This window comes from Ictidomys tridecemlineatus, chromosome 7, assembly GCF_052094955.1.
Source record: "Ictidomys tridecemlineatus isolate mIctTri1 chromosome 7, mIctTri1.hap1, whole genome shotgun sequence".
NCBI classification, from domain to species: domain Eukaryota; kingdom Metazoa; phylum Chordata; class Mammalia; order Rodentia; family Sciuridae; genus Ictidomys; species Ictidomys tridecemlineatus.
In genome coordinates this window covers 138137882-138426239 of record NC_135483.1, presented here as the reverse complement: position 1 = coordinate 138426239, position 288358 = coordinate 138137882, and the positions used below count along the sequence as shown (strand labels likewise).

The following is a 288358-nucleotide window of genomic DNA, read 5'->3' as shown; positions in this document are numbered from 1 at the left end:
TTGCAGTTATGAACCTAAGATAGGACAAAAGAAGATTCTGAACACAGGTCATTGCTGGCATTAGTGCTTGCTGACTGATGATCCCCCCTGAGCTCTAGCACCAGAATGTGTCTTTTGTATGTTTTTTTTTTTCCTTAAGAAGCCAGTAAGATTCTTCATATGCTGATATTTCTTCTCGATCCTTGGAAGAATATCTAAGTTGTGATAAACAGGCCCCTTTGGTCCTGTTGGGGATCCTTAGCAGCTTCATCCTGATGCCTCTGTTTATGCACAGTCCTCTCTCTGATTGCAAAGACCTTGCCCTCCTATTTCTGCAGATACATCCCTCTCTATCCAAACCCAAGCAGCCCCCAACTCACTGGTTTTAGTGTGTAAGGTTCAGGTTATATACTCATCACTCAATAGTGAAGGGTGTCCTGGTTGACTCAGAGCTGTAGGTTCACAGCAGCAAATGTGATGGAATAAATGGCTATTTCAGACATCTTCTGATAACCAAATTTATTGTCTATACCTCACATGTAAACCTAATGGGGAGATTCCTCTGTGCATTAAAAAAGCACGGAACTTGGGACTCTATCTTTGGAGAGACCAACCTCCAGTGCACAGCCTAGAATTCCCAGTAGTGACCCAGTGGGTGCAGAGGGATTCCTAGTGATGAGGGTTAGGGACCCCTAGGAACCTTGATTGGGGTCTTCACCTCTAGTTCCAGGATTTTTATTATCAGGTCCTTTTAGATGTAACCCTTCCCTTGTGTGCTACCCTTTGCATGGGGGGTTGTTCCAGGCTTAGTCCCCTGCGTAGAACTGCCCAGTGTGGCCTGGAAGATGGTCCCAGCTTCCTGGCTGCCACAGCTCCCACAGGGCGTACTTTCCCTTAGCCCTGGAGTTGGGGATGGAGAGTCCAGGGCCACCCTGAGCTCTGCAGGTGCTGCTGCTAACTGCTTCAGCAAGCTCTGCCCTTCTGCGGGGAGGAACTCTGGCAGGTGTGTGGGCAGTAGAGTGGGAAGGCCTGGGGTGAGGAGTGGGCTGGGTGGGGGAGGGCTGTGGCAGAGGCAGGGCTCTGGGTTGCATTCCTCTAGGAGAACTCTTTCTTGGTTGACTTTCCAGAAAAACAGGGTGACTTCTGAAATCTTAGCTGACACCATTTCTAACCACTGGAGGCAGGAGCGCAGTGAGAAGGCTGGGAATGACTAGTCCTCTCCAGGATTCCCTGACTGGGAACGTTGTCTGCTGGAAGTAGTTAGGGCGTCATTTCTAAGGCACTTTATTTATGCTCCCTCCTGGCCCTTGGGCTCTCCTCAAACTCACAAATTTGCGACAGCCTCCTCTATGGTTCACTTCACACTCATAGGTCTGTGGCCTCACACTAGTTGGTGACTTAGTTACTTCACACTTGTGCATGTGTCTACCCTTGGGGTCTCTTTGTATATGTGTAACTGTGAGGTGGCTTTTAGCAGCCTCAGCTGCCGTCTGCTTGTTTCAGTAGTCTGTGTCTAGTTGTGCAACTGGGAACAAAATTGTGGGAGCACATATATACTGTGATCTCAATTTATCTTTTCTGATTTTTATATTCAATTTTTAAAAATTCTATGATTTGAGCTGAAAAATTGTGAGAATATTCGTGCTTTCATGATTTTCAGAAAAAAAAGTGTATTTTTAAGAAGGCAGATTGTTTTTATCCCTAATTGCTTCAAATGATAATTTTAATAAATTAAAATAAAAAGGACTGAAAATGTAATTCAGTTTTAATAAACCCCTAGGTTCTTCCTTATACCAAACCAAACCAAACCAAACAAAAACAAAGGCAAATAATTTTTATAACTAATGTCAATGTAAGGTTATAAATAATATCAATAGTACAGTTACATAGAAATAACTATTTAAGAAATAACTATGTGGCTATAGAAATAAATTAGAAATATATTAAAACCTATAAATAAAATACTACAGTACTTTAATCAAACACATAAAAAAGTATTCTTATAAAATTAGTGTTGTTATTAAAATATTTCTGACCTTTTAATTTTTGCTTAGAAATTAATCACTTGAAGGGGCTGGGGATGTGGTTCAAGCGGTAGCACGCTCGCCTGGCATGCGTGAGGCCCGGGTTCGATTCTTAGCACCACATACAAAACAAAGATGTTGTTTCCTCGGAAAACTAAAAAGATAAATATTAAAATTCTCTAAATTCTCTCTCTAAAAAAAAAAAATTAATCACTTGAAGTAGAGATAGCTAGAAATGGCAATGGCTTAATTGACGTTTTCTTCCTTGATAGCAAATTCTTATTTTCTTGGTACCAGGGTTGAACCCAGGGGTGTTTAACCACTGAGCCACATCCCCAGCCTTTTCTTTTCTTTTTTTTTTTAAATACTTTTTTAGTTGTCAATGGATTTTGTTTATTTATATGTGGTGCTAAGAATTGAACCTCACAATTCTAGGCATGTGCCTCACACATGCTAGGCAAGCGTTCTACCACTGAGCCATAACCTAGCCTTTTAAAAATATATATTTTATTTAGATACAGGGTCTTGATAAGTTGCTTAGGGCCTCACTTATTGCTGAGGCTGGCGTTGAACTTGTGATCCTCCTGCCTCAGCCTCCCCAGTCACTAGAAATGCACGTGTGAGTCACCATGCTTGGCCCTGTAATTTCACAGGTTTGGGAGCCTGAGGCAAGAGAATTGCAAATTCAAAGGCAGTTTCAGCAACTTACAGAGGCCCTAAGCAATTTAGCAAGACTCTCCCTCAAAATAAAAAAAGTAAAAAGAGTTGGGAACATGGCTCAGTAGTGAAGTGTCCCTGGGTTCAATCCCCAGAACCAGGAAAAAAAGAGGGGGTGGGAGATTGAGAGAGAGAGACACCATATGCTCAGGTATACTTAAAGTTTGAAAACCTCACTCAATTTGACAGGTGTTTTGTTGCATACCTATGATGCTTGGCAGTCTTTTCATTAGGATTCCAGTCATCTGAGATGTTGTCTCTCTACTTTTTTTTGCCTTGTATTCTGATAAAATGATAACAATATCAGCTATGATGGTGCATCAGATAGTAGTTGCAAATGTGTTTTCTGTAAATCTTATTTTTCCAGTAACTGTTAATGATAAAACTCAGTGGAATTTATTTCAGAAAATAGTCACTTGTTATAAACTATGTGGCTGTAGAAATAAATTAAATTTATTATAATTAGTGCATGGATATTGGCTCCCACTCAAAAGAGAAATTTACCTTATATATTAAATCAAGCCATTTTGTAGAACATAGTTCTTTTAGAGCAACTCTTCTTAGCAGGCATGTGTTATATATACATTTCTGTTCAGAAAAAGTTATTAGTTATATTTTAAAACTTAATTTTTTTGTAGTTGTAGGGGGATCGCTTACCTTTATTTTATTTTGTTTTTATGTGGTGCTGAGGATTGAACCCAGTGCCTCACATATGCGAGGCAAGTGCTCTCCACTGTGCCATAGCTCCAGCCCTATTTTAAAACGTTTAAACAGAGAAATATTATAAATAATATTAAGTAAATTATTTCCAAGATAATTTGGACAGAATTCAGTCATCTTACATGTTTGTAATTGCAAATTGATGAAAAGAAAGATCTAAGTGGAAAGTGTATTCATCTGGCCCAGAAAATTGTTTCTTCGAGAACCAGATTTTTAAACAAGTTGTATTTTGTGTATATGTGATCCTGGGGATTGAACCCTGGTCCTTGCACATGCTAGGTAAGTGTTCTCTCACCAGGCTACATCCTCAGACCTTTTTATATTTTATTTTGAAACAGGGTCTCACTAAATTGCTGAAGCTGGCATATAGATTGTCATCCCTTTGTCTCAGTTCCTGAGTTGCTGGGAATATGGGTGCGCCACCACGCCCAGCATTAGTTATTATATTTAAAAATGTATTAATGCATTAATACATTTTTAAATATTAATGGTGCATCAGATAGTGGTTGCAAAGGTGTTTAGAAACTTCTAACAGGACAAAAGGGTAGAGAGTATAAAGAAAGTTCTTTTCTTGTCCCAGATTGAAATTTCCTAGTCTTCCCAACCAGACATGTGATATCTATTTCATATGCTCTTCCTAGGTATATCTGGTATATGTGTATGTAACATTTAAAAACAACTGCACTGGGAACGTAGCTCAGTGCCTCACGTGTGTGAGGTCCTGGATTCAGTCCCCAGCATGGAAACAAACAAACAAACAACAACAAATGGAAATATAATATAAATATTTCTTTGCATTTTATTTTCTTTACTTACACGTCTTGGATATTATTCTTTACTACTACACCTCTCTCTCTCTGTCTCTCTGTCTCTCTGTCTCTCTCTCTCTCTCGTCCCCCCACCCCAACCCATACTGGGAATTGAACCTAGGGGAACTCTATCAATGAGATGCATCCCCAGCCCTTTAATAATTAAAAAAAAAAATATCCAAGACAGGGTCTGCTTAAGTTTTTCAAGTTGGGCTTGAACTTAGGGGTCTTCCTACTTCAGTCTCTCCAATAGCTGGGATTACGGGTATGGGCCACTGTGCCTGGTTAATTCATCATTTTATTGATGTTTAGTATTTTCTTTTATGAGTATACCATTATTTATTTTGATTTTTTCTATTGTATGATTTTAGGACTCTTTTTCTATTCAAGTAGAATCATAAACATCTTTCCACACGTGTCCTTGAATATAAATGAGAGTATAACTGTACAATAGATATGAACTTGTTAGGTTAAGGGCATTTGCATTTAAATTTTCAAATAGTTTGCTAAGCAGCCACAGAAATTTAGTGAGGCCCTAAGCAATTTAGGGAGATCCTGTCTCAAAAAGAGAAAAAAAAATTAATTAAAAAATAAATAAATGAAAAGGGCTGGGGATGTGGCTCAGTGAGTGGTTAAGCATTCCTGGGTTCAATTCCTCTGGGAAACGAGTACTTCAAATTTGCTTTCTAATTGGTGGCACACGCCTGTAATCCCAGCAACTTGGAAGGCAGAAGAAAGAGGATAGGAAGATCACAAATTCATGGCCAGCCTGAGTAATTTAATGAGATCCTCAACAATTTAGCAAGACCCTGCCTCAAAATAAAAAAATATAAAGCCTAGTCAAGTAGCTCAATGATAAAGTGACCCTGAGTTCAATTCTCAGTACTGGGGGAAAAAAAAGAAAAAGATCCAGTTTGATTCCCATTTTGAGTTATGCTGTGTCTAGTACTATCAATATCTAGATGTTTATTTGATTTAGTTCCTTTGTTTTTTGGCAGTGCTAGGGACTGAGCCCAGGGTCTTGCACATAGTAGGCAAGTGTTCTACCACTGAGCCCTATTCCCAGCCCTATGAGTTTCTAACTAGTCTTTAGAGCTTTGAAGCCTAGTTGATTGTTTTTGGGGGGATGATATCAGCAACTATTTTGATAGCCACATAGAGAATTTTTTTTTTTTGAACTGGGGATTGAACTCAGGGGCACTTAACCACTGAGCCACATCCCAAGCCCTTCTTGTTTTCATATTTTGTGACAGGGCCTCGGTAAATTGCTGAGCCTGACTTTGAACTTGTGATCCTACTGCCTCAGCCTCCCTAATCCCTGGGATTACAAGTGTGTGTCATTGCACCTGACTAATATGACTTTGGAAAGTTACTTTTTGTGTTTTTGCTTGCTTGCTCATTTGTTTTTATCTGATTAACCACTCTCATAATTAATAATAATCAAATGATATGATTTTATCCCTCTGCAATTCTTGGTCCTGCTTCCTAGAAGCATTTCCTCTCTACTATTTTAGTTTCTCTGAGTATGTACCTTTATGTTTTTAAATGTAGAATTCATACTGCTTTATCTTGATTTAAGGGTTTAGATCCTATGCTATATATTTCCTGCTATGGTAGATGTGGATATAGCTCTCTTACTACCCAGGTTCACTATCTGGCAAAGGGAAAACAAAAGCAAAAACAAACAATTAGATTGTTAGAATGCTTTCAAGTGAGGATTATTAAAAACTCTGTATTCCTTTAACAAGGAAATTTATCTACATTTAAACAGATCTGGGGTTGGGGATATAGCTCACTAGTAAAGTGCTTGCCTAGCATGTGCAAAGTCCTGGGTTCAATCCCCAGCATGGTGAGGGGGGAAAAAAAAAGATCTAAAAACAGTGGCTCTCAAGGATGGATAATTAAGTAGCAGTAAGACCCAGGTATTTTAATCTTTGCTCTGCTATCTTTGGGATGTTGACTTTGTCTTCGAATCGACTATTCTCCTGAGTACTAGATGGTGGCAGCAAATTTAGTTGTCTTTCTCAAATATGACAGAGGAAGATGAGGAGACTGTCTCTTCCTTGTATTTCTAAGTCTCAACAGAATTGGTCACATGCTTTTTCCTGAACTGATAGTAAAGTAAGTAAAGAAAATGAACTTGTCATGACTAGCACTAATCAGATTTACCCCCTGGGACTGGAACAGTCTCTCCTAAAGTACAATGGCAGGCAAAAATTGGCAGACAGGAATAAAAATCTAGGTGGAGGAGGTGAGGGTGGGTGGAGTGGGTGGGGGAGGAGGCAGGCAGGAATATTCAGAAAGTGAAAGCATTCCATCCTCATAATAAAACAGTATCACAACTTCTGGTTCCATTGATAGTTGTGGATAACATTTTCCTACTGTAAAATGTTCACTCCTGAGCCAAATCATGTATTATGACTTAATTTCCTTGTTTTTACAGGTCTTGTGGATTAATTGGTTGCAACATGTGCTTCACTTGCAAACTTAACAGTACTTATCCTTAGTTTTTTTCTGAGAGATTTGTCAAATTCCTCTCAATAGTTTTCTAGATGTCAAGTATGTCAGGTAGTCTGTTAAGTTCATTCACTTTTCCAGGGAACTTCTTCCTGTAGCCCTCTGGGCTCACTCTGGACTGGTCGCTCTTTAGGTCACCTGTTATCCTATGGCTATTCTTGGACTCATTCTTCAATTACATCATCTGTTTTGGAGGATCAATGATTTCTCTTTTTCTTGATTCACTGGCTTATTTGCTGGACACATATTAGCTTTCTAAGAAAGGAAGTCAATTTGTTTAGCTTTTGTACATCAACAGATGCTTTTAGTCTACTCCAAAGCTTGACATTAGTATAAAATTCTAGGTTGAAGGTCATTCAAAAATTTTAAGACTTTTGATCTTTTGTTTCTTATATATAGTTTTTGTTTTCTTTTGTTGTTGTTGTTTTCAGGACTAGAGATTGAACCCAGTGGCACTTAATCATTAGGCTACATCCCAACCCTTTTTGAGACAGGGTCTGCCTAAAATTGCTGAGGCTGGTATTGAACTTGTGATCCTCCTGCCTCAGCCTCCCAAGTCTCTGGGATTACAGGTGTGTGCCATTGAACCCAGCTCTAGAGTCATTTTTTTGAGAAATTCAAAGTCATTTTGGTTTTTGTTCATTTGTATGTGATCTTTCATTCTCCTTTCTGAAGATTTAAAGGGTTCTTACCTTATCCCCAATGCTGTCCTTGTAACGGGGCCTTTGAAATTAATTGTGCTGAAATCACATAGCCAAATTATGGAACCAACCCAGATGTCCATCAATGAAAGAATGGATTAAGAAAATTATATATATATATATATATATATATATAATAGTTATTTATATGTAATATTTCCTACTAAGCCATAAAGAAGAACAAAATTATTTCATTTGCAGGAAAATGAATGGAACTTGAGAGCATAATGCTACATTAGACGAGTCAAACTCAAAAAGTCAAGGTTCCTATATGTTCTCTCACATGTGTTCTCTCACAGTGGGGAAAAAGTGTAGGGGGCATCTCATAAAAATAGAAGGGAGACCAGTAGAACAGAGGAAGGGGACCAAAGGGAAGGAGGAAAGGAAAGGAGGGTTGAGTACTAGGGAATGAAACTGACCAAATTATACTGTCATATCATATGCATGTACAAATATGTAACAAACAATTCCACTATTACATATGATTATAATGCACCAATTTAAAAAAAGCAAAAAGGAAAAGAATAGTTGTGCTGGTCACTTGGCAAGTCCTTTCAGGCTACAGAGTTGTGTCCTTTGGTTCTACTAAGTTTTTGAATTATTTTACAAAATTATTTTGAATGTTTTTCTTTCATTTAAATCTCATCTTTTCCTGGTAGTCAGTTATTACAAGTTCCATAACCGAATTGATCTTATTTTCTTATTATTTATATTTTTCATCTTCCCTTTTTCTACTTTCTGGGAAGACTTCATTTCCCAAGCTTATTTAATTAAAAAAAAAATATACACACACACACACACACACACACACACACATAGAATTTGTTTTGGTTTTGAGACAGGCCCTTTCTCTGTTGCTCAAGCTGGTTCCCAACTCTAGGGCTCAAGTGATTGTCTTCCCTCAGCCTCCCAAGTAGCTTAAACTATAGGTGTGTACCATCTAATCCTGCTGAATGAATGAATTTTTAATTTCCAAGAGTTCTTTCTTATTCTCAGATTATCTCTTTTACGTAGCAACTGTTCTCTTTTGCTCTAAGATTATTCTTTGATTGTTTTTTTTTTGGGGGAACTGGGGATTTAACCCAGAAGCTTTTTACCACCGAGCTGTATCCATAGTCCTTTCTATTTTTATTTCCAGACAGGCTGTCACTAAATTGCTTAGGGCCTCACATATAATTTGCTGAGGCTGGCCTTGAATTTACTATCCTCCTGCCTCAGCCTCCCAAGTCTCTGGGATTACAGGTGTGCCCCACCTGGCCCAGTTCTAATTCTTGGTAAGTTTTTCTCTTTTCCCCTTAACCTGTTCCGCCTCCCCCTTGCCCTTCTCTGAGTTTTTGAGATTTTTTTCCTTTCTTTCATTCTTTTTTTCATATTATTTGCTTGTTTCTTTTTAATTGATTTTATTTTTAAATATACAACAGCAGAATGCATTACGATTCTTATTACACATATAGAGTGTAATTTTTTTATCTTTGTATATAAAGTATGTTCATGCCAATTCATGTCTTCATACATGTACTTTTTTTGAATTACAATACTTATTACACATATATATCACAGTTTTTCATATCTCTATTTGTATATAAAGTATGTTGACACCCAATTCGTGTCTTCATACATGTACTTTGGGTAATGATATCCATCACATTCCACCATCCTTGCTAATCCTCTACCCCCTCCCTTCCCTATCTAGAATTCATCTATTCCTCCCATGCTCTCCCTCCCTACCCCACTATGAGTCAGCCTCTTTATATCAGAGAAAACATTCCGGCATTTGTTTTTTTTGGGATTGGCTAACTTCACTTAGCATTATCTTCTCCAACGCCATCCATTTACCTGCAAATGCCATGATTTTATTCTCTTTTATTGCTGAGTAAAATTCCATTGTGTATATGGCATATAAATATGGGATGTTCTCCCTTTTCTGATGGTTATAGGCAGAAATACCTGATAAAACTTGAGCATTTGTTTCTATGTCAGGGTGGAACCCTCAGCTGTTGTGTGTAGCTGTTGAGGTCTTTCATCACGTCTTTAACCTCTATACTTCTAGTCTTTTAATTTCCCAAACACTCTGAATCTCTCGTGACATTCATTTTATATCCTAGTTACTTCTGTGCCAGCCTTATAAATGTAAACTCTCCCATGAGATACGGATTCATTCCCTTGGGACAAATCACTTCAAACCAATCTGGAAAACCCTGGAGCATTTCACTTTCAATTCTTGTTAATTAAGAGCATGGCTGAAATTCCTGCACTATTCTTGCATAACCTGGTAATAGCAACCACAGAATAGTTTGTTGACTTACTCCATAAAGACTATAGGCAGTTTATTTTTGCTTTACTCCCATTTGTGGACAGAGTTGTTTCCTCCAGCATGTTTGACTCCTTTTTGTTACAAGAAGGATCCTAACCAGGTGCTGTGATCCACATCTGTAATTGCAGCTACTTAGGAGGCTGAGAGAGGAGTGTTATGAGTTTGAGGCCAGCCTGGGTGGGAAATTAGACCCTGTCTCAAAATAAAATTCAAAAAGGGCCAAGAATGCAGCTCAGAACTCTTGGTAATAATAAAAAAGTTTATATGTTTTATTAATTTTGTGGAGATTGTGGTGTGTGGGGATGTATGTGGATGTGTTTGTGTGAACTTGGTCAAGTGAGGTGATAGAAGGGAGGAAAACAGAGGGTTTATTAAAACAAAAAAATCTTTACCTTTCTTTGAAGAGAACTTAAAACAGGAAAGAGATGAAAAAAGTGGAATTTGCAAATATGCACTTAGAATATTATCCTGTGTGCTTCAGTGATGGGCAAGGACAATATGGTGGTTTTCAATTGGTGACAATTTCTTTCACTGTTTTTCATTAAGAAATGGGATAGGGCTGGGGGTGTGATTCAGTGGTAGAGCATTTGCTTAGAATGTGTGAGGCACTGGGTTTGATTCTTAGCACCACATAAAAATGAATGAATAAAATAAAGGTCCATCAATATGTAAAAAAGATTTAAAAGAAAGAAAGAAAGAAATGGGATCTGTGTCCACTCTCTTTGGATCTCAACCAGCTTGGACTCATTAAGAACCAGTAGGAAGTAGCAGGAGTGATGCTGTTGACTTCTGAGACTAGGTCAAAAAGGTGATGTAGATTTAGCTTTTGGAACCTTGAGGCACCACCATGTAAGTTCCCACACTACCAAGCTGTGAGGCAATCCAACTCACAGGAAGGAGCCATGTACAGGTGCTCAGTTCCAGCTAAGGTCCCAGCTGACATGTGAGGGCAAACGCCTTCAATCTTCCCACTGGAGGTCTTACATATTGTGTGAAGATCAGAGACAGTCTTTTTTGCTGTGGGTGCTGAAGTTCCCAACCCACAAAATCCATGAGTAGAATCCAAAGGCTGTGTTAAGCTGCTAAATCTGGGGGTAATCTGTGAAATGTCAATAGTAATGAAAATATTAGTTATCATGGGAGTATACCAGGTACCCAGGGAAGAAAACGACCTTGGGAGTGTGGTATGTCAAGCAGAAGCAACATTTCTAAATACACATACCAGAAGCAAGCCTCCATGTGACAGTCCTTGATTGTTCTGACAGCAACCATCCTGGGAATTCGCCCTCATGTGTATTACTTAACAGAAAACCAAAAGAATGTAAAAGAATTAAAATACGAATGTTCTCATATTTTGTACAGTCTTTCACGTGTTCCACCAGTTTTCGTGGAACATAGTGTGGTAACATAACTTCCCTGTCCTAACACTCTTGGCAACATCCAAAACAAAGGGTTTGTAAAACTGATGAGAAGTTATGTTGTTGAGAGCCATAGCCGAAGGGGCCCCAGCAAACTTCCAGCTGCCAGCAAACTTTCAGACTGCCAGCTGATGATTGGCGCACAGCGGCCCCAGCAACATCTAGCTGATTGGCTCCTCTGCACTGATGCTCATTGGAGATGCTCATTGAGCTGTTTTCCCGCCCTTTCAGACTGCCAGCTGATGATTGGCTCACAGAGGCCCCAGCAACATGTAGCTGATTGGCTCCTCTGCAGTGATGCTCATTGGGCTGTTTCCCTGCCCTTTCAGACCACGGAGCTGCTCATTGGGGGACTTTTTTGGCTCCGCCCACATGACCCAGCCAATCGGCCTCAAGAGCAGGAGGATTGTGGGAGGTGTGAGAGGCTTGTGGGAAGCTGGTGGTGGCAGTTGGGCTCTGAGGGTTTTTCCTGAGGAGCTGTTTTGTTTGGCGTGTGTGGTTCTAAAAATAAAGTTAGTTTCTTTTGACAAGTGGCTCCTGAATTGTGCCCAGCCAGACTGCGGCATTATGTTAAGAGGATTAAAAAAGGAAACCATATCAAACATTACAAGGATTGGCCTCACACAGAATTGGGTATGACTCTAAGCTGTGCAACCCATTTATCTTATTCAGTAGCAAATAATTCTCCTTACTTGCTCTTGTAGATGGGTATCTAGACTGCTGGGTGCATCAGTCACCCAGCATAGGTCACACAATAGTGTTCAGGCCTCAGCATTTCTTACGATGCTCAGCAAGAAGCTAATATTGTAAGTCGGAACATTCTTTCAAGTGCATTTCAACTTAAGTTCACTGTTGCTTCTGACTCTGCTTTCTTTGTTTTTTGGCTGTAGATAATTTTACCTCTTGATTCCATTGAAGATACAAACCTGGCACTGGCCATCAGCTGACTAAATTATTTTCTATCTGTGCTTCTGGACTGCAGAGCTACAGGTATACAAATTTATCTGACATTCATGGGGAAGAGGAAACCTGAACTTTTCATGGATAGTTGCCAACTTGATTGTCCCTTTGTTCCACTGATTTTCCTCTCTTGGCTGGAGAGTTGTTTCTGTTTCCTTTGGGCTCTTTAAGGCCCTTGTATTTAGACTCTCTCATATTACATACATGTATTGTGTTCAGGGTAAATGCTAATAAAGTTGGGTCAAAATTGAGTCCAAACTCAGATGTTTACATTTAACTTTCTTGGATGTAACTCAGTGGCAGAACATATGGTTGGCATATGCAAGGCCCTGGGTTCAATCCCCAACACCAAAAGAAAAAGAAATAAAAAAAGGAAGAAAGTAAAAAACCAAATTTCTTGTTCATTAGTCTTGTTTCCTCTAATAGTAAGAAATATTGTAAATGAAAGTTTAAGCTGAGATATTAAGAAGACAAATTCTAGATGTCAGAGTGATTGTGAGATTTCAAGGAAGTGTCTAAACCCATCATATCAGGATTCTAAAGCATAGGGTTGGAAATGGGAAGAGAGGATTGGATAAAGGACGACCTTGAAGGGAGCTATGCTGTGAGCTCCCTATATCCTTTCCCTCATATCAAGCTTGGTGAGAAGAGCTCCTCAGGAATTTTGATATATATCTTAGGTAACTGAGGGGATAGAGAGAGTGGGCAGGTGATTTCTGATTGGAAAATGTGAAGGGCAGGAATGTGAACCATCCAGATGACTCAAGGTTGATGTAAAGGATGCATACATGAAAAATTCTTGATAAAATACTGGCAAATTGCATTTAAAAACATAAAGTAGTGCCCCATGATCAAATGAGGTCATCCCAAGGATGCAAGGTTGTTTCAATAGATGGAAATCAATAAACATAATTCATAAATTCATAAACATAATTCATTCAGACTTAAAGACAAGAATCACATGATTATCTCAATAGATGCAGAAAAAGCATTTGACAAAATGTAGCATCTACTCATGTTCAAAACACTAGAAATAATAGGGATAATAGAAACATGCCTCAATATTGGAAAAGCTATATATACTAAACCCAAGGACAATATCATTCTAAATGGAGGAAAATTGAAAGCATTCCCTCTAAAAACTGGAACAATATGTAAAAACGTGGATGTGTAACCGATGTGATTCTGCAATCTGTATACGGGGTAAAAATGGGAGTTCATAACCCACTTGAATCAAGTGTATGAAATATGATATGTCAAGAGCTTTGTAATGTTTTGAACTACCAATAAAAAAATAAAAATAAAAAATAAATAAATAAAAACTGGAACAAGACAGGGATGTCCTCTTTCACCACTTCTATTCAACATAGTCCTGGAAACTTTAGTTACAGCAATTAGAAGAAAGAAATTAAAGAGATACGATGAATAGGAAAAGAAGAACTCAAATAATCCATATTTGCTGATGACATGGTTTATATTTAGAAGACCCAAAAAAACTTCACCAGAAAACTTCTAGAATTCATGAATAAACTCAGCAAAGTATCAGGATATAAAATTGATGCCCATAAATAAACTGCATTCCTATACATCAGTGATGAATCAACTGAGAGAGAAATTAGGATCCCATTCACAATAGCCTCAAAAAAAAAAAAAAACTTGGGAATCAATCAAACAAAAGAGGTGAAAGGCTTCTAAAATGAAAATTACAGAACTTGAAAGAAGGATATTGAAGAAGACCTTAGAAGATGGAAAGATCTCTCATGCTATTCTAGGCAGAATTAGTATTGTCAAAATGGCCATACTACCCAAAGTGTTATATAGATTTAATGCAATTCCTATTAAAATTCCAGTGACATTCTTCATAAAAATAGAAAAATTTTCCAAATGAAATTCATTTGGAAAGATGAGAGGCCCAGATTAACCAAAGCACTCTTCAGCAAGAAAAGTGGAGCAGGAGTCATTACAATACCAGAGCTTAAATTATACTACAGAGTACAGTAACAAAAACAGTGTGGTATTGGCACAAAACAGACATGAAGAACATGTCTATCTAATGGAACAAGATAGAAAGCCTCATAAATACTATGATCTCATACTGGACAAAGGCACCATAAACATACACTGGAGAAAAGATAGCCTCTTCCACAAATGCTGTTGGGAAAACTGGGAATTCATATGTAGCAAAATGAAATTAGAATCCTATGTCTCACCATGCACAAAACTCAACTCAAAGTGGAATGACCTAGGAATTAGACCAGAGACCCTGTGCCTAATAGAAGAAAAAGTAGGCCCAAATCTCTATCATGTCAGCTTAGGAACCAAATTCCTCAATAGGACTCCAAAAGCACAAGAAATAAAATCAAGAAGCAATAAATGGGGTGATATCAAACTAAAAAGCTTCTTCACAGCAAAGGAAACAATCAAGAACATGAATAGAGAGCCTACAAAATGGGACAAAATCTTTGCCATCTGTACCTCAGATACAGTATTAATCTCCAGGATATATAAAACACACACACACAAAAAAAAAAGCCCACAAAAAACCCCAAAACAAAAACAAATACCCCAGTTAATGAGTGGGCAAAGGAATAGAACAGATTCTTCAAGAAGAAATACAATTGGTCACATATGAAAAAATGTTCAATATCTCCAGCAGTTAGAGAAATGCAAGTTTAAAGTTAGTCATAGTGGCACACACCTATAATCCCAGTGGCTTGGGAGGCTGAGGTAGGAGGATAATGGGTTCAAAGCCAGCCTTAGCAACAGTGAGGTGCTAAGCAACTCAGTGAGATCCTGTCCCTAAATAAAATAGAGCTGGGGCAATCCCTGGTACCCACCCTCTAAACAAACAAACAACTCAAAAAACAAAACCCTCTACACTGAAATTTCATCTCACTCTAGTCAGAATGGCAATTATCTAGACTACAAGTAGCAATAAATTTTAGCAAGGATGTGGGGGAAAAGATACACTCATACATTGCTGGTGGGCTGCAAATTGGTGCAACTGCTGTGGAAAGCAGTATGGAAATTCCTCAGAAAACTCCACCATTTGACTCAGTTATCTCATTCCTCAGCACATACCCAAAAGATTTCAAATCAGCATACTACAGTGATGCAGCCAAATCAATGTTTATAGCAGTTCAATTCACAATACCTAAGCTATGGAACCAACCAACAGATGGATAAAGAAAATGTTCTAGGTACACATAATGGAGTATTGCTCAGCCATAAAGAAGAAAGAAATTATGGCATTTGCTGGTAAATGGATGGCACTGGAGACTATTATGCTAAGTGAAATAAGCCCATCCCCCAAAACCAAGGCCAAATATTCTCTCTAATATGCAAATGCTAGCATACAATAAGGGAGAGGGAAGAACAGAAGTTCATTTGGATTAGACAAAGGGAAATGAAGGGAATGGAGGTGGGATGGGAATAGGAAAGGCAGTAGAATGAAATGGACATATATTTTCTATGTTTGTGTACGAATACGCAACCAGTGAAACTCCACATCATGTACAACCAGAAGAATGGGAAGTTACACTTCATGTTTGTGTTATATGTCAAAATACACTGTACTGTCGTATATCTAAAAAATATAATCTCCTTAAAAAAAAAAGATGCATGCATGCTTCCTTGAGCAGATGTGGCCACTTGGGAGAAAGAGCAGGCCTGGGCCTCTTTGAAATCTTGTCCAAGCCTGGACTGAGTGATGGGAACCCGAGAGAAAATCAACAACTCTGGAATACTCAGGGTTGAGCAGCTGGAAACACAATCGAGTATTCCTGGATCTCTGAAAGGACTCTCAGAAAAATTTCAAAGGCAGCTTTAAGCATGTGTGAGACTATCTTATGACATTCCCAACCAAGAAGTAACTTTTTGTCAGGTGCCGTGGTGCACACCAATAATTCCAGTGATTTGGGAGACTGAGGCAGGAGAATCTCCTGGCAGGAGGCCAGCCTGAGAAAATTAGCGAGACTTTGCCTCAAAGCAAACCAAACCAAACCCAAACAAACTAACAAACAAACGCCAAACTTCCCTTCTCTCTTTCCTGGGTCCTTTCCTTCCTTTTTTCCCTCCTGCTTTGACCCTTGAGGAGTCAGAAAATATGGGATGAAAGCAACCAAGCTAGGGGAAGTGGTAGAAACCTAGGGAAGGAAAACTGGACCATGTTCTGTTCTTTGATTATGACCTACAGACTCCAGTTGAAAGAATAGTTTTAGCTGGGCTGGGGTTGTGGGAGAGTGCTTGCCTAGCAATGTGTGAGGGACCAGGTTTGATTCTCAGCACTGCATATAAGTAAAGCAATAAAATAAAATAAAGGTCCATCAACAACTAAATACACACACACATATGTATATATATATATATGCATGTATGCCATTGTATCAAATTCAGTGTTTTGGTAATTACTTAAAATTGCACAATTTCATTTCCCAGTTGAGACTTTGTTTGCAATTTGGTATGACCGTATTTGCTTGTAATTATTTAAAAATGACCAGGAAAGTTTGGAATTGCCTGAATTTCATCCAAGGTGAAAGGAGTAAGGAGGGAAGAAGCAGAACTTTCACTTGCATTGAACATTTCTCCTCCCCCCTCAATTTAAGGAAGGTCTTTTATCCTCCTTATAAGGGGTAACAATCTGCCCTTACTTTATATTGCACCATTGCTATGGCAAGTATAAAAGTATAAAAGTATAAAGACTATGTGCTTAGTCTTTTAGGCCTTAGCTGAGCTTCTAAAGTCAAATCCTATTTCAATTCAAAACAAAACAATCATTGTACTTTCTCAAGCACTTGCAATTCAACCCCTTGGACTTTCAGATTGCATGTCTTCTGTGAGCTCATGAGCAATTCAGATGGCTTCTTTGTTCTAGGCTGGGTAAATAGGTAGCTTCAGGGACTAGGATTTACTAGGAGTAGGGAGACCAAAACTGCATCAATTTAATATTTTAAAAATATTCTCCTCACTCTCGTCATTATCAGGCAGGTCTGTGGTATATATTTCCATTGACCTCAATTGGCTTAGAAGAAAGGAGTGAGGTGCCATTTGTAAGGTTGTCCTGACTGGGCTTTGTTTGTTTATTTGTTTTATAACTTTGTTTTTATTATTTATTTTTATGTGGTGCTGAGGATCAAACCCAGTCTCACATGTTAGGCAAGCACTCTACCACTGAGCTACAGCCCAGCCCCTTTCTTTTCTTTTCTTTTTTTTTTTTTTTTTTTTTGACAATGAATATTTTTTGCCTCTTATTTCCATTGAAGAGACAAACCTAGCAGTAACCACCAACTGACTGAAATATCCTCTATCTTTCTGGACTGCAGATTTCTGAGTTAGGCAAGTAGGTGTAGACATGTTAGTTGACTCCATTTTAGCAACTGGGGTGACTAGAGGAGAATTATCACTTTCTTCATTTAGTAGACTCATGAGATCTCAGTTGGTTGAGCCATATTTAAATAAAAAAAGAAAGAAAGAAAGTAAAAATCAAAGTCAGATGGCCCCTGACAGATGCTAGAGGAGGACTTTCATCATTGATCAGGTGGTAGTTTATATGAGTATATGAATTTGGGGCATTATATTTACAAATTAACATTACGTTAATTATAGTGCCAGGAATGTTCTCTCTCTCTCTCTCTCTCTCTCTCTCTCTCTCTCTCTCTCTCTCTCTCTCTCTCTCTCTCCTCTCTCTCTCTCTCTCCTTCTCTCCAGATTTACAGATCCTAGTCTTGTGGTAAAAAATGAACCATGTTTAGACGCAGAAAGAGCAATATTCCAAATAAATAATTTTGGGTGGTAACTCCTCAGGAAACCTACAATACAATGGTTGAAGCAGCATTCTGAAACCAACTATATGTACTATACTTGTATTTACTACTGTTGTTGAACATGGAGTGATATTTTTATGTATGAGATTGGAAAAGACCTTACTATTGATAAACTAAATTAATATAAAACCATTCTTGTCAGTAGACATGCAGATTATGTCTTGTCTACTACAGTTCTAATTGACTATCCTCTCCCACTGGGGAGGATGCTACTTTTGCCTCTGTTTGAACACTAATTTCAACATTGGAATAACATGAATTCGTGTTTTTTTTTTTACTTATTTTTTAAGCTGGGTGTAACATCTCCCCACCTTTATTGCTGAGTTAGTCTTCTTATATGTTCATTTTTATATCTGTATGAAAGCATGATTTTACCTTTTTTTGAAAAGTATCCTTTAACAGTGTATTGTTAAAATATTCATTCCTAGCAATCCTTGTGTTGTTAACCAATGATATAAAGCTGTGATTACTGTAGAAGAGGTTTGATATGGAGCAATTAATTTTTAATCAAAATTTCTTATACAATCAGGGGATTTTTTATTAAAAAAATTTAATGGATGGTCTTCCCCCAAGCTATTTTTAATTTTCCTTTCTTTCTTCATCCCTCCCTCCCTTCCTTCCTTCCTCTCTCTCTCTCTTTCTTGTGGTACCAGATATTGGACCCAGTGGTGCTCATCCTCCGAGTTACAACCCCAGCCTTTTAAAAAAATATTTTTTTTTCCCCAAATTTTGAGATATGTGTTTGCTAAATTGCCCAGGCTGGGCTTGAACTTGCAAACCTCCTACCTAAGCTTCTTGAGGAGCTGGGACTACAAGTATCTGCTACTGTGCCTAATAAACCATAGTTCTTCAACAACAGCAACAACAACAACAACAACAACAACAACAAGTAAATAATTGCAGCTAATATTTATTGAACAGTTATGTGATGACACCAAATAGGGGCCATCTCCCTTGGAGGCTTAAGAACATATAAAGGCCAGTTTCTGTATTTAACTGAAAGACTTCTGATGTTTCTTGATTGCAAATTAAAAACAATCAGAGTGATTCTTTGGCATGAAAATCTCTAGGCATACATTATTATAGCAGTAAGTCATGAAAAAGGGCCAACACACGGTGACATCCCTGACCCTGTCAACATTGATGGGAACTTATGTGGAAACCAACCATTGTCCTCTTTGAAGTCTGAAGTTTTGAGTGGATTCTGGCTGTTTTGCTAGGGCACTGACGCTAATTAGTTCTGATCTCTACTCTTTAAGATTCTCTTGGTAATTTGCCTGTTACACACAGTTGTCGGGTGCGTGCTACCGTTCCTCATAAGTATATGAAGCTTTGCGGTGTTATTTTCTTTATTGAGGTTTAATTTTTTTGAAAGTGAGGTTCACACTCAGTGTCTTGAGCACATGTGCTCTGCCCAGACCCTAATTTTCTTTCTGCTGGTGCTGGGAATTGAACCCAGGGCTTTGCACATGCTAGGCAAGTGCTCTACCACTGAGCTACACCCCCAGCCATACATGACAAATAAAAATTGTGTATATTTAAGGTCTGTAATGTGACGTTTTGGTACACATACACATTCTGAAAGATTTCTACAAGCCAACTAATTTTTTTCCCAGTTCTAGGGATGGAACCCAGGGCCTAGACCATACTAGGCAAGTGCTTTACCACTGAGCAACACCCCCAGTTCCTTACTCATCTCATAACTGAAAGTTTGTATCCTTTAACTAACATCTTCTCATTTTCCCCATCATAGTTTTGATACAGAAAAGAAATAATAATAATGCCAAGGTGACGCACAGTGCCTTGTTGAAGGATTAACATAGAGCGTGTGTTTTCTCCATCCTTCGCACTTTACAGAATAATGCTGGCTTAAATAAATCCCACTTGTGATATGTGTTCTATCCTTGGACAGGAAGAGAGAGAAGGATGTGTGATCACACCTTAAAAGTCTAATTAGAGCTAATGGGTTATGGGAGTCTGGCATATTTCTCTGGATATTCTTTTAATGATGGAAACAGTTACCCATTCTAAGTTCACTCTTAGGATAGCATAGTGAATTTATGCTTCCTAATTATCTTCTACAAATGCCAGGCAAGCAGGAAGTCAGGGCACACACAGGTAGGAAATGTAAGTGTGAGTAGTTAGTATGTAGGTGTGGTGTAAGTCTAGAAGCAGGATGATAACTGTGGGGGGTTCCTGGCAGGTCCCCACAAGCAAAAATGGAAGCAGGATCCAGAATCCTCAGGTATCCTAGGCAGGAACTAAGTGAAGAGTCAGGATTGGAGGTGTTTAGGAAAGAACAAGTGATTTTGAGCCTCACTGAACTGGTTATTAGGGCATTTCTCTTTCCTAGCTGTGTGGGATTGGGAGGTTTCTAAACTTTTCGGATCTCTCAGTTTCCATAACTGTAAAGCAGAATAATAATCCTACTTCACAGGATGTTGTAAGGAGTGAAAATAATGTATGTAAATACCTTGCACCGTAGTAGGCCTATAATATGGTCTTTATTTTTATCTGAGAAGGCTCAGTGCCAGTAAAGGACCACAGCTCCAAACAGCTAAGTCAAGGCAGATGGTTTCTTAAGGACTAAAACATATAGGTCAGGGACAGGTCATACGGGGAAATATTGTGATAGGAAATACTGTGACCTTGTGATCTGGAATTCCAAGGCTCATCCTGAGCAAACTATCAGCTGGGGCCCTAGGCCAGAAGCCCTGGGGTTGCAGATAAGGAATAGCTCAGGCCAGACCTAAGCCTGGGGCCAGTCCTTCTCTTGGGGTCAGAGAAGACAGAAAATGTAAGTGCTTTTGTTAGTGAGACCACCTGTAGTAGGTGGAATGTAGGTGCTTTCTTCTCTTAAGAAACCAGGCCTTTTGGATGGGGCTGGGAGGATACTGAATTCTCAAATGTGTGTATTGTGTAATTTTGCTCTTGTTGAGGGGGCATTAAAAATAATGATTGTTATTTGTAGACTCCTTTCACCAATATGCATTATTGCATGTAGTTCTTGTAATAAGTGTAAATAATATCACTCCTGCTTAACATGTGAGGAAAATAAGATATAAAGTGATCAAATGACTTGTCCATGTCACAACTGGGACTAGATATAGGTAATATTCCATCTAGACTGGATCTTTCCCCACTGAATACATACATTGCATTTTTGGTACTGATAATAGGACATGTTTTTACTATGTGGGAAGTGTGTGTGTGTGTGTGTTAAAGCTGGTGATTGAACCCATGGCTTCACACATGCTAAGCAAGCGTTCTACTACTGGTTACATCTCCAGCCCTTTTAAATTTAGTTTAATTAAAAAAAAATTTTAAGAAGAAGAAAGTTTATTTTAGGCTCTCAGTTTCAGAGGTTCAGTCCATGGTGGGCCCACTCCATAGTTTTGGGCCCAAGATGATGCAGAACACCATGGCAGAAGATTGGCAGTGAAAGAATTAATTTTATTTTGAAACAAGGTCTCACTAAGTTGCTGAGACTGGCCTTCAATTTGTGATCCTTCTACCTTGGCCTCCTGAGTTGCCGGGATCACAGACGTGTGTGCACCACTGTACCCGGCTCTCTATGTGTGTGTGTTTTTAAAAATTATTTAGTAAGATAAGATATGGGTAACTTCTAGTTGTACTTCCATGTAATTTACACACAGAGCAACCATGTGTGTGGGAAACTTATAGTAGAATTTATATTCTCAGTCCAGGAAAACTTTATCTGACTGCATATTTCTTGAGGCAGTCAACCTCAGTGGAGACCAAAATGATCCTAAATTTGTCATTAGCCAGCCCTGTGGCTTTTGGCAAGTCTCCCAGACTCAAAAGTCCTGAAGTCTACATCTTTCTAGGCACAGAGTCCTAGGTGACCTTTCAAAGCTTCTGTCAGCTCTAAGTAATAATAATACAAGCACTGTGATTATAGACAGTGCCATTTGTAGATATAATCACCTCTTTGACGGAAGAGGATCCTGAGGCTCAACAAGAGTAGGATACTTGTCAGGGCCATACCAGCCATAGATGGAAGAGCAGTTTTCAAATGCAGGATTGGGCTTGTTCCACTGTGCCACAGTGCCAGAGCACTGATCAGTTTGTCTTTCTCTCCTTAATGGTCAAGAGTCAGAGAACTGTTAGGATAACTGCCTTACCAACCTCAGTCATATGCAAAATACTCCACTATCAGGTAGAAGAGAATTGTTTCCATTTTGACTTATGTGATATATATATCTCACACTTTAAAAATCTCTAAAGGTATAGCTCAGTGGTAGGGCCCTTGTCTAGCATGCATGAAACCCTAGGTTAGATCTTCAGCTCCATACAAAAACAAACAAAAACAAAAACAAGCAAAAAAAAAATCAGTTATGGGGCTATATTTTACCATGTACATAATAAGTAGTGTAATTAGGATGGAGGGTATAGTTCAGTGGTAGATCACTTACTTAACATGTGGAAGGTCCTGGGTTCAATCTCCAGTGCTAAAAAAAAAGTGATATAATATGGTTTGTAAATAAACTAATTTAAAACAATCACATATGAAGGTTTGTAAAATATGTACTATGTATTGAAAAGGGAAGAGTTTGGAGACTTCTAGATTCTGATCTAATTTTAATTTTTTGTAAAAACATGATTATGAATGTAAATTGATCATTAAAAATATTATTAATGCAAATTCAGTTGTAAATGACTTTATTGAGATATTTATTTATTTTTCCACAGATTTATCAAGGTAAAATTGAAGTACAATAAAATGCGCATATTTGAAGTATGCAATTTGATCAATTTTGATACGTATGTAACCAATACAATCAATATAAAAAGTATTTCCATTGCTTTTTAAAAATTTTAAATCATGCAGACTGTGTTTCCTGCATGATTTATAAATCAACCACTTTAAGATATATAGAACCCCACCCCAATATGTAAACTATTTCAAAATTAAATGGCACAAGCATGAGAAGATTACCATTAAACAGGGAGGAGAGGTGGGAGGGAAAGGGAGAGAGAAGGGGAATTGCATGGAAATGGAAGGAGACCCTCATTGTTATACAAAATAACATATAAGAGGATGTGAGGGGAAAGAGAAAAAAGAGAGAAGTGAATTACAGTAGATGGAGTAGAGAGAGAAGATGGGAGAGGAGGGGAGGGGAGGGGGGATAGGAAGGGGATAGGAAAGGCGGCAAAATACAACAGACACTAGTATGGCAGTATGTATAAATGTGGATGTGTAACCAATGTGAATCTGCAATCTGTATACGTGGTAAAAATGGGATTTCATAACCCACTTGAATCAAATGTATGAAATATGATACCTCAAGAGCATTGTAATGTTTTGAACAACCAATAAAAAAAGAAAAAAAATTAAATGGCACATTTATTAGAATCTCAGAGGTCAAGGAAGAAAGCGAAAGAAAAGTAGATAAAAAGTGCTTTGAATTAAGTGATAATGAATTCTTAAAACATTGGGATTTCTGTGATGAAACAGTAGTCAAATGAACATTTTTAATTTAAAGTATTTGTATCAGAAAGAAGCTAGAATGATAAATTGTTTTCAAATTATGTAGTAGGAAGGAAAATGCAGAAATATATGAAATACAGAAGAATTTATTCAGATTTTTAAAATTATTATTATTATTATTATTATTATTATTATTATTTTGTTCTGGGGATTGAACCTAGAGACACTTTACCACTGAGATATATTCCCAGTGCTTTTTAATTTTATTTCAAGACAGGGTCTCACAAAGTTGCTGAGGCTGGCCTTTAGACTTGTGATCTTTCTGCCTCAGCCTCCCAAGTTGCTAGGATTACAGACATGTACTACCATGCCTGGTTTATCTGATTATTTTATTGTTTGGATTATTTACACTCAGATTATATGGGACACTGTTCTTCTGCATCAAAGCAGGTACTGTAAAGCTGAGTCAATAAAAGATGTCTGAGCTGACTCAGGAGGCTGAGGACTGAGGTAGAAGCATCTTAAGTTCAAAGCCAGTCTTAGCATTTTAGCAAGACCCTGTATCAAAATAAAAAATAATACAGACTGAGGATGTAGCTCAGTGGTAAAGCACCCCTGGGTTCAATCTCCAGGGCCAAAAAAGGAAGAAGGAGAAGGAGAGGAGGATGAAGGCATCGGTGGAGGTGGTGGTGGAGGAGGAGAAGAGAGGGAGAAAGAAGAAGGAGAAGGAGAAGGAGAAGGAGAAAGAGAAGGAGAAGAAGAAGAAGAAGAAGAAGAAGAAGAAGGAGGAGCAGGAGGAGGAGGAGGAGGAGGAGGAGAAGAAGAAGAAATGGTTGCATGTGCGTTTGACTTTTGTAAACTTTTTTTTCCCCCTGACATTCTTGCAATAATAATATTTAACTGTGTATATTTTATACTTGATCAGTTCAAAAGGCCAGGAAGTATCAGGAACTATGATAAGCATTTTAAATTTATATCTTATTTAATACTTACAATGATAAAGAAATTGAAATTTAATAAAATCTCAAGATTACCCAGCTAGCATTTGGACTTTGATCTAACTCAAATTCATTATGGGTCTCTGAGTATAGTTCAGTGATAGAGTGCTTGCCTAACATGTAGGAGGACTTGGTTTCCATTCCAGTGCCATAAAAAAATAAACCTGATGTGGTAGAGCACACTCTGTAATCCCAGTAGCTCAGTAGGCTGAGGCAGGAGGATCATGAGTTCAAAGTCAGCCTCAGTAATTTAGTGAGCTCCTTAGCGAGACCTCGTCTCAAAAAAAAAAAAAAATAGACTGGGGATGTAGCTCAGTGGTTAAGAGCCCATAGGTTAATACAAAATAAAAGAAATAATACAAAAACACAAAAATAAATAAATAAATAAATAAATGTCACTACTTTTCTGTTTGGTAGTCTGTGTTAAACATGTTAGATGCATTTGATAAAATATTGATATAATATTAATTTCTTCGAAATCTATTTTTCCTTTCTCTTCTTTTGAACCTTTAAAATGTATGCCACATCACACATTTCATCTAAACCTTATCACAAAACTTTCTTTTTCTTTCTTTCTTCCTTTCCTTTCCTATACTGGGGATTTCCAGGAGTGCTTTATCACAGAGCTGCATCCCCAGCCTTTTAAATTTTGAGACAGGATCTCACTAAATTGCTAGGTCCTTGATAAATTGTTATGACTGGCCTGAAACTTGAGGTCCTCCTGCCTCAGCCTCCCCAGTTGCTGAGATTACAGGTATGCATCACCATAGTCAACCTTATCACAAACTCTCAAAGTGTTCATGTAAGAGCTCATTCTACAAAATTATATAGTTATAAATGTTTTGTTCTTTCTCTTTAAAGGAAACTAAAATTCAACCCTAATTAGCATATTTAATGAACAATTGTATCACCCTCCAAGCTTCACCCTCCAAGCTTTAAAATTATTAAAGCATTTAATTGTTATGAGTGGCTGAGTTATCAGAAATAGATAATTTTACTGTTTGATATGGGAAAAGTTGTGGATATAAATTATCTGGTTGTCAAATTAGGTTTGCTACTTAATTCCAGCTCGTCCCATTAGTTCTAGAAATTGAATGTTTTTTTGTCAACCAAAGCCAAATGATTTTTATTTATTTTTTAAAAAATTTTATTTGTTTTAATTAGTTATATATAAAACAGTAGAATGCACTTATATATTTTGACATATCATACATAGATTGGATATAATTTCTCATTTTTCTGATTATACATATTACAGAATCACATTGGTCATACAGTCACATACTTACATAAAGTAACAATGTCTGTTTCATTCTACTATCACCAAATGCTTTTTAATGTTAGGTAAAAAAGTGCAAGTGAATACAAAAATAAGTTGATTAATTATGTGAAACAAGATCCACTAATTTAACATATCTGTCTCTCTGAGATACAGTTCATGCTTAGTCTTCAAGTCATATATTTAAATAATATTTTCCACCTAAAACAGATGATGGAATAATCTGGAAAATGGCTAATTACACAAAAAGGCAATTTCATTGAAAAAGAGGATCAATTTGGCCACTGGGTGTCAATCTTGATCCATATTCACAGGTAGTTAGCGGGGAAAATATCTCATTGCTCTAGCTTTTCTTCATAATATTCTCTCTCTCCAGAGAGTTAGGAGAGTGATTTTATTTAGTACCTAATTGGATGCATTTTCTCTATTAATGTCTTTTGTGAATTCTCTTTCACCACCGTGAAAATTTTAATCTTTAGAAATCAGAGGAGGAAAAAAATGACTGAAAATAGCAGCAAAAGAAGCATGTGTAATAAAAGCAGGCTGACATTTGTACTTGAAAAAATCTTCCTGAGCTGAGCTTGATCGGCTTTGTGAGATATCATCAAGTGACTTTTATTTCTGTGCAGTTTACTGAATATATGAAATCTCCAAGTCCCCATAGGTCAAATATGAGTCTTGAAAGCTTAGCTCTCTCACAGACATGGTATATTTTAGTTTATGATTGCCTTTTCAAACTAGGAAAAAGGTCAATCTACAAAAGGTTATACAGTATAGGAGGACCTCTAGCTTTACAGTCTCCTTATCATCATCTCTTAGTGGAATCTAAGTATACTCTACATGTGCGTCAGCATTTTTGTATATATAACTCTTCTCACTCTCTCTATAAAATATTTATTTTTTTTAGCTGTAGTTGGGCACAATACCTTTATTTTACTTATTTATTTTTAAGTAGTGCTGAGGATTGAACCCAGCGCCTCCCCTGTGCTAAGTGACAGCTCTACCGCTAAGCCACAACCCCAGCCCCTCTTCTCTCTCTTTTTTTTTTTTTTTTTATATTTATTTTTTAGTTCTCGGCGGACACAACATCTTTGTTGGTATGTGGTGCTGAGGATCGAACCCGGGCCGCTCGCATGCCAGGCGAGCACGCTACCGCTTGAGCCACATCCCCAGCCCACCCTCTTCTCTCTCTTTTTGAGACAGGTTATTGTGTTGCCCAGGCTGACCTCAAACTCCTGGGTGGGTACAAGTAATTCTCCTGCTTAAGGTGCTCCTCCTGTTTCAGACTCCCAAGTGGCTGAGACTACAGGCTGTGAGCACACCCAGCTTCCCTCACCTTATTTTATACACAACTAGTAGGGTAAACATGTCATTCTAAAACTTAAAAAAAAAAACATTTAATAATGTTTCTTGAACATTGCTTTGTATAAGTTAATATAGGTATGCCTCATATGGAATTGAGACCATACTTTTACAAGATAATGAATAATGCTCTGATGTTCTCATCCTTTAGGATTTTTAGAAGTGGCAACAAAGTAAGAATTTGGTCAGACATGCCAGTCCAGATTAGAGGAAATGGAACGCAGAGAAGTTGGATATCCTCACCTCTGACAGTTTGCAAGTCTTTGATGCCCCTTCTCCTCCTCCTCCTTCAAAACCCCTCCAATAATCTTGAACATACTTCTGACTTCTGTTTATCTAAAACTTGCTGATAAATCTTCTTAGAAGCTGATGGTCCATGTAAGCCATACTACAGCCATATCATGGCTCCCAGGACACACGGTAGCATTGTAAGGGCCCAGAAGAAAACATTCCATAAAATTACATAAGGCCACATATTTGCAAATCAACTTTTAAAAATTTTTCCTTGGGGCACATGTGAGGCCCTGGGTTCGATCCTCAGCACCACATGTAGATGAATGGGTAAAATAGGGGTATGGTGTCAACTACAACTAAGAAATATTTTTAAAAAAATCTTTCCTTGATGAAAACAATGTAGGCTGAGTTTTTTCATTTCTGAGCTTCTTAATCAAGTTGAACATATTTTCAAATTTAATGGTTTAAGACTTGCATCTCTAATGCCACAAACAGTGATGCCTCTATTAAGTCTCAATGATTATTATGGGTTCCTCTGGCCCCAGATTCACCCTTCCATTATGTTAGAATGACATTGAAACTGTTCTGGACAAAATGCCAGTAATCTTTCTAAAACCAATGTAATCACGATGTGTTGAGATATATCTTCAACAGGTAGGTGGAGTCCTAAGTTCCTGGAGTTGCTGCATTCTACTGCTGGGTTTCAACATACCTTCCCATCCCAAGCACAGTTAGAGGCTATGATTAGGTTTTGAACACTTTCAGAGTATTGCTCCATATCGCTGGAGATTATAAATGATACCTCAGAGATAAGTGCTTGGGTATACCAGTTACCAAGCTGTGTTCTCTTTCTCTGTGCAGTATTTAAAACTCCTGGCCAGTTCATGGCCCTTCAAACACTTCAGAATTTTATAATTCTACAAAAGGGATAAAACAGGCCCTTTAGAGCAACTCTGAAGCACTGCCTTTGAGAGTTAGGAGAAATGGTCTGTGCTTTCATACAGAGGGGAGTGGTGGATACTTGACACCCTGATAGGATGTTTAGAAGCTGCCCTTGATTTACAGTTGAAGTCCTCTTTGGCCTCTGAAGCCTCAGTGACATCTTAGCCAGGCATGACTGCAAGTTGATCTGACAGGTTGCTCTGCAGGGCTTCTAGACAGTCTTTCATTACACCTTCACAGCCTGGCTGCTATTTAACTCAGTCAGGCCTTGAGAACATTAGTGCAGCATCTGAAAGTGTCCGCAACCAGGAGGAGGGGTGGGAATGTCAATGGCGCAAAAAAGAGTAGTTGTGTTATTTTCTTGCCTCTCAGACCTTTGCCACCAATGATCCAGAAGAATGAGTCCTTTCCTGGGGCTTCTCTGGAGAACTTTGGCCTTTGATTTCTACTTTTGTTTTTGTCTGGTAACTGCTGCTACATCCAGGGTCAGGACAGCCCTTCAGAAGACAAAGATGGGATTGCTACCTTTTGTTGTGACCCCTTGGGCTAGATACTAACAGTTTCTTTTCTTTTTTAAAAATTTTTAGTTATAGTTGGACACAATATCTTTATTTACTTTTATATGGTGCTGAGGATTGAACCCAGTGCTTCACATGTGTTAGGTGAGCACTCTACCGCTGAGCCACAATCCCAGCCCCAACTAACAGTTTCTTTATCCTTGAAATAAAAATGGATAAGGACTGTACTGTTACAGAAATAAACGAGAGGATGTTCTTAGAGGGCTTGGCATGGCTTTGGCCACAGAAAGTGCTCAGTAAATGGTCCTAACTACAATTAGGAGAGAAGGTTGTTTTCATGGTTACCTGTATAGGATGAATGCAGTTGTTCCTTTTCTAAAAGGTGACCTGCTTTCCCAACTCTGATATAAAATTCTGTAACTAGAGATTCACTTCTTAAAATTGAAATGTCATGGTCAGTGCAAGCATTCAGGCTTGTCCACCATTTACATGTTAATGAGACTTAAACTAATCTTAATGATGGATTTTGATGGGGAGAGAGAAGGGCACTGAGCACTTTCAGAAGAGAGTGTTCCTACTGAGTAGAGGAAAAAGCAAAGATCATTAAGGCTTGGGATACTAAAGATAAATTCTCTCTACTTTGTAGTTCTTCCTATGATAGACTGGGCTGTGAAGTAAGGTCAGTGAGCCCCTGTTTCCTTGGATCTGTGTACCTTTGGAAAGTAGTGTCTTCTAATGACCAATGTATATTAAGTCCATGGTTCTCTCCTTCTATGTTAGTGTTCATTCATTTCTTTGCTTAAATTAGAACAAGACTGGAAACTGTATGAGGGCAGGAGGCCCGGATATGTTTTTACCATGCCATATTCAGTGCCTTAATAAATATTTGTCTTTGAAGGAAAATAGAGGTACAGTATTATATAAATATAATTGAAAGTGATATATAGTTGAAAGGATATATTTTTTTCTTTTCCTTTTTTTTTTTTTTTTGGTACTGGGATTTGAAGCCAGGGTTGCTTGACTACTGAGCCATATCCCCAGCCCAACCCTTTTTTTTTCTGTTTTATTTTGAAACAGGGTCTTAAACTTACAATCCTCCTGCCTTAGCCTCTCAAGTTGATGGGATTACAGTCATGGTCGCTATTCCTGGTTGAGGCAGGAGGATCACAAGTTCAACTTAGTAAGGTCCTAAGCAACTCAGTGAGATCCTGTTTCCATGTAAAAAATAGGAAGGACTGGGGATGAAGCTCAGTGATACAGGGCCCCTGGTTCAATCCCCACTACCAAAAAAAAAAAAAAAAAAAAAAAAGGTGTTTCCTACAATGGATCCATGTGGTTAAAAGTCAGAATATTGGCTACCGTTGGGGGATCAGAGTAACTAAAAAGGGCATGAGGAAAGTTTTAGGGATGCTGGTGATATTCTTTTTTTTTTTTTAAATTTTCCTTTTTTTTTTTAAGAGAGAGAGAGAGAGAGGAGAGAGAGAGAGAGAGAGAATTTTTTAACATTTATTTTTCAGTTACGGGGGACACAACATCTTTGTTTGTATGTGGTGCTGAGGATCGAACCGGGGCCGCACGCATGCCAGGCGAGCGCGCTACTGCTTGAGCCACATCCCCAGCCCGATATTCTTTCTTTTTCTTTTTTTTTTTTTTTTTGTTTTTTGGTGGTATTGGGGATTGAGCTCAGAATCATTCTACCTTTGAGCTACCTCTTTAGACCATTGTTTTTTAAATAAGTAAATAAATAAAAAACATCTGAGATGCTAAGTTGCCCAGGTGGATATCAAACTTGCAATCTTGCCTCAACCTCCCAAGTATGTGATATTCTGTCTCTTGATATAGTGTTGGATACATGTATTAATTTGTGAAAAATTCTTCTAGCTGTATGCTTTTTATCTTATTTTATTTTATTTTTGTGGTGCTGGGAATTGAACAGATGGGCTCAGATATGCAAGGCAAGCAATCTACCCCTGAGCTACTTCCCTAGCCATTTTAATTTGTGACAAGGTCTTGCTTAGTTGCTCAGGCCGGCTTTGAACTTACCATCCTTCTGTCTCAGCCTCTGGAGTAGCTGGGATCACAAGCATTTATTATCACGCCTGGTTCTAAATGTATACTTAATGATCAGAGTATATGCAATCATGCATATAAACTCACAAGGAAGTTTTAGATCAGCAAAAGGCCACATATATGAGGGTGGTCCCATAAGATTATAATGGAGCTGAAAAATTCCTATGCCCAGTGACATCATAGCCATTATATTAACTCATGTGTTTGTGGTGATGCTGGTATAAACAAAGTTATTATATAAAAATATAAATTTTATGAAAAGTATAGTACATACAATTATGTGTAGTACATGACACTTGGTAATGATAATAAAGGACTATGTTACTGTTTAGGTATTAATTATGCTATATTTTGTATCACTATTTTAGAGTGTATATCTTCTACTTGTAAAAAAAGACTTAATAAAATAGTTTTCTGTGTTATACCAGCAGCAATCTCATACATTTTGAGTTTACTGAGTCTCTTATGCATCACAATCACAAAGGGGTAACAGGTTATCATCTACATACACCTATGGGTGTGTGGTAGGCTGTGTCATCTAGGTTTGTGTAAATACACTCTATGATGTTAGCACAACAACAAAATTGCCTAACTGTGCATCTTTCAGAATGTGTCTCCATTATTAAGTAGCACACCCTGTATCTTTCTTTTTAATTTAAAAAGTGTACTTAAAAGTATATATATGGGAGAGTGGGGGATATAGCTTAGTGGTACAGTGATTACCTTGTACACATGAGGCCCTTGGTTCAATCTTGAGTACTGCAAAAAAAAAAAAGTATGTATAGATTGTAGGTGTTATCTATATGCAAGACTGAGGTACCATGTTTTACCCACTTTAAAGGAAGGATTTAACAAGTAGTGGCAGGACAGAAAATTACATTTCAGAATGGTCATATTTAATCCTGTGCCTCAGTCTTTGCCTTCTTTTCCTTGGAAATTCACGTTCTCCAAAATTAACAAATCTATTTAAGAAATGTAACAGATAAAAATCTACCCCATGGGAGTCTTTTGCTTCAGCTGTATGGAAAAAAAAGAGGGCTTATAGGTTTCTGGTTTTCACCAAGAACCTAGAGTAGATGCTTGTCCTCTGTTTGGTCACTGTATAACCTTTTTATGTGCCCTTATCTGATCTTCTTTCCACCCCAGGCAGTAAAGGGGATGATAAGTCCTCCTCCTGGCTTGAAAGGAGCTCATAGGTGGGTGGAGGAGGGGCAGAGGTGCCAGATGCACAGCCCAGTGGAACAGAGCTATTTCAGATGTTCAGCCTCTTTCCATACTTCCATTCCTCACAGTGGGAAAGGCATGTATGTGCTAAGCAGGTCCAGGCATATTTTTCTTGAAATGAATGTTAGCACAGGAGGGAGTGGGAATTAATGGGTTTTTATCAAGCAATAGGAGGAGGAGGCGGCTGCATGCTATTGATGTAGAACTGACCACTGCCTACCACCTATTTCTCTTTCTTTGATCTTCTGCCATGCTCTCCGCCTTCAAAAGTTTCAATTAAGGCTTTGCCATGGAAAATATGGCATCCTTAGAGGCCACCAGGGTACATGCATCTCTTGCAGTTTAATAGAGTATAAAAAGCTAAATTAATTATAGAAAAATTTGTCTATTTTATATTTAAAATAGCTGTTGCTTTCTACAAACATTTTTATATTTATCTCAGGATTCTGTATTCCCATTAATTCACTACTTTTTAAAAGTCTGGGCACAGTGGCAAACACCTGTAATCCCAGCTCGGGAGGCTGAGGCAGGAGGACCATGAGTTCAAAGTCAGTCTTAGCAATTCAATGAGGCAGGCCCTGAGTAACTTAGTGAGACTCTGTCTCTTAAAAAAAAAAAAAAAAAAGAAAGGCTGGGAATGTGGCTCAATGATTAAGCACCTCTGGGGGGGAGGTGGGGAAGATATGATAAAATACCACATACAACTTTTCTTTTATATATGCATACATATAAATGTAATATTATATATTAATATATATATTTTTGTACCCAGAATTGCTCAAAATTCTTTTGAAGTGTTTTGGAAATTTCTAAAAATTTACTTTCCATTTTTTGGTTAGAATATGAAAAAATTATTATTTTTAATACATAGGTTGATTTTAGAAATAAGTTTTTTCCTTTCATCACTGAAGTGATGAAGTGGCAGGAGCCCTTGTCAACAATTTTTATTTGGCTCATATAATCATTCCCTGCCTTTTGTTCCCTAACGTGTGCCAAAACTCCTAGGTCCCCGCTCTGTGTATCTTAGGGCACACCAAAGACACTTAGGAGTAAGGAAAACCAAATAGACACTCAAAAGACCAAAAACTTGGACTGAATGCTGTTTAAAATTCAGGTTTTTAAAAATCTTTGTCATATAGTTCAGCAGTTCCTACTCATGGAACTGGATGTTACATATCAAGCTCCAACTTAGGCATCATACAGAATAATGGCTCAAATCTGCCTTCGGGTAGAAGGGATGTGATTCTTCCTTAACTTCAGAATAAATCATTGTATCAGACAAAAATGCAAATGGAAATGGGTCTCCAAACCTTTTTGGTTCTTCATTTTCACTCTTCTGATCTTTCAGTGTATATTTTTGAATTCTGTGTCTTTATAAATGCAATGAAGCATACAAAATAATTTAAGGTTCAAAGCTTCAGATATAGCTAGAGGTTTAAAAACTGTATGTAGGGGCTGGAGTTGTGGCCTAGCAGAAGAGTGCTCATCTAGCATGCGTGAGGCACTGGGTTCGATCCTTAGCACCATGTAAAAATAAAATAAAGGTATTGTGTCCACCTACAATTAAAAAATAAATATGAAAAAAAAACTGTATGTAGCTGAGAGGAGAAAACAAAAAGAGATCAAAGAAAATGCCATAGTTACTAACGTGAGTAGCGTGGTGCAAATAAAAATGGAGACAAAAGTATTGGAGACACAAGTATTGGCTCAATATTATTTTGAGGCCAAGAGGTTAAATAACAAATCTTTTTTTTCAATTGAGTGATATTGGGAAACTTCTTTTAAAAATTGTGTGCTTAGCAGCATATCCATCGAATAGATTATGGCACTACTCCCCCCAGTCTGCATCCACATTCCAACCCTATCTCTAGTTCAGAGATCTGAGAGCCAGAGTTAAAGAGAGATTTTAGAAAATAGGAATTTTTCTCTTTTTGCTGTAATTCAACCTGAGGGCTTTTCATTTAAGTTGTCATTCCTGGGGGAAAAACAAAAACCTACCTTCAATCCTGATAATGCTTCCTTGATCAACTGCAGATAAGAGAGATTTGCCTTAAAGGAATGAGTTGATTTTGAGGTAGCTTTAAACTACTGTATCGAATTCATTTGCTAGTCAAAGGAGATATGTGTAAATTTCATATGATATCTATATTTGCAGTAATCAAAGAAAATATGTGTAAATTTTACCTGTTATCTACATTTGTAGGAATGCAGTATTCCCTTGTCATCAAGGCATAAACTCTTATTTAAGATCATGAAAGATAGTATATGTAAAGTGAGACTCTGATTAATTAATGAGCCAACATTGTTTTCTTACTGATGACTTGCGGACATTGCCCTTTCTCTTACTGTGTTGTCTAGAAATTCATTTACTTGTAGCTAAACCAACTGATAATGGATCGGAAACCAAAAGATAAGAATACTGAATTAATCTCCCCCCCCTTTTTTTTTCTTTCAAACTACAGGCCACATCTGTTCCATGTCATGTCTTTTTAAGAAACAAGTACATTTATGGCCAACATTAAAAAATTGGAGTGTTTCTCCCCAAAATTATAGATTTCTGTCTTCTGTTACAAAATTAGGAGAACTGGTATTCCTAGGTCTCACATATCCCAGGACAATTGTGGGATGAAGCCGAGGAATAGCCAAAATGTATAGTGAGCAGTGTAGAATTTCATCCTAAATATGACCTATATTAACTCATTCCTGTTACCAGACTGGCCCCTCTAAGCCTCTGAGTTAGAGATTCCTATTTGAGGCTGGGATTGGGTTGGGCAAGATAAGACCAGACTTAGGGAGCAAAAATGTGTGTTGCTGTTGTCCGAAGGCTAAAATGACCTTAGAGTTTCATGGTCAGGAATCTAGACTTTGGATCAGACAAATCTGGGCTCCAATCCCTGTTCTGCCATTTACTACACCTTGAAACATGGGGAAAATTACGCAAATGTTCTTTAGCTGTTGTCTCTTGTGTAACTGAAGCTAATAACCTCAGAGATTGATGTGGACTATCAGAGTAATTTTTTCAGTATAAAAAATTTGACTCATTAAAAAGACCTCTAGCTACTTTAATATTAATAAATTGTTTAGAGCACACTTACTAAAATTCTGTTGAGTGAGGTCCATTTGCATATTGCATTAGATTCTTTTATTTTTTATTTTTCAGTACTGAGGATGGAACCCAGGGGTTCTCTACCACTGAACTATATCTCTAGGCCTTTTTATTTTTTATTTTAAGATAGAGTCTCACTAAGCTGCTGGCCTCGAACTTGTGATCATCCTGCCTTAGCCTCCCCATTTGCTGGAATTACAGGTGTGTGCTACTGCACTCAGCCATTAACATATTTTAGACATTCATCTAAATGTTATCTCTATGTACCTGATTAGTTATAATCTATTAAGTAACTCAGGATTGTCCTTCTTAATTGTGGAGTCAGAAATTTATTTTATTTTTATTTTTTGAAACTGGGGATTGAACCCAAGATTGCTTTACCACTGAGATATATCCCCAACCCATTTTTATTTGTGACAGGGTCTTCTTGCTAAGTTGCTTAAGGCCTGGGGCTGGTCTTGAAATTGGAATCCTCGTACCTTAGCCTCTCAGGTCTCTGGTATTACAGGCATGTGTCACTGCACCTGGTGGAGTCAGAATTTTAAAGTATTTCCTCTTTAATATCAAGAGAGCCACAGTGGTGAATTTCAGGCTGAATAATGCTTCCTACAGTGTTTGCCTGGATTTTTTCATTCACTAAATCTATGCTTACAAGTCACTGAAGCTTCAGAGGTCATTCCTGGAGTGGATGAGAAATTAAAACACACACACACACACACACACACACACACACACAATACATACCCCACAAAACAAAACCACAGGGAAGGACTAAGAATCTTTTTTGTGTGTGCAAGAATAGGGTTAATTAATTTGCCTGACTGGAAAAAATAGACTCGACCTAAAAAAACATTTATAGGTCCATATTTTACAAGTAACTAATACCAAAGCCAACAGGAATTAACTGCAATTCAAACTGCTTCAAATCCTTCCTTTAATTATTCTGTCTGTACAGGTCCATTAAGTTATTAATATTGTTTAAGCAATAGCACCCCAAGGGTCAGTATTTTCCACCAGTCTGCACATTAGAATCACCTGGAAGAGTTTAAAATTCAGTACTGCCTCGGCCTTATTCCCAGAGATTCTGATTTAACTGGTCTGGATATGGAGCCTGGACATCAATATGAGCTTCTGCCGCACAGCCTCATGTTAGCACTGAGTGCTGGTGTGGGGAGGAGAGGTAATTTCCCAAAGGGCAGATGGTGCAGTGAAATAAGCCTTCAGTTTTGCAGGGTGGGTGGGAAGGAAGAATGTTAAGGCAAGCAATTAGTCAACATTCCAGCAAGGGACAGAAAATCTGCACTAGATTTGTCTAAGGGTATCTATGACAGACAAGGGACATTTGAAGGGCACTTTACCCTTCGCATGGTTTATCATTTACCACACCAATAACTTTTGGTTTGAATATTATTAATATTATTTTTTGGTGCTGGGGATTGAATCTTGAACATGCTAAGCATGTGCTCTACCACTGAGCTACACTCTCAACATACCTTGGATATTATTATTATTATCCTCACTTTATGGGAGAGTAAAAGAATTTATAATGGGCATGGATTTTTCCATAACAGCTTTTCATATTGTTTTGATTTTTTTAAATTTATTTTTTAGGTGTAGATGGACACAGCACAATGCCTTTATTTTTATGTGGTGCTGAGGATTGAACTCGGGTCCCGCCCGTGCTAGGCCAGCGCTCTACTGCTGAGCCACAATCCCAGCCCCTTGTTTTGATTTTTTAAAAATAAAATTGAATCTGTTTCTAAATTCCAATTTTTCAAGGTCACCTACTATTGGCCAGCACAAGAACCTTATGGACATGACAGGGAAGGATGGGTCCTTGATACATGGAGCTACCATTATCAATCCCCTTCTGATACTTGATGCCCTGTAATGCCTTGGTCCTTCACTGTTCAGTTCTAGGTAGACCTGAGGGACGCTTCACCATAGTCATTTCTAATTTCTGCAAGTTTGTCCATGCAAAGCCTCACTGCTATTCCCAATGTGCTGGTCTTCTGTAAGCATCTGTGTGCCCAGCCCCCTTTCCACATCCAGGGTGGTGCAGAGAGACTGGTGTAGGCTTCTCTTCCAATAGAACCTCCTTCCTCTACTCCCTCAGTCTTGTAAGGATCCAATGGTTCTTGAGAATCATGGTGAAACTTCTTTCCTTGGAAGCTTAGAAACCTTAACATCATTTTCTGGCTGTGCTGAGCTTTCCCAAAGAAAGTGTTGGAACCATAAAAAATACAGTTTTTTTCTGGGACCAAGAACCTCAAACTCAGAATACAAAGACCTGACTGTATTTCTTAAAAGGAAAACAGAAACAATATTTTGTTGATATGTCCACACCACACCACCCCCAAAGACACAAATTAATTATTTATAATCCACTCTGATGCATGCTGGAAAGTGTTCAAAGCAAGTGAAACTGCTGAGAGGTTTCTCTTTTCATCAGAATTAATCCATTCACCCATATGGGTCTTTGACATGTCATAAGTTGGAAAAAAAAGATACATTCATTGAAATTAAACACTGCATCAGATTTCTGATAAGTAAGGACAAAACCTCAAACTTCACTTTTTTTTTTTTCAGTGTTGGGGATTGAACCCAGGGCTTTGTGCATGCTAGGCAAGCACTCTACAACTGAGCTCCAGTCCTAAACCTGTCTAATGAAGTTCTTCTGAAACAGTTGACTTTTCATGGATAATTCGACAAACATACCCCTGCCCCCCTTATTACTTTGTTTTTACAAGACTTCTTGAGCATTAACAATTACTGGTCTTTGTCTCTGATTATTATTCTAACAGCCATGTATCTAGTTCTTGAGCCAGAAGCATGTCAGTTTATTGAACAAGGGCTTACAGATCTTTGGGGGATTTCTGAGAGATCTAAGGGCAGCCATGGCTCACTCGCATCTGTGGAGACCTTGGTTGTAAATGATAATGCGATTCAGATGGTGTCTAGCTCAGTTCTCTAGTAGCAGGTAGACACTTCCAATAGAATTCAAGCCTGTTCATCCTTGGAAAGGTACAGATCAGCCTTTCCCTAGGTTGAAATTATTATATTTCACAAAGGATCTTGGAGTGTCTTATGGTAATCAGAACACACTGCACAGAAATGGAAGTTTATACTATATGATGGGAAATTCAGGGTCATTTATAGTGGATCCTGGAGAAGACTGAGAACAGAAAAAGAAAAGTGGGCATCTTGATCTTCCAAAAGACTCATTTTGGCGACATTGATACTAATAAGCTGATGCTGATACTCATCCTTACAAACTCCCTGTTGTAGGTAAGCACTTTTATTAATTCCATTTTATGGCTGAAGATTCTGAATCACAGGGAGGTGACAACTCAAATTTGTTGCCAAGGATACATAAATGGGAGAATAGAGTTGGGGTATGAACTAAGGCAGAGTAGCTTTTAATAGTGATGACTGCCTGTGATAGGCTTATTAACTTTAATACTGGGAGGATCTGGGGACAGTGGTTGAAAATACCACCTCTCTATAAGTCTCCCCACTGAAGTGCTTTCCCGGCCCTGAAGGAGCTGTGCAACCACACTGGTCCATGAAGCCTATGAAGTGTCCATGCACACTTTTAAAAGTGTGTACAGAGGCAACACCAAGAGCTAAACATTGCCTTTTCTAAATTCCTTCACAGTTTATCAAGTAAAACAGTTACCGTAATCATCTCAGGTCCAAGGGTTGCAACTTTGCTTTTTCCTAAGAGATGATTTTCTGGGAAGGTTCTAACTGAGAAAACACCTTGGAAAAGGGGTAAAAAATTGACTACTCAGTGACCATCAAGCTGGGAGGCTCACAACCTTTGGACCACTGACACAGGCCATCTACTTTGGCAGTCATATAGGATTTCTGGGGACCAGCACATTCTTATTAACTGCCTGTTAAGCTACTAGACACAAAGCTATGGGCTTGACATACTAAAATACAATAATAAAATGTAGACTTTTATAGGGGGGGTGAGTGGTATATCTGAAGAATAAAATCATAGATGTTCATAAACATTTTATTCAAATCACCAGTAGTGTGGCTGTTGACTAATTCCATCCAAGCATATTCTATTTCCCAGACTATGCAATTTTTTTTTAAAAAATTTAATCTTAAAAATTTCCCACATTTTTGCTGGTGCACTATAGTTGTACATATTATGGGATTTGTTGTTACGTATTTACACATGCACATAATGCAATAATATAATTTGGCAAATGTCACTCCCCAGCATTTCTTTCCTTTCCCCCACTCCTTGGTCCCTTCCTTCTACTGATCTCCCTTTAATTTTAGGAAATCCACCCCCACCTTAATTTTTCTTTTTCCTCTCTAATTTCCACATACATGAGAAGACATATGATCCTTGACCTCCTGAATTTGACTTATTTTGCTTAAGACAATGCAATTTTCAGTGCACTTTGCTCTAACAGTTCAGAGGATGCACCAAATTCTCAATACTAGTGTTGAGTGAGAATAAAAGTGCTACTATTTTTAAAATCTGGTGTTTGTGGTTATTAATAATTTGTAGCATGTGATAAAGAGGGGACAGCAAGTGGGCTATTCACATTCTTTGCTCCCAATACTTCTGTTTTTTGTTTTTAATTTTTTGGTGCTTAGGATTGAGACCAGGGCCTCACCCATGTTACGCATGTTCTCTACCACTGAGCTACACCATCAACTCCCCAGTAATTCTTTTTTACTGCCAAGTTAGGGTATCTGAGGCCCAAAGTCTCTTCTGGCTTTTACCTTTGCTTCTTTTTCTGTGAAAACTCTCTCTTTTGTTCAGAGCTTCTTTCCTGAACCATCTCTGAATGGAATTTTGCAGTTCTTACAAGACCAGCTTCATGTTGCCATCTTTGATCACCCCATTCTTTGTGGTTCGTGAACTCTCAGAACAGGGTGGGTGTCACTCACATGGTGTTTACCTCATCCTGTCTGAATTTGCTGTTTTTTGCATATATACATATACATTTCATTCCAACTCTTCCTCCTTCTCCTCCTCCTCCTCCTTCTTGTTTTTTTTTTTTTTTTTTTTTTGTGGTACCAGGGATTGAACCCAGGGATGCTTAACCACTGAGCCACATCCCTAGCCCCCCCCTTTTTTTTTCTTTAGAGACAAAGGTCTCACTGAATTGCTGAGGGCCTCCCAAAACTGCTGAGGCTGACTTTGAACTTGTGATCCTCCTGCCTAAACCTCCTGAGCTGCTGGGATGACAGGTATGCTCACCTCATCTTCTTGATTGTAGGTTGGCAAACTTTTTCTGTGAATAGCCTCGCAGTAAATAGTTCTGGCTGTGTGTGCTCTTCGGTCTCTGTTGTATGATTCAACTCTGCTTTTTTAGCATCACAGGCCCAGTTAGTGAATTGATGTAGATGTGCTCTAATAAAATTTTAAGTGAATTGATGTAGATGTGCTCTAATAAAACTTGAATTCCACATACGATTCAGTGGCATTGAGCACATTCACAATGATATGCAATTGTCATCTCAATTCATTCTCCAGAATTTTTCATCATCCCAAAAGGAAACTGTGTGCCCATTAAGCAATAACTTCACATTCCTCCTTCCCCACGCACCCTGGTAACCACCATTCTGTTTTATTTCTATGAATTTGCCCATTCTAAATATCTAAGTTGAATCCTACAATATTGTCCTTTTGTGTCTGGCTTAGTTCACTCAGCACAATGTTTTCAAGGTCCTCTTGTATGCTAGGCAGGTGCTCTACCACTGAGCTATATTCCTAGGCCCACACAGAAGCTTTTTTGATAAATTTTTCGATAAATTCCAATTTATCCATTTTTTTCTTTTATTGCTGTATCTTTGGTGTCATATTTTAGAAACCATTGCCAAATTCAAGTTCATGGAGATTGGCCTGTTTTCTTTTATGGGGATTTAGAAAGATCTTTTAATCCATGTTGAGTTAGCTTTCATATATGATGTGAGGCAGGAATCCAATCTCATTCTTTTCCAAGCTGATATACTATTGTCTAAACACCAATTGTTGAAAAAAAAAACAACAACAATCTGTTCTTTCTCCATTTGAATGGCCATGACTTCCTGTTGAAAACAATTGACCATAGATGTGTAGGTTTATTTTTGGACTTTCAATTCTTTTACATGGATCTGTATGTGTACACTTATACCAGTAACACATTCCTATGATTATTAAAGCTGTGTATTAAGTTTTTCTTTTAAACTAATACTGGGGATTGAACCCAAAGGTACTTTACCATTGAGTTACATCCCTCATCCCTGATCTTTTCTTTTTTGTTTTGGGGCTGTGATCCTCCTACCATAGCCTCCCAAGTTGCTGGGATTGTAGGTAGTAAGTTTTTATATTAGGAAGTGTGAGTTGAGTCCTCCTACTTTATTTTCCAAGATTTTTTGACTATTTGGGGTATACTGCCACATGAGTTTTAGGGTTGGCTTTTCTATATATATCAATGAGATTGTGAGAGGTATTACATGGATTAAATCCTCCAATTTCTGAACACAGAATGTCTCTCAATTTTATTTATGCATTTAATTTCTTCTGTAATATTTTTCAATTCCAGTCTTTTGCCTCCTTGGTTAAATTTATTCGTATGTATTTTATACTTTTTGATGCTGTTGTTAGCTGGAATTTTAAAACAATTTCCTTTCCAGATTGTCCATTGTAGTGTACAGACATATAAGTGATTTTTTTTCATGTTGATTTTGTATTCTGCAACTTTGGGGAACACATTTATTAGCACTGATTAGCACATATATGTGTGTGTGAGCATGCATACATGTATGTATATTTGTATGAGTGTGTACTCTAAAGTTTTCTACATACACAATCATGTCATCTTTGACTATAGAGAGTTTTACTTCTTTACAACTTGACTGCCTCTTTTTTTCTTATCTATTTTTTCTGGATAAATCTTCCAGTACTACACTGAATAGAAATAATGAGAGTCCGCATCTTTGCCTTTTCTTTTTCTCATCATTGTGTATCATATAAACTATGACTTTTTCGTGTATGGATTTATGGTGAAGTTTCTTTCTGTTCCTAATTTGTTGAATGTTTTATCATGAAAGATTAAATTTTGTCAAATGTTTTATCTGCATCAATTGTGATGATCATGTTTCTTTCCCTGTTGTTTTATTAATGTGGTGTGTTAACACTGATTGATTTTTTTGTTTGTTTGGTGATGGGCATTGAACTCAGGGGTATTTTACCTCTGAGCTACATCCCTGGACTTTTTAATTTTTTAAATTTATTTGTCTTGAGACAGGGTTTTGCTGAGTTGCTAAGGCTGGCCTCAAACTTGTGATCCTCCTGCCTCAGCCTTCCAAGTAGCTGGGATTATAGGCACGAGCCATCATTCCTGGCATACAGATGAATTTTTGTATATTACTGCACCCTGGCATTCTGAGAATAAATTCCACTTGGTCATGGCACTTAATAATTTTAAATGGTGCCAAATTTGGTTAACTAGTATTTTGTTGAGGATTATTGCATATATATTTATAAGGGATATTAGCCTAATTTTTTTCTTATAGTTTTTTTTTTCTGGTTTTGCTTTCAGGGAAATGTTAGATTCATAAAATGAATTAGTAAATATTCCCTTTTCAATTTTTTGAAAGAGTTTGAGAATGATTGGTGTTAATTCTTCTTTAACTATTTGATAGAATTCGCAAGGGAAGCCATGCAATCCTGAAATTTTCTTTGTTGGGAGGTTTTTATTACCTGATTCAATGTTCTTTCTTATTATAGGTTTATCTAGATTTTCTGTTTCTTCCTGGGTCAGTTTGGGTCGTCTGTGTGCTTCTAGGAATTTGTCCATTTCATTCATTGCATTGTTTTTGTCAGGCCTAGGAATCCAACCAAATTTAACTACAACCTAAAATGACCCTGATACTATCAAGCACCTTTCTTTTTTTTTTGAGATGGGGTCTCACTCAGGCTGTTTCCCAGACTGGTCTCAAGCTCCTGGGCTCAAGCAATGCTTCTGCCTCAGTCTCCCTAGCAGCTGGGACTGCAGGTGTGTTCTACTGCATTTGTCTTGACCATGATATATAAAAATCTTTTTTTAGGATTCTCCAAGTTTTCCAATAATGTGTAAAAAATACTCCCTATTCTATGGTGACTTTTTTTTTTTTACTAAGAATATATTAAATGTATAAACATTTAGTATAAACTGTAAGCATAAAACTCTTTTTGGGGAAGAAAAAAAAGACTGGAGAAGAAAATTATCTACCAGATATGGTGATTTTTTTTTTACTAAGAATATATTAAATGTATAAACATTTAGTATAAACTGTAAGCATAAAACTCTTTTTGGGGAAGAAAAAAAAGACTGGAGAAGAAAATTATCTACCAGATATGGTGATTTTTTTTTACTAAGAATATATTAAATGTATAAACATTTAAGATGTTTTGAGATTGTCCTTTACACAGCTGCCAATTTGTAATATTTTTATGATCTGTTAAAAATTCAAGTAAATAATTCTATAAAAAATGTTTTTTGAGATAATCCATAATCTTGATCTCTAAAAACATATTCAAGATAAGAACTTGGATAAATGATACATAACAAGAAGATTCTGAGTAGATAAAAATACTTATTAGATAAAGCAGTAGGAACTAATGCACTAAATAATTGACTGTTATTTTTTTCCTCTTTCCCATTGTCATCCATTCAAATGACTCATTTTCCAATGTTCCTCTGGCATATAATTTTCTCCTCTAGTCCTTTTTTTTTTCTCTCCTAAAAGAGTTTTATGCTCACGGTTTATATTCACAATTAATTGGTCGTCTGCTTTGGATAGACATTTTATTCCCACCAGCAATTGCCAAAAATTTATGTAAAATCTAGGGTTCCAGCAGACCCAGGATGACAAGACCCTATGCCTCTGATCACATGGGGAAAAGGACAGACTGCTAGGCTTACACCAACAGGTCCAGTTTGGATTCTAGTTTGATGCATGAGACCTATCAATTAGGTATGGATTATGTATGGACATCAGGGACTTCACAACCTGATCCCCAAGTTTCATTTGATTGTGGATGAGGAGAACCCCACCAAACAAAAGGACAATGATCACTTTCCTCTAAAGATAAGACACACTGAAAGAGGATCCCAAAAGTTTATGCTTTTATGCTTCTTATAATTGGTGCAAATACATTGCTTATAATATGTATCAGGCCATATTGTTTTAATGAACCATAAATTCCTAAAAAACAAAATTGGGGCGGAGGCTGGTAACTTTTTATTAATCTCTCTAACCTTAGTGCCTGACACACAAATATTTTTCAATTTTTTTTATTTGTTCTTTTTAGATATACATGATAGTAGAGTGTATTTTCACATATTATACACACACATGGAGTATATATAACTTCCCATTCTTGTGGTTGTACGTGATGTGGAGTTACACTGGTCATGTATTCATGTATGTGAATATAGGAAAGTTATGTCTGATTCATTCTACTGTCTTTCCTATTACCATCCCACATCCCTTCCCTTCATTCCTCTTTGTCTAATCCAATGAACTTCTATTCTTCCCTCCCCATCCTTTATTGTGTGTTAGTATCTGCACATTAGAGAGAATATTTAGCCTTTATTTTTTGGGGATTGACTTATTTCACTTATATGCTGAGTAATATTGCATTGTGTGTATATACCACATTTTCTTTATCCATTCATCTGTTGTAGGGCATCTAGGTTCCATAGCTTAGCTATTGTGAATTGAGCTGCTAAAAATATTGATTTGGCTGAGTCACTGTACTATGCTGATTTTAAGTCCTTTGGGTATGTGCTGAAGGGTGAGATAACTGGGTCAAATGGTGATTCCATTCCAAGTTTTCTGAGGAACGGAAATACCGCTTTCTAGAGTGGTTGCACCAATTTGCAGCAATGTATGAGTTTATCTTTCTCCGCACATCCTCACCAACATTTATTGCTACTTGTATTCTTGAAAATTGCCATTCTGACTGGAGTGAGGTGAAATCTCAGGGTGGGTTTTTTTTTTGGGGGGGGCATGGTACCAGGGATTGCCTCAGCCCTATTTTATATTTTATTTAGAGACAGGGTCCCACTGAGTTGCTTAGCACCTTGCCATTGCTGGGGCTGGCTTTGAACTCATGATCCTCCCGCCTCAGCCTCCGGAGCCTCTGGGATTACAGGTGTGCTGCATCATGCCTGGCTCTCAGTGTTGTTTTAATTTGCAATTCTCTAATTGATAGAGATGTTGAACATCTTTTCATATATTTGTTGACCAGTTGTATTTCTTCTTCAGTGAAGTGTCTGTTCAGTTCCTTTGCCCACTTATTAATTGGGTTTTTTTTTCCCATTCTGAAGACTCTTTATTCACTTTTTTTTTCTTGTGGTGCTGGGGATTAAACCCATGGCCTTGTGCATGTGAGGCAAGCACTCTACCAGCTGAACTATATCCCCAGCCCTCTATTCATGTTCTTGATTGTTTCCTTTGCTGTGAAGAAGCACTTTAGTTTGAAGGGCACCTAGGTTAGTTCCTTACCTTAGCTATTGCTGTACACAAATATTTAGTAAATATCTTTTTAGGCTAAATTCAGGGCTTGATAACTAACCATCCAAAAAGTCCTTCCTAGCTTACCTTCAGGATTTATTTGTGTGTTCTGTGAAAAATTGTCTTTGTGCTTCATGAAAGTTTAATCAAGATTTTTTTTTTCTTCTGTAAGAAATAAGGTGTTAGGCTGGGGATATGGCTCAAGCGGTAACGCGCTCGCCTGGCATATGTGCGGCCCGGGTTCGATCCTCAGCACCACATACCAACAAAGATGTTGTGTCCGCCGAAAACTAAAAAATAAATATTAAAAAATTATCTCTCTCTCTCTTAAAAAAAAAGAAATAAGGTGTTTCTCAGGAAGAAAATAGAAAATGTTCATATAGGTAGAATGGAAAACAAACACTTAGCAAATGTGTTCAAGAACCTCAGATTTTAAAAATTTATCCTTACATCATGAATGCAAGCAGTCTTTGTTTTTCCTATTGAAAGTATGTTTCCAAAGAGTCATAAGCCAGTCCATGCTGTTGAGGTGACTGCCACTGGTGACTAGCATTTGCTACTGCTATGGATTATGCAGTCAGGACAATCATCAAATAGGTGAAGAAAGGAATAGGATTCCCAGTGCACATCAGTGGAGAATGAAATGGAGCACTCATATTTTTGCTGGTCACATTTTTTTTTTTTTTTTTGCATTCACTCTAACATGACCATTGCTGAAACAAGTGCCAGTCTGTTATCCAGTGAGGAAAAAATTAACACCCTTCTCTCCATTAAGGTGCCCTATTTTTTCAGCCTAAGCTGGATTCAGATGAAGAGTCTTAAGGAGAAAATGTTAATCATATAGATCTTTGAGGAAAAGATCTGTAATTTCGTAAAGGGTCAATCCAAGGTCTTAAAGGGAGGAACTTAACTGCTTCCTTAGGAGTCCTGGGGAAGTCCTTTCTGTAGTTATTTTTGTTGCAGTGTAAAAACCAACCAACCACCAAACACCACCATTAGAAAGCCTAAAACAAACGAGTGCAAATAACCCAGTAGAAACATAGTGAGACCCCCAACTTAGCTGTCAGAAAGTCTGTGACTATGTTACCAGCTTGTTGGTGGCTTTAGGAAATTACCTAAATGTTCTTGAAATATGGAGAGAAAGATAGGTGATCAAATAGACCCTGGGAAATCTGTAATGGACAATATAAATAACTTAATAGTTTTTACCCCTTTCATAAAGATAACAGTGATAGGTAATTTAAGATAATTTAAACAAAAATGTAAAAAAAAAATTAAAAAATGGTCATCCCAAATACCACGATTAATATCGTCTTTAGTGACTTTCTTCAGAGTCAAGCTTGATCTTGGCCTTGATCTCATCCACCTTTCTACACACACAGACACACCCATACACACACACACACAAAAAAAAAAAACTTAACAGAATGGCATGTAATCCATGCTACTTTGCAAACTGATTTCTTAAACATAATGGACAGGAAAACAATGCTACCAGCTGTGATGGCACACACCTGTAATCATGATGACTATGGGGGCTGAGGCAGGAGGATCACCAAGTTTGAGGCAGTTGTCTAATTACTTGTTGAAACAATTATATGAACAAGAAGGAACAGTGGAGAGAAGGTTCCTCTGGCTGGGGAGTGAAGACAGAAACCCAGATGAAAACCAGCCAACTCGGAGGCAGGGGAGGGAAAGGCACTCAAGTAAGGAAAATAACCTTATCTTTATCCACCTACTCAAAGGGGGCTGGAAGAAAAGAATCTGCAGAGCTCTTTTCTAAAACCTGTGTTGTAAAGTGACTCTAATTTTCCAACTTAAGAAATTATAAGGATTTTGACTACAAAGAGTTACATAAAACATTATGTATAATTATAATGCATAATAAAGACTATAAGAGCAGCTGGGGTTGTAGCTCAGTGGTAGAGCACTTGCCTAGCACGTGTGAGGCGTTGGATTTGAGCCTCAGCACCGCATAAAAATAAATAAATAAAATAAAGGTATTGTGTCCACCTATAATTAAAGAATTTAAAAAGAAAGAAAGCAAACTTCCCCCCCCAAAAAAAGAGTTACATCAACAGTAAATCAATTTTATAGAATAATTTTTGAGCCACTTGGTTAAAAAATTTTTCTGTCACTTTACCCACAATTTCCATGGTCAGTGAGGTAAAATGGCAGCAGCTGCTGTGTCCTGTGCTGTCTACCCTGCCACTCACTGTTGATGGCACGTGGTATTTTGTTTTTATTCTAACTTGAAAAAATTTCCTATTTAACCTGATTTGCTTTTCAAGTTGAGGTACTTTTAGGATTAAATAGCTATTACCTTCATGCTGATTATGATGTACAATTTCTGAGGAATATAAGTAAATTTTTATTTAGACCTTTTATTATATGCCATCCAAATTCTTGCATTATATTCAAATAGGGTTTTTTTTTTGTTGTTGTTGTTGTTATACATGTTACTAAAGAGGTTCTTGTGGGAGGTGGGGGTGAGGAGGAAAGATTCCTGTAACAATAAAGTGTACTGTAATCCCTGGGTATAACATATTATGTTTTCAACTGAAAACAGAATTTTGGAAAATTTGTATCTGACACTTAGATCTTGATAGCTATACAATTAAGTTGTTTTGGATGCATTTGGTGGTAATATTTGCAAGAGTGATTTTAAGAATATTCTACAGGGCTGGGGATGTGGCTCAAGCGGTAGCGCGCTCGCCTGGCATGCGTGTGGCCCGGGTTCGACCCTCAGCACCACATACCAACAAAGATGTGTCCGCCAACTAAGAAATAAATATTAAAAAAAAGAATATTCTACAATAAAACATATCAAGTTTTAGAAGAACCAAATAGCAGTGAAGAAATATTTTCCAAGTGACAAATTATAATGGTATAAAACCCACTAACAGTGAAAGGTATACTAGTAGTTTTAATGTAATTGAGGGTGAATAGTTAATTTTGATAATAGTTTCAGATTCCATGTTGCAATTAACCTTTAAGAAACTGAGTTTTGATGGAGTATTAGAGAATACCCATAATTACTCAAAAATATATTTTAAAATTTAAACTACAAAACAACTGTTTTAAAGACACAGGAACAACAAGGTATCCAGCACACGAGAGATAAGGACCCAAGATAGGAAGGAAAAATATTGAGATCAGTTTGATTTTTTTTTTTATTCTTCAAGGAATTTTTAATTTGTCAGAGATGTTATGTGGAGGAATCTAATACAAACTGGAAACTAAGATATTTTAAAAAATCAGAGCTTCTGATAGTCTATCCTGATGCTGGTGAGATACACTTTGAGTTAAGAGTCAAGGAAGAGAAGGCCGGGAAAACCCCCCATTTTGCCACTGAGATGACTAAAGGACTACATCCTGTTAGTAGGGACAAGACCAAAGTCCAGGGCTGAGGTGGAGGGCAGTAGTGAGTGCTTACCTAGCATGCACAAAGCCCTGGATTCAATCTCCACAGCAAGGGGGAAGAGAGGACAGAAATCCAATTGAAAAAACAAAGCAAAACCCTTTTTATTGATGTATAATAATCATGAAGAATAGAGGGTTTCATTGTGGCATATTTGTACATGCACAAAATATAACTTGATCAATTTCATTCCTCAGTACCTCTCCTTGCCCTCACCTCCTCCCTGCGCCCCCAACCCCTTACTCTACATTATTTTGAAATCTACTCTTAAGATCACTCAGATCAAGTCAGGGTTTACTTCTATTTCAGCTTCTTCCTTGAAGGAAAGAAATCCTCCTTGGAGAAAATAACATCATAGCTTGCATAGTTTTTCATATTTGATATAAATTATTTAGTTAAAATTTGCCAGGCAGGGCTGGGGTTGTGGCTCAGTGGTAGAGCACTTGTCTAGCATGTGCCAGGCCCTGAGTTCCATCCTCAGCACCACATAAAAATAAATAAAGTAAAGGTATTGTGTCCAACCAACTACAACTAAAAAATAAATATTAAAAAGAAATTTGCCAGGCATACCCGGAGATGGGATGACATGATTGTAAACAAAGACAAACAACAGAGGCAATGTAAACATTAGAGTTACTGGGCACAGACTTTAATAATCATGCTGGTGGCTGGGGTTGTGGCTCAGTGGTAGAGTGCTTGCCTTGCAATGTGTGGGGCATTGGGTTCAGTCCTCAGTACCACATAAAAATAAATAAATGAAATAAAGGCATTGTGTTCATGCACAACTAAAAACATATTTTTTTTAAAGAGAGAGGTGGCATGAGGAAAAATCCATTAAAAAAAAAATCATGCCAACATGGTGGTGCACTCCAGTAATTCCAGTGACTGTGAAAGCTGAGGCAGGAAGATCTCAAGTTCAAGGTCAGCCTGGGCAAGTTATCGAGACTGTGTCTCAAAATAACATGGACAGGGGATGTAGGTCAGTGGTAAAGTGCCCCAGTTTCTTTTTTTTAAAAAATATTTTGATTTCATTTATTTATTTTTATTATTAGTTGTTCAAAACATTATAAAGCTCTTGACATATAATATTTCGTACATTTGATTCAAGCAGATTATGAACTCCCATTTTTACCCTGTATGCATATTGCAGATTCACATCGGTTACACATCCACTTTTTTACATACTGCCATACTAGTGTCTGTTGTATTCTGCTGCCCTTCCTATCCTCTACTATCCCTCCTCCCTTCCCCTCCCCTCCCCTCCCATCTTCTCTCTCTACCCCATCTACTGTAATTCATTTCTCTCTCTTGTTTTTTTCCTCTTTCCCCTCACTTTCTGTTATATATAATTTTGTATAACAATGAGGGTCTCCTTCCTTTACCATGCAATTTTCCTTCTCTCTCTCTTTCCCTAACCCCTCTCCTCCCTGTTTAATAGTGATCTTCTTCTCATGCTCTTCCTCCCTATTCTGTTCTTAGTTGCTCTCCTTATATCAAAGATGACATTTGGCATTTTTTTTAGGGATTGGCTAGCTTCACTAAGCATAATCTGCTCTAGTGCCATCCATTTCCCTGCAAATTCCATGATTTTGTCATTTTTTAGTGCAGAGTAATACTCCATTGTGTATAAATGCCACATTTTTTTTTTATCCATTCATCTATTGAAGGGCATCTAGGTTGGTTCCACAGTCTAGCTATTGTGAGTTGTGCTGCTATGAACATCGTTGTAGCAGTATCCCTATAGTATGATCTTTTAAGGTCTTTCGGGAATAGTCCAAGAAGGGCAATAGCTGAGTCAAATGGTGGTTCCATTTCCAGCTTTCCAAGGAATCTTCATACTGCTTTCCAAATTGGCTGCACCAATTTGCAGCCCCACCAGCAATGTACAAGTGTACCCTTTTCCCCACATCCTCGCCAGCACTTGTTGTTGTTTGACTTCATAATGGCTGCCAATCTTACTGGAGTGAGATGGTATCTTAGGGTGGTTTTGATTTGCATTTCTCTGACTGCTAGAGATGGTGAGCATTTTTTCATGTACTTGTTGATTGATTGTATGTCCTCCTCTGATAAGTGTCTGTTCAGGTGCTTGGCCCATTTGTTGATTGGGTTATTTGTTATCTTATTGTTTAATTTTTTGAGTTCTTTGTATACTCTGGATATTAGGGCTCTATCTGAAGTGTAAGGAGTAAAAATTTGTTCCCAGGATGTAGGCTCCCTATTTACCTCTATTATTGTTTCTCTTGCTTAGAAAAAATTTTTTAGTTTAAGTAAGTCCCATTTGTTGATTCTTGTTATTAACTCTTGTGCTATGGGTGTCCTATTAAGGAATTTGGAGCCTGACCCCACAATATGTAGATCAGAGCCAACCTTTTCTTCTATCAGACGCAGAGTCTCTAATTTGATATCAAGCTCCTTGATCCATTTTGAGTTAACTTTTGTGCATGGCGAGAGAAGGGGATTGTTTCATTTTGTTACATATGGATTTCCAGTTTTCCCAGAACCATTTGTTGAAGATGCTATCCTTCCTCCATTGCATGCTTTTAGCCCCTTTATCAAATATAAGATAGTTGTAACTTTGTGGATTAGTCTCTGTGTCCTCTATTCTGTACCATTGGTCCACCCGCCTGTTTTGGTACCAGTACCATGCTGTTTTTGTTACTATTGCTCTGTAGTATAGTTTGAAATCTGGTATTGCTATGCCGCCTGATTCACACTTCCTGCTTAGAGTTGCTTTTGCTATTCTGGGTCTTTTATTTTTCCATATGAATTTCATGATTGCTTTATCTATTTATACAAGAAATGCCATTGGGATTTTGATTGGCATTGCATTAAACCTGTAGAGAACTTTTGGTAATATCGCCATTTTGATGATGTTAGTTCTGCCTATCCATGAACAGGGTATATTTTTCCATCTTCTAAGATCTTCTATTTCTCTCTTTAGGGTTCTGTAGTTTTCATTGTATAAATCTTTCACCTCTTTTGTTAGATTGATTCCCAAGTATTTTATTTTTTTTGAAGATATTGTGAATGGGGTGTTTTTCCTCATTTCCATTTCAGAAGTTTTGTCGCTGATATACAGCCTTTGATTTATGCATGTTGATTTTATATCCTAGTGCCCCAGTTTCAATCCCAAGTATCCACCCCCAAATAAAATAAAAAATAAAATAATTATGATTGAGAAGTACAAGAAAATCCATGCCAAAGGAGAGGGGTTTGCAAAGTCTTCTAAAAAAGATTTGGGTAGAAACTTTGAAACTAAAAATATAATGATGGAAATAAAAGTTGAATAGATGGGTCTGATAGTAGAGTATATAACACCCCAAGTAAGTAAGAAGGAGAAAAGAATAAAAGAGAAGATTTTCAGTGATATGTAAAAGAAAAATATGTGTACTAAATTACAATTAGATGTTAAGAAGTTCTGGCGTGCCATTTCAGAATAGGATGACTCTAAATGACAAAATGTACTGTACATTTCAAAAAACTAAAAGAGATGGGTTTGGTGGGCAGGTGGGTCATGGCTGGAGGACGTGGTTCACTGGGGCCATGCCCTGGAAAGGTGCCTCATCCCTGATACCCTTGCCCCACCCTCTTTTTGTCTCTGGCTCTGCCTCTGCCTCTTTGCCGCCCTCAGGTGAATAGCTTTCCTCTGCTGGGCCCCTCCCCCATGATGGGATGCCTCACCTTGGGCCCAGAGTAACTGAGTCCGCCATATGTGTTCTGAGACCTCTGAACCCATGATCCCCAGGTAAACGTTTTCTCCTCTAAGTTGCTCTTGTCAGGGGTCTTGGCCACAGGGATGGAAAAGCTCATTAAAACACTGCCATACAATCATGTGAGGTGGCACGTGCCTGTAATCCCAGCAGCTTGAGAGGCTGAGGCAGGGGAATCACAAGTTCAAAGCCAGCCTCAGCAACTTAGCAAGGCACTTAGCAACTCAGTGAGACCCTGTCTCTAATAAAATATAAAAAAAGGTCTGGGGATGTGGCTCAGTGGTTAAGCACCAGTACCAAAAAAAGAAAAAAAGCTAAAAGAAAGAGTTTTGAAAGTTTTGCCACCAAGAAATGATAAATATTTGAAAAGACAGATATGTTTAACCTGATTTAAACATTATACAATGTATACATGTATCAAAACTTTAAATGGTACCCCATTAATATGTATAATCTAAAAATTTTTTTAGTTGTCAGTAGACCTTTATTTATATGTGGTGCTGAGAATTGAACTCAGTGCCTCACACACTGAGCCTCAGCCCCAGCCCTAATATGTATAATTTTAATGCTTTTTCTTATTTTTTTGGTAGTGGGAATTGAGCCCAGGGCCTTGTGCATGCTAGGCAAGTGTTTTACCATTGAGCTACACTCCCAGCTGTGGAACAATTCAAATGAAAAAATAACTAATTAAAGACAAACAAAATTGGTTCTTTGAAAAGACAAACAAAACTGATGATACTTAGAAAGAAAAAGGAAAAAAGGCAGCAAACAACCAATACAGCAATGAAAAGAGGTGACAGTACCACAAATCATGCTGACTCTAAGATGATAAGAAGACACAATGAATGAATTTATGCTAATGTATTTGAAAGTTTAGGTGAAATGGAAAAATTCCTAGAAATGCATAGTTTTCCAGCACTGACATGAGAAGAAATGGTGGGTGGTATGTTGATCACATCAGACCCTTTCAGCTGCTGTGGTGCCACATCCCTGTAATCCTAAAGACTCGAGATGCTGAGGCAGGATTGCAAGTTTGAGGCCAGCTTCAGAAATTTAGTGAGACTTTGTCTCACAACAAAAACCATAAAGTGTTGGAGATGTAGCTCAGAGGTAAAGTACCTCTGGAGTCAATCCCCAGTACCACACACAAAAAAAAATAAAAACAAAAACTAAAACTAAAACAAAAACTGACCCTTTCCATGTGGAGGGAGAAGTAATACGTCTTTACTAGAATGGACAGATTCTCCAAGTGTGAGAGAAACAACTTGCTCATAGTAAATGAAGAGCAACAATAGCTATGTGACCTTGGAATGCTGGTCCTGTTATATACCTCATAACTAGAAGCAAACACCTGAAGGAACAACCGAATGATAGATTTCTATTAAACCTCCAGCTCAGACTGGGGGTGTAGATCCGTGGTAGAGTGCATACTTAGCATGCAAAGGCTCCAGCTTCAATCCCCAGCACTGTCAAGAAAAAAAAAAAAATCAGCAGTTCAAAGACAAAACTGCTTTTTCAGGACGTGGTCTATGAAAGATATATGATGCTCTATTCCTAAGAAGTAGAAAGATCAGTGTTTTTGACCATCACCTCAAGAATTTGCTTCCCATCTGTCTTCTTTGGCTTTGCTGGATTAGAAATCCTGATTACTACTGGCAGTAAGATGACTGCAGAGCAGTGGGGTAGGACAACTGCCTGGTCACTTAGCTTCTCATATGGATGTCAACTTGCCTTATGCTGGAAGCATTGTTTGGGTCCAGTTGGGCTATACTTTTCCTTTTACCTTCTGCTCTAGAGCTTCTACATTGCTCTAGACACTGGTGGGCTCAGCAAGCACAGCTCTCATTCCAGGTTACAGAGAATTGATGCCCTGAGGATAACCCTTAACCAACAGGGAATGGGAGCTGATGGATAAATACTTCTGGCTGATCCTCTGGAAGGCAATTCTGAGAATTCTCTACCTTCCTTAGAACTAAGTGCCCTTGATAAATCACCCCTATCTAGTCTCTCTCCTTTCCTTATCTCACACAATCTTATCCCTATTGCTCCTTGCAGTAATTTCTCAAATAAATTACATACCCTTAAGTCTTCAGACCATGAATCTGCTTTCAGGGAAAGTACAAGCTTAGGTATTCTGGAGCTGATCAGATTGGGTTCAAATTCCAAGTATGCTACTAACTAACTTTGTAATCTTGGGAAAAATTCCAGGTCTGCTACTAACTAGCTAGGTGATCTTGGGGAAAAATTACTTAAATTCTCTGGGTTCAGTTTCCTTATCTATAAAATGGGAGTAATTATGGCACCTACTTCATAGTATTGATGCAAGGAATAAACGAGGTGGTGTTCATAAAGAACTTTGAACTGTCAACTTCATCGTAGGAATCATATAAATGTTAGTTTTTACCGTGTTTGCAGATCATTTTTTTCTATTGGGGTATTTTAATAGTTTCTAAGAAATTTTTTATAATACTAAATATTTACCTTTATTTTTTATCATGCATGTAAAATACTTTTCTCAGTTTTGTCTTTCAGCATTGTTTATTGTGCTTTTTTACCTTACAAAATTGTTTTGTTTTGTTTATTTGTTTGAGACTTGATCTCTCTTAGTTGCTCAGGTTTGCCTTGAATTTTAAGCTCAAGTTATCCTTAACCTCCTGAGTATCTGGCACTATGTGCATGTGCCACCATACCTGATTTCATTTTTTTTTGATGAATGTTTTTCTTATTTATTTATTTATTTATTTATAGGAGAGAGAGAGAGAGAGAGAGAGAGAGAGAGAGAGAGAGAGAGAGAGAATTTTTTTAATATTTATTTTTTAGTTTTCGGCAGACACAACATCTTTGTTTGTGTGTGGTGTTGAGAATCGAACCCAGGCATCACACATGCCAGGAAAGTGCACTACCACTGAGCCCCAGCTCCAGCCCCTGATTTTTTTTTTTTTAAATAGACAAAATCAGCAATACTTTCCACTCTGGATTGTAGCCTTCATGCCTCACATAGATAGGCTTTCCCACTCTAAGATTATAGAAATAAAATATCTCCCCATGCAATGTGTTATTGCAAGTTTTATCAATTGCATACTAGTTAGCTGGAATGTTGCCTAATGTCAGTAAGTAGGTATACATTGCAATGTATGATTTTTATTAGTTTTCATTTCTGGCACATAGTGAGTCTTCAGCACATAGTGAGTATTCAGTTTTGTAGCATAAAATAAAGAATAAAAAGAAGACCTGAGTGATTCTGTGACGGGGACAGGAAATGTACAAGATGAGCCTGGAACATCTTGTAGTGTTGAAATCTAGGGACGTGCTCAAAACCAAACCAAACCAAACCCAAATAAACAAAATAAAACCAACCCTCACAATGATGGATAAGTCAAAGTGAAAAAGGAGCCAAGCCAAAGAATTCTCAATGGTCAAACCCGGAACAATTTGACCAACAAAAGAATGCACTATTTAATTATAATCCAAACTATAAAATAAATACCCATAATTCTATATTGATATAAATAGATTGGCTAAATAAATAAATAAAGGGGAGTGGACTGACAGTTCTTTCTATCCCTCAAAGAGGTGGAAGAGGTTTTTAAGTGTGGTCTGCTCATAGTGACTTCTTTCTAAAGAGTACAGAAAATAAAGGGGAACAGGAATGTCTGAAAGAAACCTGATCAACAGTACTTTGACCAGGTGATCAAAGTTAACATCAGCTTAGCCTAAGTCATGACTTATCATAAGCCATGCTGATAATATCTACCCTTGAAACAACCTGAGGAGAACAGCATTTTATCTCTGTGTTCTTGCCCCTAAAACCTAAAACCCAACTGAAGAATATTTTATAGTATATCTCAAAACTGTCAAAATCATCAAAAACAAGAAATGTCTTCGAAACTATCTTGCCAAGAGGAAACTAAGGAGGCATGATGATTAATGTAATGTGATATCTTGGATAGGATCTTGGAAAAAAAAGTATTGGGTAAAAACTAAGGAAATCTGAATATGGATAGGATCTTGAAAAAAAAAGTATTGGGTAAAAACTAAGAAAATCTGAATAAAGTATAGACTCTATTTAATAATAGTGTAATGGCTTATTGATGGTGATGAATGAACCATACCAAAGTAAGATGTTAATAAGAGGCTAAACTCATGTGGGATGTATGGAAATCCTCTATACTGTCTTTGCAGTTATTCTGTAAGTCAGTTTTACATTTAAAAATTTTATTTAAAAAAACAAGACCTTGAGGAGTATAAACTTTATTGGGGGAGACAATAAAATATAACCAAATAATTTATACCCATGAGGTGAGAATCCTACTGAAAGTGTTTGGTGGGATAGGATTACAGAAAAAAGAAGAGAGAGGGAGAACTTTTCCCACAAAGGAGGAAACATTGAACTAGGGCTATTTGCAGTTAGTGAACCAAAGAGAAGAGGAGAAAGAAGTATTTTTCGTGTTTAGTTTGTGTTTAAACTGCACTGAAGCATAGGAACAGGTATTTGTCTTTCCCATTTTGAAGTACTTCTTGGTATGTCCCATCTTAACGTCTGTTTCTTTTGACTAGAATTTGATCTACAGAATGATATCCTAAAAGAGGGGGGATGGGAACATAGCATAAATAGTAGGGTGCAGACCTAGCATGTGTGAGGCCCAGATTCCATTCCTGTTATTGTTAAAAAATAAAATAAATAAAGTACAAGAATAGAAAGATACCATTAGCAGAAATGCTTTTTAAATGAATCCTGTGATTTTGTTCTTGACCTCAATGTCTGAATTAAAGATTTGATTATTCTATTTCAGGGTTTCTTGACCTTGCACTGTTCAAATTTGGGGGTAGATAATTCTTTGTTGTGAAGGACTTCCTGTGCATTGTAAAATGTTTAGCAATATCCCTGGCCTCTCCCCTCTAGATGACAGTAGAACCCCCCCAGTTGTGACAATCAGAAAGGTCTCCAAATACTGCCAAATATCCCTTCTGGACATTAGAGAAATACTGCTATATTTCTGCTCACATTGCAAAGTCAGTTGTAGGCCTTAAAGGCAAGTGTGGCTAAGGAGAAATTAAGATTCTGAAATCGCCCGAGGTTGCATCTCCTGGGATCTCAAGATCTCTTCAGCTTAAGTTTATTCTGTAAGTCCACTCCAATGATTAGATCTTGACTTGGGTGAAATACTATGGGCCGAAGGTAGTGTTTCTGCTGTTTTATTTTATTCATTCATTCACCAAACATTTACTGAGGGCCTGCCATGTATCAGGTCCTTTGCTAGGTACTGGGGATTTGGTGATAAACCTGATAGGCCTATTTCCTTTGACAGGGACCTTGGCTGAATTCGATTGCATGTCCCCCAATCTGTGAAAAATGAAGATCATATTTACTTGTAATGATGATCCCTAGTAGTCGTTCTAATTAATTTCTCTCCAGAGATCAGGTACAGGTCTTGATTCATATAGTTCTTTTTTCTTTTTCTTTTTTTTTTTTTTGCGTGTTTCCTACTCCTTATCACAGACTTTTCTATGAACTCCAGCCCTTTCACAATCACTGAGATAAGATAGAAACTGTGGGGATGATAGAATCACATAAGTCTTCTGGCCCTCAAGACTCATTATCTAGCTAGATGTGTTCATTGATCTTTACCTGCAGAAATTGCTCTCGAGAGAGAAGAATTTAAAAGCAGGGTATCTGGCCATTTTGACCCTGCTGCTGGACTGCTAGCCTTTTCACTCTGCACTGTAAAGTCTCATGGCACAGGACCTTGACTCAGATGCTTAGGACACTGGTTAGCTGGAACACTTATGCCTGCCTTAGTCCCAGGTGTCTCCCAGGATTACTTGTGATGGCATCTTTAGATCTTGAGCTTTTGCCAGGAAAGTCTATTTTTATTTAACTTATTTTTAATCAGTAAGACTTGATAGATCTTGCTCTTTCTCTAAACCTTTGCCAAGGCACTTCATGTAACTAACTTTATTCACAAACCAAGAGGATTTTATTGTCATACTATACTTAGGGTCTTCCTTTTTGGTGCAGAAAATATGGCTGCTATGCTGGTTGTCCCTTTTAAGTCTTGCTGAGGTTTTCCTGGCCCTGGCTACTCATCAGGAACATACAGTTAATTTTTGGCCCATGATCTAGTCCTGAGACTGGCAAGTCCAAAATTATTAGTAGGTAAAAAGTCTTCAGGAACAAAAAAGTGTCATGAATTCAGGGGCTTTCTAGTAGGCGAGATACCTTTTGATGTCTTTTTGGCAATTTTTCATTTTCTTTGTGTGCCAGGGATGGAAGCCAGGGCCTCAGGCATACTGGGCATAAGCTCCATCATCCTTGCTTTTAACAGTTTTTGATGGAATCAGTGTGGCTTTGTTTTGCAAGGGTCAGAGATTTTTTTAAGCTCATTCAAGCAAAAGGGGACTTTTGAAAGGATACACTAGGATAAAGTAGACCTGGAGAGCTGCCAGGAGTTTAGGCAACTTCATGAACCTCTGCCTTTCTCTCCTAAACTCTAGGTCTGTTAAGCTTACATGGGAGGCTGGGAAAGCAGATAGTATCTTTGAGGAACCAAATGAAGACTGGTGTGACTTGACTGTCATTTGAGGTTTAAGAGCCAGGCAAGGGCAAGCTCATGCAGAGGATCACAGATTATGCAAAAATTTTGGGAATTTATTATAGAAATACTGGGAAAACATTGAAGACAAGCAATATGGTATGTATAATGATTGCAAGAATATTATAATAATAATTATTGGTGATATTGGGGATTAAACCCAGGGCACATGCTAGGCAAGTACCACCACTGAACTACATCCTTTTAATTTTTGAGACAGGGATCTTACTAAATATGGTATGTATAATGATTGCAAGAATATTATAATAATAATTATTGGTGGTATTGGGGATTGAACCCAGGGCACATGCTAGGCAAGTACCACCACTGAACTACACCTTTTAATTTTTATTTGAGACAAGGGTCTTACTAAATTGCCCAGGCTGGCCTTGGACTTGGCATCCTCCTGCCTCAGCCTCCTGAGTAGCTGGAATTTCAGACATGCATTAGGATACCTAGATACAAGAAGATGATTTTTTTTGACTACAGAGAGAGAAGAGTTTGGGGAAGGCCACAGGAATGCAAGTGTTACATGTGGTTGACTAAAGAAAGTGCTCTGAAGACACCTCTGATATTACTGATAATGTTCATTCGTCCATCCTTCCTTCCTTCCTTTCTTTCCTTATACCGGAGATAGAATCCAGAGGGACTTTACTCCTAATTCACACCCCCAGACCCCATCCCCCAGACTTGAACAAGTGATCCACTTGCCTCAGCCTCCTGACTCACTGGAATCATGAGTGTGTATCATCATTTATATTATGGCCAACAATATTCTTTTTTTAATATTTAATTTTTAGTTGTAGTTGGACACAATACCTTTATTTTAGTTATTTATTTTTACGTGGTGCTGGGGATCGAACCCAGGGCCTCGCATGTGCTAGGCAAATGCTCTATCAACACTCCACAACCCCAGTGTGCCAACAATATTCTTTTTTTAAAAAAAAATATTTTATTTACATTTTAGTTTTCGGCAAACACAACATCTTTGTTTGTATGTGGTGCTGAGGATGGAACCTGGGCCAGGGGAGCGCGCTACTGCTTGAGCCACATCCCCACCCTCCCAACAATATTCTTGAGTTGTTCTTTCTCTCTAGTCCAAGATCCATGTCAGGGTTGGGTATTCCATTTACTTGTTATATCTCTAATTAGTTTCTCTGCCTCTGTCTTTTAAAAAAATGTTTTATTTGTGCATTATAATTATACATTATAGTGTAATTCATTGGGACATATTTGTACATGCATATAACATTAATTGATCAATTCCATTTCCCAATATCTCCCCCTTTCCTTCCCCTTTATTTGTCTTTTATGGCTATGTTACTTTGATGATACAAGTCGTTATTTTATAGAATGTCCTTCAGTTTGGATAGTCTATAAAATGAGAAAATACCAGATTGTCTAATTTTTTTCACAGTCAGGTTTAGTTTATTCACTTTTGTCAGTAATACCATTTTTGTCAGGTGCTGCTGTGTCCTTTGCTGTGTGTCACATGATGTCAGTTTGTCCTGTATTAGTTTTCTTGTGTTATCTTTGATTCCTTGATCAATGTGGTGGTTATTGTGTTTATGTTTCTAGCTCCTGTAAACTTAATGCTTTAACATCTCTCCCACATGCCAGGCATACCTTGTGCTGGACCACCTGATAATGTGCCTGAGTCACCTTGCCTTGACATTCTGCCTCCTGCCTCTTTTTCAAACTCAAATCTGGTCTATCCTAAACCTACTTGCCCATGGAAATCACAGTAAATGTACTTGCCCACAGTTCCTCCTCTTTCTTCTGCCTTCTTGTGTAGTCTCCTATGGCGTGATGCATATTCCAGTCCCAGAGACTTTTTTTGTTTAATTATTTGCAGTCATTGAATTGATCCTGTGGATGTAGTTGGAGATCTAGGGGAAGATGGTAATAATTGCAGCTAACAGCAGACCCGAAGCTGACCCATGCAGACCGTTAGCAGCACAGTAGTTCAGTGGTCTGTCAGAGTCACCTGGTTTTCTGTTAAGCCCTTTTCTTTCTGGATGTTACTTTCTTCCATTCAAAGGGTTATAATGGAAGCAGCCATATTTGTTTATACTGTGTCCTCACTACAAATACCTCTCTCTCTCTCTCTCTTTCCTTTCTTTCTTTCTCTTTTAAAGGAGAGTACTTTTATTGGAGGCTTATGGTTTCAGAAATCTGAGTCCAAAGATGATCAAATCCATAGCTTTGGGCCCAAGGAGAGGTAGCACATCATGGCAGAAGGGCATGGTTGAACAAAGTAACTCAGGACATGACATGGCAACTAGAAAGCATATAGACAAATTATAATATTTTTTTGAATTTTAATATTTATTTTTTAGTTTTCTGCGGACACAACATCTTTGTTTGTATGTGGTGCTGAGGATCGAACCCAGGCCGCACACATGCCAGGCAAGTGCGCTACCGCTTGAGCCACATCCCCAGCCCCTATATTTTCTTTTGGTGCTGGAGATTGAGTCCAGAGGTGCTCTACCACTGAGCTACATCCCTAGCCCTTTTTATTTTATTTTAAAAATTCGAGACAGGATCTTGCTAAGTTGCTGAGTCTAGCCACAAACTAGCTATTCTCCGCCTCAGCCCCCCTGAGTCATTGGGATTATAGTCACGCATCACTTCGCCTGGCTGACAAACTTTATTTTATTTATTTATTTTTTAAAAATATCTTTTTAAGTTATACATGGGCACAATATCTTTATTTTGTTTATTTATTTTTATGTGGTGCTGAGGATCGAACCCAGGGTCTCACATGTTCGAGGCCAGCTCTCTACCACTGAGCCACAACCCCAGTCCCATAAAACTTTATTTTTAATGGTAAGTGTCTCTTGATCTGTTGTCCTTACATACACAAATAATAATAGAACCTATTAAAACACTTTCCAGGTCTTCCTGCTTGAAGTTACTCTTTTCCCTAATTAATAAGTAATTTGTGGGATGATACCTCAAAATTTTTTTGACTGAGAAGCATATGAGAAATATGGCCTACTAAACTGATTTAATCCCTCTCTAATGGGTGAAGACCTCCACTAGAAAACACCAATCTGATGGAAATATCACTTTGAATCATCTGGAAAATAGATGGGAGGAGTAAAACTGATAGCAAAGAGCCTATAATAAATTTTGCCATAATTCAGGTGAGAGAGATTGGTAGCTACTAACAAACAGGTTGAGAAAAGTGGCTATATTTAAAGGAGAAGTGAATAGGTTGAGAAGCTTGAGTTGAAATTCATGATTGATGGCATTTGAGTGTGGAGAAAAGAGGGAGGTATCAAGACTGACACAAATTTCTGGCTCTGCCTTTGGGGTAGAAGGTGGTTGTGGTTCTTCTTATTGAGATGCCTAAGCATTAAGGTTCAGACTCCATGGTGTTGAATTTGAGATCTTAGAATGTTGGATTGGAGCTGTCCATTGGGCAACTGGGTCTGTGTCACTTAGAAAGAAAATCAAGGTTGGATTCTTAGCAAACTGAAGTTGGATTTTACTTACAGAGATTTTACTACCTCATGCCCACTGCAGGAAGCTTGAAGTTAGTTAGGGATAGAAACAAATTTTCTGGAAATATTTCCTGTAATTTGGTATGCTCAAGTGAAAAATATACCAAGGAAGCTAATTAGCATAAATTTGTTAGAAGGAATTTCACTTTTCAGCACTTTTCCCTATGCTTTTTTGGTTATCTGCCCTATACAGTCCTATATGCAGAGAAAGAGAAGTGTGAAAAATAATTTAAACTTGCATTGGTGCTTTACATCACAAGTGAAGTAAGTCTGGGCTTTCTCAGATGCTGTTCCATAGTCTTAATTCTCCAAATCTAGCAACATGCATTCTCAGTAAGGAATAGATACCTGAGATAAACACGTGCATGGTGCAGGCTATTTCCAAGTGCCATGAATTTGGGATTATAAAGATATTCTTTTAAGAATTTATTTTTAAGAAAGTGAGTGAGGATAGACGGATCCTCTTCGGTCTCCTATCCCTACCCTTTTCTGATCCCCTCCTCTCTTCTTTACCCCTTCTGCGTTATTTTGGGATTAGCGGCTGGGTCAGCCCGACATACAAATGCAGCTGGCTCCTACCGTCCGCCTGAGCCCTGCTGTGCAACCACGTCAGGAATTCCAGTAAGTTGGCAACACTGGAGCACAAAGACAACAACAATGAGGAAAACCCTTCAGTGCAGAAAGGAATGTTTGGAGCCCCGACTGCTACATTGAAAGGACACACACACACACACACACACACACACACACACACACACACACACACACACACACACATTCACACTCGCGCCTGCGCACCCACGCGCGCCCCGAGAGGAAGCCCAGCCCCTCCCACACGCGGTACTCCCTCCCATCCGCTCGCTCAGGCGCGCGCGCCTTCCCAACATGCGCGCGCGGCTGCTCTTTGTAACTTGGAGGTGCGGGGACGCTCATTGACTATGCAACACGGCCCTTGCGGGAGTCGCACTGGCCTGACCCCTGCGCGGTCTCGTACCATCGCCCCGGCCGCCCGGAACCGGCATAAATCACCCGCAGAGACTGGAGTGCAACGACGCGCCCCCTGACCGCCTCCCTCCTCCCACCGGGGTCGTCTCTCTCCCTCTCCAGTCCCCCTTCTAGCCCCGCCGGTCCCCAACTGTGCTTCCTCCTAGGCAAGGAACAGCGTGAAGCAAGTAGAATTCCAGTGGCCAGAGCACAGAACTCTGGAATTCCCGGTTAAGAAACTACTCTTCACAACTCTTAAGAGTTGTTTGTCTACACCCATCCTACCCCTGATCTCCAAAGCTGCTCCAACCAGAGTCTACCCAAGCTATATGATCAGGACTGTTGGGGTCAGCTGAGCCCCAGGTGGTCAGTACTCTGGGAAAAAGGGGCTAGCAGGAATTGGCACGTAGTCACCCCTGTGGAGAGGGGAGGCAGCGGGACCTTGTCCAGGGACCACGTGGATATAGAGCTTGTAGCCTGCACGCGTCACAGCTCCCTTGAGGGAGCTGAGGGAAAGGGGTCCTTGGACCAGGATCCTGTACTGGCCGCGCTGCTTCAGGGGTCCGGGCATAAGATTCTGGGAAAACCTGAGTCCGGAACCAACCCCTCTTCATATTGAGCTCTCAGTGTCGGCAATAAGTTGCACCATTTCTCCTTTTCTCTCGGTGCTATGGTGACGCGTACAGGCTGGGGACCCGGCTCTGAGGTCGCGTGTAAGATTCACTCTCAGTGCTCTTGGGAGCCCGGTCCCCGCCTGCCTGTTCAACGTGGCCCCTCAAAAGGGAACCTCGGAGTTTCCTAAACCCCTAGTGCTGCTTCTTCTTAATAACTACGGAGAAGACATTCTTTTCAGTTTGTTTCAAAATGAACAGACTTGTAAAGAAGCGCAACCTGACCGCGACACCTGTAGACGCGGCACTTAAAAGCTAAACGTGCCAATGGTTTCCTCAACAATGATCCAAACACCTCTCGAACTTATAAAAACACGAAGACTCCATTTGGGCAGCCTGAATCCTATCTGGGGAAGTCAGGGACTCCAAGGGAGGCGGGAGAGTTCAGGTCTGGGAATGAAGGTCGCAGATCTTTCCAACTGACTCTTGCCCTTTCCCCCTTCTTGGTGTCCCTTCGCTCTCCTTCTTTTCCCTCCGCGCTTTTTCCCCCCCTTGTCTATCTTTTCGTTTTTCCTTTTCTATCGCTTATTTTTCTTTCTCTTCTCTACTCCTGACCTCCCCCGCCTTCTCTATTCCGTTGCATTGCTCATTTAGTTTCTAAGTTTATGTCCCTGGCCGATTTCCCCGTGGGACGCCTAGCCTGCTTCTGTTCGGAGGCAAATCCTGCAGAGAGGCGAAGGCAGCGCAAACGCTGGCGTATAAGTATGCTTAAGAGTGACCATGTCAGTGTTTTAGTGTGACTGTGAAAAGTGCGCGCTTGCGTGACTGAATCAATTTGTGTGGCAGTGAGCAGTGTGTGTGCCTGAATTAGTCCGTGCATGAGTGTACGCGTGTGTGGAGTGTGCATGTGTGAGCGCGCTTGTGTTCGAGTGCCCACTCCTCCTTGCGCTGCAAAGTGCAGGGGGCGGGCCGGGCGGCAGGGGGCCTGCCCCGCTGGATTCCCGCATGCTAGTTCCGGGGCGGTCGGGTCTAAAGGGCTTTATGCACTGTCTGGAGGGTGGGGTCTGGCGCGGGTAGAAAACGGGATGCCTCAGGCCTCCGGGCAGGCTTTCTGCTGTTAGAGGAGAGCTGAGGTGCGGACCGCAAGGAGCAATCACAAGAGGAGGCGCTGCTGGTGCTGTGAGGGACGCGCGCCCACCTCCCGGGAGGAACGGCGAGGCCGGGGACTTTCGCTAGGATGGAGCGCCCGGCGGCGGTGAGGTGCAAGCTACTGCTGGCTCTCGCCGCTTGCCTGGTGCGGGTCAGTGGTCAAGGTAAGCACCCACTGGCCAGAGCCATGCAGGGGCTATGGACTTCCTTGGGCACGGCGGGGTAGAGTTCAGGGGAGAGGAGCGACCAGGGTAGGGCGGCTGCGCGGCAGCTGCTCTTCTTGGGGGGAACTAAGGTTGCCCTGCGAGCGGACTAGCGCTATTGCCCCAACGCTGGCCCGGGAACTCAGCAGCCGCCAACTTGAGAACGCAGCTCTACCGGTTTTGATGACAGCTCACCCCATAGGGATCCTCGTCTTTCTTCCCACGCGGGTTTGTCTTGACCTTTCTGGAAAACACTTTGGAGTTGGGACCGGGAAAAGAGGTTCTTTTTTGCAGATCTGCAACCTGCACCTACCAAGGATTTCTTTATTGGAGTCTGAGCGTCCTCGCAGCTCTGAGCGCAGTTCTCCACCTGCAGCGCTTGGCTAGGGAGATCGCTTAGCGCGCTCAGGGCCGCAGGCCAGGGTTCCCCCTCCCATCACCGGCGAAACTTGGTCCCGCGGTGACCCCCAAGAGACCGCATCTCATGATACAGATCATTTACGAGCCAAGATAAGACCGGGAGGCGGGATTGGCCGAGAGTGCAGCTGAGATACTGGAGTATTTTCTTGAGGAGTTTTGCTTTCCAACAGGGAGGTGGGGGCTTTTGTGTGCATGAATGGGGCCAGTTTGCGCCGCCAGTTTTGGGGCTCGAATGCAGAAAGTTTCTAGTATGGCTTTAAACTTCTCAAGTTGTTGGAGAGTTGTTTTTACAGAAACAGAGGGAAGGGAGGAGAAGTGGAGGGAATAAAAACAGTAAGAGAAGCTGAGGAGAGAGGGAAAGACAAGCAAGTGAAAGGCATGGAGAGAAGGAGGGGAGAAAGAGCGAGAGAGCATGGGGGTCTTGGGGGTGGGGGCCAGCGCCAGAGAGCGAGCGCCAGCGCCCGAGAGAGAGCGAGCTGGGATGAATGGAAAGGGCCAGGAGGCTACGGGAGAACCCGCGAGCTCTCTCCCTGGCTTTCCGTTGCTAGGTAGCAGCCGCGAGCTGCGTGTGACCGACCACCAGACAGACAGAGCGGACACTGCTGCCACTGCAGGGACTAATCTGTCTGTGGGGATGGGGGAGTCCCCCCTTTCCCCTCCTGCTCCTTCCCGTCGGACATCTTAATTGCCCTACAATAAAAATGAAACCCCTATTGTTGCAGGATTAGCCAAAGCAATAAATTGATTTCCCTGGATCACGTATTGGGGTTGACGGGTGCGTACTGTGGAAGCCCCCATTTATGGAGGAGAGAGGGGAGGGCTTGTGGATGGGCCGTGGCATGTATTCAAATGGTTAATCTGCTTTCTTTCTTCAATTCTTAGCGTAAGCTCCTTAGAGAGAATCAAGTAAGTAATTATACAGCAACTCCTAGCAGCACCCATTTCAGACTTCCTGGGAAGAAGTTTGGAAATGGCAACAAACCCCACTGGTTTTGCAAAAATCTTTTGGAAAGGAAGGGGAGGCAGGGTGAGACCGTTAATAATTCTTTCTTTGGACAGCTTTTTCAGTGTTGGAAACAGAAAGAATTTATTTTTATTATGGGAAGTTTGCACAGTGCAAATATATATGTATATATTATATTTATGTATATCTATATATCTCATGTGCTAAATATAGCAATAGGATTTACTACATGTTTCTGTTCCTGCCTGACAGAAAGAAATCTTGCCCTGATTAATTTACAAAGTCCCTGTACATCTAAAACATATTCTTTTCCCTGGGTGGATGGTTTAGTCTTTAAATAACCAGTTTCTTCTCTTCTTGGTAGTTGACATCCATGTATCTTTATTCTATGATAATATATTGTAACAATATGTATAGTAGTAATAACACAGCACACATTTACATATGTGACAAGTCCTGTTCTGAGTATCTTACAGTTATCTATTCATTTTGCCTTTATAATATCCTTTTAAAGAAAGTAGTGTTATTATCCCTAATTTACAGATGGGAAAATGGAGGCATATAGCAATTAAGAATTGCCCATGGTTCATATTACTAGAAAATGGCAAAGGTATGAGGCAAACCTAGGGAATTCTGACTCCATAGAGTCCATAATTTAACCATTATGGTATGTCTTCTCTGTTTCTCTTTTGTTTTGTGCTAAAAGTGTTGTGGTAAGTTGGGGCTGAGGCTGTGGCTCAGTGGTAGTGCACCTGCCTGGCATGTGTGAGGCGCACTGGATTCAGTTCTCAGCACTGGGTATAAAAAAATAAAATAAAAAGATCTATCAACAGCTAAAAAAAATGTACATGTGTGAGGTTATTAAAGAAGGCCAGAAGCATTTTGCAAGTCCCTACTGGGTAAAATTCACCTGCTGCTTCATAACCATGGATGGTGGAAATTTTTTCAGAAACTTTAGGTTTTTAAGATCTGAACCCAGGTCTCTTCATTCCTAGTCTTCATATCTGATATATTTTTAGATATATGTCCTCTAAATGTCCTGAGCCTGGTTGGTTGAAGAGTCTTCTGTATTCCCCTTGTTTTGCCTTATAGAGTCATATGATATGAAATAAAATATGATGAAATTGTAAATACCTTTAGTTAAGCATTGCATTTTAGGTAGAAAACCAGAACTAACTTTGTGCCACTAGAAACTGGAAGAGCAGAATGTTGAGTGTTGCATGGTTAGCTTTTCTGTTTTAAAAATTCCATGTCTGTAAAAATTATTTGCATTTTCTTCATCTTTTTCATAATGCTTTTCAAGAAAAAAAAAATTAGGAGTGCCTTCAGGAGTTAAGTTCTCTAGGTTGCAGTAGTAGCTTCACTACATTTTAGCTTTGTGACCTTGGAGAAGGCACCTGACTTTGCATGACTCAGGTGTTCAACTGCAAAATTGACATGATAATAAGAACTTATCCCGTGGCATTCTATATGAACACGAAACGCTGAAATTGTAAAGTACTTAGCATGATGTATGGTATATAGATCATGAAAATAAACTAGTAGTGTATGTATATATTATTTGAGGTATTGGGGGATTGAACCCAGGACCTTGCACTTGTTAGGAAAGTACTATTTTTATATTTATCAACACTTAAAGTAATATACTCCTGCTTATTGTTCATATTTTCAATTTTCAACTGCATGTAGAAAAGTCTTCTTTAAGCATTTTCTACTAATAGGTCTTTAAGGAATTCCCAGATTTGAGGATGTACTCTTTATTTTTATAGTATTGACCTTCAAAAAGTTATATCTTTAGTCCAGTAAAATTTGGTGATGTTCTTATGACATTTGCATCTTTGAGTGAAGTTTGTATGTTTCAAAGAATTGTGTTTTTGTCACATCTCACTTATACTTGATTAATGCTTTTATTTCACAGCAATTGGCTTATATTTCTCTACTTGAGATTCCTCTATTCTGTTCTTTATAGGGCTTCTGCCTGAACTCTCTTCAACCATGTGGTGGAAACAAGAATTTTTGCAGTTAAAGGGAGCCTTAGATATCAACTGGTCTGCTTGTATTATTTTACAGATAAACAATTAACCCAGGAGAGGGGAAGGAGGAGGGCTGAAAGGAGTGAAAGGGAAGGGAATTAAGTACCTGGCCTTAGGGTATGAAGACTGCAGTAGATCTAAGATCAGCATTTGAGCATCTCATTCCCAGTCTTTGCACTTGACCATTTTTTCTTGATACACATCATCTGAAAGTCCCCACCCTCTTTAGTCCCGGAGATTTCTAATTCCTTTCAGTTGATCCTCACTTATCAGATGAGTCAGAGTATGACAAGTAGATGACCTTCGTGAATCTTTAAAAAAAACTGGGTAGGTCTCTTGCTCCAGGCCAAAGAGGAATCCTGTGGTGGGTCAGGATGTGCATGTACTTTCAGTATGACCCAGGGCTTCTGCCACATTGGAATGGAGCCCCCAACTCCCAAGGACCAGCCTCCAGATCCATTTTGCAAATCTTTGGACCATCAAAACACATTCTTTGGATTTTCTAGTGCTGACTGGGATAGAACTAGATTTTTAGTCTTGTTCAAGGTACTTTTTAGGTCATGGTTAATCATTTGTCCAGGTGGCACTCTAAGAACACTGACACGTTTTTGAATTAGAATTTTGATTATAATTTAAAATAATGATATTATGAATCTAGATGTATTTCTTGTGTTACTAGAAACATGGTAATAATGACTTTGGTGTGTCTGCTAAGTCCTACCAGCTAGAACAGAGTACATAGAAAGTAGAGGGTGCTGACAAAATATTTTGAATTGAATAATTTCTCGACAATCTTGTTATTATGAAATATGAGGAATTTGAGATTTTGGAATTAGAGGATCTGGGGTTGAATTTTAGCTCTGCTTTTCACTATCTAGGAAATCCAGTACAATGACTCTTAGTGCTCTGGGTCAGTTTTCTTTTTTGTAAAATGGGTTCATATCCACCTCACAGGATGGTTATGCAGATCGAATGAGGCAATGACTGTGAAGACTCATAGATTCCTATCCAACATTATCATCTTCCTCAAGAATTTGATTTTTTATAACTTGGGGGTGGAGTTACTTTATTATTTTATTTTATTTTAAAAAAGAACCAATTTTTATTTTTAAAGAGAGAGTGAGAGAGAAGAGAGAGAGAGAGAGAGAGAGAGAGAATTTGTAATATTTATTTTCTAGTTCTCAGTGGACATATCTTTGTATGTGGTGCTGAGGATCGAACCTGGGCCGCACGCATGTCAGGCAAGCGCGCTACCGCTTGAGCCACATCCCCAGTCCAGTTGGAGTTACTTTAGTATCTAGATATCTTCTTTGCAGTCAGTTCCAAGGACACACGCACACAGATTGATGTGTCCTCTTAGTGACTGTGAAAATTTTACATTTTTCAAGGTATTTGTAAATGATAGAAACCTAGGCTAAACCAACTGAAGCCAAGAAAATTATTGAAATTATTCCAAAAGGTACAGATATTAAGCTGAGCTATCTGAGTTTGCCTTTTTTTTTCCAGGCGGAAATAGTCAGATATTGGCAGTTTCATTTGGTTCAATCAAATACAAAATAGAGGCTTGCCCTATGTCTTGTTTTCTCATCATCTCCTTTTTAAAAATTGTTGACAAAATGGTAAAATATTGTTACCACTATGGTTTAGTGGTCACTAAGATGAAGCCACTCCTAACATGTTCTTTAGTGTAAAATGACTCTCAGTCATCTGCTATCCGATCATCTCCACTGGGAAAAAGCAAGAGTTTGATTGGTTTCAGCAAATGTCTCAGAGGTTCACAGGGACTTTTCAAGGCCTTAGGCTCTTGGGACAAATGACTGCTATATCCAGGGTTATAAAGTGTTCCTATGACTTAGGCATAAGTCATAGGAACACTTGGTCCCTGAGGTCATGGATTAAGTGTGGACCTGAGAGGGGATTTGGGGTAAGGCTACCAGGAGAAGGGCAAACAGATGCTGAGCTGCAAAAATGACCAGTACACCTTAACAGAAAAGGTTGACTGATGTTATTTTTATTTTGTATGTGAAATCAGACTTGAAAAGGCTGACAGTTCTCAGATGACTCAATGAATTGAAGGGAGAAAAATATTTATTAGAAATATTAAAAGACACGGTGCTCTGGGTTCCTAGAATTATGCTGCAACTTTTAAGTTTAGGGAAAGAACAGGAGAAGGAAAGACTTTGAGAAGATTTATTTGGAGCCCCATATTTTCTTATTTGGTGCAGACCTTTATGATGGACAGGGAAATTCTAGAAAATGAGCAGAGAAACAGAATATAGGAACTCTTGAGTCCATTGTAGGCTTCCTTTTTTTTTTTTTCCTTTTTTTTTTCTGTGATCCCCTAACTCCTTCTCTAGCTTATTTCACTCCCTTGTTTGTTCCTTTTCCACATATGGATCTCAGCTATGGGAATGAGATAGATGGAAAGAAGAGAGAAGAGTCTGAAGATAGGTTAAGATGCTTCCATGGAGATAGACTATATCCTGGTGCATGTCTAGGGGTCCCTAACATTTAACCTAGGGACTTCTTTCACAGATGGTAGAACAGATATCTTTTCTACCTTACTGGAGTCATTTTCAAAAGCCAAATATATGTACGCTGGGCGGGTGGCTATTTTGTTGGTGGTTAATTTACATTCTTAATTTGGATAGCTTGTGCTAAGAAAACGAAAACATTATTATTCCTAAACTAGGATGGTTAACTTTCATATTTGGGCACTTCTGATGTAGGACAGCAGTGACACACAATGAAGGAAATGTCTTTCCTAGAAAAATGACATATTAGACAATTTAAAGTTTCATGTTGAAATCTCGATACTTTTTGGTCCTTAGCCCTTGGGTCATGCCTGACCTCAAGGTTGTAGGAAACAGTGAGAAATGAGTGAAAGGAGAGGGTTGCCATTCTGTGCATTGAAAAGTTAAGCCACTGTTATCAAGGGTACAATGACTTGTGTATTGTTTAGATCTTGAGATTCAAGTTTGTAAGCAATACCCAAAGGTCTCTTTTAAATTTATGCACCCCAGCCAATAACACATGAAGATTCCTCATAACTTGGAAAATAAGCCTTAATTCATTTGTCTCTTGATTGACATTAAAGTGTCAACATATCTGCTTTTTGGGCCCAGTGGGTGTTGAGGAAACCTGAAGAAGAGGAAGAGGAAAGTAGCCACAATTTTGTTATGCTACAATTTCTTGGATTCTTATATAAAAATATCCTGTCTTACAATGTCAGGGATTTGTATGTCATTTCAGGCCCAATTCTTTGGTTTTTATCTCATTAACGAGGAGTACTTTTCTGAATAAAGACTCAAAAAATTAAACCATTTGTTTCATAGAATAATCCATAAAGTTAAACTGCAGAATTGACATAGTTTATCTGACATATGTCAATCTCACCCACATTTGAACCTTACTATAAGAGGAAAATGCTATTATTTCCACATGAGCTTAATTTTGGTTTGGGGAAGGGTTTGGAGGACATTTCTTGTTTCAAGAAACCAGAAATAGAAAACCCAACTCAAACTGGCTTAAAGAACAAAGGGTATTTATTGGCTCATGTAGGTGAAAAACCCTGAGACTGAGTGGAGTTCAGGTGAGGTGTAGTCAGGGCTCTGGTTCCCTTCTTTGTGTTTCTTTTTTTGACTCAACTCTCAAAGTTTCAGCTTTGTTTTCAGTCTGGTTTCCCATATGGTTGTAATATTGCTGCCAGGGCAAATGGGGTTGCTTGTTTCCTTGATCACACTGAGAGGAATATTCAGCCTTGAAAAAGGTTTTAGTTATGTTCTTAAAAGCATTATTTCATCAAAGGAACTTAAAATGTTATAATTTCTAAGGACCTTAGATAGATGCCAGTTAGCTTCCCAAAGTTCTCATATCATAAAAATCACCTGTGGAGCTTTATAAACTATATAAATTCTTAGGTCAAAACCCATGCTTACTAAATCAAAGATATGAGAATTTGTTTTGAAGAGTTTCTAGGTTGTTCTGAGGGCCAGACAATTTGGGAACAACTGAGCTAGGTAATACCTCTTATTTTTTTAGTTTTATAAATTGAGACTTAGAGATAGGTGACCAGTCACTGCAGGGTCCTTTGAGTGGCAGGTTAGTGTACTTGGTTAAATCTATTGCTTGCTCTGGAAGGGAGAGTTATAAGAATAACTACTCTTATTGTCTGAGGGTAAGACCATCTCCTTTCCTGGCCAGAATAACAGGTCCTCCATGTTAAATCTCTGCCACTGTTTGTGTCTTAATTGTGTTCTTTGCCCTTTCCCTGGGCACACTTGAAGCTCTTGTTCTCACTACATGATGTAAACAAGTGTGAGTGAGAGGTCTTCTTTTCCTTTCTCACCTAAGGTAGAAATTTATTCAGAGCATCCTTGACCGTGTCCAAGAGCGTCTAGGACAGCCATGGATTCCATGGTTGGAATGGGAATATTGTAAAACCTGATAGTTCATTTTCTTTATTTCATAACCTCGTCTGTGGCCCTCACTGGGACTTCTAGTTTGTTGATCCTACTTTGTCTGCACCGTCCCTCAAATTACTCATTAATTTGCTTCCGTAGCTTATATTTTATGACCCACTAACACCTCCTGTTTCCTTCAGCCTTTGAAACTGTCTGCTCAAATGTTTTTTGTTTTTAGTAAAGTAGAAGCCATCAGGAGCTCGAAACCCTTGACCATCATCTCTTGCTCTTCAGCCTGTTTATTCTGTCTTCCTCCTATTATTCTGGAAGAATAGTCCCTGCTCTTAAGTCTAACTGCTTCATTCATGTTCTGGATCCCATTCTTTCTCATCTCTTAGTGATCGAATCCTTTCTCTTCTACAAAATCCTCTTTGTTCCACATTCCCTTCTAGATACCACTCTCACTTCTCTGTTCTTCTTTACAGCAAACACTGACAGTTTGACGATATCCACTATAATTTCTCTCCATTTTTTCCTCAAATCTCTTCCCTTCAGGTTTTTGCCATCACCCTTGACACATATCTCTTTGTCAAAGTCACTGATGAACTCCATGTTAAATCCACTGATTCATTCTCAGCTCTGGTCTTATTATTCTTTTTGGGGTACTGAGGAACAAGTCCTTGCACATGTTAGGAAAATGCTCTGCCACTGAGTTATAGCCCTGTTCTAGCTCAGATCCTCTTTAACCCATGAGCAGTTCTAGACACAGTGTATCCCCTCTTCTTCAGTGAAACTCTTCCTTTGATTTCCAAAAAATTACACTCCCCTGGTGTTCTTCCTTTTTTTTTCTAGCCGCCCTGTTTCTTTGGCTTCATCCTGTCTCACTTATTTGCTGATATCTTTCACATTTATGTGCTAATCCAGACCACTACCCTAAACTCCAGACCAATATCTCTGTCTGCTCATTTGACTTATCTGTTGGGTTTTCCAATAGCCATCTCAGACTTAATGGATCCCCAAGGAAGCTCCTGATCTCCACTAATCCTCCAAATCTGTTTTCCACCTGGAATTCCTCACCCCAGGAAATGGCTGCTCCATTCTTGTTCAGGCCCCAAAGCTTTCAGATTGTGCATGACTTGCCTCCTACAGGTATTTATTTGCTCATGGATACCTGCTGGGGTGTGGTCTTCTCTGCTCCTTTCTTGCTCAGGCCCCAAAGCTTGGATTCTGTGTTGATTCCTCTTTTTGTTTTTTACCCCTTACCTAATCTTTCAGAAAACCCCATTGTTTTCAACCTATTTGTAGAATCCAGTCACTTTCACCATCTCTGGCTTCATCACTTGGGTCCATGTGACCACCATCTTGCCTGGATTGTGGCAACAGCTTCCTTATGGTCACCTTCTTTCCTCTGTCCCATTCCTCTCTACTGTCTGTAGTAGCTAAAGGAGCCCTTTCCTAAAATCAGTCAGATCATGGCACTTCTCTGTTCAAAAAGCTCTGGTGGTTTCTGACACAAACAGGCTGGTGTGTCTAGAAATAGACACTGAGACAGAGCTTGGAGCACAAGATATTTGCTATGACCAATGCCTGTGAGAGGAAAGAGAAAAAGGATGGGCAGAAGAAGAACTTGAACTGGGACAAGGCCTTGGGCAACACTGCAGAAGTCCTGGAGCAAGAGTTGCCTATTAAAGAGTTCTGTTTCAGGCCCAGGTAATATCCTTGCTCAGCTACTGCATATGGCCTGCCCTGGAAAGACATGACCTTGGGCAGGTGGCCTTCTCCAGCTGAGGCAGATCCCCCAAAAAGCTGATTGCAGGTAGAAAGTCCTTCCCTGCAGCTGGTCCTACCTTGAAGGGGAAACTGAGTTGTGCATCTCCAGGTGTCCTGCCCTGCTGCATCTCATGGAGAGTCTAAGAACTTCCAATGGTCTATAAAATTCCAACCATCTGGCCTCCCTGACCTCGCGTCCTCGTCTCCCCAGCTCAATGCTTCAGGCACAGTGATACATGGCTTTCCCCCAGCACAGTGAGCCCTCTCAGGCCTTTCCATTTGCTTTCTGTCAGATTGTCAGTTTGTGCATGACTTGCCTCCTACAGGTATTTGCTCATGGATACCTGCTGGGGTGTAGTCTTCTCTGATTCTTTCCTGATTTCCTTTCTCCATTACATTTCTCACTATCTGAGAAAGTACGTTAATTAAATTACTTAATTTGTTTATTTGCCAATAAGTCTTTTCTATTCTGCGATGAGATGGATTTTCATCTCTTTTATTCATTACTTTATCTGTAGTGTCCCAAATAGGGCTAAATAAAGTTGAACGGTGGTGCACAGATGCCACCATGGATGTTAAGAACAGGCATCCCCAGCTCATCACCGTGCTCCTGGTCTTACCAGCCCTATATTCCCCCAGGCCTCTGGAGGCCCCATCAAGATCCTGATGGGAAAAAAAAAAAAAAAAAGAAAATTGCTGTCTCTATAAAAGCAAGTGGCTTAGCAACGCTGTTTCTCTTCATTTGACTCCCAGCTTTTGTACACCTCTGTGCCCATGGGCCCCCACCCCCTGGTGACTCCCAGTGCACTTGAGAGTAGCTGATTCTGCATCGGTCTTTGTAACTTCCATCCCAGACTCTTGGTTACCCTGTGAGAATTTCCCAATGCTACAGAATGGGTCATTCTGCTATTTTTACGACAGATTTGATACAGTAGCTTTTACAAAAAGATAAGCCAAAGTTTTTAGACATTATGTTAGTGGACTGTCATTCTGTGTTTAAACAGAACACAAAGGAAAGCTTTCTGAGATCATGGCACAGTGAAAACAGCCTTGGTGAGACAAAAGACCTTCTTTGGAGAGGGGAGGGGCTTCCAAACTCAGGGGGGCCTCTTGGACAGTGGTGGCAAGAACACCACAAGTCCAGTCAGGGCGTTCCTGAGCCTTGTTCTTGATGAATGAAGGAAAAATGGCCCAACCAAACAAGGCCCCAGACTGTTGAAAAAGGCCTGTGGCTGTTTGTCCTTTGGGCACAGACTTTCTCATGTCAGTCCCCATTCTTTTGAGGATTCCATATGTAGCAATTAAGTTAGAGGGGAGTGCTGGGTTACATGCATGTCCGGGTAGAGATGATGGAGGAATGAGCTAAAGTAATACCTACCTTTGTGTGTGTGTATGTGATGCCAGGGATCAAACCCAGGGCCTCGCGAATGGGGGGCAAACACTCTACCAACGAGCTACATCCCCAGCTCTAATAATTACTCAGTTTTTTAAAAATACCTTCTGTGTACCAGGTCCTAGATGTTTTTCAGTTATTAGTCTACTTGCTTCTTTATTAACAGTCCAGATTGTATGTGTAACAGACCAAGGCAAAGACAGGTGGGATAATTTGCCAAAAGCCAGTCAGTTAGGTGGTAGAGCTAAGATTTGAACTCAGAAAACCAATGTTGTCATTGTGGATAAATAAGAGAAAGTGGAAGATGGTTTTTCTGTAAACCTTTACTTAGTGACTCTTACAATGATAAGTCAATGCCATTTCAGAGGCTGGTACCTTCTCATTTCAGTTTCAACTTTTGGGCATTTTCACAATACTTTTGGCAGTTCATTGAGTACGTGTTGATCATGACCTTATCATGTTCCAGGCATAAGGTAATGAGGTACTACAAATTTTAGGGATCACCTCCATATGGGCCCTGTCCAAAATAGCTGTGTGTTGAAAGTGTCCATTTCTATTCCTTCTATACTCATTAGCTTCATTCTGATTCTTGCCTGCTGGGGATCTCCTATACTATCATTTTATTATCTAGGAACATCCTTTTCTCTATAATTACATGTCTTTTCATTCAGAGCACCCTTATCTAACCAAAGTTCTATTCCAAACTTCTCATCAGGGATGGCAGCAATGTATAGATTTGTAAAGGTTTTGTTGCTTCATATTGATGGAAAAATTCCCAAGTCTTCTTAAAGTCCTAATAGAAAGTCTGAACAACCAAAATGAGAGCTAAGTCTCTTTATATCCCAGAGGAGTCTGCTTTGTAGATTTAGAGAAGGCATCTCCTGTGTGCTGGATATGTTTAAAAGTCTCTTGCCCCAAAATACCATTCATTGTTGTCAAAGATGTCTGTTCTGTCATTGCTAGAGCCAGTTATTCAGAGTAAGACAGTGTAGCCCCCTGAGACTCGAGTTACAAAGCAGAAAGGTTTTCTCCTATAGGGAAAAATAGTTGGTTGAGAGAGTAATGCATAGTCAGTGCTTGTCAGAGAAGGGTTCAGGAAGAATGAGATTTGAGTTTAATATGTTTTGATGGGGAATAAAGAAGGTACCTGAAGGTCTGAGGTAGTCTTAAAAGGAATGCACCTGTCCTTTTTGGGGACAAAAGGTAGTGTTCCTTTTCCTTAGAGTGGCTTTAGGGGAAGTTTCTACTATGAATATTAAGTGGGTCTCAAAGAGAAGTTTTTTCCACCTGGTGTGGCTTTCCTTAGCTAACTGGATTGAAATAGAATTGTTAGAAGAAAATTAGAGACCAGCCCTGGAAGCAATAAAGTTGAAGACTCTATTAATAATCCCTTAGGGATCTGTCAGTACCTGTATACAAGTTGGAGAGGAAGATCTTGGATTGGAATGCCAATGGCAGTTTTTATATTTCTAAATCACAATGATTGCTGCTGATAGGAAATTCTGTTTTGCTTTTATGTTAGTGTCTAGTAAAGAATTTACAAATGAATAAAGTCAAATACACACATATCCCAAGTCAGTTACTGAAAGGTTGATTTTTTTTTTTTGACCATATGAGGGATGGAACCAGGGGTGCCAGCCCTTTTAAAATTTTATATCATGCTCAGTTGCACAGGCTGGCCTCAAATTTGTGATCCTCCTGCCCCAGCCTCCTGAGTAGCTGGGATTATAGGGATATGCCACTGTAACTGTCTCTTAAATAGTTAATTTTTATGTACCAAAATTTTTTTCCAGTTTACTTCTGACGTAAAAATTTACTCCTTCCCTAATATTTGGTGCAGTGAGGTGTTGAAAGAATTTGCTAAGTAATCACTAGAGGTTGAGATTCTAGTGAAAAACAAAAATGCATGGCTTAAAAATTGAAGATACTAACTGGAGGACAGTGGAAGGTAGTTGCTTCTCACTGTAAATAATTAAACCCAAGAGTGCAGACAGGAGAGATCTTGGCACCCAGAGAGACTTGACTGAGAAGGATGCATATTTTATCCAACACTTGGACTTCTCTGTGAGGGAAATCAAAGGGTCTTTAATAGTTGTTGCAGATTGTGAATATGTGCACCAAAATCTCACTGTAATCAGATTTATTTTTCAAGCGTTTTGCTGTGATTAAAGGAATGAAAAAGAGAAGGGAGGAGGAATGAACGTTTATTAAAGCCTCAGTACTCTTGCCCTTTAGGAGATCTCAGCGTGCCTTGTCATAGTGACCTGGGAACTTTGGTTCCCTCCAGGGCCTTCCTGTTCCATGGGCATATTAGTAGATCAAAGATAGTAGTAGCTCTGTTTTTCTCGAGAAGCAGTGGATCTACTAATTGAGAACTAGATGAGCAAGAGACACATAGGCCTTTTGTAAGGGGCAGGTGTCTGTAAAAAGGGGAATAAAATTTTACCGTTCCCAGAGAGGCAAGCTTTGAGTATGGGCATTTATTTTATTTTAATATTTTTTAATTTGTTCTAATTAGTTATACCTGACAGCAGAATGCATTTCGATTCATTGGACACAATTGCAGCACAACTTTTCATTTCTCTGGTTGTACAGAGTATTGGCATTTATGAAGTGCTTATTTTATTTTAAAAATTAACATAGGCTAAAATTGATGTGTGTACATTTCTTTTCCTTCCTTTTTCTTTTTGCAGGACTGGGGATGGAACTCAGGGCCTTGTGCATGCTAGCCAAGTGCTCCACCACTGAGCTCCATCCCCAGCCCCTGTTTCTGTAAGTTCTAATACATGTTTGTATCTGTATAATAACCACCACCACCACCACCACAATCAGGATTAGAACAGTTCAGTAACCCCCATTCTCTTGTGCCACTTCTTTGTAGTCACTCTATCTAAACAGTGTTTCTCAAGTTCCTTTTTTGAAAACTCACTTTCCCAGATGAAAGTCTCCATTGCCTTTCATTTGTTCATTTTTATGCAGGAAGTGTGCCTTGCTCATTTTTGAAGTAATTCAAAATGACATGGTTAGTAAGTTTGCAAGACTGCCTGTCCTTTATTATAATGGGAGAAAAAACCCTGGAAAGATGGCAGCTCTTTCAGTATTGCCATATAAAATTTTTTTTCCCCACAACCTTACTTGTTGCTAGATTGGAATCTGCAAAGAAAACACACTCAAGAAATTTCCCTGAAAGAGGAGACAGAGGTTTATTTTTTATTTAACGATTTACCCCTTGACACCTGGGAAATGATTAGTTGATGTTTTCAAAGCAGATTAAGTCAGTGTGGTTAATTAACTGTGGTAATCAGGTGACTTAAATCAATTAACTCCTTGTTAACAATTTCCATCAATTTTGTAAATAAATGACTAAATCAGTAAATTGTACTCTTAAGATGAAAGACTGTTTCCTGATTTATTTTGTTGATGACAAATTAGAGATTTCTCCTCCTCATTCCCTCCCTGCCATCCTTACTCTTAATAATGAGAATCCTTAAGCCAGTTTTAGTTTGAGAGGAACACACCAGAGTAACGCTTAATATATGGTTTTAAGGAAAAGTCAAGTGTAGAGACACCTTTGCTCCTTCATCTCAGCACATTTTGAAAGAATGATTTAGGGAATTGAAACTTAATAAGTAAGCGTGTACTTATTAACATTAAAGGATAATGGGAGTTGAAAGTAATGCTGCAACTCACTCTAGGATAAGCTAATTATTAAATCATTTAATGTTTTCTTTTCCTTTTCCTATATTAAAGCTGATTGAGGGATATAATAAAATGAAACAGATTTTGGGTTTTAGCTAGCAGTAAACTTTAATGAACACTTAGGAACTCTATTTAGAAGGAATTTATCAAAACATTGGGGTATATGTATTTTTACCTTTATTTTTTGGGACTGGGATTGAACTCATAGCTATCTGTCATTACCTATGTAGGTTTGCATTCATCTTTAAATCTTGATTGTTAAGATATCATGCACATATACAACTGAAAAGTTGTTACTTTAAAAAAGATTTATCATTTATAATTCCCTTCCTTGGTTACATGACTTTACTGTGTCCTGGTCTCCAGTGAAATATGGACCAGACTATTATAAACTGTATTTCATAGCTTTGAGTGTGCCTTTGCGTTTTCTGGAAGACACTGAACACTTGGAGGACTTGCATCGAAAGACAGATGACATAGGGTTGTTTAGAACTGTGCCAGCCAGGGAGGAATATTTGAATAGGCTTTGAGGAGTTAGTAAATATTTTCATATTTGCAAAAATTCTATGCTAAAATCTGTCCCATTTTTGTAAAGAAAAATTTCTGTGGTTTCCTCAAAGCTATAGAAGGTGGCCTTCATTTTGGGAATGAACTGAATTCAGGGATGCACATTTCAGTCTCTGGCTGCCAAGTCAAACTGGGCTCTCCCACTATTATAGAAGTTCTGGGTCATGCTCCCAGGGCCCTTTCTCACTTGCCCAGGATCGCCAATCTCAGCAGATTTTTCAGGGACAGAGTTAACCTGTGGCCAAACCCTTTCTGATACTGGGACATGGCCTGAATTAGAGCTTGGAGGTTTTGATCTGCTGCTTTCCAGATGTGTTCCCGATGACCTCTCTGCAGTTCCCTGGTCTGTCCAGTGGATATTAGTCATTTCTACCTCACAGGTTCCTGGGACTATTTAAAGGACATCGTGTGCAAGGTCCTGGCACTTGGTGAGTGTTCAGCAAACATTTGGCCCTATGGGAACCTGGTACTAAATCGTTCATAGTTGACCAGCTCTTGGTTGGGTCAGTGCCTCAGAGCAGCCAGCATGCTGTGGTCTTTTGAAATAAAGAAACCACTTGTCAAATTCTCTATTCATAGGAATTGCTAGGGGAAAACTACAGTTTTTTAAAGGAGATGGAACTATCAGATGAGGCACTCTTAGAAGACAAGACCTTGTAATCTGCCTGTCCACCCCAAGAACATTTGGTCCTTTACCTCCCAGGTCTTGAAGGCACAGACCCTGATGTTCATGTTACTGAGTTCAAACTTCTCAGCAGACTCTGTTTTCTGTGAGTTTCATGTGCTCTGGAATTGTTTCCTGTAAACTTGGCTTTGTTCAGAGTTTACTGGTGATATTTCTGTAACTCTGAGGACAAGAATGATAGAAGCATGGGTCTGAGTAGAAGTCACGGGTGTTCTCTGGCCAAGGTGAAGCATTTCCAGAGGGAAGGTACACTTGAAGATGAACCCTTGACTTTGTGAGAAGATTTAAACAGAACATGTAAGAATCATCGTCTATGCTTTTTTTTTCTTTCTTTTAAGAGCCCCTTATTAATGAAACTTAGAAAGGTCAGTGAGAAATTCTACAGGTAAGAAAGCTATTAAACTAGACTGGGCTAGTAATTTTAACTATAAAAATTATCTCTGCTGTATTTATTGCACAAATATTTACTGAAAGCCTGTTGTGTCAGGAACTTGTGATATATAGATGAAGAGACATGAAAATAAGCATTTGAGGTAAAATAGAGGTTTAGAAACACAGAAGAGGGGATGATGATGGGCAGGAGGCATGAGGGGCCTGAGGGCAAGGATGGTGGTGTAGATTTGCTATAAGAATTGAGTTTCAGCAGCTAGGGGGACTGAGGCAGGAGGATTGCAAGTTCAAAGCCAGCTCCAGCAATTTATCAAGGCCCTAGGCAACTCAGCAAGAGTTGGGGTGGGGATGTGGCTCAGTGGTTAAGCACCCCTGGGTTCAATCCCCAGTACCAAAAGGAAAGATAAAGGAAAAAAAAAAAAAACTGTGTCTTGTAGGAGGGTGTTGCAGGAGATGTTGGGGAGTGCATTGTGGGGGATGTGTGCTTCAGAGCTATGTAAGCTGGCAAGTACTGTCATCAGACTTCCATTTTGCAGCAAGATAATACTTGCTGCAATGAGGAAAAGCAGAGCAATCAGTTAAGTTAGAGGATTACTTACTGGAATTATCTGGGTGACAGATGATGAGGCTGAAACTCCACTTGTGGACCTAGAGGTGACGAGAAGGGGACCGAGTCACCATGGGATGCAGAGAAAGCTTGCATTTGTTTCTGTTTTTGATAATTCCCATTATTTTTATAAGCAAATATGTTTTATTGATAGGAATATTAGCCATGTTATCTCAATGTATGTGCATGTTAATTAACATTCATAAATACTCAGTGGCATAAATTCTTAGTGTTTTGTTGCAGGGCTGGGGGTAGAACTAGCTTTGTGTATGCTAGACATTTGGTCCTTCACCTGAGCCACTGAGCTACATCCCCAGTTCTCCATGGCATTTTAACAAATCTTCCTGTTTGAAAAATTTCTGCATCTTCTTTTTCATTTTTTTGGTACTAGGGATTGAACCCAGGGGCCCTTAACCACTGAGCCACATCCCCACCCCTTTTTATATATTTCTAAAATTTAGAGACGGAGTCTTGCTAAGTTGCTTAGGGCCTCACTAAGCTGCTAAGGCTGCCTTTGAACTTGCCTCAGTCTCCTAAGTTGCTGGGATTACAGGTGTACACCACTGCGCCTGGAAAGTTCTAGCTTCTTGACCACTGTGGTGTAGTGAGTGACATTTTCTCTGGTTTAGTTGATGGATTTTTACTTGGATCAGTTCCCTGAGGGAGCATCTGGAAATGCACTGGGGCATTTTTTAGTTGTCACAATGCCTGAGTATCATTACTAGCATTTAGAGGACAGAAGATGAAGATTGAAACCAGCTTTCATACACAGGACAGTCCTACACTTCAAAGAATTTTCCAGGCACAGAGTCAGGATTGTCCGTCTTGGTAGATAGGGAGTGAAGAGAGACACAGGAGGGTCATATTGGTACTGAGAGCTGTCATTTACTGAAACTTGGTATACAGTCACCATAACTAGAACATTATGGACCTTATGATGGCCTAGGGAGGTAGGTACCAGTAGGTACCATCCCCTTTTTGTTGATGAGCAAGCCGAGGCAGAGTGGGAGAGTTTACTCTGGGTCTTGCATACTTACCACTGGTGCTCTATTATTTCCACAGGCTCTACTGTCTTGATTCCGTAACTTTTAATATCATGTAACTTTTATGTAACATGTACTCGATTTAACAAAATGATTAGTTATAAGAGGAAAAGAACTGCATTTTCTTTAGGCGTTTCTAGTGTATTATATATCAGAATACACCTCTTGGGAACATTTCTGCTGGTTCAGTAGAATGCTGCTGAATTACCACCTCCAAGTGTTTTTTTTTTTTTTTTAAATATAAAAAAATTTTGATAACATTTTTTGAAAAGTATGGTGGCTTTGTGGATTGGGAGAAACTTATTTGAAAAAAACAGTTGGTGCTCCATAAATGCCTAAAAGGAAAGGAATTGTTTCCATGTTGGTACTGAGTAGCTTTAGAGGATATCGTGAATCTTGGAAATATGGTTTTTAAAAAAATTTTAATGTAAAAGAAAATCTGTCTCAAGTACAACCTTTGGACCTTGAAGACAGGTGTCAGTGACATCAGAAGAAGAATGTGGCTCTGTCCTGAACATGTCTTGCACTTTCCTGCCTCTGTGCTCATTCCAGTTCATTTCCTCTGGGAGGAATCCCCTCCCCTCAGACCCACATATTTGTAGTTTAAGTGGTCCTTCCTCTACAGGGCCTTTCTGGATCTCCACTGGATGTTACCTGCATCTCTCTTACAGCACTTATCATCATACCAAGAATTATAATTATTTATGTATATGTAATCTAGGAGCATAGATGCGAGGTGTCATCTGTGCTTCCTCTGGGCTCCTGTGCATGGCACAGTGCCAGCATAAACAAGAACTCAAGACATCTTTGCTTCATGGAAATTTAAAAGACCAACATGAGTTGTAGTGAAGCAAGTTCAAACGCAGGGGAGGACGGCATTCTCTACTCTGGATTCCTGTTGCAAAAGGGATTTTGTTTGGCTTGAGCGAGATAAATAATCATTTTTCTATTACATAAGCAGCAATAGAAGGCTGGTTTGGTACTCCCATGGTATCATCAGGGACGTAGCACCTATTTTCCTGATCACCATCCTCAGTTTGTGGCTTCCTCGTTGTCCAAAATGGCTGCTCTTGCCAATGCCATCCTTTCTCTATACCAGGTAGCGGGAATAGAGGAGGAAAAAGAAGGAAGACTTTCCAGAGGTCCTGCACAACACCAATGCTTGCATTTGATCTCACTGGTTGACACTTAGTCCCAGGACCACACTTAAAATCTGGGAGTGGAGCTTCCTCCTAGCTGAGTGCATTGTTCACCTGAATAATACTGGGGTTCCATTATTAAAAAGGAAGGAGGAAATGAATGTTGTGATATACTAGTACTGGTGCTGGCCACAGATGGTCAGGTGGACACTGGGCATCTTTAATCCAGCTTTTAATACCACATTTTGGGAAAGGCATGGAAAATTTGAAGAGTTTGGAGGAGAGAAACATAAGAGGATGAAGGGAGAATTGGAAACAGTGTTATGGGAGGAATCATGTGAAAACTGGGGACATTTCTTTAGAAGAAGAGAAGAATGAGAACAAGGGCTAGCTCTCTTGATGTATTTGAGGGACTATTATATGGAAGAATGATAAAACTTATTCTGAATGACTCCAAGTCATAGGAAGGAAATTATAGGCATGTAGAATCTATCTACCCACCGAAATGCTGGATTTGACTTTACGATCTTTCTTGACCTTTGACCTTTACAGTACAGATATATATATGTCATACGATTGCATCCCCCGAATCTGTGATTTTGAGGTGAGAAATATTTCTCATTCTCTGTTTTAAATTCATATAAAACTTTGGTTCAATGGTTGGTGTGGTGATAATACTATTAGCAGTCTGAATTTTGAAAAACTCAGTATTTTTCCTTTTGTGAGATGTAAGTTCTATATTTCCTCCATGCTTGATTTTTTAAAAAAAATGTCATCAGGTCAGAGACAATTTCCCTCTGGCTGTCGTGGTACATGTCTGTAATCCCAGTGACTCAGGAAGCTGCAGCAGGAGGATTGAAAGCTTAGGGGGCCAGCCTGGGCAATTTGGCAAGACCCTGTCTTAAAACTAAAAGAAAAGGGCTGGCATATAGCTTAGTGGTAGAGCACTCACCTAGCATGTTGGAGACCCTGGGTTCAATCCTAAACACCACAAAACAAATCACAAGAAAAACAAACAACACCCCCAACCCACACACAAATAACCAACACCAACAAAATTCAGAGCTATTATCAACAATAGAAATAATCTAGCAAAGATTTACTTTATTCCACTGAGTAGATGATATATTTTTGATATATGTAATAGATATGGGCTTGAAAACTTCCCTGGTTTTGTGAATTAAGTTCCATTTTTCTAATTTGGTTTTATTTTGGACACAACTATATTATTTTGTATGAACCTGAGATACAAGAAATATTTAGTTAAGGAGAATACGATTAAAGTAAAAATGATAATTTAGTAATAACTTAATACTCAAATTTCTGTGTTAAATCAGTTTTTATGAGAGAATAAACTATCATAAATAGATTGATTTTAAAAGATTCTCCAACTTTGTTGCAGATTATAGATATGAAAGTGCTATAGTGTATAAGCAAATATATATGAAACTGGAAAAAAAACCCTTATAGAGTCAAAGGGAGACAATATGTAGAGTCTAAAGGATCAGGAAACACTTGCCTAATTAAGATTAGTAAGGAGAGCCAGTATTTGCTGAACACTACTTTAAGCTCCAGGCCATTCTTCTCTCTCTATCCTCCTGTGAATGTTATCTTATTATCACCATTTTCAGATGAGGAAACCGAGGCACCGTCATTGACATGACTTCCAGAGTCCAGAGGTGGGGTTGGGGCTTGAGCCCAGGGTACATGATGACAGGGGCTTGGAGAGTTACTTGGCTTCTGAGTGGTTGTCGCTTTCCCCTTTCCTTGCCCCACTGTAACTTCACAGCACTCTGTCAGTAGTGTGTAGCCATCTAGTAATGTACACTTTGCCTCTTGGCTTTATGTGGATGAGTGGGTGGCTTTTAGATATGCTGGGCAGAGTGGAAGAAGGCAAATATAGACTCCTATACTTGAAGTTATAATGATTCCATATGCAGCAGTAGTTGAACCAATAAGGGGTCCAGTTCATGGAAGCATCTTGACTTAATCCAGCGATGGCAGACAAACTCATGGCTGAGCGATGATGCTCTACAGCACAGCTTTATGAATGTGTATCAAGTCCTTTCCTTGATCTGGTAGACTTCTGGGCACTGTCAGGCTTGAGTGTGTCCACGTGCTGGTGGTACACGTACACGTACATATGTAGTCCATTGGGTGCAACTGGGAATCTTGTTTCTAGTGGAAGGAACTCCTTGAGTTACAAATAGTACAGGAAAGGCTTTCAGTTTACAAAGGAACCCAAACGGTAGTGTTTTAATGCATCATATTCTTTTGTTGGTAGATTCTCTTGAGTTCCTGGGAGTTGTTGGTTTTGCAATATTTTCCTAGGGCCTATTTCTTCAGCCTGGATTAATCTAAAACATATTACACTGATCCAGAAATGTCACCATATTGTCCCAGGAAGCTCTTTGATTTTATTTTAACTGGCCTGTGCTTTTAAAATGGAAAAATGCTGTCTTAATGATGACTAGGTTTCTGTAATCAGCAGAGATGGCCTTGTACACCTACCACAGCCTATATGGTACGATGTTAGGAACCCTGATAAGATACACTGTGCCCCTGAAATCTGCTCAATCAAGCAGAAATGGAAGAAGGAAAATACAGAGAGAAGGCATTTGGGTGTTAGATGCCTAAAGTGCCACAATCACAAAATTCATCCCCTTGAGGGTTTCCTATTTTCTTTAGAAAATGCAAATACCCAGAGAAGGCTTTAAAAATCACTAAGCCTTTCCGTGGATAAGTTCACTTGGGAACAGATTTTTGGGGTCAGGGTGGAGAGCCATGGCAACTCTGGCCACATTAAGGGAGTGAGAAGGAAGGGATTTTTCTAGAGGGGTGGGGGAAATGAAGCTGAGGTGGGATCCTTTGACCAGATAAGGCTCTAATCGCCTCATTCCTGGACTATCAGAAGAGCCTTTTAAGTTTAAGTTGCTTTTCCTCTTTGTAACTTTATCCAGCGCTCTAGGGAAGTGTCACAGTAAAGAGTGAGCATGGCCTTCTGGGTACCTGCTTACCCCAGCTCCTTGGTTCCTAGGGGGAGATGGGCTGGTTGACCTGGCTTGCCAACCTGGGCAGCCAACTGGGCAAGGCAGCCATTTCCTGACCACTGTTCTTCTACCTCCCAAAGAGCCACTAGTTAGTGGTTTACCAGCGCCTCCACATGTTAGCTGTGTCAGGTGGGTTGGAGGCTCACTCTGTGCAGTGAATACTTAGGAGGATGATAAGGGCTCTCTGTTAAGGGGTGGGGTCGGGGTAAAAACATATTTCATTCCTCCTTTGGAGGTGTTGGATGTCTAGGTTCATTTTTGTTTTTATTTAGTTTTTGATACCGGGGATCGAACCCAGGGGCACTTAACCACTGAGCCATTTTTTGTATTTTATTTAGAGACGAGGTTTCCCTGAGTTGTTTAGGGCCTGATTAAATTGCTGAGGATGGCTTTGAACTTATTATCCTCCTGCCTCAGCCTCCTGGGCTGCTGGGATTACAGGTGTGGACCACCATGCCCAGCCTAGGTTTATTCTTATTCAACCACAAATAAGATAATGATTTAGGATGATAAAAATCTTCCTTTGAATGTTTTATAAGGACCTTTATATATATTATTTTAGTTGAAAAATATTTTTCCTAGATAGAGATTAAGATCCTGATTTCTCCCTACCCCTGCTAGGTATGAACTTGAATCCAGGCTATATCCCCAGTCCTTTTTATTTTTTATTTTGAGACAGGGTCTCACTAAGTTGGTGAGGGTGGCCTCAAACTTACAATCCTCCTGCCTCAGCCTCTTGAGCCACTGGGATTACAGGCACGCCACACTGAGCCCTACTTCCTGAATTAATCTTTGTTCTTAATTCTGTGCCTTATGCTGAGGTAAAAACTGAGGTCAACAGAAATCCTTTTATGACTATAGAAAGATAGCCATGTTCAAGTTTAATGTACAGTTTAATTGTTGAAGGTCTATTCTTGGGAAACCTTTATATTTATCAATATTGGGAGTTGTCAAAATTATATACTGACAATATTTCACATAAAACTCCTGAGAATCCCCAGATGTAAAATAGACAAAAATCATAAAAATGTGCATTTTGAGAAAATAGAAAGATATGTAAATAAGAAAATAGGAAATTGGTGATAGGATTGGTTTTGGATTTAGGTAGACATGTATGTCCTGGAAGAAATGATTTTCAATCTTGTACTTGACCCAAGACTGGGCCAATGATTCTTTGTCTATGGGAGCAGGTAAGGCAACCATCAACTTCCTCACTCTTGCCTCTGAGCTTCCTGCCAAGCTAAGTGGCTCAGGTTTTCAAAGTTTTATCTTGATTAGACAACAGGGAAACAACTCTTTGGACTGTTAGAGTTGGATGAGGGATAGGAGAAAGAGCCTGGGAGGGAGGCTGTGCTTAGACATTGTGCTGGTCATTGATGGGAGCTTCTTTAATATTCATTAAAACATGCTTTTCTTTAATACTCATTGTAACAAGCTTTTGCAGGTCAGAAACTTTTGGGGGGTTAGGGGACTGGGGTTTAACACAGAGACACTTGGTGACTGAGCTACATCATCAGTTAGCCCTTTTTATTTTATTATTATTATTATTTTTGAGATAGGGTCTTGCTTAAATTGCGTAGGGCCTCAGTAAGTTACCCAAGGTGACCTTGATCCTCCTTCCTCAGCCTCCTGACTTGTCTGGATTACAGTTGTGGCCCACCATGCTGGGCTGGCAGGTCAGAAAATTTTTAGGTGAGAAAACTGCATATCATTTTAAACCCAAGTTCATCAAGCTACATCATTTAAGCAACAAATATTTATTGAATTGATGGATAAGACAAATAGTTCCTGCCCTCAGGGAACTTATAGTTTGGAATGGTGTGGGAACAGAGTCAGTGCTTTTGAGAGTCAGGATTGAAATTTGTGGGTTTCTAAAAAACCACAGGCCCAATGTTCTCTCTGATAAGTGGATGCTGATCCATAATGGGGGCAGGGCATTGGAAAAATGGAGAAACTGTGATTGGGCAAAGGGGAGGGAGGCGAGGAGAGGGGACATGGGGGTAGGAAAGATGGTGGAAGAGATGAACATCATTAGTCTAGGTACATGTATGACTGTACTTATGGTGCGACACTACAACGTATACAACCAGAGAAATGAAAAGTTGTGTTGCAATTGTGTACAATGAATCGAAATGCATTCTGCTGTCATGTATAACTAATTAGAACAAATAAAAATAAATAAAAAAAAGAGAAATTCATGGGTCTTTGACTCTTAGGCTAGAATTTTTTTTTTTTTTTTTTTTTTGTGATACTAGGAATTGTACCTCACAAGTGCTCTACCACTGTGCTACATCCCCAGATATTTTTATTTTTTATCTTGAGACACAATTTTGCTGAGTTGCTAAGGCTGGCTTCTAACTTGTGATCCTTCTGCCTCAGCCTCTTGAGTTACATGTATGTGCCACCATACCTGGCCTGGCTAATATTTATTTTTTCTCCCATTGCTATCTTTTTATTTTAGTCCTTATTGAAAAAAAAAACTGAAGTTCTTAGACTTTAATTTAAATTTTATTTAATTATTATAATTCTTAAGGCCCCATATTTTGAATATTAGATCATTCACTCATTGATTAATTCAATGCTGCAACTATAGCTATCCAGTATCCAGAATTGAGATGACCATTAAAAATTCTATTTTTGACAATAATATAATAATGTAATACAATAATATAATAATAATATATGGTTAAAAATTTATGAGTGACAATAGATTTGTACTTTCATTACCCAGGATACTTAAAACACAGAATAGGCAAAGTACTAGGAAATGCACTCTATCTTTAAAAATCTTTTTGTCTGTTAGTCATTGCAGACAGACTTGAAATTTTATTTAAGCAACTGGTGATATTGACACATCATGGCTTCACCATATATGGGCAGAAATCTGAACCCCAGTTCATCACACATGGCTATCAGTTGGTGACAATGTAATGTTGTTGATTCTGTGTCAACAAGCCATTGAGCTGTTATGAGTCATCACAATCACATTATAACATAATGCGATGACATTTATAGAGCCTGGAAGTGATTTGGAGACCTATAAATGCTGTTTGAGCCCAGGCAAAACAGTCTACGGCCAACAGACTCCTGGTGCAACAGATAAGCTGCTGCTGAGGCAAGTTCCGAAGTTCTTTTTGCTCTGTTATAATCAACTTAGTAGAGAAGACAAAGGAAGTTTAGTATCATTCTACCACAAGAGTCTTTGCAAATGACATAACTGCTGTTTATGGATTCACAAATTTAAACAATCATCTTTACCTTTGTTTATGAAATTAAAATCATTATTAGGACTGGGGGTGTGCATTAGTGATAGAGCACTTGCATAGCATGTGCAAGGCCCTGGGTTCAATTCCCAGTACCACCAAAAAGAAAGAAAAATTATGATTATGCTTGTTAGAAATTGCTTATAATAAAAATTAAAAATTTTGATTTATGCATGTTATTGTAGCTTTTTAATTTTGGATACAGAATACTCTGTATGCTCCAGAATAGTGTTTTATCATGAGGGTTTTTCTTTTTTGGTACCAGGGATTAAACTCAGGGGCACTCAACTGCTGAGCCACATCCCTAACTCTATTTTGTATTTTATTTAGAGACAAGGTCTCACTGAGTTGCTTAGCACCTCACTTTGGCTGAGGCTGGCTTTGAACTCATGATCTTCCTGCCTCAGCCTCCTGTGCTGCTGGGATTATAGGCATGTGCTACAAAGTGTCAGCTTGATTTCTAAGAGTCTTTCTTTCTGCTCCTGAAGGACAGCTTTGAAGATGGTTGTTGAACAATTGATTAAATGGAAAGAAACAGTAACAGTATGATCCATTATTAAAAATCTACAAATTATCTAGATCTCTTATAGTTTTCTGGAAGTCATTTTGGCTTCACCTATATATTCTATTGCATCAAATAGTCACAATTTACTGAGGGTCAGGTGAATCCTAGGAGTACTGTGCTAGGCACTGGGAATACAGAAACATTAATTTTTGCCTTTAGATTATACTTACCAATAATGCTCTGTTTATGGTAGATTCATAATAAACTCCTGTCACTTGTCAGCCTTTTTTTTGATTACTTAGCCTTTTAAAAAAAACTTTTATTTTATTTGTTCCTTTATTTTTATGTGGTGCTGAGGATCAAACCCAGTGCCTCACATGAGCAAGGCAAGCGCTTTACCACTAAGCTATAACCCCAGCCCCACTTAGTCTTATTGGTTCTTCGTTCTTTATTTTTCATCTGTCAGATCATGGTGGGAGAATTTCGAACATCTGTTTATAAAGTCCTTTCTGAGATGTAACTTTTTTTAGAAAAATTATCACAAAAATACTGTGCAAAATGTCAGCAAAACTAATTTGTTAAGAAAGGAAATAATATAATACATCTTTACGAAAAATGATTAGTTTACAAGATTATTAATTCTGGTACTTATTGACCAAGAAAATACTTATATATTTTTTTATTTTTTGGGGGTACCAAGGATTGAACTCAGGGGCACTCAACCACTGAGCAACATCCCCATCCCTATTTTGTATTTTATTTGCTGAGGCTAGCTTTGAACTCATGAACCTCCTGCCTCAGTCCCCCAAGCTGCTGGATTTACAGGTGTGTGCCACTGTGCCTGGCAAGAAAAGACTTTTTTTTTTTTTTTTAAAAAAAACAACAGTATTTTTATTTTGTTTACTTATTTTTATGTGGTGCTGAAGATTGAACCCAGTGCCTCATATATGTGAAGCAAGCACTCTGCCACTGAGCCATAACCCCAGCCCAAGAAGCATATCTTTTTGGCATTCTTGCTGTGCAATAGTTCTTGGCAATTGAAGAAAGTTCTTATTTTGTTGACATAAGTCATACATGCCCTTAGCTAAATTGTCAAGGTCCAGTCATGCATGTACCTGTACCTCACTATTCACCTAACAAATGAACTATTGGTGAAGTTCAATGTTTGTGTAAATAATAATGCAGTGAGCTCCACCATAATCATCAACATTCCCCGCCCCCTCCCTGCAGTACTGGGATTACAGGGCTATGCCACTGTGCCTGGTTAACATCAACATTCCAAATTAGAATTGCCATCAGAATGGTTGAAGCATTGATTGCATCCAAATAAATTATATATATATATATTTTTTTTCTACTTTCTGAAATATATATATTTAAAATGATCAGGAATTTAGTTCTGAGAATAGAATTTGTGACTTATAAACCCATTTAGTAATTACATACCAGTCTAGTCTGAATTTGGGCCATAGCTAAATAAGGATGAGTTGCCATTGTACCAAACAGAGGTTTAGGGCACATTAAATTTATTGTTTAATTAAATTAAATTTAGTGTTTGCACACTGATTACTAACCTTGACATCTCTCTTCTCCCTCCCACCTTTCTCCTTTTTGTGTGTGTGTGTGTGTGTGTCTTCTCTCTCTTTTCATGTTTTTAGAGCTTGTTGTTGTAACCATTGTGATGGTTAAGAACTAAATAGATGGAGTCAGAGAGAAGGAACATAGCAAGGTGTTTATTTGATCCAGTCAGGAAGATCTGTTCAGTGGTTATAAACAAGATAGCCTGTGACTCTAGAGAATGACATTTCCACCAATTGGCAGTCGGTTTCTTCTCTTACCCCTATTGTCACAACTTGCAGTATCAAACCATTGTTTACTTGATAGTGTGGTGATCTAACCTGATTGTTAAGATGACTGAAATAACTGACGTCTGCACTTACCACATCCATGTCAGGCTCAACACTTGGACCTGAATAAATCAGGAAAGCTCTGGTTTGATGCTGTCCATCCAGCTGTGTTTATCTTAAAACTTTTGAGCAGGGAGGCTCCCTGCCTGGAGATGAGTCATTTATTTCTCATGTACCCATTTTCTTTTTTAGTGTTTGATTCCATTCACTCATTTTCCAATATTAACATTGCTGTAATCAGGAGTATAGGAATCCTTTGTGTGATTGGGATTGAAAAGCAGCTTTTCAATGGGAGCTATCTATCTTTTTTTTTTTTTGGACTGGGAATTGAAATCAGAGATAACTTTACCATTGAGCTGAGACAGGTTCTTTCTAAGTTGCTTAAGGACTCTCTTAAGTTGCTGAGGCTGGTCTCGAACTTGTGATCCACCTGCCTTGGGCTCACTAGTCACTGGGATTACAGGTGTGTACCACCATGCCCTGTGCTATTTATAATTTTTGTGCAGTTGTGTTAAATTATTAAGTGTGGAAGGCATTTTACTTAAGTAGTTTGATTCATTGGATTCTTATTTACCTGTCTGGACAGACTAACTTTTAAGTTTTCTGCTATTTAGATAGTCTTCTTTTCAACATGCTGTAAGTGTAGCTTTTTTTGCCATTAAAGATGTAAATGGCCAGTTAGTTCCTAGAGGGGTCAGTGCTGGGGAGAGGAAGGTCTTGAGTTTAGTTTTCTTCTATGCAAAGGGAAGTCCCTCTAGAGACCATCAGTGATGATAGAGAAAGCCCTACACGAATTATTCAGGGTATATAACAGAACACACAATATAAACACAGATTCAGCTCTTTGGTTGGTACTAACTGGTAGCAAGTTTTCATTGCTGAAAGTTATTGGTAAAATCTTGGAGATTCTTTTGAATGTTTTGGTCATGTAAGTGATTATTCATTATCTTTTTATTTTTATTTTTTTTTTGAGAGTTGTTATGGTTTGGATGTGAGGTGTCCTCCAAAAGCTCATGTGTGGGACAATGCAAGAAAATTCAGAGGAGAAGATTGGGTTACAAGAGCCTTAACCCAATCAGTGAATTTAGAGAATTTTAGATGTTTGGATCATTTTTTTCCCCCCTGATCTGCATCCCCACCCCCCACCCCTTGAACTGGTAAGCCTGTGAACACAGAGTGGATGTTCCAGGGAGAAGCAAGCCTCCCTGGAATTAGATTCTTTATCACACTCCCAGGGGAGTTAATTTCAAGTTGCTGGTACCAGCAGCTGCGGCATGATATTGCCCAATCCCAGGTCCTTTTATTGATGAGTAGGAAGGAGTGGGATTGCTGCTTAAGAAATTTTATTATCTTTAGAAGGGAAGAATTTATTATAGAGGTTTTTTTAGATGATCTCTTTTATGTGGGTTAAGACATTTTGAGCTCTGAATGTCCAAGCTGCTTAGAGGTTCTGAGTTGGTCTCCACTGGCGTGGTACTGCCACCCTGAAGGGGTGTTTAGATGTGAATGAGAGTGTTTTTTGTTGTCACAGTGACTGGGGGTGGGAGGGCACTGCTGGCATTCCACAGGTGGGGGCCAGGAATGCTGTGGATCCTGCCTTGCTCAGGACAGTTCTGCAAGATGAGTTAACTGCCTCATCCCAAATGCCCCCAGCGACCTCTCAAGAACCCCTGAGAAGTGTGGCTTTGTTTATGATGCTCTGTAGTGCTGATGGTCAGCCTGACTGCAAGGGCCAGAGAGGCTTAATGAAAAATAAATGGGATGTGAGAGACAGGGAGGGGAGAACTAGTAGTTAGATGGAAATGGAGAAGAGTAGGCTGGTTATGGCAGGTGGTCACTTCCATTCCTCATCTCAGCATTGAGAGGCTACTTGAATAGCATGTCCCATTATTCTGCTGACTTTTGGTCACCGAAAGGCACTATATTTTAATTAGTCAGCTAAGATAGTAAGTTTTGAGTTGAGCCGACTGTCTTGACAGCTGACCGAATTCTGTGGGCTGGATGCTCAGACACATTCAACTTGGAGAGGACGAAGAGTGAAAGTCACCTGGATATTGGTGGTGATATCCTGTGGAACCTTTGGCAAGATGCAAGATACAAGTGGAGCCGCTTTGGTTTAGGTCCGGGGCAACTGGAAGGGCTACATAGTGAGACCCATCTCTGCCAGCAGCCTCTTGGGGAACTGCCCACCAGCTTGCTCACTAGCCCATGGTGGGTGAAATTCTGGGGAGCAGAGTGGAACTCTAAGCCCTTCTTATGGCCAGAGTCTGCCTGCTAGTTCTGGGTTATGTCCTCAGAGTGACCCAGTTTCTGGCATGAATGATCATCCCATTTGCTGTTGTCATTCTTTAGCTTGACAATCAAGGCACTGTTTTGATCCATCTTTTTATCCTTACTGTCCACACTCCCGGAGATCCTCCCTCTGCTTGAGCATGGAGGCCTGCTCATTACCCTTCACCTGTGCTGGGCTTTCCTTAAGTTGTTTCAACCCCATATAAACTTGGTTCCCATTTTTACCTGCCCAAATGCTGCTTATTCATAAACACTCAGGGTAGTCTGTTCTCAAAGACTTCTCTGATCACTTCCACTTGTGTGTTACCCAGGCTCCCACCAAGGTCAGTTGGTTTTTATTATCTCTGTTGTCCACTGCCTTATAGCATAGCTTTGAGTCAGATTGCCTGGGTGTGAATCCCCACTCCACCACTCACCAGCTGTGAGATTGGTCAAGCCTCAGTATCCTCATCTGTGAAGTGGGGCTACTGATACTCTCTCACAGGGTTGTTCTGAGGATGGGCAGGACAATCTACTTAAAATAAATTGCTGGCAAGTTCTGGGTGAACATAAGATGGCATTTGTTTTGTAGGAAGTGGGATGATGAGAAGCAGCAGCTCCAGAACACACAGTCCTGGGTCTAAATTGGACTTTGACATTTTCACCTTTGTGACCTTGGGGAAGTTGGTTAATGTCACTGAGGCTTAGTTTCCCTTCTATTAAGTAAGAATAAATCTTTTCATACAGTTTTAAGAGGAACCAGTGGGTGTATATAAAGCTTTGTATATTATGGGACACATGGCAGGTGCTCAATAAATACCAGCTATTGTTGTGTGGGTATGGAATTTATAATGTGTATTACTTTTGTCCCCAGTAAACTTGTAAACTCTATGGAGGGTTCTAAAACAATAATTTGGAAAAAAAAAGCAGTTGATCTAACAGTTTATCATCTGAACTAAAGAACTTCAGATCACCTATTTGGTGATCTAATTAGGAAACGAAGGCAGCCAGAATGTACCAAGGAAGACAGTAGGAGGTTGGCTTGCTCCGCATGCTCTTATTTCAGTTCCATTAATTGAATCCTTGACTGGGCAGGGTCTTCCATGTAATTTGTTGTCGTGGTTACAGTGTAAAGTTTTGGAAATTAGCAGGTGACCCTAAATCTTCAAAAGAGGATTGGCCTTATTTATATGAGTAATGTGTGTGGGAATTGTAGGTGTCACCCACCTTGTAAATATCAGAAGTATGTCCAAAGTAAAGAAAATTAAGTACAGAAAAAGTGAAGTGAAAATTATGGGTCAATTAAGAGCTTTTTATTTTTATTTTTAAAATTAAAAAAAAATTAGTGTAGATGGACATAATATTTTTATTTATTTATTTTTATGCGGCGCTGAGGATCGAATCCAGTGCCTCACGCATGCATGAGAGGCATGTGCTCTACCACTGAGCTACAACCCCAGCCCAAGTGCTCTCTTCTTAAATTTGTTTCTTTGAGTTCATTGCAGGTAGGACTATTATGATATGAATAGTTGTCCACGTTTTTAAAAAAGAACTTATGTACCCCTCCAGTGGACCAAGTATTTGGAAGGACTGGTTAAGAGGATCTAGCAGAAAAATAGGATTTGCCATAGAAATTACCCTACTCTGTTAACTCTGGACAATGTTCCATTGACTACCACTTGCTTTTCTCTTTTCAGAAGAGAATTCATGGAAGGGAAAATAAACTGTATAGGAAGGGTAAAAAATGAAACTTACTAATATGATTCAGTGTTTCTTTATTATAAACTTTTTGCATATTCCTTTCATTTCAGATTATTCCAGATTCCATTTTTTTCCCTATGGATTTAAGATCATAAATTCACTTTTAAGTCTCACTGTTTGCTCAGATGGTTTTATATGTCTTTGATGTATAAGTGTCTCAATAGATTGAATTTTACAAAGAGGAATCTTCACTGCTGATGAACACACATTCACAATCCCACGTGTGCCCAGCTCTGGGCCAGACACTGTGGATGATACAAGAAGAGGTCTTCTCGATCCAGGACTGTTCCCTGCCCTTAAAAACAAACAAGTGACTCCTTCCCTCCTCTGGGCACTATCTGTGACTCTAATATCTTATCTTAACACATTCTTAGTCTAACACTTGGACCAGGAAGCTTGGGACATGGCTATTTATAAAGAAAGGATTACTCTTGTTTTTTTTGGGGGGGTATTTTAATATCTTTGGGCTCTATAAGCTTGGGAAACAAATCTGTCCTTATTTCTGATATCAGTTTTCCTGAAGTGACAAAGGTCTTATTTCTCTTTGTTGCTTTTGATTGTTGCAAATTTTCTGAAGCCCAAGGATATTTTAGTGCAATGTTAGCTGCAATTTAGATGACTCTTTCTCCTCCAACCAAAGAATGTAAGCATTGTGAATTCTACATCAGTACAATAAATGAACTCAAAGTTTGGGGAAGGAAAAAAAATTGGATTTTTATGTTTGATTTTGAGTTTAGTTTTTTTTTTTTTTTTTGTGAAAGGGTTAGGGTGTGCATAGGTTCTAGAACCTAGGACTGTCAGGTTCAAATCCTTATTTTGCATGTATTTGCTTTGCAGCTGGGAAAGTTACTGACTGCTCTGTGAAATGTTCATAATAATGGCATCTATCTCAGAGGGCTGTTATAAGCCCCTTGTAGGGCTTGTGAATAAGGGCTACTTATTTAAAACAATATACTAAGGAAATAAAGTATGTGCAAACCCACTGAAACCAGGGTCACTTGAAATTGTTATCAAGTCTAATCCAGGCCTTTTTATTAGCAGTTTATTTTTAAACAACGTATATTCCCTTTATAATAAAATGAATGACAGGCTTCTGACACCAGTGAAACATTTTGGATGGTTGCTGAGAGGCCACCCAGCAGTGATAAAGTATCTGTTTGTTTTTTCTGGAGAGAGATTTTCAAACAATAGTCATTTGGGAGTTCTAACAGGCATGGAAGTTACCATTGAAAAGGTGAATTTGACAAATGAATTATCATGGATCTGTTGATACATTGAGTAAATTGGATGTGATCTATTACTTTAGATAATGGAGTGATTGTGAGCTCAGCTGTGAAAATCACTGCCTATAAAGACTTACCTGATTGCAATATTTCCCATCAGTTTCAATTTTTATATGTATGATTTTAGAAAATTGGCCTTTTAGTGTTCTGAAAAACCAAACCAAACCAAAACAAAAAAACTTTTGGGTCCCTATTTTGTATTCTTCTCATGATGTATTTAACCTGGTATTTGAGCTAAAAACAAGCAACAAAAAAACTTTCCAATTTGACTTGTGATAAAAAGAAATAGTATTAATATGTATTTTCAAAACAGGCAATATATCATTCTGGGAATTTTCTTTTATATACTCAATTTCTGAGATAGTACTTTTCTTTTTCCCACAGCAATATGAAACTCTGTATGTGGACTATCCTTTACAGTTATAATTTTTCAATCAGAACTGATTAGATACTAAGAGAGACAAATGTACTGAACTTACAAATATATTATGTTGGATTACTAACAATAGACCTAATTGGTAAAAGTGACTTAATATATGTTGTGTTAATAGCTAAGCCTCTAAAGCCTCTAATCTCCCATGGAAATATTGCTTTGTAGAACAAAATCCAATGAGAAGTTCTGGGATTCCAGAGTGAATTTGTACATTCCTTAGGGGCATTTTTGCAAGGGAGGTTGTTGTGTTTTAAAGGTAGTTGATAAGAGACCTGCACCACCAACCCCAGACCTGCACCACCAACCACCATCATGCATTAGTCTATAGAAGGTATTTGGGTGTACGTGCTTCTGTACCACTCGGTACCACCATTTAGCCAAGGGAAGTTTCTGACCATTTGCAGCATACATTATAAATCAGGATGTCACTACCAGACAATCAGATTTGAACATTCCATGAACAAAGTAGCCCATATTCCCTAGGAATAGATCACTTAACTATGTTTATGTCCTGTTGTTGATATGCCTGCATTTACCCAAGTCAGGATAACACATTGTTTATTTATTCTGGGAATATGTAATTGATGTGTATATTTACCTAATTTGGGGTTAATTAGCCAAAAATTGAAATGGGTAATTTAGCATGATTGCTTCAGTACAGGGGGAAAATAAAATCATTCTTCCAACTCTGAAAATTACTCCCTATCCCTTGGGTTTGTGAAAGAATAATTTTGAGTCTTCTCCAAGTTGGGCTGGTTGTTGGCTGTTTTCTTTAAAAAAAAATTTGTACTTGGCACATAATGCTTGGGAAGTTCACTGGCCAGATATTTGGGGAAGCTTGGAGGATTTCCAATTGCCAAATTAGTTCCCTGGAGAGACCCAGGGAAATTGCAGGATATATTTGCTGAATGAAATTAATTTGTTTAAGTCATGTTCTCTTTCTAATGTCAGTAGGGGATACTATTGCCACTTGGGGACGAGATAACCTTTGGTGCCAAGCTTGTACACTTATAGTTGGTTGCAGAATTTTTTTTTGCCTTTAAACAAAGTATTCATTTGAAGAAATGAGCTTACAGACTTGACAATTTACAAATTCATTTAAAAAAGCCAGAATATTAATCTGAATTTAAGGATGAAGTGCTGATTTGAAAAATGTAAGGTGAGAGACTCAAAAAAGCACAGTCAAGCAGATCAAAAGTTAAACATGATGTTATCAACCAGAGATAACCACTGGTAACATTTTGATCTTTTTTGACATTTTTCTTTTTTCTGTATGTGACTTTGTTAGAGGTAAAATTTGCATCCTTGTCTTTGTTTACATTACATTGTAAATATTTCTCCAAAAATAATTAGAAATTCTCATAACCATTTTCAAAAATTCATAGTAGGAGGCTTGAAATTTCTTTTATTATAAATAATGTGATAAAAATCTTTATATTTACATAAATATTTGTCTAATTCTCTGGTTAGGTCCTGAGAAAAAAAATACTTAGAAAAAAAATTACTAAGGTAAAAAAGAGAACATTTTTTAAAAACAGGATGCACTTTGTCAAATTGGTCACATCAGGGTACGGTCTAATCAACTATATTATGAAAATGACCTTTCTATAGACCTCCAAGGAAATTTTTTTTATATTATCAGATGGGGTAGAGAGGGAAAATGAGAGGGAAGAGGAGGGGGGATAGTAGGGGATAGGAAAGGTAGCAGAGTACAACAGTCACTAATATGGCGTTATGTAAAAATGTACATGTGTAACCGATGTGATTCTGTAATCTGTATTTGGGGTAAAAATGGGAGTTCATAACCCACTTGAATCAAATGTATGAAAGATGATATGTCATGAGCTTTGTAATGTTTTGAACAACCAATAAAAAAGTGTTTCTAATTAAAAAAAATGTTTTGCATTTCTTTGGTTACTAATTAGTTGAATATTTTTTCATTTTTATCAAAAATTTATATTTCTTTAATAAAATGTCTGAAGCTTTAAATTTTATTTTCAAACTGTTTTTTCTGTTTCTTGGGTATTATAGAATGTGACAGTGGGAATTTTCGCTGTGGAAATGGGCACTGTATCCCTGAAGCCTGGAGGTGTGATGGTACCGGGGACTGTTCGGACGACACAGATGAAGCTGGCTGCCGTAAGTGGGGGAGGACCAGGCTAAGCTCTTTTTGATGCTTTGTGTTGATTTCAGCCTATCAAAGAAAAGAGCTATGCTTAATGATAGATCCAGGGCTGGGCTCAAATCATTTGTAATCTGTATAACTGAAAAAGAGAATCCATGGTATTAATAATAGTTTCACTCCCTTTACGGAAGATGTTCAATTTACATCAGTTTCTATCTTACCCTTGTCCCATGGCCACAACTTTGATGTGGAAATTGATTTTGCCATTAGTTTTTTGAAATCTATAAGTGACTGTTGCTGATCTATTCACTCTGGAAGTTTTTCAAATCAACAAAAATAAAAAAAATATGTTATCTGAAGTACTCTAATTTGTACTTCAATAAGGAGTCTATTCGTATATAAAAGATGTAATGTAGAGCTGGGTGTGGTGGTGCACACCTGTAATCCCAGTGACCTTGGATGCTGAGGCATGAAGATCACAAGTTTGAGGCCAGCCTCAGCAACTTAGTGAAACCCTGTTTCAAATTAATAATAAAAAATAAAAATAAATGTAGTGTAATAAAGAAATAAAATAAAGAATAAAAAAGTGTTTAGTGTGATATTGTTTTTTAAAAATTCTTGTTAAAAATGTGAAAAGTAAATCCTAAATGTAAGTAATTATAAAATAACTTTTACATGTATTCATATAGCTTCCAAAATTATGCTGAGGTGGCTTTTAGATTAGGAAAGTGAGCTCTAAAGAAGTTATTGCTTATTGTAGCCTCACAGTTGGTGAGTGCCTTGCACAAGTCCCTGCCCTTCAGTCCACTGCTCTTTCTTACTTGGCTTAGGTGATCAATCACTTTGCTGTAATAGGTAAGCAGACAAGGGTTATTATCCCATGACCAGGAAAGTAGATGAAAAACCCTTGTTTTGAATTGTCCACATCCTGTGGGCACCCCAGAACTGCCAAACTTGGGTGTTTTGTTTGATGATGACTCATTTGAAAATGTAGGGAAGGGTAAGAAATTGGATCCATCCAGTGCTTCTCAAACTTTCAGGCACAAATGGATCACCTTGGAACTTGTGAAAGTGCATATTTTGACTCCATGTGTATGGGGTGGGACCAGAGATTCTCCATATCTCAAAGTTCCCAGCTGACACTTGATGCTCATACTTGGAATAGGAGAGCAGCTATTTTGTGGAGACATCATCCTGTGCTATCAGTTTGCTTCCTTTGGGCTTACTGAGTTCACTTTTTTTTTTTTTTAAATAATATGAGCAAAAAGCTCAGAGGAAGCAAATTGAGAACAGTGTAATCTAGGATAGAGGAATAAAGGAAAAGTTATACCACCAAGTCTTCTGAGAGTGTTACTACATATCAAGGTCTTATGACAACAATACCAAAGACAAAGATGATAGCAACCAGCATCATATGGCACTTTTGGAGATATTATTTATTTATTTATTTACAATGAACTATGAGATAAGAATAGTCTCCATGGAGCAACATCTCCAGTATTTTTAATTTTTTTTCTTTATTTTGAGGCAGGGTCTGAGTTAACCTGGAGCCCAGTAAATTGCTGAGGCTGGCCTGGAATTTGTGATCCTCTTTTCTCACTTCCTGGGTAGCTGGGATTATAGGAGTGTGCCACTGAGTCTGGCTATTCTCTGTTTTTATAATGCTTGGGTCAACAGTTTGTTTTGATGCCATTGATGAGATTATCTGAAAATGAACTTTAATAAAGTTCAGACTTCAAATATATTGAGCAGGACTTAACGTGTGTGTGTGTGTGTGTGTGTGTGTGTGTGTGTGTGTGTGTGTGAGTGTGTGATACTAGGGATTGAGTTTAGGGTGCTGAACCAATGAATTACATCCCAATCCTTTTTATTTTTTATTTTGAGACAATATCTTGCTGAATTGCTGAGACTGGCCTTGAACCTGTGAGCTTCTTGCTTCAGCCTCCCGAGTAGATATAATTATAGAAGTGTGACACTGCCCCTGGTGACATAGTGTTTTTTTGTTTTTTGTTTTGGTAGTACTGAACATTGAACCCACAGTGCTCTACCACTGAATTATATTCCCAGCCCTTTTTATTTTATTTTTGAGACAGGTCTCACTAAGTTGTCCAGGTTGGCCTTGAACTTCAGATCCTCCTGCCTCAGTCTCCCTAGTAGCTAGGATTATAGGCAGGTGCTGCCATGCTTGGCGACATATGGTCTTTTGCAGTAAGAATGTTTTTCTGGTATAATGGGACAGATGTTTGCCATAGTGAGTTCTTTTTTGGTTGTTTCAGCTCGTCAATCCTGCCAGTCGGGTAATTTCCAGTGTGAGAGTGAAGGAAACTGCATCCCAAATATCTGGGTGTGTGACAATGAGGAGGACTGTTCGGATGGCTCAGATGAACATCAGCATTGCCGTATGTGTTTAGAGAGGCATCTTATTTTGTTTTTTTGGACATTTCAATTCTAATCTGTCACAGATAGGTTACACACAATGTCATGATTCTTTGTACATAAATACTGAGCTAGATATTAAGTGACCAGAGAACCTATGCCAGCAATTCAGAGGGTGAATGACATTGAAAAGGGTGAATGTACTAAAGACTTAGAAATATGTCCCAGCAATTTGAAACTGGGATAGGTTCCCAATCTTTAATTTGGTTTATATTATGTTCAAGTAAGAAAGAAAATATTTGCTCATTCACATGGTTGGCAGTTGGATGAAATCCGTTTGCTCCAGGGGCCCTCTCTGCATTCAGTACTTTCACCTCTGTGGCCCAAGTATTAAACTCTCTTTTTTGGACTACTACAAGCTAGAGGCATTGTTGGTAGTGACTTCAGTGTTACTACATGGTATGAGCTGCCACAAGAAAGAAAATATTAGCAATGAGTGGACCCTGGCAATGGGTGCATCCCTGGATAAGGCCCCACTATAATCTCATCATGCTCATGATTTCAGTGACCTTTTGTGGGCTGATGAGAGCCAAATCCATGCCTATACTTTAGTCTTGTGGATTAAACTACTTTTTGAATATCTCCAAGGTGCATCAAACAAAAGGTGCCTCAACTGAAACCAGTTGTCTTCCCCCACTGAACTGACTTTTCCCACCGTATTTGCTGGTCTATGTGCTTTATCTCTATTAATAGAAATAAAATTTAGCCCACTAGAAGTTACTGGAAGATAATACAAAATCAGAAGTAGCCCAGTTGGGGCTCTTTTACTTGTTAACCTATACTTCATGAAATATATTTCATAATGTAAGTATTTCATTACATAAAAATAATTTGTAAATGACATGAAAGAGGTAATCAATTCACATGGGAAGGTTATTACAACCCCCTTGGCGACCATGCTAGAAACTTGGAAGTTGTTCTTGATTCTTTCCTCTCCTTCACCGACTCCTGCCTAATTTACCTTATAAACATTTCTAAGGTTTCTTTCTTATTTTCCATTATGTGACCACTCACTGTCAGCATCTCTCACCTGGATGGCTGCAACAGCCTCCGGATTGGCTTCTTTGCCTCCAGTCTTGTGCCCCGCTCAGGGTCTCCCCAAAACTGATGAAAAGATCTAACCAAAACCCTTTGCCCACTCTCCATCACCTCTGGTTGTGATTCCTGTCTGGAAATGTCCATATGGGGCACCGTAGTGCTTGCAGTTTCCTGTTCCAGCCTTTTTCCTCCATTCCTCCTGCCTGAAGAATCATTGCTACATAGTCCTTGTTTCCTTTTGGTCTAGATTACTGCTACTTCTCCTTTAAAACCCAGAAGAGGTGTCCCTTCCTCAGGAAACTGTCCCAATCCCATGTTCCTGTCCCAGGGTAAATTTGGGACCCTTCTGTGATGCTTCTATAGTTCCTGTGATGTTTCTATAGTTCCTGTAATTTACTTTCATAATTATTTTCTAATTATTTCTTAAAAGGCTCCCCCAGAAGACTATGAACTCCTTAAAGACAGGGATTGTGCTTAATTCATCTTTAGATTCTCAATGTTGGTGAACTTGGTGGCACCTAGTAGACCCTCAATAGATGTTTGTATAATGAGCAAATAAAGCATTAGATCAGCTCATGAGATTATGTAATTTTTACCTGTCATTTCTCTACATTTAATGAGCTTTTAATTACTCCCTCAAACTTTTTGAAATCTTAAGTCCAAAATATAGAATTATTTGGGCTTGATTTTAAGAAGAAAGCCATGATCATTAACATAATACTGGCACCTGCTTTAGTTTCTTTTCACACTTAAGACCACTCATAACCTACCTTTTCAGGAATTAAATAAATCTCTTTAATTTTATGTGACAATTGAAAATATATATTTAAATACATTATGTGGAAATATAATCTTTTAAACCTTATTCAAGGTAAAATAGTGTTTCTGTCGTGGGTAGAATTTAGACATTGAAGTGCCTTCTAGAAGAGTTTATCTATTCTGAACTTATTAATAAAAGTAAAATTTAGTCTTCAGATACTCAGTGATGGGAGAAAATATGAAATCTGTAAGCATTTCAGAAATAGGCAGACTGCAAAACCTTTTATTTCCTATTCAAGAATTACATGACACATTCACGAGAAAGCAAATTGAAGGAAGTGACAGGAAAGATACAATCAATTAAGCATGGAAAGGGTTTTCAAAAAATATACATGAAATTCTGAATGTTTGAAATTTCAAGTATAAACTCTAAAGCTGTCATTTTTTACTTGTCTCTTAGAAAGGTTTTTCTAACAATTTTGATGGCATATAAATATATATATATAATTATTATTATTTTTTTAAAAACCAAAAACCAAGTTTGGCTAAACCTAAGTATTTTTAACTATATAGAGGTATAGGAAGCTCTGTAAAATTCAGGCGAAAACCTCTTTCTTCCATTAGAGGATTACGTTTTTTTTTTTTAGACGATCATGTTTCTCAAATGCTTCTCTTTTTATGTGGATAAGATCATGTTACCAAGTCTAGGTAGTTCCTGCCTGAGCTACAGAACACCTTTCCCTCATGCTTGCAGGCAATAATCATTCCATTTTATGTTTTGTCCAGAGACTCACTTGATAAACTGCTGATGCCCTGCTTTTACCTGAACTCATCGACATAGGATAAAATCAAACTAAAGATTTTTTGTTCATAAAATTGACACATGGCCAATGTAGACACTTTATAAAACAGAAAACTGTAAAGAAAAAAGCCCATAAAATCACTCATATTCCCACCATTCAGGAATAACCACTGTTAATCCTTTGACATATTTCCTTGTTCAAAAAAGGATTTCAGTGGGGGAGGGGTGCTTACCAATCCTTGCTTAATCCCTATGTCTTATTTCACTCATCATCTTGACCATGTATCTTTCCAGTATATATTGTATTCTCAACACAGGTGGATCATGCAGTTGTCTACACTAGGATGCTGGAGTGTCTTTTTTGTTCTGAGGGCATTTTGACAATATAATATCTTTGCTTTTGCATGGTAAGTTTAGCTTGCTGGTAGCAGGGTACTCTGCCTTGTATCCCTGTGAACTTTTATGCCCAGTATCTGCTCTGCTTTCCAACATCCTCATTCATATTTGGGAACTATCAGCCGGTTAGTTTCTGTCAGACTGTGATGATAAATTAAGTAATGTCTTTCCCCTTCACAGCTGGGAGGACATGCTCAAGCCATCAGTTGACGTGCTCCAATGGTGAGTGTGTTCCAAGGGAATACCTGTGCGACCATGTCAGAGACTGCTCAGATGGAACTGACGAGAGAGACTGCCGTGAGTCTGTTTCAGTCTTTGCACTGTATTTAGTTTCACCCTTGTCCCTTTGGCATTTTAATCAATTTGTTAGATTTGTTGATGGACAGAAATGCCTACAATACTCCTCTTGTTGTTGAAATCTCTTGGCAGATTCTTTTGTGGATTAAGGGTGATGTTCTGATAGGAGTCTATTTTTAACAAGACATTGTAAGTTTGTCCTGCCTTACTTAGCCCATCAAGTTTTTGCATGTTTTGAAGTAGGAAACTTTTAACATAGAATCTAGAAAGATGATTGAAGATGCTGAGTATAAAATAGAGTTTGGTCAATTTTAACTTTTATTACACTGCTATAGAAAATTGGTGGATACAGTTTCTCATTAATTTTTTTCCCGCTTTTGTGGATACCACATTTTCCAGATTATCTTTGGAAAGTATTATATTCTGAAAATGGCTTTCCTGGGCTGGGGTGTAGCTCCCCTCCCCTCCCTGCCTGGAAATGACAGGCAGAAGGAGAGCAAATGGTTTTTCCTATAATGGCAATATATCAGTTTGTAACTGATTGCCATAAACTAAGGCATATAAGTCACAATATTCTGTGTGTAATACATAGATATTACCATAACCAAAGCAAGAAAATACAGACATGTTGCATTATGTACTAACAAGAGTCAACTGCCTCTCTTGAGTTTTATACCAAATTGTTAGAATGAATATAAAAATATAGAAATTAGCTACTGTGTCATTTTTTAAAATTTTTGAATGTAATGCTGGGGATTGAACCCAAGTCATTGTACATGCTAAGCAAATGCTCTGTCTTTGAGCTATATTCTCAGCCGTTTTTTAAGTTTTGAGTTAGAGTCTGGTTAAATTGCCCACGTTGGCCTCAAACTTCCAATCTTCATGTCTCAACCTCCTGAGAGGCTGGGATTACGGTCGTGCACTACAGTACCTGATCTTGTGTCAGGTTTATAGTCAATCTAGTTCTGTCCTTAACCTTAGAAATACCCAGTTTCTCTTAAAAGTCTGCCATTGTGAATTTATCCATAACTTCCTTGAGTTTTTATACGTTTCTTCCTGACATTATTTTTAGCATACTCCTGTGTAAGTTTATCACATGCTTCATGGAGATGCTTCCTTTGTTTTGCTCTTAAATTTATGTTTAAAGCTTCAAGGAAGCTTTTTTGTCACTGTGACCAAAATACCTGACAAAAACAATATTCAGGAGGGAAAGTTTATTTTGGCTCATAGTTTCAGAGGTTCAGTCCATGATATGCTGACTCCATAGCTCTGGGCTATGGTGTGGTGAAGGAAAGCATCTCTGAACATGGCAACCAGGAAGCAGAAGGAGCTCTGCTCACCAGGGACAAAATATAAATCCCAAAAGCATACCCCCTATGATCTACTTCCTCTAGGCATACCCAACCACTCAGTCAATCCATATCAGTGGATGAATCCACTGATTAGGTTACATCTCTCATAATCCAGTCATTTCACTTCTGAAAATTCTTGTATTGTTTCACACATGAGCTATTGGTGGACACCTCAAATCTAAAACACAACATCAAGTATTCCAATAACTGGTGAACAGATTTTATGTATCTTAGAAACTTTGATCAAATGCTTCTCAGTTATTATGTATCCAGTGAATTTAAGTTTTAAGCTTTAGCCTGTTCTCATGGGATACCACCTCTACTGTTTGAAAATTTTGATTTAATTTTAGTTCTCTGGGCTCTCTCTAAGTCCCTTCCTTTGAGCCAAGTGGTATATTTTATGCCTCTTAATGAAAGGTCTATTTTCTATAATTTTTTTAAACTAATCTTTTCAACATGGTGCCATGTATAGGGTGGAAGCTTACATAAATTAACTATGGTAAGCAAGTTGCTTCTGTTAATGGAGGAAATATTTGTACATAGAAATGGAAAGACCTGTGCCTGGGTTCAATCCCTAGAATCATACAAAAAAAAAAAAGAAAGACACAGTAACTAATTCCTATATTTTTATATGTCCAGATTCATATTGAATATGAACCATTCCCACTCTTGTACAATTTTATTTTATTTTGTGTTGCAATACTGGGAATCCATCCCAAGGTCTCACATAGGCTAGGCAAGTGCTCTACCACTGAACTACACCTGAAACCCCATGCTTGGACATTTTAAAAACAATACTTCTCCAGTTTTTCTTCCATTGAATGTTACTTACTTCACTTATTTTTCTTTTTTTGAAAGAAAGGTCTGTGCTATTTATCTATTTTCTAGCAGAATTTCTGGTACATTTATATTCTGGAATAATTTTCATTCTAAATGTTCTCTTTTGAAAGAGATTATGGTACCTCTAATTTGAATTTCCCTTCACTTTGGAAATTATGCAGAGCATTTAGATCTCACACTAGTAGTTTTAGAGATGGTAGTGCACAGCCAGCACACAAGTCAAGGACTCTCACGACTTTGTGAGGCAAACACTAGGTCTTTCACTGAGACAAGTGAAGAAAATATTTTTGATTAATTACGGTGATAAATCATATATTTTTGCAACATTTTGTAAATTTCAGGTCGTTATATAAATTATTATTATTATTAGGTTCCTTAATGAGAACAATAAGGCAGGCAGTTATTTACTCTCTTATGAATAAAGAAATGAAAACTTCAAAGGGTCTAGACTGGCTCATTCAAGATTGTGTGGCAGAGTTGGTGCTTGGCTCATTGTCTGGTTTCACGTCTAGAGATTGCCCCTCATGAAGGACAGAAGAGGAGAGTCCTCCCTTATGCCAGTTTAAAAGAGTACTGGAGGCTTGTGTCACCCGCCAATAGCCTGTATCTTTATCCCTTATTTGCAAGTGGATAAAAATGAGTGCCTTATTGCAAATGCAATGGAAATGCTACTTTGGGGAAAATAAAAGGCAGCTGAAACAGACGGTTTGGACGTTTTCCATGAGCACCCTGCAGCCAAGTCTAAAGTTGCTAGTACAACTGCCTCACAACTTTGCCAATGGACCGTCTGGAAAAGCCTGGCAGGATATGAGCATGCAAGTAGCCCTGATAAAAGGAATGAAGGGAAGAAGCTGAGCTTTATAAAATAACTAAGTAGGAATTTTTAATCAAACATTTTTATTAAAAAATAATTCAGTACAACTAATTGGTGAAATAAGTATTCGTTTAGAAAGACATCAGGATTTATAGCTGGTTCTTTCTGGAATGATGTAAATCATCAACTTTTCAGGACACAACATGACCCTAAACACAAGTTTTTTTTCCTTGTGGTACTGGGAATTGAACCAGGGACACTTACCACTAAGCTATATCCCTGCCCTTTATATTTTTAATTTTGAGACATGTTCTTGCTAAATCGCTGATGCCAGCCTTGAACTTGTGACCCTCCTGCCTCAGCTTCCTTAGGGATAATCCTGGCTGGGATTATAGGCGTGTGCTTCCATGCCTGGCTCATATAAGGGATTTTGTGATGAGATCTTCTTTCCTATTTCCCTCTACCTTATTTTTTTGTTTTTATTTTTTTTATTTGTGGAAGAGTGTTAAAAACCCTCACACTTTGGAGGAAATTAAGAAAAGGATCTTCATACTTACTCATTAGTGCTTTGATCTGTTGATAGCCAGATAGACACAGAAGGAAATGAATGGCCAGGATCAAAGTCCTTAGAAAGTGGCAGTATGGTGGTGGGGCAGGATTGGCTCTGTTTTGTTTTCCCTCTGTTTGAGGCTCTTGTGGAACATGGGAAAGGGGACTGCCATTCACTAAGCACCAGTCACTATCCTGGGCACTTTTCTCATTGGCAGGTGTCATCTCCTGCTTTATGGAGATGATAAAGTTTACCAAGAAGCCAGGGCAGAAGAGTCGTAACATTAACCTACATTTAAACTGTCGGTGCTCCATGCTCTTAGAATACTTTTCTTTAACAAAAAACATTTATAAAATAGTTTTGCCTGAAGATTACTTAGCTATTTAAAAAAAATTATTTCACTGTGGAGGTTTTAACATAGGAAAGCAGAATGAACTGTATAGTGAATCTCTTTCTACTTATCACTCAGTTATAACAACTATCAGTTCATGAATAGTTTCATTTTACCTACATCCATTTATTCTCCTCACACCATATTATGAAGCAATTCTCAGGATCATATAATTTTATCTGTTAATATTTTAGTATTTATCTGTATAATAAACAAAACCACAATATCATTATCATACCTAAAAAGTTAAAACAACTGTTCTTTAAAATAATTAGATATATAGTCAGTTTTTTTAAAAAATTCCCTAAATTGTCTTGCTATTATTTTTACAGTTTGATTACTTAACTTAGAATCCAAATAAAATATTTATGAAGGAGGTAATTGATATATTTCTTAAGAATTTTTATTTGGAGGTTTTTTTTTCCATTTCTGTTCTTTACTCCTTACAATTGGTGAAAACAAAACAAAGCAAAACAGGTTACTTGTCTTGGTGTTTTCCACAATCTGGACTTTGCTTATTTCATCCTCAATGTCCTTTAACATGTTCTTCTCGCCTTTGAATTTCTTGGAAATTGCCTAGATCTGAAATTACCTAGATGTCAACTGTAGCACTAATGACATTTGGGGCCAGATAAATTTTTATTATGCTGGGCTGTCTTGTGCATTATGGAATGTCCAGCAGTATCCCTGGTCTCTGTGTATTTGAGTACCTCCCAGGTGTGACAACTAAAAATGTCCTCAAATTTTGTCAAACATCCTTTGGGACAAAAATCACCTTCGTACTGCTTCAATTAAAATGACTAATCTAGAATATTCTGCTCTAATGCCATCCATTTCCCTGCAAGTTCCATGATTTTGTCATTTTTTAGTGCAGAGTAATACTCCATTGTGTATAAATGCTACATTTTTTAAATCCATTCATCTATTGAAGATTAACATTAAACAGGGACGAGAGGTGGGAGGGAAAGGGAGAGAGAAGGGAAATTGCATGGAAATGGAAGGAGACCCTCATTGTTATACAAAATTACATATAAGAGGAAGTGAGGGGAAAGGGAACAAAAAAACAAGGGGGAGAAATGAACTACAGTAGAGTGGGTAGAGAGAGAAGAGGGGAAGGGAAGGGAGGGGAGGGGGGATACTAGAGGATAGGAAAGGCAGCAGAACACATCAGACACTAGTATGGCAGTATGTAAAACAGTGGATGTGTAACCGATGTGATTCTGCAATCTGTATATGGGTAAAAATGGGAGTTCATAACCCACTTGAATCAAATGTATGAAATATGATATGTCAAGAGCTTTGTAATGTTTTGAACAACCAATAATAAAAATTAAAAAAAAATAAAAATGACTAATCTAGAGTATTGAACCTCTAAATCAGAGGAGGGGTGGAGATGGTTCATCAAGGTGAGACTAATTTGTGTTTAAGGTTGTATGTTTCCATCAGGGGGCACACAATGCCGCCTGCTCTCTTTGAGATGTTAGCGGCCATTGATTATAATTGCTGAGATCCATTTAGTCACAGTGGTGCTTAGATATTTTAAATGAAATTTAAGCTATTAGAGTATTTCCCATGTTATCAAGGATCAAGTGAGATTTGACCAGAAATAATGTTTATTTTATTGTTTCCACAGTCATGAAGCATAGGAACCATTACTTCTCTAGAAATGTCATATCTGCCTATGGATTTGACTTTTTTTCTGTTTCTCAGAAATAAATAAGATTGTCTATCTGGATGAGTCTAAATATATTTGGCACCTAGAAACCACAGGGAGGGATGTTGAAAAAGCTTCAAGGAAGAACTTAATTCCACCCCCCCCCCCCAGCACCTCCCAATATTTGAAAGAATCAAGAAGCCTATCCCTGGGGCTCAGGGCCCTGCCGGTTAGACCAGACCCTGTGTTAGAGAGCCTACGCTTTCAAGCTTCTAAAATCAAGACATTGGGCTCCAAGACAGAGAAACTTGTGTCCATTCCAGGCATTCCTTTCTAGAACAAAGAATAGTGTGTGAGAGTCTTCTCAGGGAGGTAGGGAGAAGGGAGGTAAGAAAATGAATGAGGTGGTGAGAAAGTCGAGGAGGGTATTAGGGTCCCAATAAAAAGATTACCTTGGAAATAAATTTGGTATAGCATGAGAGATTCGTATCTCCGTCTTTTTACCTGCTATATTCTTAAAGGCTTAAGAATATTCTACAGCTTGTGTAATATTTCTGAATATGTTTGTATATATGTATCTATATATGTGTGTGTATCTCTATCTAAGCCTATATTTATATTTGTGAAACAGGTAAAAACTCATATTTCCCCCTAAGTTATTTTATTATTCAGTCTGGTCATCAGGGATCTGATATTCAACAACTTGTCAATTAATTTTTTTTTTCTTTTTTAAGGAACAGATTCAAAACTGCAGTCCATTTTACTTCTAATGGGATTAGCATCAAGGAAAACCCACTCATGCAGAGTGTAAGATAAACATCAGAACAATGCAGCAATTATGGGTCATTCAATTAATATATTGAAGTGACTTTGGGTTGCTCAAAAATACTGCAGTCTTTTTTTTCAGAGAAATAAAAAGATTATTTTGTTTTATTGAGTACCATATTAGAATGATTTTGGTGTGAGTAAAACTATCGCTAATTATCGTGGGTTTGCAGCACTTCTCCTTTGTTCCTTAGGAATGCCAAAGAAAGGGTACAATCCCTGCTACAATGAAGGCTTTCTTGCTGGTAATCAGCAGTGTTTGGTCTGCCTGCAACTGGGGCCGCTTTGTCCCTGAAGTTTTATTCCTATTGACTTTCTGTTCTTTAGGATTTAAACATTTCCCTTTGTATATCTAACTGCTGAAACTCCAACTGGGGGAACAGTTGGAAGGGAGTGATGAAGATGGTAGTCATTCTCTGGACTGTGAGGGCTTCCGAAGGGCACCTTCTTTCAACTCAGTTCCACATGTTAGCCTGCCTGTCAAGCCTTGCTGCAGTGACCCCATCTCACATGCCACAGCACACATGCACCTTTGCAGCATTCTCACAGTCGAGATAGGAGTCAGAGCCTGAGACCTTGAGGAAAGAGGAGAATCTTTTGTATATCTTTTGAATGTTTCCATCATTCAAGTACTTTCTAAATATTTCCTGACTTTAAAAAAGACTCTGAGATCTCTCCCAGCCATTGCCCAATTTCTGTGCTCCTTTTTAAAACAATGTGATGTGGAAATGTCTTTAATGACTGTTTCTATTTACTCTCCTCCTTTTTTTCTTGAGGCTACTGAAAGTGATCCTGCATTTCCACCAATCCTCTGAAAACATTCTTGTTAATGCACCACTGGCTGCCATTTTGCTGAACCTAATGGTTCTTGTTCAAATATCTCCTCCCCAGAGATACTCCCCACTGTCACTGTTTGTTATTTCACTCTGCTTTATTTTTGTAACATTTTTATCCATGCACATTTACTTTAATGTCCAGTGTTCCTTTCCTCCAGAGTATAAGTACCACGAGAGCAGGGATTTTCGTTTTTTTCCTCTCTCTCGTATTTAGTTCTTTTGAATGAATATCTAAGAAAGACTGTGGGAACTTCTAGTTTGCTTTTTAATTTACCTCTGTATTCACAGTATCCAAGAAGTCAGATTTCAATAACCATATCTTCAGTAGGACAGAATTCTAACTAAGGCAGGCAGTGCCCTGAGGAATAACTGGTTCCTGGCCTACTGACATTTCACCCAGATGACTGTCTGAATTATCTTGGTCCAAGTTCCCAGCAGGGGGATAACTACACCATTTCTAGTGACTGGAATGTGGTCTCCCATAATCCTGGGGAGCAGTTAGCTTTCCTATCTCTTTGATTAGTCTTTGCCTGTATATTCTGCCAAAGTCATTGGAAATAGGAAGAGATGGGAAAGACACCAAGGTATTTTGTGGCCCTGAGTGAAAACATGTGGGGCCCATAATTCCTCCTATGTAGAACCAGTGTCTCTGATACAGTGCACATTGTATGTGTTTGCTCATCCGTGACAAGGCCTCTTACTTCTTTGCCCTGTTCTTTGGAGCTTTTGATGTACAATTTTCCATCTTGTGTCTCATTTACTCCAGTATTAGAGCTTGGGTGAGGTTTTTCAAACTTATTTTTAAGCAATTTAGTATTGTATCAGTCTTAATCTGCCCTGCGGATTTTGGTGATAGCTCCATGTATGGGAAGATGGAGGGGCTTCGGATCCAGAGTTCCTCTCAGACACATTTCTAAGATCAGGTCCCAACTGATAGAGACTAGATAGGAATTTGGGGGCTTAAGCCCTGGCTAGTACAAAGGGAGCAGGATAAGGAAACCTTGATAACTTCATGGATCTCCCTTTTTGACTTGGCTTCCTTAAAGTGGCTTAGACTGAACTTGACGTGTGAGTGAAATTCTACTAGTCTTGGGATCACCATATTTTCTTTCTCTTTCCAAGATGTTGAGTTGATTTTCTATTTCCATTTTATAAATCTGATTTTATATATATATAATATATATTTTATATATATATATACATTATATATATTAAATCTGATTATATATATAATATATATATAATATATTATATATATATACACACACACACACACACACATGCACACACATATATGTGTGTGTATTTAGTTGAAAGTAACTTCTAACTATTATTTTTTAGGGGGTACCGGGAATTGAACTCAGGGGCACTCAACCACATTCCCCAGCCTTATTTTGTATTTTATTTAGAGACAGGGTCTCACTGAGTTGCTTAGTGCCTTGCCCCTGCAGAGGCTGGCTTTGAACTTGCCAAACTCCTGTCTCAGCCTCCAGAGCTGCTGGGATTATAGGCGTGAACCACCACGCCCAGCAACTTCTAATTATTTTTAAAGGCTTCTTATGTAGAAAATGGGAGAAATCAAAGTGCATACCTCATGGGGTAGTTCTAAGGATGGAATAAGTTTCATACATATCAAGTACTATAACATGTTTCTGTGACACACTGTTCAGTATATGTTACCAATGACGATGGTGATAATGGTGATGATGGTGTTGCTTATTTAATTTTATGGGTAGTATTCACAATTAAGTCCTGGCAGCCCAACTAGTAAGCTTCTTCTGGCAAATCATTACTTGAACTGAATTAGTCTGTCTTAGAGCCAAAATAAGAAACAAGGTTGACTCTGCAACCTTGAGAAGTCCCAGGTATCTGGGCTGCACTTACATCAATAACTTCTTGTTTTATTTTCAATCTTGGGCTCATTTTTAAATCTACATTTAAGGTGCTGCCTTCCCCTTCCTTCTTTCCTTCTTTCTTCTTTTCTTTTCTTGTGGCACCTGGGATTGGACCCAGGGATGCCCTACTACTGAGCTATATCCCCAATCTCTTTATTTTTGTTTTGAGACAAGGTCTTGCTATATTTCCCAGGCTGGCCTTGAACTTGTGATTCTTCTGTCTCAGTCTCCCAAGAAGCCAACATGCCCAGATGCCTTCTCTTCCATTATAATCAGTTTGCCTTTTTTTTCTATGTTCTTTTTGGCCATTTTGTCAAATTGTGAGAATAGGATAGATTTACATTCTCCCTGACAAGATAATCAAGAATAGCACTTTATATCTTGCTCTGATGTAAATGATTTCCATTGTGGGAGGTTTATAAGGTCCTCAAACTACATTGTCTTCCTTGATTATATAAATAGAACTACAGCATGAAACTTTCTTGCTCCGAATTAAATCATTGACAGAGAAAACACTTAAAATATCCTCAAGCACCAATCTTGTAGGCATATTTTGGGGCATATGTGTGTGTGGACAAACCAGAGCATGTATCATTTGGAACTGGGAGAAGGTGAAAAAGAGAGAAGCAAGGGATGGTGGGAAAAAGGGTATTCCCACGTTTTCGTTTCTGATAAACAGTCTGGACACTGGTTAATAGGTACTTGTCAATCCTTCTATTCAAATAAAGCTCAGAAGGAAGAGTTCCTTTGTGTTCTTGTATGTGTCCTCTCACATTGTACTTTCCCCATACTTGGAATTCTCTAGGACGTTTCAGCCACTTGATGGATTTGCTCCAAGGGAAAAAGATTAGCCTCAGTCTTGCCAAGCATAAAAAAACAAAAATTAAATAAGATTTTAAGATATCTCCCAATGGAAAACTCAAAGGATTGTGCCTTCCTGCTTCCTGGGGTATAGAGAAACTCATTCATGAATGTCTTTAGCAAGAGAAGAAGGATCTGTTCATTTCTTTGCTCAGAGCAAAACTCTGTTCCCTCTTTGTGGGTCTCCAAAGGAGAAAACCATTTGGAAACATATTTCCAAGTATTTTCTATATTTAGTGAGTCAGCATATACCTCAGGTTATCTATGCGTAGCAAAGACCAGAAGGTGTGCAGGGGGTTGAGAGGGTCCTCTGCTGATTGAGAGAGATTCATTATCAGCATGGAAGGAGACAAGAAAGCTGTTTGTCAACTGCTGACCTTTGGCCAACACAATACCCTCCCTGATGACATCAAGCTGGCCCAGTTGTTTAGGGGCATGAGCCATGTCAGTGGGTACTGTTTTTGTTCTACTCCTTTCAGTTTTATGGCAATGACTCTCAAAAAGCAGGACAGAAAAAACAAGAGACCTGCCTAATACATTTCTTCCAGATCCCTCATATCCATAATAATCACCAAAAGTGTGGTACAGTCCCAGTTCAAATAAATTTTCCTCTTGACAGATAGCTTATCTATTGCAAAGAGCTGGGTTTTTAAAGATTTTTTTTTCTCCCTGCTGCTTGCTGCTGCTCTTAAAAGGCTAGATAACACACTGACACCAGGAGCTATCTGGTACATGGCAGGACGGGAATTGCTTGCTGGCCTCACCTGGCCTTTTGCATCTCTTGAAGACAGAATTAGTAAACAGAGTTGTCTGAACCATTTTAAAGGCACTTTTACAAAGCATACCATCTTAATGATGGAAAGACAGCAATAACCTTAAGCACTTGCTCATTTTTGGATGATTAACAAATAAAATGAAGTTCAGAAAAAATTTAGAAATTTAAACAGCTATTTAAAAATGCCTTGCATACCATCCCCACCCCACCCTCTGGGATCCAGCTTATTTATTTGTTACACTTAAAGTTTTATTTGACTGGACTGAGAATCAGATCTCTCAGAAATTTGTTCCTGGCATTTTTCTTTGGCTTCTGTCAGTCTCTTGGCCAAAAGTTCAGCATATTGGCCAAAAGTTCAGCATATTCTGTAGCCTCTTTCTTATCTTTTTAGTATACTGTTTCTTCAGAGCAATATGCTGGCATCTATGTTTCAGGACACATGGAGTAACAAGCTGAATACTTTGTTTCTTGCTTTCTTTGTTTAAGGGCTTTCTGACAATATAGTGATGGACATTTATTTTTATTTTTATTTTTTTGGTATCAGGGATCAAACCCAGGGGGGCTCAACCACTGAACCACATCCCAGCTTTTTTTTAAAAAATGTTTTATTTAGAGATAGGATCTTGCTGAGTTGCTTAGGGCCTTGTTAAGTTGCTGAGACTATTTTTGAACTTGTGATCCTCCTGCCTCAGCCTCTTGAGCCGCTGAGATGTACCCCCTTGCCCAGCCAACATCTTCTTTACAGATTGAAAGGTTTGCAGATTATGCCAGCTTGGGCCCAGGGTGATGAGAGACACTAGTATTAGTCCAGGAATACTCTTCTTTCCCCTTTATTCACCCCAGTAGTCAAGTTGAAAACACTCAGATTGGCATCCCCTAACAGATTTGTACTTTTTTCAGTTCTGGTTTGTGTTGGGAATTTCCTTCTTACTTTGTAGCAGGTGGATGTGGTCATGGGTCAGGACACCTGTTTCATGGGAAAACCTTGTTCTTTGTTCCTACCACTGATTCAGATCACATGATCCTTCTAATCTTCACCCATAGCACAGCAGCAACTTCTGTGGCCATACCCTTCTCATAAAAAGTAGGAAGCTGGTGTTCATTGTTGGCTTCAGTGAGTTTTTGGCAGCCTGTAGCTGGGAAGGAGATACTGAGCTTCATCTTGAAGCTGTTGGAGTGTCATGGAAAAGAGCCTTCTGTTTAATGTGACTGGTTCTGTAACTTTTGCCAGTTAGATACTCAAGAACTCTTGATAGATGAGGTTTGAACTTCTGGAGATGAGAAGATTTAGGTTTATTCCTTTTCTATACACAAAACATGAAAATATAATTTGAGATTTTTTTTAAAAGTGTGAGTTCTTAACAGAGGACAAGTTTAATACAGTTTTAGTACAGAATTTTGTGCACATCTTCTGTTTGAAAAGACTTTGGGATCATCCAAAGAACTGTCTGATGCATCTTTATATGTCTCTAATACATCACATTGGGTTCTTAAATGCAAATTTAGCCTCAATGTGGAACTGTGTAATCTGATCTTTGAAATCTTAACTAAGACATACCTTTTCCTTGGTTAAAAAGAAATCTGAAGACTGCGTGTGAGAATCACTAGGAAACATTTTTAATTAAAAATATAGACCAAGGATGATATCATACATGATGGAAGTATTGTAGTCAAAGACCATAAAAAGCAGATGTTCAGATATTTCAAAAGCTGTTTAAAATGGTCTCCTGTGATAACTCTATAGTAGTACTGAGCATTTCTTGAGCATAGTGAGTAGTGTCTTACTGCTAAGAATTCTAAAATAATAAGGCAGGTTCCTTGTCCTCCAGGGTTTTTATTAAGCTATGGGGAAAACAGATAAGAAACCAACAGAACAAATCCTATAGTTATGAGTCATGAGGGATACATGTTTCAAGTATGAGGAAACAGGAGGGACAGACACTATTTTGTTCTTCAAGGGACATCCTGATTTTCTGCAGGGTTAAACATCTAGTTAATAGCATTGAGATGACCATATATGTATAATATGGCCAAAAGACAGTTATCCCCAGAATCCATTGGTTCCCCATTCCTTGGATTCAACCAACTATGGGTAAAAATATTTGGAAAAAATTGCCTGTACTAACATGTACAGGCTTTCCCCCCTCATTATTCCCTAAAGAATATAGTATGATAAGTACTTACATAGCATTTATATGCTAGGTATTATGTATGAACTAGAGATTATTTAAAGTAAATGAAGGAATAGATGAATTCTACATAGGGACGAGGGGAGGGAGGGAAAGGGAAGAGGCAGAGGATTAGCAAGGATGGTGGAATGTGATGGACATCATTATCCAAAGCACATGTAAGAAGACATGAATTGGGTGTCAATCTTCTTTATATACAAGCAGAGATATGAAAAATTGTGGTATATATGTGTAATAAGAATTGTAATGCGAAAACACACCAAAAGTACATGTATAAAGTCATGAACTGGTGTGAACATATTTTATATAAAAAATATAAAAAATTGTGCTCTATATGAGTAATAAGAATTGTAATGCATTCTGTTGTCATTTAAAAAAATAAAATCAATAAAAAATAAATAAGTAAAGCAAATGAAATGATGTGTGTAATGCAAATACTGCAAATAATGCAAATACTGCACCATTTTACAAAAGGGTATTGGGCATCTTTGGGTTTTGGTATGCATTGGGTGGTCTTGGAACCAATCCACAGTATCCCCTGTGGATACTGAGGGATGGCTGTAATTTGTGCTTATGGAACAATTATGCTTTTCAGTTCCCAGGTGTTGTCTTTTTAGGTCCCTCTACAGGCTGCAGTAGATTATCTAGACAGGGGGAAGAAGAAGTAGTGACAGAGAGAGGGTAAACAGTTGAATAAGAGCAAATAGCTGCTGAGTGAGATCCCTGGGCTCAGACCTATTTTCTCTTTCTGTCATTTCAATGAAAAAAATGATCCTTTATTTCCCAGATCATGTGTGGGGGTACACGAGTTTCCTGGGATGTCATTTGTATCATGTAAAAAAAGGTTCCATTTTGAACTGTTAAATTCTTTGCAATTCTTCAGTTCTTCACTCAAAAGCCACTTACTTCTTTAAGGGAGAGATCCCTGGGTTTCCAAATCCCCCTACTGTTCAGCTCATAGCTTTCTGTAGTCTCTGCATTGGTATGTAACCTAGTTTGTCATCTGCTATTTGTGTCATTATTTGATTATGGTCCCTCTCTCTTATCTAATAGGAGGCCAGGGATCATATCTCTTTGTATACCAATATATGTTCACCATTTAGTGCCTAGCATATAGCTGTCACTCAAGAAATGTTTGCTGAAGAAATGTCTTAACTTAAGGTTCACTTGCTGTTTCTGTTCTTTTTAAAAATAGAATATCCAGTATGTGAGCAGCTTACTTGTGCTAATGGAGCCTGCTATAACACGAGTCAGAAGTGTGATTCGAAAGTTGATTGCAGGGACTCTTCTGATGAAGCCAACTGCAGTAAGTATGTGTGTAAGAGGTGCTGTGGTGTGTTGCAGCTTGAGAGAGCCAATTATCTGCACATCTTTCCAAGCCCACATTCAGCAAATTCATTTTAGTGGTCTGTAGTCAGCCTCTGGTGGGAGTATTTACACCATGATAATCGGTAAACATCACAAAGCTGGAGAAGGGGTTGTTAAACGTTTACCAGCACACTGCTGACAATAAGAGTCTTTTTTTAAACTTGAGACAGAATCTTCCTGTGAGATGAAATGGCTGCAGTGGAATTGAAATTCTCCCTTTTTTTTTCCCCTTTGTTAACCTTGTGTTCCAGCTGAGACATGCTTGCGTGACGAATTTCAGTGTGGCAATGGAGAGTGTATCCCTCGCGCCTATGTCTGTGACCATGACCACGACTGTGAAGACAGCAGTGATGAACATAATTGCAGTACGGTGATTCCCTTATGCTGGGTCATGTAGTTAGGAGTATTTTATGTTTGTTTTTTCCCACCAGATACCCATTTTCCTCTAAGGAAAGAGTCACTGTATTTGATTACACATGGAACCAAAAATTCATTTGGGGGCAGTGGGCTTGAGCCTTAGCCATGTATTGGGCCTGGATTCCTTTATCTTTCAAAGATCTGTGTAGAGTTGAAGGGTTGCTGACGGACAGTTTGCATTCTTTCCTTAGGCTGCAGGGGTACGGGTATATTGTATCACAGGATTCAGATTACCCATAGCTCAGGAATGGACCGATCACTTTGATAGTGGAGTGGAAGAAGAGCTCCAAAGGGAAGGAGTGCCCTACTAGCAATGGTTTTCCTTTCTTCTTTGAAATCACTGCCACATTCAAATTGGAGGGTCAAGAAAGTTTCAGTGTGCTATAGATGGCTTCTGTTGCCTCTGCTTCTTTGCCCTGATCCTACTTTTATTTTTGTGCTGTAGCCTGCAGTTTGAATGCCCTTTCTCTTACTTTTGCCATCTCCGGACTCCTTTTTTTTTTAGGAATATGTAACATTAGAAAGGAGACTCTGGGGGAATTTTAATTCCAATTCACTGGCAGGTTTTTGTGGTCATTTATTTACTAGAATGAATGATTTTTCTCTATATCTGTTTTGATTGGTTGGTACCCATGCCTTATGGGGTCACTGAATATTTTCATTATCATCCTAATTTTCTATGAGTGGGGCCTGATATTATTTCTGGACAGTATTTTTTAAACATTTTTATTTTTTAGTTGTAGTTGGACACAATACCTTTATCTTTTTAATTTATCTTTATGTGGTGCTAAGGATTGAACCCAGGGCCTCGCACATGCTAGATGAGTGCTCTACTGCTGAGCCACAATCCCAGACCTTGGTGACAGTCTTAAAGAGACTGTGACATCATGGGATGGTGACCCAAAATCCTGTGGTATGAAATAGCTGTGATGGTGCTTGTGGCAAAGTAAGAGAATGTTGGTCACTGGCACATTCAGCATCTGGATCAGTTTGCCTCCTCTGTTCTGTGTCAACCTATTCCTAGATTCTTAATCTTGAGAAGTAGAGACTGGCACCTGAGTTCGCTTCCTGGACCCAAAGCTGCTATTATCTTTTTCTTTCCTTCTGTTTATCTTCCTCCTTCTCCTCCTGTTTTTTTTTTTTTTTTTTTTTTTTACGTTTTATTAAGATACTGATGTAGAAACTTCAGTTTCTAGGAGCCCAGTTCAGGTAGTAGGGTGAGCACTTGGACTTTTGACTGTGTAGTGCAGCTGTTTCTCTCTTCCAGACTATCAGACCTGTGGTGGCCACCAGTTCACCTGCCCCAATGGCCAGTGCATTCATCAAAACTGGGTTTGTGACGGACAGGATGACTGTCAAGGCTTTGCAGATGAAGATGGCTGTGGTAAGGAGGAGGCGAGATTCCTACTGAAAAGCATTTCTTTTAAGTTTTTCCTCCCTTCCTTGTTAGAATTTTTTTACCCTCCGAATTGTCTGGGGTTTAATTAATTAGTGGGTGGATTAGAAGAAGGTGACTTCACTAGCTTTTCCTAAAATGTCTGAACCCAAATGTAGCATAACTTTTAACCTCTTCCTTCCTATTATTAAGGCAAAGTAGTTGGGACTGTCTCTTTTCTCTCTCATCACACTCTGATCTTTTCCTCCGTATTCCACTCTGCCTGCTTTACCTGTTGTAGGCTAGAGGATGTACGAAAATAGGGTAAAATGTGATTATTTCTCTTAGACCTTACAACCTTTAAAAATAACTTTGAACTGTGGCAACAGTTCAGTTTTGTTTTGAGTTTTTGCAAATTCTGATTTCCAGGTGAGACATTGACATTAGTGGTGATGGACAGGCCACACTGGGAACAGTGGGATGGAACTAGGGACTAGCAGGTGCAGGGCAGACTACTATTTAGTCAAGTGTTTAAAGATTATTTGAAAAGATAATTGCAAATGCCATGCCCTTCCTTACCTTGCTGTTATCATCAGCTGTCCTGAAGTTACTAACACCACACCATACTTCAAGTTGCCTGCACTGTTCCAGTCGTAGATATAATAAAGACGATGTTTGTTCTGGAACCATCCATTGGTCTCATGTTTCAGTGTCCAAAAATTATGGTTTTTCTTCTTCTGTCAACATTTCACTAAATAAAAGAAATCAAACAACCAAAACCCAAACTTAGGGACTCTGGAGTTACCTTGATGGCCCTCATTCTGTAATTCATGATTTAAATACATGAACCTTCTCTTCAGGGCTGTGAATCTAGTTTGTTGATATTTCAGGTTCATATCAGATTTCTGCTCTTACAGCTTGGCTGGGGGCTGCCTCTTTCAGAAAGAGTGGAACTTAAATAATTCCATTTTCTCACTCTTTAGAATCTCAATAAAAGGCTGATGGTAGCGTATGAAACTATGAATTTATTGTAAAATATAGGTCATTTGTGGATTTCTATTGTCTACTTGGTTTATATCTTCTATCTTCTTTTAATCATGGATTAAAAAGGACTGATTCTCCCTCTCATATGGCCTGTAACTCTCTCTTTTTTCCCAACAGAGAGCAATCGTCGTCATCATGTGTGTTACCCAAGAGAATGGGCTTGCCCAGAGTCTGGACTATGCATCTCAATATTTCAAGTTTGTGATGGGAATTTAGATTGTCCGGGAGGAGAAGATGAAAACAGTACCACTAATAGACACTATTGTAGTGAGTATGGAAAATATGGGTAGCTTTCAGAACAGATTCTCAAATACATAGTGTATCGGTTGTCATTTGCACAACACAGTTCTCCAATACTTAGTGGCTTAAATTGCACCTTTTATTATTTCTCACAATTCTGTAGGCTAATTAGTGGTTTTTCTGGCTTAGACTAGCTCACTCGCATGTCAGAATGTTGCAGTAAAAGCTGGGGCTAGCCTAGGCTTGTTATCATGGTGGCGGAAAGAGCAAACCCTAATGCTCAAACCTGTGTCATGTTTGCTAATGTCTTAGTGACATGGTGGGACACTTGGCTGAGCCCAGAATGGCTTGAAGAAGTAGTTTCCATTTCTTGATGGGGGAACTTAAAAAAATTGTGCCTTCCCCTCCAATAGGGAGGTTTGTCTTAATGACTATTTTGATGATTTTAAAGGTGTTCTGGAGATATCATTATCATTATCATTATTACTATTATTTGAGGTGTTGGGGTCTTTTGCACACTAGACAAGTGCTCTTCTGTGAACTGTAACTCCTGCCCTCTTCTGGATATTTTATTTCTTGTCTTTTACTTATGAAAAAAGTCTTGTCTGGCTGTATCTCCCTACCCACAAATGCGACTAGTTTCTAGATTATGTACTTTGAGTTGTTTTTCCAGTGGTAACATTGGATTGGCCACACAGTGTTGCTTGATAATATTTTATGTGATCAATCACTAGAGTTAGTGGTTGTAGAATATAACCCCCCCAACCAATAAACTGTGTGGACAGTTGATTGTCCTGCAGGGAAATACAATGTGTGGCCCTGATTTCATCAGCTGTATACCTTCTAACCAGACCTGTGGCTGCCTAGCTGTGCCCAAGTAACTGTAACCCTAAGAACATTTTTTTCCCTGACAAAACTCATAATGTTTAAATATGCTGAGAGAGAGACTTCTATGGCATCCCCTACCCTTTCATTTGGGAGTTCTATCATAAAAGCTTAAAAATTAATGAGATATGTAGTCATAGTCAAAAGTTAAAAAATGAAAGTTAACAATATGAAAAAAATTATAATCCCTTGAAATCTCACCACTTGAAGCTAGCCATGTTTAACATTTTTAGGTGTATTTTCAGTATAGTTACTTGGGAATTCTTAGACTTATGACCTGATTTTTCCATAAATAGCATTTATAATGACTTACATTTGGTTGTAACAGTAGTTGTAATTTTTAAAAAGGAGTTTTATTTTTTAAAATTTGGATGAAGCTTTTATTATATAATGTTGCAGAAGAATTTCATGGGGCAGATTCTCTGTACCTCTATGACATGCACATTAGGCTTTTACTTGTAGAATAATAAAAGCTTTTGGGTGGATCAGCCTTGTCCAGAGGTTACCATAAATTCAACAAAGATTTTTTTTCTCTGTCTAGGTATGAGCATGTGCCCTCTCCTAAACTGTGAGTACCAATGCCACAAGACACCATATGGAGGAGATTGTTTTTGCCCTCCGTCTTATATCATCAACCAAAATGACAGTCGCACCTGTGTTGGTAAGTGACAAGTGGGAGCTCCTGGCTTTTCATCACAGTTTACTGATGGGCTTCAGGATCCTGACATGCAGGAGTTTGTAATTGTGGGTAGGGGTGATTGCCTGTATAACAGGAGCAGCATAATACTCAAAGAAAACCTGGAAAGAGTAATTTTTAATTCTGAGAAGCTTTTGTGAAGTGCAGTAAGCTAAGGAGTGGATTTGTGATGAGTGAGTTGACTAGCCTCGTGGACCTGTCTGCTGCCTGATGATAGGGGTAGTCCTTTTGGGTTTCCTTTATCAAGGTTTGGAAGCAGGATTGGTATGGCCAGGCTGGTTATGCAATGCTCAGATACTTCCATTCATGTGGTGGAGAGATAGCTGCTGCTTTCAGTCCATTAAGCTCCCTTGGCCTCTTCTCTAGGAAGCACAAATGTCCCTAGGATCCAGCAACTAGAGTTGTCACTGCTCTGGTGACCGTGTTGGTAGGTCACTGCCTGTACTGTATTGAGTGTTAATTCCTCTGCTTTTCACCTTTGCTTGGAAATGACATTCAAGATAAGAAATTCTTTATTGTGATGCTTCTAGCTAATGGTTGCCCTTGAGCTGGACACCAATTGGTTGAATAATTCCCCACATCTCTCTTATCTGAATTATAAAAATGATTCTTCCCATGGGGAGATTTTTGAATCTGATGTCATCATAATTTGCTATGAGAAAGATGGAGACTTATGTTGGGAGAATTAGACATCAATGTTTGATTTCTTAGGATATGAACAATGAGTTTGTAGCTCTGATTTATTTTTTCCCCTATTTTTGGTAAATGAACAACAAACACATAGGCAGAACATGATCACAGAGGTTTTTTTTTCTATTTTTCCATTTTAGTTTTTTAAAAATACCTTTATTTTATTTATTTTATTTTTATGTGGAGCTGTGGATCGAATCCAGGGCCTTGCAAGTGCTAGACGAGTGCTCTATCGCTAAGCCACAACCCCAGCCCCAATCACAGAGGTTTAAAGAAACTTTGTTTTCATTGGTATTGGAGAAAGGGGTTTGGGAGGTAATTGTAACTACTTATTAAAATTCAATTTAGTAGCCATATATGAATCTCCAAAACATAGATGATTCAGAATTTTCCCAGAATTGATGTTCTTTGGATCCTTAGGAATTTGAGATTCTTTAGGGATTTCTAAATTTTAAACAAATAAACAAATGTGATATGCATAAGAAATATTTTTATTAAATTTTTCATTTTTACTCTTTGGCAGTACTGGGGATTAAACCCACGGCTTTGCACATGCTACATCCTCAACTCTAGAATTTAAAATAAATTTTTAAAATTTTAATATAAAATAGCAAAAAATACTGAATTTGGATAAAGCTAGTGAGGCTATTCACTCTTCACTCTCACTCAATACTTGGCTTTCAACATAATTATATTTTTTTATAAGTGGTTGATCTTCAGTATGTGTGGCCAGAAGAACCTTTTGGTACCAGAAGTAAACTCTAGTTTGCAAATTTAACTTGAAATTCTTGAGAAAGTCTGTTCTTCAGTATAAGTGAGAACTATAATATGCTGAGAAAAACTGGATTTTCACAGTTGATTAAGTAATCCAATTGAGTTTGTTCGTGTGGTGTTCATAGCAGGTATTTTTAGGTTTTTGATATCAAGTCTGTGTCTCAGGTTTGATCACAACCTAGTTGCTCCTCTTAAGTAACTGCATTTGGCAAAGTGGGTTAAGATCAAGTGGTTCATTCAAGTCAGTCTGAGGGATTCTGGAGACCTCCCCCAAATTATTTTAAAAGCCCCCAAGTTTCTCATCATTTCAAGACATTTTAGAAGTAAAGCATTGTGATCTGCAACTGGCCTTCAGTGTGATTTTAAAATTTATTATCATCAGTGCATTGGTGATGTAGTCGGGGAATTTAAAATCACTTTTTACACACATGTCCTCATTTGGCAGGTGTCTTTGAAAGCGCTCTTCTTGCTTCCCAGTGTCTCTGCTTGGGCGACATCCCTTTTTTTTCTGAGTGGTACTCATCTGTAGGGGTGAGGCTGCTGCTTTGTTTTTGGCAAATGTCAGGCTTCTCTACTCCCCTTTGCTGCCACCCAGCTGCCAATCCGATTTCCAGCTTTTTAGTTCTTTGGGCGAGTCCCTTTTCTCCTAGTAGAAAAGGAATTCCAATAGAAATACCAGAAGCCTCATCTCAGGATTACGTCAACTTTTCTCTCCTTTTCCTTTTTTTTTTTTTTTCTCTCCTAGTTCAGTCTTGCGAAGCCCACAACCTGTTCTCAGCCTTTGTTTTTTTCACTCTAGCGCTCAGAGATAGCATGTTTGCCATCTTTTCAGTACATTAGTCTGTGACGAGTCTTGGTTTATATTTCCAAGTACCTAGGATTTCTTGCATGTCAGAGGCTTGAGCTGTCTCAATTTTTTTGCAGCTCCTGAAGATATGAAAGTTGATATAACAAGGTTATTGTGGTTGTAAATTTTTACATGTAAACTACTAATGAATGCAATATAGAAAATTGCAATATTATGTTATGCACAAGATCATTTCAGGATTTGTATTTAGTTCATAGCACATTGGAAGTCGTGTGGTCCAACACTGGCGCACTAGTTTTTAAGTTCCACAATAGACATCTTTAAAGTCCCCAGTGTGTTTCTGGAACTTTACTACAGATAACCTTATTTAGAGAAAAGCTCAGAAGTCTACATTTGAGGTCCTTTTTGAATGTGATGCCCCCTTACCGTCTGCGGAGACCTTTTCTGTGACCTTTCCTGTCCTTTAAGAATGCATGATTTGCATTTAACATTTATTTGATATTTGTTTCAAAGAAGACTTCAGTTTTCTCTTTGTAAAGAGAACTCTTTAGTTTAAACACATGACATTAAAAAGCCAGTTATACTTGTTTAAGCAGAGCTGAAATTCTAGGGGAGTTGCTGTTTTGGTTTGCTCTCACAGGCACTTCAATTCAACAAACACTCTGTATGGCTGTAACCCTCTGCATAGCTGATTTGTCCCAGAGGCTTCAGGTGTTGGAAGCCCCTGCAACATTTGTCATCTTAGACATGGTTCTCCCGTGAATGCCTTGATAGTAATCAAGAATAAAACTGAATAATCTTGACATGAATCTGGTGTCTTTTTGCCATTCATGTGCTCTTGGTAGTCTTGACCTGGCAGTGGAAGCTCTGTGGCATGCTGAAACAGTTTGCTGGGCTCATTGTTTCTGATTGACAGGACATGCTATTTGTTGACAGGCTGACATCGTGGTGCAGAGTTAGGGCAGGAAGGTCATTCGGCTTGGCGGAGTTTCACACAGTCAGATGGATCAGAGGTGTCCAAGGGGGTCTAAGCTAAGAAGAGCTTTTAGTTATTTTCAAAGCAGCATTTATTGGTAGGAGGAGGCAAAGAGTAAATAGAAAAGAAAATGGTGTGTGTGTGTGTGTGTGTGTGTGTGTGTGTGTGTGTGAGAGAGAGAGAGAGAGAGAGAGAGAGAGAGAGAGAGAGAGAGGTTGTAAAATAGTTTCAGTGTTATACATAGTTTCCACCATTCTCTGCCCTCATGAAAACTCTCAATTCCACTTTCATTTTCTTGTCTTCACTGATGACAGATATTTAATTAGCCTTTGTTTTCCACCCTAAGTATCTAAAGGATATAATCTCAGTCATTAAAAATGACAGTGATTTTATGCACTTGTTCAAAAGTGCATTTGGAGCACAGGTGATACGAAAGGGTTTTGAGCCTAAGAATTCTGTTCTGACTTTGCTTTTCCTCTGTTTGACGTCAGAACTCCTGCTCACAGGTGACTCCAGACCCTTACACCTAGTCTGTCCAAATGAGGGTTTGACATTCTGGGGGCTTTCAGGGGAATGTCTTATACTTTTCGTTCCCGCTCAGGTGAAGCCTCAGGTGGAGCTTTCTTGGGGTTGATGTGAGGAGTTTTATCCATGAGGCGCTTTCACTCCTGTGTGGTTTTTTTTTACCTTCTATCAAGAGAGGATTGATTTTCCTGCCTTTGGTTAGTCATAGTAGTTGGCAAGAAAGATGTGATGAGCCATGTTGTCAGGTTTTAGCCTGGAGGGGAAAAAAATGGAATAATTCACTTGATCCTGGAACTTTCTTGGTCCTTTCTAGTTGGGAGTCCTGGGATGGGGGACCACACAACGTATGTAGTGGAACCCAGTTCACACCTCTGGCATTCATCTGCAAATGAAATCAGATTGCAGAAATCTGGAGAATTTTAGACCTGAGGGTGCAACAGTTTCAGAAAGTATAATCTTGAGAACTTCCTAAAGCTAGAAGGGATGGGAATTCTGTTGGTATAGGCTGTGGAGATCACCCTCCCAGGGAAGAGAGCAGAGAGAAGGATGATGGAGGGTGGTGGTGGACTGGGAGCTCAAATGACAGCCATGATTCACCAATGATGGCACCATCTGATCTTTGCCAATTACATTGAAATTTTTCACACAGCGGAACTGGGGCTTCTATGGCTATGAATTGAGCTTTTCCATGTAAGGATTTTTTAAAAACTTATTAAATGAACGAATAAGTTAATGAAAAACTAGAAGATAGTCTTCATGCCTTGAGAATATTTTTAATTTCAGTTATAATTTTTTGATATCAAAGGGACGACAGCTGGGTAAATAGACCTTTCCAAACACTTTACTGCAGTGACAGATCATGTCTTCTTGAAGATGAGTATAGATCAGTCTTTGTTATGGAATATTCTATCCAATTGGTCTTTCAGCAACGTGGCAAATATTCCTATATCTTCACTCTCCAATTTGGTAACTAGTGGTCTATTGAGGAGCTAAACTGTGACACATATGACTGAGAAACTGAATTATTAACTTAATTTTAATTAATCTAAATATGAATTTAGATAACCATAGGGACAAGTGGATAGCATTTGGGAAGCACATTTTGCAAAAAAAAAATCCATATATCCAAATATATATATGGATTTGGGTATAAACACTTCCCTTTGAAGCATTTGGAATGTGTACCAACCTTCAGAGGAGGGTCATCTTGACTAGGAGTATTGTCTGAGACTGCTCAAGAAATGCTGATAAACATGATTATGAGTGTATTTTTCTTACGTGGCAGATTTTGATGATTGTCAGATATGGGGCATTTGTGACCAGAAGTGTGAAAACCGAATGGGCCATCATGTGTGCCACTGTGAAGAAGGGTATATACTGGAGCGTGGAAACCATTGCAAAGCTAATGATTCCTGTGAGTACATGGTGGACACCTGTTTCTCTGAACAATAGACTTCTGCTAGCAGTCTTTCCACAGCCGAGGAGGAAAGAAATGTCAGCATTTAAGCAGGCAGCAGGGTTTTATCATCACAAATCAGAGGTGGTCCTGGCTGCTTCGAAGAATGAGTCAACATTAATTTGTACTTTGATTATTAAGGACCAATCTTTATGTTAATGGTGGCCATAATTAATATTTATTGGTCTAGGCTATTATATCACCCCCTCATATACAGCTGTGGAATAGGTTCTTACGGCTGTATTTGCCTGACGTGGACATTGAAATTTTAATTAATTTACTCACCACAAATGTAGGTGGCGTTTATTTATACAAATAATTTTGGTATTGCTCATGCAAAATTTGGGAGTATTTCAAAATGGACAGATTGTCTTTGGATTAAAATTTGTGTGAATATCCTTATCACAGGCATTTTGTTGGAATTGGTCTAATAGTACTGTAGTGCTCAAAGCAGTTTTGTCATCATTACTTTCTGGGTCTCAAGTTTAACTCCCCAACTCCTTTCCTTCCCTCCTTCCTTCCTTCTGGGGACTGAACCCAGGGTCTTGTGCACTCTAGGCAAGTGCTCTGCCCCCTGCTCTAATTCCTTTTTTCAGCTGTGATTTCACACTTGATTTTGAAGTGCCTTTGGTGCCTTCTGAAATTTCACTGGTCACATGATCCATGAATTGTTCATTTTCTATTTGTTTTTGCATGCATAGAAATACCTGATTTGTTGTGTACTAACTTTTAGGTGCAGCTGATTTTTAACCATTGAATTCATTTATTTTAAAATAGGTAATGTATGTTCAATGATTTTAAATTGTAAGAAGAAATCAAGTAAAATGTCTCCCTTCATCCCTTCCCCCACTGTCAAGTTTCTACTTCCCCTCTTCCCTGGGTAATTGCTGTTTCTTTATTTTGATTCTAGAGATTTTTAAATGGTTACATCAGGGTACACAAATATAGATATTTAACTCCTTTGTGAATATGCTCACAAGCTGTATGCTCATTATTGCATCTTGCTAATGTCACTTAATATACCTTTGAGAGTTTTCCATATTAGCACATAAAGCTCAATTCTTTTTTTTATAGTGGCAAAATATTCCATTTTTGTATATAATTAGTATGCAGTTAGTTAATTTATTTAACCAGTCCTCCTCTGATGGAGTTTTAAATAATTTCTTGTCTTTAGCTTTTGCAAAAAGATTGTATATTATTCATATGTGATTTTGCATACTTGTAAGTTTATAGACAGAGCAGATTGGATCCACCATCGCAATGATTTTTATAGTTTTTTTTTAAATGTTTTTTAGTTGTCAGTGGACCTTTATTTTTTATTTTTTTATATGTGGTGCTGAGGATCGAATCCAGTACCTCATATGCTAGGCAAGCACTCTACCAGTCTGAGCTACAACCCCAGCCCCTTTACAGTTTTTACAGAGTGATTTCCTGAAAATCTTTGTGTGTGTGTGTGTGTGTGTGTGTGTGTGTGTTGGCTAGAACCCAGGATTTTGTGCATTCTAGGCAAGTGCTCAACCCCTGAGCTACATCCCTACCCTCCCCTAGTAATCTTTAATTCATGTTCTGTGTTTAACACAATCAAAAGTTGTACATGGAGGTAAGGTGCCTATGTCATCAAGAATTCTTGGAAATCCCTGCTATAGTCTCTTCAGTGTCATTGAAAGTGCATGGACTAGCAATCAGGACACTTGAAATCTTTCCAGATTCTGTTTTTAACTTTCAGTGATTTTGAGGTACTTCATTAAACATCTTTGTGCTTCAGTTTGCACATGAGCAAAATGGGTAGAATGATTGCTGTGTGCATCAGTGGCTTATTTTAGAATCAAAGAAGACAACAGAAGAAAGCATTTGGAAAAGCAGGAAGTCTATCAGTTGTAAGCTATTCCACTTCCTGACTCACCTGGAATAGTCACAGTTTTCTTCTTCACATCTAGCTGGTGAGGCCTCCATTATCTTCTCTAATGGTCGGGATTTGCTAATTGGTGATATTCAAGGAAGAAGCTTCCAGATTCTGGTGGAGTCTCAAAATCGTGGAGTGGCCGTGGGTGTGGATTTTCACCATCACCTACAGAGAGTTTTTTGGACAGACACGGTGCGAGATAAGGTAAATAGAAATTTCAGGAGTGTAGTTTAGGAGCTGAATAGAACCTCAAGCACAAAGTGTTGATAGCTTCTCATTTTGGGGGGAGTCAAGGGGAAAGTTCCTTTGTTTCCTAACAAAAAAGGCCCTTGAGATAGTTTATGTTAATCAGCACCTTTCTGTGCTATACTGTTACATGTGACCTATTAAACAAAGCAGTCTATTATATGGATTAGCCTTGAGCAACTTTTAATTTTATTCAAAAAGGAGTCCAAAAGTCTAATTAAAAGAAATAGTAGACATTCTTTCAAAACTGGAAAGATATTTGGTAGTAATTTTTGAAACTTGATCACTTAAAATGTAAAAAAATACTCTACTTTTCTGGATGATAAAAATCAGATTTTTGCCTGCATCTTTTAAATGGAACTGTAATGGAGGATTGGGTAACAAATATTGACAGAATTTTGTGTAACAGCCAAAATTTCATTTACAGCATCTTATATGGAAAGTCTCATGGATTCAACTTCAATTTTGAGTAATGTGATGGAAGTTTTTAAAGCATACATTTTAGAGACTCCTAAAGAGTTATGGAATTTTATTTATTTATTCCTCTTACATTTCTTTGTACCAGTAATAAAATTCTTATTCACTTCAATGATAGCTTGCATAAAATTTCTAAAAATTGAGAATTTGGATTACTAACAACTCTGATTTGATAACAACTAAAAGTCAAAACAAACCACTACCACCACTTCCTTCACCAAAAATCCACATTATTTAATTAAGCTTTTGATAACTTCCAAGAATGGGAAATATAGGCTTTAAGAAAACAAAAATAAAAAAATAAAAAAAATAAAAGTGAAAACCAACTCCTGTATTTGTATCTCCTATACTCTGGAAAAAAACCCATGTTCTCCCAATAATACACAATGTAAAATAGCAAGCTGCCAGTGAACTTTTTTGGGGTCTACATGATTGCTTCCTATAAAATAGATACAATGAATGAAGAGAGGAAAACAGTGCCTATAGTCATGCTTATTTCTACATGACTGGTATGATCCTACATCATGTACAACCAGAAGAATGAGAAGTTATACTCCATTTATGTATGATGTGTTGAATGCATTCTACTGTCATGTATAACTAATTAGAACAAATAAAAAAACCAGAAATATAATAATTTTGGGTTTTCTTTCAGGTTTTTTCAGTTGACATCAATGGTTTAAATATCCAAGAAGTTCTCAATGTTTCTGTTGACACTCCAGAAAATCTGGCTGTGGACTGGATTAATAATAAACTTTATGTGGTGGAGACCAGGGTCAATCGCATAGATATGACAGATTTGGATGGAAGCCACAGGGTTACCCTTATAACTGAAAATTTGGGGCATCCTAGAGGAATCGCCCTGGACCCAACTGTTGGGTGAGTGATGTGAAAACACATAGATCTTGGCATTTTTAGAATTTTGTCTCTCTGCCTATACATCTTACATATCTTAATTGGAGGTTAATTCTGATTTCTTTTAGGTTCTCTACTCTAGAATCCATGTTTGTTTTATGTGTCTATTCATAGAAGCTTTAAAGGAGTTGACTAAATATAATCCTGTTCAAGGATATGTCATCCAAACACACTTATTGGTGTGCTACTTGATGTTTTGGGCATATGAATTTTTTTTCTTAGTATTTGCCAAGCTAAGAGATTGAATTCTGTGTTCTGACTCAATTACTAAATTATTACACCAAACATTACTGCAGATTACCATTATTAAGATGATCATGCTAACATGAATTAGCTGAAAAATTTTTAAGAGAGGGAAATAGTTGCAACTATCTCTTTTAGTGCTTTTTTGTTGTGAGCGGCAGTTGAGATGTCAAGCTGGGTTGTTCAATGTGAATCAGCCTAGCAGAATGCTTGCTCCTGTTTACTTTTCTTCAGGTTTAATGAAAAATTTCCTGTTTTACACATTTGATAAGAGTCTTAAGAGACAGTTCTCCTAGCATTTCATAGTTGAGTCTTAGGCCCCTTGGATGAAATTTAGTTGGTGACTGGTGATTATTCGTTTCTACTTTGTAATATCAGCTATTTTTCCTTGAAAATGGTGGGACATTTTCTTTGGGTTATACTACTGAGTAGAGGGTTGAGGAAGAGAATTTAATAGCTCATTTAAAATATAAATTTTCGGGGTGGGGATATATAGCTCAGTTGGTAGAGTGTTTGCTCACATGCACAAGGCCCTGGGTTCAATCCCCAGAACCAACAAGAAAAAAATATATATACAAATTTTCTTGGGTGTAAAATGAGAAATAAAAGAGTCAGTAAGGGAAGGTGAACATAAAATTTTAGGCTGCTATATTATTGCATGTTAAGGTTGCTATTTAGAGTTATTGAGTCTCCTGATTGGCCCTGCCAGTCTGTTTTTTAAAATGCTTGTAAAATTTCTATTGTTTTATACAGCCATGGTTAGTTATTCAATGGGAAATCCCATTGATCCAAACATGCTATGTGTGAAAAAAAATTACTCAAGTAAACTTGTGAAATAACAGACTTTTTGTCTTTTGTTTTCCTTTTGTAGTTACCTATTTTTCTCAGATTGGGCGAGCCTTTCTGGGGAACCTAAGTTGGAAAGGGCTTTCATGGATGGCAGCATCCGGAAAGACTTGGTGAAGACAAAGCTGGGATGGCCTGCTGGCATCACCCTGGATTTGACAGCCAAGCGTGTGTATTGGGTGGACTCACGGTTCGACTACATTGAAACTGTAACTTATGATGGACTTCAAAGGTAAGAAGTGTTTTCTGTGGCTTTATGAGTTTGAAGGAAAGTGCATAAAATTGACAGAGATGCCTGCCATGGGGCCAGAATTAAAATATCACTTTGTTGATTGACATGATAGTTTAACTGACCTATGCATTGAGATCTGCATGAAGTGACAGGCTCTTAATTTTAAACTTTCTTGTGTTCCATAATAACATTCATTTTCTCCAGTCTTTCTCTGAGCTGGGAGTGTAGCTCACTGGGGGAACACTTGCCTAGCATGTGCAAAGCCCTGGTTCAATTCCTGATTACCCACCCCCCCACCAAAAAAAAAAAAAAAACCCAAACCAAAATAAAACCCATTTCTGATTCCTGGATGAACTTGTTATTTTCATTTACTCCTGAGACCATTATTTTTCTGGGTTCCTCATACTTTGTTTTCCAAAAACCACTGTATCTTTTTAGTTTTTTAAAATTAATTAATCTATTTCAATTAGGTATATATGACAGCAGAATGCATTTTGATTCATTGTACGCAGTTGCAGCACAACTTTTCATTTCTCTGGTTGTACATGATGTTGCATTGCACCATATGTGCAGTCACACATGTACCTAGGGTAATAATGTCCATCTCATTCCACCATCTTTCCTGTCCTCATAAGCCCTTCCCACCCCTTCCTCCCCTTTATCCAATCAAAGTTCCTCCATTTTTCCCATGCCTCCCCAACCCCTACCCCGTCATGGATCAGCATACACTTATCAGAGAGAACATTTTTTTTCTTTCTGGGATTGGCTTACTTTGCTTAGCATGATATTCTCCAACTCCATCCATTTACCTGCAGATGCCATAATTTTATTCTCTTTTAATGCTGAGTAATATTCCATTTTGTATATATACCACAATTTGCCTTTTAGTTTTTAAACTTTCCCTTGATAAATAAATAAATAAATATTTATTTATTGTTAAATAAAATAATGTTAAATAAATAAATATTTATTATTTATTTAATATTATTCAGTGGGTATTAATTGGATTTTACTTTACTTTTATATATATCAAATTTTAAGGAGAAATTATTTTTATTTTTTATTTTTGTTGTTGTTGCTGTTCTGGTGCTGAGGATTATACCTAGGGTCAATTCATGCTAAGCCACAGGTATTCTGCAAATAGACCGGTCAATTTAATTTTTACAAGTGACCTCATTGTTTTTTCACTGAAAGGAATATTCTGGTTATTTTTTCTCTATTTTGTAAGGATAATATCACAGTTTGCCACTGGATTACATATTCTTAGAAAAAAAATCTCTTCTTTTATAAATGAAGCTATTGGGTTTTAATACTATGACTACCTGTCACTAAAGGTTGCTGTATCCAGAACATTAATTTAATGAGAAAGTATTAGTCAACCTGATGTCTTATAAAACCAATTGGGAAATTTGCTTAAATGTTTTTCTCTTTTCCATGGGGGCATTTTAGCATTATACTCAATATTTTTATGCTAAGGTTGAAGTAAAATACAATAGACAAAAATCAGTGGAGTTTCAGAAAGATCTGAGTGTTTTGCTGGCTGTGAAGAAACACCAAAGAAATATAAAAGCTCGTGAGCACAGCTGTAATCACAGAGTCATTGCCTCTGGCTTTGCCAGCAGGTGGCATTCAGGGTTCTAGAATTTGCCAACCAAAAAAAAGAAAACCATTCTCTCATTTCAGTGTGCCATGTCATTATCAAGTGTTTCTAAGTGTGTACCAACTTGTCACCTTAGCCAGTTTTAGTGCCTCCGATTCCTTTCTTAGAGCCCTATTATGCTTTTTAGCTTTCAAGGGCTGCAAATATTTTTCTTTCCTTCCTTCCTTCCTTCCTTCCTTCCTTCCTTCCTTCCTTCCTTCCTTCCTTCCTTCCTTCTTTCTTTCTTTCTTTCTTTCTTTCTTTCTTTCTTTCTTTCTTTCCCTTGAAAGAAAGAAAATAAGAGTTTTTCCTCAGGAATCATCCTTCTCTTCATTTTGTGCATGTGTCTAACTGATTCATCACTTACATAGAGTTAGTCATGGCAGGTGCTATTGATTTCTTTTCCTTGCTGGGCACCTCTTGCTTCTGTTTTCTTCTTATGCAGCTCTGCGCATTCTGTGCCTCCGTTACAAGTATGATCCATGGATAGTTTCATCAAACTGGGGGTTTAACTCTGCTGCTCGCCATTCCGTGTGCTAGTTGCTGAGAAACGGTCAGTGCAGTTATAGGAAGTATTTGTTGGGGACATCGTCCACTGGACTTCTCACCCTTATTATACTCTTTCACCTATGGAATTTGGAATGTTCTTTTGCATCTTACCTTTTATAGGCCAGGCAACCTTAAAGGAATGAAGAATTAGTGAGAAAACACTAATTTCACCTCAAAATCTAGAACAGCCTAGAGGATTGACTAGGACTAGGATTCAAACCTCAATGGTCTTTACCAAGAAGCAGTATGGAAATCCTATCAAATGTAAATGTAATTTCACATGTATCTTTCTGTATATTCTATTATTTCAACAATAAATTATTTAGCTTTTTCAAGCATTTAACTGAACTACCTACACCTTTAATGAAAATAAAGCAAAACAAAAAATTGTGTGATGTCTACATATCTTTTGTAACAGGAAGACCGTAGTTCATGGAGGCTCCATCATCCCTCATCCCTTTGGAATAAGCTTGTTTGAGGACCAAGTGTTCTTCACTGACTGGACCAAGTTGGCTGTAATGAAGGCAAACAAGTTCACAGACAGCAGCCCACAGGTGTACCATCAGTCTTCTCTGAGGCCCTATGGGGTGACTGTTTACCACGCCCTCAGGCAGCCCACTGGTAAGCCACACAATAGTGGTGAGACCCTGTTTGGTACTAGATTTGTTAGAAACATTTTTTTTCCAAAGCTGTGGAAGTTAATGATGAGAGATCTCCTCCTGGGATCTGGGTGATATTCTCAAACATACAGAGGATTATCTAGAGTATTAAACCCTCAGAAATTGACTCTGCAGATCATGGGCTTTCAATGAAATTAGAATTAAAAGTACTGAATCTAGAGGAAATTTAGAGATTCATTTAATAGATGTTTACTGGCCCCTGCAGGGTGCCAGGTCTAGGTGCTGGGGATCTAGCTATAAACAGATCAAATCCAGATACCTATGTTATGGGGAGCCACTTCATAAAACAATCAAATCAAGGAGAGCTTTATTTACCTGGCCAGGGACTGTCACCCACCCATAGAGACTGAAGCTCTGTGGGAGAGCAGCAATTTCCTGGCCTGTATCCTGGGAACTTAAAGAGGAAAACCACAACTCAGGGGCTTTCCTGAGCATCATTCAAGCAAGCCAATCACAGAAGTTAAAACAATAGCAAGCGGGACCTGAGAGCCCTAAGCAGGACTAGAGTTTTCCAGTTAGCAAGCAAGCAAGTAGAGAAGCTAGGAAAAATCAATCAGCTTGTAACTCAGTTAACTACATCTTGGGTCTGAGCAGGTGTTAGACAGCCATATCCTGAGTTCGAGCAGGTGGTTATGTGGGGGAAAGAATCTACTTCAAAGTCTTGGGTCACCAAGACTACCATATCCTGGGTTGAGTACATTTTGTGGGGTACAAAGTACAGAAAACAATATATTATAAGAAAACAGCTTTCATTTCAGTTTCTCAGAAATAGTTCTTGTAACAGAATTTTTTATAGAAGGCAACAAAATGGAGTCTTAGACCTGTTTATGACAGTTCTTGCTTATAATTGTCTTATCTCACTTATTATGTCTATTATATATATATATATGTGTATATATATTTTACTAATATATAACCTATAACTTACACTCTTACTGATTTTATTGATTAGTTTAGACCACAACACCTACCCTCATTCTACTGAGAGAATTTCCTATTTCAAAACTCTAATATTATAGTTAAGGAAACAGAGGCCCCATAGAGGAAAATAGCATATTCTAAACACTCATTTTGCATAGCATGGGGTCCATTTTATTTCTTCACTGTTGTATACATATGGATCTGTTCTTTGGTTTGTATTGGGTCTGTTATGGTTCAACTGGGTTTGGTGTTTCTGATTGGTCACTTATTAAAGAAAAGAAATATTTTGATTCAGACACTATTTATTTTTTTGTTATTTTATAATAACTTTGTTTGTGTTTCAGAGTTTTGAATTGAGCTTTGACATGTCCATTTGAACTGTCTATGGCTCTTCTGTATTTGTTTGTGGATCATAGAAAAGAAATACACCAAAACTAGACTAAGTTGGTAGAAAGCTTAATGTTGGTGAACGGTAATTTGGAGAAATACAGATTTGTTTTCAAACTCTCATATTAAGTGATGAAACTGTTTAGGATGGAGAGAGACAACAGGCAATTAGGTTGCTTTAAAAATATACTAGAATTGAATAGATATTGAAGATGAATAACCTTTGATATCTTCATCCTGGGAAAATATATCTGAAAACATGTTGGAAATCTCAATTTGGAGTACTTTTCAGACTCAATTTATAAAGCTACTAATTTCACATGTGCCTTTACCCAGTTTGATCATCCAGATTATTTCCCCAAATAAATCCACTTGAGAAGAGAAAGAGACCATTCTGAAGAATAAGTCAAAGGTTCAGAAGACAATTTAGAAAGTAAATCTGAAAGTTTTGTCTGTGACAGTCTTGTACAGTGTGCAGTGAGCTTCCCAAGGTTACAACTTGAAAGATGGCTTTGGGAAACATAAACTAGTTTCGGAGGCAGACACATAGGGTTTTGGAATCAGGTCTCGATTAGAATTAGCTATTTAGGCATGAATAATCTTGGACAAGTTGTCTAACCTTTTAGAGACTTCTGTAAAATTGGGGTAATAATGTTTACTCCTTGGGGTTATTGGTTATTTATTGGAGTTTTGTACAAAATAAGTACCCATTGAGTAATAGTTACTTATTATATTTTATGAATGATAAGGATAGTACTGAATTTTTTATTTTAAAAAAATTTGGGGTAGTGCTGAGTGCGGTGGCACAACTCAGGAGGCTCAGGAGGCTGAGGCAGAGGATCATAAGTTCAAAGCCAGCCTCAGCAAATTAGCGAGACCCTATCTCTAAATAAAATATCAAAAAGGCCTGGGGATTTGGCTCAGTGGTTAAGCACCCCTGGGTTCACTGGTACCAAAAATAAACAAACAAACAAACAAAAAAGAAAAGAAAAGAAAAATTCAGGGGTGGGTAGTTAATTCTAATCATTGAGGCTAGCAGACAGACCTTATAATTACTGTGGGAAAAGAATCCCATGGTTATCCAGTGGTGGGAGTCCTGATTTTTGTAATCACCAGTTTGAGAATGGACAGGAGAGCAGTGAAGTTGGGAGGGTTTGTGCAGCCGGATGTGGTAACCACGTCTGGAGTGATGACTCCACAGTGTTGCAAACCCATCACTGGGTTCATCTACAGGGCTAAAGTGGCTTCACATGACTTGGAGTGTTACATCTGTCTAATTGTGATTGAACCCTGTGTATTTCTCCCCCAGCTAGCAACCCATGTGGAGATAACAAAGGGGGCTGTGAGCACGTCTGCGTCCTCAGCCACAGAACCGATAATGATGGTCTGGGTTACCGTTGCAAGTGCTTATTTGGCTTTGAGCTGGATCGGGATGAGCGCCGCTGTGTTGGTAAGAAATCTGTGTTGGTGGGTCCTTCTGGCAGGCAGCATCAGGGTAGCCAGACAGCTGCTGCTGCTGGGCACTGGGCCAGGTCTCTGTCTGACTAATTCACTGCAAAAAAAGCTTTCTCTAGCCCACAGAACAGCTTCTTTGGTAGGCACCATGTTCCCTGTACATAGAGCTATATTTGAAGATGTAAAATTCCGTCTTTCCTTTAAATCTTCATCTAGGATTTTCTTGGTCTTCCTTTCCTCTTTGTTTCCTGAAACATTCATCTCTTTTTACTGTGATTTCTGAATTCCATGTGACTGCACTTGGTGTTCTTTTCCATACTATGTATACTGTTTCCAATTCTTTTTATTTTTCAGTACTGGGGATGAAGCCCAGACTCTCCTGTACTTTAGACAAGTGCTGTACCCCAGCCTACCATTTCCACTTTAGACATTAGCCTGAACTTTGATGGGAAGGGAGGTAGCCCATCCCTTTTATTGACTTCTCTTAGACCACCACATATGGCCCTTTGAGCCAGGTAATCCCACCTTAATCTCATCTGGCTTTATTGCTGTATCCAAAACAAACTCTTAGGCTGGCTCAATTTCTCATGAAATTTTTCATTTCAGTTCAAACTTTGATTTTTACACCTGCCTCTCAGCTCCTGTTTCACTCTTCCATTGAAGCTTTCCTTTCTTCCTCTTGGATTGCCTGCAGGTCTCCTCATTATTCACCCATGGCCTAGGCCCTAACCAACGAACGATGAAATACGTGACTATAATATTTATTTCACTTCACCTTTTGCAATTCTCTTTTCATCTCTGATAAATTCTTGCTTCCTGGATGGTCTTTCTGGAAGCTTCTATGGACTTTTTAAACTTTTAAATTCTAACTAAGATAAATTTGTTAACATTGGGGGTAGTCCTAGATTCAGATAAAAATCTCCCTCATTTAAAAAGCCATATGTATATAACTTTTATCAGTAGTACATTGTCTAATGATTTTGTTTTTAAATTCCTTTTTGCAGTTATTATGTCTTGGCTATACTGCCTTTATCACTGTCTTTTTGAATTCCTGGTGTACTGTCTGTCTCCTTCTTGGCTTTTAATAATCACTTCTTCTTACCCCTTTCCTTTGTTCCTCCTCTCCCTCACCTTGTCTCATTCCATTGATATTGATTCTGTTTTTCTTTCTGATCTTGACACCCCAAAAGCTGCCTTATGATTGTTGGTGTCAATTTCTGTCCAAAGGTCATTCCACCTGGAGGATTTTGATGGAATTACTGTGGAGTTTAGCAAATTCTATTTTAAAATTTATAGTATGTGGACACTGCTTTTAATGCCAATAAACCCTAAAGATAAAGTTCTCAGGAAGAAGTTTTGAATCCGTGTATCACCTTTATAGTTGCTTTTTTCTTCTTCTTCCCTTCCATTATTACCAGCTATGGTTTTCACAAATTTGTTATGTTTATTTCAAAATTATATTTCATGATGATAAAGTGTCTTTATGAACAATGTGATTTGTCTGGGATTTGGTGAAGGCAAGAACCATGCTGTGGCTGACTGTGCTGTCCTTCCTCCTACAGCTATTAAGAACTTCTTGATCTTTTCATCTGAACTGGCTGTGCGTGGGATCCCATTCACCCCCTCCACCCAGGAGGATGTCATGGTTCCAGTGACGGGGAATCCTTCTTTTTTTCTTGGGATTGATTTTGATGCCCAGGAGAACACAATCTTTTTTTCAGATACATCAAAAGATATGATTTATAAGCAAAAGATTGATGGCACAGGTAAGAAAATGTGTGTGTGTGTGTGTGTGTGTGTGTTTGTTATTTTCAGTAATCATACAAATAATTCATTCAGTTTAACTTTTAAGATCCACTTTTTAAGCAGGATCTTTATTAGGTTTGATAAATACTTTTTGGATTGAGAAAAGAAATTTGCTTTTTTTTTTAAATAAATTATGTTGGAAACAAGCACTTTTCATTTTCAAAACAAGTTATAAGTGATGGTGTATTTTAATAATGACAATATTAACAGGAGAGGAAGGTCAAGTGTCTGGAAACCCTTAATAGCTTAAGGGTTCTTCATATTGGAAGCATTCAGATTGGTCCAATGGGATAATGTTTCTTTGGGGATACTGGCCTACTTTTGTGCCAATGGCTGAACTTGGAATGACAAAAATTTCTTAAAAAGTGAATTATGTGAGATTTGGATTTGTAAATCCATACTTAAGTTTTAATTGATTAAAATTCTGTTAAAATTTTTATAATGGTCAAAGAAGACAGATAATTTATGGTCAGCCACACTTTCCTTTTGTGTATTTTATTTGGTTAATGGCATGATCTGTTGATCTCTATAGCTGAAATTAAAAATTAATCTGAAATTAAAAAAAAAATATTCTCTTTTTCTACTGACTTTGCCCCATTAGGTATACTTGTCTTTTTCTTTGTTAAAAATGTAGCCCATTTGCCAGTGCGTATTCCTTTCCAGTGACAGCCCTTTCTCCTTCATTTATTTCATGGGCTTCATTTATTTCTCCTTCATTTATTTCATTGGTTTGCCCTTTCCTGTCCCCTCTTCTGACTCCTCACCTCAAAATCTATCTGCCCATCACCTCCCTGGAACCCCTCTCATCTTGTTCATCTCTTTGTTGCTGAACTAAATAATTGTCTTCAGTCCTGTTTTGTGTTCCAGTAACCAGCATTACTGAGTCTCTCTGAGTTTCTGACCTTGCAAGATTGTGAGGCTGTGCATGTCCTCTGTCACCCACTTCCTTGGTCAGCTGTTCTTTGATTTCAACCCTAGAGGAGTTGATCTTAGCCTACCTCTTCTCCATCATCTTGGATCCCATGTTTTCTAGTCCCTATCTTTGATTCTTTGGTCATCTTCTCAAAACTGTTTCGTTTCCTTTCATTTCTTGTCCATTCCTTCTTGTGTCCCTTAGAAGTCTTTATAATTTTTTTTTTAAGAGAGAGTGAGAGAGAGAGAGAGAGAGAGAGAGAGAGAGAGAGAGAGAGAGAATTTTAAAAATATTTTTAGTTCTCGGCGGACACAACATCTTTGTTTGTATGTGGTGCTGAGGGTCGAACCCAGGCTGCATGCATGCCAGGCGAGCGCGCTACCGCTTGAGCCACATCCCCATCCCCCTTAGAAGTCTTTTGTCCTTTGCCTGTCCTAACATTAATCTCTGGAGTTCAGTATTGGTCTTTTTCTTTTTTTCTGCATAATGTCCTAATGTCTAGGTGTTTGATTCCCATTTGTGCATTAGTTGTTAAATTACTGTGGGAGCCTTTTTGCAGAATGTTGAATAGTCGAGTGTCTTCCTAACCTGGGGAATGAAAGGCAGGCCTGGGCAATCTCTCTGAGGTTCAGATCCAGGCTGCCTCTTCTAGATATCCACAACCAGTTTGAAATCAACATGGCCAGTGGACCCCTTCATCCCACTCTTCCCAGACTCTCTGCCTTAGAAGAAGGGTACAACTGCTTGTTCCTTCCTGCCTCCGCACAGCCTGGATTTCCTGTGATCTTCTTCCTCTGCTTTTGTTTCTGTTACTAACCCATTGACCCCCATGCTCCCCATGGAGTTCTCAATCTCTCTCCCTCTCAGTCACAAGGTTTGCTCTCCTGTAGCCCCCAGTTCCCTGCTTCCCTTTGGAGGAACTCTCCATGTGTCCCCACCGTCTGTACTCATGCCATATGCCAGGAGTCTGTGCTGGGCACCATCCTCGGCATACCTCCATCACAGCACCCAGCACTCTATTATTTCTGCCTCTGGGCACAATTATGTCTTCCTCTCTCCCATCTCATTATAAAGTGCTTTGAGGGCATCTTTCTAGATGCTTTACTTCTCTATGACTCACTTTCCTCATCTATAAAATGGACAAAATAATGCCTACTTGATTAAGTGGCTGTGAGGATGGGTGAATCCATAAAAAGTCTTTTTTTTTTTTTAATCAATTTCTGGATCATAGTAAATGCTCAATTACCGTAAGCTATTATTAGCAATATTATGTTACCTAAATACCTAATATGTTGTCTATCTCACAGAGGGCTTTATTTTTATGATTTGCTGAAACAGTGACAGAAAATACTAGGACTTTTTTTTTTTTTAAACTGTAAAATAAAGATCTAATTACCTATTCTGACTGAGATTTTCTTGAGTGGAGAAAAAGAAAAGAAAGAAGAGAGGGGAAAAGCATAAATATTTTTTTCAGAGAGGAAAGTGGTTTCTTTTCTCCTGTACCCAGTTCTGATTTCCTTCCTGGTATCTTTGCTGGTCTTTTCCAAACTTGGCAACTTTGTGGTTGTGAAAGTCTGTTGAAAGACTGGTGAGAGGGTTGGGCGGTAACACCTCCGGTCACCCCCTGGTTGTACCTGGCAGTATCAGCTCCTTGGAGCCGTCTGGGGGTGGTAGTAGGTGAACTCAGGTATCTTTTTTTTTTTTTTTTTTTTCTGATGTTCTGCAATGAGAATTTTTTTTCCCTTGAAGTTTGAACAAAGGAGTGAGTCCAGACTACACCACTCCTGGTTATATTTATAAGTATCATATCTATTCTTTGAGATCCAAACTTTGGGGAATGAATAAATTTGAGGTTTATCTCATGTTGTTGCTCAGTGTTTTTTTTTTTTTAATTTCTCATGTACCTGAAATGTGCTCTGACTGACACAGAATTTAAATATGCAGTAATAGGAAAATTTATGTCTTATGTGATATACTTAGTTTAAACCATGTCCATGTTTGAACTTACAGGAAGAGAAATTCTCACAGCAAATAGGGTGGAAAATGTTGAAAGTCTGACTTTTGACTGGATTTCTAAGAATCTCTACTGGACAGACCCTTCTTATCAGACTGTTAGTGTCATGAAGCTTGCTGATAAATCCAGACGGGAAATCATTGAGAATTTAAATAATCCCCGGTCAATTGTGGTTCATCCTCTTGCTGGGTAAGTATGTGCCTGTTTTTCTAAGAGCTTGAAACCATGCCTCTTTTAGTCATGGAAAAGTGATGTCCTAGGGGTTTTTGGCAAGTTTAGTAAATATAAGGTTGAACCATGTAACTTGAAATCACCTTAATTTTTCCTCCTTTAGCATAAGCTTAAGTAATCATTTTATTTCCTTCAAAAAACTATTCTCAGTCTCAGCTTCCCTGGTTTGTACTGGTGTGGTTTTTTCATGGTTGCAGAGGACCATGGTTGTGGTACAGATTTGTTGGGGAAGGAACAAGATACACAGTAGAGTTAGGAGGAAAGACTCCAATTCTTGCCCTGTTTTAATGAATTCTTATGAAATGTAACAAAACATGCTTAATCATTCGGTAGTTTTCAGAGTAAGAAGTTTTCCAGATCACAGGCAGTTTCATGTCATTGATGGGGATCAGAGAAGAAAAGACAGAACAGTCCACAGTATTCCTTTTTGGTTCTTACCGTTCTTTTAAAATATGTTTCATACAAATGGCGCTGGGAAACTGGATATCCGTATGTAGAAGAATGAAGCTTGACCTTTATCCCTTGCCCTTGTAAAGTCAACTCAAAGTGGATCAGAGACCCAGGAATGAGAACAAACTCGGTAACTGCTAGAAGAAAATATAGATCCACCACTCCAAAATGTAGGCTCAGGAACTGACTTTTTAAAAATCATAATTATTTTAAAAATCATGATTATTTGTAGATGACATAATACCTTTATTTAATTTATTTATTTTTATGTGGTGCTGAGAATTGAACCTAGTGCCTCACACATGCTAGGCAAGCGCTCTACCACTGAGCTACAACCCCAGCACCAGGAAATGACTTTCTTAACAAGATTTCTAAAGTGTAAGAAATAAAACCAAAAATCAATAGATAGGATGGCATCAAACTTAAAAACTTCTGCACAGCAAAGGAAACAGTTAAGAGTATGACTAGATAGCCTACAGAATGGGAGAATGTCTTTGTTTCTTGGATAGGGCATTAATATCTGGAATATATAAAGAACTCAAAAAGCTTGACACCAAAAAAAAAATCAAATAACCCAATTAATAAATTGGCAAAAGAACTAAACAGATACTTTTCAAAAGAAGAAATACGATTGGCCCAACAAATATATGAAAAAATGTTCCACATCGCTAGCCATCAGGGAAATGCAAATCAAAACTACATTGGGTTTCAACTCACTCTAGTCAGAATGGCAATTATCAAGTATACAAATAATAAGTGTTGGTGAGGATGTGGGGAAAAAGGTACACTCATAGGTTGTTGGTGGGACTACAAATTAGTGCAGCCACTCTGGAAAGCAGTATGGAGATTCCTCAAAAAACTGGGGTGGAACCACCATATGACTCAGCTATCCCACTCCTTGCTATATATCCAAAAGATAGCTATAAAATACTAGAGGGATATAGCCACATCATTGTCAATAGCAGTACAATTCACAATAGCCAAGCTAGGGAACCAATCAAGGTGCCTTTCAGCAGATGAATGGATAAAGAAAATGTGTGTGTGTGTGTGTGTACACGTACACACACACACACACACACACACACACACACAATGGAGTATTACTCAGTCATAAAGAAGAATGAAATTATGACATTTTCCAGCTAATGGATGGAACAGGAAACTATCATACTAAGTGAAATAAGTTAGACCCAGGAAACCAAAGTTTGAATGTTTTTATCTGGTCTGCAGAAGCTAGTCCAAAATAAGGGTCAAAAAAAGAGAGAAAAAGAAAGAGAAAGGTAAAAGTAGGGACATTCCATCATAATAGAAGAAAGATCAGTAGGTTAGATGAAGAGGACTGTTTTGGCCAGCCTTTTTTTCTGCCGTGACTAAAAGACCTGATAAGAATAATTTTAGAGGTTGAAAAGTTTATTTGGGGGGTTCATGGTTTCAGAGGTCTCAGTCCATAGACAGCCAGCTTCATTCCTTGGCGCTTTAGGTAAGGCTGAATATCATGTCTAAGGGAAGCAGCTCACATGAGTATCCGAAAGGTGGTGGGGGGGGGGGGAGAGAGAGAGAGAGAGAGAGAGAGAGAGAGAGAGAGAGAGAGAGAGAGAGAGAGAGACACTAAGCTCAGCTCACCAAATATATACCCCAAAGCCATGCCCCCCAGTGACCCACCTCTTCCAGCCACGTCCTACTCACCTTCAGTTACCACTCAGTTAATCCCTAGCAGGGGACTAATTCACTGATTAGGTTAAGGCCTCATAATTCAATAATTTCACCTCTGAATGTTCTTGCATTGTTTCACACATGAGCTTTTGGAGGGCACCACACATCCAAATTGTAACAGGGACTGAGGGGGAGGGAGAAGGGATGCTATAAGGGAAGAACAGTGAAATGGACCTGACCTGACTTTCCTATGTATATATGTGATTATGCTACACTGAGTCCCATCATCATGTACATCCACAAGACACAAATTAGATAAAGAAAACCTAAAGGTAAATAGCAGAAGGATTAGTAGAGTAAAGGGAAGGGAACGGGGAGGGAGGAGGTGAGGGAGAGGAAAAGTACTGGGGATTGAATTAGAACAAAGTATATTCCACCCTAATGTTATATATAACTAAAGAGAACTAATAAAAAGGGGACCAAGGATGGGGAGGAGGGGAGGGCAAGAGAAACGACTGGGGAGTAAAGGTTCCAGATCACGTTGTGTGCATGTTTGAAGATATCATAATGCATTCTAATTTTATGCATAATTATAATGCACCAATTAAAAATAAATAGGGGGAATAACAATAGAGTAGAAGAAGGAGATCATGGAGGGGAGGGGAAGGTGAGAAGGGAAAAGGGAAGTACTGGAGATCAAAATGGAGCAAACTGTTTTATGCATTTATGAATATGTCAAATGAACCCCTCTATCATGTGTATCTATAATGTAATAACAAAAAGATTTTAAAAATATGTTTAATAGCTGACATGATTGTTTGCAGCAAGGTAGGTTGTTGTATTTGGATGGAAAAAGAGCAGTGGTCATTCACTGAAGCCCGATTCATTCATGTAGTGAGCCCTTAACATACATACTCTCATCTAATCCTGAAACCAGTTTGTGAAAAAGTATGTATAATGCCCATGTTAGGGACTTGTGGAGGACTCAGTCATTGCTGAGAGTCAGTGTTCATACTCCAGCTCTATTCTATGTACAGCTCTGCCTAACCCAGGTCTCTCTGCCACCTCTGCAGTATGCACTTTATGTTTTTATTTTCTCTTTGTAAAACAATATAAGAAACATACTTTAAATCTGATATCATTGATAAGAAATTCTGTGGTCCTATAGAGAGGTAAACCATAGATTTTTTTCTAGGTGAATTTATCTTAACTAACTCTTTGGCATGTGGTTTTGTAAAGTGGTTAAATTCTTAATGGCTTTTTCATTTAAAATGATATGAGAGGCTGGGGCTGTGGCTCAAGCCGTAGCACGCTCGCCTGGCATGCGCGCGGCCCGGGTTCTATCCTCAGTACCACATACAAACAAAGATGTTGTGTCCACCGAAAACTAAAAAATAAATATTAAAAAATTCTCTCTCTCTCTCACTCTCTCTTTAAAAAAATAAATAAAATAAAATAAATGATATGAAGTCACATTTCAGAAAGTCACACTTTGGAAATGACTAATTTTGATTCCTAGGGATTATATGAAAGAAGAAAGGATTTCTTTCCCTCATAGACTTACATTTTTTTCCCAGTCCTCATAATAAAAACAAAAAGATGCTTTGAGTATGATATTGTTTGAGTATTATATTGATTTGGATGCTTTTCTTCATCTGGGATGAAATATTTTTATTGCAAATTTATCAACTCCTTATAGAAAAATAATAGGAAGTAATCTAGTAGATCTAGTGGGTCCTGGATGTTTAATCCAAAGAGAAAGAGAGGATACAATCTACTTTATTGCTCATGGTGGTCTATTATTTTATTTCAATAACATGGAGTATTGGGTGACAATTGTTTTAGGTTTTAAATTCTAGGACAGTGATTTTCTGTTTTGGATGTTTATTTTAAGACCCTGTGTGTTTTTCACTTTGATTACATATTGATAACTGTACTTTTAACTAAGAATTATACTAGTTATACAATAGTCTGTTAAGCTTCACAGCATATACAGAAAATGAAATTAATTGCAGCAAGTCTCTAGAAAATTTGTTTTTGTGAAATCCCTGAGTCATGTAATTTATCCCTCGTTAACATCCATGATTTATTACCTCTTTTTCCAGGTATATATTCTTCTCCGATTGGTTCCGTCCTGCTAAAATTTTGAGAGCATGGACTGATGGATCTCACCTTGAGCCTATAGTGAATACCACTCTTGGATGGCCCAATGGATTGGCCATCGATTGGGGGTAAGTAGGAATCACCCCATATCATTCGTTACTGAGTTCCCACTTAGTGCAACACAGATATAAGGCAAAGTGGGGTGCCATGATGGAGTAAGGAAAAGCACACTCCATGTCCTCAGAAACTTTTTAATCATTAATTGAGATGGGAGGAGGATGTTAAATGATATAAGAACACAAATGTGGTTGGCCAGTTACTGGTGGGATGAAAACCAATGCTTTCATGAATTTTCTGAGGAAATTTCTAGAAGCAGCAGAATGACAGGGAATAGTGGAGGGTCGAGAGGGAGGAAGTGAGTCCCAACCCTATTAGTAGTAGAATAAGGATTTGATGAAACACTGGTCATGTGTAATTTCCTCCAGGGGTGTCTTGAGGATAGGAAAATTTTGAAGTCAGTCAACAAATGTGTATTTGTTTATATGCATTTTGGGAGAATTTTGAGGTATGAGATATAGTTCTAGAAAATTGATGATCCATCTAGGAATATGGAAAAGGAAAATATAAATTAGCTTATGAATATGATATGCCAAAGTAGTTATGGGAGGGGAAAAAAGGAAGAAATATATTTAGCCTTTTAAACATAGGTGATATTACCAATATTTTTCTTAACTTATGGATTTTACAAGGAGAAAAATAAAATCCCCACTCAAAGATAGCAACACTTCAAGTTTTCAAAGATAGTTAATTGAAAGTCATTTGATGAAAGTAGCTCTCCTTTTCTGAGAGACGTAAAACTTTATCAAACTTTGTTTGATAAAGGTGTTGATTGAGCATTTTGATTTTGAATTCCCTCAGGGTGATCTGCTGGTTTTTGAATAATGGATAACTTAAGTATTTTATTGTTTTAGTGCTTCACGATTATACTGGGTAGATGCCTTTTTTGATAAAATTGAGCACAGCACCTTTGATGGCTTAGATAGAAGAACTCTGGGCCATATCGAGCAGATGACACATCCATTTGGACTTACTGTCTTTAAAGGTATGTTTTGAATCAATAAAAAGTGTGTGTTGTTTTATACTTTGCAATTCATAACAGTAAAACCATTCTCATTGGTCTCTCTCACAATTTCAGAAAAGCTTTAAAATACAAAAAATTAAAATGGTGCTATTATATGTAGACAAAACAGTTGGTTTGTTGATGGAAAATAAGAGTTTTAGAGTGTGTTGCTTTGGACACATTTAGATAAGAATGTCGATAACTTATTTAGGCATAGCACTTTGTAGTTTACACTTCTACAATTCCTGAGTATGTACTTACATAACTAAGTTTCACGTGAAGAAATAGTAAATCACTGCCTCATTGAATGATTTAAAGTCATTCAAGAATTAGATAGCAAGAGTTGTTTGTAGGAACTATTATAGGATTTCATTGTTCTCTGTTTGCAAGAACCTCATCAGAACCTTGTAGAAAAATGATTACGTATATCCATTGAATAATTTTGAAGCTTGTTCATCAAAATGTTGGATCATTATCTTTGTTGTAGAGAAATGTTAGGGTACTACTTAAAAAAACAGAAAGACATGGTTATGTCTTCAACACTCTTTCCAAAGAATATTCATGTTACTAGTAGAGATTGCTGGGAAGCTTGGGATTCTGGGAAAACACCGCCACCATGATCCCAGCCAGTGCTTCAACCGTCCTTCTCTCAGCTGCCTTCTTGAGTATAGGCAAGCTTCTCTGAGTTGAGCTGCTGGGGATAAGAGTGTAAACTTGCACCATGAAATGGCTAGTTTGTTTAGTTTTGAAAACAAAGCTCTGTGGATGGCTGGATAGCTTGTGTACTTCACACAACTGTTAGGCCAAGAGTGAGGAGAGATTGATGTCTATTCTGGTTATGCATGAAAAACCATAACCAGTTCAAAGGGTGACACTATATAGTGACTACCAAAGGCCCTAACTATATGCTAGTTTTGAAACTACTTTGAATAATCAGTATAATCCTTTAAAAAAAAAAACCTAGACATTGGCCATAAATCAACAATTTTCTCACGTGCATAGAGTGTGGAATGAAGAGTAAATATATTGCATATTCCACCCTGCTGTCTGTTTTATCTTTGGAGTGTGTGGTATTTAAAAATATTTAAGACATGCTCTTGTGAGATTTTTGGTGAGATGAGTCAATTATAAATAGTCACCCTCTCAAGTATTTACTCCCTTTTCTCTAATGATATCAGATACATGCTATTTGCTGCTATATAGGAATATTATAAGAATGTTGTATTCTCTCTGCTCTGTGCTGAAATGTTTTGGGATTGAATAAAAATGCAATTTCAGTACCTTTTGGTTTCATCAGTATGAACAACAACTTGAGTGCATCCCCATGAGAACAACATGACATTCCCCAAATAACGAGAGCAGTTTCTTCCAACCCTGGCTCACAGGGTGGATCTCTAATGGAAAGTTCTTTTGTTGTGTCATATCGTGGACATTATGCCCCTTTTTACCAACAGACTAGGTCTTGTTGACTATACATTGCACAGGACTGAAAGTTTGATTGAGCTCCTAATCTACTTAAATATGTTATTATATATACCTCCTGAATGGTGGGACTGACTTTGTCATGGAAAAAAGATTTAGTGAGTCCAATAACTGATTGGTCATTGATTAGACCACAGATAAGGAAAATTGATCTCATGATCAAATTTGTGGCATCTTAAATGTTTTCTAGTTAATTGGAATTTTCAACGATAGCCCAAGAGAAAATCCATGTTGATTCAGTTGTTTCTTTTGAACACTGTTGATGTCTATGTGTTTACTTCTTTGCTTCAGTAGTTAGTATAAAGTGAACATGATTAAATTTTTGTTAGGTTAAAATCTTATGCTGCCTCTGTTTTGCCATTCTGAGCACCATGGAACATGGATGAGGTTGCAGGTATATGCACCCTTATGTTGATATTTTTACCAATCCTCAAACATACTGAAAGTTCCTCTTTGGACTAGATTTGTACTTTTCCTTCTCAATAACTTATTAAAGTTGAACATTAAAAAATTAAGCATTCTCATGAAGACATGGGCTACAGAATTTTGGACTTGGAAGGGATGTTAGATGTTGTCCGTTGTCTTCACTTAGTTAAGTATTTTGCTTACCCACTAGGCAACTTAATGTTGGGAGAAGAGCCTAGTCTTAAGGGGCCTCATGTAGAACATTGAGAATAAAAAAAACCTTTTTCCTATCAAAGTTTAAATCTAAATGCCATCATAAAATTTCATGCATACTTGCCCTGAACCTGACCATGATATTAATAAAATGTAGACTTCCAAAGAGCATTTATAGAGAATAACTGGTCATGGAAAATGGTTACAGAGACAGATTAGAGATATTTGTGGGAGAAGAGTCTTGGAATTGTGAGAAGCATTACAAGCCTATTGCTTTCTCTCAGAAATTTATTTATAAGTAAATTAATTTCCTAAGTGATTTATTTATAAGTAAGTGATGAGTGAAAATACAAATCCTCTGTATTCCTTTTTAGATTACGTGTTTTTTACCGATTGGAGACTGGGTGCAATTGTTCAAGTCAGGAAAACTGATGGGGGAGATATGAGGGTCATTCGAAGTGGCATCAACAACATAATGCATGTGAAGTCATATGACATCAGCATCCAGACAGGTGAGTGAGCTTGTCAAGTTTTTTTTTTTTAATATATCCATATAAAAAGTACATCCATATCAAATATGGTGACTCCTTTTTGCTTTAAATACTTATTAATATAGCTCTTGATAATTCTATATTCCTGTCACTCTTTAAGTCTCTTCAATTCTGAAAGTGTCATTGAGAAATATACATTTTTAGCACTTTTCTGTTTTAAATAGAAATTTTGACCTTCCTTCTCTCAGCCCCCTTCTTGAGTGTAGACAAGCTTCTCTGAGTTGAGCTGCTGGGGATAAGAGTGTAAACTTGCACCATGAAATGGCTAGTTTGTTTAGTTTTGAAAACAAAGCTCTGTGGATGGCTGGATAGCTTGTGTACTGCACACAACTGTTAGGCTCCTATCTACTTAAATATGTTATTATACCCTGCTGTTTGTAGCAGGGTATAATAACATACTTATTATGTTATTACTTCCAAGAGGATGCTTGCTATGTTTTAATACTGGGTATGAACAGTGTTCTTTCCTGTTTGTGTGCCTTCATGAATCAAACCTGTGATCAATGTAATGGGCATGTGCAGAACTTACTCTGTCAGGGCTTTGCATTTTCCATTTTCAGGATCTAACTACTGCAGTCAACCCAGCCACCCCAATGGCGATTGCAGCCACTTCTGCTTCCCAGTGCCAAATTTCCAGCGGGTATGTGGGTGCCCCTATGGAATGAAGCTGACTTCCAATCACTTGAATTGCGAGGGAGACCCGGTCCGTGAACCACCCACTGAGCAGTGTGGCTCTTTTTCCTTCTCCTGCAACAATGGCCGATGTGTGCCCAGTTACTACCGCTGTGATGGAGTTGATGACTGTCATGATAACAGTGACGAGCATCTGTGTGGTGCATCTAGTAAGTAGCTGTGCTCGGGAGATATTTCCTGAAGAAGCTTAGGTTATTTATATAGGAAAAATATCTTTTAGAATTTCAGATTCTTAACATGTACTCCAAAGGCTTTTAGGAAGCTAAGCAATAAATGCCTTTCATATTATGTCACAAATAGTTTCCAGCGTTGATTTAGATTATCTTCAATAAATTTGTTTGGATATTAGCTCTTTGGACCAATTCAGAGTCATTACATCTTGATAAGCACTCAAAAAGTTGAGTCAGGATTAGGGATCTGGCTTAGTGACAAAGCACTTGCTTAGTATACATGAGGCCCTGGATTCCATACCCAGCCCCTGCCCCCCACACAGTTGAATCAAAATGGATATAGCCTTTAGTATCTGAGAAAATATTATCACAATGGGTACTTGCCATCATAGTCTTTGCAAATGTCATATGTTATATTTCTTTTCCCCACCTTTTGGAGTAACATGAATTAAGGGTGAAATGATGGTGGTCTTAACCTTTACCTCTTATTTGCTGGTTTTCTAGTCTTTGAAGTTTGAGGTTTAATAAAATGCTATTACAGAAGGCATATGTATCCCATTGAAGTTTTAAACAACAAAGTTAGAGGACAGTTTAAATTTTAGAAATCTCTGTGAAGGTGAGACCAATAGTAATAGTAACCTGTCTTTTTGGAGAAAAAGAAGAGTGCCAGAATTGAAAAATAGAAGTGTTCACTTGTGCAGTTTTTCTGGAATTTCTGAAAGTTTCATCTTTCTATGAATTATTTTCCTGCTTCTCAGATTGTCCATTTGTACTTGGATATTTTATCTATTTCAAGGTTTCTGTAGACTGAGTTTGAAATTATGATTAGAGGAAGTGAAGCTTCCTTTAGAAGTTAAAGATGTACCTATTGACCACATCAACTACAGCTTGGATCTTAGGCAGATTTCTTTTCTTTTTTTGGTACTGGGGATTGAACTCGGGCACTCAACCACTGAGCCACATCCCCAGCCCTATTTTGTATTGTATTTAGAGACAGGGTCTCCCTGAGTTGCTTAGTGCCTCACTGTTGCTGAGGCTGGCTTTAAACTCATGATCCTCCTGCCTGACCCTCCTGAGCCTCTGGAATTACAGGAGTAATTGCCTAAGATCACCTGGTGATCTTAGGCAGATTTCTAAGTCTCTCAGAGTCTCAGTTTTCTATATTTGTAAACTGCAGATAATTATACATACTTCATAGTATTGTTGTGAGAATTAAGAGAGGATATATATATCCTTACAGATATACAAACATAAACATATTAAGTGTACATATAGTACTTAGAGGATTTTGATGATTAAAGGTTATCATTTGATGCTCATCTCTCCGTATTTTGTATAATGCTCTCACTGAAAAAGGAGAGCCTTTGGCCCACAAGGCAAGAACTCATGTAAAATGCTGGAAAAGCAAATATCTTCATGACCGGTTCACTGCTTTGCAGATAACACCTGTTCGCCCACGGCATTCACCTGTGCTCATGGAGGAGAGTGCATCCCTGCACAGTGGCGCTGTGACAAGCAAAATGACTGTGTGGATGGCAGTGATGAGCAAAACTGTCCCAGCCGCGCACCTGCTTCCTGCTCGGAGTCCTACTTCACCTGTGATAATAATCTTTGTATCCCAAGGGACTGGCTCTGCGACACAGACAATGACTGTGGGGATGGATCTGATGAGAAGCACTGCCGTAAGTTTTGCACGAGCGTCTCTTGGTTGGTCAGCTAGTCGGTAGACCAAACTATTTTCATTGTTCTTTGGGCACTCTTATTCTGTCTGTCCCTCTGTGTATCAATGGGCTGTAAAAATTAAGGCATGTACCAGAGTCCTAAAGATCTTAAATTCTGTGGAAGAAAATGGGCTGTTCTCTCACGCCAAACATTCAGATAGGACCTGAAAAAAAGTGGCACATACCTATACTCCCAGTTACTCAGGAGGCTGAGGCTGGAGGATCTCTTGATCCCTGTAGTTGATAACAGCCTGGACCATATAGTGAAACCCTGCTGAAAAAAGAGTCCCTCAACTAACTATTCAGATATTTAAAGCAAATTTAAGAAATCATATAAACATAACCAGACACTTGGCAATGGATTTCTTGGATATTTTTGTTCTCGGTTTTAGTTTTTCCTTGGACATCTCAGTCAGGAGATCAAATGGTATAGAGCTGTATGTGGTATTGACTTGTACAAATTCACCCTTTCAGCTATCATTTGTAGAATAGCTGCTAATGTTATATATAGTGTTTGTCCTTAGACTGTGGTAAGGAGAATCATAGAAGGCAAAGACACTTAAAGCAAGGTAGACAGTTAGGAGGGCCTTTGAAGTGGTAGATACAATTCTTTTCACTTGATGTAAGGCAAAAAGACAACAGAATAATAAAGGTGTACAGAAAATTTAAATTTCTGGTACTCTTACCTACCTGGTTTTCCTCTTTCCAGTTCTTACCCTTTTAAGTTATTGTTCATTTGCATGTCTGCAATGATAATTTAAGGTGAAGCAGAATTTACTCTCCAGAGTAAATTCTAATCCTGGTTGTGTGATTAGGCAAGTCAGTTTCCTCTTGGAGTAGATGAACTTTAAAGTCCCTTCTAGTTTTTGCATTCTATTCTAGTTTCTGCATTTAGCAAAACTTGAAGGTGTTTTAACAAGGTAGGACCCTGGTTTTTGTAATTGTTTAGACTTTATATCAATCCCAGTCATTGTGATCTGTCTATACACTGAAGCTATTGACATGTGGGTTGCAGTTCCCATGTTGCCTCCTTGGGCTCCATTGCTTAGCTTCAGTCGAGTCACGGACTTAACAGTGTTTGTGAGATGTGGTGGCTGTCCAAGCCCTTCATGTTTACTTGCTAAATGTAGTCAGTTTTCAAGACGCAATCACACTTTCTGACTCTCCTCTGTATTCTTTTAATTTTTGATTCCAAAAATTGCCTAGTTTTAAAAGTTCTCATGTTGCTGACTCTGACAATGGGGTTCATTTGACAGAATCTTGAACCCACGTATAACCGAGAAAACTTGTGTAGCTTCTTAGTATTTTTCGATTTGGCTCTGGTACATGTTGAACAGTAAATAAACTTACTTGGCTTTGTTTACATTAGAAACTTCCGGGACATGCCAACCTAGTCAGTTTCGTTGCCCCAACCATCGGTGTATTGACCCATCTTATGTCTGTGATGGGGACAAGGACTGTATTGATGGATCTGATGAGGTCGACTGTGGTAAGTGGATTGCTTTGCTTCCCCCCCCCCTCAGTGTTTACAGAAATCTCAGTGTTTGGTCATTTTCTCTCTGAACTAATTTCTAATGTTTTTCTCTTCCATTGTTAGTATTAAACTGTACTGCTTCTCAATTCAAGTGTGCTGATGGGAGTAAATGTATTAGCAACAGTTACCGTTGCGATGGTGTTTTTGACTGCAGCGATAACTCTGATGAGGCAGGCTGTCGTAAGTACCACCCACCCAGTGTGTTTCAGACAGGGGTCATGTCATTGTTACTTGTTGATGCCACTGCACATATTCTCTATTCTGACAAACTGGAGGGCAGAAATCCTGAACTGAAAAATATTCTTAAAACAATCAGTATTGAACTACAATGAAATTGCCTAGGCCTTACAATATAATGATTTATCATTAGCAATTCAAGTGGGCACTTCAGATAGTTTTCCAGGTGGGTTAAGCATTTCTTAGATATTTTTGTTCTTGGTTTTAATTTTTCCTTGGACATCTCAGTCAGGAGGTCAAATGGTACAGAGCTGTTTGACTTGTGCAAATTCACCGTTTCAGCTATCATTTGTTGAATAGCTGCTAATGTTATATGTAGTGTGGTAAGGAGAATTATAGAATTATAGAAGGAAAAGACACTTAAAGCAAGGTAGACAGTTAGGAGAGCCTTTGAAATGGTAGATAAAATTCTTTATTATTATTATTATTATTATTATTGATTTTTAAATTCTAATTTGTTATATATGACAGCAGAATGCACTACAATTCATATTATACAATTTTTCATATCTCTGGTTGTATACAAAGTATATTCACACCATTTGTGTCTTCATACATGTACTTTGGATAACGATGTCCATCTCATTCCACCCTCATTTCTATGCCCGTGCCCCCTCCCTCCCACTTTCACTCCTCTGCCCTATCTAGAGTTCATCTATTCTTCCCACGATCCCTGCCCCACTATGAATCAGCCTCCTTATATCAGAAAACATCAGAATTTGATTTTTTGGGATTGGCTAACTTCACTTAACATTATCTTCTCTAACTCCATCCATTTACTGCAAATGCCATGATTCTATTCTCTTTTATTGCTGAGTAATATTCCATTGTGTGTATATACCACATTTAAAAAACTCCATTCATCTACTGAAGGACACCTAGGTTGATTCTACAATTTAGCTATTGTGAATTGTGCTGCTGTAAAGAATTATGTGTCTGTATCCCGGTAGTATGCTGTTTTAAGTCCTTTGGGTATAAACCAAGGAGAGGGATATAGCTGGGTTAAATGATGGTTCCATTCCCAGTTTTCCAAGGAAGAAGTGGTAGAAGTGGTAGATGCAATTCTATGGAGGTTTAGAGAAAAGAAATTCCTTCTAGTCAGGGGATTCAGTGAGAATGTTATATAATATAAAATCTATAGTATTCACAGGCTGGAAACCTAAAATAACATGATTTAAAAAATTGCCTACTGATCATGTTTAATGAATCTTAGGCTTGTAAAAAAATCATCAACGAGTTGGTCATTTGCATGAACAGTGGTGTTTTGGACAATAGATTTTCATTAATTTTCCTGAATTAGGAAGGAAGTGTATAAATCTATGGGTAAAAAGGAAAGTTAACTAAAATGCTTACATACTTATTATTTGTTTGGCAAGAAAATATTCCTCAATCTCTAATTTTCCTATTGCACATAGAAAACATGGAACTCTCTGATCTGTGGGGAACTGCTAATTCCTCTGACTTGCTGTTGCCTCATGAAGTTCCTGGGAGGAAGCTTGGGTTTAGCTTTAACAAATAGGGAAGCCATTGTTACCTATGCCTCAAAGATTGCTTGATAAATAGTGTAAAGTTTGCAAAGAATCAAGCATTTACTTAATGCTTTTAAGTTTACTTAATGTGTGCTGGTTTCACTGGATATAGAGTTCATTTGAAGGAAAATTAGAACATTTAAACATATGATATTAAGCATATAAAGTTCAATGCAACCATAGCTATTTAAGCTCTATTGAAATGCTATGGTGATTTTAAAAATTTTAAAAAATTTGTTCCCTTTAGATATACATGACAGTAGATATGGTGATTTTTTTTGATAGAGAGATGGAAAAATTATATTATTGAATCTGCAACTGAATGAATATTATAAATGCAGGAAACAGAATGTTCTTTTGATTCAGGTACTCATCTTCTATTCAAAAATTGTGCATCCTGTACTTTGTTGTCATATCCACTAATCTGACACGTAGAAATATTTTATGTACCACAGTGTGGGAGAAGATCCTCTAGCATTTCAGCTTTTACTACTAATTGTGTCATAGTTATTATTCTACCCGCTATTGATCTAAAACAGCATCCTGTGAATCTTGGCTATGGAAGGGGTGATAAATTGCATTCACAAGCTCGTTTTTCCCCATGTGCTTCTCCTAGCAACCAGGCCTCCTGGTATGTGCCACTCAGATGAATTTCAGTGCCAAGGAGATGGTACCTGCATTCCAGACACCTGGGAGTGTGATGGGCATCCAGACTGCACCCAAGGGTCTGATGAGCACCGAGGCTGCGTCACCAAAACCTGCTCTCCGTCTCATTTCCTCTGTAACAACGGAAACTGCATTTACAAAGAGTGGGTCTGCGACGGGGACAATGACTGCAGGGATATGAGTGATGAGAAGGACTGCCCTACTGAGGCCTTTCACTGTCCTAGCTGGCAGTGGGAGTGTCCTGGCTATAGCATCTGTGTGAATCTGAGTGCACTGTGTGATGACATCTTTGACTGCCCCAATGGGACAGACGAGTCCCCACTTTGCAGTAAGTTTCCCAACCGCAGTTTACTGGACGTGAATTCCTTCTGAGCAGTAGCCTGGTGTGCCTTGCCATTGTCATAGTCCCTATGTAGCTTTCAGGAAGGGATTTTTAGTTTCTCTATGACTTCAACTCTGTGTAGGGATAAATATAATTGAATTCAAATAAATCATCACTGGATAATATTTCTCATTAAAACCTTTGCACTTGGCTATGTGTTTTTCCTTATTTTCATGTCACCATTTAGAAAAATGAGGCTGAGTGAGGTCATTAGACTGTCAAATTAAATTTGATTCTGTTGGTAATGTGCTCACGAAATTTTCTAACTTCTGTATTTTCTAATTTCAATCAGAACTTGCCACAAAACAAATGAAGTCCAGCGATTTGTGTTTGCTGTGATTGGCATGTGATCCTAATTTCTGTCCTTTCTTTCTTTCCTATTTAATCAATGCTCACTCTCAGATGAACCGCAGCCAGGTATGATTGTGAAGTATCTTAGATTTTTATGATTTCATATGTGTTGTGTTTGTGCTGAAAATGTTCTAATTTTTGTGACTTAACCCTGCTAGTGCATGTTCTATGTCATGACTCTTATAAATAAGTTAGAGTTTTTATGGAAATAGAGGGGGTTTGTATCCCTAGGCATGTGACTTGTCTTTAGGTGGCTTCCAATGTTGCTGTTTTGGCCCTGTGAGTAAGGAATGACAGTGTATTAGTGGATCTGTGCTGTCTAATATTCTGTTACCTTTACCCTTCAATTTGTTTGTAGATTTTCTAGCCTTTTCTTTTAAAATATTAAGTCCTGTGTTGCATTTCTATATAGATAGAAGAATTTCAGAGGCAGCAAGTGTGAAGTGATGATTCTTTGCATACATTATCAATGACAACCATATGTCCCCAAGATTCTCTGATTGCACTAAATGGAGTTATGCTGGTGGTGGAGAAAGTGATCCTAGTCCAATGGATAGTAAATCCTCAGGCAAATCAGAGCAGACCTGAATAGCCTGTGGAGTTCAACCAAGTCAATGTTGTTCTTAGCTCTGATCTGGGCATCACATTGAAGGTGGAATGGGTCTAGATGGCAAATATTACATCAGAGAGCATCAAGGAAAGATTTCTGACTTTTTCCCTTTGTGATTCTCTTTCTTTATTCCAGATGAGGACACCTGCTCGAATTTCAATGGTGGTTGTACTCATGAATGTATTCAAGGGCCTTTTGGGGCTAAATGCATCTGCCCATTGGGGTACCAACTTGCCAATGATAGTAAAACCTGTGAGGACATAGATGAATGTGACATTCCAGGCTTTTGTAGCCAGCACTGTTACAATACGAGAGGTTCTTTCCGGTGCTCTTGTGATAAAGAATACATGTTAGAAGAGGACGGGAGGACTTGCAAAGTTACAGGTAATCATTGAACTTATAAATGAGCTAACTCCATTCTGTTTAACTGTACGTGCCAGAGCTTATGATCTAGTGTTGTGCAGAATCATTGGATAATGTTAATTAGGAGTCAGACCAACTTGAATCCTGAAAAGATTTACATAATGTCTTTCAACCTCAAAGTCTTAATGTATTTTGGAAAATAGAGGTTAAACATTTGTAGGTAGAAAATCATCTTTTTTATTATTTAAATATTTGTAGAACATTTTATTTATAAAATATAAATTTTTAAAACATGTTTTAAAACAAATTATACTTAAACATCTTTTAAAAATTTGTTCTTTTTAGATATACATGATAGTAGACTGCATTTTGATATATTATACATACAGAGAGTGTAACTTATTTTAATTAAGATACCATTCTTGTGGTTGTACATGATGTGGGGTTTCACTGATTGTGTATTCACATTGGAACATAGGACAGTTATATCCTGTTCATTCTACTCTTTCCTCCTATTGCCTCTCTCTTCCCTTCCCTTTCCTTTGTCTAGTCCAATGATATGCATATATCTTTACATAAGACTTAATAGATTCAGCAGTACTCATTAAGTTTCTATTTGATTAAAGTAGCTATACTGTATATTAGAATATTGATTTAGCTGCTTCCAAAGTCACCAAATGAATAACTATAAAACAAAATGAAAGCTTTTTTTTTTTTTAAACAAATAAGTAGGAGTCTGTAGGCAGTCTAGGGAATAGAGCTGGCCTGTTATCTTCATTCTGTGACTTTCATCCAGGATTTATTTTTATTTTTTGGCACTGGGGATTTAACCCAGAGGTTACTTTACCATGGTCTACATCCTCAACCCCTTTTACTTTTTATTCTAACTTGCTGAGGCTGCTTTGAACTGTGTTCTACCTGCCTCAGCCTCCTGAGTCGCTGGGATCATAGTTGTGCGCCACCACACCTGGCATGGATTCTGTCTAGGATCCAATGCTTTTGCCTTCTCTCAGAAAGTAGGAAAGGGGAAAACAAAGTGGAGGGCAAGTAGCTTCCTTTTAAGACTGTGGCCTGTGTCATTCTACTCACATCCTGTTGGCCAGAACTTAGTCATGTGGTCACTTCAAATTTCAGTGGAGGCAGAGACTCTGTCTAGCTGGGTGGCTACGTGCCAAGCTAAAACTTGGCATGTCTTATTACTAAAGAGAGAAATTGGGGAAGGGATAATGGGAGACAATTAGAACCTTCTGCTGCAGCAAAATGCCTCAGGGAAAACAAAAATGTTTAAGAGATGATACCTGCTGTGAAAAAGTTGACAGCCTAGTAAAGCAGAGAAGAAAGTACAAAAATAAACACAATGCAAAGAGGACCGTAAGTATAGTTCACTCCAGATGGGTATTTAGATACTTGTTGAAATAGTATTGAAGGAAGAAAGATATTTTAGAGCCTAAAATATTCATGAAAATCAGTTAACTCTTAAGGTTAAAAATATTAAAATAATTCTTACAGGGCTTTTCTCTCCTGATCACTGTAGTTCAAAATCACATCTTCCTTCTGTTATTAAAAGTATTATATGAAATGTTTTGAGACCCTTTAATTGTGTTTTCTCCCAGAATCATTGACATTTTTGCCTTTCCCCTTCTCTATTGGATAGCATCCGAAAGTCTGCTGTTGCTGGTGGCAAGTCAGAACAAAATTATTGCTGACAATATCACCTCCCAGTTCCACAATATCTATGCATTGATCCAGGATGGTTCTCATATTGTAGCTCTTGATTTTGATTCAGTCAGTGGTCGGATCTTTTGGTCTGACTCAAGTCAGGGCAAAACCTGGAGTGCATTTCAAAATGGAACAGACAAGAGAGTAGTAAGTACATTTGTGGGGACCTTCTGCCTGCCTAGTCCTCCCGTCTTAAATCTACTTCTTGTTGTTCAGTAGTGAGAGGAGGCTCTGCCTCTCCAATCCTGGGGTGTTCTCATAGTTCCTTTGAAGCACACCACACTCAGAAGCCTAAAGGTTCCTAGCTCCTAATCTGTGAGTATTTTAGTAAGAGTGTGGTGTCTGAGGGTCCCCCCATGATTCTGAATTCCAGGTCCAGTGATTCAGAGACTTTACCTGGAGACTCTGGAGTCCCTTTTGCAGTCTTTTGTGGATGAGAGTAGAGGAGAGGACAGGAGAGTCAAAGGGTTGCTTTTCCTGGCTTTCTTTTAGTTCCATTTTATTAATCCATCTCCTACAGTTTCAGTTTTCCACCTTTGATTGTTGTTTCCTCTGGCCCTCAGAATTTTATTTTGTAAATGTTGGCACTTAATGAAGATATTCCTCTTGGCATATGAATATATGTTTAAAAAAATTTTAGATGGACACATGCTTTTATTTTATTTTATTTTATTTTATTTTTATGTGGTACTGAGGGCTGAACCCAGTGCCTCACACGTGTGAGGCAAGTGCTCCACCACTGAGCTACAACCCCAGCTTCAAACATTATAAAGTTTAATAAAGTTGCCAAGTTAGCAAATGGGTAGAGCTTTTGTGTAAATGCAAAACCATTTTGAAGTCAGAATGAAACTACCCACTAATTCAATAATAGGATTATCTTAGAATATTCAGAATTATGAAATCTTGTATATTTTTGCAATATTGATTTCCTGGTTAGTTAATGGGAAGACCAAACTTTTCTAAGCCCATCAAGCCACTGTAGCAGAAATTAGATACTTTATTCTAGATTTTCATGTATAGCATCCGTGTTTGCGTTCATTTTCTTTAACACATTTCCTTTACTCACTTGTCTTTAGGTGCACAACAGCGGCGTCAGCATGACTGAGTCTATTGCGGTAGATTGGATAGGTCGGAATCTTTACTGGACAGACTATGCTCTAGAAACTATTGAAGTCTCTAAAATTGATGGGAGCCACAGGATGGTACTGATCAGCAAAAATGTAACAAATCCAAGGGGACTTGCATTAGACCCCAGAATGAAGTAAGACTTAAAATATATATATATATTTTTTCTTTACGTGAATATAATGACAGAAATGATAACATGATGTAGCTGATATGCATATCACAGAATTAAATTCTCCCTTGTTTTAGCATGGTAGGCATCAACTGGTTATTACCAACTCTTTCATCTGAGTAGTCTTCCTCATAAAGTACATATGAGCAATTGGTTGTTCACTTTAAGATGGCACTCACTGACTTATGAGCTTGACAGTGCAATGGTTGAAATGATTGTTGTATAAATATATAATTTTCTAACAAACACATGCTATAATATTCCATAGATGGGTCACTTAGCTGTGACTTTGATACCTTATGGTCACAAAAGAAGAAAGCCAAATTTTCCTGCTTGAGTCTCATGTTATTTACTAGAACAACATTTTAAGTTGTATAAAAAAGAAAAATTCTGCCTCCTGGTTATAAAAGGAAGAAAGAAATTTGCCCATGTGTTTAGAAATCTTTGAAGCTTCTTTCCTTGAATTTACTTAGATTCTATAGATTCCTATCTGCAGGATGGTGAATTAGGCAATTTGTGCACAATGTGATGCTGGCTTCCTATATATTACAAAGTATTACACACCAGTAAAATTTGTGACACATCTCTGAAGAGGAATAAATTGATTCTCTTATCTAAAACACAACAGGGTAGACAAACAAGGACAGATGGATTTTTCTAGACCAACTATTTATGGATTGTACACAAACATGATTTGGCATTGAGACATTTCCATGTCATGATGTACGGCATGGTTTATGAACATTATAAAAACACCCAGATGGCTTGTGATTACATTATGATTACAGTTTTACTTTGTGACACTCAGAGGAAATAATAAACTCTGTGCATGCATTCTGAACTAGAGATGATTTATTTTAAGCAGGGCATGAGCAGGATGCTGTGTAATTTTAAATGAGTTATTTTTCATGTTGAAATATGTGCCTTCTAATAGGTAACTAGTTTCTTTTCACAGTGACCATCTAATGTTTTGGTCCGACTGGGGCCATCACCCTCGCATCGAGCGCGCTAGCATGGACGGCAGCTTGCGCACGGTCATTGTCCAGGACAAGATTTACTGGCCCTGTGGCTTAACTATTGACTACCCCAACAGACTGCTCTACTTCATGGATGCCTATCTTGATTACATAGACTTTTGTGATTATAATGGACAAAATCGGAGGCAGGTGGTAGCCAGTGATTTGGTAAGTTGATAGTGAGGAAAACCAAATTAAAACTATGATAGCAGCTAGGTAGAAAACAGACTCCAGAAAACTAAAATTAATTTTTGAGTTATAGGCATTACCACAGCAATGCAGGGAATATCAACAGTAAGGGGTAATTGGTCCATTGTCAGATTGTGACACTCCAGGGAGAATTAATAATAGCTCATATGATTTAGTTGACCTATAGATGCTGATCTGTTGCTTTTAAAAATTAAGTTTAACAGAAGTCAATACCTTAACTACATTTATATATAAATTTATTTATATAAAAATTTATTTATTTATATATATTTATATATAAACTTATTTATATTTTATATTTATATTTCTCAATTAAAATCTGAATATCTTATTTACTTTTTTACACAATTTAAATGGGGAAATTCAGAAAGGGAGTATTTTTCCAAAGGGCTGATATTGTGTTTCATTTAAGATTCCTATTGTTTCTAGTTCCTGGGACTTGAAGAGGCTCTGGGAAAGCCTCCCTACTATGACAGGTTGATGTGATTCAGTGAGTGGCAGTAGCACTGAGAGTCGGGTAGGGGACGAGAACCCCTGGCTGGTCACATCTAACCTGTAACTAGTTGGTGATCCAGACAGAGCCCCTTACTTTCTGTGTTTCAGTTTTGTTTTCATTTTTAAAATGGATGCCCAGTGTTATTATCAGAATAGACGCATGTATCTGGAAATAGTTCCAGTGGTACAGTAGGATTTGGGACAAGTGATGTATTTGTTTGCTTGTCTCTTGTGCCATTACTTTCCTGTGTCTTTATTGAACACTCCAGTGCTAAGGGAAAGCGGCTTCCTGAGCAGACATCCTTTGCTACTTAGTCCAGTTGGCCTTTGTTGCTGGGTGAGGTCTTATGGTCCGGTTCTGCTTCTCAGGTGCTGCGGCATCCCTACACCCTGACCCTCTTTGAAGAATCCGTGTACTGGACGGACCGTGCTACTCGCAATGTCGTTCAGGCCAACAAATGGCATGGGGGAAACCAGTCAATTATAATGTATAATATCTTCCGGCCCCTGGGGATCGTCGCGGTTCATCCTGCAAAACAACCAGATTGTAAGTGGGAGTAGTGTGTGGAAACCGCTTCTTCTGGGAATGCTGACTGTGGCAGACTCACGTGTTTAGGCGACACATTTTCCTTTTCTTTTCATGCTTTCCCCAGTCCTTTTATTGCTCTTACTTTTATTGACCCTGGGAAAGTCAAACCTTGACAGGAAAAAGGGCACATCTGGATTGTATCATTTTCTTCTGCAAGCGGCTACTGCCTCTGTTGGCTTTTCTCTGAGACTCAGTGTCCTCATTGGACAATTGCAAACAGAGACCAGACAGCACCTCATTCCTCTTATCCAAAACCCTCAGTGTTTTAAAGCAGCTTGTTGGGAAGACTTGCTTATTCCCGCCCCATGTGTCCCTGATGCTCTGCTTTGGCTACCCCAAGCCACTCTCAAGCAAATGGTGATGGTGGCTGGGTGATTTCAACATTTGGCCTTGGCAGGGTTCTTTCTGGAGGGAAGGGGAAATAAGTCAATCTTAACATACTCTATCCTTGAAGCCTTCCTGTGGCTTCTCATCTCACTTCAGAATCCAGCCCCTCCTCTTGCCTGCCCCCTTTGCCCACTTCCTCTCTCCACTCTGGACTACAGTGTGTTCAGAAGCACCCCAGGCCAGTTCCCGCCTCTGAATTTCTGCACCAGCTCTTTATTCTGCCTGGAACTGCTGTCTTCCAGGTCTCTGCAGGAGTTGCTTCTTCATGTCATTTAGGAGTCTGCTTAAATCTGACTTTCTCAGAGCAGCCATCCTCGATCACCTTATGTAAAATAGCCACTCATAATTCTTTTGCTCATTACCTTCACATTCTATCCCCTAGCCCCAAGCAATTTATGAGTTTAGTTCTGTCTCTTTTGGGTAGAATATATACTCCATGTTTACAATAGATCCAGTGCTGAGAATAGTGTTTGGTATATAGTGAATGCTTAGCATTCTTTGGGGGAATGAATGAATTAGATTAATAATCTAATTCTAACATGAACAGATAGCATCTAGGAAACAGCTTTTCAGCTTGGGATACACACAGGGTTCCTCTTTTCAGACAAAACATGTCATCATTAGAAACCCAAAAGATTATTATCTAACTCAATCTTGGACAATCCCAAGTAAATGTCAAGGTCACATAGCAAACACACAGTCTGGTTTCATTTGCTGCAGAAGGTTCTCTTGTAGGTCCTGCAAGGACACATATTATTTAGCATCATATTTCTATTACTTAATGGCTGTTGGTTCATATTCCGGTTATCCATCTGTGACCTTGGATAAGTCCCTCCTCCCTCTTGTCCCTCTTCCGAATTTTATGTTGAAAGCAAGTTGTTAAGGAAGGGTAAAGTCATTTAGAGAAAATAAAACAAGATAAGACAGCAGAGGTACTCATGTCTCCAAAAGCAGGGAGCCTTTGGGGGGAAAATGAGAGCAGGACCCTGTGCACTGTGATGTGGGAGCCACTCCATTCTCTGATGCCTACTTCTCTTTTCTCCTACAGCTGTGAATCCGTGTGCCTCTGCCCCCTGCAGCCACCTGTGCCTGCTTTCCTCACAGGGGCCTAAGTTTTACTCCTGTGCTTGTCCTTCGGGGTGGAATCTCTCCCGGGATTCTGTGAATTGCGTGAAAGGTACAGTATGCCCTTCATTATGCTGTGAAGATGGAGCTGGTCACAGTTTGTGCCAGACCTTGGAAGCTCCAAGCCCACTTGGGATTGAGCCTGTGCCGTGTTCCCTTTGATAGCGCAGGGGTCCGCGGAGTGTGTCCTGTGTGTGGGGATTTCATTGAACACCTCCACTGTAATACAGTTTCTGTATATGAAACTAATGTTATGTATGCATATGATTAAACAGTTTTTAACCTCCTATTTTCTCACATTTGACTATAGTTAGACTTTTTGACGAAATATGATAACTGGAAGTTCTTGACATTTATATCTGGTTTCATTTTCAGGTCCATTGTCTCAATTTTATTTTATAACCAATAGTCCATGTTGTGGTCTGGGTCTTCTGACCCCAATTTCAGTACCTTTAGTACTATCTGATTCTTCAAAAATGGCAGCTGTCTCTTGGTGAAATATTATAAGTGATTGTTGGAGCAATGTAATCTTCATTTCATTGTAGTGTTATTTTACTGGGTTGATTGAAGAGTGTGTGGAGGGTTATTTAAGTACTTTAGGGAATACAAAAGAAAGAAAAGAGATTTCTTCAGGATAATATACTTGTGTATTATAAACTCTTTAAAAGATTATTCTCCATTGCTTAAAAATATGAAAAGTTATTTTAAACTTGTTTCTTTTCATTTCTGAGTAAAGAGGAGTAAATGTGTTTTGATACTGATAAAAATAGCTAGAGACAAATACAAATAAAATGTTAATGATAACCTACTCCTAAATGAAGAGATAACAGAATCAGAATCTAGAGTAAAATTCAGATTTCAAATGGAAAATTTATATTGTGTCCAGGAAATTTATAGTGTTTATAGACTGTGCAGGTAGGTCCGTGGGCTTACTGAAAATCAAATTCCATCAGTATGTGATATTGTACAATGATACCTTCATGATGAAAGATTTTTAATTATTGGTAATGCTTACAAAAGGGACTAGCATTTGCCATTTTTCTACAGAGACTTATTATGCTCCTAATCCTTGTTGACATTGTTTAATTTAGTGTGTCCTCAGAGTCTTTCAGGAGAAGATTAATCTGGGCTATAGACATTTTGGATACAAAGCATTCTTTCACTACATAAAGATTTTTAACTGTGCATTGGGGATTGGTGTAATCAATATTACGACCTCATGGTGATTGATAAATGTTAATTCTAAATAGTGCCTCTTGTTGTTTCACAAATGGCTCCACTCGTGTTGTTCCCGTGGGTGGACTTTGCTGATGTGGAACTTTCTCATACTTCACACTTGGTTTCTGAGCTCGAGTTGGGGAACTTGACTGTCAACATATGCTAAGTAAGATGTTTAGAAGATTTAACATATGTAGATGAAAACATTTTACTTGATTTAATTATTCTATAGTCTTAAATAGTGTTGATTAAGTGTCTGGAATATCTTTGGAAGTGCTTGAGTGGTACTCTTACAAAAAAACACTGATATTGTCTAAGATCACCTTTTAAAAACATGCATTAAAATATCTGGAAGAAAACATATATAAGCACCAATAGTGGGTACAGTTAGATGGGGGATTCTGAGAGATTTCTTTTTTTTTTTTCACACAAATTTTGTATTATTAAGTTTTAAAATGAGAAGTGTCATAAATTTTAAATTTTTATCCTTTTTATTTAGAAAATATGTTCTCCACAATGCCCAAACTAAATAAAATAAAACTCAGTCCAGAAACCCTTAATATCCTCAACTCCATTCAGTCTGAGAGGCCCAGGGCACTTGCTTTAGTATTCTGTGCAAAATGAGAAGAATAAACTCCTTCTACTCCAGGAGAGGCTGCAGGGCCCATCAGTTTGTGACTAAAGGAGGACTTTGTGACTAAAGGAGGACGTTTATTTGAGGATCACCATTTAATGTCACCATTAACTTCCATTCTGACTATGGTCCCTTCACTCCTCTGCCGTCACTAACCATAATGGGATCATGATATGAAAAATAGACAGGAGCAGATGATCTTCAATTTCAGAAGACTTGAGACCTGTGACTGAGTACAGCTTAGCTCTCACCTTTCCTGAGCCCTCTACTGTCTATCCTTCTGTGCCTGCTCCTTCCATATCATAGGAAGCTATCAGGACCCACGGGCCTAGTCTTGAACGCTAGGTGCTAAATTCTTGAGGGTCAAGCCTTTGGCTGATTTGTGCATGTCTGCCCATTGCTGATGGTACTTTGTGGCATATGGTGGCCCTCAGTAAATGTTGAATATTCTGTTTTTCACCCATTTGCCCCTTAGGTAGCTGTATAGTGTCACTTCTTTTTTCTTCTCCACTGAACACTTTTCATGTGCCCCCTCCTGTCCATGCCATCTGTGCCTCACTGGTGGCTTCTTCTCAGGTGCTACTCTGGCACCTTCCCTCACTCTGACTTTTGAACACTGGCTTTTCTGCTCACAGTGTTCATTGGTGGTAAATCTCAGATACACCAGCAGCTATCACATAAAGATCCTGGGAAGATCCCCAGGAAGAAGTAATGGATGAGGAAGGACTAGAACTGGGTGAGGCTCAAGGGAAGAGTCAGGAAGGAATACATTTGTTTTTTTATTTTATTTTATTTTTAAAGAGAGAGAGAGAATTTTTTAATGTTTATTTTTTAGTTTTTGGCGGACACAACATCTTTGTATGTGGTGCTGAGGATCGAACCTGGGCCGCACGCATGCCAGGCGAGCGCGCTACCGCTTGAGCCATATCCCCAGCCCCAGGAAGGAATACATTTGATGAATGAGAACCCCAGTCTTCCAGGCTTTGAATCAGGCTTTGGTTGAGGATTACTCTAGTTAAGCAAGAGGAAGATTACCCATCAAAAAAACAAAAAAACAAATAAACAAACAAAAAATAGGATCAGGTTTTGAATGGGTGAAGTTTAAAATTTTACTATTTCTTAATTTTACAAATTAAGAAATGTTTTTTTCTTATTGAACAAATGAGCATTTATAATATGTAATCAATAAATCATTGAATAGTATCTCATAATTTCAAGGTATGTCTGAAACTTTTATAACCCTCATTTTTCATTATTACAGTTAAACTAAATGAGTGGCCATTTGATAGTCAATATTTAGTGCCTGGCCTTTTTGCAGTATAGTGATCTAGTGATGGAGAAGATATATTTTTGGTCTGTGACCTTGGCTAAATAGCTTAATTTTTTTGATCTTCATTTGCAAGCTGGGAGAGATAACTGTAACACAGAATTATGAGGCTTCAGGGAAATAAATTAAGTGAAATTATATTTACCTGATGCATGCTGTGTGACACATATAATGTGCCCCATCTCAACATATTGGGGGGCGTATTTTGGCAATTGCAGTTGTTCAGAAGCAATGACTGATGTGGAATGTGGAGCAGTGGAGACAAGGGTTTGGGTGTTAATGGCCCATCTTTTATTACATTGTTCCCTGCAGCAGTGACATAGTTCCTGCAAGTTTCATTTGCCTCAGCTGAACACAACTTTGCAAGCTTCTTGTAAAAGACTAAACACTAGATGTTGTTGTACTAAACTCTAGATGTTTATAAAAGTGAAGCATTAATAGTTGCAGATTTATATTAAATCAAATTTAAATTTGTACTAGGTTAGTAAATGAAGAGTTATTTCCCAGTAATAAAAATGGTAAGAACAAGGAAAAGTTAATGAACTGTCAAAAACAAATTAAGAAAAAGTGTCAAGAAAATCCTGCTGATCATGTAAAGCTTCCTGGATGATCAAAATAATGAAAATATCATTTTTAGCTCTTGAGAGTTATGCAATGATTAATCATTTTATACTTTCTCTTAATATGTGAAACATCTTATGCTTTTAGAAACTTATATTCTAAAAGTTTCTCTTTTTGTGAGAGAGGAATTCTTGAATTTTATTAATATTGATTATTTGATGATGGAGCAATAACCAGTATAAGTATTAAATTATTTTTAAAAAATGAATTTTTACTATCTGTTCAAGAGCGTAAGTGACTAATGGTTTAATTCAAATATTGTGGAGATATTTGCATTTTTGAGAACTTTCAAAGATACTATTTGCATATTCATTCATACATTTATTCAGTTATGTGGTCATTCCTGACCATAAATATTTACTGCAGATATTTATTGGGCAACTATTATATGCCAGGTTCTGGGTACACAACAGTGAAAAAAATCAAACACAATCACTCTTTGGGAGTGGGAATCTAGTGAGGAAGGCAGATAGTAGTCAACTCGGATGAGATTATAAATTTATTTATTAGAGTAACGAGTCCTAGGTGACATTTCGTAATATTTTATTTTTTGAACATGCTTGAAGCTGGTAAGCTGCCATTTACCAATGTTCCCTTTCGCATTATTTCCTTTTTCTTTTTCCAAGCCCAACTCCCCTTTGCCTGAGTTTCTGGAACTAGTGAGGTTTGTTTGTGTGTCGGAAGGGAAGAACTTTCTAACTGTGATGTTTATCCAACACTGATGGCTCATCAGTGTGAGTGAGGAATTAATGAAGAGTAAGGTGAAGGTCTGGGAATCGTTTAATATAATTTTGACAGATATCCTGTTCTTTTCACAGATGACCAACCTTTCTTGATAACTGTAAGAAGCCATGTGATTTTTGGCATTTCCCTTAATCCTGAGGTGAAGAGCAATGATGCTATGGTTCCCATAGCAGGCATACACAATGGTTTTGAAGTGGAATTTGATGACTCAGAACAATTCATCTATTGGGTTGAGAATCCAGTAAGTTTTGATTAACATTTCGAGTGTGTAACTTCATCTGGAAGAGCCCAACCATGCTGATGCCTTCTGATAGACAGACTTCTGTTGGACGGATAAAAAGGAAATGGTCCAGAAATTAATTTGTCACTAAGTTTTTTTTTTTTTTTGATTTAGGGATGGGTCTTAATGTGAACTTGGTTTGGAGTAAAGATAAAAAAAATAACTCTTTAGCTTTAAAGTACTAAGCAAATAGAAGCTTTGGGGTATTATTTATTGATTCAGCAAACATTTACTAAGTGCTTACAACTTGCCTGACACTGAATGACCTAACTATAGAGCACCTGCTGGCAAACCATAGTCACAAAGCTTTCCCTAGAGGGGCTTTGAGCTTGTAGATGAGATTAATATAAAAATGATCATAACTCAAGACAAAAGCAGTAGTTTCCTAAGGGAATTCCAGGAAAGCTCTTGATGAGGTTGCAGGGGCCTTTGATCAGGATCTTTGCCCCAGGGTAAGAATGCAAGCTCCACTACCCTTCTGCTTGGTTCCCTTTCCTCATGAAAGCAACCTGCAAGAATGGGGAAAGGACAAGGAGAATAGAAAGGAGGAGGGGAGGAAGATCACTGTGTTTGATGTCAAATATGTTCGTGGCTTCTGGTCTACATCTGAGACTTGAGTTATTTTATGACTTTTATACCTGAAGTCACTAAGATATATCTCTGTAGCCCTTACCTGAGGTAAGCTGAATGGTAAGCCTGTGTATTCTTGTGACACACTGAAAATATCAGTGTCTTTGAAAGGTTGCTGGCACTAGCATGACCCACAGCGAGCCCTGAGCCTTTGTCCCCACCATGTGAGGAAAGTTAAAGAAACCCAAGAGCCAACCTGTAGGGGAAGGCTCCTGATGTGGCCTCCATACAGCTCACCTCTGTTGTCTTTCTTCCCAGGGTGAAATTCACAGAGTGAAGACAGATGGCACCAATAGGACGCTGTTCTCTCCTCTGTCTCAGCTGGGGGACTCGATGAGCTTGGCCTTAGATTGGTTATCAAGAAATATTTATTACACAACTCCTGGAAGTCAGTCCATCGAGGTAATGATTCCATAATAATAGATTTTGAATCCATGTCCAATTGATTCTCAGAAATGGTCTCATATGAATTTTGAAATTATTTGTAAACGAGAAACAAATAGGAGCCGGGCACGGTGGTGCATGCCTGTAATCCCAGTGGCTCAGGAGGTTGAGACAGGAGGATCACAGTTCAAAGCCAGTCTCAGCAAAAAGCAAGGCACTAAGTAACTCAGTGAGACCCTGTCTCTAAATAAAATACAAAAAAGGGATGGGGATGTGGCTCAGTGGCTGAGTGCCTATGGGTTCAATCCCTGGTACCCTTCTCCCAACTCCCCCCCTCAAATAAGAAGCAAACACAGAGAAGTATTGTTACTAAACATCAAACTCTCTGAAACCAAGGAGGAAAACTACCTTAAAAATAAGTTATTGGAACTATACTACCGTGTTTCTATGAAAGGATATTAGGTAATTTGTAAAAATAATATGTAAGAAGATAAATGAAAATTGAATAAGAAATTTAGCAAAAAGAGATTAGGGTAGGAAGGAAAATTTCACTTTTTTTTTGTCATCTAATCTTTAATGCTATTTGAGTTCTTAACTGAATTTGTAAGTTACCACTATTCTTAGATGGGGATCTCTCTTTGGCTCCAATACAGTTTTCCTAGCAGTAAAACAGAAAGTAGAAACTTGATTCTAATTCCTTTGATACTGTCTTCTTTGAAATAAGTGTTCTTTTTACTCCAATTCCCAGAAGAAATTTTAGATGGGTTGCAAGTTTGAAATCACGTGAAGTAAGTTAAATCCAAGGTAACTTGACTGATATTGTGTGTCTCTGCTCCAGGACAAGGACACAACCTGTACAGGATTATTAATTCATGATAATTTTGAAAGTGAAACTTCCTAAGGCAGAGGGAGGGTTTTCTGAGTTTAGCAGGGTCCTGCAGAGTGACCATTCACTGCTCTGGGTGGGTACCAGCTGGTAAGGGGACTGCTCTTTGGAGCATTTGAAAAGATAAATGCTGGAGGTGAGGAAAGTGCACAGCAGCCTGGTGACAAATTAGAATAGATTGGCCAGGTGGGGCTCAAGCTGGAACAGTGCTTCCTAGTTCACAAAGTCTTTCCCATCTCATTTACTCCTCATGGCATGCCCAAGGGTAGGTGGACATGCAGCTGTTCCCTTAACACGAAGTGCCCCTGGAGACTGTCTGGTTCAAGCCTTTTGTTTTTTACATAAAAAACTGAGGTTCACAAAAGTGGAAAAGTTGCCTTGGATGGTCAGCTTTTGGATGCTGGGTGGCCGTCTGCCTTTGCATTCTTACAAGCCACAGCTCCAGAAATCTAGGCCTTTCTAATGCCCTTTGACAGTGGCAGAAAGTGTTTTTCACAATCTCAACTAAAAATGATCATCCTCTCATTTAAACAGGAGTAAAATGGACTGCCTATGACCCTCAATAAAAACTCATATTTCCCTGGAGGCCAATCGGTGCAAAGCTGTCTTAATCCCAAATGACAATTATTATGCTCTTTTTGTGTCTCTCAGTTCCTTACTTGGTAATTTTTTTTTTGTGTGTGTGTGTGTGTGTGTGTGCTTGGGATTGAACTCAGGGGCACTCCACACTGAGCCACATCCCCAGCCCCATTTTTGTATTTTACTTAGAGACAGGGTCTCACTGAGTTACTTAGTGCCTCACTGTTGCTGAGGCTGGCTTTGAACTCCTGATCTTTGAACTGTGATCCTCCTGTCTCAGCCCCCTGAGCCACTGGGGATTATAGGTGTGTGCCACCATGTCATAAATGGGGTTCTTGTCTTTTAACCTGGAAGTTCTTCCTAAGCAGGGAACAAGTCTTCTCCATTAGTTAGGTATAATGAAAAGGTTGTCCACTGGAGAATAACTGAGTGTGTTGTGTGTGTCTTGTTAAGGCCACTTCAGCCACATAAACCTAAAGTTTGTAATAGTGCCCCAGTGCCTTGTAACCCAGGGAAAGACATTCAGATTTGGAGTCCAGAGACCTTACTCTTGAGTCCATCCTGCCAACTCCTATTGGTCACTCATTCAGCAAGCACTAGCAAATGTTTTCTATGGGTTAGTCCCATGGTGTGTTCTGAGTGATTAAAAGTTATTTTTTGTCCTTTTAAGTAGCTAACCCATTTGAGAGACACATAAACAAATAACTTTGCTTCAGTATGATAAAGCAGTGAATATAAAGTGCTAGGTCTCAGGTCAGAGGTAGAAATGAAGGGAAAGAGGAGTTAGCTTTCTAGTAGTGGTGACTTGTGAGATGAGCCTTGAAGAATGACCAATACTTGTTTCTTCCAATGAAAAAGTAGGGAAGAGGCATCCCAGTCAGAGATTTAAACATTTAAATGAAGACTCTGAAATATGAAAATGCTTTTTATGACTGGGAATAGCACTGTATTTCCTCAAATTGTGAGCTGTTTGACCTTGGACACATTACTTAACTTCTTTGTGCCTCCATTTTCTTATCTGTGAAATGAGGTAATGGCTCCATAAGTAAAAATATTTTATGGCATTTTGTGAATACAGAGTGCCATTTCCCTCAAATTATCAATGTATTTAGAAGGTCCAAAAGAGAATAAAGATCCAAGGGAAAATGGCCCTTTTAATGCTTTTATGTTATTTTTTTCTTAAGTGATATAAATCTAAACAATTCTTTCAGGTGAATGTTATATTAGTTAAGAAAACTGGACTAGTGTTCACTTATTATGTGTATGCTCTTTCAGTGTTGGTAATTGCCATTTAATTCCAGCTTGACAATAGAAAAGAAAGGTGGAAGAAATTGTTCTCCACTAGGGGTAGCTGTGTGTCTATGCTCTAAAGGACTGAAGAGCTTTTAGCTGAAAAATGAAGCCCTCAGAATGGCGGTGAGAGATGCAGTCTGCAAAACAGAGAGGAACTTGATTCTGAACCAAAGAGATCCTTAGGCCTAGGCAAAGGAGAGAGAGGCAGACTGGAAAGAGGAAAATTATCTTAGTCCAAGCGGGAGCAAAAGACATAGGAGATAGCAAAAGATAGGAGAGAGAGAGAGAGAGACTGAGAGAAAATAAGGGAGAGAAGAGGGTGTGTGTGTGTGTGTGTGTGTGTGTGTGTGTGTGTGTGTGTGTGTTAGGGGAGAGGGGAGGGAGAGAAGCAGACATACAAATAATCTATTTGTACTGCAAGGCAGTTTTGTAGAAAGCCCTGATGCAAGTCAACAGGCATTTTCTAATTCCTTATTAGATGTCTCTCCAGCGGTCTCAGATGCATATTAAAATAGCTGCATTCCCCTAAGAAACATGCTGCTAGTCTGATAATCCAGGTTTCTAGCATGTCTTGTTAACATTGTGATTACAACAATAATAACTAAAATGGTGGCTTTGGGAAAGCCACTAAACCTCCCTAGGCCTCCTTTTAACAACTGTTTTTATTAGTGATTGTAATCATACATAGTCGTGAGGTTCGTTTTGATTTACTCAGACATGCATGGAGTATAATTTGTTCCATTTCAGACCCCAGTACTTCCTCTTTCCCTCCCCTCCTCCCTCTCCCTGCTCCCCTTCCTCTACTCTACTAGTCTTTTTTGTATTTATTGATTGATTTTTAATTGGTGCTTTATAGATAGCCATAAAGATGGAATTCATTCATGTACATAGCACAATTGGTCAATTTCATTCTGCAGTTCTCTTTCTCATCATCTATAATATGAGCATAATAATAGTAGTATCTCTCTCACAAACTTATTTGTGAGGATGGGAATATGATAATTAATAATGCCTAGCACATAGCAAGTGACCCATAAATGGACCAATAAAAAATAGGAGACACGTATTAAACACAGTCATGCTGTGCACTGGTCTGAGTGCTTTCCCTATATTATCTTTCAGTCCTGTGAATTCTAGTCTGAAGTTGCTATTAAAACCCACATTTTGCTGGTGAAGGAACTATATTCAGAGGTGGATTTCTTGCCTCCGGTCATTTGGTCAGGACCTGGCAGGGCAAAGATTTGTGTTTTAACTCAGGCTATTGAATTGAAACAGAATTCTCTGAACTCTGAGTGGATTTGGACTGCTTTGAGCAACTGTTTGCAGTCATGAGCCCCTTAGTGCCATGGCTCTGTCACTGGGGCACAGGAAGCTGTGAGGCTTCTATGTCTTCTAAGGGATTCTCTCCGCTGCTTTTGAAGGCATTCTGCAATCTCTCTAGGCAGTGGTTCTGTTTGTTTATCCATTTGAATCTCTCTCATCCATCTTAGTTCCTTCTCCTAAAATTTTGGGTGCATTGAAAATAAGAATTTGGAAGGTGATTTTGCCTTTCTTGAAACTCCTAATTTCCTATTGGACTGATTTATTGAAGCCCTCAAATGTGATTAGAGATCACCCGCATCTCTAGCAATTGTTTCTCATTCATCCCTAATCACACTTTAGCATTTCTTGTGTAAGTTCTTCATTTCAACTGTGTTTGTTTTCCAGAATGAAATTCAGTTCTAATAAGTGACTTTGTTCTTTAGGTGTTGACACTCCGGGGAGACACCAGATACAGAAAAACACTAATCACCAATGATGGCACAGCTCTTGGAGTAGGTGTTCCAATAGGCATAACTGTTGATCCTGCCCGTGGGTGAGTGGCACACATGTTCATAACAACATACTCCTTAGGGCATTTTCTGATTTCCTATGTCAGCATTTGAAAACTATAGACCTCAGTGAGGACGAGAAATAGCTTTGAGCTGTATTTAATGTGAAGAATATAATTTATACTTTGTTCTGTGTTCTTCAAATTAATAACACTGGACTGAAAGTTAATTCCAAATCAAGAACTTTAGGAATTGAAAAGTAGAATTATAAGACTTACAATGCATTCTGACTTTGAATGAACACTGAAAGCTCTAAGGGAACTAAGGTCATTGGCAGCAGACCTTGAAGGATGAGAGGCTTCCTGTAGGTGGAGAGTGGGTTGCATCTGGGGAGTGGTAGGTGAGGCCAGAGGGCGGGCAAGGCAAAGGAGGATGATGGGATTTAGCATGATTGTGGGAGGGGCTGAACCAGAAGCTTAGAATAGGGGGCAGTTGACCACAATGGAGATGCAGCTGCTAAGGTCATTTGGAGACAAATTGTGGGGGGGCTTTAATGTTATGCTGTGGATTGTATTTTATTCTTTTAAGTAAGTTGAGACAGTAGAGAATTTTGAGGCAGTGAAAGGATTGAATCTGTGTGGTAGAAAGATTGGTTGGGACTGGGGTGGAGAGAGGCTGGCCATAGGGACTCTAGAACAGGTCTTATTGGATATAGACTAGTCTGCCAGTCAGTTTAATCAGTTATTAATTTTGTTTCTTCATTTTTTTGTATTATAAACCAGAAATAACAAGTTGTAGAATATGAGCATCCATTTTTTGTTTTTTAAAGAAGTAGTCATTTCATTCCAAGTGGATTTGGACTTTCTATTTGGAGGTCATCAGATTCTTAGCCCTGGAAGGGAACTGAAGGAGTAGTTTGTATTAGTGCTCAAATAAGGATGACATACTAACTAAATTCAATCCATCAAAGTAAAAATTTCATTCTGTGCTTGCTGGCTGGTCCTAGTTTTCAGTTATCCTTCCTAGAAGAAGGACCTCCTTGATTTGAAGTTCCATTCTTGAAACCTGAGTCCAATTATTCATTTTTTTAATTCATATGAAATTTATGTATTGTACACCTATTGCCAGGTAGTGTATTAGTTAAGACAGGTTAACTGTGGAAGCACATAAGTGCCAAAATATGTAATGGTTCAGAGGAAATAATTTATTGGTTTTCCATGTGGGCACCAGAGCTTGGGCAGAGGATGGGAGGAAGTTATTCTGTATAGTCATTCAGGAACCCGGCTGATGGGGGCTTTGCTGTCTTCAGGAGGAGGTTTCAAAGGTCATTTTGAGTGTCAATATCTTTGGAGTAGTAAAGAAAGGAACATTCAGGAATGTGCTGGGAGGTTCTTATGGGCCAGACCTACAAATAGTGAACATCACTTAGCTCACATTCCTTCAACTAGAATTCAGTCACTGGACCATAGCTGCCTGCTAGGAAGGAAATGAATCTAGATTTTTATCCAGAAAGAAAAGGAAGACATTGATTTTAGCGAGCAGAAGCAGTCTCTGACAAGGGAGCAGACACAAGGATGAATAAAGTCATAATCTGCAATGTCAAGAATTTATAGCTTAAAAAGAAGGATAAAGCCTGTGTATAAATATCAATAATCCAGGTCATTTGGCCTGGGTCTTAAAGCAGCCATAGGATTTAATAGGCAGAGTTGACTTTGGAGGAATCATCCATGATGGAAAGGATTAAAGTCAAGAGCAAAGGGATAGAAAAGCGAGATCATGTTCAAGTAGCATAGAACGGCAGCTGGGTTGGGAAGCAATTAGAAAGGCTTAGATTCTTCAGAAGTGGGAAGAGAAACAGGACAGAGACTTGTGTCTGTGTTTTGGATGCTCAGTAAAGAAACAGCCTTGAGAAAGTTATGGTCAGTGTCATTAATCTTTTGCTACAGAAAAATATCACTGTGGATGATCACTAATAAATGGTTGAGGCAATTATAGAGTCCCTGGTGACATCTGGGAGAGGAAGTTCAATCAAGATAGAAAGGGTAAAAATGTTAGACTACTCTCTTATGAGTTTTGTATTGAAGAATTAGGGAAAGATAAACTTGTAGTTCAGATATAACAGGAAACTTGTTTTTAGACTAGGGAAGCCTGAGCATATTTGTGGGAGTAGACAAAAGTTCACTGATTAAGACATAATTGAGAGTGAAAGTTAAGGGGGAAGGAAACAGGAATTTATGAAGAATAGGAATGACTTGTTAGGGACAGTATGGGGAACTTGACATAAAGTCAGGGAGGGATGAGAATCCTCATTCTACTACTCTACTTTGTGCTATGTTCAGCAAACATAGGGAAATATGGGGGAGGAGAGGGAAAAACAGGAACTAGGAACTAGGAGTTAGAAATTAGCAAGATAGAAACAATGTGAGTTCAAGAGATAATCAAGAATAATATCAAAATGGCTACAATGAGGTCTGGATGCAGAAGGACAGAAGATTTGGGAGTTCAGGCAGTTTAAGGTCAAAGAACAAGTTTAACAGGAAAAGTAAAATTGGAGCATGGAAGGGATGGAAGAGTTTATTCAAAGCAGAGAATTTCAAGTTTGTGAACTTAGAGGCAGAGAAACTTAGAGCTGAAGAGAAGTCAATGAGATAAGTGTATTGATTGGATGGTGGATATATAAAAAAAGACTATTTGCATTAAAGGCCTTGAGTACTTTGAGAAAAGGTGTAGAAAGATTACATCTTGAGGCTGTAGCAGGAGATGAGGTAAAAAGAGGATTAAAACTTGGATTTAAAAAAATCATGTTGTCAGTGAAAATGGAAAGCAGCCCTTCAAATATTGTAATGAATTTTCATATATCTCAGATGTGGTAATGTTGTATGTGAACATAGCGAATATAGTTCATTGGTTTCACTGTGATATACAAAGAGAAGAAAGTCATAGTTACTCCCTGATGTGAGCATGCTAATGGTATTCTACTTTCACAGGAATGTTTTATGCATTCTCTTGTATTTTGCATTGAATTTCAAAACTTTTCTTTTGCAGGGGTGGGGGGATGGGTACTGGAGATTGAATCTAGGGACACTTAACCATTGAGCCACATTCCCAATCCTTTTAAAAATTTTATTTAGAGACAGGATCTCACTGAGTTGCTGAGGCTGGCTTTGAACTGCCTCAGCCTCCCCACCTGCTGGATGATAGGCATGTGCCACTGCACCTTGCAAAGCTTATCATTTTTCATGATAGAGATCAGATCAAGATAGTAGCTGGTCTTGTGGTAGATGGTGATGTGGAAGAGAATTGAGGTTTGATCAGTGAGCAGGGATATACTTGGCAATTTTTTATACAGACTTTGGCCTTCCCAGTGTACTGGGTTTTATGTGATTCTCTGAAGTAGGGTTGGCAATTGATGTAGTCTGTTGTCATCAGCTTCCCACCTGTCATACAAGCTAAAGTTTAGCCACCAATGGAAGATCCTAGCCTCCTGTTTTGGATATCAATTTTAAATCCTCTGCCCACACCCCCAAATTAACTAGGGAATTATGTAGACATTGATAGAACACTGGTTAAGTGCTCATAACATATTGTATACAAGACACTGATGTTTCAGATTCCTCCATTGGACTGTAAGCACCTTGAGATCAAGAAACAGGACTTAAAAACAGCATACTACAGGGGACACAGCCACATCAATGTTAACAGCAGCACAACTCATACTAGCTAAACTGTGGAAGCAACCTAGATGCCCTCCAATAGATGAATGGATAAAGAATGTGGTATATATACAAAATGGAATATTATCATTATTCAGCACTATAAGAGAATAAAATCATGGCATTTGCAGTCAAATGGATGGAGTTGGAGAATATAATGCTAAGTGAAGTTAGCCAATCCCAAAAGCCAAATGCTGAATGACTTCTCTGATTTAAGGAAGCTGATTCATAATGGGGTTAGGGTGGGGCATGGGGGGATGAGATGAACTCTAGATAGGGCAAAGGGGAGGGAGGAGAAATGAGGGGACATGGATGTAGGAAAGAGATGAACATCATTACCCTAAGTACATGTATAAAGACACGAATGGTGTGACTACTTTTTATACAACCAGAGGTATGAAAAATTGTGCTCTATATGTCTAATATGAATTGTAATGCATTCTGCTGTCATCTATAACAAATTTAAAAATAAAAAATATTTTAAATTAAAAACTAAAGAAACATTTTTCATGAAATATTTATAAGTTATATATGCCATTCACCCTCATATCTACCTATTGTTAAATGCTGGTGTTTTTCACGGTTGTAGGAAACTGTACTGGTCAGATCAAGGAACGGACAGTGGGGTTCCTGCCAAGATTGCAAGTGCTAACATGGATGGTACATCTTTAAAAATTCTCTTCACTGGGAACCTTGAACACCTGGAGGTTATCACCCTTGACATCAAGGAGCAGAAACTCTACTGGGGAGTCACAAGCAGAGGAGTGGTACGAGCACCCTGAGCACTCTTGGTTCTTCCCTGCTGAGCTGGAGCGCTGATTCTGAATGTGCTAAGTTGTCTGACAACTTGACCAGTATTTACTGCCCTGTCTCCCAATAACTTCTCTCCCTTATTCAAATTGTGCCCTAGTTGAAGTCTGATTCATAGTATGGATATAACAGTTCCCTAGAGAATGCTATTCATTAATCCTCCCTGCCCCACACACTAACTCTTGGTTTTTCCAAAAGTTAAAGTTAATTTTCCAGGATAAATTAACTCCATTTGTCAGTTCATATTTGTCCTTTAGAGATATTTATTTCATGTTTTAGTGATTTTAATGCTTTTCTTTGAAAATACTCTAGTCTCTCATTGCAGAGAGCAGAGGGAGAGAGGGGAGAGGGCTGTAAGCTTCTGAGGTCAGCATCCTCTCTTAGCTACATATTCTTCTCTAATGTCCAAATATGGTTGATGCATGTATGAAATTTCCTTTACTGGTAATTTTAAACTCCAAGATCAAGTTCATTATATCCTTTAATAAGGAACAGGAATTACGAATTTTCATTGAAATAGTTCTTGACCTTTACTGCTACGCTCATGCAGCTGAGCTGAGGTGAGGCACATAGGAAGTGCTTGATAATAATAACTGATCAACTTAGCATTGCTTTGAATGAAGAATATGTGCTAGACTCTTCCTTGCTTTCTAAACAGTAGTCATTTCTAATCTTTGATGCTGATGATCTCCGTAATACTGTGCAGTAGGTTTTCCTCTCAGTTCATTTTCTGTTCAACAACTACCAACTAGGGATAACGGGAACATATCTCAGCATCGTAAAAGCTGTCTATGCTAAGCTCCAGGCCAACATCATTCTAAATGGAGAAAAATGGAGAGCATTCCCCCTAAAAACTGGAATAAGACAGGGCTGTCCTCTTTCACCACTTCTATTTAACATAGTTCTTGAAACACTGGCCAGAGCAATTAGACAGAGGAAAGAAATTAAAGGGATAGGAATAGGAAAAGAAGAACTCAAATTAGCACTATTTGCCAATGATATGATTCTATACCTAGAAGACCCCAAAAATTCCATCAGAAAACTTCTAGAACTAGTAAATGAATTCAGCAAAGTAACAGGATACAAAATCAACACCCATAAATCAAAGGCATTTCTGTATATCAGTGATAAATCCTCTGAAAGGGAAACGAGGAAAACTACCTCATTTACAATAGTCTCAAAAAAATAAATAAAATACTTGGGAACCAACTTTACTCTTAATATGGACTTATAATGATGACAGACTTTGAGGACTAAAAAGAAGTAGTGGAATGTATAAGAGCACTCTGCCGATTTGGATGTATGTGTACGGTGATGAGGAAGCTCTGGTTTCTGCATATAGGTTACAGCATGCTAGCGCATATAGGCTATGGTTTCTGCATATAGGTTAGCGCATGCCAGGCAGGGCTTGGCAGCTCCCTCCCTCCCCTTCCCCTCCTGAACCTGTGATCTTGTGACTCTCCTTCCTTTCTCCACAGCAACTTCCCTCACAGTTCTCCCCTCGCTAAGTCCTGCCATTCATCCTTAGCCTCTTTCCTTATATGCATCCTTTTCCTGCCACCTCCACCATTCTGATTCTACCGTGGCCCCCATGACTGAACCCTGCTTGTGTGTTGGAGTCATGCTGCCTTCATAAAACCAGAGTCCACAAGTTTGATCTCTGCTAACTTGAGAACCCTGGGCGGGAGGGCCAGCATTCAACACTCCAGCTGAGCTCGTTCAGCTAATCTGGTCTGGTCACCAGCAACTCTGAGACTCATGTTCCTTGTACTGTAGCCTCTGGAATGTTCCATAGTTTCTGGGGCATAATCCCCTCATGAATCTGCTGGGTTCCTTTGTCTAGTGAGGCAGTGAGTCAGAACTTGTTTCCCTCATGCCCAGCTTAGATCCTAGCATAGGGAAAGCACTTGGTACAGGTTTTGGGAATGAAGTGAAAATAGCCACATGTACATTTTATTTTTCTCCAAGAAGCACAGGACTTTTCATTTCCCCTGAGGAATTCCATTCTTGTAGGTTCTTTTCCAGTTTACCAAAGCCATTATGGCTAAGGCTTATTGCCTGTTCTAACATAACAGCACCATCTGGCTCCTATCCAGTCTTGCTCCTCTGTGATTGGCGGGGGGACTTTTCCTATCTCTATTACAGAAATTGTTGGTGAATGTTAAAGCCAGGGTCAGTCAGCTCCTATGTGATGGCTGATATTAGACATTTCAGGGTACCCTTGACCAGAATATCACACTCAGGGACTAGAGGTTTAACTCCCTTTTCTTCACCGTGCTAGTTGAGAAAGCTAACTGACTTTATTATCAATGAAATACTCAAACTGATGTTTACCCAACCCCTGTTCAGTCTAGTTTGTGATGCCCCAATCATACAATAGATAAGAAAAAGCACTACAAAGAATAGAGGGCTTATACGTGTGAGGTATTATTACTGTTAGGAGAATATTAGCTTTAGAATGTTCTTTCATTTCACTATGAATCAGTGAAACTAATGAGAGCACTGATTTTGTAGATTGAAAGAGGAAATGTGGACGGTACAGAGCGAATGATCCTGGTGCACCATCTTTCCCACCCATGGGGAATTGCAGTCTTTGATTCCTTCCTGTATTATACTGATGAACAGTATGAGGTCATCGAAAGAATTGACAAGGCCTCTGGGGCCAACAAAGTAGTCTTGAGAGAGAATGTTCCAAATCTGAGGGGTCTTCAAGTTTATCATAGACGCAGTAAGTATTTGCCACTAAGAGACCTTCATGGATGTATGGTGTAGATTCACACTCTACACATTCTGTAATGATCTGTCCACACATGGTCTGTGTATATACACATGTGAATTGAAATTACCCAGAATATTTTTTTTAAATGATGACCATGCCTTAAGCATGGTTAAACATCATCTGAAAGACCATATTGTCTTCAGAATAAACTTATTCCCATTCTTTTCCCATCACTTTTAACTATTTGCTTTTGCTTCAGCACTCCCTGATACATCATCTATTTATTTATTTTTTTATTGTCTGTATTCCTTATTGAATCTAACCTCTGTAAGGACAGATGTCTTGTCTGTTTTGTTTACTGCTTTATGCCCAGTAACAAGAATAGAGAATATTGGTTGGATATCTGCTGGGAAAATGTTAACAGGATAGAATCTTAAAAGGATTATTCTTAGATGTTGTCTATTTCAATATATATTTTTTTTCAGACATATTTTAGCTTTGAATTTGTCCCTTTATGTTGGTGTTATAATAGAGATTTTAAAAATAGGTTGGGCATTCTATAGCTTTTAGTTTCTAACCAAAGATGGTCAATTTCTTTCCTATCTTATAACCTAGGTTTGTTACTTGGTGTTTATTTTTCTTGCATGTGGAAAAATACTTTTTAAGTATTCTTATTACATATGTTTAAAACAAACATCCATCATATAATTACATCCATCATGTAATTAAACTCATATAATTTTAAGTGCCAGTGCATAGGTCAAGAGGGCAAAAATGAATAGATTTGTATATTGACTTTTCTAATTCTTGCATGCTTTCTGGAAGAAAAATAACTGATGCCCCATTTTATAACTATTATGCAATAGTTGTGGTATTTTTTAAATATTTTTAGGTGTTATTGCATAAGCTTCAGTATCTCAATATTGCTTTTAGGCTTTTAACCCACCTACCATATGTGTGTTATTAATTTTTATAATGAATCATTTGGTAACTGAGTTTTATTTTTTTCACTTCATTTTTTAATATTGATTTTTTTTAGTTATAGGTGGGCAGAATAAAATAAAGTTTTAAAAATTGGAGTTGGAGTGACAAGTAGGTAGGATCAAGTCACAATCTGATTTTTATTTCATTTAGACATTGCTGGATCCTCAAATGGCTGTAGCAACAATGTGAATGCTTGTCAGCAGATTTGCCTGCCTGTACCAGGAGGGCTGTTCTCCTGCGCCTGTGCCACTGGATTTAAACTCAATCCTGATAATCGGACCTGTTCTCCGTATAACTCTTTCATTGTTGTTTCGATGCTGTATGCAATCAGAGGCTTTAGCTTGGAATTGTCAGATCATTCAGAGGCCATGGTGCCAGTGGCCGGCCAAGGTACGCCAACTCAGAAATAAGACTTGACTTCATCTGGTGCCCAGCTGAAATCCTTGATATCATAAAAGCATTTCTTCAGGCTTAGATTCAGCACATAATGAAGCTTCTCTTTCTCTTTAAATAACCTGTCTTAGCCTAGAGTGGTTTATAAACTTTAATGTGTATCAGAATCATCTGGAGAGGACTGTTAAACATAGATCAGAGCCCTATTCCTAGATTTTTCTGAATTAGTAGACTGGGGGACGGGTAGTGATCTGTATTCCTAACCTTTTCCCAGGGCATGCAGAGATTGCTGGTTCCTGAGGACCCTAGACCTAGAGCAATGTAGAAAGTCGCTTGAGTTCAAGAAGTGTTTACAGTGCCCTTATTTCTGACTGTTAATGGAGAGTTAGAGTAGAGGGCACACTTTAATGAAATTTAATATAGTAATGAAATAGTTTAATAATAAAAATAGTTAAATAATATTTAATACAGTAATGAAACAGTCTGAGGTCTGATTTATTAGCATATATTTGGTGAACTGAAGTAATAGTTTACAGTACCAGTCACTCCTTAATAACCATATCTTTGCTCCTCTTTTTGCTTGTGAACTCTGAATGTATAAAATGATAACGTGACTCCTAGATGAGCCAAATTTTGCAGGTATACATTACCACAAGAGGAATTAAGAGTTTAGGAGAGTCACAAGGCATAAGTAAGAATAGAGGAATAGAGGGTAGGAAGAAAAGAAAAAGGATGAAGGGAATGGAGGGGCAGGAGAAATGGTCAGTGCAGACAGAAAGGCTCTGGTGAAGGACACATACACACCTGGTACCTGCTCATGCTCATGTTTACCTGCTGTCACAACTCATCTTTGTCTTTTTGTTTCTAAAAAGTTGTGGATCTAATTTATCATCTTGTAAAGATACTAAAGCATCAATATTTTGTTTCTTCCTACTTTGCATTTTGGAAAATCTCAAACAGAAAAATTGAAAGAAAAGGTAGAGCAGACTTTTTATACCTGTCACCAAAATTTAACTGTTGTTAACATTTCATCACCTCTCAGTTTTTAATCCCTCTGATGCACATGTATGTACACACAACCACACACACATGTACACACACACTTATATTCACATTTTTATGAATCTTTTGAAAGCAAATGTCAGATATCAGGTACCATGACACTTTCCCCCAATCTAATTTAGCTTGCAGCTCCAAGGGTATTATTATCTGATACTTACATTATTTGTCCAGTTGTATATAGCTGTTGATTTGTTCTAGCCAAGATCTAATCCATAGTTATACATTGCATTTGGAAGTTCTCTTTATTTGTCATTAATATGGAGTAATTGCTTAGTTTTTTTTAATGACATTGATTTTTTTAAAAGAGGTAGATCGACTATTGTCTTTTAGAATTCTACATGAAGGATTTGTCTGTTTCCTTAAGTCATCTAATCTGTCACTCAGTTTATACTCTGCATTTCCTATCAAATGGAAGTTAGCTCTAGTTGCTTGATTATATTGAGGTTAAAAACATTTGGCAGTACTTGGTAGGTGGTACTGTGTACTTGATATGGAATCTCATTAGGAAGATCATATGCATAACTTGTCCTGCTTGTAGTGACACTCGAGATTGATTTCTTGGTTAAGTTGGTCACCAAAAATCCCTCCTTTATATAGGTATATTCCCCCTTTTAATTTCTGTGAAATCTATAGAGTTATGTTTTGGTCCTGTGAATATCTTGGTGCCTAGCACCTTTACCCATTGTTTTTAAGCAGCTATTGATGATTTTTGTCTGCAATGATTATTTCAGTGGGGATTATAAATGGTGATTTTCTCATTCTATCATTTCTTTATATATATATATATTTAGTTTGGTAGATGAACACAATACCTATTTATTACATTTATTAAATCTATTTATTTTTGTATAGTACTACTGAAGATCAAACCCAGTGCCTCCCATGTGTGAGGCATGTGCTCTATCACTGAGCTACAACCCCAGCCCCCCAGATTAATCTATATGTTTATTAAATAATCTATATGTTTGTTAAATAAATTGTAAGGTGTTAATTTCAGCTGTTAAAAATTAGTGTTATGTTCAATTACCATAATTAATCTTTGGATGCTCTGATTGATCCATCTTGGGTAGGGAAAGTCTCTTCAAGTGGCTCCCTGTTTTTTGACATGATCCCATTAGTGTTTGAGTGCTTCCTTGCTTCTTGGTACCATAAGATATTCTAGGCTAATGCCTTTCCCAAACCTCTATTGATGTCCCAAACTTATAATCAGCCCTTTCTCCCAGGAGCTGTAGCTCCTTATTGTAGGAAATACTGTTCAGAAGCCAAGATTTGGGTGGTAAGTATGTTTGTTTTAAATAACTGGTAAACAAATAGGTTCACCTCCTAACAAGGGGAATGGTTAAAGCTAGGAGCTGGGAATGGGTATTTGAGAGGAAGTGCTGGTGTTTAAAAGCACTGTTTCCAGCTTGGGCATTGTCTGATGATCTTTTCCTAAATGTTCTAGGGCGAAATGCGCTACATGTGGATGTCCATGTGGCCTCTGGCTTTATTTACTGGTGTGATTATAGCAGCTCTGTGGCATCTTACAATGCAATCCGTAGAATCAAACCAGATGGGTCTTCTTTCACAAACATTGTTACATATGGGATAGGAGGAAATGGAATTCGTGGCATTGCAGTGGATTGGGTGGCAGGTATGTAAACTATAGAGTGATTTTATTGAAAATTTTTTTGTGTTTGCCTGTTATCTAATTTTATGCTGAGGAGTTTAACCTAACTACAAGTGATATTGATTTATTTTTCCAGACAATCATTGAGGTCATTTGAGATAAATTGTGTGTATTAAATAAATGATAAGGTGTTTCAGTTGACAGATTCACTGCAGATTAACCATATCATTTTCTTCTATTATTAGAACAATCAAAACTGCAGGCAAAAATGGCTAGAAATGTCAAATTAGATCAATTTGTGGTTTTTACACTTGGATTTTGCCCCTGTTTCTGAATTAGAAATGCCTAAATTTTCAAAGAAAAAGTGATATTAAATATGATGTAAATCATAAAATGAAGTTCATACTTTTAAAATCGAGCAATTTTTAGTTGCAAATACTTAATTACTTCTCTTGTTAAGGTATAAAAGTCCTTTTGGTCCTTATATGCTTCTAATAGCATTTTCTTGGTATGACTGGTGCAGTATACATTAATTGTATTGATTCATACACTTAATGTTTGAATTACTGCTCATTTTTACTTATACTCTAGGAAACAAATGTGTTATAATTTTTTGGAATATAATCCAATTCTAGTCAAAATAGATGTGTGTTATCAAGTGTGGTAAGCAGGCAACACTTGGAAATATTAATATCTATTATGAAATATTAACATCTAGGTCTATAATAGTTTATTGCAAATTATAAATATTGTAGCATAGTTAAATAAGGCTTTAACTGAGTTCCTAACCATCATTCCTGATTATAAAAGCAGGGTCAGCAAAGTATGGGTAGTGGAATAAATATAGCCTATTGCCTCTTTTTGTGAATAAAGTTGTATAGTCAACAGAGCTATGCCTGTTCACTTATATGTTATCCATGGCTGCTTTCATGTTTCAAGGCACAGTTGAGTACTGTGAAAGCAACCAAATACACTGCAGAGCCTAAAATATTTATATCTGCTCTATTGAGGAAAGTTTGGCAATTCTGGATTAAAGGATTGGGGATCTCTCTCTCTCTGAAAGAGAGAGAGAGAGAGAGAGAGAGAGAGAGAGAGAGAGCGCGCTCTCAAGTAGAGATAGATATTGAAGAAAAGATACCAGGAACATATATAATATAGCTTGATTTCTCTAGAGGTGTTTTGAGTCAGATACAGGCACAAACTATGTGTGCCTTGGTAAGCAGTATTGATAGTTCAACAACAGATTTTTAACTATATGGAATCAATAATTCGGGATCACTCTTTATTCATGATACTATCTTCATGTAATTGTTGTTTCGTTCTAGTGTTTGTATTGTGCTGTAACACTCAAAGGGAATTGGGCCATGGATTCAGTGGCTTTTAGAAGGTCCATGGAATGGGAACAACAACATTCATTAGAAAAGATAGAAAAACATCTCATGTTACTTGTAAACACAGAGAGCCTTCCATAATATTGGTAGCAACAGGAGGTGCTGATGGCTGTCCCTCTATGCTTCTTTTGTCAAGTTGGAGTAGAAATTATGCCATGATAATGTGTATTGAGGGTTTTTGAAGTGGGTGTTAAAAATTTAGTGGAAGGACATTCTGGAAAATATACCTTTTGGTAGAAAGCGAGCTAGGACATTTGCTACGCATTCTAATCTGCTTCAGAAGCTGAAGATGGGCACCTTCTCTCTGAATTTGAAGACATGATTTCTTTAGTTCTTAAGAGTAAGTACTTATTTTTCTAAGCTACACTGAGATATTTATTTATTATCTTGGAAATGATAGCATTTACTGACCCCGACTTCAACCTCACATATTTTGTCCTGAATTTGAAAAGGTCTTCCCTTCCTTTTCTCTTCTTGGTTTTCCATTCATCAGCATCCTCTCCTATTTTCCTTTAGGAAATCTTTACTTCACCAATGCCTTTGCATTTGAAACACTGATAGAAGTGCTGCGGATCAATACCACCTACCGCCGTGTTCTCCTGAAAACCACAGTAGATATGCCTAGGCACATTGTCGTAGACCCCAAGAACAGATATCTCTTCTGGGCTGACTATGGGCAGAAACCGAAGATTGAACGCTCTTTTCTTGACTGTACCAATCGAACTGTACTTGTCTCAGAGGGCATTGTCACACCACGGGGCTTGGCAGTGGACCACAGCAATGGCTTTATTTATTGGGTTGATGATTCCTTAGACATAATTGCAAGGATCCCTCTTCATGGAGGGGAATCTGAAGTGGTTCGTTATGGCAATCGATACCCAACTCCTTATGGCATCACTGTTTTTGGAAATTCTATCATATGGGTAGATAGGAATTTGAAAAAAATCTTCCAAGCCAGCAAGGAACCAGAGAACAATGAGTCAGTCACCGTAATAAGAGATGATATCAACTGGCTGAGAGATGTGACCATCTTTGATGAACGTGTCCAGCCCCGGACACCAGCAGAGGTCAACAACAACCCTTGCTTGGAAAATAATGGTGGGTGCTCTCATTTCTGCTTTGCTATACCTGGTTTGCATACTCCAAAATGTGGCTGTGCCTTTGGGACCTTGGAACATGATGGCAAGAGCTGTGCCATTTCAACAGAAAACTTCCTCATCTTTGCCGTGGGTAATTCTTTGAGAAGTTTACACTTTGACCCTGAAGACCATAGTCCACCCTTCCAAAGCATAAATGTGGAAAAAAATGCCATTGCTGTGGACTATGACAGCATAAATAATAGAATCTACTTCACACAAAATGTAGATTCTGAACGTGGACAGATTTCCTATGTCAGCCTGTATTCTGGGATCCATACTCCAACTGTCGTTGCTTCGGGTAAGTGCACTCTAACTGGAGTTTATCTCAGGTGTAGATAAAACAGGGTCAACATGCATGAATGACTTTCTTCTTCTTCTTCTCCTTCTCCTTCTCTTTCTTCTTCTTTTTTTTTTTTTTGGTGGTGCTGGGGTTCAAACCCAGGGCCTCATGCATGTGAGACAAGCTATTAAGCTACAGCCCCAGATAGGGCCTTGTTAAGTTTCCCAGGCTGGCCTTGAGCTTGTGATCTTCCTGTCTCAGTCTCTGGGGTAACTGAGATTATAGGTGTGCACCACTGCACCTGGCCCGAGTGTTCTTAGAGTGTACTATGATTCTGATGTCTTCATGTGTGTTTGTGTCTCTCTGCTGGTGTGTGTCCAGATGTAGGGATTGCTGATGGCATTGCCTTTGATTGGATCAATAGAAGAATTTACTACAGTGACTACCACAACCAGACCATTAGTTCCATGGCTGAAGATGGATCTCAGCGTACGGTGATAGCCCGCGTTTCAAAACCAAGAGCCCTTGTGTTAGATCCTTGCAGAGGGTATGTATGTCCCGATCTTTTGTTGTATTTTTGTTTGCTTGTTTCTGGAGGAAGTGGGGCCAGAAATTATTTTATGTTCATAGAGAGCCAGTATCTTAAGGGTTCATAACTCTGTGACTGTGTATAGAAGGGTAAATGAGTGTTAAGTGGTTTTTACCTGGGAAAGGGAGTTTTGAGCTTCATTCCTGTGGGAGGAAAGTTGGCAGCGTCCTAGGAAATCAATGCTCAGTAAATCCCTTTTGGGTAAATCATGTGGCTAGGAATGGAGTAGGTTCCCTACCTGAGACCCATATTAATGGCAATTTGTAATTAAAGATTGCTGCTACTTTTTTAAGTGAAAAGGACTCTGAGGTTTCCTGTGGAACTAATTATGACTTCTTCTTTTGGATGACTAGGTACATGTATTGGACTGACTGGGGCACTAATGCCAAAATCGAGAGAGCCACACTCGCAGGAAATTTCCGGGTGCCCATTGTGAACACCAGTCTGGTTTGGCCCAATGGACTCACTCTGGACTACGAGACAGACCTTCTGTATTGGGCGGATGCTAGTCTGTATGTGTCTCTGGTAGTTCATGTGGGGTTAAGAAGAGGAGTTCTTCCTCCTACTTCCAAAGCAGAGAGATTTGCTTAATGTGATGAAATATAATTTGCCAGAAAGTTATTTCCAAAACATAGAATCACAGTTTTGGGAACTGTATGATATTCTAGCTTGAGTATGTTCTATCTGTGAAAATTTAACTTTATTGTGAGATTGAATAATTATGAGCTAAAAGATATCTAAAGATGTATCACTAAATTGTATGTGCAATTTCAACTATAATTGCAAATATAACTACTCAATTTATGATCAAAAGATTCTAGGTAGCTATCAGAAAAAAATATATATGTATTTGGTACTGGGAATTGAACCTAGGGGTACTTAACCACTGACCCACATCCTCGGCCCTTTTTGTTTTTTGAGACAGGGTCTCACTGAGTTGTTAGGGCCCTCTTAAATTATTGTGGCTAGCTTTGAATTGCAGTCCTCCTGCCTCAGCCTCCTCAGCTGCTGGTATTACAGGAATGTGCCAATGTGCCTGGCATGAATGACTTTTAAATATATAATGATATTAAAATTTTCCCTGGGCTTTATCATTCAGTGTCTTTGAAAACATGATCCTCTTTCGTCTTCGACTTTTGGCCCTCTTCTCAAATAATCCTTTTCCTTTGGTATGCTTCTTCTCAGCAAATTTCATAATGTTTTCCTTATAAATTTTGTCATGTCTAATGTTGCATGTAGTTTCTCCAAGTGACCCCCAAACGTCTCACATTCCAGTCATCCTAATGGAACATGCATGGTTTTTGTAATTGGTAAACACATTTCCTCACAAGGAACATATTTCCTCACAAGTTTGGTCTTGTGGTGCCCAGAATTCAATATCCAGATCTTGTCTTCATTTTCTCATCATAACAAAACAAAACAAAACAAAACTGCTCATTTTATATTTGAGCAGTTTTGTGTGTCTGATTTTGGATCATTTTAGATAAATATCTCAAAGTACTCAAAAAATGTCAAGTTGAAAAAGTCACCAAGGGAGTGGACAGGACAAAGAGTGAACATTTTGGGGGCCTTTACAGGGCACTCCACACCAAGTACCATGCATGACATGTATCTTTTCATATTGCTCTCTTTTTTTAAAAATTTTTATTTTTTTAGTTGTAGTTGGACACAATACCTTTAATTAACTAATTAATTAATTAATTGATATGTGGTGCTGAGGATCGAACCTAGGCAAGTGCTCTACCACTGAGCCACAACCCCAGCCCCTGCTCTCTTGTTTTTAATGACAGCTTGGTTCCTTTTGTAGGATCTCTTGTAGGTTATATTCATTTCTGGAAGTCAATAATATGGGTAGGTAATTGTTTGTTAAGACCGCCCATCATCAAAAGAAACATTTCCAGCTGCCATATACCTCGATTGAAAAGACAGTTGGGGTGTGTATAAATGAATGCGTGGGCCTAATCATTATTCTTCCCAGATTTCAGCAATTTCTTGTTCTTTTTTTTTCTCCCTCCACTTCAGGCAGAAGATCGAGCGCAGCACTCTCACTGGCATGGCCCGGGAAGTCATTGTCAGCACAGCCTTTCATTCTTTCGGCTTGACTCTCTATGGCCAGTATATTTACTGGACAGACTTCTACACAAGAAGAATTTACCGAGCTAACAAATATGATGGGTCAGATCTGATGGCAATGACTCCAAGTTTGCCTGTTCAGCCTAAGGGTATTTGCACTGTTAGGAAAAATGAACAGCAGCAGTGTAGCAATCCTTGTGATCAGTTTAATGGAGGCTGCAGCCATATCTGTGTGCCAGGTAAGGTGTTGCCCCTTGAAGGTGAAAACCTACTAGAATAATCATAGTAAAAACACCTGGCAAGGGAGTTGGAAGAAATGTTCATCTTAACAAGAAGAGAAAAAGCTCAAATATCCTTGATTTCAAGGTAACTTATAAAATAGATGGGGTTATATTTTGAGGGAAAGTCTTTGCTAGGTTTCTTTTCTGTTCCACACAGAGCCATCTTATGAAGGTGTTTTAAATACAAACTTGGTAAAGGTAGAAAATAAGATGAGGGCTTTGGCCATCCCACTTCATGACCTGCATAGAAAATTCCATCCATGAGCTTATGTTCCTCATAAAAAGATCTAATTTTCTGCTTAGGAAGTATTGTTTGTAATTTGAAGTATTTCTGATGATATTTTAGGGTGAGATATGTGTTTCATAGTATTTCGTGGAGAAAAATTTGAAGGAATATGTGCTTTCTGGTACTGTTACTTTGTCAATTCTACCGAGAAAAGAGAATCTTTGCTCTTGCAGATGCTAGGTAGTTGTCTGAAGGTTACAGTAAATTAGCACATTTATTAGAAATCAGTGGTTGTCATTCTTAATGGAAAAGTGACTCAGAATATGGTTGAAATGCTAATGGGTAAGTGTTTCATGTAGAAGCTATTGCAAAAGCTATTCTGGAGGAGACTCTGAATGTTTGCTGCACTAATCTTGTGGTTTCTCTTGTTCCCAGGTCCGAATGGAGCTGAGTGCCAGTGTCCACATGAGGGTCAATGGTATCTGGCCAATAATAATAAACACTGTATTGTGGACACTGGGGCCCGGTGTAATGCATCCTATTTCACCTGCTTCACTGGGCACTGCATCTCAGAGCAGTGGAAATGTGATAATGAGGATGACTGTGGCGATGGCAGTGATGAGCTGGAAAACGTCTGTGGTGAGTTGGACTCTCCGTGCTTTTCGTGGGCGCTGAGGACATCTTTACGATAGGGCTTGGTGCAGAATCCTGTTGTGTGTGAATGAGGTTGAAATTAGTGCCTAAGAATTCTGTCAGAGCTGAAAAACGTTTATTCAGATAACTCAGACCGTACTTCTGTTAAATTACCTCTGGAATAGTTATAAGCAAAATCACTGGATTAAAATCCTGGCCTTGTGGTTTATAATCTATATAGCCCTGGGAAAGTTATTTGCTTCAGACAGCTCATCTGTAAAATAGACCGATCACTAGGGTTCTTGTGAGGAGCAAGAGAACCATAATAAAAACACTCAGCATAGGGTGTGATAAGATCCCAAGACTGAGAAATCTAATATGTGATTGTTATTTTATTAATTATCATAGCCCAAAGTTTATTAATGCAATACTTGTATTGAAGTCACTCCCAGTCCTCAGCTGTCATGTGAATGGAATGAGGAAGACCATGAAAATTTATCAGGGAAGTTGAAGGTTGGAAACTTTTCCTAACAGACCATGTAAGGGCTAGGAGTTTTTGTTTTCCCCAAATAAACTGTATTTAAATGCTTTCCTGTGACCGACATAAACTTTTAAATTGAGAATTGGAGTGATTTTGATTTTTTTTTCTTGCAATACTTTGTTTAAAAAAGGCATACAACATTATTTTTGCTTAAAGTGTTATCTCGCTTGGCACGCAGTCCGATTTGCAGCAATATTTGCCGGGGAAGGTAAACTCAGAGAGTCCATTTTATTTTATTGTAGTGTTTTAGAAACTAGAACGATGCTTTCATCTAGAGGTTTTCTTTTGATGTCCCCTCCCCACCCAGCATTTCACACCTGCCTGCCTACGGCTTTCACCTGTGACAACGGGCGATGTGTCCAATATGGCTATCGCTGTGATTTCTACAATGACTGTGGGGACAACAGTGATGAGGCCGGGTGTCTGTACAGGAAATGCAATAATACCACGGAGTTTACCTGCGGTAATGGGAGGTGTATACCCATCGAATTTGTCTGCAATGGCATAAATAACTGCCATGATAACAGCACTTCAGATGAGATAAATTGCCGTAAGTCTAACTTTAGTACTTCCTGTATTTTCGAATGTCAAGAGTTGAAATTTTTACATAAAAACAAAGGCTTTCTGAAACACAGTTTCCTTTTGATACAGTGCACTAAATTCTATAAAACACAACTCTACCTCCTTTTTATTCACTTAAATTGGTGAGTTCATGCAATTGTTGAATATTTTAATCTTGAATATTTTGTCCTTGGTTTACAAATCTGCTAGATTACAGATCCTCTTGATAAATTTTTTTTGTTGTTTTTAAAAAATCTTTGCAAAATTTATTGCCTAAGTGTATTGTGGTTAATGTTTGTTGTGCAAAAAAACTATATTATACCATGTTGACTAAAATAGTTTTCCTCTTTAGTTTTTCTGGGAAATAGCTTTGTAGTGAATTGATTTTTTGAACTGTACCTTAGCATCTTAGGAAGACAAAAGATCCAGAATGTGGGTTCTAGTATGATATTTTTGGTTTGGCTGTGATAAACCAGTTTTGTGGCTTTGTAGATAAGAGCTATTCTATACACTAGTGTATTTATTTGGGTCTTTTTTTGTGTGTGTGTGTGTGTGGATAGAACCCAGAGCCTAGCACATGCCAGGCAAACTTTAAAAAAAAAATTTCTATGAAAATTTCAAACATATACCCCCCCCAAAAAATAGTACAGCATACCCTCACCCAACTTCAACAATTATCAGCCATACATACCTTGTTTCACCTATCTCCCCGTTTTTTCTAGAATTTTAAAGCAACATGGATTTCACAGATAAAGACATTTCAAAATACAACTACTGTTTTAGTCATGTTTTTTGCTGCTGTGATTAAAATACCTGACAAGAACAATTGGAGGAGGAAGAGTTTATTTGAGGGATCTCGGTTTCAGAGGTCTCAGTCCATAGAAGAGAACCCACCTCCTCTAGCCACACCTTACCTGACTTCAGTTACCACTCAGTTAATCCCTATCAGGGGATTAATTCTCTGATTGGGTTAAGGTTGTCACAACCCAATCATTAAACCTCTAACCCTTGCATTTCTGACACATGAGCTTTTGAGGTCACCTCACATCAAAACCATAACGACTACAGTGCCTTTATGAAACCTAGAAAAAGCAACAATACTTACTTAATATCTTTGACCACCCAGTCTACATTCAAAATTTTTTCACCTTTACTTACTGTTAATTCTGCTCAAAATTAAGATTCAGACAAGATCTGCACATTGATTTTTTTGATTATTAAGATTCTTTAATCACTTTTATGTCACAACAATTCCATCCTTTTTGTCACTGATTTGGAAGAAAAATTGGCAGATTTTTTTTCCTGGGAGATATCCCACATTCTGAATTTTACTACTCCTATAATTGGTCCATTGAATTAATTTCATCCCTCTTATTTTCTGTGCATGGAATTTAGAATAGAGGTTTGATTGTGTTAGGGTCTACACTTTGGGTAGGAGTGCTTCTGGGGAGCTGTGCATTTCTTGTTATAGCACATCATGAGGCACAGAATGTTTGCTTGTCCCATTCTGCATGACAGTAACATGGGTGGACCCAGGTGTCATCCTGAGTCTTTCCTTACCAAGTTCCCATCAACTTTTCACCCAGTGCTTTTAGCACCCACGAATGGTCATTGCATAAATCAATTATGTTCCAAAGTGGACATTGTAAAATTCTATTTTTGCTCTCCATTTATTCACTGAAGTTCCTTAAAAATAAATTTTCTTTATCAACCATTTAATGGTAATTACAATCTTCATAGTGAATTGTTAATTCTTTCCATTTGTTTTTCAGAGTAAGGAGTTGGTGATCAGTGAACAAAAAGTTTATGTTTTAATATTATTGAATTCAAGGATATCTACATATTTGTTTAAATACAATGTCCACATTTATTCTTTTTTTTTTTTTGGTATCTGAATGTCCTATTTTAGGCCAGTTGAAGTTCTATCAAGTTAGTTCTCTGTCTTTGATGTGACCCCATTTGGTCTTGTACAGCATAGTCTGTTTTATCTTGTACGTTTTCTGTCCCAGACCAGCAATTAGCCTCTTATCCAAGGAAATGTCATCCGTCTTTTTTTTTTTTTTGTATTTAGAAATTATTGCAGTGTTGAATGCCCCTTTCTATTGGGTTTTCATTGTCTATAGGCTTATTCGGTAGACAGAATTAAGAAATGCAGTTTTTTTAAGAAAAAAATATTACATTTGTATTTATCATTTAAATTTATGATTATAGATTGTTCACTTAATAGATTTATAAATCCATCCTTTCTCTTATGCTTAAAATTTTGGTTATTAATGAAATTAACATAAGTTACTTGTTTCCTTTATTTTGCAATAATTTTGAAATGCCTGTAATAATTTCAAGATTTTTATAACCACAGAAATAATTTTATAACAATAAATATATGCAAGGTCTTTCTTATTCTTAGATTATGCTCCCATGACATAGAGGCAATATACTGCTTTTAAACACATTTGAATTTTTTTTCTTTGTAGGGTTATAGTATCAACTTGTTTTACAGTTAGCCTCCTTTGTATTTTTGCCAAATTTTAAGAATCGATTTTCTTTTTCACTTTGATTACATTGTTTTATTTGTACAAAATAATGTACGTGGCTCTGAAGTTAAAACTATGACAAGGTGCATTTACGGAAGTTTTGTCATCTCTATCTATCTCAATCTTCCCACGGGGTGATGATTTTCTTTAGTTTATTTTTCATAATAATTATTGCTTTTAATAGAAACATCTCTCTCTCTTTTGCTCACCACACACACACACACACACACATACACACACATACCCGGACACATGCTGATCAACCCCAATCCAAAACCTAAAACTTTTTAATTGCTGACATGAACCACAGTTAGAAAATTTCACATCATGATTTGCATGAAAGTGCCTCAGTTTATCTGTATGAAAACATGAATGAATTTAGTGTTTAGACTTTGGGTTCTATCCCTAAGATATCTCATTATATATATGCAAATATTCCAAAATCCAGAAATGTCAAAATTTGAAACACTTGTTGTCCCAAGCATTTCTGAAAAGGGACACTCAAGCTGTATAATTATCTTTTTCTTCAACCCCTCCCCCAAAAGGTAATCTTCTATTATTGTTAACAATATATCCTGGAGATCATACTGCCATTGTGTATCCACTTATAGAGCATTATTTTTATAGCTACAGATTGCTGTGTTGTGTGGATATGCCATGGTTTAGTTGAGTTGAGCCTTTTGTTGATATCATTAAATTCATTAAATAAAGAATTCAATTTAAATGGCAATCTACCTCTCGTTCTCTCCTCAGCTCTCTATTTGGCTCCCTGTTTAGCATCAGCTGGCAGTATCTCTTCACTAGATAATCTGTAGGTAACATCAATGTCAGGGACTGGGCTTCTCTAATCCCCCTCCTGTGGTTTGAAGTCTGTAGTAGGTCTGCTGGCATAGACAGTGTTGATACTGTATATTTGGTGGATATGTTCCAAGTGTTTATCTGGTTGTCCTTTTCAAGCTGATCGCACTTGCCAGTCTGGATACACAAAATGTCAGAGTACAAACATTTGTATTCCTCGAATGTACTTGTGTGATGGCGACAATGACTGTGGAGATATGAGCGATGAAAACCCCACTTATTGCAGTGAGTATGATAAAAATCGCTTCATTTCCTGATTCTGGAGGTGCACATTTTGAGCTGAAGCAAAGATAGAACCTGGGTATCTGTACTTTTTTCAGTTATCATCTCAAAGTTTAGTTTGTGAGCAGATGCCGAAGGCACTTGCTCTAGGATGTGGGTGGAGGGGCAAGAGAAACCCCTTCCCTCTCTCTATGCCCTGCCTGAATGCTCAGCCCCCAAATATTTCCAGAGACCTCCTACAATTGGAAAGCCATTTTCCCAGTGTTGAAGCTCTTTTGTCTTCCAGAGCTCCAGGCAGGATTTGCATATTAAACTCCTACTATTTAGTCAAAATATGATGGTGATGGCCATTAGTAACAAAGTATTTTTATAGCCTTTTAATATTTTAATTTCAGGAAGCTTTATTTAGCAACTTTGCTCATTAAGACAAATCAGAAGGTCTTTTTTAAGCTGTGTAGTATCACTTTGAGACTGTTAGTGTAAATATTCATATTCTAAGAATTTAGTAATTGTCCTTCCCTGTAGTCACTGGTCACTGGTCCTCTCCCAAGCAAACCACAGGGCATGATGATAATTTTTCACTAGGCCAGTCTATCGTCTGAGACAGGAATCAGTTGTATTAAGAGCAACCTAAGGAAGCAAAATTCAGGGTGCAGCCACCAGAGAGGGCTTGGCAGATTGGAGTTTTTGCTGACCTTTCAGGGACCTTGTTTCCCTAACACTATTTGCTTGGCAAATCATCAAACCTTTTGGGCCAAAGCAAGAGAGCCTTGTAGAGGAGAAGAATGACAAGACTTAATTCAGGTTTGTGCCTGTGTATTCAAGAATATATCCGATCAGAGCCACCTAAGTTTACTTGAGAAGAGAACTAATGTTTAAACATTTGGCAGACTCTCCTGCTTTCTCAAATAAAAGTTCTGGATTATAAAAATAAAGATGATGAGAACTTTACTAACTCGATCATAGTCTAACATGGTTAAGACGTGTGTGGGGTGAACTCAAGATAAAATCTCACTGCTTTTAATTACTTCAGTAGAATTTGTTTGATTTTCTACTATAGCAGAAAAATAAAACTAGTGTATTTTACATGATTTATTTTATTTTATATATCACAAAGACAGTTCTTTGGTATTTCTATCAAATAGAATTTATGTTTTGGATTTCTGGAATCTGAAATGGAAATTCTGGGAAACTGGGGCATATTGCCTTCTATTTATCTCCAGTACTCCTCCCTCCCCATGCAAAGCTCACATGAAAGCCCATTATTTCTCAGGTCCCAGCCTCTGTTTCTCAGCAGCTGTTATGCAGTTTAGAGGTACAGGCAGATTGCTAAGGCTGATGGGCCCATGCTGTGCCTGCTCACACCTGTCATCTTCTTTCCCTCCCCCAGCCACTCACACATGCACCAGTAGTGAGTTCCAGTGCACATCTCCCCCGCGCTGTATTCCATCATACTGGCACTGTGATGAAGAAATTGATTGCCTCGATGGCTCCGATGAACCTGCCTCTTGTGGTAAGAGAGTGAACGAGCTTGAAAGCAGAAGGTGCAGCTAGAGAACTCTGGTCTCTTTCAACCACTTCACATGCAGAGTAGAGTCATGTTGCAGGACACTAGGTCTCCCTGCTCCTGCTCCCAGCTGGGATGCCACAACAGTTCTGCAGATGTTCATTAAAGACCTGTGGAAGTTGCTGACCAGAATATGGAAGTCGCTGCTTACTGCTGATGAAATGAGATTAGGCTTCTAATACAGTGCCTGTTTGTAGTTGTTTAATTTTCGTTGACTCTCAGTTGGAACTTCTGAATTTGGCTGAGTTCTGGCTCATAAGACTGGGAAGAGGCAAAAATGATTGGACTCTTCACACACACACACACACACACACACACACACACAGAAGGAGCACACCGTAGGCACACAAACTCTGTTTTGTGTCAGTGAAGCTTCTGGGGTGAAGTTCCCCAGCTGCCTGAGCTTCCTATGAACTTTGAGGGACCCTCTTGTTGTATTCCTGGAAGCCATTGTACCTTGTTTGCATTTGGAGACTGCTTTTTTAATCTGTTGATAAATCATATTGCTATATAAGTGATCAAACTATGACTGTGGGCCAGTTGTTCATCTCTATAGACAGTTTTATTAGATTGCAGTCACATATTGCCCATGTTTGCTTCCTGCACAATGTCAATGTCAAGTAAGTGTGACAGAGACTATGTAGCCTGAAAGCCTATAATATTTACTGTTTGGTTGAGAAAAAGTTTACTCACCCTTGTTGTATTGTTTCATACTCCCTTTTTATGACATATAATATTCCATTGAGTGGTTATGTTATCATAGAGTTAACTGCCTCTATTATTAAGAATTGAGTTTACTTTTTTCCTATTATTAATATTTTTATGGTAAATACTATCACATATGTATATAAATACTATCACATATAAAACTTTTTATTTAGGGGATATTTTCTTAGCACCACTAGCATAGTTTTACATTTAAATGCAGATTGTGAGTTCTAATGCTGGTGGTTACAGAGTGTTATCCAGAACTCTTTGTCAGGTTTCTTTCCCCTTACACAGAAAACAAAGGGCACGTAGTATTTTGAGGATCTGCACAAGATATAATAATTGTTAGGTGTGTACAGTAGCCACTGTTTTCACTGAGACTACTTCTTAACTCTTTTTAGCACACCATGAGCGAACGTGCTCAAGTCAAGAGTTCAAATGTGATGGTGGCAGGTGCATCCCAAAAGAATGGATTTGTGATGGTGACAATGACTGTGGGGACATGAGTGATGAAGATGAGAGACACCAATGTGGTGAGTGAGGCCAGTCACATCTTCTGCAGAGTGGCATTCAAGGGACTGATACAGTCATTCTTCTGGGTTTGGAAGGTCTGATTGACTGCACACTCATAGAATATTGCAATTATTTGTTTTCAGTGGGCTGCATAACACCATTTTCTTTTGTTAACAAAGCTGGAAGTTCTTATCTGAGGTGTCTTAGCAGGGTGTTAATAAGAGCAGTGGCTTCCTGATTCTTGTATTTGACATTAGCCCTATACATAATGACTCTGGGGGTGGTCCACAGCTCCTCAAATGCTCTCTCTCTCTCTGAGGTGGGTACATGGACTGTAGCAAACACTTTACCCCTTTCTTCTTTTGCCTCATGAATCAACAGTGGGTTTGGGTAACATTCTTTTATTCTGCAGACACTAACAATTCTGTGTCTACATCTCTTTCTTCCCAGTGTCATGGTTTCTGACAGCTCTTATTAACACATATTTCTCCTGTTCACCCTCATTCTACTTGGGGTAGCTGCTATAATGTAGTTGGAGATGCACTACCTTTGGAGAAAAAAGACCTGAGTTTGAAGCACTAGCTCTTTCTCCTAGTTGTCAGATTTTGAGCCATCTATTTAGCCATGTTAAGCTTAAATTTTCTCATCTGTAGAATTGTCATAAAAATACCTATCTCACTAACCAGGTCCTTGGAAGGCTGTTGCAAGAGGATGGACAGCAACTTAGTGAGACCTTATCTCAAAAAATAAAAAGGGCTGGGGATGTAATTCAGTAGTAGAGCACCACTGGGTTTAATCCCCAGTACCAATAACAAAAACAAAACAAAAAACAACAAAACAAAACAAAAAAACCTATCTCACTTTGTATTTATGATACTTCTTGTAATCTAAAAAATGTTATCAAAATGTTAAGTCCTTTGGTATCCAATTAATACAATTGAAGAGAATTTTTGAAGCCTAAGGGGAAAAATATGATCTTCTGTTAATTTTAGGGAAAACTAGGTGAGGTGTTTTATTATATTAATTTCTTTTGAAAAATCCAGAGTCTAAAGCAATTAAAACGGGACTTTTGGAGGTACTTATGTCATGATCTATTATTATTGTAGCCAGGTGATTTGTCTTCCTGCTTTCCTCCCATTTTCTTTCATCCATCAGAGTGTTCAGTACCATAAGCAAGAGAATGGACTATTTGTAAAGACTGTCATCTGATTCTTGTGTGCTTTGGTTTCAGAGGCTCAAAACTGCTCAAGTTCCGAGTTTTTCTGTGTAAATAGCAGACCTCCAGCCAGGAAATGCATTCCCCAGTCCTGGGTCTGTGATGGCGATGCGGATTGTGCTGATGCCTTTGATGAGCATCAGAACTGCACCAGGAGATCTTGCTCTGGAGATGAATTCACCTGCAGTAACGGACTGTGCATCCGATCAACATACAGGTGAATTGGGGATGGAAAAAATCTCCCAGAAACCTCAAATACCTGAGAGTCAGGGTTGACTTATCCATGAAGCCCAGTAGCCACAGTACCTAGAACCCACAGCAAGAAGATGTTTGAATTCCTTTGAAATCCAAAGGAAAAAAAAAAAGAATAACGTTGGTCAAAGAGAGCATTTTAACGTGCAATATTGACATGTCTGCCCTTATATCAATGTGGTCACCTAACAGAATTTTAAATAATTTTATGGTTAAAGGGGCCCATGAAGGCAAAAGTGTGTAGCACCCATGAAAGTTATCATGTGGCCTTGCGCAGAGATAGGGAGATGAATGCACTGGGCTTGATGTAAGAAAGTTCTTTCTCAAAGCCAGTGACCCTCTTCATTTTCCACTTGGAGTAAAAGCATGGGAGCAAAAATTTTTCACTTTCCTGTCTCAGCTGTAAGAAAAATAACAGTGCAAGCATGATGATAAATGGAGCTTGGCACTTAGCTCAGGGTCAAGGAGACAACAGGGAGAGGCGGGGGGTGGGGGATGAACTGAGATGTGTGTTCTAGCTGAAGACTGCAAACATTGTTCAGGATGCAGGAGTGTAGGGGGCCAGATCTTCTGATGCTCCTTTTAAAGGAAAAGTTGGAAATACGGATTTCCATGCAAAATATTCTGACTTTAAATGTCGCCCCCCCCCAAAATATTTAAATTCTTAAAATACTCTGTGGGTCAAACTGATTTAGCTTATAGCTCGACAGTTTGGGGGATCACTCCTGTAATATCCTATTGTGTATCCTATTAGCACTTTCTTCAAATAGGCCACTTCAAGAGATTTATATTTTCTTAATACCCCAAACTTGTATCACCCCCATTTAGCAAATATTTGGATATAGAAGGAAGGGTAATCCTGATGGACAAGAAAAATAGTAAGAGCATTAATAAAGATAGGGGAGCCAGAAAGGGGTTTTTACAAGGGCAGAGGAGGTGAGTTTGATGTCGTAGGACTTCCTGAGGTGAAAATATATGCTAGGCATTTAGACACATGGAATGGAAGCTAAGAAAGATATTGCATGTGCCATGGATGGTTAAAGGCCTCACAGGCATACTGAGAGCTTTGGAACTGTCAGCTTATATCCTTCTAGGGAAGGAGATGGCAAGCTAGAGGAAGCAGGCCCAGGACTGGAGCAACAGAATTTCTGGGGCTATTTGCTTTAGTGGCAGATGTCCATCAATAGGTGCTGACTAGCATCTGGGATACAGTGTGGTGTAAATTGCATGTTTATGATGGGGTCCTGGAGAAGAAGAGAAGGTTAAGTCATGTTCTGTGAAGGCTGAAAATGAAGCAGGGGCTTAGCATGATGATCAAAGATTAGAAATGATTAAAGTAAATAAATGTTATGTAGAAAATGTGCTCTACAGGATGTCTCATCCCTGATGAGGACCAAGTGGACTTTGCCAAATGGGCAGAATTTCTTCACTGACAATTGGAAGATATTCAGGAGTAGGGAACTGTCTCATTTTGTAGTGAAACCGCATTCAACATGCTTTGTTTGTATTTAACTGATATAATCTCTGGATTGCTTTTTATGGTGAAATTAATCTGTATTTTATGTTATACTTCTCTTTGGTCCTGAATATAGTAAATAGTTAATATCATTAGTCTTAGATATTAATATATTCTGAAAACCTAGGCATAAAATCTATGGAATACAATTCTAACAAGGCTTAATTTTGGTCAGACTCTGGGTTTTTTTGCTCCCTTTCTAAGCATTCTGAGCCCTGCTTTGTTCTTACTATGATCTCCCAGATGACTTATTTCTGTCTGAATAGATTTCTACTGATTTAATTCATCTTTCCTTTTCTTCTTCTCTCTTGACCTCCTTCCCTTCTCTCTTTCTATTTCTCTCCCTTCCTATCCCTTTCCCCCTGAAATTTCCAAATTGCTTTTGCCCAGGGATATGGCAAAACAGAACAGGAAAAACAATGAGAATAATAACAACAACCAAAAAAACCTCAAAAAACCAATACCAAAAATCCCATATGCCTGGAAGCCTGAGCTATAGGGTTTAAAATAACTTCTGTGTGTGTGTAGCACCATTAGCCTGCAAGTGTTCTGTGCATCTTCTTGCTTGCTTGGCAGAATTCGTGCTCCCCAATTTGGTTCACTGGATGGGATTACTTTTCCTATTGACTATTTTCCTGGTCTTGTTATTAATGCTGCCAAAGCACCTGCCTAAGATTGAGTTTTGAGCAGCTCACTGGAATAATGACATACAATTATGCCTAAAATCCTAGTGATTTGTTCACCTGACTTTCCCTCTTGAGCTGTAATTAAACTATAGAGAGGAAAACATTGGTGTCTCAAAGCATTCAGAAATGAGTTGTAATAGCTCCCATGAGGCCAAGTGGGGCTGAGCCAGTGTGCTGTGGTCCTGGCTTTCTTCACAGGTCCATGCATATGTTGTGGTGTTAATCACATTGGCAGGGACCTGGGTCTGTGGATGGCAACTTCGATTAGCAAGTTGATTTTAGGTTGTTGGTAAGATTTATCACATTCACCTTCTGTGCCTTTTAGGGTCTTGCAATGTTCTGCCTCCAGCTCCTGGGCCTTCTATCGTAAATTGTGTGAATTATCAAAATGAGTTTTGTCTGTCCTTAGCCTAAATTCCTTTACACTTAGGATGAGTTTGCTATTGTCAGCAGAACCCTCTTTAGTAATCATGACTTTTATGGGATCTTGGAATAGTGTAGAGAAGAAAGACCTGTTTGGTTCACATCACTTGAGGGAACTATATGGTCCTCATGCCTGGGAATGTTAGGTCCCCAAATAACTTCTAGGACTACAATAGGCCTTCTTCCTTTGCCAATATTCATGTTAATCTACTAATTTTCCCTCCTTCCCAGAACCATAATGGCCCATATCTCATGATAAATGGCCATGGGACTATGGAAGGATAGAATGAATAGGACTGCTAGTGCAAATATGATTCCAGTTGGAAGAGAACATGTTCTTAGCAGACACACCCAATGATCTTAACCTTTATAGTACACAATACTCACCCTTTTGAGTTTCTACTTGGGTATGGGTACTTCAGTCACTGGGATATTGACTGTACAATTAAGCTATCTTATTATCTGAGGAATATTCTAATCTATCAACTAGGGGAAAAGATGAATGTGGGGTTTTTTTTAAAAGCTCTAGATCCACATTCTCATGGTAGCACCTGGGCATGCTGTACAAATGCCACATTATTATTGGTGAGGAAGATGAAGTTTCTGGAGGGAAAGGGACCGAGTCATTGCCCATCTTATTGAAATGATCAAGCTTAAGCTGTCATTCAGGTGGATAGAGAAGAAACACTTGGATGAGAGATGAGTCTTGTCAGCCACTCTGGGTCCCTTCACACAGGTGTGACCGGCGCAATGACTGTGGTGACTATAGTGATGAGAGGGGCTGCTCCTACCCCACCTGCAGTAAGAGTGAGTTTACCTGTCAGAATGGGCGCTGCATTAGTGAGGACTTTGTCTGTGATGAGGAGAACGACTGTGGGGACAACTCTGATGAGCTGGAGCACCTGTGCCACACCCCAGAAGCCACATGCCCGCCTCATCAGTTCAAATGTGACAATGGGCGCTGCCTCGAGATGGTGAAAGTCTGCAACCACCTGGATGACTGTTCCGACAACAGTGATGAGAAAGGCTGTGGTGAGTACAGTGGAAAACTTACCAAAAGGACACAGAGGCAGCTAACGGCTTGGTGTGGATTCTCAATCCTTCAAGACTGACCAGGACTTTACCATCTGTTTTCTGTGTGCACATTTCCAAAAATTTCTTGTGGCTTTGATATCAAAAGGCAAAGATTTCCTGGCATGCAAGACAGGCACACCACCATATTTTGGGAGATAATTCTTGAGTTAAGCAACCATTAGAAAGAATAGAAGATGAACAAATATACAGGCCATTTTTTAAAGAGGTCTGCTGAATAAGGTGCCCAAGAATGAACAGTGTTGATGATCTTTAGACCCTTGGAATGACGTATTGCCTGAAGCATCTCTCTTCTAGGACTGTTTAGCTGGCTCTTCAGTTTTGTCCTCAGGTGCTCAATAGGAGAATTTTAATCTCCTCCTTACCCCACCACCATAAGCAAACCAGTGGAGAATTTACAAAATGGGTACTGTTTGCTTAGCAGCATCTTGAATTCCTGTTTGTGGAGTTTGATCACAGGAGCATTGTATGCTGGCATTGTCTCTTTAATCAAAGACAAATGCTTTGAAAGAAAGGTCATATCTTTTTATTTATTTTGTTTTCTTCCACTGATTCACTATCAGTGGTCATTAAGTGCATTGCTTAATTGACCCAGAATATATAATGTGGTTTCAGTTCTTAACATAAAAATCAAGCCCTAGACAGAGAAACTCAGAGAGAAAGTGCTATGGAAATTTAGAGAAGGGAATACATACGTATAACATAAAAAATGCAAAAACTAATTATTTGCTCTAATACAAGAAAAACTACTGTTAGTTTCTACCAAAAGTTTCAAAAACCATTAAATAAATAAAAATAACACCTATTACTTTTAGATATTTATACCAAAACTCTTAAGAGAATTTTCTTATATTTAGTCCTAATTTGGTTAGATTCTCATTAGGCTTTAATTAATTTTGCTGTGCCTATTGAAACCAAAACCAAATTCTCAATTGTACACAATGCAAATGTAAAATTTTAGTTTGATCTCATGAGGTCTCTTCCAAAGGTACTAAACATCTACTCTTATAACCAGAACAAATCTGGTTGATTATGTAAACCCTCTTTCTTTTGCAAATAATACAACTTTAGCCTGTAGATATGAAATGAATTGCTTAGTGTTACCTGGTAAATCAGCAGCAGTATAAGGTCTGATTTTTTTTTTTTTTTTAGCACATGAAGTAATTTTTAATCTGTGGCTCCTGGCTGAATAGAGAATTAATAAACACCTGTTCCCCTCCCTTTGCAGATGGTTTCTGAGTGAGCTTGGCCATGCGTCACAGGACCAGCCAAGGCACACCTACTGTTGGGGTGCTCCTGGTGATGAGCTCACGCCCATGCTCATGCTGTCCTGTGAGAGGCACACGGTGATAACTTTTTGCCACTCTGTAGTCAGTAGTGGCAAGCTGGTAGCTTGAGAATGGTCAGGGTGTGCCTATCCCATCACTGCAATAGGGGATATTACAAATCAGCCTTTCCCCTCTTCCTTAAGGGGATTCTGTTTTGCCTACACTCTAGGTAGGACCCTCTGTTCTCCTTTCTCCTGCCATTTTATTTTTAAAACTATTGTTTAATGAGAGGTTGGCAAGCACAGCACTAGAAGTCAGCTACCTTTGTTACTAGTATTGAGTGTGAAAACCACAGTTGAAGGATTAAGTGGGAGAGAAAGTTGAAAAAATAGTGGCTTTTGAATCACCCCATGGTCGACAGTCTTCTGGCATGATTCATTAAGAATTGATATTGCCAGGAGAAATGTTGACATCACTGACATTTTTTATACCAAAATAATAATAACAACTGTCTTTTACCTACAGGCATTAATGAGTGCCAGGATCCTTCCATCAGTGGCTGTGACCACAACTGCACAGATACCCTCACCAGTTTCTATTGCTCTTGTCATCCTGGCTACAAGCTTATGTCTGACAAGCGGACTTGTGTTGATATTGATGAGTGCAAGGAGACGCCCTATGTCTGCAGCCAGAAGTGTGAGAACGAGATAGGCTCCTACATCTGCAAGTGTGCCCCAGGCTACATCCGTGAGCCAGATGGGAAGACCTGCCGGCAGAACAGTAACATTGAACCCTATCTCATTTTTAGCAACCGATACTACTTGAGAAATTTAACTGTAGATGGCTATTCTTACTCTCTCATCTTACAAGGACTGGGCAATGTTGTGGCACTGGATTTTGACAGAGTAGAAAAGAGATTGTACTGGATTGATAGACAGAGGCAAGTCATCGAGAGGATGTTTCTGAACAAGACAAACAGGGAGACAATCATAAGCCACAGACTACCAGCTGCAGAAAGTCTGGCTGTTGACTGGGTTGCCAGGTGAGGAAACACTGATGAGCTTTTTAAAAGTTAAAAATTACAAGGAAAATACTGTGTTTTATCTGGATAGGGAATTGATCTTTTCAACCTGTGTTAATATGTGGATGCATTTAATACTTCTGCATGTTTTTTTTTCTGCTTTTTACTTAATACTCAAATAGGTTACCACAGAACTTTAGTGATTGTAAGAATTTCTGATATTACTTTTATGGAGAAGGGTATCACAAGGGAGGAAAGAACCCCGCTATCCGTAGGCCTTCAGTTATCTGGAGATAATATTAAGGACTGATCCTCACATTCATTGGTGCATTCAGTCATTTAAATATGCTGAGTACCTCCTCCCTGCCAGATGTGATGGTGGGCACTGGGGACCAGGAGGTGAACAGGCAGGCAAAGCCCTTGCTGTTCTGGAGTCCACAGGCTTGCTTCCAATGCTTAATCATCCCCAAATCTGGGTTTGTCATGAGGCAGAAGATGGCTGATCTGAAATGCTTTTCTTTTGAGATAGTTCTTCTAGAGACTGAGGGTTTTCAGGGTAGGACGATGATGTTATAATTGACTTTACCTGATCAGGCACACTTCTTAATGCCTCTGTTGCATATCAAGTCTGTTAGATACTTGGAAGCATAAGCCAGTTGACTGTGTGGTTAATAGACATGAAGCTATAGGCACTAATGTAAATATTCTAGTTGCAGTCATCCCAGACCTCCAGGTGGCTCCTTGCCTTGTGTCCATCTTCAGGGGAAAGGGCCTAAAACCAGAGGGAGAATTTGGTGCCCGGTTCTCCCTGAGCAGCTGGCCTGCCAGACGTGCTCCTAAATTCTTGCTGAATAATGTATGAAGCATTGACAGCATGAATATGAATATGGCTCTACTCCATGTCCAAAAACATAGTGATTAATGATTTACAGGAACAGAACTAACCATGGTCCAATTCCTGTCCCCATCATTTGCTGCAGTGCAGGGGAAAATAACAGTATAACTCAAAGATAATGTCATTTAACCCTCTCCCCCCCAAACTCGTAGAATATTATTTCCGTCTGGGTTTCAGCCCTTTTTTTTTCTCTACTGTGACATATTCTTGATCAGAAAGGAGAATTATTTCTGTGTGTGGTAGTAAGGAAGACAGAGCAAGGAAATCTCAGTGAGGCTGGGGGAAAATGGCCCACACCTTTTCTCAAAAGTCTAGGAAGAAGCACAGCCAGGTTAATTAGTCCTTAAAACATGAAAGATAGAACTCAGTCACATTTGCATTGGTAGGAGACATAAGATAGGAACTACATTGAAATTAGAAACCTTTTCCTCCAACATTAATACAACATTAATACATTATTCAGCAAGAACTTAATACAAAAGTGCACAGCCAATATCAGATTGTTTAGTTTCCAAAGCTTTTAAACTTGATCTAATTTTTAAATTTGTTTTAATTAGTTATGCATGACAGTAGAATGCACTTTGATGCATCATATATAATGGAGTATAATTTCTCATTCTTCTGGTTGTACATGATATGGAATCACACCAGCCATATAGTTATATATGTACAGAGGGTAATAATGTCTGAGCTACTGATTTTTAAAAACACCACTATGCATGTTGGAAGATAGTGCTGGCTCTTCGGCTTCTTAATATTTCCAGTAGTGCAGACAGAGAAGGTCTTCATGTTCTCTCCAAGCGTCTGATCACAGGATCAGTCTTTCAACTATGGAGTGAAGAGAACTTAATGGAAATGCAGGAACCTCAACAGAGTAGAAGTGCCCTGTGGTGGAGTGTAGCCAATCTTGAATTCCTGCTCTGCCACTTACTAGTTATATCACATTGGGGCTTCTGCAGTCTCATCAGAAAGATGGGAATAATAGTATCTCCTTTCAGGGTTGCTGTGATCTTACAATGTCTTAAAAATTTCATAGTCTAGGGCCTAGCATTTACTAAATATTCAATATATAGCTACCACTATTATTGGTATTTTTGGCCACTACAATGATGGAATCCAAGATGTAGATTGTGGTCATCTCACTCATTGGGACTTACTCAAGTGTCTTAATTGGCAAGGCATGTCCATTTATTCATTTATCCCTCCTCATAAGAACAGGGTGCTGCTATTCTGGCCTCTAGCACAGTTGGACTGGGCTTATGTCATGCAAAGAAGCATTTAAGCCCTTTAGAAGAAGACCATTCTCTGTTCAGTTGGTATTGATGACCCTCCAATTCTAGGAATATTGATCTTTGGGATATTTTAAGATTCTGATGAAAACCCTGGGCCCCTTGATGGACAAAAGCACTTACCCACTTGTGCTTACACAATTTGCATCAGTTTTGGATGGTGTACAGACCCCCAAAGTCCAGGCTTCTTTGATTACAAACACCTGCTCTACAGAAAATAAATTGGTTTTATTGAACATCAGTACACTCAGACCTGAAACGTCCCTGAGGCAGAAGTTTCTAACAGATTCTAATACATTGCCAAGGCTTCTTAAGTTCGATTAAGTAAAATACATCATAGCGTAAGAAACTCATTCTGCCGCTCTGACTGGGCCATGATGGGCAAGGTACCCCTTTACATCAAGGGGGTCAGAATTCAGAGTTCCTTTGTGCACACTAGACAAGTCCGTTTCCTTGATACCACTATTCAAACTGTAATTCATGGCATCTGTTTCTGCTTCCCCATCCTGTAAACCTTGGCACTGCCTGAGAAGGTGCCTTTGGCCACAGGAAGGAGGTAAAACCAGACTCCTGCTGTGAGGTATAGCCTCAGAATTCCCTACATGACATCCCCTGAAAGTGGGAACTGTAGCAGACACTCTGGTACCTTCCATTGCCTCATTGCTGCAAAGTTAACTTCAGACTCCCTCCCACCTTCTTTTGGCCTGGGAAATGTGCCTTCTAACAGCTGCCTGTGTGATTCTCAGGAAGCTTGAACAGGAATTTGGGTGGCTGAACCAAGTGATTCTGTCAGTAACCCCTCGCTCTCTTATTTCAGGAAGCTTTACTGGGTGGATGCCCACCTAGATAGCCTCTTCGTCTCTGACCTGGAAGGTCGATACCGCCGCACCCTGGCCCAGCACTGTGTGGATGGCAACAACACCTTCTGCTTTGATAATCCCAGAGGAATTGTCCTTCACCCTCAATATGGGTATTGTCTCCCTGTAATCTTGGGCTCTTCTTTCATGCCCTTATTCCGCCTCTGTTATCAAAAAGGCTCTCTCAAGGCCAGTATCTTGCTGGGATTTGTCTTCTGCTTTTCCTACCTGGTAAATGGGTTTAGTATAATGGGTAGAAGCATGGCTTGTTTAAGTGATCCTCATCTGCTCTTCTGTTATCTTTGCCATGGCACACCTTTTCATTTTTTTTTTTTCAAGTTACACTTTTTGGCTGCATGCAAAGAATACTGTGGTAAAAGAAACATTTTTTTCCTGGACTCTCCATGTCAAATCACTGAAGTACATAGTTAATCATTCTTCTTTGAGCATTTCCTGTACCTCATCCCCTTTAATCTCTTCTAGATTATTTTCTGTTAGCTTTCTTCCCTTTCTAAGAGGCTCTGTGGGATATAAACTCCATTTCTCTAAAGGGAGAAAAGCTGTGTCTTTTGGCTACCGACTTCCTTCAGCTCAGGGACTGACCCTCTGTTTGCTCCTATAGGTATGTCTACTGGGCAGACTGGGCTTACCGTGCGTACATTGGGAGAATGGGCATGGATGGATCCAATAAGTCTGTGATTATCTCTACCAAGTTAGAGTGGCCCAATGCCATCACCATCGATTACACCAATGATCTCCTGTACTGGGCAGATGCTCACCTGGATTACATTGAGTAAGTAATAGAAAAGAACACAACAACAGGGCCACTGTTTAGCGCAGATTCCAGGGTTTGTACTTCCAGCGTATTTGTCCTGTGTATCTTTTAGCTGGCCTGAGTCCATTTCTATGAAATTCCTATAAGTAGTTCACTGAGCCCTATGGTATGGTACAGTAGAAAGAGAGTGAACTTTGAAGTTGTACTATCAGGGTTGATAGCTTGGTACTTTCACTTCTTCTTTTTCTTCTTCTTCTAGAAAATAAAGTTAATAATCTCTCCCCTTAATATTCAATACCCACCTTGATTTCCTTTTCCCTTTGCTTTGTTTTCCCCTCCCAAATATATGATTAATTTCATGGTTTCCATATAGTCCTTGAAAAAATAAAAGGAACAAAAGCATTGGTGCATTTATTGATAAGTAAAATATTTTGCCTAGCAACAGGGTCTGTTATCATTTATTCAATGTCATAATGCATTGAAACCTTTCTGGCATCAGGATAATTTTTTAAAATTGTGTGAAGTATTATAATAGGCAGTGAAAATTCTTATTTTTAAAAAATATTTATTTTTTAGGTGTAGTTGGACACAATACCTTTATTTTATTTATTTTTATATGGTGCTGAAGATCAAACCCAAGGCCCCTCACATGCTAGGCGAGTGCTCTACTGCCGAGCCACAACTCCAGCCCCCAAAATTCTTATTTTAAAAAAGATAATATAATATTAACCAACTACTACATGTTTATTTTGGGGGCATGGCTATTTATGGCCCTGATTGGAACATAGTAATGTCTTGCATTCAAACGCTTAGAAGTACCAGTCATTCAGGAGAGCTACTTCAAAGGCCCTTAGAAGTTCTGTCACCTGGTAGCTGTGTTCTGATCCTTTATCTTCATTGTTATCAAAACAGGCCAAGCAGGTCTTCAGGTTTTCCTAGCATCTGGGGAAATATTTCTAACACTTCAAGGCTAATATGATCATACTTTTTGGTTGGTAGCTTATTCTATTTCTTGTTTGAATTTTAGGAGCTATTCCAAATTTTCAAAATATTAAAATATCAGTATTTTAGAAGTGACTTTTGGAACTAAGATGACTTGGAAATTCAGCTATGACTATGGATGCTCTGTGACATCTCAAAATCAGAGACTCCCTTCTGATGGTTTATTCATGCCCATGGCATGATTAGTACTAAATGTTCTTTGACAAGTGTTAAGTTAACCAAGCAGGCCCATAAGGCATATGACCTGGGGTTACACTGAGAACCTGTCTCCTACAACAGCTTCACTCTTAAGAATGTTCCCAAGAAGATGGGATTCCAGCTTTATGTTGCCATTTCTGGTTTCTTCCAATGACTTTAAGAAACAAGAATGGTGTTCACCCTAGGAAATCCAAAGGATACTTTAATGGAAAACATCAGCATGAGAGATCACAAACCTTCCACAGCCATGCCAGCTGCAGCTGAAGGATACCAGCTGGGGTTAGGAGTCAGTGATTGTTTACCTCTGTGGCTGTTCCTAATTTTGAAGCATGGCTTTTCTAACTTTTCTATCTTTTGGTCAGTTGAAATAAAAGTTTAGCTTTAGTTTGCATAAAGACCAGGAGGGTAGTTTTATTAAGTGGTTTTTTGTTGTTGTTGTTGTTCACTCATCCTGCAAGGCATTTGAAGTGGGATTATTTTCCTGACTGAGGGAGTGTCTCTTCCTGCTTCCCCAGGTACTCAGATTTGGAGGGTCGCCATCGGCACACAGTGTATGACGGGACGCTGTCTCACCCCTTTGCTATTACCATTTTTGAAGACACTATTTACTGGACAGACTGGAATACAAGGACAGTTGAAAAGGGAAACAAATATGATGGATCAGATAGGAAGGTGCTGGTGAACACCACACACAGGCCCTTTGACATCCATGTGTACCATCCGTACCGGCAGCCAATCGGTGAGTGAGTAATGGAGGAGTTTGGCAAGGTTGCTTTGGGTTGCGTGGTTTCATGATTCCTTCTTTAAGCACAAATACCATGATTTACAAACATCATGATTTACTTGTTTATGTTTCCTTCAAAAACATGCTGAATATTGGGAGTATGCAGATACCTTTAGAATTTATCCTCTAACCCTACTTTTGAGTATTGTTTCTATTTTTTGTACTGAACCCAGGGTCTCACAAGGCAAGTGAATTACCACTGAGCTTCATCCCCAGCTCCAGGAAGGATGCAAATAACTTCTTTTTCTGAAAACTTTTCCTATTCTTAAAGAACAATTTGGGGGTTTTCATTTGTTTTTGATGCGATTTTCTTGTTGTTATGTTGCCATAGTTACTTCATCTAGTTTCATAGGAGGATTGAAGTATTTTAAAATGAATTAAAAATATCATGATATTTCAACCCTAACTACTTAAAGAAGCACCTTTGCAAAATAAGGAAGGGCATTTTCTTATCTAACCATAATATAATTTTCATGCTTAAGAAATTAGCAATCATTCCTTAATACCAAGATCACCTTAGAGAAGGTTTTTCAAAGAAAATCATAGTCATTACAAACACTTATTAAATGTCTATTTGCATATGATGTTGTATTATATAACAAACAAATGTTATTCCTATATTGAAGATAATAATGGCAAGAACAGCTCACTTTAGTTTCTCCTAAATAAGAGAATCTGCTTTTCTTGTGATCTTGTATTCCTCTTCATGTAGTGAAAGTCATTTGGTGACTTAGAGATAGTCTAGCAAATGTCTGGAGGATGCCTTGGGGACAGGCTGGCTTTTCTGGGTCTGCTTTGTTGTGAGTGATGTCTTGCCAACACAGATGACAAACTTGGAAGTAAGGAAAAATGAGAAGGAACAAAATAAAAGTATTCAGATATTTTCTTTCTGGAAGATGATATTCTTCATATTATTTTACTAGAAGATCAGGTTAGTCTTCACCTCCAACAGATGACTCAGAAACCTAGTGTGGACATTGCTCATGTAGCCACCCATGTCACTCATGGTCAGACTTTTGCTGCCTGTGTCTTTAGGACAAAGGAGGCATCGGCCGCACGTTAAAACTCTTGCTCAGGTTCTGGTACGTGAACGTAAGCTCCCCAAGGACTTCCAGAAACATGTCTTTTCTAGCAGACTTCAGTGAGCATGTCCCTTCTGGTAGCACATAAGTGCATTTTCTCAAAGCACAAGGTTGATGCTTCTATAACTCTACCATCTGTCTAATTTAGAAACTTTGGGTAAAGGATAAAACTAGGATTATGATTTTTCCTTCTTTCTAAGAGGTGATGAGTCCAGTTGTCAAGCTGGATAATTAGCCAATCCATACCGGACACTCTCTTTAAGCAAATGAACATCCATTTTCTCCCTTTTTCCCTAGTGAACAATCCTTGTGGTACCAACAATGGTGGCTGCTCTCATCTCTGCCTCATCAAGGCAGGAGGAGGAGGATTCACCTGCCAGTGTCCAGATGACTTCCAGTCCCTTCAGCTGAGTGGCAGAACCATCTGCCTGCCCATGTGCTCCAGCACCCAGTTCCTGTGTGCTAATGGTGAAAAGTAAGGTGTCCTTTCCCCTCTCCCCACTTAGGCAAGTTGAACTTGGAAGCTTTAGGGATGGGGGTTCTCCATGAACCAAGGTTTTGGCTAATTACTTTGTTTTGTGAGGAACACACCAAGACTTTCGGTCTTTAACTTCAGATAATTCCTCTCATGAACAGAAGGAATTGGCTAACCAAAATGATAATGCTTATGTGGGTAGGTTTTTGTAGAGAGAAAGGAAACTATTTCTTATTTCTAATAAATTGTCCTGAGTGTTAGGGCCAGAGTATACCTAACTCTGAATGAAAATAGCCTTCAAGAGGGACAGAAGTTCCCCATTTTTGCCACCTTTATACAGTGCTACCTCCTTATTTACCTATGTCATTGGATCCAGGATTACAGTTTGAGTCCACTTTTGATCATCTGTGTTTGCTGTGAGATATGGTTGTAGGTTATTTCCATAACAAACCATTGATAATTCAGAGAGTGAGCAGAGTCAGAGAGTGAGTAGAGAGAGATGTTAATGCAAATCATAGCATCTAAGATGTAACAGCGGACTATTTTGGTTCCTAGATAGAATATGTGAGATTACAAATCTAGTGTACTCTTCATGACGAGGGCACTTAATGGTTATTTGGGTCCTCCAGTTTCCCAGCCAATCCCTGATGTCTTATACCACCTTGGCAGGCAATCTCATCACCACTTCTAGAACCACAGCTCACAAAAACACACACTTTATTATTGTTCATTGTGGAAGGAATTTAATTATCATATCCAAAACATATTTTCAGTGTATTTCGGTCTTGACACACCTGTGCTATCTCACTGAGTTATCATGGTGAGATGTTTTTTTCTGAAAACACACCATGGTAACTGAGATTTAATGGATCCTCTTCGGGACAATGGGAGAACTCATGCATGTCATTGCATGGGATTCGGTGTTGATTTCTTCTCTCCTGACAACTGTTGCTCACTGCGACCCCAGTGCTTTTTTTTTTTTTTTTTTTTTCTTTTTTCTTTTTTTTTCATGCAGGTGTATTCCTATTTGGTGGAAATGTGACGGACAGAAAGACTGCACTGACGGTTCTGATGAATCTGCTCTGTGCCCACATCGCTTCTGCCGGCTCGGACAGTTCCAGTGCAAGGACGGCAACTGCACCAGCCCCCAGTCCTTGTGCAATGGTCACCGTAATTGCTCTGATGGGTCTGACGAAGACCAGGTTCTTTGTGGTGTGTTGAATTGCTTTACACCTCTTTTCCCCACTTCTGTATTTGTGTACAATCATGATTTTCTAGGGTTTTTCCTGAATGTCAGAAGATGAAAACTGGTTCAAAGTCTTAGGAGGAAGGTCAGGACCCACCCAAGGTCTATGTCTACAAAGCTTTAAAAATAGGAATTCTAAGGTCTTTAAAGAGCAAATGTTTGAGGTAGATATTCTAGATTGGTGTTTCTTTACCACGTGTTAGGGCATAGAACCCTCCTTGAGAGCAATTTCTTACTCCCATTAAAAGAAGAACTCTCAATTGCAATATTTATTTTTATTTTCACTTAGAAATGCAAAAACAACAACAACAACAACAAAAACAAATCCCCCAACCTGATGCTGCTAAGTTAAAAACCACACACCAACAATAGCAACACACAGGAAGCTTGAAGACCATTATTCATAGGGGAACAAAGACAAGAGAGATTAGCAGGACAGGGGATTAGCAGACCCTTGTTAAGTCCCTGTCTCTTAATTCTGTATGCAAGAGAGTGATATTTAAGAACTTGGAAGACAGTAATAGACAAAGGTATAACTACTCACATCAAAGTAGCACTGGTTGATAATAGGCATGTTAGGATGTAAGTCCTATGAAAAGAAATTATGATTGAATTCCCCTGTTTCCATTAGAGTAAATTAAAGAGATTTCAATTTTTTTTTTTTTTGTACCAGGGATTGAACTCAGGGGGTACTTAACCACTGAACCAGATCCCCAGCCCTATTTGGTATTCTATTTAGAGACAGGGTCTCACTGAGTTGCTCAGCAAGTTGCTTTTTGCTGAGGCTGGTTTTGAACTCTCAATCCTCCTGCTTCAGCCTCCTGCGTGCGCCACTGTGTCCGGCAGGAGCTTTCATTCTGGATGCCAAGTAAGCTGATATCCAAATGTCCCCCCTCACAGAGAACCACCGGTGCGAATCCAATGAATGGCAGTGTGCCAACAAACGCTGCATCCCAGAGGCCTGGCAGTGCGACTCAGTGAACGACTGTGGGGATAACTCGGATGAAGACAGTTCTCACTGTGCCAGCAGGACCTGCAAGCCAGGCCAGTTTAGGTGTGACAATGGCCGCTGTATCCCTCAGTCCTGGAAGTGTGATGTCGATAATGACTGTGGAGATTTTTCTGATGAGCCCATCAGTGAATGCAGTAAGTTTCTTGGGAAAGACTCCCTGCATGACCAGAGCAGGGAGAACCTTTGTGTGCATCCAGAAGGGTCATGGAATCCCTCACTCAGCTCCGGGAGTGGCTCCCTCTGGGTTCTCCCTGCAAACTCCGGCATGGCGAGGCGAAGCATGGTCGAATGTCTGACAGTTTGAACTAGAAAACCATAAGACGTTCTCTTCCTGAAGTCTCTGATGCTGCCTCTTGATCCAATGTATGTCTGCCCACCCAGAATATCACATTGTGTATATCTAGTACTTCTCACCGGAGGACCTTGAGGCAGAGAAGGTCAGGGTTAACTAGGCCCCATTCTACAGATGAAGAATGTGAGGCTCAAATTAAGTGGATGGTCAGTGGCCGCCCTTCTACCTCAACTCAGGTTTTTAACTTCAAATCCAGTCCTTTTGTACCCCCTACAAATTTACATTATAGAATAAATGAGGGGTACTGAGACGGAGGACTCTGTTTTTCTGATCACAGGAAACAGATCACCTGTCACTGGAGTCAGTCTTGTTGATAACTCGGTGATTTTTTGTGGCTTGTCAGCACCTCCCGTCCTCAGTATGACAACAGAAAGGTGTTTTTGGTGGCATTTCCCAGCGGGACTGACACTTGGACCTGACTTTGCTATCTCCTCTCTTTCAGTGAGCTCTGCCCACAGCTGTGACAACCACACAGAGTTCAGCTGTAAGACCAACTACCGCTGCATCCCGCAGTGGGCCTTGTGCGACGGGGCGGATGACTGCAGGGACAACAGTGACGAGCAGGGCTGTGGTAGGAGGCCTGTAGGGAAGTGGGAGGGGAAAGGGCTGTGTTTTCCCACGTCATCATTCTTTGTTTCCCTGAGAAAGGATTGCTCATTGATGCTTCTAATGGCACTTTGCATTTTTGTAGCATTTTTAGAGTTATTGAGGGAATTTAATTTATATCATCTGAAATGACTTCCAATCCCAAAGGATGCTATAATTGAGAAAGACATTATTAAGATATTATGAATTTGTGTTATTTCTCCCTAATGTGGAATCCTTATTCAGACTGGACAAATTTAAATAATTTCTCTGATCTTATGGATTGATTGAACTTTGTGGAAGGGGGGAGGGAAAAAAGACTCCGTATTGCCAAATTAGAATCTTTCTTACTTGATGATTTTTCATATTCTGAGTGTTTTTTCTTTCTGACTTTCCATATCATCCATTGGACAGCTATAGTCACTTAGGCAACATGAAAAGAATTGATAGGCAAAAGATCAAATAAATCAATACAGGTTGTCAAAATCAGGCAAGTGTTCTTACTTGGAACCAAAGTGTCTACATGTGTGTGTGTGTGTGCGCGCGCACGTGCGCGCGTGATTTAGTTAGGAGAGAAACAAGGAAGAAATGGGTTGTTTTCATAACAATGAGTCTCAACCACTAAAAGCAAAGTGACTAAGATATTCTATTGTCTACAGGTGACATTTTAACCTCCCAAGTCTCCGTTGCAAATTCCTATTTTTTGGACAGTTTCAACAAAAAGGAGTTGAATTTAGCTTTAAGCAGTTAGGATGGGTTCAGCTTAGCTGAAAGGGATTTTGATAATGAATGGTGCCGGCATCCCTCTTTGGGAGCCTCAAGAACATGGTAGCAAAATTGTCAGACTGTCTCACAAGCAAGCCAATAAGTGCTGCTTTGTGCATTTCTTGACCGTTGCTTTACGGAGTCCTTGCGATGACTGTGCTTTTCAGAGGCAATGACATGCAATCCTTTGGGGGATTTCCGCTGTAAGAATCACCAGTGCATCCCTCTTCGCTGGAAATGTGATAGGTACAATGACTGTGGAGACAACTCAGATGAAGAGAACTGCGGTGAGTGTCCTTACGTGTCACTGTGTCACTGGGACAGGGAGGTGCTCTTTGTCCATATCCGACCTGCTGTGCCTTTCTTCCTCAAACAGTGGCCCAGCAGCTGCTTATGCTGGTTGGTGTATTTCTCCTTTTCTAACTATACACACCAGTGTCTCTTCCTGAGATGCTTATTATAATCAAGCTCTGGGAGGATGGTATTTATTGAAGATTATATTTTTGTCTGTTGAATTTCTTTACTCACCTTCTCTTCCAAAAAAGAACTTGAAGTAACTTATGATAAAGGACTAACGTAGTAAGAAAATAGAAAATCAGGACCAAGAGAAGTAGAGGAAGGAAAGGTGTTAGCCCTAAGACCTGCTTCTCAGCTCTTTCCCCCAAATGGCCCTGTAACAGAGAAGAGAAACTCATGTTTGGATGGCATCCTTCCTGGAGAAGCTGTTTTAGGAGGGATCATAGCTAAATATCAGGTCAGGCTTTAGTTCTCTTCTAAGTGAAGGTGTGACTGCAAGGAATTGGACAGGGAGGTTGAGGCAAGGCAGCCCACGGGCTGGATCCCACTATACCAAATGGTCAGACCAGAATCATTGAGTGTTTTTCAAACAGCTTTCATGAAGCCTTACCCTGAGCATTTATAATATATACTCAATTTCCAATTTTTCTAATATGAAATACATTTCATCTTTAGTTACCTTTGGAAGTAAGAAGTGGTCACCATGTGCCATTTGCAGTTGAGAAAATTAGGATGTTGATTATACCTGCAGCTCAAAACTTGTTATGCACAGGGAGGACCCAGTGGCATTTTATTGTTTTGACCCCCAGCACCAGAGAGAGAAAGATATGAGAGAAGGGGCATGGGAAAGAGGGAGATTATCTAAAGATTCATGAAATAAAAAAGTATCTTAAGGTCCAAGCACCTTTGGATAAACCTCTTAAAGGCTAATCTTTACACACTTAAAGTTGAGGTAGAAAGGTCTAGTTTTGGAAGAGAAAGGATTGGGCACTGGGGGAAGAATGTGTGTGTGTGTGTGTGTGTGTGTGTGTGTGTGTGTGTGTGGGGGGGCGCGCGGGGGCTAGTTCCTAGCCTATTTCCCTGAGTGACTCCCAGAGCACCCTGATGGCCATGTGGCTTTCTCTTTCAGCTCCCCGGGAGTGCACAGAGAGCGAGTTTCGATGCGCGGATCAGCATTGCATTCCTTCTCGATGGGTTTGTGACCAAGACAATGACTGTGGGGACAACTCGGATGAGCGGGACTGTGGTAAGTGTCAGGGGTTTTTGAGAGGCTTATAGTGGACTCCCACACTGTGACAGTAGGGACTTCGAACTAGTGTTGATAAGGCTTTTTAGAGTAAAATGGCTTTTGTGTAATTTATGCAGTATGTAAACCTTAGCATTACATGGTATATTCCACTCTGTATTTTCTATGCTTTTAAAAACTTAAACAAGAGAAAATATGAAGCCATTTAAAAAATTTTTATTTGTTCTTTTTAGTTATAACTGACAGTAGACTGTATTTTGATATATCATTCATACATGGAATATAACTTCCCATTTTTTGTTGTTGTACATAATGTGGAGTTACACTGGTTGTGTATTCATATATGAACATAGGAAAGTTATGTTTGATTCAATCCACTGTCTTTCTGATTCCCATACCCGCCTCCCACTGTCCAATCCAGTGAACCTCCACTCCTCCCTCCCCTTCACTGACTGTGAGTCAGCATCCACATATCAGAGAGAACATTTGGCATTTTTTTTGTGTGTGTGTGATCAGCTTATTTTACTTAGCATAATAGTCTCCAGTTCCATCCATTTACTGACAAATGCCATAATTTCATTCTTCTTTATGGCTGAGTAATATTCCATTGTATAAATGTGCCACATTTTCTTTATCCATTTATCTTTCATAGAGTACCTAGGTTGGTTCCATAGCTTAGTTTTCAGGAATTGAGCTGTTATAAACATTATGTGGCTATGTCACTATAGTATGCTAATTTTAAGTCCTTTGGGCATATACTGAGGAGTGGGATAGCTGGGTCAAATGGTGGTTCTATTCCACATTTTCTGAGGAATCTCCATACTGCTTTCTAGAGTGGCACCAATTTGCAGTTCCACCAGTAGAGTATATCTTTTTCCCACAGCCTCACCAACACTTTTTGTTACTTGTATTCTTGATAATTGTCATTCTGACTGAAGTGAGATGAAATCTCTGTGTGGTTTTGATTTGCATTTCTATAATTGCTAAAGATGTTGAACATTTTTTCATATATTTGACCAGTTGTATTTCAAGTTTTTTGAGTTCTTTACTATTCTGGAAATTAATGCTCTATCTGAGATTCAGGTGTTAAAGATTTTCTCCCATTCTCTAGGCTCCCTATTTATATTATTGATTGTTTTTTTGCCATGAAGAAGCTTTTTAGTTTGATACATCCCATTTGTTGATTCTTGATTTTACTTCTTGCATTTTGGAGCCTTGTTGAGGAAGTCTGTTCCTAAGGCAAAATTATGGAGATTTGGGCCTACATTTTCTTCAAGTAGGTGTGAGGTTTCTGGTCTAATGCCCATGCCCTTGATCACTTCAAGTTGAGTTTTGTGCATGTTATGAGAGATAGGGGTCTAATTTCATTCTGCTATGTATAGATTTCCAGTTTTCCCAACACCATCTTTTGAAGAGGCTGTCTTTTATCCAAAGTGTTTATGGCACCTTTGTCTAGTATTTATCCACATAAATTTTGTCCCTGTGTCTTCTATTTTGTACCCTTGGACTTTATGTCTGTTTAGGTACCAATACCACGCCATGTTTGTTACTATAGCTCTGTAGTATAATTTAAGGTTTGGTATTTTGCTTCACTTCTCTTACTAAGATTGTTTTGGCTTTTCTGGGCCTCTTATTTTTCCCAAATGAATTTCATGACTGCTTTTTCTGTTTCCACAAAGGATATCACTGGAAACTTAATAGGAATTGCATAAAATCTGTTTAGTGGTTTTGGAGGTATGCCTTTTTGACAATATCAATTCTGCTTATCTAAGAACATGGGAGACCTTTCCGTCTTCTAAGGTCTTCTTCAATTTCTCTCTTTAGAGTTCTTTAATTTTTATTGTAGAGTTCTTTCACCTCTTTTGTTAGATTGATTCCCCAATTTCTTTTTTTTGAGGCTATTGTGAATGAGATAGTTTTCCTAATTTCTCTTTCGGTTGTTTCATCACTGATATATAGGAATGAAATTTATTTATAGGTGTTAATTTTATATCCTGCTAGTTTGCTGAATTCATTTTTGAGTTCTAGAAGTTTTCTAGTGGAGTTCTTGGGTCTTCTAAATACAGAATCATGCCATTGGCAGATAGTGATAGTTTGAGTTCTTCTTTTCCTATTTGTATTCCTTTAATTTCATTCTTCTGTCTAACTGCTGTGGCTAGAGTTTCCAGGACTATGTTGAATAGAAGTGGTAAAAGAGGGCATCCCTGTTCTAGTTTTTAAGGGAATACTTTCATTTTTTTTTCCATTTAGAATGATCTTGGCTGTGGGTTTAGCATACATAGCTTTTACAATATTGAGGTTTGATCCTACTATCCCTAGTTTTTTTTTATGTGTTTTGACATGAATGGATGCTGTATTTTGTCAAATTCTTTTTCTGTATCTATTGATAAATGTGTGATTCTTGTCTTTAAGTCTACTGATGTGATGAATTATGTTTATTGATTTCCATATGTTGAACCGACCTTGCATGCCTGGAATGAACCCCACTTGATCATGGTGCACTAATATGAAGCCATTTTTAAGTCCCGTTTTAGTTTAGACATCCCTTGGAGCAGACTTTAATCTACCTTGGTCTTGTAAACATACACATACCACACACTGGTCTTCCAGGTATTCCACAAGGTCTCCTTTATGTAGAGGTCAAAGTATTGGGAGGAGAATCCTCAACACCAAATAATTGCTATAGCTTTTTATGGATTAAATGTTGGGTCTGAGGAAAATCAGGGAACATTGAAAATTGGAGAATTCTGCTACCTGAGGAAAAGCTGAAGATCTGGAGATTAGTTAATAGTGGGGAGATAGGTACTTCTGTCTCCCTGTTGAGTGGAGCAAGTGTGAGTTTGAGAGTTTACTCACCTGCCAGCCACAGCTGAGGGTGTGCTGTGCGCTGCTATCAGGGTGTGGGTAGGAATGTGATGAAGCACTCATCACTCTCCATGTCCCTCATACTTGTTGAAAATGACAAGGCCTCCGGGAATGACATTCTTTTCTCCTCAGAGCTGAAGACCTGTCATCCTGAACATTTTCAGTGTGTTAGTGGACACTGTATTCCCAGCCAATTCAAATGTGATGGAAGAGCTGACTGTTTGGATGCCTCTGATGAGTCCACTTGCCGTAAGTGCCTGACACCTGTGGTTCTGCTCACCTGAGAATGTGCATCAGGTGGTTTAGACACCTGCTAGCTATTACTCCTTATTCAGGGACACTCAACCACTGAGCCACATCCTCAGTGTTGTGTTTTATTTAGACACAGGGTCTCACTGAGTTGCTTAGTGCCTCACTTTTGCTGAGGCTGGCTTTGAACTCTCAATCCTCCTGCCTCAGCCTCCCAAGCCACTGGGATTATAGGCATGCCCCACTGTGCCCAGTGACAATATCTTGAATAGAGAATATATTAAGTCATCTGTGTTACCAAAGTGTGTCTCTATTATTAACTACTATGCTAATCATTAATTAGATTAAAAACATTTCAGATAAAGAAAATTTCAGGCAACGAGTAGACCAGTATAAAGAACTTGGGTTGAGTGTTCCAGGATGAATTAGGAAGAGCAGGATGTTACAGCAGAAGTGAGGGGGAAATAGCAGGAAAGCGTTCCCAAATGAATGAGTTCATTTGTCTTATGATTTGAATGTGTCTCCCCGCACCTACAGCAACTCGCTTTCCCAATGGTACATACTGCCCAGCTGCCATGTTCGAATGCAAAAACCATGTTTGTATCCAGTCCTTCTGGACCTGTGACGGCAGTGACGACTGTGGCGATGGTTCTGATGAAGAACTTCACCTGTGCTGTAAGAGGGAGAAGAGTGGGCGGAGAGGAGGTGCTGGTGTCCGGCAGAAGCTGCTGTTCTTTACATGCAGTGTGTGATCTTGGGGGACAGTTTTGCAATTTTTGAGGACTAGATGAATGACGGGTATTGGTGCAATGTCACTTGGTCTTCTTGCTTCAGTTCTGTAACCTGAGAACACTGGGCCAACATCCACGATTTTAAAAGTTTTGTGGCCTTAGGAAACAATTTCTTCAGAAGAGATTTTAGCAGGACACTCAGTGTGCCTGAATAGTGGCAGGTCTGCTGGTTTGAAGTCAAGGGGGGGCAGGAGGGAGATTGTGACTGTTCTGCTCCATTCTAATTTTAGTGCCCCTTGAAATACTCACTCCAAATCCCTAGAGCTTCCTGGAGTACTTTAGAAACTTTTGAGACTTTGTCCTTTAAGAAGTTACTTCCCTTTAATGTCATAATTCTAAGGCCATCAAATCCCTGTTGTTATGTGATACACACTTATTTTTCAAACCGGTGAATTTCAGGTATGGGGCAGAATCATTGGGGGAAGACTGTCCTGGTCTCATGTGTCCTGGCCTCAGCCTTGGCTCAGGCCTAATGAGGTGGAATCTCTAAGGTTGGGGTGTTTTTTAAAGCTCCTTACCTTTTTAGTTTAGTCACTATTGGCTTTAACAAAATGAATGAAAACAGAAATTATTTCAACCAACTGGTCACATGCTTTGAATCATAGTAGAAAAGCTAGGACCTTAGTTCTCAAAGTGTCTTCCGTGGACTAGGAATATCATTGTCATCTGAGAAATGCAAAATCACAGGTCCCACCAGCCATGGGGCTGATAGTCTATGTCTGCATGAATGAGACTTCCAAGTAATTCTGATACAAGCTAAAATTAAAGGACTTTGTATAAGTAAAATCATCAGTGCCCGAGAGCTAGTTGCCGGTCTGACTTGGCTACCTTTGTCTTCTGAAGTTCACATTACCTCTTCTGCTCTTTCTTATGATACATCAGAGTATTTCTTTCCCTCAAGTACATGTCACAGTGGCATTCCAACACCTTTTTTGGCCATCTCTTTCATTGTTGGAAGCTAGCTATTTCTTATTTTGTTTATTATTTTGTTTTTAATTTGGTGCTTCTTAACATATTAAACCATGTAAAGTTTTCAAGGAAGTCCTTAGCAAGTAACTTCTTTTCATAAGCCAAAATGCCATAGCTAGTAAAATTATAGTTGGATAGGTGGTGACACACCCGTATTTTGACAATAATTAGCACTGCTCTGATGTTGCCTTAACCCTCCACAGCAAATAATTCTTGGAGATGGTTCTATTAATACTTCCAAGAACCAATCCTCAGATCTGACTATTTCCCCTCCACGAACCCATCTTTTTACAAGTTTCTCCTCTTGATCTCTATGTGCGGTGTCAGGTCAGAAGGAAAATCAAATAGCCCAGGTCCTCTATGTGAAAGAAGATGCACATGGATACAGAGTTCACTGAATTTGTGGCATGGGCAGAGAAGATCATGTCCCCTGTACCCCACAAATGAGGAACCCGGGTACTACCCTTAGTTTCTTCACAGCTATGTTAGCAGCAGCTGGAGGACTCAATCTGGACCATAAAATGAGTCAGGATTTCATGGTGAGATTCACCATTAAATTTAAGAAGTGAGGGAATTCATCAAGGAACATCCATCACAGGGTTAAAACTTTGTGAAGACTTCATGCTCTAGAGACTCTATGAGAACAGCAGAAGGCAGAAGGATTGAACAATGAATGGCCCCCACACTACTGGGAAGAGAGCCCCATGTGGTCCCATTGGCCTCTCATGACCTCTGCTTCCTCCTCACTCTGCACTCCAGCCAGGAACCTTTATAAAGCTCTCCAAACCTGCCATGCTCCTCTCTGATTGAGAATCATCCTCTTATGACCCTTCCTCCCTGTGCCATGTGACAGACCCCCCAGTAGGTGCTTCTCAGATGTAACAGAACAGTCAATGGGTGGAGGGCTGCTTTTCTGCTACAAGTTCCATGAAGACAAGAACCATGTCTTTCTGTCCCTCCATGTGTTTAGTGCTTGGTGCTATGCCTTGGTGTGTGCTGGACACTCATAATGTATTTGCTGATTGATTTAATCAAACGAGCAAATGAATGAACAAAGCAAGCCTGTGCTGGTCTGGTGTGGCAGTTTTAGGTATTGACATTCTTTTTCTCCTCTTCACTTGCAATTTAATTTTTCCACCTTTTTTTTTTTTTCAGTCAATGTTCCCTGTGAAACACCCCATCGTTTCCGGTGTGACAATAGTCGCTGCATTTATGCTCAACAACTGTGCAATGGTGTGGATGACTGTGGAGATGGAACCGATGAAAAAGAGGAGAACTGTAAGAAAAGGGAGAAGGAGACACTAAGGGCCCCCATCCCAGCAGGGACTGTGTGTCAGAGAGGCTGTTGACAACATTGCAACATTCAGCTTTATAGGATATAATCAAATCCCAGAGTGGGAAAAAAAAGTAGTGGTAAACTAACTCTTCCCAAGGAACAGAGTTTTAGGAGTTTTAGTAGGTTTAGCTGCTTCTCTCCATCACAATTAGGTGTCCTTCCTAAAATTATGCCACCAGGAGCCCATGGTCTTCGTGGATGCCAAGGCAGGTGAAGAGAGAAATGGTGAGGGCATACAGGTTTTTGACTTCCCAGGTCTGGAAGTGACAGACATTACTTGAGCTCAGTTGATTGGTCAGAACTAGTCACATGGCCCCCAATCTAACTACAAAGGGCATTGGGAAATGCAGGGAAGCATAGTGAGCATCAATTATTTCCATCACAATTGACCCTTGTGCCACAAAATATCCCTTTATACTCCCCCTCCCTCACACACACATCCGTCCTTACATGACATAACTCAATAGTCTCATTCAGTAACTGAAACCCAGGAGCTCTGGGTAATGGACCTTAGTGACTCCATTAATTCCAGAAGGGGCTCCTCTTGGTGTGGTGACCCATAAACTAATACCCTAGTTTTACCATTCACAATAGATAGTGGAGGAACAGAGAAAGCATAGCAGAAATAGATGTTTCCATTGGAATGAATGAATTAATGACTCCTTGAAATCACCTGTCTGTAGCAGTTCTGAAATACTGGAACTCTGAAACGATATGTGCATGTATCATGGGTGACACTTGATCTGTCTGTTGTCAGTATTAGCAGTAGCACTGCTTTCACTCTCATAAGCACACTGGCATGGAGAGTACACAATAGTGCCACCCTCTGCAGATACTGGGAAAGGCCCCTACAGGTCTTGGAGCTGCTCTGGGAGAGGAGCTCCTATGCCCATTTTTCCTTAATGCTTTCATTCTACTTTTTATCAGTTCCTTGTTCATTTTCCTCTTCTAATGAAGAAGGAAGGGGGAAATATGCCCTCCTTAGGGACAGTACAGTTTTCTAAACCTGCTTCTTACATGTAGAATGTTGGGTTCAAGAGTGTTTTTTTTTTTTTAAATCTCAGTCAGTCATATTATTTTAGTTTATTTGATCATCAGTATCTCTCAGGAAGTAGCAGGCATTTGCTTTTGGTCAGTTCTAAAATTTAATGATTTCACCCAGAGTTCCTTTTGAGACCTTGCTCTTAAATCTGCCTTGTTTCTTTGCATGCTTTCTGTTACACACCTCAATATCCACTGATGGTCACTTATACTCAGGCCATCTAAAAAAAAAAAATAGATGGGCAGTCATTTTATCCATCTAAGACGTTTTACTGGGCCTTTGTGTCTCAAAGCCTTTTAAACATCAGACTTTTAATTAACTTTCCCACACTGCAAATTTCTGGGCTTAATTTCCTTTCATTTCTGCTTACTAATCAGCCAATTTCTCCCTGAGCTTCTCTCTTTCTTATACTACCTGGTCAAATTCAGGTAATTGCAACCAGTGCACATTGCTAACATTCTGTCTTCTTATCTCTCTTCTTAGATCCTCAAGTTCAGTAAGCACGCAAGCTTCCTTCCAGATCTTCTGTGGTATACCCTTCCCGCATGCTTTGCCATTGCAGAACATTCATCTCCATCTTTTCTGCCTCCAATATCAGTTTCCTCATTGCTTGCCTTCTGTTAAGCCAATGTCAGATATTTTAGGTTTTTGCTTTGGAAATACTCTTCTCTCATCACTCTGCTGTAGCTGCTGCAACCAACAAATCTCAAAGTCTCAGTGGTGGAACATAACAGAGACTTCCTTTTCATTCATGGGAAGGCCAGTATGGTTTATACAGCTCTCCACCCTTTGTTTTGCCACCTGTCACATGGCTTCCAAGATTGCTTCAGGAGCATAAGAGACAGAGAGGTCCAGGGGCTTTTAATTGCTTCTACTCAAAGGTGACACATGTCACTGCCAACTCACTTACCACTGGCTAGAACTACTCCCATGGACATGGTCCCAAACTGGATGAAAGGAAGACTGGAAAATGTAGGGAAGCATATATTTATTTGGTGAGCAATAACTGTTTCTACCAGAGGGAAGCATCTTGTTTCATCTTCATGTTTTAACTTTAACTTGTTTTTAAATTACAGGCAGAAAACCAACCCCAAAACCTTGTACAGAAAATGAATTTAAGTGCAGCAATGGAAATTGTATTTCACAGCAGTATGTATGTGATGATGTTGATGATTGTGGTGACCGTTCAGATGAAACAGGCTGCAGTAAGTTAACACTTATTTTTGTGCTTCATTGTGGTAAATTAAGTTCACCTAATAAAGTGGGTGATGACCATGTACTTCTCTTGAATTTACTTTATGCTCCAACCTGTGATCAAGCTCACGGCTACCTGTTATTGAGTATTTATCCTGTACCAAGGCTTTATGCTAAATATCCTATGTGGGTCAGGTGCAGTGGATCATGCCTATAATCCCAGTGGCTCACAGGGCTGAGGCAGGAGTATTGTTGAGTTCAAAGCCAGCGTCAGCAACTCAGCGAGGTACTAAGCAACTCAGCAAGACTCTGTCTATAATTAAAATATAAAAAAGGGCTGGGTATGTGGCTTAGTGGTTAAGAGCCTGTAGGTTCAATCCCTGGTACAATAAACAAACAAACAAACAGATAAATATCCTATATGGGTTATCTCCATTTAAAGACTCTGATGAGTTGGGTATTATCCATCGCCCCTGCTTTTTTCCCCCAGTACTGGGGATTAAACTCAGGGCCTTACTCATTCTAGGCACACTGTCTACTACTGAGCTACCTTCCCAGCCTATTATTCCTTTTTAAAAATATACAAATGAAGAAACCAGCTTAGACATTATATAAATTGGCCAGGATCTCACTGTGTCAAGATTGCGTCAAGATTTGAGCTTCAGGGCACAGTTAGGATGAAGTTATAGGACCTCAAATTTGAGGAGGAAGCCCACAATTCCATGCAATTTCTGATTTTGTTGAGGACTCTTGGTGAACACTTGACCCAGAACATTTGCATCCTGGGAATCCTAATCATATTATAGATATTAGAGCTGGGAGAAGATTATAAAGTCTATACACATGAGACCTAGAGAGGTTTTGTGGCTTGTTCAAGGATATCTGAGCTAATAATAATTGTTGTGCATTTAGTAATGTGGATGAGACATGACTACCAGTCCTGCAGACATTTGGAAGATAATAGGGACTAATGCTGTGGCATCGAGCTAGGCTGCTTATATGAATAGCCAAATTCTTAGATACAAGACACTGAGAGTGGCTCAATAAGAAATAAAGTATGAATAGATATGTTTAGCAATGTGCAGTTGTGATAAGGTCAGAATGGATCTTTATTGTAAAGCTTTTGTGAATATGGTGTGGAGTGTGTACTTCTGTATTCCATCAGATGCCATTGTGTTTTTTCTTTGGGAAGCGGGTGGTACTAGGGAGTCATTGTACTTTGTGGTTATTTTTCTTTTCTTGAAATTTGGTGGTTTTAGTCTATTTAAACTATATAAACTATTACAGTTATTGTACCCTAAGGGACCCTGAGATGTGGTTAAAGATCCTCTCATCCGATACAATGGAGGACATAAATATAAATCTATTGGGATTTGAAAGAACTGAACCAGAGATTCCACAGTTCTTTTGGCTAAAATATTTAGAAGCCTGTGACCAACAGGCAGGTGGATGCAACTTGACTCCTTTATGGAGATAAACACCATGCCCCACTCCTTTATCTTTGTCCATCTTTGTCAGCTTCTCTCTAAGACTGAGGTTTGGGGGTAGATGGAGATTGAGGATGAAAGAAGCACACTGATAAGAATGACAAGGATGAAAGCCAGATGCCAGGGACAGACATTGGCAGAGACAGCACCATGGGCAGCAGGGAGCAATGAAGTGCTTGAGTAGAGTCAGAACTGTGAAAAGCCTATCTGGGAGCATCTGGACCCAGAATGGCAGGGACCACATGAGCTATTCATATAGGCCCTATGAAAATAAAGTGTTGGTTGATTTAACTACAAAGGTTGTAAAATCTAGAGAACACATTAATAATTAAGAGTAGGTCTGGGGTGAGGCTCAGTGGTAGAGCATGTGCTTAGCATGTGCAAGGCCCTGGGTTCAGTATTAAAAAAAAAAAGAAAAGAATTTGAATCCCATTACTAAGAGAGAACTATTCTGAAAGTCTTGTAAACTTTTGCTGTCTTTTTTTTTTTTGCACATATATGTGCACATAAATTTTTTGATATTGAACAAATTTAAAGAATATTCTATATTAAATAGTTTTACAATCTTTTTCTCCATTTTATTATAGATATTTCCTATGTCAGAGTATCATTTGAAGCCTTGAATTTTAATGACTGCATAAAAATCAATCATGTAAATAATCATAACTCATTGCTTCTAAGATGTATACTTATTTTTATATTTTAACATCTCTGAAACCAAGGTGCATCTTTCAGTTGATAACATGCCATAGTGTAAGTTCCAGACTTCTTCTATTTTAATGTTACATAAAATAATGGTGCATCATCAATGGTGTCTTAGATTTGATAAAATACACAATAACGTAATTTATTCCCTACTGTTGAATAGATATTTGAGTTGTTTTCAACATTTTCTTGCTGTAATGTTATGATCCTTAAATACAAGTCTTGTTTTATTCCTTCATGGGGGAGGGTTCATTAATGTGAAATAACTGGGTAAAAGAGTAAAAGATCTTTACTTTTATTTATTATTTTATGCTATAGTGCTGAAGGGTCAGCCTTGCACAAACTAGGCAAGCCCTCTACTTCTAAGCTACATCCCACTCCAGTATGAATATTTTTTTAAAACCTTGATATATATAGATAGATAGATAGATAGATAGATAGATAGATTAGATAGATAGATAGATATAGATAGATGGATAGATAGAGATATTATAAAGTTCCCTTCCATACATACTAACTTATGGTTCAAATAGCATGTATGACATGCTATTATATGACATGACTATGTATTTTATTGTACCCTAGGCAACACTTGATATGTGTATAATGAATTGGTCAATATTTGGCAAATTATAGTCTTAAAACTATATAATTTCCCTTTATTTATAGTTTGGTTCTAATTTGAATCAGTGCTGTCTGTCTATCTAGATATAGGATGTTATAGATATAGGATGAGAGATAGCACAGTAGGTGGTGATAGTTGCAAAGCCCCTGGCTTCATAGTTTTTGAGTCCAGAACTGGGTGCTCTGAGGGTGAGCCTGGCAGAGTCTTATGAAACAGGAAAATCACCTCCAGGCTGTAACTTTACATACGTTTGTGTGAATGGCATTCAGGCTGTTCCCAGAAATTAGAATAAAAATGCACCCTGACCTCTGGAGGCTTCTGGAAAGGGATCCTCCCAAGATGCTTGACAGCTCTTCCCTCTGATACAACACTCAGCTGTTTGTTTAGCTTGTGCCTTCCATTTGTCATGCTGGATTTCATTTTTTCAGATATGGGAAAAGAAAGAACATGTGCTGAAAATCTATGTGAACAGAATTGTACCCAGTTAAGTGAAGGAGGATTTATCTGCTCCTGTAGAACTGGGTTCAAAGCTGGTATTTTGGACAGAAACTCCTGTCAAGGTAGAGTATATTTCCTTCAGTCCTTATTAAGAGACTCTCATAATTTTTTTTAATGTCTCTCTGGCTATTACCTTTTATTAAACCACTATTTTATTCTCTTCATGGGGCTAAACTCATGGTTTGGGGGCATCAAAATACTCAAGAATGCCAATTGCTTTTCTTCCCTGCATGCCTAGCAAAATGCCTAGCAACTAGTGTGTGCACAAAATATCTGTGAAATTGTGTGAATAGTGAAGACCTTGGTGATGGTGGCAATGTATGATCAATTAAAGACAATCACCAGGCTTACTATCTTTATCTTGAGTCCAACAGCAAGTATTTATTACACACCTGTGTAGGTGATGCATGAATGAGGTATAGAGTCGGAAAGAAGCATATCAAGAATATCAGTGATGAGTCTGATTCTAGGTGTCTTTTATTATGTGAATTTGCTGTGTCTAATTTATGTGTCATACTTAAATGATTGTAAGAGTTCTTTTGCACGCTGACGCTTAAAAACTCAATTGAGAAAGCAAATCGATGACTGTTGTTCCTGAAACAAGTTGGCTGAAGGGAAGTGATACCAAGAATAACACTACAGATGCTTTCTGGGTGAAGAATTTCTCTGTTTTGTATGAATTCACATGGCTTCAATTAAACCCTATCTCCATTGCTTATGAGCTTTGGGACTTTGGGCTTAATGATAGTCCATACTTCATACAGGTTTTGTTTTTTAAAAAATATATGAAATTAGTAAAAAAAAAAAAAAAACCATGAGAATCAGCATCTGAACCTTAATAAGTGGTCCTCAAATGTATCATTGTTTATTTTCATCTGCACTCTTCTTGATTCTTGTTGCCTGTAAATATGAATTTAAACAAAAACAGGGTCTCTAAGGAATGGGTGGGAACAGATGTTGCATATTTGGTTTTATTTTGCCTGCAGACATCAACGAATGTGAGCAATTTGGGGTCTGTCCCCAGAACTGTCAAAATACCAAGGGAAGTTATGAGTGTTTCTGTGCAGACGGCTTCAGGTCGATGAGTGCCCGCTACGGAGAACGATGTGCAGCTGACGGTATGCTGGGCTCAAGTTAGGGGGAAGCAAATGCCAAGAGCACCCCATACCAGGAGATGAACTTTCAACTCTCAGTCTTCCTGTTAACTGACCAGATACTTTTCTTCCAATACCTTTCCAGTTTCTGTTCTCCACTTCTCTCTTCGCCTCTGTCAGTTTGAAATGCTAACTACAATCTCCCACCAATACATAGGATTAAAGCAAGAGTCAGGTATTTTTTAATTCTGGGTTTGGCCTCTTGTCTACCTTAATATAAATATTTCGAAAAGTGGACAAGATGTTACCTTCCAGAAGATTCCACTGCAACAAGAGCTTGCAGGAGGGATCGTCACCAATAGAAGGTACCTGAGGAGGCCCTTGAGCTGCCACTCTAACAAGGTCAGGGTCTGAGGCCGTGTAATCCAAGATGGGCACAAAAACATTGAACTGGGGCGGGTGGGGCAAGTCAGAGACACTCTGCTGCCCTTCCCTTTGTTATTGTTCATGGACTTTTAGCAACAGACAGGAGGAGTCTGGTGCATTCATAACACAGTCATTAGTTTATATTTTAGATTAATTATATTTAGCATTAGGCTAAATTATATTTAGATTCAGGCCAAGTGAAAAGCAGTAATAGGTACCAGACAGCAAAGACAAAAGAGAAGGACTATAAGTCAGAGGTTTTATACATGAAATTTCACAGGCCTGCTCTAAATCCCAGTTAAGGGATATATGGCTTTTTTCTTTTAATTTAAAATTTTTACTAGAGTTTAAGAAAATTGTCCTTTCATTTTGTTAATTGTGGGAAAATGGATATTCTATATATTCATATAAATTGGGCTTCTAAAGCATATGTTTGACTTAAATAGGACAAATACTTAAGTATTTTATCCTCCAAACATTTTTGACAGTGAATGAAAACCAGAGTGATGGCATTTGAACAGTTGGTCTGGTAATTAAGCAGCAAACTTTAAGCTGTTTAAATCTTTTAACTAAGGAGATGATTAAAATAAGTTAGAATATTCATACAAAGCATAATGTCAAGATGGAGGAAATGTATAAAATGAACTTTTAGAAGTTACTTAAATTGTATTTGATTGACATTATGCGAGTAGATTAAATTTTTAAAATTCTAGAAAAGCATCTTGGGATGAATCATCATTGAAAGCTGCTGTAGGTAATTTTTTTAAAAAATAAAAACAAGCTGCTGCTTTTTTTTTTTCTCACTAGCTAGGAGCTAAATTGGGTCATAGAGATGATTACCTGCTAAAAGAATCATAAAATCTGTCAGTAAAGAGTGAGGAACAAGAACTTCCTGGTAAACTTTTGGTGAGGCTGTGAATGTTATTTCCCTTCTGTGAGACTGAATGTCTATAATCTTGTCTGTTTTAATGTCAGCAAATAAAGAAAATAATTCAATGAAAATGAGGGATCTCATTTTCTCAGCCTCGCTTTGCTCTAAACTGTCACTAAGGACACAGAATAAAGAAATGATAATATGGCTAAGCAGAAATATTAGCTTTCCACCTGAAATGGGGATGAGAATGTCCACAGTCATGGATTTTGGAACTCAGTTGTATGGTCAGCTTTATTGATTAACAGAGATGGTCAGATTCCTATAAAAATTCATGGCTTTTCCCCCTTATTTATTTTATGTGTTCTTTTTAGATACATAGTGTATATTGACATGTTAGACATACGTGGAGCATAACATTCTAATTAGGATCTTATTCTTGCAGTTGTACATCATGTTTTTTTAAAGGGAGGTGGGAATACCTGCTATGCATCTTATATCCTACTTTATATTTTAACAGTTCAGGTTGAATTCAAACCGATAAAGTAGTCTCTTTTTGTTTCCAGGTGACCCTCCATTGTTGCTCCTGCCTGAGAATGTTCGAATTCGAAAATACAATATGTCATCTGAGAAGTTCTCAGAGTACCTTGAAGAGGAGGAACGTATCCAAACTCTTGATTATGACTGGGATCCCGAGGGCATAGACCTCAGTGAGTATGAACTTTGGCATCTGTCATTGATAATAAATGACTTTATTAATATTTAGATGTTGAATGGGGGGAATTTGTTTTTTAACAAGGGGGTTTTGTTTCCCCCATGGAAAAAAGCTCCTGATGCCTTACAGTGGACTTGAGTTCCTGCCAACTTCTCCCAACTTTGCTTCAAACCTTCTCCCAACATCTTATCTTTACTTGTACAACTCCCATTCTTCCCTACCATTGTACACTTGGGAAATTTCTACTCAGACCTCAAAGTCCCAATGTCATGTCCTCTGGGACATCTGTAATGTAATTGTGTAATGCACCCATGAGCCTGCAGCATTGTATACACACTTCTACCAAAGCACATGTGACATTGAGCTGTATAGCTAGTGGTACACAGATTTTTCTCCCTATGCACTAAACATGTGCTCTCTGGAGACAGAGATCTCATTCATTTCTATATGCCTAATATCTGGCACAGCACATGTGGTGGGTGCTCTAAAAGCTTAGTTTGGGTACAGGGAAAAAGTATAAAGCCTATAATTGGGCCTCTCGGGGCTATATGGGAAGTAGTAGTGGGTAAAAGTCAGAAAACTGGTTTTCTATACCTATAGCTCATCTTCTCTCCTTGTTTGCCTCCAATACTACATTTATAACCTTAAGCGATTGTAACCATTTTCTGTATCTCAATGTTTTATATGTAAAATGAAAGTAGTCATCTTATTCTTCCTACCTACCTCTGAGGGTTATTTTGGAAGTTGAATTACATAATTCATATGAAATGCTTTGAAAAATATCAGTAACTACGTCAATGAAAGATTTATTATTGTTGTATTTCCTCCACATGTATTCATGCAAAAAATAAACTTTTCAAGAAAGATGTGTATCTAGGAAAGCAGCAGATGCCCAATATATGCTTTAAAACTCAGTCTCCCTGTGCTTTTAACATACTTGCTGTATATTGTCCTTTCATCTGTACATAAAAAAGAACTCCTCATCTACCTGTCTCTTCTATTGTCACTGATCCTGCATATGAATTGTTTTTTTTAATACATTCTGTTTTGGAAACTAGACCTGAGAGCAAATAGGCTCTTGATCAATATTTTAATGAGTTACCCTCAAATAGAGATGACTAAGAAAATATTAATAAGTTGTCAGTTGAAATATTTGTAGCAAACAGCTCAAGTATGATAGGTTTGAGGTTTGATCATATTGATGTAATTGAATTATTAGTATTATAAAAACAAAGGGGAAGTAGAGATGTTAATAGATGAGTAGCAGTTCACTTGATTATACCCCATTTCCTCCCTTACTTGATGTTCTTAAAATGAAACTGGCATGTGTCTTCCTTTGTAGGTGTTGTGTATTATACTGTACTGGCACAGGGCTCTGAGTTTGGTGCTATCAAACGTGCCTACATCCCCAACTTTGAATCTGGCATCAATAACCCTGTTCAGGAAGTTGACTTGGGCCTGAAATACGTAATGCAGCCAGATGGACTAGCAGTGGACTGGGTTGGAAGGTAAATTTGCCACACATCTCCTTCTTGCTTGTTCTGTCTTCCTGGCTAGAGCTCTCTGCTGCTCACATTGGCATGTGACTCAGTTGGGCCCAGGTATGGATGTGCTCAGCTGTTGGTGTCACTGGGCAATGCCTGGGCTTGCCTTTGGCCTGGCAAACTCCTCTGCTTACCCTAGTGTGTCATGTAAACATCATCCTTTCCTGTTTTCTATGTGTGTCATGAGAAGGCTTGAGAAAGCACCCAGATCAAGATTCTGTATTCTAGCGGATAGAGCTTTCTTGCAGACAGAGTTCTGGATTCCAAAATTGACTTTCAGTTATGGCAGCACTGTACATTTTGTGAAGCAAGGGAACAGCCTCACAATTCTCTAAGCAAAGCAGTTGAGATTCAACTGTTTTTTTCTCTGGTAATTACTTTGGGGAGGAACAAACCACATCTTGTGTTGTAGCAGGCTAGCTCTCTGGAACTGATTGAGAATTTGACTTTCCTGCTTCATCTTTGGCTTTTGAGTTAATGGAGGCATCTGCTCTGCTCTTTTCTTTTAGACCTTATAGAACCATCTGGCTCTAGGATCCTTTCTAGAGACCAGAACCACACATTTTGGATGATCCCTAAGTCAGAACCCTCAGGAAGATGCAAGGGATGCAAACCAGGGCGAGAAAGTTATTCAGCTCCTTCTTCAAGGAGGAGGCTGGCACTCAAGTGAAAGTAATTACATGCAAAAGAACTCAAGCATTCATAGCATCAGCATCCCCTGTGTCCTTCCAAATGAACTCATAATGGAGAGATGTTGGAGAGGAAAGCCTCAGCAGCTCACTGCCCTCCTGGAGAATGGAGACTCATTTGCAGTGTAAATTCATTCTCACCTTTTAACAAACCCTTCTGGGGCTCTTGGAAGACTTGAGCTTCTCTGAAGAAGTTAATTGGGTCCCCACTGTGCCCGCAGGCTTCCAGGAGACTCACTTTAACATTTTTTTCTGTCAGAAAATGGGGCCTCAGAGAACTATTAGTGGAGTCAGAAGCTTGAAACTCTAGACATTTAACACTTCCTTTGGAAAACCAACCAGGCAATGGCAGATCCTCTTGTTTGAAGTGTTACCTGTTTCTCAGCCTTAATGGATGAGGGAATTAAGAAATCCTGGCAGCTCTTTCTGCTTGTAAGCCACAGAGACCTGCAGGCTTAGAAGTGGAAATAAGGTCAGAGTGGCCTTGCTGACTTGGTTATTTTGAATGCTGATTCCACTCATCTGATACCAGATTCCTATTGATTCCAGTGGGGGCTCTTTGCTGAGGAGGAAATAGACTCTTGGGCAGCCAGGCTTATGCCTTATGAGTTCTACCTGAAACACATGTCTCATAAAAATGCCTGATAAGAGACCAGCCGGACTGCGGCATCCACCTCTATTACCAATCCTCGCTGATTCAGCTGCTTTGGTTGATCATTCTTCCATAGGTAACTTTCCAAAGATGTTCCCTTGTCTGGAAAGATTAGGGTGTTCCTGAGAGAGGGGCTCTGTGCTCTGATTACAGGTATCTCAGTATCTCAGTAGCTGTTTTGTTGACCAGAGCTGCCAAACTGAATTTTCTCATCTTAAAACCTCTCCCCATTGTTTAACTTTGTCCCTCTGAACTTAGGCATATTTACTGGTCTGATGCCAAGAACCAACGAATTGAGGTGGCAAAGCTTGATGGAAGGTACAGAAAGTGGCTGATTTCCACTCAGTTGGACCAACCAGCTGCCATCGTTGTGAATCCCAAACTAGGGTGAGTCCTTGAAGGAATCTTTTATGATTGGGATAATCTCCACTGGGTTTCCATAAAATTATACATCTTTAAAGATTTTTTTTCTAATTGTACTGAAACTATCCTCTGATATTTTAGAATAGAATTTATGACTGTTTAAAGAATTATAATATGCCCTGGGATCATATAGGACCATAATTTCTGATGGGGAAATTCCTTTGAGAACATTCCTGAGAACCTTTCCGGTTACACAAACTCCTTGACTGAACTTTAAAATTCCTTGCATATTGGGTTCTTTACTTCTTTAAGCAAAGGCTTAATCAGAGTTGTTTTCCCTTTCACAAGAGTAACTCATTTATTGAAATTCAACTAGGGATTTGGTTATGTTTCATTGGATAGAATTAAACATTTATTTCCCAAATATGCAAGTACATCAAATAACATATGTATAAATATGTACTATTGATTTACAGAAATGTTCCAATTTGTGGTTTATCATCTTAGCATGAGAACTAGTTTTGTCATTTTTCTCTGCATTTCAAGACATTTAGGACTAGATAAATTGATATTTACTTATTTAATTTGGCTTCAGAGTAGTAACTTAAAAATTTTTTTTTGAGTAGCCCCAAACACTTCTCCTATTTGGACAAGACCAGTATGACCCTTTGTAGTGCCGGTAATTGTACCTAAAGTACTACAAACTATCCTGACTTTCATTCTTTCATGTTAAATAATGCCCATAGAAACTTAGCAATGACACTTAAAAAATGCTTGCCTGATAAGATTAAACTGTAATGTGGACCTAACCTCAACATTAGTCCTTCCTTCTTGTATCTTACATATATAATATCTTAAGAGCAAAGAAAAGCTCCTTATCTACTGAAGCTCTGTATATACTGAAGAGTATAAAAATATTTTCACTTAGCACCCAGGTCTCTGTGAAAGACTGTGCTTTGTTGGTACTGTTCCACTCCCCGTGCTAGTGAGGAAACCACGAGGGAAGAAGCTACAATGAAGAATACTTCTTTTACAGGCTCATGTACTGGACTGACCAGGGGAAAGAATCTAAAATCGAGTCCGCCTGGATGAATGGGGAGCATCGCAGCATCCTGGTTTCCGAGGACCTCGGTTGGCCAACTGGCCTTTCTATTGACTATCTGAACAGTAACCGGATCTATTGGAGTGACTCCAAGGAGGACGTCATTGAAACCATAAACTATGATGGAACTGATAGGAGAACCATTATAAAAACAGGTTAGAAATCAGTTAGATTCAATACATAAAATAATTAACATATTTCTAGTCTCTCTGCCCATTTTCTCAAGAAGGAACCCTGATCTTAGGAAATGGTTTCCATAATTCTGCCCATCAACTCCCAGCTGCTAAATTAAATGCAAATGAATCCCTAGCAGTAATGAAATTCTTTTTTGCTCCTTTTACAGAATTTTAAGAAATGCCTCTCAGGTGTAGATATTGTAATAACTGAGATTTCTATCATATATCCATATCAATCCATGTCTGATCGCTTCTAGACTTACTCATGTGTGATATGTGAGGTTGTTTCATTGTTCATGACTGGAAACATCTAGGAAAAAAAAAGGAGTGTTTTGTTTTCTTGTCCAGACTCTTCAGAGTTGCAGTGGTCCAGTACATATCACATATTCCCTATCTGACCAATGGTGTCTTATGTTCAAAGGAAAACCTGAAATCTCTGCTCTACAAATTGTTTTCCAAAGATGAAACCAAATCAGCAATTTGAATGTGAGCTAGTGCCCTGTAATTGGTGCCAGGCAGCGTGCATTAACCTCATGTAATTTCTGTCACCTTGATCTCCCAGTGCAGCACTTTCATGGTCACATGTGCAGAAAATATGCCTGAATGTTCCAGGAGTTTCCAGGCATTTGGGATTAATTCAGTCTGGATATCATCAGGTATGCACTGGGATCTTATCTTTTTAATACCCTGTTTTGTTTTTCTGCCATTGCTGTCATAAGCAGCATTGAAGCCTTACAGTCTGGACATCTTTGAAGATCAGCTATACTGGGTATCTAAGGATAAAGGAGAAGTATGGAAACAAAATAAATTTGGGAAAGGACAGAAAGAGAAAATGCTGGTCGTGAACCCTTGGCTCACTCAAGTACGGATCTTTCATCAACTGAGATATAATCGATCAGGTAATCACCAATCTTGGGATAAAATGCTCTTTATTATCTGGAAGCCTCCTTTCAAAAGAATGGCTATAGTATTGGCAAGGGGCAGTGGGTAAGAATAGGCTGCTCTCTTGGTACATTAAAGAGGTTATGTGGGGGTATGGTAGGAAGATGAACCATTTTGAAAAAAGAAAGAATATTGGAGGTCAAATGAAATCGTACAAACCACCAGCATTAAAAAAAACATAGTCAATGTAAAAATATTTCAGTCCTCCTTGTTTGGCATTCTGGATATGTACTTCTGGGCCATAGAATCCAGTAGACATCAGACCCTTGTTAAGTTGAATTAAGAAGTCACAAAATGGGTTTCACGAATATCAGTTTGAACCACTCTTCAAGTGGTCAGGCCACACTGCTCAGATACTTGAGTCTTAGTTCAAAATTGTCAGTCACGTGAATTTCTACCTTCTCCCCTCTTTTGGCTTCTTAGCTCTGGGTCTTACCTCCTCAGGTTAACTGTATTATGGTTCATTTTTCAGTATTGTGTAGTGCAAGATGAAGGGGAGAGGAAACTTTTGAGATGAGAAAAGGAAATAAATAGCTTGTAGTAAGTTCCTCACTTCAGGCTCTCTCCTTACTAACAGAAATGATAAGTTTAATTCTCTCAACTTAAAGCTCAGTTTGCAAGATCTGGCTCAGTAGTTAGTATGCCTAGTTCCAGGCTGAATTCTGACAGGGCACTTCCTTTGATCCTTGTATGTGAGTCAGTGGGGAAGCCAAGATTCTTGCATTTATTTAGTGAACTGAGATCAGAAGACAATTCTTAGAGGTTTGGGGTGGGAATCTTATCCAGTGTATGCCTTGGATAAATCTTGGATAAATATCATGACCTGCCCAGATCTGGGTAAAAGCAAATCTGGGTGTAATCCTGGGGTCTTGTTGGTCTTCTGAACCATCTCAAATTGCTTAGCACTAGTTACATTTGGAGGTTTGACCAACAGATACTCACTTTCTAAACCTACTAGGACAATAGAGGAGATAAGTGGTACCAATAGACAATGCAAGTGATACAGAGATGGGATGGAGGACACAGGGCGGGGGGTTCTGTGCCACTTTGGTGGGGTGGCAAGGATGAAAGTGTGAATGAAGGTGAGTTTCCAGGTAACACATAATGGTCTAGAGATGTTGGGAAGCTGTAGGACTACACCCAGCGGATGGACACACCCTTGGTGGAGTATTCATTCTCCTATCAGGACCTAACTGCTGTTCTCATCTGCTTTCCAGTGTCCAACCCTTGCAAACAGATCTGCAGCCACCTCTGTCTACTGAGACCTGGAGGATACAGCTGTGCTTGTCCTCAAGGGTCCAACTTTATAACAGGGAGCAACACTATGTGTGATGCAGGTAGGGACACCCTCCGGGCAGCCTAAGAATCCCTGTGTGCTGTGTCCTTTGCAGAACAAAGTAGGTGAAAGGGGTAGCTAGAAGGAGGGATGAGTGGTGTGGGAAACACAAACAGAGATGAGTGGACTCCAGGGGCCAAACAAGGATTTCTGAGATTTGCTAAGATCTGAAGAGAAACAGGTCCTAAATCTACACTTGTGTTGCCTTGTAAAGACCTTTTGAAGGGTGAGTTTTATTCCTCTTTCCTTCACCCAGAAGTGGATTTCTGTTGTCCCTGAATTCACTTAGCCTTACCTGAGATCAAGGTGAAGAACCATATTTTTGAGGTGGGAGGGGCTTGTATAGTATGGACAGGAGGACTAGAGGATGTTCATGGTTTTTCTCACATGCTCATTTCAGAGTTCTGACAACTGAAAAGGAGCCATATTTTGAAAGATACCTTATGTCATTGGGAAATGAAGGCCAGAATAAGAAAGAGATTTAATTCTCATTGCAAATGCTGTGGATAATTTCTGGGCAAGACTCTGTTTTTCAATAACTCTTTTAAATTAAAGAGTTAGTAAATCGTGGGGAACAACTAGTATCTCTAACTATTTTCCTAGGCTTAAAAAACACTTTGGGGCTGCCCTCCACTTTTTGGCTGATGGGGAAATGGAGAGGCTTAATCTCCTTCTACCAGCAGGGGGAGCAAGTGTTTAAACAGGGTTAAGCCCTTTTACTCGTCCAAACCAGACTGAAAAGTTGGCCCATTTTGGAGAATGAACCCGGAGACAAAAACCCGCTTCCCTTTTGCTCCCATGCTCATCCCAGCACTGCTGGGAAAATATTGCTCAAGATTTCAATATCTTGAGCAATATTTTGAACAAAATTTGTTCTATGCTGCACATGGATCCTTCTGACATTTATTGTGTGTAAGTTGTCACCTCATCTGCTACCTTCCTCTCTTAAACTTTGTGCCAAATGGGTTATGTTGAGATTCTCATCTAAAACAACTCACACCAAAGTGAGCACATTAATGATGGTATTCATTCCATATGGTCTTGGAGCAGTATATTAATTTTTCAGTTAGCACTGTAAGTAGTTATTGAGTGCCTTCTATGTGCTAGGCACCATTCTGAATACTGGAATGAACAGAAGTGAACAAAACTCTCTATCTGCTCTCATTAATTGTGTTTTCTAACAGGACAATAAAGAGAGAAACCCGTGAACATGTAATAGGGAAAGTACCATGCAGACAAGAAAGCAGAGTGAGAGAATGAGCAGGTGGTTTTTTGCTTGCTTTTGCAGACAGAATCAGGAGGGCCTCTTTGGTAAAAGTAACATTGAGTAGAGACTCAAATTGAAGGGCTGAACCAGGAGGATAGTCAACTCCTTAAGTAAAATACACAAAAATATCTATGAAACATGTTCTAAGTATAAGGCATTGGATCATTACTGACCCATCAGGCACATCAAAGGAATTTATGACATCATATATTCCTTTGATTTTTCCTTTGATATTCCTTTTTTTAAAAAACTGTTTTGCAATACCTTTATTTTGAAGGCGTCATCAAAATACACTGCCTTTCATCAAGTATTTTGAGGAGGGAGAGGTAGAAAGGAGCCTGGGAAAAGCTCCCATGCCAACTCCATTAGCACACATTCAGCAGAACTTTTTTCTTTTACTAAATGATATATTTGAAGCTGAAAGTGCTGCCGCAAGACAGGCGTTTGCCTTTGCATCTCCCGCACAAGTCTTGACGATGGGGGCCTTTGGGGTCCACGTGGCGAAGTCTTACTGGGCAGGAACATCTAGTTGTCTTACACCTTTGGCAGGTGATATCTTCTACACATCATAGGTCCTGAACCAGGCTCTGGACCTATGGGAAGGAGGAATTATTCCTTACATTGGAAGGACTTTAAAAAATAAGATCTCCTGCTCAGTGTCCATCAAGTATCTAGGTGTCTGCCTGTGTATATCTGTGTGTTGATTAGTTGATCCACTGATGCTTTGGAGCCTTTGCTAGATAGTGTTGAAGTGCATCTAAATTAAACTCTCAATTGTAATGGTCATTGAGGAGAATTTGAAAAACTTCAAAGGAGAATGTAAATGTCTTTAGAGATTCTCTTACCATGAGGCTCTTTTAACTATTCATACAAGTTCTGGAGTTTAGCATCTCTCTAATATCAACTGCCTATTTTCTTTCTACAAAATGTATATTGCTCTGAAGAGCTTTTTATTGATAAGGAAATTCACTTGACTTAAGGGGCAGGTGACAGCTTGACAGGGAGACTGTTAGCTGGCCCACCCCAGCCCCAGCCCTGGACACATTTGCATGGTGTGGGTACCTTGCTGAGTAGCCAACTAACACATGCATGGCTTTCCCTTTCTGCAGCCATCGAACCTCCTATCGCCATGCCCCCCCCATGCAGGTGTATGTTCGGAGGAACTTGCTATTTTGATGAGAACAACCTCCCCCAATGCAAGTAAGTCTGGATGCTGAGGTCCCAGCCACAGGCCTTGTGTCAGCTGGGGGAACTCGAGACCTTAACGTAGCCTGGAAAACAAGTGCAGGTGCCTTGCTGGTTCACTAATTTTCTCAGTTTAACCAGCTTGCCCTCCTATGGGGTGGTTTCAGAGGATTAAAGCAGTGCTTCTCAAACTATAATAGGCCAACGAATCATCTGGGGATCTGGTAAAAATGCTCATTCTCATTCACATTCTGCATTTCTAACAAGCTCTTGGGGATGCCACAAGCTGGGGGCCACACTTGGGGAGCAAGGAATTAGAGAAATGGCAACTGTCTCTTTCTTGCTCGCCTGGGATGATGACATGTCAGTGGGAGGGTGGGAGAACAGCTGTCATAGCACCCCTGGTATGCAGAAAGATGGGGCCAAAGATTTGCAAAGAAGAAAGCTGTTGAGAAAGCTCATACACAGAGCAAGAGAAACAGAAACTTTTTAAAAAGTTTAAAAAGTTTAGCAAAAGCACATCAGTGGAGAGGAAACAACTATGGTTTCCATTTGCACTTTCTAGGTGAAAATTCCATAGAGTAGAGAAGACACGCATAGGTTTATTTAATGGGACTGACCGTGTACTGTCACAGCTACTCCACTGTGAGTGAATTTCTGAAGTCAGACCCCGTCCTTTCTACTCGTCATCTCTTGGCAGGATAAACAGAAGTTATGCAGGCAGCATGGTGTGCTCAACGTGTAATTTACTCAGTCAAAGCTCTCTCTTCCTCGGAGTGCTTATAAAATTGTAGTGGGGCCTAAGAGGCAACAGGGCTAGTGAAAGCTTCTCCTTTTACTTCCAGGTGTTCTAGTGGCTACACAGGAACTCATTGTCAAATTGGGCTTTCGAAAGGCATCCCTCCAGGAACAAGTAAGTCAAGAATATGAGCAGCCTGGGAACACTCAGGGCTCCTAACTTGAATGCTGTCATTTATTCTTTTTAACCTAGTCTTTAAAGAATTCATGGTCCTAGCCTCCAGCTCCTCCTGCTAAGCTTGCGGGTTCTTTTCCTTCTCCGTGTGTGTTGATATGCTCTCTGTTTCTTCCTTTTTTAACAGCAGCAATGGCTGCGCTGTTGACAATCCTCCTGATCATCATAATTGGAGCTCTGGCAATTGTAGGATTTTTCCACTATAGGAAAACTGGCTCCCTTTTGCCTGCTCTGCCCAAGCTGCCAAGGTCAGTTTCATAATATGAAATAGAAGCCTATATGATCATATGAATAAATAGGTTTTTAAAAGTACAAAAGTTCACCTATTCTGCAGAAAGAAAAAGTACTAAGGATTTAAAGCTGTCATTTCAAGTTACTACTTCTTCATCGAGTAGTCTCTGAAGCTTGAGTGACAGATAATGTTCTATAGTCCAGATGGTTGCATCTACTGGTGTGCCCCACGACAGTTAGGGTACAGGACAGTTAGCTAGGACAGGTGGCTGTGCCACTGTGTATCACAGGGCTTTATTCCTGGACGTGCCCCACAGGTCTCTTAGATCTCAGCATTGGAGAATGTGTTTTAATGTTTCCAGGTAAACAAAGCGACTCACTCCCATATTTGATGTTTGTACATTCAGGGTGGGAATTGTACATTTTATATAAGTAAGAGTTAGCATGTGAAGGAGGAAAGGGAACTGTTGCAATTTTTTTTTTAAATGATAAAACACTGTTGTGGTTCCTTCCAGCTTAAGCAGTCTTGTCAAACCCTCTGAAAATGGAAATGGGGTGACCTTCAGATCAGGGGCAGATGTGAACATGGATATTGGAGTATCTGATTTTGGCCCTGAGTCTATTATTGACAGATCAATGGCATTGGTGAGTAGGGTTTCCAAATGATTATTTGAAGGTTGTCATTTTTTGTGATTTTATAAAAGAATCTTTTATAAAGAATAAAATTAACCTTAAGAATATTGAAGTGAAGAATAAAGTCTGCACTGTATGTTGCAGAAATTCACCTAAAAACATTATTAATGGTAATAATAAAGTTGAAATTTATGTGCACTCTAAGCTTCACTGTTCCACTGAAACCATAGTCTTAAATTTAATTAAAATCTAAAAAGTTTTATGGGTGAGTTTTCTTTTTTCCTCTCTCTCTCTCTCTCTCTCTCTCTCTCTCTTTTTGAGTGTAAAAGAACACAATATTTTGGTTTTATTTGATAACATTTTATGTGTATAAAAGGAGAAAAGAATCATATTTTTCCAAGTTATATATTTTTGCATTTATGTATACTGAGGGAATAGTGATTTTAAAGTCAGAATTGATTCTTACTATGGCCCTGCCACCTTCTAAGTATGTGATGATAGGCATGGAGCTTGCTCTCTTTGACCCTTGCTGTTCCCAACTGTGGAATGGGTACATGAATGTCTCCTGTGAGGACCAAACAAGATAGTTTAGGAGGAGATTAGCATAGTCTTAGCACAGAGAGGGCTCCCTATAATCCACTTTCAGTATTTTGTTCCTCCCCCAAATGCCACTTTTTGCCCTGCCTGAAAGTGCAATATTATCCCTTTCTCTCTTCTTATTCTGCTTTCTCTTCTTCTACCACCCACTCTTTCCAGTTGTTCATACCCATTCCCCAGTGAGTTTTTGGTGTAGAGAATTCAGATATAGAAAGAGTGTTTCTGTTTTCTTGAGCTGATATTTTAGTGCATTTCTGTGACCTTAAATAATGATTTGCCATTTGGAAGCTTTGTGTCTCTGTTCTTTGTTTTGTTTTGTTTTTGCTGTGCTGGGGATCAACCCAGGGCTTTATGCGTGCTAAGCAACACCTCTGCTACTGAGCTGCACCCCATTTTATCATGCTCTTTAGCCTTTCGTCTTTTGGATAAGTTTGGTGAGGCGCCTAGTGTGCCTACAGGTGCGAGGGGGGCCCATTTCTCTGCCTATGGATCAGATCAGTAAAGTAAGATCTCTCTTTCTTCCTTATCCCATCAGGATGAACAATTTGCCATGGAAATGGGGAAGCAGCCTGTAATATTTGAAAACCCAATGTACGCAGCCAGAGACGGTGCCGTCCAAGTGGTCCTGCCATCCCAGGTGGGACATCAGCTGCTGCTGCTGGATCTTGTTGTATTGAGTAGTGTCCCAGGGAGAGTCTCCTAACCTTCCTCCAAATGGAAGGAAACGCAGCAGGCCATGCCTCAGCTTCACCCTGCAGTATTTGGCTGGCCCCTGGACCCTGCCCTGCGGATGCTCAGAACCCTGTGCTGCCACAGGGTCCTGAGTCATGGTGGCCGTGCTGGGGCCATTTTGAGAGGAGTCAGAATGAGTGAGAGCTGAGTCGTTCAGAGGCCAGGCAAGCACAGGGCCTGATGTGTCATAGGCTCTTTCTGAATGTGTAGGAAGTGAGTGAGTGAATGATTGGTGTCGCAAGGGTGTGATTTGAGGTATGTCAAAGGCCCAGGGATCTCCCTACAGTTGCCTTTGCACTACTTTTCTGGAAAGTTTGAGGTCTCCAAAGTCAAGAAGTGGAGCTGGGAGAAGAGATGGGCGTACAGGTGAAGGAAAAGAACTTTTCAATAGGTCTGGACCAGTAGCCCCAGCACCTGTCACCTCTACCTCATTTGTACAAACAACCATAGTCTCAGTGACAATAAATAACTTCTAACATGAACACCTAAACTGCTTTTAAATTCAGCATATTTTAATATAGGATGGAAATGTTTTACAAATAGCTTTCTTCGGAGCAGAAATATTTGAATCTTGAATGAATTTGCCCTGATCCTTTTTAATAACCAGATAGCAAAACTTTAATGCATGATGAAAACAGATATGACATTTCATTGGCATTTTCACTTTAAACAAAATGAGGCCGTGTACGTGAACACGTACCCAAGTTTGAGAGAAACAAAGTGGTAAATGTGAAATTAGAGGACGAGGAGCTGATTATCTTCCTTGTAATTTATATATTCAGGGTAATTTGGGTTTAAGAGGAAAGCTTGGAAATATATGAATGTTATAAAAATGTACAAAGGGGTCTTAATTTCATTATAGTTAAAAAATTCAACCTCTTTAAAGCAGTTCTCTGAAATTATTAATTTTATTCTTAGTATTAGAAGGTGGGATTCTTAGTCCACCAGTGAGTTTGGGGAATTATTCACACTGTTCTTCTATGACCTGGATGCCTGTATTCAACTTTTATTTAAAAATATGGTCAATAGCAGGAGTAGAGAGCTATAGAGAAAACAGCAGGAATTGCTATTAATAACTAGGAGTGTGGCCAGTGAGCAGTACCTTTGCCTCCCAGGATTAAGGCCTGAGATGACATAGGGGTGGTGCTTTTGACTGGGGGGGAGCTGGAAATAGCATTTAATTCTGGTCTACCCATATAACAAAAATGGTTTCTGACCACATATGTGGGAGGGCAAAATGATAAACAGGACCAAAAAAGTTGATAAGAAACTTTGTGGTAAATCTATTTATTACTGAATTCTTTGAAAACTGGATAAGGGACTTCAATATGTTTACAGATGACAATGTCTGGAAATGTGGATAATAAGAATTATGGAAGTTCCATAAACCCTTCTGAGATAGAGCCAAAACCAACCTCCCCGGATGCTGATGGAACTCAGGTAACACTGGTAACTCAGATAACATCATTCCAAATGAGTAGAATTTGCAAAGAATTTAGGAATTGCTGGGTGGATATTAATCCATGAGAGATCATATCACAAAGAAGGGAAAACAGACTTATAGATCCAGTATCTGCAGAACAGGGAAATCTAACTGGAGGTACTCATTTATCTTGAATAAATATTTCACTGTGCTGAGGATACATGTAAATGACTCTTCCTCCTAATGTATTATCTCCTTAATAATGTAGAGATGGTTTTTTTGTTTGTTTTTTAAGCTCCACCGATATTACCAATATTGACCACTAGATGGCACTAATTTATACCCTCTTCTCTGGCCAGTGAACCAATGGTATGTCACTCAACCAGGCATAGTGTTTAGTAGTGGAGATTAAAAGAAAAAGACCATCTAGTGGAGTTTCTCTACCATGTCTGTTAGATCTTTGCAACTTGAGGATTATTTGGAATGCATATAGAAATTCAATAAATACATTAGATGTAAAACTGTTATAATGGATAATGTATCTCCAATTTTAATGGACACAGATGCAGCTATCCCAGACCTTGCTATTTAATTCTGGACAAGCCATTTTATCTGGACCCTAAAGTCATCAATAATGTGCCTCACTAGGGTCACTATCAGAATATTGAGTAGGACAGTTCTTTGGACTAGAAAATGTGTCCTGTGCATTGTAGGATATTTCAATATTCTTGATGCCTGTCCAATAATACTCATTATGACCCCAGAAATCATCCATTACGCACACATACACACACACACACACACACACACATACACACATACACACACTCTCACACTCCCCCAGGTAAGAACAATAAGATCTAGAATGTCTCAGTTCTGAGATTCTGTGATTTTGTGAAGTAATGTGAAGAAATGAAATTTTAAGATAGTACCCTTTTAATTAGTCACCATATCCCAAGTTGTATAATCCATAAACAAAATGGTATCTGCAAAGTTAATTTGGAAATCTCCTGAGATGTTTAGCTATGAAGCACCTCAGACATTGGTTCTGTTCATTTGGGTCAAAATGAAAGCTTATTGGTTAAATTGTTGCTAATGAGAAGAGCTTATGTCTAAGGTCTCTGTGTACCTTTTCATTATTTATTTCTTCTTCTCTTGTCACACACACGCACACACACACACAAACACACACTCACATAGGTGTTGTCTTAGGAATTTTCAGTTTCATAATTTTCAAGGGACTGAACTTTTTTCCCCTTTATACTACATTTAAAAATGGATGTTGCAAATAAATTTTCCACAGACACCAGAATACTTGAATGTCCCATATTGGGTCTTCAGTTCTGACTCAACCCCAGGGCAGTGCCAGATTTAGTTTATACTCTCGCCATCTTTTCTAATTCCATTTTAAGTCTAGTGACCTTGTTTGACACCTCTCCCCCAGATTGTGCAGGAAGGGGATTGCAGTAGGGGGACTGTCACCTCTGGCCTGCTCCTCAGTGCTCAGAGAGAGAAAGAAAACAGAAAGCTGTTTCAGATGAGACTCTTCCTTTCTCATCTCTGTCTTGCAGCACATTGATTCTTCCTCTTACTTTTTTAAGTGAGTTGAGGCTGAAACCCTTTAAGATTTGTTCTCCACAGTGTGCCCAAGGATCTTTCTGTTCCTGTTGTCTCTTGGTAGCTGAGCACTAGTGTGGCTTAAAAGCAATAGAGGTACTTGGTTAAGATCAGTGGAGATGGACTCAAATATGCCAAGGAGTCTTTATCTTTCGTCAGTACGTAGGCTGCAAGGCCTCAAAGTCACGAATAGGAACTTCTGGGCTTGGTTCTACCATTCTCCATGGACAGACAGGGCTCTGACCTGCATGTCTTCATCTTCCTGAGGTGGCACCATGTATAAAGTTAGGTGCTCTTTGCAATTTGGGTTAAGTGAATGTCCTCTTCTGGATCTCCTGTGGTCATGTGCTTCCTATCACATGCTGGTCCTAACTTTCACAGAGCAAGAGCCATCCCTTAAAACTGCCTTGGCTCCCTGTTGGAGTAGGCTGTCTCTTCCCTTATCTCCTGCCAGGTAATGCTTCAGTAAGGTGAGAGCCACCCACCATTGACTAAGGTGGTTTCCTTTTGGATCTTTCAACTTATGGGCTTCCCTGAGCCTTTGAGTATTCACTGCCTGCTCGCTGCTCAATCTCGCTCTGACTCAGAATCTGTCATACAGGGATCTTAAGAGGACCTATCTCAGAGGGTTGTTGAGAAGATTAAATCAGAAACTTGTAAAAATCTTAGTGTAGTTCCTGACCCAGAGTAAGCACTCAATAAATGTTAGTTGTTTCTATGGTTATGATGATTTCGGGAGGAAATGATGACGTGAGAGAGGACACACTTGAACCAGACAAGAATCAGGACACTCTTTTAGAAAACAAGAGCTACAATTTGGCTTTTTCTTCCAGTCTCTGGGCAGCCCTAGAAACCTCTTGTGTGTCTTAGTTTTAGCCAGAGCCATCAGCGTGGCAAAGTGTCTTGACACTGTGGGTCCGGATTGGTAAACTGTACACTTCAAAGAAAGAACCATTTTGAAATTATTAAATAAGAAGAGCCCAGACAGTTTCAGTTATTGTTTTGGGAGCAATAGAAGAATAGAACAATTTACCACATGAACCAGGTTCCAAACTCCTTTGTGCTTCTTCGAGAAGAAATTTTAAAAGCTGCACCAAGGAAAAGGTACCCCCAAAGAAATTCCATAACTGAATGTTTTGTTTTTTCTTTTCATTTAGGCTACAAAATGGAATATCTTCAAACGAAAGCCAAAACAAACTACCAACTTTGAAAATCCGATCTACGCAGAGGTAATTTTTAACAATTGTTCTTAGTGCATTTTTTGTTGTTGTTGTTGTTTAAAGAAATACTACATTGGACATAAGCTCAGATTTTTCTGAGCAAATTGGCAAAGATTAGTCTTTACTCAGAACTGTTTCTGGTCATGTTGGGAGAATGAATGTTTCCTTGTGGTTGTAGATGGACCCGGAGCAGAAGGAAAGCGTGGCCGTGGCCCCACCTCCATCTCCTTCTCTCCCTACCAAGACTTCCCCGAAAAAAGACCCAAGTCCAGGCTACACTGCAACAGAGGACACTTTTAAAGACACGGCAAATCTCGTGAAAGAAGATTCTGAGGTATAGCCACACACCAGTGATGTAGGGAATAATTAGAAACACATTTTTGCACGTATATTTTTTACAAACAAATGAAAAAAAATGTTCATGTTCAGTCCTTTACAAAAAAAAAAAAGAAAGTATATTTTTCTCTGTTTGCCTGTATTTGGAAATGTCTGGTGTGTCTTTTTTCTTTTTTGTTTTTTACTTATGCCGTTTCATATTTTTACAAATAATTATCACGATGTACTATATGTATATCTTTGCACTAAAGCTGTCTGAAGGTAATGCTAAAAATACTGTACATTTGTAAATTTTGGAAAGATTGTCGCATCACTGAATTTGCTAATAAAGGTATCTGTTGAATGGGTTGGTGATCTTAGTAAATGATCCAGTGAGGAAAGGAGTTCACTTGGGGCTTTTTGTCATGGTTAAAGAAAGGGCACCCTTCATCTTTTCTTTAGAATTATCCAGGGAAAGGAGTCCAGGCCCCACTCTTGGGTCCATTTTTACATATCAGCACTTAATTAATGTTCAATATTCCACATAAACTTGATGAATAGGCTTATCAGTAGAGGCCACTAAGTGTTGTAGAAACACTGGATCTGACTGCCAATGCCTCAGACAATACAGAAGGTAGAAGAAGAGACTCGATTTCATCCTTCTGCGTGTTTTCTGTTGCCCATCCAGAACCCTCCCTGTCCTCTGTGTCCTCTCACTAGCTGCCAGGTCAACATTTTTATTCCTAATGTCTTCGAGGAAATCCCATGTCATTAAGCACAAGTGTCCTGGGCTATGTTTGTATCTAATTCAATGAGCTTTTTCCCTTGGCGGATCCTAGAGCAGCTTCTGCCCTCGCCTGGCATCTCAGGTGGTCCCCTACCCCAGTGACTGGAGCTCGGTAGCTGAATTACTAAAACCAAAACTGTGTCTTAAAGTAAGGTGCAAAACAAATACCAGTAAAGTGAAGCCTCAACTAGGTTTCTGTTTCTGTGTGTGGAAAAATATCATTATAATGACTATTTATTTAGTGAGTTGAGCATGAATAGAAAGGGAAACTGTTCTTATTGAGCCTTTTTCAGGTCCTTTGCCTAAATCCATACATTTGTATCAGAATGTACTGTACAGCCCGGCTCTCCTCTGAGCAGCCGGGATGGTCTCCCCAACAGGAGCCATGGCAGGAACACAATCACCACGGCAAGTAGCAATCCTGGTTCTCGTGCTGATATTGCACATTTGTTGAACAATGAATGGACGAATGGATGGATGAATGAAATGTACTACTGATTATTTTATGCCTCGGTTCTCAAAATATTTGTTGCTCATATTTTGAGGGCTGATTATAATTCCTTGGAAATGTACTTTGATTAGAAAAGCAACTGGAAAATGATGCTGCTGAAAAATTTCTAATAAATGTGTATTTTATCAGATGTTTTCTGGGTGCTTCTTAAAGTCATGACTCGGTTGTGTTTTGCCATGCAGAAAGCTTGAATGCCTTCTATTCACATGGATTCTACTTCCTGGACACAAACCTAGACCCATTTGTTTGAAAATCAACAAACCTCTGCATTCATTCTGTTTGTGTCTATGATATAACAGAACAAGTTATAGCAAACAGGTCTCCAGAAACCAGGAAAAGTCAGTGTCCTGCTTAGCCAACAATATTTCCAGTCATTTCCAGAACGCTGTGTGTGGCTAGTGCAGGCCAGAGAGGAAGGACACATGTTCCTGTTCCCTAAGGATAGTCATTACCAGCCATTGCTTTCATCACAAAGGCCCGGTCATTCTCCAGCTGTGAATATCTCTGAGCCTCAGCTGCTGCTTCTATCAAATGGGTTGTACGTGTCCAGGGTGAAAATGTAGGTAAAGAGTGTAGCCCGGAGCCTGGTGTAGTCAGCCCCCCATCATTAGTGGCCATGATGGTCATAACTGATAAAGTAGAGAGAAAACTGAAGAGGCACGTATGTCCTTTAAAACCTCCTCAGGTGATTTTACTGCACAGCTGGGGTGGAGATGATAAAAAGTTTGGTCATGGTTTGTTGTCTTTGGACAGACACACACACACACACACAAGATGATAAACACCCCTTCATATGAAAAATGGGAGAACCAGGGCTAAAAAAAAAGCTCAAGTGCACATTTGGGTCATAGCATGGGGAACAGAGGTTCCCCATGAACCTCTCAAGGTCACACCACCTTGCCCCAATGAAAGGGGTGTAGAAGCCCCTAAGTCTAGCACCTTGCACCTTTGTGGAATGAAACAACAAATTGATGTATGAATTTCTTTTCTCCTTGTTTCCCATGTTTCTGGGCCTAACTACAAGGGACTTTTCTTTAGTTATGTTCTTATTTGTTAATTTCCCTGTGTCTGATTACAGCTGTAATTTCCTTGGGAGAATTTTGAGTAAAGAGTAAAGTAAAGCAAGGGAGCCATTGGTTTGGGGAGATAAGCAACCTTGAGCTCAGTGTTTTATGCCATTTTCCCAAATCTTAAAGCAAACAAATTTATTCCATGAAGGGTGATGGAGGCTATTTGCAGTCCCCAATAATGGTCACACACATTGTCGGGTAGTACCTAGGTTTTGGGCAGAGGAATCCGTTTTTTTTCTTTGATCTTTGTTAAGAGCCCTGCTTAACATGGCGGTACAGACTCAAGTCAGTTGGCAAGTCATAATTTTCATGAAGCGAGTGAACTCTGACTAACAGGCGGTGTGACCTTGAGTAAGTTTCATCTCCTCGCAGATTAGTAGTTTCATAAGGCAAATGAAGGGGTTGAACAATTTATCTCTAAATTCTCTTCTAGCTTTCAAATGCAATGGCTCAACAATTTCTCTCTATTCCGGTCTTCATTTGGAATTTTGTTAATTTCAAACTTACTGCAGCTGTTTCAGTAAGTTCTAAGCTTGTTATAGCAATTTCTAAGAAAGCAGATTCAATGATGGCATCTTAATTTTTATCCTCCAATGCTGTCTTTAGGTGAGCTGTGAGAAAGATGTTCTTTAGGAAATGCTTTATTTTTTATTTTTATAGTATCTGAAATCCTGTTTATTAGTTTCAGGGCTGAAAATTGCTGTGCTGGATTCCTTTCTGCAGGAGTCTCCTGCAAATAACCTTATCAGATTGAGGCTGCAGGGTTCCTGGTTTCACAATGAGTTCCTTAAGGTTAAAAAGGAGCTCCTGCTCAGGGAATAAAACTTGCCTGAGGAGCAGGCAGCCACCTGGGAAGGAACAACAGCAACTTGCTGACTTCTGATGGGACCAGAGCCTCACGATTGAACTTTGGATTAAAGAATGCATAAGTTCAGAAGTAAAATAAATCAGTTATAATTTCCCATTCTTTGGAAGTTAACTTAATTTTTTTTTTTGTCTTTCATTTTAAACTTGAACTTCTAATCATTAATTCGATTTGTGGGGTCTGTTTTTGTTTTGCAAGATGGCCTTGGAAAATTGCCTATGATGGTTTTGAAAATCACCGAGTCATGGTATCTCCTTCTAAAATTCTGACTGACCAAGCTCCCCCTCCCTGCCAAAATAGAAGGAAACACAGCTCAGCCTGGCCCAGTCGTTGGTCAGCTATGATGTTGTGTGAATTGCTTTTCAGAGTGGGCCATGGCTGTGGTGGTGAGAGCAAAAACCCACCATGTTAATGACTTAATCAGGGCTGGGGTTGTGGCTCAGAGGTAGAACACTTGCTTAGCATGCATGAGGCACTGGGTTCGATCCTCAGAACCATATGAAAATAAAATAAAAGTATTGTGTCCACCTACAACTAAGAAATAAATACTTAAGAAAAATAAAAAGATGCACGCTTATTAATGACTTAAGCAGATGACCACCTACTTGGAACCATGATTCTCCCTAACTGACTTTCAACTTCTCATCTTAAAAAAAAAAAAAAAATTGGAGATAGCTTGGGGGAGTTGCTTATTGAATAGAATTCATGCTTATCATGTGCAAGACTCTGGGATACATCTTTGGCACCACCACCACCAAAAAAAATCATCAAAAAAAGCAGAGATGGTCTTCATAAGGTTTTCATGAAGATAATATGTATTTATTTACTCAACAAATATTGAGTAAGCATCCACCAAATAGCAACAGCTTCCATTTACTGAACACTTTAGGTGAAGTAAATTCAATCCTGCTGGCAGCCTTATAATGGAAGTATTATATTTATCATTTTTCACATCAGCAAGCTAAGATAACAAGCCAGGTGTGCTGGTGCATGCCTGTTATTCCAGCAACTTGGGAGGCTGGGGCAGAAGAATGATAAGTTCAAGGCCTGCCTCCACCACTTAGTGAGACCTTGCTCAAAATAAAAAACAAAACAAAACAAAACAACTGGTGATGTAACTTGCTGGCAGAGTGCCCCCTGTATCCAGACTAAGATAACATATGGGGAGATGTTTTTAAATTATAAAGCACCATACAATATGTTAGACCATGAGATTGTGACCTAGGAAAAATTTGCCTTTACCATCTCCATTTTGACTGGACTTTGAGAGACCCATACTGTTTGGTAACATCAATAACAATATTGATTTGTTGAATATTTCTTTTGTGTTAACACTTCTAAGTACTTTCCTAGTATTTGTCCATTTAATTCTCCTCCAAACCCTGTGATATTAGATTAGTATTATTATCATTCTCATGTTATAGATGAGGAAATAGAGGCAAGGTGTTGGATCCTGGACCCTAACTGGGTCAGTCTGCACAAAACTACTCTAGCCCCCCACTCCTAACTTCCACTCCACCCCTATTCTACTCTGACCAACTGCACAACAACCCTCTAGTCTTACAACCTTAACTCCTATCAAAACTTCCTGCCCCAAAGGAAGCCTTCCGTGGCTTATGTTCTACTGAGGGCAGATAAGTCAGTTTTGGCCCATGTGTGTGCCATTCCCTTGCCTTCAGTAAACACTTCAGTTACCAAAAGCCTGGGGAGGAGAAGGCTCAGGTCTCACGAGGGACCTCCTGGGGTGAGCTGGACTCTTGGAGTGCTCCTTCCCAAGTTAGTGCTGACTTTCCTCCTGTGTAAAATACCAAGCAGCCCTGACTGTCTGTGCCAAGACTGTCAAAACAAAAGTCTTGTGTGTCTTCACACAAGTCATTAGCACTTAAATGTATAATGCATCAATGTCTTGACTTAGTCTGTGAAGAATTAAATCTGCCAGGAGAAGCTAGATATTAGTTGTGTGCATTTTGACCTTGCTTCTGACTCATTCCTGGAAAACAAAGGGAGAAATTTTGTGAAAGAAAATTCAAGGGAGTTTTTTAAGGTTGGTCTCAAAATACAAGGTGGCATTAAGCAGCTTGGAAAGCTAAGCTCATCTTAATTTTTATTTGTAATTTCCTGGTTAGGTGTTTGTTCAGTCAAGTGGGAAACATTTCCCTCTCAGCACTCCCAGGACCTCCCAAGCCCATCTCCATTCCAGTCTAACTGTGTTTAATGGCTGCCCTTTCTCTTGTATCTTTCTGCTGCCCTGTGTGTGTGTCTTGGGGGCAATGCCAGCATCCACAGCTCTACCCAAAGCCTCTAACATTGAACTTGACACTCACTGTATGCTGAATAAATGTTAACTAAATAAATGGGAAAAAAAAGATAAAGGTCAAGACAAGAAAGAGATTCTTCCATTAAATCCTGAGCCTCCAGGGATAACAAATGATCCCAAGGTGCCTCTGTATCCTGCCTGCCTCACTGGTGAGTGCAGCATGAGCACTCAGAGATTTCGAGGAGTTGAGGCAGGTGATGTTGTCATGGGCGAAGCATTGGAGGAGTTCCCAGGGGAAGCGGGGAATTCAAGTCAGGACTGGTGGTGTTCTTGGCATAGGTAGAAAAGAATTTCAGCAGGAGCCGGACAAAGGCATAGACAGATTTATTTAGGAGGTAGATAGACATTCAGGGGAGAATAAGAGCTATCTCCAGAGTGAGAAGCCCCTCTTAGGTTGGGGGTCCAATATTTATAGAAGGGCTGTAGTTAAGGGCCAGACTCTGATGGATTCAGGGTGGAGATGCGCAATTTCCCACTCTGCACTTGCGTATTTCCCTCATTTTACAAGGACATGGGTCAAGGGCATGTCTAGGACATTTACATCTGTGCTTCCTGTATCTCCTGTATCAACGGATACAGGGCGTTTCCTTTAAAACTCAGTATATACCGTTTTTTATCCTAAATTCCTAACTCAATGTTACTCTGGTCATCAGTGCCTTTTAAATCTGTAACTTGACTTTTGTCTCCTAGGATCCTGGGATATAGGCTTTTAATTGACTACAACAGCCAAATTGTTGTGTAAGTGATGATGAAGAATAATAAAAAGATTCCTGAGAGGTAGTGAGGTAACGAGCCATTACTGAAAGTTCACTGGGATACAGATAGCAAGGTTCCTCACCTCTTTGTGTCATTTGATCCCTAAAATTTAGCAGAATTGCTGCCCAGAACAGGACTGAGAGAACCATCCAGGAAGCCCACTCAGGGGTTTTGACTATTTGAGAGCAGGCTAGGGAGGAATCCAAGGGTATAATGACTGGCATCTATCGAGCAGTTACCACATTCTACTCTGCTCTAAGGGACCCGTATGTGGTATCCCATTTACCATGAATAACAATGCGAGGAAGTTACTGTTATTAGTGTATCCCCATTTTATGGAGGATGAAACTGAGGCAGAGTTTAAACAGCATAATCTAATAAGCCACAGAGCCAGGCTTTGAACCCAGGAGGCTTCAGTTCATACTATATTGTAACCATGGTCCATAGCTTCTGAGCCATCTCTGTGGTTGGAGGTATGATATAATGGGAAAAGCCCTGTTTTAAGCTCTGCAAACCCAAGTTTTTGTCCCAAGTTGACCAAGCATTGTCAATGGGACCCCAACAAGTTGTTTGTAATCATAAATAGGGAATTGAATCAGATCAGTAATTTTGATTCTTTCCTAAAAGAAGAACTCCCCTTTTGTTAGTTCTGTGGGGCTTTTAGAAGTATTTTTCAAAAGAATTATATTTATTGAGTAGCAATGACTTTGTTTTCACTTCCCACTAATTAAGTCAAATGAGAGTTATCAGTTTCAGGAGGTCCTGCCTGTCTGCTTTATCGAAAGTTGTTTCCATCCTCCATTTTTCTGTGTTATACATCATTAGCTATTTTTCTTTCTTTGTCTGGAAAACACTGCCATTTGCCACGAAGGTATTTCCAGAACCGAGTCAATGTGAGCATTTTTATACTCTTCAAAACCTTGAGCTAAATAACTTTTTCTAAAGTTAGCTGCCTCATGTATTTTGTTATAGTGATGCAAAGCTGACTAATATAGTCACCATCTTTATTTAATAAGTCCCTCTGTTCACTTAATATTGTCTATTTCTTCCTTCAGAAAGGAAGCTTATGCATAGGCCTGTCTGTTTTATTCACTTCTATGTCTCTAAGTTCCACTACCTATTGGGTACTCAAGAGATTTGTTAAGCTGAAGAATCTGATTTATTGGTGTTAATGGACCTGTTAGCTCCTGCTATTAAATGGTAGACACATCATTTCAGTTTGGTTGCTGAAAATGTTGAAGATATGTGAAGAGCTCCATTTCTGCTTTTTAAAAGTCTGGGGACTCTCGGTTGGAAATTGCTGGAAGGAATATCCTTTAAGCTCTCCTTCGATTCTGAATTTCATAATTCAATCATTTTCTTTGTGAAGCTTACTTGAAAGATACAGGAAGTTTAGGCACAAGCAATGTCTTTTCCCACTGAAGGAATTGATATGGCATAGAGGGTACTCTAGTGCCACTTGCTAATTCCCATCTAACCCTGGGCAAGGTAATTCCCCAGATCAGGTGACAGAGCATAGCCATTCATGGTAGAGAGAGCTCTTTCAAAGAAGAGCTCTCAAAATCCTGGTTGATGGCAGAGAGCCAACTTACTGTTAACCTAAACCCTTTCTACTGCAGGAGTGGAACAAAAGACTTCTCATCATCCTTCATCATCATATATATGAGAAAGATGCTTGGATCTTTCCTTTTATGAAAGTACATATTAACTTTTGCAGGACCTCAGGAATGTTCTGGGAAGCGTGGGGAGGATAGGGCTGCCATTGCCATGTAAGCTTTAGCCAATCCTTTAGGATTTGCTGGAATTGGCAGTGGTCCTACTGACTTGTCCCAAACTGAGGCAGGTACCACACCTTTGGATCTCCCCATCAGCCAGACATGGGACACTGACACCCCATAAATATGGGTGAGGCAGCATCCTGGCGGCAGGGCAAATCTAGTGGGAAGCACAGCTGTTAGCCTTCAGCACCTGGGGGATGGGTGCACAGGACCCAGAAAGGGTATCATGGTGTCTTCAACTTCCATTGGATGCTGTCACCATATCCTAGCACTTGATTTGCCAGAACAGAATGCAGCATAACAATTGCCTAAATTGGGCATGGTGGCACATATCTGTAATCCAAGTAGCTTGGGAGGATGTGGCAGAAGGATCACAAGTTCAAGGCCAGACTCTGCAATTTATTGAAAAAAAAAAAAGCCTAGCCAAGACTGTCATGTTTAGGAAAGGACAAATTAACCTGCAAATAAAGATGACCTGGCCTTCCATTGTCAGATTTGTCAGATTTTCTGATAAAGCAGCCATCACCAGACTAAGCCCTAAAGGAAGATTCCCTAACCCCACCCTGCCCCCTCATGTCTCCATCTCTTCCCTGCTTCTCTATTAGTTTGGTTCTTGAGCTAAGCAGTTGGAGGCAGGCTTTAAGGCCTGTGAGCTTGGTCCTCCCAGACCTGCCTAGAGAAGGAGGCTGGGAGGGTAGGGAGGAATGTTTTGATGACCAGAAGTGCACATATGACAGTGGTTCCAAGTGGAGGGTGATAGCCAACCATCTTCCCAGAGTACAGAATTAAAACAGAACTAGGTGGCACTTAAAGCTCCTCAGTTCAGAATGGAGGCATTCTGGCCTTATAGATGAAAAGGGAGTTTCTCTGAGAGCAAATGTTAGCAAGGAAGCACGTTCTGGGTGCTTCTATTTGCCTTTGCAGAACTATGAATTTGGCCCAGATCCAATACTCAATGACAGAAAGGTCAGGGTTCAGACTCCACTGACCCAGATTTCAGCTTGGCCCCCTTCAGAGGTCTCCCCTTGCTTCTTCAGCTCACTGACTGGTGAGTGCAGTATGTCTCACACTGGATTACCAAGGGAAGTTTGCTCATGATTTTTAATTTTTTATTGTGTAAAATATACCAATCATTTAGATTCCAGATAATAGCCCTTGAAGAAATCTCTTGTTATAAATGTTTTATTTTAAGATGAAGTTGTCGGTACAATGACTCACCTCTTTGATAATTAGCCTTTCTTGAGGCTTTAAGGAAGCTTAAGAGGAACTCTAATTAGATCCATGGGGGCTGTGTCACAAAGGCAGCTTGATTTCCCATGGGGCCCATGGCTCCCAGCCTTCTTGACCCCACCTCAGCTCAGAGGAGATGTGGGGTCTCTTGAGAATCCATGAATGCAGAAGGCAAGAGAGCTTCAGAAGAAGTTGAGAAATCAAGAACAACATTGGCTGAATAACTGGTGTAAGGAACCTACTTAGTGAGGGCTGGAGCACAGTGGTGCTCAGAGCCACGGAGCTGCTTAGGCTTCTCACCCACCTGCACGTCTACTGGGAGCTCTTGCATTTGGCTCTCTAATGAGGATCTTGCAAAGGTGGTTGGGTCAGGGTGGAAAATAGACTTAATGGTGCCTGAAGCCTGCTAAGGGGTGGACCAGGCCTGGGTGTGGTGTGCTCTATGAAATTTTACACAGCGAAGGCCCTGGAACGCTTGAGAAGAGTCCCTCTTGAAGAGGTGCCTGAGGGAGCGGCAGGAAGCCAAAGAAACAACATACTTGGATTGTTTCAGGAACTTTCCCAGGACAAGTCCTGTACCCAGGAAAGGAAGAAATTCTTTCTCTTTTAACTGTATTCTCTTCCTTTCTGATTGTGTGACCTTGTTTTCAAATCACAGAACCAGGCCCTAGTACAGTTAATTCTACAACTGGGCCAAATTTTGGATTCAGTCAGCTCTTGCCAGCTGGAGGGGACCTGAATCACCAGTTGACGCATTGTTGCTATGAGAAATTCATTGTCAGTTCCCAACCGATGATTAATGGTGTGGGCCTCAGAATAAAGCGGGTTCTGTGCCTTGTCCTGGAATCCAGACAAATCAGGCCTGCCTGTGTGTGTGTGTGTGTGTGTGTGTGTGTGTGTGTGTGTATTTATGAGTGTGTATGTGGGGAGGGGGAGGGAGTGTTGGGGTTTTAGGGAGTTCTATTTGCATAATAAGAGCTTGTAGGCCCCAGAAAGGGAGTGAAAGTGAATCTTGGGCTGACAGGCCCAGGGCAGAAAATTCTTGAATCAATGGAAGGGAGCAATTGGAGCCCAAGGATACTTTCTCTCCATAACATTCCAGAGAGTGTTTCAGCAGGGGGAACAGCTCAACATGATGAGAAGTGCCCATGCACCAGAGGCTAGCTGAGCTGGTCCGGAGGCTAGCTGAGCTCCAACACTCCTGAGCATTTTCCAAGGAGACTTCTACAATACATAACCTTTGAAATTTGGGATTTTACCCTGTGAATTTCAATTTGCAGCCTCCTCCCACCTTCCCTCTAATAAGGAAGAGAGAGGAGGAATATGAGGAGCTAGCTGGTCAGAGGGGTTGAAATGTCAATGGAACCAACAGATTACATTAGACACATTTGTTTCTAACAAGTTCCCTGCTTCTGCTTGCTAGTTATGGGAAACTGATTTGACAAAATTTCACTCAAAGGGTCACCATATTGCTTCCCACTGCCCCCTTCCCCTCTCTCTGTGTGCAATAAAAGTGCTGGGAATTATTTACCAAAGGATTAGAGAAGAAGAAATGTGACTTGGGGGTTGACCCAACACAGCAGAGCTTGTAGCACACTATCTGAATGTTATGTTTTTTCCACAGGCTAGAAAATATTGGATTATCTTAAAAAAAATATGCCACTTACGTCCAGCAATGAGAGCAGAGGAGAAAACATTATACAAAAGAAGCTAAGCTGAGTGTGGTGGTGCACTCCTGTAATCCCAGAGGCTCAGGAGGCTGAAGCAGGAGGATCACAAGCAAAGCCACCTAAGCAAATTAGCAAGGTCCTGAGCAACCTAGCAAGACCCTGTCTCTAAATAAAATATAAAAAGGTCTGGGGATGTGGCTCAGTGGTTAAGTGCTCCTGAGTTCAATCCCTTGTACAAAAAGAAAAAAGAAAAGAAAAAGAATGAAAAATAATTCTGAAACTTAAACTCACTCACTCTCTTGCCTTGCCCCATCTTAGGAGAGTTGCCAGATAGTGGCAGCTTGTTGTCCACTGCCCCAGGGAGGAGCCAAGGCACTGAGGTGACACAATGGATCTGCAGGAGAAAGCACCAGAACAGGGTAAGGACAACACAGGGAGACCGTGTCTTGAAAATGAAAAGTAAGATTGCCAATATCTGTCCCCATCCCAACAAGAGAAGATCAACCACCACCAATGACAAGAAATGCCAGGAGGTGCTGTCACCTGAAGAAGGATATGTGCAGGGGCTGAGGGGAGGATTTCTTTCCTCACCCATGCCTAGGTCCATGCTGACACCCCTATAACCAAAGACAGGTTAACAAGAGAAAAACATGCAACTTTATTTAATGTAAGTTTTATGTGACATGGGAAACAGGAAATGAGTGAACAGCTGTGGAGAGCTTGGAGAGCAGATGGGTGTGATCAACAGTAATAAACGGGAAACTCAGCAAGTCCTGTTTGCTCAGATACTTGTCTGTCTCTTGTCTTCGGTTCCTTTCCATCTTCTAGGGAGTCTTATGGCCTGCTTCAGAGAGGAAGGGTAAAGGGAGCGTGAGAGAGACCTTGCTGCTTTTGCCATTTTCTCAAATGCCAAGGTGACATATTATGGGGTAGCATGTTCTAAACCCCATCAAAGGGCAGGGTCCATAAGCAATAGGGACATGACTGTGTTTCATGCATATGGCAAGGTCAGTTATCCAAAGCAGGAGAGCTAGGGGAATTCAGTGGTAGGGCTGGGAACCTGGCAGTTATTTTCTGCCAATCCGCAGAAGTGGGAGCTGGCAGGGTGCCTTTCCACCCTTGTTAGTAGGGTTGCCATGCACCATTTGACACAAGGATACCTCTTCCTGACTGTTAGTGCTTGCCCTGTCTCTAGCCCTGTATCTCAAGGCATTATCCTTGCAGCAAAATCTTGAAATCCCCTGATCCCTGAGGATACGACCACAAAGAAATGTCCATGTACTCTGATTCCTCTTAAAGGGTTTCAGGATTTTTTTTTTTAACAGAGGTGCAATTCATCTAAGGACATTATGATTTTTGTTGTTGTTGTTGTTGTTGTTCCTTCATCATTTAGGTGTTTGGATTTGATTTGGGTTGACAGCTGATTTGGGCTGTACTGAACTTCTTCCCTTCCCCCACTGGCAGTGTGGATTTGTCATTTGGTTGGTCAGTCAATACCTATTGTGTGCTTCCCTGTGCCCTCAGAGCAGTGGGGTTGAGAGCGCCTTACCACTCATGACCGTGTCTCAGAAAAACAATGGATAATGATGCAAAATTTCTTTTTCGTAATTATGTTTAGTCAGTGAATTCCCCAAAGTCATTGTCACATCTTATTATGGAGATGTGCTTGCCTCTTAAGCTCCTCCCCGCAGGCCCATCACTGGGGAGCAGACGAACAAAGGAAGAAGTATGGAAGCCAAAGTGATTATTCAGTCCAGAGTGACAGGATGGAGAGACCGTAAGAAAATGATACGCACAATTAGCAGCCTGGCAAGTTACAAACACGACCCTGTGAAGTCTCCCCACGATTTCCCTGAATACATTGAGGGGGGCTTTGTAGCAAACTTTGGCTTTTATAGCTCTTAGGAGCAATGAAAACAGTGAGTGAAGTTGATTGACAGAGTTGAGTAGTGCCTATTTATCCATCTCAATGGTTTTGTTAGAGAAGAGAGGCGAACATGTCGTTGGCCTCTGCAGCCCCTGGTTCCTGGTGGAGCCCAGCCATCTCTCTCTCTGGTCTGAAAAGTGTCTTGGCTCCCGCACAAGGAGGTCAGTGGGAGAAACCAAGAGAAGGTCATACCATTTTTTTTTCTTTCTCCTTTGTATATTGTTAGTCATGGTTAGTGGCTGCATATTTAAAATGATCCAGAAGCATGAAGTGGGAGACTTGTGTATTCTTATTTGCATATTAATGCCAAACCTGTGTGGCCAGCACCTAGTCATTTCAGAGGTTGTTGCCAAGAGCCCAGTTTTGAAAGGCATCTGTGTCCAGGGGGGCACCTGGGACCTCTGCAAAGCTTTCACACAATGAAAACACTCTGCTCTCCCCTGTATCTTCTTTCTGGTGCTCTCTGGGCTTCCTCAAGTGCAAGGATGGAGGGCTTCTCCAAGTGGCCAAATTCAGACATGTGCTTCCCTCCATAAAGGTGGGTGTGCACAGAGAGCTGTGGGTACAGGACCTGGGTGAGACTTTGGAGACATGGGGGCTATTCTTCTTTTATGCCTTGGAATATTTTGGGATATTTTTCATCACTTGTATTTTTTTTAATATCATATTTATCATGGACTGATTGCTTCCTGTGTTACTCTGGATTATCCTAAAGGGCTGGGTTGGAGGGATTTGGTTTTCTATCACACAGTGGGTACTTGTTAATTTATTATGTTCTTCTAATACTATGCTGGAGGCATGTTGAATTTGAAACGAGTTTGTAAAAGTCTCAAATCAATTGTCCTACTGACCTACTCTAAGGTATTATTATGGTAAATTATTCCTAAAATCAAGCAGTAGCTGCCCCACCCTTGTTGGGATCCCGAGATTTTATGAACATCAGGCGCCCCCTAGCGCCCTTGTGGCAGCAGTGGCCTTGCATGCTTCAATTCTGCCAAAATTGATTTTCATTCATCTCCTAGGCCTGTGGCATTGGTTGGGGTGATGGGCGGAGGGAAGGGTTGGCTTCGGGAAGCAGCTTGTCCAATTCCCTAGAAGCTACGGTGACTAGTGCTCAAACCTCAACCCTTAGATTAGGGACAGTCAACGTTGGAGACTTCCTTAGAGACCATGTTTAGGTGGTGGAAACCAGTTAGATCTGGGAGTTAAAGAGACTGGAGTTCCACTCCTGCTATGCTTATCCACTAACCAACAGTGTGCTCTTGGACTAAGCACTTAACCTTTCTTTCAAACGGTGGTGGGAATTGTGTTTTTAGGATTATTAGAAGAATCCTGAGAGAATGAGAGACAATTTATAGGAAGTGCTTGCTGCTTCTCAGTAAATTCTGGTCCCCTTTGCCTCTTGCCTGTCCCTCCGCCCTAGTTTGAAACAGATTCCCGTGGTTGTGTTCATCAATATGCTATTTATGTCCATAAAAATATGGTGGTGAGGGTTTTGTTGTCGTTGTTTTGCTGTTTTAATTGATTACAGTTTACATGTAGCCATTTGCTCTTTGACAATCATGAAAACTGCTGGGCCATAGCCCTGGAGCCAGAGCTGCTGAGTGAGGTGGCTCACTAATGGGTGGCCCTGGAATCTCTGGCACAGAACCTCTGGAAATGATAACCCATGTCTTGCTGACATAGCACTGTGGCTTCACTGAAAGTCTCAAATCAATTGTCCTGACCTACTCTAAGGTATTATCAAAACTTTCGCCTATTTTATGGTTTAGTTGTGAGGTATTTCCCAAAACTCATATGTGAGACGATGCAAGAGCTCTTAATCTAATCAGTGCATTAATCCACTTGAATAGATTAACTGGATGGTAAATGGTAGGTGTGGCTGGAGGAGATGGGTCCCTGGGGGGCGTACCGTTGGGATTTATATTTTGTCCCTAGGGAGCTTAGTCTTTTTCTGCTTTCTGATTGTCCTGTTCTGATCTGCTTTCCTCCTCCCACATACTTCTGCCATGATCTTCTGCTTCTTCTCAGGCCCCAAGGAATGAAGCTGGCCGTCTAAGGACTGAGAGAGACCTCAGAAACCATGAGCACCAAATAAACTTTTCCTCCTCTAAAATTTTTCTTGTCAGCTCTTTTGGTCACAGCGGTGGAAAAACTGACTAAAACATCCTAACAATTGCCAAATCTGCATAGCTTCTAATTTTCTCTTATTTTGAATTTACTTAGGGGCAGCTTTTCTATTAAAGAAGAGTTTGGATTAATTAGAAAATACTTTTCTGCCTTTCCATTTTTACTATGGAAAGAGATAAGAGGAATTATCGGTAGCTTAAGTAGAGCAGGTTAAATGTGGGCCTATGTAAAAATGCAAATATTTTAAAGACCAGTTGCTTTTCCTATAGTCTTGTCTAAAAGAAAGGGGAAATAAATTTGAATACATACACAGATCATTTTGAAAACTTGCCTTGTGTTTTAGTCATATTTTTTTTTTATCACTGTGACCAAATGACCCAACGAGAACAAAGCAGAGGAGGAAAAGTTTATTTTGGCTTATGGTTTCAGAGGTTGAGTTCATTGTTGACAGAATCCATAGCTCTGAGCCAGAGGTGAGGCAGAACATTATGATGGAAGGGTGTGTAGGAGGAAAACAGCTTAGGACATGGTAACCAGGAAGCAGAGAGAGCTCCATTTGCCAGGAACAAAAGATAAACCCCAAAGTTATGGCCCCAGTGACCTACTTTCTCCAGCAACACCTTATCTGCCTACAGTTACCACCTAGTTAATCCATATCAGTGGATTAATCTCACATATGAACTTTTGTGGAGCATCTCATATCTGAACCATAACACCTTGTTTTGGGGGTAGGGCCAGAAGAGATGGAGACACCCATAAATGTCTGATGAACCAGGATGGAGTCTCCAATTAAGGTGTGTGTGTGTGTGTGTGTGTGTGTGTGTGTGTGTGAGTGTGTCCTTGACACTCAACCTTTCCAAAATCTCTACTTTTTGCATCTGTAAAATGAGATATCATTGTGGCACGTAGGGTGTTGAGAAGACTGCATGAGATAGAAAAACAATACATCCTATGTCTCCTATAATTCATTCACACTTTCTTTCTGAGCCAATGTATTTTGGGTCTGTACTGTACAATTTTGCAAGTTTCCTTGGCAATTTACGGAAGCACAGGTGCTCTTACTTCACTTCCTGCTAAAATGGAAGAGCAATCATTACTTTAACCATCTAGGGATGAGGCATAGAGGAGCTTTTATGAAATCCTGCCAGAAAACATTTCTTAGTTTAGGTACAAACAAAGGTATTTGCAATCAGGAGCCATACGTCGGACCCCTCATTTTCCATGGATGCTTCTCTTGTCATCCACAAGCTTTTGTCACCTAAATAAGGATGAAGACCTGCCCATTATGCCTTTCTTTCTTTCTTTCTTTCTTTTATTCTCCAGTTTTCTTGTCACAGTATTAGGCTGAGAGTGAAACCTCAAGTTCAAAACCTGAACACAGTATTTCCTGTGGTTTCTATTGTATTTCATTACTGTGTGCTAGAAAAGTACAAAGGGAGACACTGCTGTGTCATTACCCAGGAGAAAAGCAAGAAGAGCAATCAGCACCAGACCCCCAATTCATCAAGATTTTTTGTGAGAACCTGTCCTTTTACAAAGATGATTGTGGTCATTATTTTTGACAATTATAGTATTTGTATTTCAAAACTCTATATGGAAAACCAGTGAATCAACTTCACTGCTATAAGATAAAAATTCTCACTGCTGTGGATGTTCTAGTAATATATAACCAAAGTACAAGAAGGGCTTTGGGCAGCCTCTAAGAGACTATCCAGGGTAGAGACTGACGGTCCCAACTGCTGCCTGTGGCTCTGAGATACAGGGTCAGTTACATAACCCATCTGAGCACAGCTATTTTTCATAACCATTTTGCAAGGTTGTTGTGTGAAGATTAAATGAGGTCACCATGCATGCAATTAATGCAGTTCCATTAACAGTTGTTGATTAATACACAACACTGTTACATAACAGTTGCTCAATATTAGGTGTGCTCATCATTGTCATCTTTTTGCAACTAGCAAGGATGCGGTGTTGGGCTCTTAGTTCTCTATTTTGCTCACTCTCTGAGTCTTCCTGCTATGTAACAGAACTCTCTTATCTTTCTCAAACCAGAGGAAGCCCATTTCATCCTGTCCAGGTCTTGCTCTGTCCTGAATCTGTTGGATAATATGGTTCCAGTCCCCCTTCCTTTTAGGGTTTCTGTTCCCTTTTCTTTGAAATTACCTGATGGAGGTGTGTCAGAGATCTGAATGATCGTGTGACTCTGTTACTCTGGATCTTAACCTCCTTTTTGTAACTGAAGGTGTTGCCAGGCTGGGTCTTCGTCTTCAGATTCTACTCTTCCAGCTCCATAGCACCAAGAGTAGAACTCTTTACAGAGCAGATGCAGGCAAAATGGCGACCGATATAGAGGTTCTGTGTGGTTATTGTATCTCACAAGTCTTGGTTCTTCTCCATTTCATCATTCTGTGTACCCTTGGGAAGGAAGAAATTGGAATATTGCTCTTTTCCTTGTCAATTTATTCCAATAACAGATCAATACGAGGATTGACATATAACTAGGCTTTGCCTTGAACTTAGCTTAATTTGAGCAACTGTCTACAAAATGAAGAACAATAACTGACATTTATTCAGCACCACACTAGGCTCTGACATACATTCAATCTTCATTCTCAAGACTGAGGTAGGTACTCTTCTCATCCCCATTCTACAGCTATTCTAAGTGTTCTTAAGGTTTAGAGAAATTGAGTAACCTGTGAGGAGCCAAGCAATGCTAAGCGCAGGGCTGAATTTTAACTCCAGCAGCTTAGTCTAGGAGTCTTTGTTCTTGACGATGTATGAAGCACTTCCAGACATATTCTCACAAAAATTTTTAAGTATGAATCTGAGAAAATGCTTAGTGACAAGAAAGTAGACTAGATAAATTTTTGAAGATTGATTTTACTCTATGATTCTGCCAATTCAAATGTCACATTAATATCACCACATTGCTCCATAATAAAGAATTATAAATTAAGTAGTTTAAACAACAGAAATTTATTGTCTCATGTTTTTGAAGGCTAAAAATCAGAAATCAAGATGGTGGGAGGGTTGGTTTCACTCCAGCTGGGAAGGAAGGATCTATTCCTGCCTTTCTTTTTGGCTTGTATTTTGTATCATTTATTTTTATCTTCCTCTGAGCATGTTTGTTTCTGTGTCCAAATTGTTTCCTTCTCAGGAGGACATTAATCATACTGGATTAAAGTCCATTCTAATGACTTCATTTCACCTTGGTTACCTCAGTAAAGACCCTATCCTCAAATGAGGTCATATTCTGAGATACTAGGGCCTTAGAACACCAACATATCTTTTTGTGGGGGAGGGGGAGTTGCATTTCAACACATATAGTCCCCTCTGTCATTTTGAGGTAATAATCAGTATGATGACTCCATTTCCTCACAGCAGGGATATGATTTGTTAACAAAGAACTGTCAAAAAAGCTTAGCTTCTAGAATCAGATCGGACAACTTTGTTAATAACTCATTTGTAGCTTTTAGTTACTAGTCAAGTAAGCAGATCTCTGTGTACTAATCCTCAAAAACCAGAAAAAAACAGGTTTAATAAAGAAAAAATACATTAAAAAAGTTTTAGTCAATGTGTAACTTTTAGAAGACATGACTGTGGATGTCATAAAAGGGATTCTCAGTGAATTAAGCACCATTTTGGAATTAGATATTCACAAACGGGAATGTAGCATTTTCTAAATGGTTTCCTAAAAGAAGTAATAATTATGTATAGAGGAACAACTTACCTTCAGAATCATTTACTAATGGAGAGATGATTCTATTTACAGCTGCTATTGTTGATAAATGGCATTATGTTCTTAAGAACTGTTTACAATCAACACGATTATCTCCTTTCTTATTTTATCCAGAACAAAGATAATTGCTGTACTAAATTAGAGAGGAAACCAGAGTGTAGGGAATACTAACTTCAAGATGTATTTAATGAAATAATAACAGCATTGTTATTTAATCACTTTACATGTTGGTTTGTTAAGTCGGGCACTGATGAAGTAAACCAATGGAATTATAGCCAACCATTGCCTAGGGTGGGCTGGACTTGAACAGGATGACCATCAGCATCATTTTTTTTTAGGGTTTCTAGACGTCTGTTTTATTAAAATTTGAACATGTAATACAAAGTAGAGAAAAGTGGGCTGGGGTTGTGGCTCAGTGGTAGAGGGTTCGTCTAGCATGCTTGAGGCACTGAGTTCTATCCTCAGCATCACATAAATGTAAAATAAAAATATTGTGTCCACTAAAAACTAAAAAATAAATATTTAAAAAAAACAAAGTAGAGAAAAGTGTATAGAATCTAGCTCTGCTAATTTGTATAAACAAGTGTGCAAGAAGGGTGCCTATACATCTATATCAACATATCTCAGAAAGGACACATGAGAAACTCCTAGCTAGAGACTAGAGGTGGGGGAGTAGGGGAGACTAAGTTTTCACTGTACATCTTTTGAATATTTTTATTGATTTATTTATACTGTGTTCATTTATAGTACTTATTTTAATAAGTCATCCAAGGTATCCACATGGTTTGGTTCCAGGATCCTTCACAGATGTCACAATCTGCAGATGTCAAGTCTCATGAAAAATGGCACAGTATCTGCATATGACCTACACATATCATCCTCTGTGTGTGTGTATACATATATATGTATATGCATATATATATATATATATATATATATATATATATATATATATATATGTATTTTTTGTGGTTCTAGGGATTGAACCCAGGACCATGTGTATGGTACACAAGCATTCTGCCATTGAGCTATGCCCCCACATGCTTTAAATCATTTCTTGATTATTTATGTATCTAATACAACATAAAAACTATGGAAATAGTTGAAATACTGTATTATTTAGGGAAAATGACAAGAAAAAGTTCGTACAGGTGCAATTAAAATTTATTTTTTCAATCTGTGGTTGACTGAATCCCTGGTTGCAGAACCAATGGATATAGAGGGCCAAATGTAAGAACATGTTTCTGATAACTGCACGCACGCAGCTGAATGAGCCAAAGACCTCAGGTTGCAAGTTGCTCCAAGAATCCTTCCAACCTCCTTTTCCCTGTGTCAGTGTGGGGCTGCCTCTAGGCAAGGTCTGAAATTTAGTGTACTTTGGTTTCTAGGCCCTCCCTTCTAGCACCTGCCTCCTCTTCCTATCAGAGGCTAAGACAGGTTTTCAGGGCTTAAAGAAATAAAATTCATGCCTGTGAGAACTGGGCTGAGAGGAACTTAGCTTGTTGTTCCTCAGGCTTTAGAGACCTAGAAATTCTTACTATGTCCTGGTATCTGCCTAGCTGAGAAAACCCTTTCCCCATCACAGAATCTGAGGTGATTAAGAATCTGCAAACTTAAAGTCAGCAAGCTCAACCCAACGCCAGATCTTTGGAATTTGTATCCAACCATCCCTGCCCCGAGCCCCATCCTCAAACGCTTGCCCTCAAACTCCTACGTGCAAAAATGATCCTTGTGCAATGTTGAACTTGAACTCTGTGAACCTTCCACCCATGACCCGGCCCTACCATCAGTGCCCTTCAAGTGTTCCATTCTGTCTCCCCTCAACCTCTTCCCCATCTTAACAACCTCAGTTTCTTCATCTCTTCTTTCCATAACCTGAGCTTCAGCTAACTTTGACCTCTTGCAGCTCCAACACAATGCCTGTGGTAGATAACATCGGGTGAGGTTCTCAATGGTGAAGGCAAATTTTACCAGTGCTCAGAACTGTCAGGAGCAGACATCACCAACTTTCCTTTATAAGTTGCCAACTTAAAAATTTAGGCCAGGATCAAAGCATCATTTCCTTTTTCTCCTTGCGGGTGAGGGGTAGTAATATTGCACTACTGCATCCCTCTGCTGACTCATGTTGAGCTGATTATTGCATAAAACTCCTGTCATGGCCACAGCGTGGCCCAGAGTCCCATGCTTGTGTTTCTGTAAGCTCACAAGAACCTTGCACCTTTCCCTTTAGCATCTCATCTTGTTAGGCCATGGTTAGACCTCACAGTGACATATGAGACCCAGCTTCTGTCTTCTCACGTGTTCCCCTGGTGTGTCAACAAACTTGCCTCCCTATCTCCCTCTAGATCAATGACAAAAGTTAACCCCTTTAGCAACAGAACTCGGATTAGAGTCCTTTCCACTTTGAAGGTAAAAGAGGGGCCAAGTGGGAGAGAGGAGGACCCAAAGGAGACTTAAGTGCTTGGAGGATCTTCTCACTGGAAAATTTTAATTTATTCCATTCATAATGAGCAGAATAAAGTGTGAAGTAAGAGGGATACCTGTTTGTATTTCTGCCAATGGAAACAAACAAACCAACCCACTTGTATTTCTCAGGAGATGATTGCAACAGGGAATGGAGAGTGAGTTGGAAATGAGAAGAGCCTGTGTACCTTGTCCATCCCTCCTCTTAAGGGATCGAGGTATGGAGAAGGAGCCTGGGGATCACTGACTGGGAGGTTTGTCTGAGGCTTCAACCCTCAGAGTTTTCCAGTTTCTGATTTAGGATGGCCCCATGGCAAGAAAGAACTTTAAGGAAGCATTTTGGGCTAGAAGAGTCCTTTGTCTACCTTCCATCCATTCAACCAGCATTTGACCAAGGTGGCGGAGGGGAGGGACATGGGGGTGGGCAGGTTAGGACTCGTAGATGACTGAAGATGAAAAAGTCTTAAATCTTTGTTCATTTGTAAAACAGAACAGTAAAAATCACTGCCAGGTAAGGACTGTGATGGTCGGTCGGCCCTCAGGGTGGAGTTGGGCTCACCATAGAGGCTTGGTGAATGTGAGTGACTTATCACAATGGCAGCAGAAGTGGCAGCCACTCCCCCACAGATTTTACTCAAAAATAATAAAAAACGTTCTAGTAACTCGAGCTAATTGACAAAGTGATTAGGAGGTGGTGACCTTCCATTCTTCAGTGGTATTGGAGCAGAAGCTTGTCATATTGGGCATGTTCTTGGTGAAATGTCTCTGTGAGACAGATGCTGGACTATATGACCTTTTCTAGCCAAATTAGAAGGCCCAGCGACTTACTAGTATTTTCTTAGATTGTGTCTGGTAGTCCTGGGAGGCCCTGACCTCATTCTGGCTAGGATCCTTTATTTCTTTCATAAGAGTACCTAGGGATAGCCCCACCAGAGTGACAAGGACAGTCTGTCCCACTTTTTCTGGGGGGGAAAAATATACAGCCATAGGGAAACATAATATTTGTGGGACTCTAATCTTTGGTCTTTTTCCTTTGTCTGATCTTAAAAGCTGAAAGATCTAAAGTGTTGGTCAGGACAGTTGATCTAAAGTCTTCATTGAGATTAGCAAAAGTGACTACAAGTGAATTTCTAAAACAACTATCAATAACAAATAAATAAGACCCAGAACAAGAAAAAAGAGGGGAGAAAAAAAGAAAAGATTGAAAATCCAGAAATCTGGGTAGAACAATTCAAGGATCTAGGGAATTATGTATAAGGGCTTTTATTATTTTATTTATTTGTAAGTGAGAAAAGTCCAAAAATAGAATACAGGAAAACAAAAAAGAGTTTTTCAAATATTGCTCAAAATTACATATCAATCTTATGCACAATTATTATTGGCTAGGCAAGTCTAATATTAGATTGATTTAATAAAGATTTTTGTTTTTGTAAAACCAGAGTCAAAGTTTAGAAAAATAGTCTGTAAGACTCAAATTTTTTGTACTATAGCACACTACTCTGAGCAGGGACTCTGTCATGAGGCTGACAGGGTTTGAGCCCTGGCCCACACCTACTAGAAGAAAGACCTTGGGAAAATTGTGTTCACCTCTCTCTGACTTCATTTCTTTACTTCTTAAAAACACAGCTAACGGAGATGTGGTTAGTGTTAGATAAAATCACTCATGTAGCATTCAGCAAATGTATTAAGAATCTGCCATTTTTTCCTATTAAGCCCTTGTGAAGGCAAGAGTTTGGGATGCCCTTTTATAACCCAGGTACCACCACTCATTAGGTGGTATGGTGCTTAAATCAGAGTTATCATCTAGAAGGGAAAGGTGTACACTGAGGATCCAGGCAAAATCATTTTGCCTATGTTTCCTGGATTGTATTGTGAATTCATAGCAGAACTCTTTCGATCTCCAGTTTCTCAAAAGGAAATGGAGCTGGACATGGTGGCACATGCCTGTAATCCCAGTGACTCAAGAGACCGAGGCAGGCAGATCCCAAGTTTGAGGCCAGCTTGAGCAATGTAGAGAGATCCTGTCTCAAAATCATAATAAGAAGGGTTGAGGATATAGCTCAATGGTAAAGCACCTCTGGGTTCAATCCCCAGTACTAAAAAGAAGAAGGAAGAGGAGGAAAAGGAGGAGGAGGAGGAGGAAGAGGAGGAGGAAGGGAAGGGGAGGAGCAGGGGAAGGGGAAGGGGAGGAGGAAGAGAAGGAGGGGAAGGGGAGGAGGAGGAGGAGGTGGAGGGGAAGGGGAGGAGGAGGAGAAGGGAAGGGGAGGAGGAGGAGGGGAAGGGGAGGAGGAGGAGGGGAAGGGGAGGAAGAGGAGGGGAAGGGGAGGAGGAGGAGGGGAAGGGGAGGAGAAGAAGAGTAGGAGGTAAGGGAAGAGGAAGGAGGAGGAGGGGAGAGGGGGAGCTTAGGAGGGGGAGGGGAGGGGGAGCAGGGGAGGGGGAGCAGAGACGGGGGAGCGGAGAGGGAGTAGGAGAAGAAGAAAAAAGGAAATGGAGCAGTGTAGGGCAGTTGCTGCTTGTATTAAGTGACAGTGACAGAATGCTGTATCACCCTTATCTATTTCAAGCTGAAGTGTTATTTCCAGGGTCCAGACAAAAGCTTCAATCTTATTGTTTCTTGGGTGGGTGCTATATGCAAAAGGAGACTGGAAATGCCATCAGGTCACACTGTGTTGAAGCTCTTGCTGTTACAGGGCCTCATACACCTGGATGTGAATTACTCATTCCTTTTTTAAAAGTCAATTAGGAGGCCGCATGAGATGGTGCACATCTGTAATCCCCATAGTTTAGGAGGCTGAGGCAGGAGGATCCTGAGTTCAAAGTCAGCCTCAGCAACGGCGAGGTGCAAGCAACTCAGTGAAAGCAGCTGAATGAGACCCCGACTCAAAAAAAAAAAAATTACAAAATAGGGCTGGGATGTGGCTCAGTGGTTGAGTGACCCTGAGTTCAATCCTCGGTACTGGGGGAAAAAAAAAGTCAATTAGGAGCTGGGGAATTATGTATAAGCTCAGTGGTTTAGGGCTTATCTCACTTGTATGAGGCACTGATTTTGATCCTCAGCATCATATAAAAGTAAATGAAATATTGAAGCTGGGGATGTGGCTCAAGCGGTAGCATGCTTGCTTGGCATGCGTGCGGCCCAGGTTCGATCCTCAGTACCATATACAAACAAAGATGTTGTGTCCGCCGAAAAAACTAAAAAATAAATATTAAAAAATTCTCTCTCTCTCTCTCTCTCTCTCTCTTTAAAAAAAAGTAAATGAAATAAAGGTATCGTGTCCATCTACAGCCAAAAATATAAAAAAAGAGTCAATCAGAATTGAGGAGGTATGCTAGTATTATGAATATCAACAGAATTACTTTTCAACATGCAAAAGTTCATGAAACTATTGTCCAGATTTATCCTTATAAACTATAACTTATAATAATTTGTAACAATTTCTAAATATTCATAGGTTTTCATTTTAAGAATGTTTAGCTGTTTTCCCCATACTGATGGGACAGTGATTTCTTATGTTCTTTTTTTCCCTCTCTCTTATGTTCTTGAGAACTATTGAGATTAATAGTAGAGATAAAAGCTCAAATTGAACAATTTTCTTAGAAGCTTCATGGAAGTTTTCCTCATTAAATATTGGGCTGAGTTGTCCTCAGACATTATGAAATTTCTGGAGAGGTTTGAATGGAAGAGATCTCCTTCAGCGAGGGGATTTAGACACATCTTGCTGTAGGCACAGACTAAATTATTCCTGATACTGTCTTTATTCTGTGACCACCAGGCTCAGGATGACTTTTCATGGTGGCAGGCTCTGTCACAGTGTCTGTGAACTAACAGGTTAAGGGAAATCACTATGGCAACCCTGAGCGGTCTCTAAGGGGAGGCTGATCACAGAGCCCGAGCTAGGGAGGAAACAAAGGCTTAAAGGAAGTTACTAAAATTGACTGACATTGATAGCACAACTAATGCAACTGGCAAGGTTTATCTTAATGGTAGATTGCCCCTTAGTTTGAATATGCTGATTTCTACATTCATTCAACAAATCTTCATTGAATACTGGGCTGCATGTTAGTAATGGGGCAGGTCAGGGAATAAAAGATAAGCAAACCAACATGGTTTCTGATTTTAGAGCTCACAGTCTGACATGGGAGACCAATACTGACTAACTCACCACACAAATGCGTAACTACAGACTCTGATAAATGTCCTGAAAGAAATTACAGGGCATGGTGAGGTGTCCAAAATGGAAACCTAGTTGGGATGAAAATATGGTGGTCAGATTTGAAACTCTGGGCTTCTCTGAGGCTCTCTGAGGACATAGAAACTAGACAACCAGAGAAATGGGAACTTTTCAGGAAGGATCATGGGCAAAGGTCTAAGGTGTCAAGGTGAAGAGGATGGTGGCCCAAAAGTGGGCTAATGAGGCTTGTTGGGGAACAGGGTTTATGTTACGAATGTTAAGTCTTTAGTCCAAGTATAGTGAGAATGCATTGAAGTGTTTAAGAAAGTGGTGGTGGGGAGAAGAAGATTTGATTTTAATGAATAATTATGACTGTAGTGAGAGGAAATTATCAAAGGTGCACCAGGACAAACATGGCTATAGCTGATACAATAGATGATATGGTGACAGCTTGAACAGGTGATTGCGCTGGGGATGAAGAGAAGTCGATGGACTTGAGAGCTCTTCAGGAGATAAAATTAGCAGTAGAGTAGTTGGTGCTGGGTTGGGGAAAGGAGACGTGGAGTGGGGGAGATAGAACCTTCAGATTTGAATATATTGTGAATGTCTAGGTGGAGCTAGAGTAGACCCAGTGGGATTCGTAAATCAGATCAGAAGGAAGGTTTGGAAAATTCTCCTGGTCCCTCCAAACTAAGTGACAAAGGGTACTCCAAGCTGGATGTGGCAGGAAACATAACAATTCATGTTGGCCATGAACTCTGGGAGAAACTCCTCTAGAGCATCCTGAGTATTGGCCTTGGTTTTTCGATTTGTCTTAAGCTGTATTATTATATTAAGAAGAAAAAGTTCATATCTATCTTATTCCTTATTGTAGACCAGTGTGCCCAGTCCATAATATGTTTCCTCAAATATTTACAGAAAAAATTAAAGAGTTATTTCCCCCAAAAGCACAGAGAAGAAGATGTGAGGGTGAGATGGAGAGAAGTCTAGCAACCCACATCTGAGGCCCTCCTGTGACCTTCCCCTGCTTCCTCCCTCCCTCCCAGGTCTGTGGTTTTGTTGAGACTTCTCTACACTGAAACACCTCACCTTCTCCTTTAGTTTACAGACCTTTTAAAGTTGCTTGAGTGAATATATTTGGCTTTATTTTGGAGTGATATCATGTTTGGTGACACTAGTTTTAAGGAGAGAAGTTTTTGGTGGTTGAAACAAGGAGTTATCAAATTATAACTATTAGAAGAAATGAGAAAGAACTCAATAGGCAAAACAAAGGAACAACACAAATTAGGTTGGCCCAACAGTGTGGCAGGAAGTAGAGGAGGTTCCTTCACATTCTTAAATTCCTGTTAACTCTGGGAGGTCTGGAAAGTCAGGGAACAGCATGTCACAAATTTTAAGGCACTGAAGTGAAGCCAAGAGCTAGGAATTCAAGATCAGAAGAAAGGGCCATTGAAAACAATATTGGTGAACTTCAGCTCCACGGATAGGTAGTGAGGTGGTTAACTGAAACCAGGAGAAATCAGAAATCTATAGATGAAGTGTCTCTGAGCAAGAACCAAGCTGGGGATGACTTCACAGATAGATGGTAATGAGAGTTCAGCCAACTTTGAGAATTCTTCTCTCATTCTTGTTGTGATTTTTTTTTTGATACAAAAAGGATGAGCCCATATTCCCTCAAAATTATAACATATATGTTCAGGTGGACTGACACCAATGGGTAATTGTATTTTTCAGTAGTTATTATGTTGTATACTTAAAAAAAGGAAAAAAAATTATTACATGTGCAGATGTTTCTAGAAAGGTGAATGAAATGAAGAGAATCATTGATACCTTTAAATGGTCATGTTAAAGCAGATGTTAAATATTTTCTTTATAATAAGCATTTGCATGTTTTCCTGGCCCTTCCACACCATATTATTCTGCAAAAAAATGTTGAATTCTGCCACTCCAGTCCAGGCTTCTTCATGTAAACATTCAACAAGTGGTACTGGGAATGAAATCTGGGAAACATCTGTTTAGGGAACAATTTCTTCTGGGTGTGGCGCTACCCATAATCAACCCAACTTAGAACCATAGATATAGCAAGATGCTATCATCACTGTGGGCTGAAAAGCCTTTCACTTCAGTTCTGTCTTCTTGGGCTTCAGAGATGCCTAAAAGGCAGGACTTCCAACCATCTCAGGTGTAAGTTGTACCAGATATTCTGGTTCTTGTTATTTTGACAATTACCAGAATAAATATGAATATCCTATATTTTTCTCCTTTGGAGTGGTTGTTTACTTTGCAATCCCCACTTCCACCAGAAAGCTGTGTGCATCAATGATCACAGTGACCTTCAGTAGGCTATCCATCCTTTATGTCTCCTTCTTAAACAGGAAGAGTTATCCTGCAGTCTCCCACTCTACATATTCATTTTTTTGCAGCTTCTTATTTCCTTTCCTCTCTTTTTCATCTTTTCTACTTGCGGGTCTACCTACTGCTTTTCTGTTGCCCTTTACTTATACCAATGTCACATAATGCTTTATCTCTCTTCCTTTCTGGTTCCCATCCAACCTTATGAGAGCTGAGTTCCAGTCCTTCGGTCTTATTTTCAGCAAATAACAGAACATTTTTAACCCACTTATGAAAGCATTCTGGTTACGTTAGTATTGATAGGAGATAGTACTTGACATTCAGGATTATTCAATAAGCATGGGGAAGGATTATTCAATATTCAATAAGGTATACATCATTTGGAGGAAGTCTTCCAATTTCTCTTATATTCTATCCAGCAGGCAAAGCCTCAGGACTGTTTTTGCCTATGTGATGTGCCATCTCTATCCTTCTTGTCAAAGAAGGCTTGAGAAGGGACCCTGAGACACTACTGATGATGGTAAGACTCCTTCTTTTCTATAAATAAGCCTGGTCTAAATGAGTCCAGGTTGGATTAGGTAAGGAACGGGATGGAAAAGTAGATGTGTCCTTGAATTTGGCTAATCTCATAGCCTGGGGACAGGTATCTGTGATCAGCTGAGTCACACAGCTTTGGGATTAGCCAGCTCTACTTTCTCTTTCAACAATAAAAAGTCTTGCAAAACTGCTGGCATGTGAGAAAGAGGGATCCAAAAAGTCTTGGCATCTTTTCCAGCAGCATAGCGAGTCTTTGGAAAGAGACTTGTCAGAGCATGGTCCATGCACTCTACCACCAGAGAGAGGTCCAAATTCACCCAGGTTGTAGTGCTTTTCAGCTTGTCTAGACCTATAAAAAGAGACAAAAAGCACACTTATTCTTCAAAAGAGGAAGAGCAGAATGGGAGGCTAGGGGACAAGGTGGAAATTGTATGTGAGGGAATTTATTTTGAATTTATTATTACAATTGAGACCCACTCTGATTGTTTTCTACTTAGTCCTCAGAAAAGGATGCTATAGTGCTTTCTTTAGATCAGGGCTCTCTAAATAGGGAAGACAGCAGAGTTGCTTGGAGAGCTTACAAATATTCAGATTTCTGAGTTCCTGAGTCAGTAGGTACTTGCATTTCAAACAAATCTCCAAGGGGTGCTAATGTTGCTAGTCCAGGGACTGAACTTTGAAGACTACTGCTCTAAAGCAATGGGGAAAGATACTGTATATCATGAAGCTCCTGACTCTAAGAAGCCATGGGTTTGATTATTAATTTGTTTTAAGGGAGTGCTGTGTTTATAGGAAGTGTAGGTGTGCATGTGTGCTTGGGCACATGTGTGCATGCACATGTGTTATGAGAGAGTGCACTCACATGCTTCCCCACTCTATAATTCTCTTTTTAGAGCAATTCATTCCATAAATGTCTCTAATCAGGAAGCTTAAGTATGTGGTTCTCAGGCAGGTGAAGTACTTGTGTGATGGGCTAAGACATATTTAGAGAGATAGGTATTTGATGAGGGCTTGCTAATGGTTTGGAGCCTCAGGCCTTCATTGTGAAGAGTGAATATTCACATGCAGAGAAATTAAATTGGGTTCTTCTCTCATACCATATAAAAAAGCAACTCAAAATGGATTAAAGAGTTAGATGTACCACCAGAAGCTGTAAAATTACTAGAAGAAAATATGAGGAAAAAACTTCTCGTCTTTGGTCTGGGCAAAGATTTTTTTAGACATGACCCCCAAAACATGGATAACCATGCAAAAATATAGTTGGAATTACAGCAAATGAAAAATCTTCCTAATAGCAAAGGAAACAGTTAAAACAATGAAAAGACAACTTATGGAATGGTAAATTTACTTGCAAACCATACATCTGATAAGGGAATAATATCCAAAATGTAAAAGGAACTAAAAAAACCTCAATAGCAATAAAATAAAAATCTGATTTACAAAATGGAAAGGGAGCCAGGCACAATGGCACATGCCTGTAATCTAAGGGACTTAGCAGGCCGAGGCAGAAAGATTGCAAGTTCAAAGTCATCCTCAGCAACTTAGCAAGATCCTGTCTCAAAATAAAAAATAAAAAGGGCTGGGGATATAGCTCAGTAGTGGAGAACCCTTGGGTTCAATCCCTAGCACTGCAAAATAAAATAAAATAAAATTTAGAATAAATAAATAAATAAATAAATGGAATAGGACCTAAATAGACATTTCTCAAAAGAAGATATACAAATGGCCAACAGGCATGTGAAAAAAATATGATCATATCACTACTTATCAGAGAAATATAAATTCAAACCATAATGACATATCATACCTGTTAAAATGAATATTATGAAAAAACAAGAGATAACAAACATTGATAAAGGTGTAGAGAAAGGGGAACTCTTGCATATCGTTGGTGGAAATATAACTTAGTATAGTCATTATGGAAAACAAAATGGAGATTTCTCAAAAAATTCTAAGTACTATATGATTCTCA

The 288358-nt window shown here is 39.0% G+C and overlaps 2 protein-coding genes and 1 non-coding gene across 6 annotated transcripts in view; 1 reads left to right on the top strand and 2 right to left on the bottom strand.

Annotated features, from left to right (window-relative positions):
* Positions 1-19415: 19415 nt before the first annotated feature.
* Positions 19416-19490, bottom strand: Trnaa-agc (transfer RNA alanine (anticodon AGC)). The gene has a single exon. It is a non-coding gene; the product is annotated as a tRNA-Ala (tRNA).
* A 46082-nt stretch (positions 19491-65572) lies between these two features.
* On the top strand, positions 65573-259510 carry Lrp2 (LDL receptor related protein 2). 4 transcript variants are annotated; one of them, XM_021727069.3, is made up of 80 exons: positions 65573-65828; positions 101485-101592; positions 103855-103977; positions 107190-107306; positions 121484-121594; positions 121908-122021; positions 123341-123457; positions 124610-124759; positions 126159-126278; positions 131373-131501; positions 133481-133650; positions 134825-135048; positions 136199-136405; positions 139012-139214; positions 141891-142031; positions 143599-143802; positions 146766-146958; positions 151209-151334; positions 152178-152308; positions 154801-154938; positions 155538-155819; positions 157280-157522; positions 158931-159050; positions 159159-159275; positions 161478-161855; positions 162312-162326; positions 163006-163254; positions 164888-165099; positions 166029-166213; positions 167205-167433; positions 168340-168517; positions 169995-170123; positions 174690-174856; positions 175784-175927; positions 180413-180522; positions 184781-184958; positions 187516-187729; positions 188855-189094; positions 191604-191792; positions 193676-194596; positions 194960-195125; positions 195521-195679; positions 197190-197479; positions 198183-198386; positions 199229-199471; positions 202974-203099; positions 204487-204609; positions 205773-205904; positions 207116-207317; positions 210714-211009; positions 212863-213379; positions 216360-216512; positions 217022-217192; positions 218890-219113; positions 220538-220715; positions 221731-221927; positions 222862-223107; positions 223768-223896; positions 224843-224962; positions 226102-226218; positions 229216-229332; positions 229870-230007; positions 232248-232370; positions 234547-234675; positions 237910-238041; positions 238966-239097; positions 240937-241080; positions 242428-242593; positions 244229-244357; positions 245370-245590; positions 246334-246510; positions 247771-247890; positions 250266-250356; positions 251187-251254; positions 251445-251562; positions 252061-252190; positions 253311-253412; positions 254846-254947; positions 257705-257776; positions 257946-259510. In XM_021727069.3, exons 1-80 carry the CDS (start codon positions 65753-65755, stop codon positions 258105-258107), a joined length of 13968 nt encoding a protein of 4655 aa, XP_021582744.2. In that variant the 5' UTR covers positions 65573-65752; the 3' UTR covers positions 258108-259510. The 4 variants fall into 4 exon arrangements, with proteins under 4 accessions (XP_021582744.2, XP_021582708.2, XP_040150366.2 ...); XM_021727033.3 differs by having other exon boundaries at positions 251442-251562; XM_040294432.2 differs by lacking the exon at positions 162312-162326.
* Positions 259511-284620: 25110 nt separating this feature from the next.
* Positions 284621-288358, bottom strand: part of Dhrs9 (dehydrogenase/reductase 9) — a 22520-nt gene continuing 18782 nt past the window's right edge. Inside the window, exon 5 of the mRNA XM_040294429.2 lies at positions 284621-286735. Within this exon, the coding sequence (XP_040150363.1) occupies positions 286512-286735 (224 nt within the window). The 3' untranslated portion in view covers positions 284621-286511. The remainder of the gene's footprint in view (positions 286736-288358) is intronic.

Coding starts and splice junctions, on each gene's coding strand:
- Lrp2 (XM_021727033.3), top strand. CDS start 65,753: ATGGAGCGCCCGGCGGCGGTGAGGTGCAAGCTACTGCTGGCTCTCGCC. Junction 122,022..123,340: donor CAGTGATGAACATAATTGCA/GTACGGTGATTC, acceptor TCTCTCTTCCAG/ACTATCAGACCTGTGGTGGC. Junction 226,219..229,215: donor CTCGGATGAGCGGGACTGTG/GTAAGTGTCAGG, acceptor TTTTCTCCTCAG/AGCTGAAGACCTGTCATCCT.